The sequence below is a fragment of the Schistocerca gregaria genome, chromosome 6 (assembly GCF_023897955.1).
Source record: "Schistocerca gregaria isolate iqSchGreg1 chromosome 6, iqSchGreg1.2, whole genome shotgun sequence".
In the NCBI taxonomy this organism is placed as follows: Eukaryota; Metazoa; Arthropoda; class Insecta; order Orthoptera; family Acrididae; genus Schistocerca; species Schistocerca gregaria.
In genome coordinates, this window is record NC_064925.1 from 578,078,256 (window position 1) to 578,341,061 (window position 262,806).

The 262,806-nt window shown below is 40.6% G+C and overlaps 1 protein-coding gene across 4 annotated transcripts; it reads left to right on the forward strand.

The window, feature by feature from the left end:
• The first annotated feature begins 76,500 nt into the window (after positions 1-76,500).
• Positions 76,501-227,225, forward strand: LOC126278465 (very low-density lipoprotein receptor-like). Of its 4 annotated transcripts, none has more exons than XM_049978605.1 (11): positions 76,501-76,578; positions 183,148-183,314; positions 185,137-185,201; positions 191,911-192,063; positions 195,676-195,819; positions 198,556-198,686; positions 213,176-213,310; positions 217,273-217,533; positions 218,185-218,323; positions 220,047-220,156; positions 226,243-227,225. In XM_049978605.1, exons 3-11 carry the CDS (start codon positions 185,147-185,149, stop codon positions 226,456-226,458), a joined length of 1,344 nt encoding a protein of 447 aa, XP_049834562.1. In that variant the 5' UTR covers positions 76,501-76,578; positions 183,148-183,314; positions 185,137-185,146; the 3' UTR covers positions 226,459-227,225. The 4 variants fall into 4 exon arrangements, with proteins under 4 accessions (XP_049834562.1, XP_049834563.1, XP_049834564.1 ...); XM_049978606.1 differs by having other exon boundaries at positions 183,183-183,314; XM_049978607.1 differs by lacking the exon at positions 213,176-213,310.
• The last annotated feature ends 35,581 nt before the right edge of the window (positions 227,226-262,806 follow it).

Here is a 262,806-nt window from a genome sequence, read left to right on the forward strand (position 1 = left end):
ATGCTTATAGCTTTTGTAAAAGAGCTTATCTCATAACTTTCTTCACCTTACAGCTAGGTACTTAATGGAAGAAACAAACCTGTAACTTGTTATGCACAAACACAGAGATAACCTTAGGTATAATAGTTACACCAAAAAGTATAAGTAGTTATCATTACAAACAAAAATACATGGGTGCGACAGAGGAACGTAGAGGGGTTCAAAAACTCGGAATCATCTAAACTTCTTAAATTATTTTTAAAATTTGATAAATCTTAACTTGTCAGAAACTGGAGCAAAAGGAAAATCATAAAGCAACAGAAGTCATGACTAATGTAGTACTTAATGAAATGTAACTGGATAGGTAAAAACTCTTCTCACCAAGTGGTGGCAGGAGAATGCTAACATAAAAGTATGTAAATTTGCAAGCTTTTGGAGCCAGTGGCTCCTTCTCCTGGCAGAAGGGTTGAAGCGGAAGAAAGAGGGGTAAGGTTTAGGAAATGGGGAGAGTTTGGAAAAGTTGCCTATTCCCTGAACTTCACTAGTCCTTTTCCTTCACCCCTTTTTCCATCCCCTTCAGCCTCCTGCGAGGGAGAGCAGCCACTGGCTCCGAATTCTTGCAAATTTATATACATTTATATGTGTGTTTTCCTGCCGCCACTTGGTGTGAGTAGGTTTTTTTTTTTATTTTAATCTATACAATTACGTTTTCAAAATTGATTATTTTTGTTGACGTAGGAGTTTGTGTGTTAGAAATATTTCTTTTTTATACAATGTGTTCAAATTTGGAAAAGAGGACTGTGTTCTCACCATCTAGTTTAAAGATACTAGACAAGTCATTCATCCCACAATTTTTTCCACATCCAATTGTCTGCATACAACTTCTGTGAGAGGATTCTTCACAGTGATTTATTCTGCATAATATTCTTAACTTTTCGAGCTGAAGCACTTTAATGTGTTTATTAACTGGGTCACATGTGGCAAGCGTGCAACATAACCACAGTTTATATAAATTAATTTTTTGTTGTTGTGCTAATATCACTATTGTTGCTCATAGCTTAGATCATACATACTGGGTACTCCTTTAATGAAAACTTGCATTTTAGATAATACAAATTTGTGAAATTAAACTAAGAGGTGTAGATAAAATTGATGCAACACTTTAGAAGTATACGGGGTGGAATGTGACAACATTATGAAGGCGTTTGTTAAAAATTGATGGCACACACACACAACCACAGTATCTGACAGAAGACAGACATCTTAACTTCTGCTGGCAGACACACTGTTTGTGTGTGTTTGTTGGGGGGGGGGGGGGGCTGCATGGGTGTGCGCGCGCACGCATGTGATTGTGCGTATGAGTGTTTTGTATATTTTTTTGCAAAGGCCTTGTCGGCTGAAAGCTCATTTTGTGGCAGTCTTTTTGTTGTGTCTATCTGCCACTCAGCATCTCTCTGCTAAAAGGTGAGTAGCAACTATTGTTTCCATAATATTGTTGTTATAGGAGTATAAGGATCTAAGTGTCAGGTGGTGCTGTATAATATTAATGGTGAACTGAATGCAAAGTGTCCTGTGTAACATTCATTGTTTTAGACATACATTTCAAACTTGTTTTCTGTCTTCAAAAGAAATGGGAATCAAAAGGAAAACTTATTTGAGAAATCTATGAAATTATAGAGAGAGAATACCTGAGCAGTACTTGTATTCAGAAGGTGAAATTCCAGTGTGAGGGTGACAGGTAAGACACCTCTCATCCTAGGGTGTGTGTGACGTGCTCCTCCTCCCCAGAATATGTGTCTTGGGAATGAACTGACAATTGTCATTTTACTCAAATTGACCACCATCGCAGGTGTGTGTGTCGAAAGTAATGGAATTATGTCTCCTGAAGATATGTACCGGACAGAAAATGTCTCTCCAGAGAAATGGGTCTTAATCGCATTAGTACTGACTTTGCAAATTGATTTTGTTACAAATAAAATAAAAAGCCATATTTGCCCTCGATCTCCGAAAGAACTGATACCTTGTGGAGATAATTGAGCATATTCCCTGCTGAAATTATGGATTATGTAAAGTTAATTGCCACTATTTTAATTAAAATGTTTCCCAATGAGCAGCTTACCCATGGAAGAATATTTTGTTTAAATTTATAACACAATTCCATGTATGTTTGGATTTATTTGTTCTTTCCTCTTGCTCTTGCTTGGCCTCTGTCTTACATTTTGTATCATTCCTGCTTTGCTGACTTGCCTCATATATTTATGACATTTGAAATAAACTGCAGAACAAGTTGATAACTCTTGTGTTCCTAACAAATCGGTGCACCTGAAAAGGCACATGCACATCTGCCATTGCTAGGCCACTTTTGACAATAGAACAACTGATTGAAGTTTGATAAATGAGGTTGAAAGTACACTAATAGCTTATTATATCCCCACAGTGCTGTGGCTGATCCATTTGTGTGTACTCTGAGTATTGCAGAGATCAGATACAAGGGTTGGACAAAAATATGGAAACATTGCAAGAAATATGTGCTTGTACATAAATGCAGATGCTATTCAAGCCTGGAGGTTTCACTGTTTTATTTAACCACAAACGACACCTGTGCCCTGTCCTCAACACGCTGAAAGTGTTAGTTGTGGACAGAGCAGTGTTCTATGTAGGAGTGCATTATGTCTGAGAAAAGCAGCTTGAGACACAGGCAAACCATCAGTGCTCATACGGTGAGTGCTCCCGTAACCGAGGTAGGTGATGTATTTGGTGTTTCGACAGGCAACATATTGAAGATTTATACTGCATCCAGTGAAAGTAGAAAGCTGTCATCCACTAAGTCACAACATAGATGATCATGACAGATGGTCACTGAAGAGGGCTGTGACAAAAAAATAAGAGGTTGACACGCAAAAGTCATTGCAGAACTCAGTTTTGCATTTGTGATCCCTGTCAGCACAAAAACATAGAGATAAATAGGCTGGGGATTGCAGGGCAAGCTGAAACTCTAAAGCCTCTTATCAGTGAGGCGAATGCCCATAGTGGGAAATCGTGGTGTCGAAATCATAAAACTGAGATGTGATCAGTGGAAGACTTCTCATTTGGGCCAAAGAGACTTTCACACTCTTTTGAACTTTGGGCCGAGTTTACTTCCCGAGAGTGAATCACGGTGGAAGTTCGGCGGTGATTTGGGCAGCCGTATCGTGTAATCCGTGGGTCACAAGGGTACTATGCAAGGTCGCACTACTGCCGATGGCTATGTGGCAATTTTACCTGATCTGGGCCACTGTTCCCCAATGGTGATGACGTTTTCCAAGACGACAAGGACCCTCTTCTCACAATTCGCATTGTTCAGAACTGGTTTTGAGAGCGTGAAGATGAATTGCCACATCTCCCCTGGCCACAAAAGTGACCATATCTGAGTTACTGATCTTTGTAGTCTACTTTGGAGACAAGGGCACATGGTGGTTATCCATCTCCATCTTAGTTACCTGCATTTGAGACCATTTTGCAGGAAGAATGGTATAAGATATACTTGAAAACCATACAGGACCTGTATTTATCCGTTCAGAAACAACTGGAAGCTGTTTTGAATGCCAACGGTTTTCCTATGCCGTATCGTGCACGATAGTACATTGTATTTTAGGGGTTTCCATATTTTTGTCCATTCTATGTAAATTTTTGCTCTGCAGATCCATAGTGCTCTTCATGAATGTGATGTCAAAAACATAAAACAGAGTAATAATTTTGCATAAGAAATAAAAAGCTTAGATTTAATTATCAGTCGCCTGTATTGAAGTGTTTCTGAGTGATGTGGTATGTGAAAACAAAGTCAAAGTGATACAATAATTGCCACAGATAGATAAATAAATACAGAATGAACGAGAACTCCACTGACAAACTTTAAATTATATACCTTCTTATTGTGAGAAGTTTGACCACAATAGAACTGGCCTATTGTCTAACCACTTACACACGGCAATGTCATCAGCACTAGTGATGTCTTCACAGTAACCTCTGGTTTGTTTCATTACTGTTTTATCATCTGAAAAAGGCAAGTTCTTTCCAAATCTGTTTTGATGGATAGTGCCTATGCATTCATGCCTTGAGATTTCACAACTTCCACACAACATGAAGACTTTGATTCCCCATGGACTTGGTTTCCCCTTGACATACTGCTTTGCAGAAAACTTCTCAGTGAAAGGAATAATTCCTTCATCCACACAAACATTCTCTTGTATAGGAAGTTCACTGCCGCATTTTCGAATGGCTGTGTAAATTGGCCTGACTATATAAAATTTATCTTTATTTACAGGTGGCTTCTCCAGATTGTTCACCAAGTGTCAATTTGTTCATAATTCAAAAAATCTGTCTTTTGACATGTTTTCCCAACACACATTTTACCTTCAGGCTTCTATCCCAATACATTCGTAATCTGGGAAATTTCAAAGCCACAGTCAATATATGGAAACCAAGTAACACCTCTAGTTCTTGAGGAGTTGTCTGTTTGAATGAGGATTTGTCTTGTAATGCATAAATATTAGTCTGTGCTGCCATGCTAGTGAACAAACCATCTGGTAGATATCTTTTGAAGTATTTTACTGAAGAACACCACACAGATTCTTCAAAATCTGGAGCTTTGTGTGTTCCTGCCATGGTACTTAGACTTGTATTTCCATTTTATGGATTCTTTAGGTGTCAGCAATATGTTGTCACATAGGCTATTCAATTCTGGGTTGTTTTCATTGTATAACAAATTCATTTCAGCATCCACCACCTCTCCATCATCTTCATCTTCAGATATGGTGTCTCTACACATATCATTCACGCCCAATTTATCTGCTCCAATACATTTCACTATTTGTGGAGCTTGCCTTTCAATAAGTGGTACACTGTCATCCTTATCTCCACTCAAACTAATGTCAGAAATGTCACTATTTTCAATTATGTCCATAATCAAGTCCCAATCTTTACCCACAGAAAGATATTCCTTATCCATATTTGTAAGTCAAAAGCCAGCAATATAAAATAAAATCATATGTACCTGTCAAGTTATTCTCCTCCTTGCTGCTGGTACTGAAATTACTGAAAAAATACCACATATAACTACCATAGCGATGCAAATACAGCTGAGGCACATTTTAGGTTACGCTTCCTAATATACAGCATTAAGGACCTGTTGTACACAAATGTGTATATTAAACTTACTTGATACATAACACAAATACGAACTGAATGAAATTGCTGAAAATTCCACTGAAAGAATGTCTGATGTTTCCAGAAGAAGGAAATCACACAAATATTTATTAACAAAACTTACAATGTGACTATTATAGCAATAAAGTCAATGAGTAACAGCTTCCCACCGAGAGACAACACCAGAGAGTATATTTTACTATGTGGTTCACAGACTGCTCACAAGGGGGCAGCAGCTGCTGGAGCACGGCTAAAAGAAACATACACAAATGTGCACAGTGTGTTTGGATGCACCTGACATTTCTTGTCAGCGGAATATTCGTGAACAAAAGTTATGTACACAATTGTGACCGCCAGGTCTGAAGGGGTTAACCCAGCAGACAAACTACGTTTCTACACCTGGTAACTCGTAACTAGGTGTGTACGTACAAACAAGAACTGCATCTTCCATTGGAGTGCGCTGTTAGGAGTCTTACGTTATTAGTCCTACAGTGACCGGAAGTCCATTGGCGTACTTATAATTTGTTGTACTGCGGTAGAACACAATTAAAATCGTGCCAGAATGATTATCAGTTGCATAAGGCTCCACTTCATGTATGAAATGAGGGCTGTTAAGCAGGAGAGACTAAATGCTATAAACGAGCCGTTATACCATTTATATCGAGTATTGGTCTTAAATTTTGTTGTAGTACTGTTAAACAGTAAGACATCATAATAGCAGATTCCAGTAGAAGACGCAGTTCTCATTAGTATGTACATGCCAAGCTGCGAGTTATCAGGTTTAGAAACGCATTTCGCCAGCTGAGCCCACCTCGGTGACGTACGCGTCGCAGGCCGTCTTTCTCGTGGGCCTAGGGCCTACAGTGAATAGACATACGGCCAAATTTGAAGCAATGTTGACAATTTCGCTTCGGCTGAATATTATTTTTAGAGCGTATCACCAAATTAGACTATCGAAACTTTCGTTCACATTTTGAGTAAAACCGCCCAAGCAACGCTCCAGCAAATCACGTTTACTTAAAACCCTAAACATCTCACGGACGCAACGAAGTGAGTGCTCTAACACTCAGGCGTATCGTGCGCGTTCGGCTTCAAACACTCACAAAATCGTTATTTTTTGGAGTTCGCATGTAACATTTTGGATAATAATTGTTTAATGTATCGTAATAAAAACAGTTCACGTTTTTTCGACCGTCACCCTGTCGTGTTCCCCAAAGAAGTAATGCAAAAACGCCCGCCGATTCTGCTGTGATTAACATTCTGATGCTTGTGCTGTAGGAGTGGAATTTTTGGACAGTTCTTAGTAATAGCAAACTTCCTGGTAGATTAAAACTGTGGGGCGGACCGAGGCTCGAACTCGGGACCTTTGCCTTTCGCGGCCAATTGCTCTACCATCTGAGCTACGCGAGCACGACTCACAACCCGTTCTCAGAGCTTCAGTTGCGCCAGTATCGTCTCCTACTTCCAACCTCACAGCTTTCCCACAGACCTTGCAGAACTGGCACTCATGGAAGAAAGGATATTGCGGAGACGTGGCTTAGCCACAGCCTGGGGGATGTTTACAGAATGAAATTTTCACTCTGCTGCGGAGTGTACGCTGGCAAAGGTCCTAAGTTCGGGTCTCGGTCCGGCACACAGTTTAATCTGCCAGGAAGTTTCATATCAGCGCACACTCGGCTACAGAGTGAAAATCACATTCTCATAATAATAGCTTCTATAGGCTGGGCACCATCTGAGGCTTTTCAGTTATTTATGAAACAATAACTCGATTTATTAAAGTTTCAAACTTCTAAGCACAATTACATACCGTAATATGAAGTGGACATTTTAATTTAAATGTTCAGGACAGATTAGTTATACACCTCTACTCAGGTCCTGTGTCATTTCATGTAACCTAATACTCCTCCTCCATACAATTACAACAGGAGTTACGGTAATCAGCAGTACTGCTATTGACAACATTTCTGCAGGCAAATCTAGAGTGCAAAACAAACTGTGTAAATATTTGAAGTTAAACTTTAAGATTTAATTAATGAAAAAGGAGCTTAGAACTGATTAATGGAAAATTAATTGTATTAGGACACTGGAAAAAATATACACAACCCAATTGGAATCAGTTAAAATATAGTATGCTCTGTAAAGTATGTAGCCTACAGTTCCCAAGGGAAAAAAATCGTTTCAAAACAAGTTTAGTAAATTACGGTTCCACTATATTTCACTTTATTTTTTGCAATAGTTCTTGGGAATACGGAGATCAACTGTGATTGCTGTTTACGAGGATATTGAAGCACAGAACATTGCTGACCAAGCGGCCGAGCACAAGTGTGGATCGTCTGCACTTTGGACAGAGAAAACATCTGCATGCTAAATATAGAAATAGTGCGGGGCCGTTAAGAGTGTGTTGTGGAAAAAATGATATTTCACATGAAGGTTTTTGTTGGATAATTTTCACGTTTTTCTAAAAGGTCTATCTCATCAACAATGCTTCGAATCGCTTCATTCGACTTTTGGTGATCAGTCACCTTCGGAAAAGACTGTGCACGATAGATTTGCAGAAATTCGCCGTGTCTGTGCTTCGGTCACCGCTGAATTTTGTGAAGGTCGACGAAAACTGGCTGATGTTCCAAAAAATATGAGCGATAACCTCAACATGACCGAGGAGAAACGGCGTGCGATTTACCGTGAGATTGAGCCTCCTTAGGTATACCGCACACTGCAAAACAATAGATTTCGCACGGATGGTTATAAGGACGTTGCCAAAGAGGCGCAGCGGAACTCCCTATTACCTAATGAAGTTACACACGGCCTAGCTGCCATGTAGTGAACGTCAAAGATATTTTAATTTTCGGGTATACGGAGAAGAGGGGATGTGCACTGTCGATAGCCTACAACGCCATTGATAGATTTAAATTATCGCTATATCATTAACACTATCAGCTATTGCCCATGTATACTTTAGACAAGACCAATACTGCACATTGTTCGCCATACGTGAGCTCAGTTACTTTTTTGTTAATTAGTTCTTGCTTGCAGTTGAATTTAATGTAAGTGCTGCTGTTTATTGCTTGGGCATTGTGTACTGTTGTGATAGTTTCTAATTACAAGTAAGTTTGTAACAAGGAAGAAGAGGAAAACTAATTTTGATTCGTCCAATAGCATTATGGCAACAGCCTTGTTGCAGTGGCTACACCGGTTCCCGTCAGATCACCGCAGTTAAGCGGTGTCGGGCGTGGCCGGCACTTGGATGACTGACCATTCGGGCTGCCATGTGCTGTCATTTTTCGGGGTGCACTCAGCCTCGTGATGCCAACTGAGGAGCTACTCAACCGAATAGTAGCGGCTCCGGTCAAAGAAAACCATCATAACGACCGGGAGAGCGGTGTGCTGACCACACGCCCCTACCCTCAGCAGAGGATGATACGGCGGTCGGATGGTTTGTGGCCGGTAGATGGAGTGCAATAGCGTTGTGGTAAGTTAAAAAAAAAAAACAGCCAAACGGCGATGGTTGAATTTCTTTTAAAAAATTGCACAAAATTTCTACTATTAGTAGCCCAAATGGCAAAATATCGCCCAATCTGGTCACCTGGATGGTACTCAGTTATGAAAACCTGTTCCGATGTGGATCGACTGGGAGTGGTCTGTGGAGAGCAGAAGTAGTATGTAGTGACAGCACATTCTGTAGTTGGTTCATTTCTAAAAGATATTTTGAGCGGGTTGCTTGAATTCGGCCGAACCGACCTCCGTCCTCGCCCCTCCCCCTCGCCTTTCGTCCATAATTCACTTAACAGTCTTTTAACACTATGATAACTAAAGCGCTTTCATGTGTTCTATGGTTATCTTCAAACTGCAAGGTTTTTGAGTTGTAGAAACAATTATATACAAATTATTTGTCGTTACTTTTGTTCCAGTACTTATCTTTATTTGGGAAATAGTTATCTCTTTCTTGGGCAGACAGTATTTAATTCTAATGTTGATTTGCGTAAAATTTCGACAATATCCATCGTTAATGGATATTCATGTTGGAAGGCAGCTAGCGATCGTCATATCGTACTATGTGTCTATGCATAAAGATGGCTCACTTGTGGAACGGCAATATATCATGTCTTAAGGTTCTAATGCATGAAAGAAGTTCTACTGTGAAATGTGTTATTCATAATATCCTCCAACCGTCACAACACGTATTTTTGTTATTAAATAAACGTCACGAAAGCGACAACGTATGTTGTACACCATACATCGGCGACTGTACAATCGCCGGCCGCGGTGGTCTCGCGGTTCTAGGCGCGCGGTCCGGAACCGTGTGACTGCTACGGTCGTAGGTTCGAACCCTGCCTCGGGCATGGATGTGTGTGATGTCCTTAGGTTAGTTAGGTTTAAGTAGTTCTAAGTTCTAGGGGACTGATGACCACAGCTGTTAAGTCCCATAGTGCTCAGAGCCATTTGAATCTTTTTTTTTTTTTTTTTTTTTTTTTTTGGACTGTACAATCATATTATCACGGATAGAAGCAGACTCGTTTGTGAGACCGCACACTTTACAAGTCAAGTTGAAATCAATGCTAAGATCCCCAAACTATAGTATTTGTGTACTCCGTTTTGTTTTGCAAACAGATTTGGTAACTATAGTTTGATAATGACTGTTGAAATAATAATTTATAAAGAAGTTCTTGATCACTTAAGGAAACTGAAGAATGAAATGAAAGATAGTTTAATAAAATCTGAGACTGAGTTAAGGAACCTGGGATGCTTTGATGTGCTGAATGAATTCTGACTTAGTTTCAGATAAGTCGAAAATTTAAATACAGAATTGTAGCAGGAGAAAGATAGCTATTATCAAACGCTAATACATTCTGTTAGAGTTTTAATTCGTTTCGCAATATACAGGGTGAGTCACCTAACGTTGACGCTGGATATATTTCGTAAACCACATCAAATACTGACGAACCGATTCCACAGACAGAACGTGAGGAGAGGGGCTAGTTTAATTGTTTAATACAAACCATACAAAAATGCACGGAAGTATGTTTTTTAACACAAACCTACGTTTTTTAAATGGAACCACGTTAGTTTTGTTAGCACATCTGAACATATAAAGAAATACGTAATCAGTGCCGTTTGTTGCATTGTAAAATGTTAATTACATCCGGAGATATCGTAACCTAAAGTTGACGTGTGAAACTTCCGACGTTCAGTTGCGTGTTGTAACAAACACTGGCCACGGTCGGCGAGCAGCATCTGCAGGGACATGTTTACGATGACGACCGTGTTTACGAGTGTGGCTGTAGTGCACTGTTGTGGTTTGGTCTAGCTGTCGCGTTGTTCGCATGTAGCGCTTGCTGCTATTGTTATTCTGCATTCGTCTCCACACGCAGACTGTAGTACACCGTGTTACCAGACGTCTGTGATAGTGTAGTGTTGTAGGAATTGTGACCATGGTGTATTCGAACTCTGAAAAGGCGGAGATGATGCTCATCTATGGCGAGTGTCGACGAAATGCAGCTGAAGCCTGCAGGGTGTATGCAGAACGGTACCCGGACAGAGACCATCCAACGTGCCGCACATTCCAAAATATCTACCGCCAACTGTATGCAACAGGTATGGTCGTAGCACGGAAACGGGTCCGTAACAGGCCCGTCACAGGAGAAGCGGGTGCTGTTGGTGTGTTAGCTGCTATTGCCATGAACCCACACATGAGTACACGGGACATTGCGAGAGCCGGTGGATTGCGTCAAAGTAGTGTCATGCGCATACTGCATCGTCACCGCTTTCACCCGTTTCAAAAAAATGGTTCAAATGGCTCTGAGCACTATGGGACTTAACATCTATTGTCATCAGTCCCCTAGAACTTAGAACTACTTAAACCTAACTAACCTAAGGACATCACACAACACCCAGCCATCACGAGGCAGAGAAAATCCCTGACCCCGCCGGGAATCGAACCCGGGAACCCGGGCGTAGGAAGCGAGAACGCTACCGCACGACCACGAGATGCGGGCTCACCCGTTTCATGTGTCGCTACATCAGCAATTACATGGTGATGACTTTAATCATCGAGTGCAATTCTGCCAATGGGCATTAACAGAGAATGCGTTGCTGTTCTACTTGTTTACCGATAAAGCGGGTTTCACAAACCACGGGGCAGTGAATCTGCGGAACATGCATTACTGGTCTGTGGACAATCCTCGCTGGCTCAGACAGGTAGAGCGACAGCGACCGTGGACTGTAAATGTATGGTGCGGAATCATTGGCGACCACCTCATTGGTCCTCACTTCATTGCAGGGGCCCAAACAGCTGCAACATACATCGCGTTTCTACAGAATGATCTGCCAACGTTGCTCGAAAATTTCCCGCTGGAAACGCGTCGACGTATGTGGTATCAGCATGATGGTGCACCTGCACATTCCGCAATTAACACTAGGCTGACCCTTGACAGGATGTTCGACGGGCGTTTCGTAGGACGTGGAGGAACTTCTTTCTGTGGAGTACGTTAAAAGAGAGTGTGTACCATTATGTGCCTACAACCCCAGAGGATATGAAACAACGTATTGTGGCAGCCTGCGGCGACGTTACACCAGATGTACTGCGGCGTGTACGACATTCATCACGCCAGAGATTGCAATTGTGTGGAGCAAATGATGGCCACCACATTGAACATCTATTGGCCTGACTTGTCGGGACACACTCTATTCCACTGCGTAATTGAAAATGGAAACCACGTGTGTACGTGTACCTCACCCCTCGTGGTAATGTGCGTGTGCGCCAGTGAAAAAGACCAATAAAAAGGTGTTAGCATGTGGACGTAATGTGCTGCTCCAGTCTCTTCTGTACCTAAGGTCCATCACCGTTCCCTTCGGATCTCTACGTAATTCGGTCCTCTCCGATATACACGATCGAACAGCAGAGGAGTGGTACTCAATCGTACGTAATTCGGTGCTCTCCGATATACACGATCGAACAGCAGAGGTGTGGTACTCAATCGTCAACTTTAGGTTACAATATCTCCGGATGTAATTAACATTTTACAATTCAACAAATGGTACTGATTACGTATTTGTTTATATGTCCAAATGTGCTAATAAAACTAAGGGGGTTCCATTTAAAAAAACGTAGGTTTGTATTAAAAAACATACTTCCGTGCATTTTTTTATGGTTTGTAGTAACCAATTACACTAGCCCTCTCCTCACGTTCGGTCTGTGGAATCGATTCGTCAGTATTTCATGTGGTTTACGAAATATATCCAGCGGTAATGTTAGGTGACTCACCCTGTATATGTTGTTGTTGTGGTCTTCTCTCCTGAGACTGGTTTGATGCAGCTCTCCAGGCTATTCTATCCTGTGCAAGCTTCTTCATCTCCCAGTGCTTACTGCAACCTACATCCTTCTGAATCTGGTTAGTGTATTCAACTCTTGGTCTCCCTCTATGATTTTTACCCTACATGCCGCCCTCCAGTGCTAAATTTGTGATCCCGTGATGCCTCAGAATATGTCCTACCAACCGATCCCTTCTTCTTTTCAAGTTGTGCCACAAACTCCTCCCCAATTCTATTCAATACCTCCTCATTAGTTATGTGATCTACCCATCTAATCTTCAGCATTCTTCTGTAGCACCACATTTCGAAAGCCTCTATTCTCTTCTTGTCCAAACTATTTATCGTCCATGTTTCATTTCCATTCATGGCTACACTCCATACAAATACTTTCAGAAACGACTTCCTGACATTTAAATCTATACTCGATGTTAACAAATTTCTCTTCTTCAGAAACGCTTTCCTTGCCATTGCCAGTCTACAGTTTATATCCTCTCTATTTCAACCATCATCAGTTATTTTGCTCCCCAAATAGCAAAACTTCTTTACTACTTTGTTTCATTTCCTAATCTAATTCCTTCAGCATCACCCGATTTAATTCGACTACATTCCATTATCCTCGTTTTGCTTTTGATGATGTTCATCTTATATCCTCCTTTCAAGACACTGTTCATTCCGTTCAACTGCTCTTCCAAGTCCTTTGCTGTCTCTGACAGAATTACAATGTCATCGGCGAACCTCAAAGTTTTTATTTCTTCTCCATGAATTCTAATACCTACTCCAAATTTTTCTTTCGTTTCCTTTACTGCTTGCTCAATATACAGATTGAATAACATCGGGGAGAGGCTACAACCCTGTCTCACTCCCTTCCCAACCACTGCTTCCCTTTCATGCCCCTCGACTCTTATAACTGCCATCTGGTTTCTGTACAAATTGTAAGTAGCCTTTCGCTCCCTGTATTTTACCCCTGCCACCTTTAGAATTGGAAAGAGAGTATTCCAGTCAACATTGTCAAAAGCTTTCTCTAAGTCTACAAATGCTAGAAACTTAGGTTTGCCTTTCCTTAATATTTCTTCTAAGATAAGTCGTAAGATTAGTATTGCCTCACATGTTCCAACATTTCTACGGAACCCAAACTAATCTTCTCCAATGTCGGCTTCTACCAATTTTTCCATTCGTCTGTAAAGAATTCGCGTTAGCATTTTGCAGCTGTGACTTATTACGCTGATAGTTCAGTAATTTTCACATCTGTCAACACCTGCTTTCTTTGGGATTGGAATTACTATATTCTTCTTGAAGTCTGAGAGTATTTCGTCTGTCCCATATATGGACCAAATATCTGGCCAAAAATCTCACGAAATAAGAATCAAACGAAAAAACTACGAAGAACGAAACTTGTCTAGCTTGAAGAGGGAAACCAGATACCAGATGCCGCTATGGTTGGTCCGCTAGATGGCACTGCCGTAGGCAAACGGATATCAACTGCGTTTTTTAAAAATAGGAACCCCCATTTTTTATTACATATTCGTGTAGTACATAAAGAAATATGAATGTTTTAGTTGGACCACTTTTTTCGCTTTGTGATAGATGGCACTGTAATAGTCACAAACATATGGCTCACAATTTTAGACAAACAGTTGGTAACAGGTAGGTTTTTTAAATTAAAATACAGAATGTAGGTACGTTTGAACAATTTATTTCGGTTGTTCCAATGTGATACATGTACCTTTGTGTACTTATCATTTCTGAGAACGCATGCTGTTACAGCGCGATTACCTGTAAATACCACATTAATGCAATAAATGCTCAAAATGATGTCCGTCAACCTCAATGCATTTGGCAATACATGTAACGACATTCCTCTCAACAGCGAGTAGTTCGCCTTCCGTAAAGTTCCCACATGCATTGACAATGCGCTGACGCATGTTGTCAGGCATTGTCGGTGGATCACGATAGCAAATATCGCTCAACTTTCCCACAGAAAGAAATCCGAGGACGTCAGATGCGGTGAACGTGCGGGCCATGGTATGGTGCTTCGACGACCAATCCACCTGTCGCGAAATATGCTATTCAATACCGCTTCAACCGCAGGGAGCTATGTGCCGGACATCCATCATGTTGGAAGTAGATCGACATTCTATCATGCAGTGAAACATCTTGTAGTAACTTTGGTAGAATATTACGTAGGAAATCAGCATACATTGAACCATTTAGATTGCCATCGATAAAATGGAGGCCAATTATCCTTCCTCCCATCATGTCGCACCATACAGTAACGCGCCAAAGTCGCTGATGTTCCACTTGTCGCAGCCATCGTGGATTTTCCGTTGCCAATAGTGCATATTATGCCGATTTACGTTACCGCTGTTGGTGAATGACGCCTCGTCGCTGAATAGAAAGCGTGCAAAAAATCTCTATCACTGTCCCGTAATTTCACTTGTGTCCAGTGGCAGAACTGTACACGACGTTCAAAGTCGTCGCCATGCAATTCCTGATGCATAGAAATATGGTACGGGTGCAATCGATGTTGATGTAGCATTCTCAACACCGACGTTTTTGAGAGTCCCGATTCTCGCGCAATTTGTCTGCTACTGATGTGCGTATTACCCGCGACAGCAGCTAAAACACCTACTTGGGCATCATCATTTGTTGTAGGTCGTGGTTGACGTTTCACACGTGGCTGAACGCTTCCTGTTTTCTTAAATAACGTAACTATCTGGCGAACGGTCCGAACACTTGGATGATGTCCAGGATACCGAGCAGCATACATAGCACACGCCTGTTGGGCATTTTGATCACAGTAGCCACACATCAACACGATATCGACCTTTTCCGCAATTGGTAAACGGTCCATTTTAACAGGGGTAATATATCACGAAGCAAATACCGTCCGCACTGGCGCAATGTTACATGACACCACGTACTTATACGTTTGTGACTATTACAGCGCCATGTGTAACAAAGCTAAAAAAGTGGTGCAACTAAAACATTCATATTTCTTTACGTACTACACGAATATATAATAAAAAATGGGGGTTCCTATTTTAAAAAAACGCAGTTGATATCCGTTTGACCTATGGCAGCACCATCTAGCGGGCCAACCATAGCGCCATCAGGTTTCCCCCTTCAAGTTAGACGAGTTTCGTTTTTTGTAGTTTTTTCGTTCGATGCTTATTTCATGAGATATTTGGCCCGGTCACTATCAGTGGACCACCATATCGAAAATTACACATCTGGTCAAAATTTGTCTCGGAGGGGGACACATCCAGTGATACCACTCTCGACTTGCCACCCCACTCCATGCATATGCGACAGCGGGAAATTTTGAAATATTCAATGGGGAACAGCTGTTTGTTGCTGCTGATTATGACTCTATGGCAAAATCTCCAAACGTTTCGTCTGAAGGACTTTCTTTGTTTCGCCACAGATGGCTGTAATTGTAGGAATAGAAATAGGCACAAAATTGTAATGTACGACATGCTACTCACTGGCATTTGAATATCCAATGACACGTGGGACCCCATCTCCATTTTACGAGAGTAGGACGGGCCAGTCTTTCATAACTTCTAAATGGAAACGCCATTCAGAACGCTGTATTCATCTGACATATCGAACCGGGGATTGCTCGGCGCCCTACTGCGGCTGTGGCTCGAGGTGAATGCTGCTCTACTTCTGCAGTCAGTTAGTACCGCCAACTTCAGTACACTTAGTGATCCGCTTTTCAATGATCGTACACGCTACAGGAGCATATCTGCGAGAATCTCAGCACAGATATTTCTGATGTGGTCGACCATATTTTCACAGCCTGTTGGCACTTGCTGGTACACATTATCTTTTAAATATGCCCACACAAAGAAATCCGGCGATCTAGTGGGCCGACTAATGGGGTCACCTCTGCCTATCCACAAACCAGTGTAAGCACGGTCTAATACCTTCCGTTTTTCAATTTCGTAATGCGCTGGGCAACAGTCAAGCTGAAACTATATACGTTGTCAAACACCCAGGTAACATCCTGCACTAATACCGGTAGTTCTTGTTCCAAAAACGTTCGATATTTGCGCCCATTCCACGTGCCGTCGATAAAATATGGACCAGTGAGTTTGTTCCTTACGATGTCACATAATACTTCACCCACCAAGGATGTTGATTGTCACCTTGCTGTAATCAGGTAATACATGTTATGCCAGTTAACACTACCATGGTTTGTGAATGTAGACTCATTGGAAACAGTACTTCGGCAAAGATCGTGGGGGTCGTTTACATTTGTTGACATGACCATTCACAGAACACTACCCAATTATGGAAATCAGCACAACGAAGTTCTCGATGCACTGACACGTGCTATGGATGATACAAAGATGCAGTATTGTGACAATACTATTTGCGGACATACCAGAATCTTGGTGTAATTGCTGGGTGCTTATCCGTGGATTACAGTGCACAGCTAGTTCATTAGCTTCTCGTGTAACACATTTGCTTCGCTTCCTTTCGCCGGTCTGTTCACTGCCATAAGATGTAAAGGTGTTCACAAACTTATAAAAGAACGAAAGAGAGCGAGCTTTCTCTGAAAACCGCTCGGAATGCAAGGTAAGAAGAACCTTAGCATTTCTCCTACATTCTCCGTAAATCAGGCTCATTTCAGGTTTTTCTTCTGCGCTTGCAACATTCATTGTCCACTTTCACGTCTGTTCTCCAAATAATAGGAGGGCGTGCAGGCAATAAACACGGCGCAAGCACTGTGATGTTAGATCCGCTGTTATACGTGTGCACGATAAGTGTGCTCCGGTCACAGTGTTCTGCCTGTTATCATACGTCGAACTCGCTGCATGGCCACGGTGTTGCGTCCTACCCTCGAAGCAGGGGTGGGCCCCCCGTGCCATTGGATATTCAAAGGCCATCGAGCAGCATGCCGTACATTACAATTGTGTATCCATTTATTTTCCTCCGATTACAGCGCCATCTGTGACGAAACGAAGAAAATACTTCAGACAAAACGTATGTAGATTTTGCTGTAGAATTGCAATCTGCAAAAAAACGGCGGTTCCCACTGAATGTTTCAAAGTTGCCTCCCACACTGAATGGGGTGGCGGGTTGAGTGTGGTGTCGTTGGATGTCGCCCTTCGAGACAAACAAATTGGAATTATAACTCTTTTTAATCAGATGTGTTATTTCCGAGATATTTCAGCGTCTTCAATTAAAATGAATACTGGTCAGAGAAAGGTAACGGGCGAACCAGAGCAATGTAAACACTGGACGTGTACAACGACACTGTGCTATGGTAATGAATTAATTATAACCACACGTTTTCTCTTTTATGGCATCACCACAACGAAGGTCGTGGTAGTAAAAAAAAAGCTAACATCAAATAGCAAGTGTTTCCCTTAGCACAAAATCAACCAATTAGCAGGTAATTCATTGTGTGTTAATTATAATCAACTGTTTCCTCTTTTTACAACAACACTATAAGGGAAATTAAATACAGAATATTTTCCTTTTGTACAACAGCACTGTAACAAAATGAAACGCACATTACCTTGTTTCCTCTTACAATAGTTTCACAATAAATGATCAAAATGCCGACCATTCTATTCGACTCATGCTTCATTTCGGCGAACCCAGTTTTGTCGCACTCTTTCACGCACACGGACAGTTGCCTTTATGGTAACTAAACTAGCAGCATCGAAAATCTCTGCCTAAGTTCGTCCACATCATTTACTTGCCGAACATACAAAAGTTCCTTCACATTGCACCAAAAGTAAAAGTCCAGTGGATTAAATCAGGACTGCGTACTGGCCATCGACGGCGACCAAAATGGCCTATCTATCGTCCTGGAAATCATCTATTCTTCGTACTCTGTGGCCAATGTGTGGTGGAGCACTATCGTGGAGGAACCATACAAGTATGTTATGATGTACGACTAATGAAATATTTTCTGATAAAGTTGGTAGCAATGTTTCCTCTAGAGAGGTCCGGTTCTTGTTACCAGTAAATCGTTCAGGCTAAACATAAGACTCTGTAATGTAATCATCGACTATATCCGCCCATACGTTTATGGGAAAACGGCGCTGAAAATGTATTGCCACTACTTGGCGTGGGTTATGTACACTCCACATGGGCATGCCATGGAAATCAGTTATTCTGTCGCGAGTGAAACACGCTTCATCTATGAGGAGATACTGTTTACAAAATAATGCGGCGCACTTCGTAATGAAAACCACTCTGAAAATTCTCGTCGCGGAGGGAAATCTCTCTCTTCCAACGTTTAACACGCCAAAGACACTCCTCTTTTCAAAGTGCGATACACCCATTTGGCAGGCGACGCTTCTCGTACTCTGAGTAGGACCTTCGTCGATGTGATCCACAATTTGTTCCTTAGCTTCCAATGTGCGTTCTTCCTGTTGTGGGCCTCTGCCTCCTCCGCAGGGCAGTAAAGAGCCAGTGTCTCTCAGTCTACGCAAATTAAATATGTACTCGTTAGTTGCATTCTGTCATTATTTATTTAATAATAAAATGAAAGCGTATCAGAACAGACAATAAATTTCTCATACAGAATCAAATGTAAAAAGGTAAAGATAACTACTGTGCTTTGTTACGAATGATTGCAAAATAATCGAGGAAAACCAGAGAATTATGATGATACAAATCTTTGGTGAACAGCAACAAATGCCGATCGTGCAGGAAGTCTTCGTACAGCTGCCCTCGCAACACCTTTTGCCTCGCCATAAATTGAACGAATATCGCATAGTTCAGTGATAGTAAGTTTCCCTTCCATCATAACGTTTAACAGAGTTGCAATGACGTATGCACAGGTAACACGACTCAACCACGCAGGACGTAGTTGCCGAAGTGTTTGCGACTCATCGCAATATCAATACGTGCAGCGGTAAATAACACGAACCAAAAGCTTACGTATGTAAGTGCACCACTGCTGGGTGATGGGGAGGAGCAAGCACCCCATAGTGTTTTAATCTTGTTTAATGAATTCTCCTTGTCTACTGTGCGTAATGTTTACACAACTCATGTCTGATCCGTGTGCATCGTCCAGCGTTTACTTGTCCTAAAACATTCTCCCAAGATGAATGTTTTTTTTTTTTTTTTTTTTTTTTTTTTTTTTTTTTTTTTTTTTTTTCCTGGGACGACCATAGGAAATGGGCAAACATATTAGGCTTTTTAAATTAGTTACTTGTGCTCTACTAATAGGATACTTTTGGCAGCTTATACCGTTCACATCCTGTATATTTTAACAAATAGGACCCTCCCACCCCCTCCCTCCCTTTGACAAAATCCTGGCCACGTCCTTGACAGTTAGCTGTGAAAAAAGCTTGGTCTCGATGGACTCCGCTCAGTTTGACTGAAGCACAAAAACAGGTTCAAATCAACTATTGTAAAGGAAACGTTCAAAAAATTCGACCGAGGAAATGCAAAATCCGTATACAACGTAAGAGGAGACGAAACTTCGAAATATTCTCCCAAGTTGAAAACCAAGCAGTAGTCCGTTGACGTATGAGGTCAGCTCAAAAAATTCCGGAACATTCGTAATTTCGTGCCAATGGTGTGTTGGGGCGAAATGCGGTTGGCATCTCTTGACTCGCCTGTGTGTAATGTGTATCTGCCAGAGGTTTCATTGTCGTATTTCCGTTAGTTATTGTTCAGTGTTGCATTGAATACAATGTTGTGTCGCACAGTTTGCGAATTTCGAGATGTCAGATTTAGAGGAGCATCTCGGTTGCATTAAATTTGCCTGAAGCTCACGAAAACCTCTACAGGCCGCGCGGGGTAGCCGTGCGGTTTAGGGTGCCTTATCACGGTTCGCGCGGCTACCCCCGTTGGTGGTTCGAATCCTCCCTCGGGCATGGGTGTGTGTGTTGTCCTTAGCGTAAGTTAGTTAAAGTTAGATAAAGTAGTGTGTAAGCCTAGGGACCGATGACCTTAGGAGTTTGGTTCAATAGGAACTTACCACAAATTTCCAGTTTCGAAAACCTCTACAGAGAAACATCAAACGATGTAGGAAGCCTACGGTGATGAGTGCTTATGCCGTACTCGGTGTTAGGAATGATTCACACGGTTTAAAAATGGCGGACTGAAGTCAAAGATGATTCTCGTTCAGGAGCCCTTCGATGTCTATTGACAATGCCCATGTCAGGAACGTTAACGAAATTGTGCATGCCAATCGAAAACTGACTATCCGAGAGATTGCAGTGTAAAATTTCAGTTGGATCATGTCACGAAATCCTGACTGAGCATCATGTTGCCGCCAAGTTTGTCCCACGGCTCATGACTCAAGACAAGAAAGACTTTCGTCTCGCAATCTGTGAAGAGCTTTTGGATTGTGATAATGACATCGTGATGTTCCTTAAGAGAATCACAACTGGTGATGAAACGTGGGCCTACGGCTATGATGTTGAGATCAAGGTTCAGTCTTCACGATAGATCGGGGCAGGTTCTCCAAGACCAAGATCAGATCAGGTCAAATGTCAAAGCCTTGCTGATAGTTTTCTTTGACTTTGAAGAATTAGTTCATCATGAATTAGTGCCACAGGGCCAAACTGTTAACTGATGGTACTATCGGGACGTGTTGCGGCGCCTATGAGAAAATATGAGAAGGAAACGGCCTGATAAAAGAAAGCTCGCAGACAGCGCTTTGCGCGATCCAGCAAGAGGAGTACTAAGACTGCCTGGGAGCGGTGAAACAATTGTGGAGGAGAGTATTTCGAAGGAGACCATGCACAATAAGCAAAAGGTGAGCGCCCAAAAATCTGTAGAGAAAGTTCAGGAATTTTTTGAATAGACCTTGTATTGCCTATTGGACTTTACGTCGAGATCTTCGGTCGACGTTTGTACGACGATTTTTGTTACGTTTCGTTAGCAAGAGTGGTTGGCCTCATCGAAGTTTAATCCACCATTGCTTGTTGCATGCTGGAAGGTGAACCTTTGACAATGTCAGCCACTTGTGCTGACGAAATGTCTGAAAAGTTGTAAGGTCCAAAGTATACTGCTATGCCAAACTTAAAGATGAGCTGCACATAGTGACATAACATTTTAACTGCTTAGTGAAAATGAATCAAGGTGCAGTAGCATTTTGTGTAGTCGTGCACAAAAAGTTGGACGTCATATGGGGTGAAGCCATCACGAGTATAGCGCCAAATGGGTTTCTCCTCGCCACACGAGACAGTTCAGAGAACGGGAAAAGACAGTGTTAAACAGAGAGCAGTTGCGGTTACGGTCCACTGTGGTGGGGTTCTTTATTATAACGTGGCCCGAGACAACATTTGGATGACGCACTGAAGAATAATTGGGAGACTGGAAGATGGTTGTAGGGTGAAGAGTGTAGCTGACAGCAATGTTTCACGTGCATGGAGAGCATTCCGAACACAAACACGGTCGCCATATGGAGATCTCATTGTTGACAACAGGTACAATGTGTTCCATTGACACCACACATCGGGAGCACCGTTTCCGATGGTGCCAAGAGCATAGGGACTGGACCAATGACCGATGGGTCGTGTGCTCGGCCGAGAGTAGATTCAGTCTGAGAAGTGATTCTGGACGTATCCTCGTATGGAGGGAGGTGGGAACAGATAATGCACACAGGAACAGAACATGAACGTTTCGGTGGTTCAGATGCTATGGTGTGCGCAGGCAAAATGTTATGCGAGCGTACTGACCTCCAAATCTTTGAACACGGTGCACTCACCTGTCAATGTTATTGTAACGCTGCACTCCTTCACCATGCGCTTCTTTTCGGGAGTGCATTCGGCACTGACTTCATTTTTGAAAACATTTTGTGAAAACTGTCTTGAGCAGCTACTCTGAAGCGACAAAGAAACTGGTATAGGCATGCGTATTCAAATGCAGAGATATGTAAACTGGCAGAATACTGCGCTGCGGTTGGCAATGCCTATGCAAGACAACAAGTGTCTGGCGCAGTTGTTGATCCATTACTGCTGCTAAAGAGGCAGTTTATCAAGAATTAAGTGAGTTTGAACGTGATGTTATAGTCGGAGCACGACCGTTGGGGCAGAGCACCTCCGATGTGTTGATGAAGTGGGGATTTTCCCGTACGACCACTTCACAAGTGTGAATATCAGGAATCCGACAAAACATCAAATCTCCGACATCGCTGCCGCCAGAAAAGGATCTTGCAAGAGCCGGACGAATGACGACCGAAAAGAATCGTTCAACGTGACAGAAGTGCAACCATTCCACAAATTGCTGCAGATTTCAATGCTGTGCATTCAACAAGTGTCAGCATGAAAACCATTTAACGAAGAATCTTCGATATGGGTTTTCGGAGGCGAAGGCCCACTCGTGTACCCTTGATGACTGCGTGACACAAATCTTTACACGCCGCCTGTGCCCGTCAACATCAGTATTGGACTGTTGATGGCTGGAAACATATTGCCTGGCCAGGGAGTCCCGTTTCAAATCGTATCAAGTGGATGGACGTGTACACGTATGGAGACAGCCTCGTTAATCCATGGACCCTGCATGTCAGCAGGGGACTGTTCAAGCTGGTGGAGGCTCTGTAATAGTGTGGGGCGTGTGCAGTTGGAGTGATATGGGACCGCTGATACGTCTAGATACGTCTGTGACAAGTTACATGTACGTAGTATCCTGTCTGATCACCTGCATCCATTTATATCCATTGTACGAGGGTGATTTGAAAAGTTCTTGGAATGGAATAGACTAAAAGTACTTACATCACTGAAACTTCTTTTATTGTTCAATATAGTCTCCTTGCAGATTAATGCACTTCGTCCAACGATGTTCCAGTGCCTTGATCCCATCTCGAAAATGAGTTTTCCTCCAAGCCTGCAAAATAGTTGTCAACTCCGCCTATCAATTCGTCGTTTCAAGTGAATCTTCGTCCACCAAGAAAAATTTTCAGTTTTAGGAAGAGATGGAAGTCTGATGAAGCCATATCAGGAGAATAAAGCATGTGTGGCAACCATTGATATTTTAGTTCGTGTAATTTTGCCATGGCGACAGCACATATGTGCAGGCGCACATTGTCGTGATGGAAGATGACTTTCTTCCTTGCTAAACCTGGCCTTTTTTCGCTTATCTTTTGTTGCAATTTGTCCAGGAGGTTAGCACAGTACTCTTCGGTAATTGATTGCCCAGTGGGGATATAATCTACAAACAGACCCCCTTCGCATCCCAGAACACTGATGCCATGACCTTTCCCGCCAAAGGAATCGTCTTTGCTTTCTTTGGTGGCGGAGAATCAGCACGTTTCCACTGCTTTGACTTCTTTTGTCGCTGGCGTATAGTAATGCACCCAGGTTTCATCTGTGTTACAAAGCACGGCAAAATATCTTGTTAAATTCTCCTAAAACGGAACAAACATTGTTCCGAAATGTCCATTCTCATGCGTTTTTGATCTAGCGTCAAGAGTCGCGGTACCCATCTTGCAGATAATTTTTTCACTTATAATTCTTCAGGTGGTTCATGGTGTGGGTTCCTGTAGTCATGTCCTAGTTCATGAACCACGGTCAACGTATGAGTGCCCAAGTAAGTGGTCCCGACAGTCGGGATACCAGTTACTTTGTAATAAGGCTGGGCATCTCGGGCATATTCTGAGTCGTGGTCACCTTTGTGCTCACACGGGAAAGACTACCAAATCCAACGGTTAGTCCCTCAACCGTTAGGGATAAAACTCAATGGGACTCAGGGCAAGTAAGGCTAGCAACCTGCTTCCCTGGTACTTTAAATATGATGCTGGCAACAATCAGAGCAAAATGCCTCGGACCCTTGGAGGTGACGGAGTCCCACCTCTAACTGACAAGCCGGCCACGGTAATCTAGCGGTTCTAGGCGCTCAGTCCGGAACCGCGGGACCGCTACGGTCGCCGGTTCGAATCCTGCCTCGGGCATGGACGTGTGTGATGTCTTTAGGTTAGTTAGGTTTAAGTAGTTCTAAGTTCTAGGGGACTGATGACCATAGATGTTAAGTCTCATAGAGCTCAGAGCCATTTGAACCATTTTTTCTAACTGACAAACCTGGGACTCCTAGATACGACTTGGCAAACAAATGGTAATGAGATGGGGAGCCATTAATACCAATGGGGGCTACTCTGGGAAGAAGGTAGAGCTGGCAGAGGCTGCAAGTAAGATGGGGCTGGACGTTTTAGCTGTTAGTGACTTTCGGGTAAGGGGGTGAGAAAGAAGAGGAAGTGGGAGAATACAAAGTCTACCTGTCAGGAGTCAAAGCAGGAATAGCACAATGGGGTGTAGGGCTTTACATCAGGAAAGAAATGGAACCCAGCGTAGTTGCAGTAAGATATGTAAACGAACGACTGATGTGGATAAATTTGACAGTGTCTAGCAAGAAAATTAGGATTGTGTCAATATATTCGCATTGTGAAGGGACAGATCAAGATAAGATGGATAGTTTTTATGAGGCACTCAGTGATGTAGTTGTTAGAGTAAAGGACAAGAACAGTGTTCTGCTCATGGGTGATTTTAACGCCAGGATTGGAAATCGAGCAGAAGGATATAAAAAGGTTATGGGTAAATTTGGAGAGGATATGGAGGCCAACAGAAATGGGAAACAACTCTTGGATTTCTGTGCCAGTATGGGCTTAGTAATCACAAACTCCTTTTTTTAACAGAAGAACATTCACCGGTATATTTGGAAGGCAGGGGAACCAGATCTGTGATTGACTATATTATAACAGATCAGGAATTCAGGAAGGCTGTGAAGGAGACACGTGTATTCAGGGGATTCTTTTATGACACTGATCATTATTTAATCTGCAGTGAAATTGGGATTGTGAGGCCGAAAGTGCAGGAGGTCAGGCCCATATGTAGGATGATAAGGCTTCAGGATAAGGAAATCAGGCAGAAGTACATAACAACGATCTCAGAAAGGTACCAGTTAGTTGAATGTAGTCAATTACAGTCACGGGAAAAGAAATCGACAAGGTACAGGGACACAGTACTAGAAGTGGCTAAAGAATGTCTTGGAACAGTAGTGTGTAAAGGTAGGATGAAGCAAACAGTATGGTGGAATGACACAGTCAATGCAGCCTCTAAAAGGAAAAAGAAGGCGTATTAAAAATGCCTACATACTACAACTCAGGTAGACAGAGAAAGTTATGTTGAAGAAGGAAACAAAGCCAAACAGATAATTGCAGCATCCAAGAAGAAATCTTGGGAAGACTTTGGAAACAGGTTGGAGACTATGGGTCAAGCTGCTGGAAAACCATTCTGGAGTGTAATTAGCAGTCTTCGAAAGGGAGGTGAGAAGGAAATGAGAAGTATTTTGGACAGGTCAGGGAAACTGCTGGTGAATCCTGTGGATGCCTTGGGCAGATGGAGGGAATATTTTGAAGAGTTGCTCAATGTAGGTGAAAATACGATCAGCAATGTTTCAGATTTCGAGGTAGAATGGGATAGGAATGATGATGGAAATAGGATCACATTTGAGGAAGTGGATAAAATGGTCAGTAGATTGCAGTGCAATAAAGCAGCTGGGGTGGATGAAATTAAATCGGAACTCATCAAATACAGTGGAATGTCAGGTCTTAAATGGCTACACAGGATAATTGAAATGGCATGGGAGTCGGGACAGGTTCCATCAGACTGGACAAAAGCAGTAATCACACCAATCTTTAAACATGGAAACAGAAAAGATTGTAACAACTACAGAGGTATCTCTTTAATCAGCATTGTGGATAAAATCTTCTCAGGTATTGTTGAAAGGAAAGTGCGAGTATTAGTTGAGGACAAATTAGATGAAAATCATTGTGGGTTTAGGCCTCTTAGAGGTTGTCAGGACCAGATATGTAGCTTACGGCAAATAATGGAGTAGTGTTATGAGTGGAACAGGGAGTTGTATCTATGCTTTATAGATCTAGAAAAGGCATATGACCGGGTTCCTAGGAGGAAGTTATTGTCTGTTCTACGAGATTATGGAATAGGAGGCAAACTTTTGCAAGCATTTAAATGTCTTTACATGGATAGTCATGCAGCAGATAGAGTTGACGGTAAATTGAGTTCATGGTTCAGAGTAGTTTCAGGGGTAAGATAAGGCTGCAACCTGTCTCCACTGTTGTTCATATTATTTATGGATCATATGTTGAAAACAATAGTCTGGATGGGTGAGATTAAGATATGTGAACACAAAATAAGCAGTCTTGCATTTGCAGATGACTTAGTTGTGATGGTAGATTCGGTTGAAAGTTTGCAGAGTAATATTTCAGAGCTAGATCAGAAATGTAAGGACTATGGTATGAAGATTAGCATCTCCAAAACGAAAGTAATGTCAGTGGGAAAGAAATATAAACGGATTGAGTGCCAAATAGGAGGAACAAAGTTAGAACAGGTGGATGGTTTCAAGTACTTAGGATGCATATTCTCACAGGATGGCAACATAGTGAAAGAACTGGAAGCGAGGTGTAGCAAAGCTGATGCAGTGAGCGCTCAGCTACGATCTACTCTCTCTGCAAGAAGGAAGTCAGTACCAAGGCTAAGTTATCTGTGCACCGTTCAATCTTTCGACCAACTTTGTTGTATGGGAGCGAAAGCTGGGTGGATTCAGGTTACCTTATCAACAAGGTTGAGGTTACAGATATAAAAGTAGCTAGGATGATTGCAGGTACTAGTAGATGGGAACAATGGCAGGAGGGTGTCCCCAATGAGGAAATCAAAGAAAAACTGGGAATGAACTCTGTAGATGTAGCAGTCAGGGCGAACAGGCTTAGATTGTGGGGTCATGTTACACGCATGGGAGAAGCAAGGTTACCCAAGAGAGTCACAGGTTCAGCAGTAGAGGGTAGGAGGAGTCGGGGCAGACCAAGGAGAAGGCACCTGGATTCGGTTAAGATTGATTTTGAAGTAATAGGTTAGCACTGAATAGGGGATCATGGAGGATTTGTATAAGGGGGCTATGCTCCAGACTGAACGCTGAAAGGCATAATCAGTCTTAAATGATGATGATGATGATAATTCTTCAGTTAAAACTTGATATACCCTTTCAGATGACATCTGGTAAGCGTGAGCAATCTCACGCACTTTCAATTGGCGACCCTCCATGACCATTTTGTACACATTTGCAATGATTTCTGGAGTAGTGACACATCTTGGCCGACTACTACGTCGATCATCATCTAAGCTCTACCAACCAAATTTAAATTCATTTGTCCCCCTGGCTATAGCTGAATATGAAAGAGCCGAGTCCCCCAGTGTATTCTGGAAATCGGCTTGAATGTCCTTTGCTTTCATACCTTTCTTTACGACGATTCGATTTTTTCCATCTTCGCAAATCGCTACGCTGGAACAACAACAAAGCCACATCATCGCCACAGGTCTCTTCTAGTGCACTGACGTGCACGTTTTTATAGGCAACAGTCCAATGAATATCACGTGAACAATTCTTTGCAGTAGCGCTGACCTCTCGTGGTGATTCTGAGAACCTTTCAAACCACCTTTGTACATTCCAACGGACTTGGGTAATTCCAGCAGGACAATGCGACACCCCACACGTCGAGAATTGCTACAGAATGGCTCCAGGAACACTCTTCTGACTTTAAACACTTACGCTAGCCACCCAGCTCCCCATACATGAACATTACTGAGCATATCTGTGATGCCTCGCCACATACTGTTTAGAAGAGATTGTACTCTTACGGATTTATAGACAGCCCTGCAGGATTCATGGTATCAGTTCACTCCAGCACTACTTCAGACACCCGTCGATTCCATGCCACGTCGTGTTGCGGCACTTCTGTGTGCTGGCCGGGGACCTACGCGTTATTAGGCAGGTGTACCAGTGTCTTTCGGTCTTCAGTGTAGTTCGACAACCCGCATGCAATGCAAGTAGTTTAGACCTTGTAGCTGCAAACAGGCATGACATCGGTTGTGTCAAGATAGAGAAAGAGATAGTGATCATTATGCCATCATAGTGACGTTGGTTACTAAAGTTAATTGATTCATCAAGAAGACAAGGAGTGTTTTTTATGCTGGAGAGAGCAGAAAAGCAGTTGTTAGCCCTACTTATTCAATGGATGGACATAACTTAGTTCCACTATGATGGACGGAGAGAAATTGTGGGAAAAGCTTAAACTAACTGTAAATCTGGAGAAATATGTTCCGAGTGAGCGGTTTAGGGGAACCAGGATGTCACAATCTGTAGTAATAACTATTTTTTATTGTGTTAAGTAATATGCCAGTCCTTCTTGAACAAGAATATGGTTTCTGTATGTTTGCTGTAAATAGATAGGAAACAACAACACACTAACTTTTGTCAGTTCATCTGTGTTTCTCTCAGCTGCAGCAGACTGTCTGACTTTACTCCACTGGCCACGGACACTTCCTCTCAGGTTGGTCGCCCGGTGCTAAGCGAGAGTAGGTAACAGTTGAACATCAAATCAGCGTTCTGTTTACGTTTTACATATAGCGGGAATTTAGAGGGACATGTGATTTCAAGAAGTAATCTTATTATGTCTTTACTCATATTTGATTTTTGTACGTCGTAAGTATAGAAAAAATTATGTGGGAAACACTAATAACTTAGAAGAAACGAGAAAAGTGGTGTACCATCTTCTTTCATAGAATTGCTAAAGCTTATATATATATATATATCCAGCCACCAGCTGCCAGGTACTCCACATCAGCGACCTCAGTAGTCATTAGACATCGTGAGAGAGCAGAATGGGACGCTCTGCAGAACTCATGGACTTTGAACGTGGTCAGCTGACTGGTTGTCACTTGTGTTATACGTGTGTACACTAGATTTCCACAGTCCTAAACATCCCTAGGTCCACTGTTTCTGATGTGATAGTGAAGTGGAATCGTGAAGGGACACATACAGCACAAAAGCCTACAGGCCGACCTCGTCTGTTGACTGTGAAATATAATAACCCAATAAGACCCACTTAACCCATACATTTTCCAAGTTAATTCGGGATCACTCATGTAAATAAAAAAGCGTCGCAATACATAATATATACCTGAATAAATCTATACCAACAAAAATAATTACTACATTATATTTACCTAAAAGTGTAGAAGCTCTCTAAATAATGAGAACATTTTCCACAAAGGGAGCCTCAGTAATTAAAAAGAATGTACATGCATAATTGTAATTATGTATTCGAGAAGTTATTCTCAAGTAAAATAACAAACATGTACTAATATCATAGTGAACTTACTGTTCTGGAGCAGAAATTTTTATATATGTATTTTCAGTTTTTATATGTCAATTTTAATTGTTAATTAATCTAAAAAGATTCTAAACAATGCTGAAGATTGCTTGGGATTGTTTAGATTTTATATATATATATATATATATATATATATATATATATATATATATATATATATATATATATATATATATAAAGTCACTCTGGTTTGGTTTTTGAGAAGTGGGCATGAATCTGCTCCTTTTGTTTTGTAAGTATTGTTTGCCTGTGTAATAATACTTTAAATTTGTTTTGAAAGTATAATAAATATATTGAAACATAATACAAAATTGATTTTTTATTTTAACTTATCCGAAGTTAAAATTTTACAGTTACTGAGAACTTAGGACTTCAGTTGCGACATATCTTCAGAAAGGATATAAATGTTTAACCTTAGAATATTTACGTTTTAAGTGGTGAAGGAGCTGGGATGCATCGTAATTCTGTAAACTAATCTTGTATTTTGTTTTAGAGTTAATTTGTTTGATGAAATATTATGGACATTCCTTTTTTTTAACTGGACAACAAAGAAAATGAACAACACTAGCAAGAAGAACTTAATGATGCTCACGTAAAACGCAATGTGGAAAAAGTAACTGCGAGTACAAAACTTATTTGAATTTTTACTTTTGGAAATTGTTTTTCGTCTACATTGTCATTATGGAGGTTAATAGGGGGGTTAACAACAATAGGGAAGTTGACCATAATGGGGAGGTTAATGGAATGGAAACATGCAAAATAGCGTAGATGTTACTGATAACAATGCAGGTGTTATTGCAACAACCAGGAAATAGATAACATGGGAGAGGATAGTGATCACAGTAGTGTATGTTGCCCTTTCGCGGATTTGAACCTAATGTATCAACCTTGGATAGGTTAGTACAGCTTATGGAAGAACAAAAACGGTCAATTGACGAGCATAGAATCACTCTTGATCAAAAGCTTGATTCGATCGATAAAAAATTAGACAAACAAGGAACCCAAATTCGAGAGACAAAAGAGAGTTTAGAAAAACGCTGGGAAAAAGTAGACAAAAATACCAGAAATGTGTCGACTATAGAAGGGGAAATTGTCACCTTGAAGCAGGAAACCAAGATTTCGAAGAGAGGCTAAATTCCGTGGAAAATTTCGAAAAAGTTGCTACTGTAGAAGTTTTACAATTGGAAAAGCTCAACAAAGATGGCATAAAGAAATTCACAGAAACAGACCAAAATACACAAAATTTCACTAAAATCGCAAATGAGAATTTCTCAGAATTAAAAGAAGATGTAGGCACTTGTTTTGGCGAAATTTCAAATTTCAAATCTAAATTCGAAGAAATAGAAGATTCCGTAGATGTGAAATCTTTCTGTAGGTAAAGTCCATTGTGGAACAATGTCAACATAAAAACACTGTCGGGATGGGACAATATACATCCAGTTGATTTCATGTGCCAAATAAAAGACAATTTCAATGATAAAATGAGCCATATTTTGAAAATTAATTTTTTTAAAAGTTTTTAGTTGGGGAGGCTTTGTCAAACCCGAAATGTCATTTAATTAGATAGAATGAGCTTTCATGGCCAAATTCTAATCAGAAATTAAACAAGCCAGATTTAAGTCAGAATTTTTAAATGCCCCAAATTTCAAGCAGAGTACTGGTAGCATGAAAACCTTTTGTTAACAACTGGTAAGAACTTTAGTACTTCTTGATAAGCCACTGGATGAGATGATCCAGATACATGCTTTAAAATGTAGATTGCCACACAGGGTACAGTGGAGTCTGGCCTAAGGGCCTGACGACACTACTGAGGAATTTTTAAGATTAGTAGACAAATTAGACTTAGCCTGGGAAAGAAATGAAATCTATATTGACAGGCAAGATGACAGTAGAAATAGAAACAGAGCCTTCAATTTCAGAAGGGGAAGGGATAGTACAAATAGGACATACCAAACTTTTGTACCCACAACACAGCCTAAAGTGAATAGAAGAAGTTTGATAGAGCATTTTGGGAAAATTTCTTATCTGAGAACAAAGGTGAACAAAACAGTAAAAGAAAATCTCAATTAAAATTAGAAGAAAACATTTTGACAAATTTCTTTGACAGTAGTAATGCAGCAGTAGCTGCTGATAGTATTGAAAACAGATTTGATGAATATGGATTAGTGAAAATGTTGAGAGATTGTGGAATGAGTGAAAAAGCTTATACTGGTGATGTATTTTTGAAAATGGACAATCATGTACTTGGCAATGAAAGTGAGAATAAAGGTGTAATTCCATATGAAATTCCAGTAGACAATAGACAGCAAAAGGAGGATGTGGTAGAACAGAATGGTCACAGTGTTGAGGTTGTTGAAGAAGTGTGTGAAGAGAGAAATGAGTTTAGTGATAAAAATAATATTAAGTGTGATGATAGTGTTTCTGATGATGGTGACAAAGATATGATGTTGATGATGATGACATGTTACTTATAAAATTGGATGGGATGATATATGTAAATGTTAAATTTGATGATTTGATGCTGAATAATTCCTGAAATTCTGATATGTGTTCGGGTTATGACTTAGAAACAAGTAGAGTAGTGCCAGATATATTAATGTTGCCAGTTGATGTAAGTGGTGTTGAGTCTGAATGTGTTGGTGAAAATGGAAAAGAACATGTAATTAGTGATAAAGTACTAAATGTAGTTGGTGATTACAGCAGCAAACGTCAGTATGGTCATCAGAAGTTTGAAGTCATAAATGAAATTTCTCAAAATGTGCATTTAGGAAAGGAAAGTTGTTTTGGAAATTTGGAACAAGTACCTAATAGTAATTCAATCAGTGAATGTCTTCAAGTAGTGGAGGAAGGGTGTGTGTGTGTTGAAACCAGTAGCTTGCAGACAAATTTGAGGGAGCTTTGCAAAAACGATTACCTAGTTAATGAAAGTACCACAAAATCGAATAAACAAACAGCAAAAAGTAAACTTGTGTTGAAGAATGTATACTCTATGCCACACATACAATTCTTTGTTGTACATCTTGTCATCCCACACTATGAATATTCTGACCCAGTAATAATAAAAGCACTAATTGAAAGAAAATTACAACTCATAAAAATACCAATTAATGTCCATACTTTTTGCAAATGTAAACACTGAGAAGTGAGAAATCGAATAGCATTTGAAACTAATACTGTAAAACATTTTTTGTAGTTTATATTCATATTTCTTTTTTGTGTGAATATCTGCATATTTTTACCTATATTTTGTGTATTCATAGAGTGGGGTTTGAAAAGGGTATATTTGAACATTTGTGTATGCTTTTACCTGCCATAGATTGAGGGTTGTTTAATATTTATGTAAGACCATTTGAATTTGTTGTTATTTGGACTTAGGAACGTGACACAGCTGAAATTGTGCAGACAGCCTTAATCACCCATTTATCATCATGACATTTGTTCTTTGATATTTGACACACCATTGGAAATTTATTTGTTATGTGCCTTACTATACACAGTCAAGATCATACTGTATACTTTAGTAAACTCTACGGTGAGTACCTTAACCCAGTGAAAGTGAAATAACCAATAAGAGGAAATTTATTTTCATTTTTGTTATCACTGAATATTTGAACATTGTTTTGAATTCTTATGTCTATCACAAATTGTGAATTAAACAGTGATTTGAGGAGTTGAAATGGTTAAGAATACATTCTGTGCACTGTATAGTCAAGGTAAAATCTAGGGGGGAACATCCTCTCAGAAACATTTTTTCAGTAGTTTTGTGGTGAAATTTAATGGGTAGGGGATCTGTGGCACTTTCATAGATACACCATGTGGCATATGGTGCCTTGCCCCAGCCAGTGACTCCATATTTATTTTCTGGAATCACTCCCCTTTTACTATCCTATCTTGTTAGTAAGAACAGTTAGTATCCTTCTACTGTCCTAGAATATACAGTGAGCACTTTGTAAGAGACAAGACTATATATTGACGAGGCACATAACTTAGAGTGAGGAAGAACAAAACAACACCAATTTCAATTTTTTTAGAAACCAGTATTTAAAAAAAGTTATATCCATGTTTCTTAATTAGATTCATCATGTAGTGATTTGCTACTGTGCACCAGTAAAATATGAACATCGTAATTTAGTATATGGTCTTTCAGTGTGAAGGAACAGGATTTATTACATGAAACTTTTAATGAAAAAGCAAATGATGTGACTGACTGTTTATGTGGTATGGATATTAAATATCTGACAGATGATGTTCAAAAATTATTGTGTGATTCTACAAAATCTATGAATTCTGATGAAACATGAAGTGACAACTGTAGCAATTGTGTGAGGACAGTAAGAACAGATGTTATTTCAAATGATGACAACCTCAAATCATTCTAACGAAATTTTTGATCAGGAGGTTGCAAACTCTTTCTGTCAAAACTGATACTCCTTCCACTATCCATGTCCTCCAATAGTTAGTAAGTCAATGATTATGATGTTTGAATGAATACAGGTAGTTAGAAAATGTGACAATTCAACACATGTATTAATTTTGTGGAGAGTTGGTCTGATATTTACTTATGATGTCTGTGCAGTTATAATGTAGTTGTGTTAACTTACATTTTGGATATGATACTGTCATTGTGCTGATAATGTAATATTTTCATTGTGCCCATGATTTTGTGAAAAGTTGAGACAATGTTTAGAGTTGGTGTGAAGTTTACTTAAGTAAGCTGTGCAGGTATAGTGAAATTCTATAACTTTACGTCTGGCATGTGATTACAATTAGGTTAGACTGTTTGTAGTCTTATATATGTGTTCTCAATTGGTCTGTCCTGTAGCTATACCTATTAGTGAAAGTCACTGGATAGACGTTGATTTACTATCAAGTATGAAAATACTCTATCTCATGACCTTGTCCTTAACATGTATTAGATCTACTGTGTAATTGGCCAAGGAACATTCATCAGAAAGAAATTTATTATGTTTGTTTTTCTTGAATGGTTCCATCTGTGGAGCATGAAGAAAATGGAATTTTATATTGGAGATAGTTATTGGGACATATGTGTTTCTGATTCCCAGGATTTGAGATTCATACAGTTTTAAATTCATGTTATTTCTACCGCTTCAATGGCCATTATGATCAACCCTTGGTACTCTTATTAATTATTCTTTTGCCATATTAGGGATGATGTTTGCTACATGTCTGGTATCCTTAGTATAAATACAAGGTGTTCTTTGTCACAATGTCTACACAAATCTGAGAAAACAACTCAGCTATCAACTTCATGTGATACAAAATGTTTGATTTAGGTGCTGTTCAATACTGCTGTATGTTTCAGCAAATCAATGCTTTTCAGTATATATATAGCTGCGATTGAACAGTTTGTTTCTGGTCATTCCCACATAGAAAGCGTCACAGTGTAGGCAGGTCACTTGGTAAATCACATGGGTGCTTTCACACGTGGCTCTTCCTTGATCGTGTACACCAGGGGCGGTTACAAGGGTAGGAGCCAGAGGTTAGGGAAGGTGGTTTGGGGATTTCATAGGGATGAACCAAGAGGTTACGAAGGTTAGGTGGACGGCGGAAAGACATTCTTGGTGGAGTGGGGAGGATTTCATGAAGGATGGATCTCATTTCAGGGCAGGATTTTAGGAAGTCGTATCCCTGCTGGAGAGCCACATTCAGAGTCTGATCCAGTCCTGGGAAGTATCCTGTCACAAGTGGGGCACTTGTAGGGTTCTTCTGTGAGTGGTTCTGGGTTTGAGGGGATGAGGAAGTGGCTCTGGTTATTTGCTTCTGTAGCAGGTCGGGAGGGTAGTTGTGGGATGCGAAAGCTGTTTTCAGGTTGTTGGTTTAATGGTTCAGGGATTCAGAACTGGAGCAGATTCGTTTGCCACGAAGGCCTAGGCTGTAGGGAAGGGACCGTTTGATATGGAATGGGTGGCAGCTGTCATAATGGAGGTACTGTTGCTTGTTGGTGGGTTTGATGTGTGAAGCTGGCCATTGGACATTGAGATTTCCATAGACAAATGTTAGTTAGCTCACAATCTGATTCTTAATGAAAACTGGTTAAATTTCTCCATTATCTTATTGAGCATACTCTGATAACCACTAACAATTCATATGTAATGAGTAGCAAAGGAAAAACTAATGACTGAGGATTTTTATTCATGGTATAGTTATGGTTCTTGCAGACATCTACTTTCAATTGAAACCTAGTTAATTCATTAATACATAACTGATGAGGAAATATATATTTTCATACCTTTAGAATGGCTGAACTAACCATTTTACTCCTAATTTTGACCCATTCATTTGTAACCCGTGGTACTTTACCCTTTTGCCTTAACCTATCTTGGAAATAACCTTACCTATGCCCAGTTTTCCGAGCTGTCGGATCTGGTGATCCTGCATTATGTCAAATGTGGTGATGATCAATGAGAAATCTGTCAACTAGTTGTTGAGCTGTATGTGTTCTGGAAGTAACCTGCTGATATTCAATTTACCAATGTAAATTGAAATCTACAGTTACATGCGACCATGTTGACTAACAGTTACCACTGAAAAAGGGTGAAAATTTGGAACGACTACATGTAAGCTACTAGAACATGATGCCTTTGACACTTGTTGTGAGCAAATCCATCTATCCATCCTTGTGGTTTCCAGACCTGAAGTGTTAATGATGATTCATTTACTCTGAAGTTCGAGTTTGACTTATAAATAAGTAAGGACGTTTGATCCTGCAAATTGTACAGTCATTGTGTCTTGATGTATTTCACCAGTTGAAAACTAACTTAATTTTCCATGAAACTAGATGTTTGAAACACTAACAATTACTGTTTCTTGTAAGCTGCTTGACAACTACTATCATTTGATATGATGCATGCTATACTCATATTGTTTAATCTGATCTATCTAGACTTAATATAATTATATACTGTTACACGCAATATAATTCTTTTTGATCACTCATTGTCAATGTATTCTCAAGCTTACGAGAGTTTAACCGTACACACTGCTGCTTGTAATATCTACTGCCTATACTTAATACAGTGATAGACTGTTACATGCAACTTGGTTCTCAGTAACCACTCATTATTAATGCTCTTTTCCTTTCAAGAGAAAAATATTTACTTTAATTAGATCTATGACTTATGAGAACAAAGTCAGAACTAGCAATGTGTTGACATATATTATACCATGATGTGCTGTCACATCAACCTAATTCTCTGTAATCATTCATTGACCAAGAGGTAAACTGATTTCTTGTGGCATACTGCCTACTCCAACTATTATTAACAGCAATATCATGACTATAATTGATTTTATCACTCTGCTAATGACAGTTTATTTATAAGTACTGCCACTTGAAAAACATATATGTCTTTTATCTTTGCTTTATGTAAAATTTTGTAACATTATAAACACATGAAATACGTCCTTGAACTTAAAGCAAGACATATATGCCTTGTCAGTTGGAAAGGGAACATATATATCACTTGGCTGAGATTCCAGTAACTTTAATTTTATATCTCAGACTTGCCTCCTGGTTAATTTTGAAAGTGTAACAAAAATTTTTTTTGGCATTGTCACACTTGACTTTGTGGTGTTTAGCAAATATATTGATGCATAAGAAAGTACTTCACATAATATGAACATTGTAAAACCTGGATGATCAGCCCAATGACGCAGTTGACTTTGTTTATTTATTGATATGAGAAATGGTGTAATTTGATGCATTTGACTACCTTATTTCTATATTTTCATGTTTATGTACTAATTTATTTTTGAGCAGCAACAGATATCAGAAGAACACAGTAATTCTGTACCTCACATTAGTATTTTCATTTTTATGTCTCAGATATGTCACTATTTCATGTTTATGCAATTGATTATGTTTGATCAAACCCAGATACTAGATGGACTGCTTGTAAATCAGCTGGTAGTATCTAGCAATTGTTACTTGAATTAACCAATACAGCATTATGTATGTCATTTCTTCTGTCCTGCAGAATGCTAATTGTTCACTCTTTGTTGATCAGTCAGTAGGGAGTGTTGGGGTTAATTTTCTGGGACTGGGAAGGTGGAGCTGTGGCAAGTCTGTTCTGCAGGGAATGCTGGACACTCTCCTCCCTCCGGCACCACAGTGAAGTACTGGAACAGTGCGGTAAGTGGGGGTAGGGGGCTTTCCTGTCTTTGGGGTCTGCCATCTTTTCTTCTTCAACTCCAACACCCTGAATCTTCTGTTTCATTTCTTACTTCATTTCTTTCATTAAAGTACCAAGCTATCCTTCCCTCTGTCCACATGCATATATCTCTATTGCTGAGACCCTTCTAATTTACTATGTCAGCTTTATTAAGTGACTAAAGCCTATTTTATAGGAGGATCCAGGGAACAAGCTAACATTTCTGCATTATTAGATGTAACTATGCTCTGTCTTACTATATTATTTATTTATATTAGATTTTGTTGTATGTTGTCACACAAATATTAAACATTTACTTTGCTTTATACCAGCACTCGAAGTTGTGAACACTCACTTATATGCAAATATGCTCTGTTAATATATTTTTGTGAGGAATGGCTCGTTTATACTATTGTCTGTCACATAATTATGTTTCATGAGTTAAGCTGTTTTAATCTGTGGGGTCTGTCATCTTTTCTTCTTCAATTCCAACATCCTGAATATCTATTTCATTTCTTACTTCTCATTAGAGTGCCAAGCTATCCTTGCCTCTGTCCACATGCAAATGTGTCTATTGCCGAGATCCTTCTAATTTACCATGTCAGCTTTATTAAGCGAGTGAAGCCTAATTTATAGGAGAATCCAGGAAACAAGCTAACATTTCTGCCTTAATAAATGTAACTATACTCTGCCATACTATATTATTTGTCTTTGTCTGACTTGGTTGTGTACTGTCACCCAAATGGTGAACATCTACTTATATATTTTTTTCTTTTTTCTTTTGGCTATAAACATGCACTCGAAGTTGTGAACACTTTCTTATGTGCAGGTATGCTCTGTAATGTTTTAATTATCATGAGGAATGGCTCACTTACTATAGTCTGTGCTACGATGCAAAATGTTTGTAAATAATCGTGAGGAATGACTCACTTACTATGCTCTGAATTACCATACATAATGTTTATTAATTATCGTGAGGAATGGCTCACTTACTATACTCTGTATTACCATTCATAATGTTTTTTAATTGTCGTTAGGAATAACTAATTTACACTTCTCTCTGTCACATAAATATATTTCATGACTGTTGTGAGGTATGATACCACTATATGTTAACACTTACTGCGAAGGAAGAGACAGTGATTGCAATTGCATAAATATTCATAAAAATAATCATTATATATTTTGTAAAGACGAAAATGAAGCATCGGAGTGTATCGACAAATGAAGAATGGAAAGATTGGACATAGGTCAGACATTTCATTCTTTGCATGTAAGGTGGATTATGCTAACTGTTAAGGAACTATACTCCAAGAATTTAATTGTAATATATGATAATAATATATTTTGTTATTCAATACTATATGCAAATTTCAATATAAATTGCAGAGAATAGTGCCATAGCACTTGAAAATTTTGTACTAGTATGACTTTAGTGATATCAAAGAACAAGTTAAAATTGCAATATGAGATTTAAGACAGGAAATGTTTAAGAATGAACAATTGGAATTTTGCTGAATTGGATTATTTTATTCAAAACAATCGCTTACACAATATATGGTGATCATAACAAGTGGAGTATGAGCCATATTTCAGGTTTTTGCAATGAAGAACTTCCGACGAGCAGAGTACTTCTGTTCAGTGTTCTTCATTGCACATAGAGGAGATTGAACACTTTGTTCTGTTGTGGTCTAATACTAGGTGTACTTGCCAGCGATAGAAGATGGCTAAATACAAACTAATATGGATTTTGAGTATTGTAGTATCCAATACTAACGCTTGTTCCACCCTGTATCGCCAGTATTGAGTCATACGCACCAGTGTTTCCATTGCACTCACAAGGGAACCTCCCCATCACACCCCCCTCAGATTTATTTATAAGTTGGCACAGTGGATAGGCCTTGAAAAACGGAACACAGATCAATCGAGAAAACAGGAAGAAGTTGTGTGGAACTATATAAAAAATAAGCAAGATATACAAACTGAGTAGTCCATGGCCAAGATATGCAACATCAAGGAATGTGTGAGCTCAGGAGCACTGTGGTCACGTGGTTATGTGAGCAGCTGCAGAACGACTGGTCCTTGGTTCAAGTCTTCCCTCGAGTGAAAAGCTTATTATTATCTGTCCGTCTATTATGTTTTCATCACTTTTTTTGGGAGTGATTATCACATCCACAAGAAAACATAAATCGGGCGAGGTAGAAGAATCTTTTTAGCCATTCGCCAAGTGTACAAGTTAGGTGGGTCGACAACATATTCCTGTCATGTGACGCACATGCCGTCACCAGTGTCGTATAGAATATATCAGACGTGTATTCCTGTGGAGGAATCGGTTGATCTGACCTTGCGATCAAATGTTTTCGGTTCCCATTAGAGAGGCACGTCCTTTCGTCTACTAATTGCACGGTTTTGCGGTGCGGTCGCAAAACACAGACACTAAACTTATTACAGTGAACAGAGACATTAATGAATGAACAGACAGATCATAACTTTGCGAAAATAAAGAAAGTAAAATTTTCACTCGAGGGCACACTTGAGCCATGGACCTCTCGTTCCGCAGCTGCTCACGCTGACCTTGGGACCACGGCGCTCCTGCGCTCATATTATCCATGATGTTGCCTATCTTGTGCATGGACTACTCAGTTTGAATATTTTGCTTATTTTTTTCATAGTTCCACACAACGTCTTCCTGTTTTTCGATTGATCTGTGTTCCGTTTTTCAAGGCCTATCCACTGTGCCAACTTATAACTAAATCTGATGGGTGTGTGATGGGGAGGTTCCCTTGTCAGGAGAACCTGGGGGCTCTGATGACAGACATAAATGTACAGAAACAAAGCCAATTCAGCTAACTTCCAATAGATAATTTTCTGATTGAAATAGATTTACCTCTTATTCATGTTGTAATATAAGCTGCAGACAAATTCTGCGAATTAACTTGTTCTTTCTTTGTGCTGTTAATTAATATTTTGGTTAATCTAGTTGAATCTGGTATAAAATGATTTATGGTAATTCTACATATTTGGTTGCTCATAACTTTCGCAAATTGTTTGTTCACCCAATTGATTGTAAAACGAGTACTTTTATGGTGATCTGTCAGAAAAGGTTTTGTTCAACTTTCAGTCACACAAATGCTTTTGGGGGTGTTGAAATGTAACAACCCATTAAGACCTACTTAACACATGCATTCACCAAATTAATTCTCCAAATTAATTCGGGATCATTCATGTAAATAAAAAAGGGTCGCAATATGTGATATATACAGGAATAAATTCATAACAACAAAAACAATTACTACATTATATTTGCCTAAAAGTGTAGAAGCTCTGTAAATGAAGGGTACATTTTCCATGAAGGGAGCCTCTAGTAATTAATAAAAATGTAAATGCATAATTGTAATTACATATTTGAGAAGTTAATCTCAAATAAAACAACAGACATGTACTATCATCATATTGTACTTACTGTTCTGGAGCAGACATACGTTTATATAAGTATTTTCGGTTTTTATGTGTCAATTTTAATTGTTAATTAATCAAAAAATGATTCTAAAAATGTCAAGGATTGTTTGGGATTGTTTAGATTACACACACACACACACACACACACACACACACACACATATATATATATATATATATATATATATATATATATATATATATATATATATATATATATAGGGATAGCCATATTGGCGTTAAAAAGTCAGTCTGGAATTGCTTTTTGAGCAGTGAGCATGTAGCTGTTCCTTTTGTATTGTAACTTTTGTCTGCCTCTGCAATAATACTTTAAATTTGTTTTAAAAGTATAATAAATATGTTGAAACATAATACAAAATTGATTTTTTATTTTAACTTTTTCGATGTTGAAATTTTACAGTTACTGAGAACATTTATTTTTTATTTTTTTATTTTGATCCAACATCAACTGATTACAAAAAAAGGTTTTTTTTGTTCCAGTCTTCTGGATAAGTCAGAGCCTTACTTAGTAGGGTTACATATTATTGGCTGGCACTTTTATCTACAAAACTTTTTCTAAATTTAGTTGAGAGAACAGAGTTACAAAAATGGACTATACATAAAAAAATTGTTATTGCCATACTTAGATTAAGGAATCGACAGTTTGTGACGCAGTATTGATATCTGACATTCAAATATTTACAGTTTGTGACACAGTCTAAGATATGAGATTACATATATTTTTAGATAGATGGTCTTCCATCATATGAGTGTGCTAAATCTAGAAGCTTGTCTATTAAATATAGAGGATTGTTTTGGAGCCATAATTTTAATTTCGTTTTTAGTTTTATAATGGGCAATTTGGAGATATTAGGATGGAAGTAATTCAGTAGTTTTATGCCTGCATAGTGAGGGCTTTTCTCATGAAATGTTGTTCTATGAGAGATGATGTGAGGTCTCTCTCTACCTCTAGTGTTGTGATTGTGTATTTCTTTATTAAGTGTTTTGTTACTGTTTACTGCCATAATGATTATCTTCAGCACATACAGGTTATGAACAGTTAGTGTTTTAAATTCTTTAAACAAATTTCTGCAGGACTCCCTGGCACATTTCTTTCCCATAATTCTAAGTGCCTTCTTTTGTAAGATAAGTACACTTTTCATATTACCTTTACTGCTGGATCCCCATACCTCTATCCCATAGCTTAGATGGGATTCAAATAGTGCAAAATATATTTGTCTCAGAGTGGTGATGTTACAAAAAGGTGTCAGTTTCCTTAGGACGTATATGGTAGTACATAGCTTTTTGCAAATATCATTCACATGATCAGACCCGTTTAACTCTGCATCAAGTATCAGGCCAAGAAATTTGGTCAAATATTGTTTTTTAATGTATTTGTCACCCATTACAATTTGGTTTTCATGAGTTTTTTGCCTCCGAAGATCAAATTCAATATAGTCATATTTATTTATGTTAAATTTTAGGTAGTTTTCATTAAAATACTGCAGAATTAAGCCTGCTGCAGTATTGGATTCCATTTCGAGCTACGAATAGCTTGGATTGCAGCATGTTAACATGGTATCATCTGCATATAAGAGATCTGTTGCATGGTTTGTTATGGACTGAATATCATTAACATAAATAATAAAAAGAAGTGGTCCTGATATTGACCCCTGTAGAATACCAAAATTTATGTTGTTGTGTTTGATTTGTATACTCCCTCCGTAGTGCTAATAGACATAAACTGTCTCCTATTTGTGAAGTAGGACCTCATCAGGTTATGGGCTGTGCCTCGAATGCCATAGTTCCACAGTTTGTCCAGCAATATGGTCGTATCAACACAGTCAAATGCATTTTGTAAGTCCAGAAAGGTGCCACATACATGTTCTTTATTATCTATAGCTTGAGTGACACCTTTGATTAAGTTGGATGCTACTGTAATGGTGGACGACCCTTGACAAACCCATACTGCCCCTTAGAAATCACTTTTTTGCACACCAGTAAGTTCCAGATTCTTATGTATATTACTTTCTCAAAGATTTCGGATATTATTAGAAGAAGAGAAATGAGTCGAAAGTTTTCTACTAGATTCCTGTTTCCTTTTTTAAAAATAGCACAACTCGAGCAATTTTCAACTCATCTGGAAATAGACCACCTTCCATATGAGAGTTGATAACTGTTGATAAAGGTGATGCAATTTTATGTATACATTTCTTGAGAGTGTCCAGACTAAGACCATCATATCCTGCTGCATGGGAATTCTTTAAGCTACTCACTATTTTAATTATTTCTTCTTTAATTGTTGGCATCAAAATAATACTCCCTGACACTGGTGTTCTTCTGAATTTGTATTTATGATTTTTAAGCTGATTGTTTATGCTGGAGCCAACAGAAGCAAAGTAATTGTTAAATAGATCTGCTATCTTATTCTGATTAGTTTCTATTGTGCAAGTGATTTTCAGTTGTATGTTTCTCAGATTTACCTATTTCTCTATTTGCAAGTGACCATGATGTTTTGGAGATATTATTTGAGCTCTGAATACACTTTCAAAATGTTACTGTTTTTCCGAAATTAGGAGGTCTACACAGTATTTCTGATACTTTTTGAACTCTTCTTTTAATTTTTTATTGCTCAAGTCATTTAACATAGCATACTCATACCATCTTAGTTTTTCTCTAGCCTCAGTGACTGAACTTGATATCCAGTTTCAGGTTGCAGCATGTGACTGAATTCTCTTTTTTATGAATGGGCAGGCTTGGTTAAGAATGTGGAATAGTTCATTTGAGAATTTACCATAACTATGAAGTGTCGTCGTTAGAACACTGTTCCCATCCACATTCCTTAGCATATTATTCAAATGTGTTATATTTTGTTCTTTATTCATCCTAATATATCTATAGCAACTGTGTGTAGGAAGCTTTTTTATGCGCACACTTAGTTCTACTTCATGGCGGTCTGACAAAGCACTTATAATAACAGAAGATGTAAGATCGTAAAGACGAATTCCAGTGATTATGTTACTTATTGCAGACTGGCATGTTTCACTCTGCCTGGTTGCAGTGTTCATCAGGTATCTTACATTATATTCAAGCAGAGTATTCTTGAGTTGTCTAGTGTGTAACTTACCTGCTAATACATTTATGTTGAAGTCTCCTATAATTACTAACTTGTTCAGGTGTGATTTGATTACATTCTGTACCATGTCACAAAACTTTGTTAAGATAACTTCGAAGTTTCCACCTGGCGGTCTGTATAAATATATAACATAAATTTCATCATTTGGTACCTTTATTCGTGCTGCACATAATTCAATTGTTCCTTCTAATGAATATTTACTTACGTTTACAGAATTAAAATCAAATGTGCATTTTCATCGTTGACACACCCCCACCTCTGATAGTAGATCTGCAAAACTTATTAACTAGTACCATGTTTAGAGGTTTAAAAAGTTCTAATTTGCCATCAGATAGCCAGTGTTCACTAATACCAAGCACATCAGGCATAGTTTCATTTACAAACATGTATAATTGTTCATATTTCTTGCTCAAGCCCTGTACATTCTGGTGGATTATTTTAAAGTTGTAAATACCTTGTTTTACATTTCTCTGCTTTACCGACTTAAATAAGGTCATATCTCTGTTTCTCTTGTGGGATTCCTCCTCTTTCTGGTTTCCACTAAAAATCATTTAGATGGGATGGAGACACTGGCTTCTGTCTGCTGTCTGAAGTTTTTTTAGTTCACAGTACTGGTTCTGCCAATGTTGGAGTTGATTCTGCTGCTATTGTGGATGGTTCTGCTGTTGCTAATGATGGTTCTGTTGCTTTTGCTGTTGATTCTCCTGCTGGTATTAGGGCTGGCTCTGTAGTTGATGGTGCTGTTATGGCATTGTTGTTGTTAGTGTAACTGTTCTTGATGTTTTTACTACTTTTGGTGGAGTTGCTCCAACTAACATTGATTCTGTTGCCGCTGCTGGTACCAGAGGTGGCTCTGCTGTTGATGTAGCTGCTGTTGCTGCTTTTGTTGTTGTTGTTGCCGTGATTGTTTCTGATTATTTAAGCATTTTTTTGTGGAAATACTTCTGCTGGTGCTTGCTTTAAAACTGTTGGAGCTAATGGTAATGACATGCTTTTCACTGATTTTCCCACACAAAAGTTTCTTGCCCTTTTTGTTCAGATGCATCCCATGTTTCGTGAAGCAGTCTCTCTTAAGAAAATCTGTACAAATAAAGTTTGTATTTGGATACATTTTGCATATTTCCTGTAATTGAGAGTTGGCTTGACTGATTTCAGCGTTTGCTCATGAAGTTGGGATAAGGTCATGTCTACAAGGAATGCTTGTGCAAATCACGCTCTGCTTCTTAGTACCGTCCAGAAATTTCCTTACGTTGTGCACATCATTCAGTAACTCATTCCTGTACATATCATTGGCACCTCCAATTAATAAAATATAACGATTTGTGCTTTTTTGTTGTCTTTTATGACGTCCTTTATAATTTCCTGCATTGGAGCGGCTGGTTTTACGCAACTGTTGGCTTTTAAGTCATGATGATTATTGAGAATTTCCGCAAGACCGTGTCCATGGCTATCAGAGTAAATATTTAGCCCTACCTCATTTTCTGTGCTGTTGGCAGAGTACTATGATTTTTGGCGTAAATACTGATGTTTCAGCGGGTTCAGTAAGAAGCTGAATCATGTTTTCTAATAATTTAATGTAGTTTCTAGCTGCTTCTAAGTCTCTGAATACTCATTTTTCACATTTAGTTCGAGTTCAGAGCTACACATCTCTGTGGCAGCTTCTCGGCCGTAACACTGATGATTACAGTCACACGAAAATACATTATTGCGATATACTTTCGCGAAGCACCTTCAATGATACCATATATGTTTTACTGAACACGTTCTAACACTGGGTTTCACTTTTTCACCACACGAGCGACACTTCACTGACGATAAAAACTAGTAGTTTACGGAGCAGTTTTCTACAACCTGTATACATGCCGCCATCTTTCACGACATCAGCTGTGACAGATCTTCAGAAAGGATGAGTACACAAAAACACCAATATAAATGTTTAACCTAAGAATAGTTACGTTTCAAGTGAAAGAGACCGCCGACATTTGAGGAGGGTTGTAATGTGTAATAGGCAGACATCTATCCACACCGTCACACAGGAATTCCCATCTGCATCAGGATCCACTGCAAGTACTATAACAGTGAGACAAGAGGTGAGAAAACTTGCATTTCATGGTCGAGCGGCAGCTCATGAGCCACACAATCACGCCGGTAAATGCCAAACAACTCCTCGCTTAGTGCAAGGAGCGTTGTGTGGAGCGACGAATCACGGTACACAATGTGGCGATCCGATGGCAGGGTGCGGTTATGGCGAATGCCCGGTAAACATCATCTGCCTTCGTGAGTAGTGCCAACGGTAAAATTCGGAAGCGGTGGTGTTCTGGTGTTATAGTGTTTTTCATGGAGGGGGCGTGGCACTATCACAGCACAGACACACACTGATGTTTTCAGCACCTTCTTTCTTCCCACTGCTGAAGAGCAATTCGAGGATGGTGGTTGCATCTTTCAACACGATTGAGCATCTGTTCATAACGCACGGCCTGTGGTGAAGTGGTTACGACAATAACACCCCTGTAACGGACTGGCCTGCGCAGAGTCCTGACGTGAATCGTATAGAAAAACCTTGGGATGTTTTGGAACGCCGACTTCGTGCCAGGCCTCGCCGACCGACATCGATACCTCTCCTCAGTGTAGCACTCCGTGAAGAATGGGCTGCCATTCCCCAAGAAACCTTCCAGCATCTTATTGAACGTATGCCTGCGAGAGTGGAAGCTGTCATAAAGGCTAAGTGTGGGCCAACACCATATTGAATTCCAGATTACCAATGGAGGACGCCACGAACTTGCATGTCATTTTCAGCCAAGTGTCCGGATACTTTTGATCACATAATGTACTGCTGTAAGTGTCTCATTTCCTAATCTAATTCCCTCAGCATCACATAATTTAATACGACTAAATTCCATTATCCTTGTTTTACTCTTGTTTATGTTCATCTTATATCCTCCTTTCAATACACTGTCCATTCCGTTCAACTACTCTTCCAAATCCTTTGGTGTCTCTGACAGAATTACAATGTCATAGGCAAACCTCAAAGTTTTTATTTCTTCTCCTTGGATTTTAATTACTACTACAAATTTTTCTTTCATTTCCTTCCTTTACTGCTTACTCAGTATACAGATTGAATAATACCACAACAACAACAAATACACACACACACACACACACACACACACACACATATATATATATATATATATATATATATATATATATGTATATGTGTGTGTGTGTGTGTGTGTGTGTGTGTGTGTGTGTGTGTGTGTGTGTGTGTGTGTGTCTGTGTGTGTCTGTAAATACTGTTGTGGTCTTCAGTCCAGGGACTAGTTTGATGTAGCTCTCCATGCTACTCCATCCTGTGCAAGCTTCTTCATCTCATAGTAACTACTACAAACTAAATCCTTCTGAATATGCTAAGTGTATTCATCTCTTGCTTTCCCTCTACGATTTTTACCCTCCACACTGCCCTCCAAAACTAAATTGGCGATCCCTTGATGCCTCAGAACATGTCCTACCAACCGATCCCTTCTTCTTGTCAAGTTGTGCCAGAAATTCCTGTTCTCCCCAATTCTGTTCAGTACCTCCTCATTAGTTACGTGGTCTACCTATCTAATCTTCAACATACTTCTATAGTACCACATTTCGAAAGCTGCTATTCTCTTCTTGTCTAAGCTATTTATCGTCCATGTTTTACTTTCATACATGACTACACTCCATGCAAATACTTTCAGAAAAGAGTTCCTGCCACTTTAATCTATACTCAATGTTAACTAATTTCTCTTCTTCAGAGACACTTTCGTTGCTGTTGCCAGTCTACATTTTATATTCTCTCTGCTTCGACCATCATCAGTTATTTTGCTCCCCAAATAGAAAAACTCATTTACTGCTTAAATGGCTCATTTCCTAATCTAATTCCCTCAGCATCATCTGATTTAATTTCACTATTTTCCATTATCATCACTTTGCTTTTGTTTACGTTCATCTTGTATCCTCCTTTCAAGACTCGGGCCATTACGTTCAACTGCTCTTCCAGGTCCTTTTCTGTCTCCAATAGAATTACAGTGTCATTGGCAAACTTCAAAGATTTTATTTCTTCTCCATATATTTTAATTCCTCCTGCAATTTTTTCTATTGTTTCTAATACTGCTTGCTCAATATGCAGATTGAATAACATCGGGGATATGCTACAACCCTCATTCCCTTCACAACTTCTGCTTCCCTCGACCCTTACAACAGCTGCCATCTGGTTTCTGTACAAATAGTATATAGCCTTTCGCTCCCTGTATTTTACCCCTGCCACCTTCAGAATTTGAAAGATAGTATTCCAGTCAACATTGTAAAAGGCTTTCTCTTAAGTCTACAAATGCTAGAAAGGTAAATTTGCCTTTCCTTAACCTTAATCTTCTAAGATAATTCGCAGGGTCAGTGTTGTCTCGCGCGTTCCAACATTTCCACGGAATCCAAACTGATCTTTCACATTGACGGCTTCTACAAGTTTTTCCATTCGCCTGTGAAGAATTCGTGTTAGTATTTTGCAGCCGTGACTTATTAAACTGATAGTTCAGTAATTTTCACACCTGTCAACAACTGCTCTCTTTGAGATAGGAATTATTATATTCTTCTTGAAGTCTGAGGGTATTTCATCTGCATCATACATCTTGCTCACCAGATGGTAGAGTTTCGTCAGGGCTGTCTCTCCCAAGGCTGTCAGTAGTTCTAATGTCTACTCCTGGAGCCTTGTTTTCACTTAGGTCTTTCAGTGCTCTGTCAAACAGGTCCCGAGTTCGAGTCTCGGTCCAGCATACAGTTTTAATCTGCCAGGAAGTTTCATATCAGCGCACGCTCCGCTGCAGAGTGAAAATCTCATTCTGGCTTTTGAATCCTTCTATCTCTGACATTATTCATACTACAGCCAAAGATTTCATTATCACGTAATTGTTCAGAAATTGTAAAAATTCTTTTGATAATTTAATAAATTAATGTTCACTTCGTTTTCAGTTCATTTTCTGATTATCTTGGTTCATAGAAAGTGATAGGATGAATAATACTTGGATTACGACTTAGGAAAATTATTTACGTGACAATATGAACGAAAACAAAGTTATTTAAGCAACAAAATTCCAACTACGCTGCTCAGAGTATTACACTTCTACACTACTGGCCATTGAAATTGCACCAAGAAGAAATGCAGATGATAAACGGGTATTCATTGGACAAATATACTAGAACTGACATGTGATTACATTTTCACGCAATTTGGATGCATAGATTCTGAGAAATTAGTACCCAGAACAACCACCTCTGGCCGTAATAACGGCCTTGATACGCCTGGGAATTGAGTCAAGCAGAGCTTGGACGGTGTGTACAGGTACAGGTGGCCATGCAGCTTCAACACGATACCACAGTTCATCAAGAGTAGTGACTGACGTATTGTGACGAGCCAGTTGCTCGGCCACCATTGACCAGACGTTTGCAATTGGTGAGATATGTGGAGAATGTGCTGGCCAGGGCAGCAGTCGAACATTTTCTCTATCCAAAAAGGGCCGTACAGGACCTGCAACATGCGGTCGTGCATCATCCTGCTGAAATGTAATGTTTCGCAGGGATCGAATGAAGGATAGAGGCACGGGTCGTAACGCATCTGAAATGTAACGTCCATTGTTCAAAGTGCCGTCAATGTGAACAAGAGGTGATCGAGACGTGTAACCAATGGCACCCCATACCATCACGCCGGGTGATACGCCAGTATGGCGATGACGAATACACGCTTCCAATGTGCGTTCACCGCGTTGTCGCCAAACATGGATGCGACCATCATGATGCTATAAACAGAACCTGGATTCCTCCGAAAAAATTACGTTTTCCCATTCGTGCACCCAGGATCATCGTCTAGTACACCATTGCAGTCGCTCCTGTTTGTGATGCAGCGGCAAGGGTAACCGCAGCCACGGTCTCTAATCTGGTAGTCCATGCTGCTGCAAACGTCGTCGAACTGTTGGTACAGATGGTTGTTGTTTTGCAAACGTCCCCATCTGTTGACTCAGGGATCGAGACGTGGCTGCACGATCCGTTACAGCCATGCGGATAAGATGCCTGTCATCTCGACCGCTAGTGATACGAGGCCGTCGGGATCCAGCACGGTGTTCCGTATTACGCTCATGAACCAGCCGATTCCATATTCTGCTAACAGTCATTGGGTCTCGACCAACGCGAGCAGCAATGTCGCGATACGACAAACTGCAATCGCGATAAGCTACAATCCGACCTTTATCAAAGTCGGAAACATGATGGTACGCATTTCTCCTCCATACACGAGGCATCACAACAACGTTTCACCAGGCAATGCCGGTCAACTGCTGTTTGTGTATGAGAAATTGGTTGGAAACTTTCCTCACGTCAGCACGTTGTGTATATCGCCACCGGCGCCAACCTTGTGTGAATGCTCTGAAAAGCTAATCATTTGCATATCACAGCATCTTCTTCCTGTCGGTTAAATTTCGCGTCTATAGCGCATCTTCGTGGTGTAGCAATTTTAATGTCCAGTAGTGTAGTTATAAAAAGTCTAGATCTTACTTTACTTCATGATTCCGTTGGTTTGTCGAGTGGCTTCGTTTAGCGATAAAATAGGGGACAGGTTAATCATCTTGCCATACCATAGGCAATAACAAGGGCCAACATATTTCCAAAAGTAATATTCAGCACAACTAATAAAACAAACTTCTCAAAACACGTAGAAAATGTATGATCATTCACAGAGTTGTGGTGTTATAACGTGACGCGATCAACGGGCATACTAGAGACACTGTCCAACACACCTATGCAAAGCTTTATCGGATTTTCACTGTTGTTTCCATTTCGCGACCTATCGGTCTTTACTTTTGGGATACGCCTAGTAGATGCAGATCTCGAGACAAAAGCGATTTAGCAATACGTCAAAAACTGTCTATAAAAGCCTCAAAAATTTTGTACATAAATCAGTTTTTTAGTGTTCCAAGATGAACGTCAAACAGCAAAAGTAGTGCAGTATCAGGTAAATATTAAATCGGTAACCTGTGTGGTAGGAATTGCTGATATCGATAATTTCCAAAGAGCAATTTCCGCGAGTTTTAAAAACGCACTCTACCATCTTCTTCTGGCAGCTTTAGCGTAAATGGAAAAAATGGTATTTTCCATTATTATTCGGACTACTCTTGCCTTGGAATTGTAGTAGTACGGACGGTGGTTAATACAGGCAGGCAAAACGCTGCCCTATAGTTTTGTGTTTTAATTCAATAAGGAATCTGTTCGAGACTGTTTGCGTTCGTCTTCAGACTTATTATTGGATACTGCCCGCCAGAAAATACGTGCCTTAAAGGTTTTTATTTTCGGAAACTCGATTCTTATTTGTTTGGTTTAAAGGACCTGGTGTACATGATCGAAGTCCAACTGAGAGATTAAAAACTAACCATTCACTGGTACGAGGGTTGGAACTTTAATAGTGGCAACTATTTATTTACAGCTCGTACAAAATAGATATGTGGTTCAATGTTTTACTGACCTTCAGAGTAGTCACCAGTATTGTGTATAACCCGTTGCAGCGATGTGGAAGCCGTAGGATACTCTTAGCAGTGTCAGTTGTGTAGACAGTTCGAGCGGCGCGGTGTATTGCCCGACGAATTTGGTTCAAATGGCTCTGAGCACTATGGGATTTAACATCTATGGTCATCAGTCCCCTGGAACTTAGAACTACTTAAACCTAACTAACCTAAGGACATCACACAACACCCAACGAATTTGTAGCAGTTCTGAAGCGAATGCTGTGAAGTGTTTCCTGCAGTTTAGAAATCGAGGTGAACTTACGAGGTCTTAAGTCAGGGGAGTGGAGTAGGTGGTATAGCATTTAGCAGCCCCATCGGTCAGACAAATCAGTTAAGAGCTTGCACTGTACGTGCTTGAGCGTTGTCCTGTAAAATGATGGTCAGGTCCTGCAGAAAGCGTCATCACTACTGTCTCTAAGCGGGTCGTATGTTGTGTTCTAAAAATGAACGCCAAACAAAGTCCCAATTGTTACACACTCCAGATTTTTTTCACAGTCCACTCTAGCCACTGCCATAAATGATGATGAGACCTTAACTTTTCCCGGCGAATCGAATGTTCAAATAACTTACGGGTTTGCTGCCGGGTGACGTCGTCGAACACCGCCGATATTTCGACAGGAGCACACCCTGCCATTCTCAAGGCGCAAATGCAAGGAAGAGAAAATGTGCAAGCAAATGTAATACCTCGGTTCATAGAGGAGAAACAAGGACGACACCACACACAGAACAAGTGTCAACACAACCAAAGATAACCAACATCAGAAATATCGATGGTTACTCTTAATCAACAGGTGAGGTACCACTAATTCTGTCCCTCTGTTTTTTCATGAGAGACAGAGCCGGATTCCAAGCAGCATTTAAACGAAATCCACCATCTCTGTTAATAAGGTTGCTTGATAGTCTGATTTCAACAGCTTCCTTAATAACACTATCCCAACTATTCTCTCATGGGAATGGATGGTTGACCGTTGCCATAGTAAGAGCCGGTAGCGGAGTTCCAAGTGTACCTGGACTAGAAAGTTTTAATGATAGAGATATAATTTCCTATCGTACTTATCATATGTTTAAAATTGCCAATAAAGACTTTGGTAATTCTGCTTATGACTCTACTTCTCCACTTGTATTGTATACACGTTGTAAAGAAAACTTAATCCTAATGAATCTGTATTTATTTGGATAAAAGGTAAAGGTGTATGTGAATATGTAAAATTTGTTGGTGATTGTACTGTATATTTTCATAAATAAAGATCTGTAGCGCCAGCCACTAACCGGACAAGGGAACATCTAGAACCGGAGGCTCAAGGATGTAACATATGGCTCCGAGCACTATGCGACTTAAGTTCTGAGGTCATCAGTCGCCTGGAACTTAGAACTAACTAAACCTAACTAACCTAAGGACATCACACACTTCCATGCCCGAGGCAGGATTCGAACCTGCGACCGTAGCGGTCGCCCGGCTCCAGACTGTACCGCCTAGAACCGCACGGCCACTCCGGCCGGCACGGATGCAACAGCTTTGTTATGTAAACACTCTTATCGCTTGGCATTGGCGGCACATTTTGCTTGCTTGCACATTTTCTCTTCCTTGCATTTGCGCCTTGAGAATGGCAGGGTGTGCTCCTGTCGAAATATCGGCGGTGTTCGACGACGTCACCCGGCAGCAAACCCTTAAGTTATTTGAACATTCGATTCGCCGGGAAAAGTTAAGGTCTCACATTGTTTAACTCTACGGGGAGGAAATGTATCGTTCCTGCGGAGATTGGATAAACTTCGCAGCAGTAGAGTAAGGTTGGAATGTGCATTATCGTTTTTATTGAAGTGACGAAATCATAGTGTGGTTCCAACGTTTGCTAAGATTGTGCATCATATTAATTCTCCTGCCGCCAATCACATCAAGCAACGTGCTGGTTTAGGTCTTGTGCGAGAAAGGATCCACTATACTCGCCGTCAACTAGATTTTGTTTCTAAGGAATTATTTCAGCTTCATTTAATGATGGCGTCTAATGATTCTGAATTTTCTTGGGATTGGGTGGACGGTGCCTCTTGGTCGCAGTCTGACTGGGAATTTCAATCTATAACTGCTCGTCATTCGGCGAAGTTTGAACGTTTCCTTGGTTCAGTGTCTAATTCTAATTCTCGACGTTTTGTGATCAATCTCACGGAGAAAAGGTTTGACGACGCAGCTTTGTCTGTGCTGGAGAAAGGATTGAACTTCGCACCGACGCCTAAGAGTTTGCCAGTCGTTGATTTTATTAGTTCTATCGAACTGTTTATAAACTACCTTCCGAGGCTGCGGAAGAGGTTAGGAGGGAAGCGTGTCGTGTGTTGGCTGGGGCCCGTCCACCCAAGTGTAACATTATAGCAGCTGAGGCGGCTGCTTTACGTTCACTCAGAATGGATCCTGATATTGTTATTTTACCTGCGGGCAAGGGTAACACCACCATTTTGTTGAACAAGCACGATTACATTCAAAAGATGCAATGTCTGCTTTCTGATTCGGCGTACCGGAAAATTGGTGCTGACCCTACTAAGAGTGTTGAGAGAAAGACAAATAACCTCCTGAAGAAAAGTTCTTTGTCACAGGAGACTATAAAGAGTCTTAATTCTTACTGTGCTGTACCGCCTAGATTATATGGCATCCCTAAGGTCCATAAAGAGGCTGTCCCGTTGAGGCCTATTGTTTCTAATATTGGTGCTCCGACATATAGTGTAGCTAAACATTTTGCTAGTTTGTTGAGCCCACTAGTAAGTAGGTGTGAACACCACATTAAGAACTCTGCAGATTTCTTACATCGATTGCAGGGATTGCGTTTGAATGACTCTGATACTTTAGTCAGTTTTTCTGTGGTTTCTCTTTTCACTCGCGTTCCTCTCTCTGATTCGTTGCAGCTAATTGAGGTCAAGTTTGGTGTCGAGTTAACAAATTTGTTTCGACATGTGTTGACTTCGACTTACTTTTTATTCAATGGTCAGTACTACGAACAGACTGATGGAGTTGCAATGGGCAGCCCGTTATCACCTATTGTGGCCAATTTGTTTATGGATGACTTTGAGGAACGTGCATTAGAGTCAGCGACCTTGAAATCTGCGTGTTTTTTCAGATATGTAGACGATTCTTTTGTTGTGTGGCCTCATGGTAGTGAGAATTTAAATCGGTTTTTGGAACATCTGAATTCAATCCGCCCGAATATTCAGTTCACTATGGAGCAAAAGAATGGATGCCTCTCCTTCCTTGACGAGTTGATCAAAAGGAAGACTGATGGTACGTTGGGACATTTTGCTTATAGGCAGCCTACCCACACTGACTTGTATCTGCTAGCTGATAGTTGTCACCATCCAGCTCAGCGTGAAGGAGTACTTCGCACCTTGGTTCACAGGGCCCACGTTAACTCAGACCCTGAAAGTTTGGCAACTGAGCTATCACATCTGGAAGTTACCTTTCGTCAGAATGGTTATAGTGCGAGGCAGATAAAACGTGCGTTGCGCCATCAGCCTTCTGTTCAACGTGTGAGTGACGATAGCAACGACGTGGCACCCAAGTCTACGGCCTTTCTGCCTTACGCAGGAAGCATTTCCAACAGAATTGGCCGTATTTTGCTTAAATATGGTGTGAAATGTGTTTTTCGACCACGTTCTAAGATTAAGGCCCTGTTGGCGTCCGTAAAAGATGATCTTGGTTTGCGTAAGGCTGGGGTCTATGGGTCTATCGTATTCCTTGCAGTTGTGGCGTGTCATATATTGGTCAGACAATCAGGACTGTGGAAGACCGGTGTATTGAACATAAGCGTCACACACGCTTACAACAGCCGAGCAAATCCACTATTGCAGAACATTGCCTTGACACCGGTCATCCTATGGAATACAACAACACAGTGATTCTGGCAATGGTCAGCCATCCATTCCCATGAGAGAATAGTTGGGATAGTGTTATTAAGGAAGCTGTTGAAATCAGACTATCAAGCAACCTTATTAACAGAGATGGTGGATTTCGTTTAAATGCTGCTTGGAATCCGGCTCTGTCTCTCATGAAAAAACAGAGGTGTAAGGTGTCAGGCAAATCTAACACCTTCCATGAAAACCCAGACATGATAAGCAAATCCAGTAGTACTATGTCACATAGCTCCGAATAAATCCTGACATTACATTAATCAAAGTAATACGTGTAACGAGTGAGCAAATGGAATACCACAGACTAACACAAGAATGCCTAAATGCATGTTGTACCTGCCCACCGTGAGACCTCACAGTGCCGAGGGGAGAAACGAGAACAGAAGCCGAGAGCAGAACCGTGTTAAGCTAGAAGGCCCTACGATAAGGGACGGACTGGACACCCACATCGGCAGCCTACCTCTAAGACTACCACCTGCACGTTTTAGCGTGAGACTTTTTCACGTCCCTGTTACGTCAAGGACCACCCCCAGCCCACGTTAAAAGCTAGAGCCCTCCAGAAAAATAGTATAGATCTTACGATAACACAAAAAGGGCCACTGCCACCCGCAAGTTTTAGTGTGAGACTTTTTCGCGTCTCAGGTACGTCAAGGACCACCCCCCAGCCCATGTTAAAAGATAGAGCCCTCCAGAAGAACAGTATAGATCTTACGATAACGCTAAAAAAACATTGCCCCACCACGAAAAGTATAACGTTTCTCATTGGATAGACAGAATTTTTGTAGGCGGAGCTTAAGGTTAACATTGAGACCCTGATTGGTCAGATGAAAACACAGCCAGATAGTTTTTTTAAACCAACTTCGGTAAATTGTAGTAAGGAGAAGTTAGAAGAAAGTTAGTTCCGAGACGGCGAGCTGGATGGCTGCTGCGCCGGCCGCTGTCGCCCTGACGCTGCCTGAACACCGACAAGGTAATGAACGCACGCTATGGCGCATAACAACGCATAAAGCTACACTCAGAACTGCAGAAGTCTCATCTTTTAACCCCTTTTGCGTAATACTAGTGTCGATCGTAAATTAAAGTTCATGGTGTTCACATTTGCCACTTGAAGTAAAAATCTGAAACGCGATGATTTCTCTGTTATATAGTTATTAAGAAGCCACATCAGCCACTGTAATTTATGACAAGTTAGATAAGTAATTAAAGATAATTGAGGGTCACTGTAGACCATTTTGATAGTTTTCTCTTTTGTGAAACTTAATTTAAACCTAGATTATAGATGTGATATGGCATAGGTCATCCTTCGATCCAGTGTAGAACTTGGAAACCCACTCAGGGAATATTCGTTCACATTTTTGTTGAACGCAGTTTGTTTTTACCATCCTGTATTGAAACACTTCCTTTTATCAATAGTGCAATTTAGAAACAATGTTTTGTGAGTAGAATAAAATTTCCAATGGTAAACTTAACTGCTTTTTCGACGTTATTTTACCAGCTAACTAAAAATAGGAAAGCCTTGAACCCTTTCCACTAAATTAAGTTAGTATTAAGATTCTTTTACAGGGAGTGCAGTGGAGCTGACACTGAGATCATTTATTATTTGGTTATATCATCGCTGGTCTCACTGAACTCTTCTGAATTCTACATGTCATGTGTGGTCTGGCGTCTCCTTACCAGCAACAGGTCCCAGGTTCAAACTAGTCAATTCCCTAAAAAACACGCTCAGAGCTTCGTTGCGCGAAAGTGGTAGGGAGACACGATATAGTACAAACAGACACCACCATGAATGTTTAGAGAGGGACAGAATTAGTGGTACCTCACCTGTTGATTAAGAGTAACTATCGATATTGTGATGTTGGTTATCTTTGGTTGTGTTGACACTTGTTCTGTGTGTGGTGTCTTCCTTGTTTCTCCTCTATGAACCGAGGTATTACATTTGCTTGCACATTTTCTCTTCCTTGCATTTGCGCCTTGAGAATGGCAGGGAGTGCTCCTGTCGAAATTCTGCGGTGTTCGACGTCACCCGGCAGCAAACCCGTAAGTTGACATCTTGGATATTCGGGAATCCAGCCGGATGTTCGCGTCGTTCTCGCACGATATTTCAACAGCGTGCCTCGCTGTCTTCTTCAGGTGCTACCTGAGACTGGTCCAGATCTGACACACCCCAGGTCATGAACTCGACTTCAGAAGACGGCCAGGCCGGGCGCGGACGGCGGAGGGAACACCGGCCACCAGAGAGGGACAATGTAGCCGCGTCTGGCGGGCGCGGACCTCAGATGGAACACACGACGCGGCGCGGACCGATTAGGGAGCGCCCAGCACGCAACAGAAGTGGAAACCGTAGTAACAGTCATGAGATAGAGTACCTAACATCTCAGATTGGGTCTGACATACCTCAAATGACAACCACAACCGTTGAGAACGGCCAAAACCGGCGCCGACGGCAGTCGGAACATCCGCGACTGGAGGGGTCCGTTGAAGCCGAGTCTGGCGGGCGCGGACCACAGATGGAACACTCGACTCGGCGCGGACCGATTAGGGAACGCCCAGCTCCTCCCAGGCATAAATACTGGACTCGATCGACCCAAGGACCAGTCTCAGGTAGCACCTGAAGAAGACAGCGAGGCACACTGTTGAAATATCGTGCGAGAACGACGCGAACATCCGGCTGGATTCCCGAATATCCAAGATGTCATCAGATCGCCGGGAAAGCATGAAGAATTACAAACCCGTAAGTTATTTGAACATAAATGATGATGATGAAATGATAAGGACAACACATACCCCCAGTCCCCAGGCAGAGAAAATCCCCAACCCAGCCGGAAATCGAACTCGGGCCCTGGATCCAGAAGCAGCAACACTAGCCAGTAGACCACGAGCTGCGGATGGCAGACACGATGTTGCACGGTCGTACTGACCTCCAAATCCATGAACACGGTTTACACACCAGTTAGTGTTGTTGCAACACTGTACTGCGTCCCTATGAGCGTTTTTTCACGAGTGCATCCGGATCTGGCTTCATTTTTATGGATGAAAGAGAGAGACTGCATCGGACAGTGCAGATGGAAGTGCTCTTGGAACGAGAGATATTCGATGAACAGACATCCCTTTCGTTCCCCCGAATTGAATCCCATCGAGCGTATGTGGGAACGCGTTGCGCAGACCAGCTGCAGCCCGTGCACAGGCACCGACGACCATTCAGCAGCCGTCAAGCGCGCTGGTCCAGCGATTGAGGGCCTACCACAAAGACTCCTTACCGACCTTGTGGCCATCAAGGGAGCACGTCGCAGAGCATGCTCTGCAGTCCGTGGTGATCACACATCCTATTAAGAGCAGTGTCCTGTGTTTTTGTACATCCAGGGGACCATCATACACTATGTGATCAAAAGTATCTGGACACTTAGCTGAAAATGTGGCTTCCTCCAACGGTAATGCTGGAATTCAACATAGTGTTGGCCCACCCTTAGTCTTGATGACAGCTTCCACTCTCGCAGGCATACGTTCAATCAGGTGCTGGAAGGTTTCTTGGGGAATGGCAGCCCATTCTTCACGGAGTGCTGCACTGAGGAGAGGTGTCGATGTCAGTCCGAGAGGCCGGGCACGAAGTCAGCGTTCCAAAACATCTCATAGTTGTTCTATAGGATTCAGGTGACGACTCTGTGCAGGCCAATTCAGGGGTGTTATTGTCGTTTAACCACTCCACCAGAGGCCATGCATTATGAAGAGGAGCGGATCATGTTAAAAGATGCAGTCGTCATCCTTGAATTGCTCTTCAACAGTGGCCAGCAAGATGATGCTTAAAACATCAATGGCCGCCTGTGCTGTGATAGTGCCACACAAAGCAACAAGGTGTGCAAGCCCCCTCCATGAAAAACACAACACCATAACATCACCGCCTACGAATTTCACAATTAGCACTACAGACGCTGGCAGATGACGCTCACCGGGCATTCGCCATACCCACACCCTGCCAACGGCTCGCCATATCGTGTACCGTGATTCGTCACTCAACACAACGTTTTTCCACCGTTAAATCGTCCGCTCGACCATGAAATCCAAGTTTTATCACCTCTTGCCTGACTGTCATTGTATTTGCAGTAGATCCTGATGCAGTTTGGAATTCCTGTGCGATGGTCTGGATAGATGTCTGCCTATTACACATTACGTCCCTCTTCAAATGTCGGCGATCTCTGTCAGTCAACAAACGAGATCGGCCTGTACGCTTTCGTGCTGTACATGTCCCTTCACGTTGCCACTTCACTATCACATCCGAAACAGTGGACCTAGGGATGTTTAGGAGCGTGGAAATCTCGCGTACAGTCGTATGACACAAGTGACACCCAGTCACCTGACCAAGTTCGAAGTCCGTTGAGTTCCGCAGAGCGACCCATTCTGCTCTCTCACGATGTCTAATGACTAATGATGTATCTGAAATGGAGTACCTGGCACTAGGTGGCAGCACAATGCACCTAATATGAAAAACGTATGTTTCTGGGGGTGTTCGGATACTTTTGATCACGTAGTGTGTAAGTAGGCTGTTTAGGTTTTTTTATTGGTAACGCCGCCGCCACGTAACGCTCTGTATGAAAATAACTGACTGTGCCGTGTGCAGTCTGTGGCTGGTTTGCATTGTTGTCTGCCATTGTAGTGTTGGGCAGCGACAGCTGGATGCTAACAGCGCGTAGCGTTGCGCAGTTGGAGGTGAGGCGCCAACAGTGGTGGACGTGGGGAGAGAGATGGCGGAGTTTTGAAATTTGTAAGAATGGATGTCATGAACTGCTATATATATTTTGACTATTAAGGTATATACATTGTTTGTTCTGTATTAAAATCTTTCATCTGCTAACTATGCCTGTCAGTAGTTAGTGCCTTCAGTAGTTTGAATCTTTTATTTAGCTGGCAGTAGTGGCGCTCACTGTGTTGCAGTAGCTTGAGTAATGAAGATTTTTGTGAGGTAAGTGATTTGTGAAAGGTATAGGTTAATTTTAGTCAGGGCCATACTATCGTTGGGATTTTTGGAAGTCAGATTGCGCTGCGCTAAAAATATTGTGTGTCAGTTTAAGCACAGTCGTGTATAATTTTTCAAAGGGGGCATTTCATATGTCGAACCTTAGCCGAGGATACCTCACTGGAATCTTCTGAATTTTTCTTGTAGTTTGTGTAATGAGTGTGGATTTTGTTTATTGCTTGCGCATAATTGTAGAGAGAATCTCCTTTGTAGTTGTAGTCTTTCACTGTTGTAGAGTAAAACAGTTGTGGCATGCATGTAGATTCGCACCAAGTATTTTGCAGCTGCGCTTGCAATTAACTAGATATTATTTGCTATGTCAATGTGTTCTCTTATTTTTGCTCTTCAAATTGTGTTTTTCTGTGTTGTCGTGTGAATTATTGTGACAATAATGGCGTGTGAAAAACGTAATACTAGGCTACAAAGCAAACCGAGAAATGACAGTGAAGACGAAAGCAGTGTGTTAGCGCCACCGTGTAATGAATTAACTAATGTTCAAAGTAGTAATTTGGTAATTGTGCATAGGGAAATGGAGCGGGCTGCAAATAATAGTGTAGGCAGTGAAACAGTTAGTGAACAGGGAAGCATTATCGATCGATCGGTCGGCAACAGCTCGCGTCAGGAATCCGAAATGACAGGACACAATCTTGCAAATACTGTACATTCAGGTTTTGCGTCCTCGCCGTTTCCTCAAATAAGTCAAGAACACATTTTCTGCTTGTCAAAATGTGAATGTTGCTGGTGCGAATGCACTGCCGAAAAGCATAGAGGAACAGATTCCAGACACTAATACATTATTATTGCAATTAATGCAACAAATGAAACAAAACCAGAGACAAACACAGCAACAGTTAGACACAATGGAACAAAATCTTCATAAGTTAGACCCAATGGAACAAAATCGGAGACAAACACAGCAGAAGCTTCAAAAGTTAGACACAATGGAACAAAATCTTCAAAAGTTAGACACAATGGAACAAAAGCTTCAAAAGTTAGACTCAGTGGAACATACGCTTGAACAAACACAAACATCAAATCGAAATGTAAAAAAGTCTGTAATTACGTAAAAACACAAATTTGTGAGCATTTCCAACCTATTTTTTCGCGGGATGAAAATACATTACAGAATCACGATTCAGCCATAAAAGAACTGCAAACTATTATTCATGAAAATCATGAGACGTTGCAAGCTAAAATTGACTCAGTTGCATCTACCGATTCGGTTACGCAACTTGCAGTAACTCAGCAAAACTGGACACAGTAGATACGATTTCAACACAAATGGACACTCTGAAATTTGGTTCAGAAAAACACACTGAGGGAATAAGTACACTATCGGAGAAAGTAGCCAAACTTTCGGACCAGTTCATTAACTTATCTGCAAAGGTAGATGATGATCTGAATGATACAGAAGAGTGCGAACACATTAGGAAATTCAAACAAAATCAGAATCAAATTAATACGCAACACCAAAGGGAAATCCGGGAAGTACAAGATCAGCTGACACAGGTAACACAAGAATTACGTATTTCAGAGGACACTCGCGCTCCAACACGGGAAGAGGGACTTAGAAATACGCAAAAGCCACAAAATAATAACACAGGGCATTTCGGAAATTATGAAAGAAATTGGCAAGGTGCACCGAATTTTGAGATGGAACCGCCGACACGACGTAACAATGACCGATATGCTACCCGCCGACACGATGATTTTGACTATAAGCTGTTTGTTACTGCACGTAAATTCAAAACATTTAAGAATTCTGGCAACGACATTCATCCACAAGCATGGCTCCATCAATTCTCTCATTTTTTTCCTCCCAACTGGTCATTAGAGCACAGATTAGAATTTATGTGTGGCTACTTTGAAAATGAACCAGCTGTAAGAATGCGATCGGTCATTCACGATTGTCACAGTACAGGAGAATTTAATCATGCCTTCCTCTCAGCATATTGGTCTCAAGCCACACGAGACCGAGTAAAACATAGCATCATAATGATGAAACATTTCGAACAATCTGAATTTTCCAGTCTTGTCAAATATTTCGAAGACATGTTACATAAGAATCAGTAACTTTCAAACCCATACAGCCCCTCAGAAATCATCCGCATTTGCTTAATCAAATTACCTGAACATTTACGACAGATTATTTTAGCAGGACGATGCAAAGACGATATTGAAGCTTTACAGGGACTGTTACAAGAACTAGAAATTGACACTGACAATCGCGGAACGTGATAACAGGAACACAACAATTACAGGTCACATCCGTCGCAATTCCGCGATGACAGAAATAATACACGACAAGGCTATTCGTACAACGTAAATCGTGACCAAAACAGACACCACCCGTATGACAACCACTGGCTGAGTAATAGTTACAGAGAAAGATCGCATTTCCGTAGTAATGAATATTACACAGACAATCATGGAAACAGTCAATATGGCAACCAGAACTATTATTATCACGGGAGACAGAATAACTTAAGACGCAACGGTCCAGCGCGCAGTTACGATTCAGGGAGAAATTCTCCATCACATGACCGACAAGAAAGAAACTATGGAATCTACCGACATGACGACAGACGTATGATCGTAACGACAGACCTGAAATTCAGCAGAACTGGCGGGATTCAAACAGAGTAGGGCCCTTTCGACAAGGTGAATTTGTAGAAGTTAGGTCTCCAAATCCCAATAACGACGCGCGCCAACAAAGAGACAGACAATGACTCGCACCGCAGGCAGCCACGTGCGCCGGCTGGCTCAGAGAAAATAACATAGACGCTAACACTGAGAAAAATTCCAGTATTCCTTAGCGACGATTACCGCATGATAATTGCGTTCAAGTTGAAACTCTGACTACTATAAAGGGTAAAAGATTGCACCAAATTTCACATGTAAAACCGTTTATTGAAAGATAATCCGCTTTCTAACTTTGTCTTTGCCATATAACTTTTCAGTTTACATTACTAGTATGCTTTGTCAGACTTAGAATCTGTTAACATGCAACAATGTTTGAAGTTAAATACCCAGTCAAGAACCAAGAGAACTTATTTAAACAGAAATTACGAATGCCTTGTTATTGTGAACAGCCGACACAGTGTTATAGTGTGTGTACATTCTTGCTTGTTAGTTACACGATTACGTAACGACTATAAGGCTTACATGCTTAGAACATTTACCAATACTGCTAATGAGATCTTAATGCAACATTTTTGTTTACTTGAAAATACATTCTTTATTTGAAGTACATTCGGTGAGATTAAAGATGACTTAGCATTTGGTTTCTCTGATAGCTACACGATTATATCACGACGCTACTAATATGTGACACGATTTACATTGTTACTTTTGCGGTGTTTTATATCTGCACAGTTTTTCTGAATTCTTCTGGAAAGGAAAACATGTTTTAGTAGTAAATTTTGTGGTATAGCTACAATGAGACAGCCTTTTCCGTAGCACAACAATACGTTTCAGCACAGTACTTTCTTCATCACGGCAATAAGCGTAATAACTAAGATATCTATAGGCAAAGCATTTAACTTTTGTTTATCATAAGGTAAGTACATTGACTTCTGCAGAACTTAGCTTTCGGAGGACGATAACTACGACACTTCCACAGAGATTATCTTACAACAAGATGCACAGTTTAGCGCTACAGTACACGTATTTGAGTGATTAATTTTGAACTTAAAACATTTATTTTTAAAGATATTTGAAGTACAATGATACAAAGGTTTTCCGTGATACATTTCATTCCATTGCTGTAATTTGTAACACTTGATGGTATAATTACATTAATCCTCAGGGTGGTACACGCTTACTTTGTGTACCATGTGTATGGCAAGCACAAGGAGCCCTAGCTAATATGGTATTTGCTTATACAACTTTACACACCGGTACCATATTTCTCTAACACATAAATTACACAGCTATCTTATCATCTAACTGGGAGAGTCAAACATTTATTTTAATACATCAGTGACAGATGTTTACATAATTACACAGTTGGATAACTTCACACTTATGAAACTGTATTTTGTCTGTACTTTGTGAACTCTTCATATTTTTCGGAACCATTGTGATACTATGAAAGCTTTGAATTATGTATTTGGTATGGGATCATGATTTTTAAATAACATTTGAGGTAGATGACACTTTTGACATGAGCAGAGAATCTTTTTAGGTTTTGAAATTATAGGAAGAAGCTACGACGATTTTGAGATTTGGCTGAGGTTTTATGATCTTATGATGACGATGTGTACTATGCTGTTGCGGTATGTTTATGATCAATAAGCTGATGCTATATGAGTTATTTGATTATGCTACATATCTGTTGTGATGAAATATGGAAGAAGTGTCGACGAATAAGGTAAGGAATAATGAGTAGTGGTTAGGGACTCTGGTTTGTGAAAAAGGTGGTTGGAAACCAAGAATCGTACTTTAAGAGTAAAGAGTAATGTATGTAAATGCGTGAATGTATTACAATGCCGACGAAAATTTTTTGGACACTGTTATATTTATAGGATTTTATTTTCTACACATTTGTAACGCAAATTCTCAACCTGTGAAAATATTTTTAGATGAGACTGTCACTGTAGCTGAAACTGTTGTCGTAAATATTTCGGTATGAAAGGTAAGTGACCGTGACGTAATGCGTTGTGAGCGTCCAGGTGTGCCAACCACCTTGAGAAAAAGTCATTAGTGTGTGCCTTTCAGAGGCACAGGTGGAGAAAAAAGGAGGCCATTAACCTCGCTATTGACATTCCTTTGTAGAAAGCATCGCAAATACGACACGTCCAAACTTGAAAACATATGATTACACTGTGGAGCTCTTAATTTATGATATTTACTAAAATGCCTAATGAAACGATGAGAAACATTTCATGGCTATTGTCCTGCTAGTTGAGAGAAATGCCATATGGCTTGCTTTTTGCATTTATTTACTCATTTTGTTTAATATCTAGTTTCTAACTGCACTGAAGCATTGGTTAAAATAAATTTTATGGATGTACTAATATTAATATTTTATGCCTACAGATCCAGTAAATAATAACTTTATGATGTACTTCCTTAGAAAAGAGAGCACTAATAGACATTGCCCTTCACAGGAATTGCAACAATAATTTTTTTACGATTTGGTAACTTATCTGCTAGAGTATGTTCTCGTGATGTATCACTCTAGTGTTAAGATGTGACATAGGTATTAAACATTTTTACTGTAATATTTTTTCTGCTTCAGCTTTGTCATTTTTAGATATAAATTATTATATTTATTGCTGCTTGCTTGTCTTACTTGCACTTTTTTGTCATTGCTGTTTGTATTAATTGTTTTGTGCTGCTGCATTGCCTCGTCCCTTAGTTTAGCATCTGAGCTCAGTAGATTTAAGTTAGCTTAAGAGGGGCTGGCCTATATAAAAGAATGAGTTGCGATGAATTGGAAGAAATCCACTGAGAGGTTATACAAAAATTGTACAGAAAACAGGTGTAGGTAGGATTTTCTTGGAAATAAATGATGAGGTAAGATCCTGGAAAATAAATAATGAGGTAAGAAATATGTGAACATATAAATACAAAAAGCATGCTTGGATAGGATTTTTTTTTTTTTGTCTCGAGCAAATGTTGAAATAAGAGGAACGATCTATGGAATGAAGTTTTGGGGTGGACTGCAGTACCAAATGTTACACTCAAAACAAACCCTGCCCTTTCCTCTTGTGTTATCCCACTATGTGTTTGTATACCCTTGGGTATTTGTGTTCTTCCTGTCTTTATATGTTTATCTGATGAGAGTTACATAGTAGAATTTTTCTGATAATATGTTATTTACTTTTGTAAAGATGTTTACACATTATTTATCTGTTCTGTTTTAATGCTCATGTGTGAAGTTGATGTTTCTAAAGTTATTCTGATCTTTTATGTATGTACTTATGTCATAATTTTTGTAACACTGATGTATTTGTTATTTTGATTCTTTTGTAAAGCCCCTATTACTACAAATTTTATCTGTATTTTTATGTTTTTTAATGATGTATTTTGTACCTTTCTTATTGTATTCTTATGTTATAAAATTGTAATTGACACCAGTTCATCAAATTAAGTAACTTGTAAGTTACATTTCACTGCACACATTTCTGTTGGCCATAGTATATGGACAATATGTGAGAAGCAGGGACTGATAGTGTTTGCACGTGTGTTAATAATTCAGCAAGGGACTGGATAACAGCATTGCTGGTTCTAAGGACATTTCAAACAAATTCTTTGTGAGTGCACAAGTGGTGGTTTATGGACTTGCTGCATTCTCTGCAAGACTCTTCAATGGTGATTGTGCACCTGCACAGTTGCAACAGATGGCTACTGGCCATCTCTACAAGGACTACAGTGGGTCTGAATCTTTGATGACCCACCAATACCATTATTTCTACAAGGACTGCAATGGGTCTGCACCTCTGGTGGCCCACCAACACTAATCTCTACCAGGACTACAGTGGGTCTGCTCTGTGATGACCTACCTACTGATAGTCTTCAACGTCGGCTGACTCTGCTGTGGCCCATTACCTGTCTGCATGTCAAGAGTCAGCACTGTCTTTCCGTTGGAAGGACAACACTACTTCTTCAAGACTGCATGGAAATCCACTACTTCCATGTGCATTTTCTTTTACTGCTCAGACATTGAGCAAAAACACTGCTATTTTACTGTGATGAACGATCAGGACTGTCTTTATGGATTGTGAGAAAATTTTAGCTTTTGACCAACATTGTATCGATAAGTGTGTGCATTTCATTTCTTTGTTATTGTAATTATTAAAAAAAATTCAAGTCTGTATTGGCTACTGCCCAAAACAATTTGTAAATTTTTCGTGGGGAGCATGGGGGCTATGTAAGTAAGCTCTTTAGGTTTTTTTTATTGGTAACGCCGGCGCCACATAGCGCTCTGTATGAAAATCACTGGCTGTGCCGTGTGCTGCCTGTGGCTGGTTTGCATTGTTGTCTGCCATTGTAGTGTTGGGCAGCGGCAGCTGGATGCTAACAGCACGTAGCGTTGCACAGTTGGAAGTGAGCCGCCAACAGTGGTGGACGTGGGGAGAGAGATGGCGGAGTTTTGAAATTTGTAAGAATGGATGTCATGAACTGATATATATATATATATATATATATATATATATATATATATATATATATATTGACTATTAAGGTAAATACATTGTTTGTTCTCTATTAAAATCTTTCATTCGCTATCTATGCCTATCAGTAGTTAGTGCCTTCCATAGTTTGAATCAAGAGAATGGCCCTGACTACCATTAACCTATATATATATATATATATATATATATATATATATATATATATATATATATATATATATTATGACTATTAAGGTAAATACATTGTTTGTTCTCTATTAAAATCTTTCATTCGCTATCTATGCCTATCAGTAGTTAGTGCCTTCCATAGTTTGAATCTTTTATTTAGCTGGCAGTAGTGGCGCTCGCTGTATTGCAGTAGTTCGAGTAACGAAGATTTTTGCGAGGTAAGTGATTTGTGAAACGTATAGGTTAATGGTAGTCAGGGCCATTTTCTTGTAGGGATTACTGAAAGTCAGATTGCGTTGCGCTAAAAAAATATTGTGTGTCAGTTTAAGCACATTCATGTATAATTTTTCAAAGGGGACGTTTCAAGTGTAAATCGCGGTGAGTTCAGTGTAATAACCGTCTTTGAATAAAAGAGTGGTTTCTGCTCGTTTCATTCCGTTGGCAAAACATTTCTAAGTCTGAAATCGCTTGTTGCTTTGGTTACAGTGGGCATGGCGCGAGACTGCTTGAGGAAAGTAGCAGTCAACTTGGTCGCTGTTGCCCTCTACTGGCCGTTCCAGCTTTCGTGGTGGGCGGCAACCGATAGGGATTCCAGTAACATTTTCAACAGATTTTCATAAAATGTTGACCTAAAGTATTTTGTAAGTAGTTGTTATTATATGCTTTAAACTGTTGTAACTATGCTTTGCATAATTTATTAAATAAGTTACGTCCCCAATCTATAAATCATCATTAATGGGAACCTATGCGCGATTAGAAAATTTTATTACTGAAAGAGATAGGAAAGTGGGCGGTAAATAAAAAAAGGTAGCCTAACTCTGCTTTCGAAGATTGAAGAACATTTAAAACTGAATGGTATACACAAAAACAACCGAAAACAGTTAATCATTCTTCATGACAATCCCAGCAGTCCCACAGTACGCCAAGCAACTGATTATTTGACGGAAAAAAAATCAGGGAATTAATGTCTCATTGGCCGTATTCAATTGACTTGCATGGACAACCATTTTCATCGCCACATGACGCTGTTGTTTCCTTTCTAAACTATATATTTAGGTACAACATCAGAGCAGAAAAAAATGTTTACAGAACTGGTTCTCATGCATGCAAAACTGTACAAATTTTGATGGGGAATAGAAAACGATTTGTACAAAAAGAGTAATCTTTTTCTTAACGTAAATGCCTTCCTTATATTACAGCACATTTCATTTTTGTGGTGAACGACAGATGATTTCACGATACTTATTTGTTACTGAAGAGATTAGAAATACCTATTTTTTACTCAGTTATTTTTCGTTTTTCCTTACTTATTGCCAAAAATTGGCAAAAATAAATAAGCATCCAATTTTCTTTTGCCATTAACCTCTGCTGACAACAAAGGTAGCTGCAGTGGTTTTCAGATTAAGTAAAAAAGAGGCAGACACACTGTACATAACTGAACTCTGTTTTTAATGTATAAATACCGAAAATGTACACATTATGTATTCGTATTTGCAGACTGACCACACTAGATGCTTTATAAATAAAAGTGAAACGTATCTGATGAAAAATATACTTTCATTATTTACGGTAAGCTTAAAACGGAAAAACAAAAAATAATTGGTTATAACAGCTGCTGCGGAAGATGACCATTCCAAAAACCTATTTTTTCTGTTTTATGGACGATAATATACCCCTGTGATTCAAGTTTCAAGTCAGGGCAATGCAGGTTGTAGTAAGATAGCTTGGTGGGTGATTACCGCCATGTTCCTGTTGGGAAAAGAAGTCAACGAATGTGTTGATATCGGAATGTACGAATAAGGACTGGAAGGTATGTGGGATCTGCAACGAACGGTATAAAAATTCCTCAGTTTTGCTTTCAACACCGCCCGCCTGATTCCGACATCAGCGATTTTATTTATATACTGTGACCCATTGTTAGGAGGCAGCGAGCACTGCAGCGTGCTGGGTTCATTGCTCCTGGCGCATTGCTGTCTGGGTGGCCGAGGCGACAGAACGCGGTGCAAGCAGTACAGCTGAGGCCAGCCCTGACTCTGTGGAGGTGCCGGCGTCAGCAGACACGTGCCAGCGGATCTTCCGCAGAGGTGGTTTTACAAGTCTGTGCTCAATAGCTTCTTTGCCTCAAAAGAGGCGCAACGCTTTGCAGGAACTAAGTTTAGTATTATCTTACAAGGTTATGTGGTGCAGTACACCCGTATCTATCACTAGTAGTAACTTCGAGAATTAAAAAAAAAAATGGTACAACACCTTTATCGGAATAACTCGACTTCGCTGCGCTTTAGATTCTTAAATGGTATTTTCCTTCTTGCTGAGTTCCGAATCACTCTTGTGAACAAATACGACATGGGTTTCATGGCTGACAACGTTTGTCTTGAAGAAAAGATAGTTATTTTACTATGTATTGCTTATATTTGTTATTGTTGCAGTTGACATGTGACGAACGGAAGTGAGATCGAGGAAAGATAACCGACTGTTGTTGGAGTGTGTGTGACAGATACACAACACAACTTCTGTTAGTAATCCAATGAAATCCGCGTTGGCAGCCACGTTTAAATTAGGAGACCGTAGAAAAGCGTCAGAATATCCAAGTCGATCTAATCCGTGCTTGTAAAATGACGGCTATTTAAGGTTTTCTTTTTTTTTTCAGAACAGTAAAAAGTGGCATGGAGCATCCTTAAAATCATTTTTGATCACATTTCTCGAGCTTTTTTTAGCTCTCCGAAACAGATGATTTCCGCAGGGACTTCGAGTCTTAGTTTCGACGTCATATCCGCAAATCAGTGTTTCATCACCTTTTACGACACGTTTCAGTAGTCCTCCATAGTTTTTGACTTTCCCCAGAACTTTTTTGGCTTTTCTCAGAAGTTCAGGAGGATTCCGATGACGTCATTTTCCAACAAGATGGAGCTCCACCACACTGGCACAACAATGTATGCCAGTTTCTGAATGAAACTATGCCTCAGTGCTTGATAGGGTGGTTGGCACCCTGAGACATTGCCGTGCATTCTTGGCCTCCAGGATCGCCAGACATAACTCCACGCGATTTTTTCTGGTAGGGTTATGTGAAGGAAAGTGAGTTCATCTCCCCTTTACCTCATGACATAGAAAAAGCGAAGAGCAGAATCGCAGCCGCCGTAACTTCTGTAAAAGCAGATACATTGAGTAAAGTTTATGACGAATTTAGCTATCGTCTACACGTTTTTCGTGCTGCTGGTGGCGGACACATAGAGAACTTGTAATAGCACGGGTAAAACTTAAAGATTATTTGAAAGTCTTGCAATCCATCCCATCTTTGTAGCATGTTTTTATCAATAAATATGGAATTTTGAAATCAGGTCATTGTTCTTGAGACGTGCTGTATTTTTACATAATGTAAATAATCGTCGATACTACCAAAATATATCTAACCTATCTAATAACAGGTTATTTAACCAATATGGTTAATACTCTACAGATGATTTTCAGGCTTGTTTACCTACACAATAACGAGAAATTCGCACGAATCAGACTGATAAAACGCTCGAAATTACAAAATTCCAGTTGAACACACCTGATATTTTACAAACCATATGTTATGTCGTAACTCGGTGTTCACGTATGCATACTCTCATCAGGTCTTTATTTCAAGAAGCTTTTGCTCACTAAGCACTTCTATTAGAGCTCATTATCGACTACTAGCTTAGAGTGAGCGCAAATGTTCTCCCACGTGCTTTTTTTTAACTTCCGTTTTAAACTTTTGTTTCACTTCATTTGGTGACGAAGTCGTTTGCTTCGATTTTAACAATACAAGCACAAGCTGTATGAGGTTTTACGTTAGGATTAGCTTCCTGTCGCTGTGTAAATGACACTGAACATTCTTTCTGTGACATTAGTTTACAGTAACAAATAATTTTATCGTCCTTACGTTTGTCTTATTTACTTCTCTGCATATTATATGACACAGTTTCGTAGACTTTCTCTTTTTCATTAACACAATACAAGAACAACAACAAACGATTTCATCTTAATAACGTCCAGGAAAACTTAGGAGTGAATTCATGAAAAGGAGAATAATATTTACATTACATACTTCTAACTTAATTAGGTTTGCAAAGAGAGTATGTTGTTAGTTAGTTAGTTACATGTTCCGCCGATCATTTGAACGATTCTTTTATCGAAGTGACGTGGAACGAGTCAGTCTACAGGATATGTATGCAAAATTAGTGTCAACATTTATAAACACATTATTTTTTTAGTTCTACTCAAACAACAACATTTAGAAACAAGTTTTTTTCAGGCTACCACTTTTTAAGTAAAACTTCGGCCATGCAGTAGAATCAGTTGTCCAGGAGGAAAGATTTTAGGTTGGATTTAAGATTTGCTTTTCTACCTGTCAGAGATATGTTACTGGGAAAATGATCAAAGATTTTTGTTGCTGCATACTGAGCTGCTTTCTGAGCCTCTTATAGTTTTAATAATGATTAATAAAGGCCATTTTTTCTCTATTGTTGTAGGTGTGGACCTCGCTGTTTTTCTTACATTGTGGTAGATTATTTATGACGAATTTCATTAGCGAATATATGTAATACGGACGGCGCTGTTAAAATGCCTGGCTCCTTGAAGACATAACTATATGGCGTCCGTCGGCGTACGCTAGATATTATTATTGGTGCTCGCTTTCGCGCAATCAATACTTTCTTTCTAAATGTTGAGTAACCCCAGTAAATTATTTCATAAGACATTAGTGACTGAAAACATGCAACTTATGTCAGAAGGCTGATTCGTTTTTTCCAACACTAGCGGTTATACAAATAGCGAAAGTAGCTGAACATAATGGATTTAGAAACTCAATAAAATGTGTCTTCCAGTTCAAGTTTTCATCAATATGTACAGCCAAAAATTTGAGACATTCTGCCCTTTTAACTGCTCTTGCTCATGTGCAACATCACTTTTTGAAAATAGTGTCTTTCTTTTAAATACATTCTCGTCTGGATTTAGATAAGCCGACTTTAAACTGAAATAACATTTTCGTTGTTGTAGCGTCGAGGCCCGTCGTCCAGTTTAGTGTTAGCTGATAGTTAGCCACCGGCGTCAGAAGAAATTTATCCTTGATTGGGCAAGTTTCTACAATTTCCATTTTTATGTAACAGATACAGTGAATTTGACAACTTTCCATACCCGAGAACTAAATTTCATAGGAAGAACACAAAATGTATAGGACGCTTAAAAAAGATAGTTTCAGCTCAGAGAGCTTGTTAGTTCAACTCAGCATTGCTTGAAGGTAGATTACTGTGATATCTAAAGGTAAGCATACTTTACAAGTGTATGGAAAGTACACCTTGTATTAACAGTATGAATACACAGGGTGACTTCGTGATGATGTTACAAACTTTCAGAAATGATAGAGAAGGATAAATGTATCCATCTGAGGTAGGAGACCTGGTCCGGAAACGACTGAGTCGCAAGTTATAAATGAAAATCGTTCTGATACTTCTAACAGTGGATCTCTTGAACTGACAGCTCTTTGCTTTCCGTATTTTGGAAGGAGATAGTATGCAACAAAACAAGTAAAAAATGTCCAGTTTGCATGGGCTCTGAAGTGCATGCCTTGACAGCTGTGAAATCCATCTCTTCTACGGAACAAGTGTTCATAGCTCTAAGGTATGCACTTTAGAGCCCATGTTTACTGAACAGTTTTTTCTTGTTTTGGTGCATACTATCTCCTTCCAAAATACGGAAAGCAAAGAGCTGTCAGTTCAAGAGTTCCACTGTCAGATGGATAAGAACGCTTTTCGCTTACAACTTTCCACTCAGTCGTTTCCGGACCAGGGTTCTTACCTCAAATTGATACATTTACCCTTGTCCACCATCCCGAAAAGTTAGTAACGTCATCACGGTATAGCATGTAAATGCCATCTGTTTGATTTAAGGATCTAAAATTACATCCCCATTTGGTTGAATCCAGAGTATCAAACGAATTAGAAAATAAAGCTAGAAAATACGCACAAATGGTACTTTTGTTCATATACAAATAACGACAGGCGTACCCTCAAAATTGAAAATCTGATATGAAAACAATATTACAGAACATGGGAAAATCTTGTTGGTTGTTAACAAAAATAACCAACGAAATGCCACTTATAAAGAGAAAACCTCATAATGGAGAAAGAGGAAATAAAGTTTAAAAACGCTATTCAACTTTGAGGCCATTTGTTTGCTTACAAAACTTCACAATTGATCATGTTAATGGATTTTTTCCATTGATTTCGTGCCTTCTATTTTTTTTAAATTCTGACTGGCAAAATTATAGTTTAATAAGATGTGTTTTAAAGACGACATTGTTTAGGTTGTTTGGTTAAAGTTTGACGCAGGCCAGCATTCGACGTCTCTTAATTGCCTAGGATTGAATCAAGGTGGTTCGTGTCTCCCAATTTTCACGTATTATTTCACATCCACGTCGACCGGACTGCTGATTTCGTAGTCCTCTGACTGTATATTGCGCTGCAGAGCACTTCATAGAGTTTGAAAATCTCCCAACTCTGGAAATCCTTCCGACTATGAAATTTTACTTTTTTCTTTCTTCTAGCGCAGAGAAAGGTGCTTTATGTTTTCGTTTGACTCATTTGGATCCATAGATGAAATACAGATCAACACACCTACAGTATATCAAGGTTGTATTCCTCAGTATTAGCACTGACAAGGGGTAAACTAGTGCTGTGATTAACTTGCGCCACGGCGGGGAGGCGGGGTGGGGGGGGGGGGGGGGGGGAGTGTCGTGCTGTTGGGCAACTGCACTAGAGCCACGTTTATTTTGAGGCACCGACATCCGCGGGCTGTCATTTTGGAACGGTTCCCTTCTGCAACTCGGGAAGGTCTATAAGGGGAAGCGACTGACATTGGACTGGAGACTACTTTGACGGTTTCCTGAAAATCTGCTCACCCGCTTCGACTGCAGAGCAGTGCTGAGATTACCGCCGCACCAACGTTAAGTCGCTGAAGAAGCAGATAACCAAACAAACCAAAGTTACACAGTGATCGCCAAAGCCGCAATACTGCTCCTCGCATTCGGCAATGCTACATCTACAGTTTAGTACAGCCACAGACAATCATATCTGCTCTGCCAAAAAAAGATCATTTTGTTGATAGGTGAGGTGACAGGCAGTTAGTTCATCATTGTAGGAGTATATGATAACAAATTCAGACCAAATGAAACACACATGTGACAGTAAAGTTCCCCAGATAGTGACAACAACACACACGGTGTACACTCCTCTGGCGACAACGCAGGCAAGTATTCTAGCATGCAAACAATCAGAAAAGTGCCGAATGGCATCCTGCGACAGATTGTCCCAAGCATCTTGCGTCTTTTGTCGCAATTCGGCAATGGTTCGTGCAGGCCCTGGGGAACGCTCCCGTTTCATCATGTCCCGTGCGTGTTCATCTGACGAGAGATGTGGTGTTCTTGCAGTTGTGTCGCATCATTAAGAGCGTTGCGTCAATCACATCATCCGCTTCTGGACGTTCATTACCCTGCTGAAAATCACATCACCTTCCTGTCGGGTATCCGAGTCTATGAAATGTTGCGGTACTGTGGTGCGGAGATTTCAGTGTGTACTGCACATTCGTATCTGCAAAAAAAAAAAAAAAAAAAAAAAAAAAAACATAATTATGTAACTTTATTTTTTCGAGGTGTAATTAAAACTTTACGATTATCCTTTTCACACATATATTTTGACTTAAGCGTGCCTTCAGCCTTCAACGTGATATTGAGTTACAATTACGGCTTACCAGTGAGGTATTTTTACAAGTTTTGCCAGCTGCTTTTTTTAACGACTTAACACGAACCAGTGAACCACCACCCCGGTTCTGTAAGCAATGGAACTCGCTTGTATAAAATGCCGTATCTCTCGAATTACATGCCGTACAATGATTTAATTGTGCAGGTACATCAGTGGTATATGTGGATAATGTCTGCAAAATGTGCTACGAATAGAGTTGGTAATAAAGAAGTAAAAAAAATAACAGCGTCATGCAGCAGTTTTATTGCGTGACGTACCATCCCCTGGAAAGCCTCGTAGAAACCGAAGTAAAATTTTACGATAACCACAAGTGAACTGTGTCAACAACGAATAAAAATGTGCGTTTTTATATACGTAAATGTTCTATCAATGATGAAATATTATTTTGGAACGAGAAAAATTTACACCTTTACGTGTTTTGAACATAAAAATATTAATAATAAATATATTTCTGTGTAACACAGAATAACAAAGACTATGAGTATATCATGTCAAGAAATTTGTATATAATTATGGGATAAAGACTTGGACGAATAAAATGAACACTCTGGTGTCAGTTCTCGAATCTATTAGACGCTTTTGTACGAGGTTGCTTCTGTACGCACGATTTTGACATCTATACGTAAGTTTTTTTTTCACAGTATATTTATAAAAAGTATTTGTCCCTTTAATCTTATTTCATACCTCTCCCTCCACGTGAATATAATTAAGTGGAAATAATTATTATCGTTAGAATTCAAGTTTTATCACTGGCCGTCTGCCATTCTTTTGTCGTAATGACGCACTGGCAGCCACTATGTGAAATATATTTAATCACATTAATTTTGAGCTTCATTAATAAAATGCCAGGAAAAAATACTTTAAATATTTTTCCTGTCTGGAAAAGAAAATATTTTTTTGCCGAAAATTTTTCATTACATACACACGACGAACTTAAAGATAATGAATAATAATATGAGACTCAGGCTTGCTTATGAGTAAATCGCTGACTTATAAAAATCTTGTTTTCACTGCCGTAAATACTATTCAAATCGTAATTAACAGTATAAAGGCCAGTGTTTAACAAAGAATTTACTTAATATTGAAAATAATAATGCAACTATGTCGTTGATTCTGACGTGTCTCTCTCTGCAACAATATTTATTTATCAGGCATTAACTACTACAGTTTTAAACAAACAAGCGTATTCTTGAGCTAACCGTGTGTGTTGACAACATAAGTAAACTGTTGCAACCTAACCTAGTACCTTTACACACAATTGTTTGCCTACGTAGCGACATTGATGATCGTTAGCGTATATTTTAGCTGCTACTATGACTGTGTGAAATTTACGTGACGTGACTATTTATGAATATTTTCAGCCACGATTTCAAATGTAACAAACTGATGCCTTTAATACAAAAAGGAAAAGAGAGAAACATCGAAAATATAACAAGCGAAAAACTTCTATCCTCATCATTTTTACAGGGTTTGAAATTATGTACGCCGGCTGATTCCTTGGTTATATTACAAACTTTTAGGGATTAAGGGAGAGGGTAAATGTGTCGATTTTAGGTGAGGGACTCCGGTCCGTAAACTAGCGAGTCGAAGGTTATAAGCGAAAATCGTTCTGATACCTCTGACTGCAGAGTAGACGTACCGGTACTGTTGTTGCTAAGGCTGCAGGGAAGGCAGCTTTCAGAGATGGTAGTGTGGACCAAAACGAGAAGAAAATGTCTAGTAAACATGGGCACTAAAATGCGTACCTTAAGAGCTATGAACATTGATCATATTCGATATTGCGAAATACATCTCTTCTACTGCAAGCTCTTTGATTTCGATATTTTTGGAGAAGGTAGAATGGACCAAAACATGAAAAAAATGTCTAGCAAATAAGGGCTCTAAAATGCATGGTATTAAGATTTATGATCCTTTATCCGGCAGAAGAGGTATGTTTCGCTGTAGCGAAGATGAACAAGTGCCCGTAGCTCTTAAGGAATTCATTTTAGAACAAATTTTTACTACACTTTTTTTCTTGATTTGATACATTCTATACCTCTGAAAGACGCCTACTCTAGAGTCTTAGTTATGACGATGCCAGTACATGTATTACACTGCCAGAAGTGTTAGAACGATTTTCGCTTACAACTTTCGACTCGATCGTTTCCGGATCAGGAACCTTTACCTCAAATTGATACATTTACTTTTGAAAGTTTGTAAAATCGTTACGGAATCACGCTTTAGATGATGATGTACTGCCCAATATCGACGTCTTGATATAAAAAGTGGACTGTAAAATGCAGTTACTGAGCCGGAAGAAACCGCGCACGCTGCACTATTGGAAACCGAATCTGCCCGGAGTTATGCAGCCGGTATTGTTCGCCGCCTGGGCTGGCTGGCTTCAGCGGAAGCTGATGCCAGCAGTCGGCCAACGGCTGACTCAGTCAGAGGCCTCGTGTGTCCGCCGGCTCTTGAACTGAGACGAAGCTGTCTTCGCCTCGTCCACATCTATGATAGCATCCGGGGCTTCTTACTTGACCCTGAATTTTTCCGTAATAGGTAGCGAGCAGAAGAGTTATCGTATAAGACCCACTCCACAACACTACACTTTAAACGATCTTCGGTGAGATATTATCAGGCTTGTTTGCTGATTCACTGGTGCTATTACTTATGGTAAAACTTGTCGTCACAGTTGCTCTGGAATCGTTGCAAACAGTTCGTAGTCCGTGCAACGGCATTTAATGTAATGTTGGTGCAGGGCATATTGCTTCAAACGAAAAAAAGAAATGGGAACGGTTGTGGGTGAAACAGTGAGTATCGAGGAGCCAGAAGTGTTCACCGGAATTCCGTTAACTAGAGCGGGAGGAGGTAATTTCGTATTCTTCATACTTAGACACTGTCAGTGCAGCGATAGCCGAGCCGGAACGAGGCCGACGAGAAAGACAGGCCGCGATGCATACGTCACGAAGCTAGGCCTAGGCTTTTTATCAAAATGACATTGATCATTCTCTTTATTCAATTAATTGGTTTAAATGCAATTTTTATATTTCTGTTCCTTTATAACACCATTTTAATCATCATACCAACTACTTCCTTTGCTCTCATTTTCTTCCTATCATTAATTTCCACTTAAAATCTGTTTTTATATGATTTTAATTAACTTTATTTGTTAATTTCGATGTTTTGTTTTACCGTCCTATTTTTGCGTCCATTTTACTGCATTCATTGTTTCTATTCTTCCTTTTGCTTGAATTTCGTTTTACTTATAATCCCTTCTTTCATTTAAATCTTTATCTGCATAATTCGGTCCATAGTACAGTAGAGATTTAGGTTATGTTTTAAACGTTTGTATGACGATTACTATCCAAAACATTGCATATCTTGTAACGAAAAATACTTTTTGCGACTCTTGCACAGTCAATATAAGCAAATGAAACGTCTTTTGTTTTTTAACCGATTGATCGGCATTTTCAAATACTGAAGTATTATAATAGATAAATATAATTAAATTCACATTCACAAAAATTCCGAATGGAAAAAGAATGATATAAAGAAAAAATGAGAACGAATGAAAACATTTATAGAATGTTAAAAAAATGGCTCTGAGCACTATGGGACTTAACTTCTGAGGTCATCAGTCCCCTAGAACTTAGAACTACTTAAACCTAACTAGAATGTTAAAAAAATGTGACAAAAGAATAGAAACAAAAAATTACATTTAAACCATTTAACTGAATAAAAATTAAATCAATGTCAGTTTGATAAATATTTAAAAAAAAATTAAAACACCTAAGGAGATTCGAACCCACGATCTGCATTTCTTGTTTTTACCATACCGGTTACACCACATAATCAGCCTATGAAATATTACTCTACATTTTTAACACTATTAAGCATATTTAAGAGTCCGATATTTTTTTCGTCGAATACCCGCAAACGAGGACCCGCCAGGGTGAGTGGCTGCAGGGTGTGATACCTCGAATCTTAACCTACGTCACCGTATAAATGGTTTCAAAGAGTAGACCCCACGCTGGGGACTTCTAATTGTTAGTTTCTTCTCCTTAAAAGACCTCATTTCATAGAAGATGTGGTGCCTTATGCAACCGATAATCATTCTGGCGTGATTTTATTTTTATTGTATCCGGTACAGTCATAATAAATTATTACTAGGGCTGTGGACTTCCGATCGTTGTAGGAATCATAAACGATAATACTCCACAACAGCGGGTTGTAGTAGAAGATGCAATTCACATTTGTACATAAATACTCAGTTACGAGTTAACACGTGTAGGAATATTGTTTGTCTGTTGAGCAAAGCGAGCGAACCTTCGTGACGTAGGTTCACGCCCCTACCTGTTCTTCTCACAAATTAAACCCTGACGTCATTTTACAGGTTAGAAGCAAGAAAAGCGAGTCAAACAAATATACAGTACGGTGAGCTTTGATCAAAGCTAGGATGTCGCTCTAACTTCGATCCAAGATCACTGACCAAATGTATCTTTGATAAAAGCTTTCCTAGTACACTCTCAACGATTCACGTAAGTGATCTGATCGAAGATTTTGTCAAAGAAATTTGAGAGTGCAATATGGGCCTAAGGCACACCAAAAAATGACAGAAGTGCAGTATACATACCGAGGGTGTTCCAGGCAGAATAGTCAATATTCAGGGATGCATACCATATGAGCTACGAGGACTATTTCATCTTCACTACTGTGAAATACATTTCTGCATCTACATCTACACAGATACTCCACAAGCTACCGTACGGTGTGTAGCGGAGGGTATCCTGTGCTGTCTATATGCCTTCGCATGAGCCCTAATTTCTCGAATATTATCTTCGTCGTCCTTACGCCCAATATATGTTGGTGGCAGGATAATCGTTTGGCAGACAGCTTTTCTCAATAGCGTTTCTAGAAAAGAACGTCGTTTTCCCTCCAAGGATTCCCATTTGAGTTACCGAAGCATCTCTGTAGCACTTATGTGTTGTACGAACCTACCATTGGTTTTTTAACATATTTTCCATTTTCTTTGACACTTCTTTTCCCTCTACACGACAAACAGCTTCTAACTTATTCACAGATTTTTTTCATTTGTCTTTCGCTAGTAGCACTTCTGATTGCTCCAAAGCAGTTATGGCAGCTTAAATAAATCTGAAATTTAATTTTATATACGATGGCTTACCTGAAAATTCAGCGTTAGACTTAAGACATCGGGCTGTTCCAATTGAAGCAGTTTCACTGCTATCGAATGAATCAATGATGCTTTTCACAATGTTGAAATTCTGACAGTAATAGATATAGGCATCAGTCCAGGAACCCCGTCTTGTCAAAATAGGAGATTGTGGTAATGAAATGTCTGGAGCTAACAACTTAAAACGGTGCAAGGCGTAAAGAGGTTTTCAAAAATATCTTTTCGCCACACCTAATAAATTTGTTAACACCACTGAATTTCCTACGAATCTCTTCTGCAACTCTCTTGGAAGGTATTAGCTAAACAAGCCACTTGCACCAATTCACTGTAAGGGCGTTTATAAATTAATTATACAAAAGTAACCTTTCATTGCAAAAAAGGTAAGTATATCTTTTGTAATGCGGCAAATGTCCCACCTGTAATCAATTTCCTCCCAAATCCTATGAAGCAAGTCTTGATATATGGTGGTGACTGCTTGTCCATCGTGGTTAAATAAGGTGATAGTGGTGGCCGGGATACTGTTCCATACCCCGTACAATCAAGTCGACACGTTCCTACGGACATACGTGACAACTTCACGATGATAATGTGGATGAGCGCCATCTTGCTGGAAAATAAATTTTGTCCGATATTCTTTTGTAATTGGAGCATTAGATAATGTTCAAGCAAGTCAAGGTGCTATATACCAGTTACGGTTGACTCGGCACAAAAGAAAGGACCGTAAACCTTGTTACAGCTCCCAGCGCAAAAAAAATAAATAAATAAATAAATAAATAAATAAAAATAAATAAATAAACCGTTTATTCATGTCCCGTACAAGTTCGATTACACGATGTGGTTTCTGCTCAGTCCATATCCGAACATTATGCCGGTTCACTATGTGGCTGGTTCATTTCAATGAGACCAATTTTGTAAATAAATTGTTGAACACACAACTCAGCACTTTTTTCTTTGTCAGTTTCTCTTAGTTTGAAACAGTACCGATTTGCAGGGTTTAAATGACAGACTTTTCGTAATACTTTCCACACTAGGCATATTCAATTCTATGCTGCACGTCTCGTTGATTTACGCGGACTAATTTATTCAATTGCTGCGGTAGAGACTGCAGTTCGAGCCAGGCCCGGCGTCCTGTGTGATAAACAGCCAGTTTCGCTGAAACAATCGTACCAATTAAGAGCAATTTGTCTTTGTAATGGCGGCTTGCGATATTTAGTTCCGAATTGTCCCAGAACTGTAGTAGGGGATTTTGAGTAATGAAACCATAAACAACACTATACTCTTTGCAGCGTTGCGCGACTCCATGATGACTGTTGCATTCGCGCATGCCACCTAGCGGAAACTTCGGGAATTAACGCATTAGGCGGGAGTAAAACTTGAAAATGTAATGCATTCAGTACTGTATCGAACATTTCTGTAACTTATTTACTCTTTTCGCAATTAAAGATTACTTTTGTATAACTGCCGCGCGGGATTAGCCGAGCGGTGTAGGGCGCTGCAGTCATGGACTGTGCGGCTGGTCCCGGCGGAGGTTCGAGTCCTCCCTCGGGCATGGGTTTGTGTGTTTGTCCTTAGAATAATTTAGGTTAAGTAGTGTGTAAGCTTAGGGACTGATGACCGTAGCAGTTAAGTCCCATAAGATCTCACACACATTTTTTGTATAACTAATTTATAAACACTGTATAATATTTTCAACGAATCGGCATCATGTAAGGTGCAGCATCCATTATGAAGAACAGAGCATTGTCATGCTTAACGTTTTCCGGCCAATGGCACCCATAGGTTTGCCGAACAATTTACTAGTGATGAACGAATTTACTTTTTCTAAAAATTCACAGTTTATTAGAAAGTCTTCGCCTGGACTATCATCTTCCAAAGTTCCCAGAATGACATTTGACGTTTATTTTCCCACATAGTATATGGTTCCACCAGTTAACACCCACATTTTTTTTGTTTGCCACCCATTGTCTGATTTGTTGCATTCCTTTTTCGCACCTTCGGCTGACGTAGGCCTTTCTTAATGGGGAAGAATTAGATATTTTTCGAAGAATTCACTAGATTTTGTATGGTTCAGTTTACTTAAGGGAATGTCACCAAAAAAACTAAAACTGTACAAAGTCTTTCACAGAACGATGAATAAGATTGACAAAAAATCCCTTAGAAGCATTTGCTGTAGTGTTTTTCTATTTTCATTCCGTAGTATTCCATGTTTTTCGTTTTTCTGTTGTCACATGCTGGTGAACATTACGTGACCTCCGCTGTTACTCTTACCTCACACTGTGTACAATATGGTATTGTATCATCAATCGAAAACACTTTCTCGCCTTATTAGGACACAAGCTGCTGTAATCGTACTTGAATACTTTGCTTCGCCTTAGGCGTTTTATTCTGAACTATACTGCGCACACCTCCGACTTCAGCAAGACTGAATATGACTATGAGACATTTCTGCGCAGTCCAGGATCCAGATTGGCTTAAGCAGCTACCTGATCATAAGGTAGGAATAGGCTACACAAATTCACTACTGCGTAAGATGAAAACCAAATTGTGAATCCAGACGAAACAGGGGAGAAAGATGGAATTTGATTTTTCCCAGGAAACAAAATGAGAGGCACAATTCTGATAAATGTAACGCGGAAGAAAGAAACTGCATGAGTAAAGGTGTTTACATCTCGAAAGAGTGAAAATGTAACGAATATGATCACTTTATTACTAAAATATGCTCTGCCAGAGAGAATTGGTCACATATCTACATGTAATTATCACTCAATAAATGACTTAACAAATTACAGTAATTCATTTAGTTTTCTCTTAACAATCATTTCTTATGTATATTTAACGAACATGCAAAGCTTCCCGAAAAATATAAGCCTTATCATTAAAATTTCAGTCCTAATCAACAGTCTTCTGATTTGTTTTGATGTGACTTCCGTAGGGTTACCATATTTTAATGTTCAATGACAGAGGGAATTCAGATAACGTGATTTAGGTCACAGATTTTTCATTTCTGTGGACATTTCTTAGGACATCATTAGTACAGGTAATTTTGTCATAGTATTGAACACCTGTTGCATTTTTATTGTTGTGCAATACAGTCAACGACAGCTTTACTTTTTTTAACAGTGAGCGTATTCCTCTCATCCGTTCACTGAATATTTGGCAGAGAAAAAAAAGTTTAGTAATAAACTTTAAACTTGCAGTAATTGTTAACTCTTGGCATTCTAATTCCTATAACGATATACTGTGTAACTTGTAATACACTAGTCGGTTAAGAGTCCAGAAGATCTAGATCAACTGAAAATGTTATTGTGAACCTTTTCTTGTTTACCGCGTCTTCACAAAAGCGAATAGAAAACAATGAGTGAAGAGACGCGCAAACAAATCATAGAGAGATACATTTACAAATCAACTGCTGAAAATGTGATAAATTTCCTGGATGGCTGTTGCCAGAGCCAGGATTCAAAATAAACCGAAGTCGTAAATAAAGAACATATGTTTACTGCATCCTATCTGTAAAAAATTGTAAAAATTATTGGCGGGTTGGGGAAGGGTGTCAAAAACGGATGGCCCCCGGTAAAGACTTGTATTATAGTAAAACTAATCCTGCTACAGATTCTTCCTCTGAGCCATCTCGGATACAACGTAGCACCTTGCATCATCAATAATTTATCGGATATATTCCGAACTCTGTTTTCACCTAGTTTTTGCTCTCTACTGCTCCTTCTAGTTCCACATAAGTTACCCCCTGATATTTTAACACATGACCTGTTTTCTTGCCTCTTCTTCTGATCAAAGTTGCACTGCGGAGGAGAAAGACTGTATTCTCATATTACAAGTTATCAATCCGTGCACTTCCAACTTAGTCTTCAATCCTTACTGCTGTCCCTTGGTTCATGCACACACTGTACCCTGAGGTAAACTGTCAGTTATAACAAACAAGCAACACTAAGTGGTATAGCGACAGAAGTTAATGTGGGACGTGAAGTGAATGTTAATGGGCTACGGCAGCAGACGACCGACGCTAGATCCGTTGGTAGCAGCACGACACCGCCTGCCGCCCCCCTCCTATTGGTTGGATGGCAGACGACTAGAAAATCGCGCCCTGGCCAGATGAGTCCCTGTCTCAAGCTGGTAGTGTTTGAGTGTGGCACAGCCATGGGAGAGGTTGTCAACAAGCCACTGCACACGCTGGAGGTGGCTCTGTAATCGTCTGGATTGTATTTATTGGGATGGACTGGGTCCTCTGGCCGAACTGAGCCGATCACTGACTGGAAATGGTTATGTTCGGCTACTTGAAGACTTTTAGAAGAAACTAATGGACTTGATGATCCCAAATAACGATGGAATTTTTATGTATGACAGTGCGCTATGTCACCGGGCCGCAATTGTTGACGATCAGTTTGAAGATCATTCTGGATAATTCGAGGGAATGATTTGCCCACCCAGATCGTCCGACACGAATCCCATCGAACATTTATAGGACATAATCGAGAAATCTGTTCGTGTACAAAATCCTACACCGGCAATACATTCGCAGTTGGGACGTCTATAGAGGTAACACGGCTCAATGTTTCTGCAGGGCACTTCCAACGACTTGTTCAGTCCGTGGCACGTAGAGTTGGTGCACAACGGCGGGGAAAAGGAGGTTTCACACGATGTCACCTCAGTGTATATTATACGTCTTTCCCTAAAGCATATGCCTATTTATATGATCAACTTTGACTTCTTTCACCATTAAAGCTGTTTCGATTTCTCTTAAGCTTTGCTTATGTTATCAAGCCCAAATTCGGAACTGCCGCTTTGGTGCATTTACCTTCCTCAAGCCAAACTCATCTTCGGCTGACAATTTCCTTTTGCATTCTTCTGTTATTCTTGTCAGCTTGTTGGATGCATAAACACAAAGTAGAATACAGTTATTTGATTAACTGGAGAATCCTCAGGCATTTCTAGAAACTATTGTGACTGCACTAAACAGTAGATGCACCATTGATGACCCGAGGAGAAATTCTGAGGCTTTTGCAATCGATTGTTTTTTGTCACACTGTTCGTCGGATATTAAGAAGTTTCGTCGGCCCGGCGGCGTTTGCGTGCTGTCGTGCAGTCGAGGTCTCCAGGGCTGGCACCGTCTCGATCACTGAAGGGTGCAACACAGCGTAATTGTGAGATCTGCAGCCTGGTTGGCACTGTCGCAGAATAACTTGTCGAATCGGTGAGAGGAGAACCGACTTGGTTCAGTCTTACGCTCTTAAAAGGCTAGGAGATGTCAGAATTCCTAAATAAAGGCTGGTAGCGCAGGTTGGGCTGCTAAGCTGTGGTGAAAGCAACCAGCCTGTGGAAAGGAAAATATTGAAAACAAACCCACCGGCAGCCAGGCCAGCGACCTGCTGTGATGCACAACGCGTCTCTCGTAACGTCTGCCAGTGCAGTTTGTTTAGCATCTCATCAAAGCTCTCTTGCTAGCTACACGACCTCGTGACGAAACGCGCCGCACTTCTTTGGATCTTTTCTGTCTCCTCTACCAGTCCTACCTTATAGGGATCCCAGACACACTATGTGATCAAAAGTATCCGGACTCCCCAAAGACATACTGATTTCATATTAGGTCCATTGTGCTGCCACCTACTGCCAGGTACCCCATATCAGCGACCTCAGTAGTCATTAGACATCGTGAGAGAACAGAATGAGAAGCTCCGCGGAACTCACGGACTTCGAACGTGGTCAGGTGATAGGGTGTTACTTGTATCATTCGTCTGTACGCGAAATTTCCACACTACTAAAGATCCCTAGGTCCACTGTTTCCGCTGTGATAGTGAAGTGGAAACGTGAAGGGACACATACAGCATGAAAGCGTACAGGCCGACCTCGTCTGTTGACTGACAGAGACCGCCGACAGTTGAAAAGGGTCGTAATGTGTGAAAGGCAGACATGTATCCAGACCATCATACAGGAATTCAAAACTGCATCAGGATCCACTGCAAGTACTATGGCAGTGAGTTGGGAGGTGAGAAAACTTGGATTTCATGGTCGAGTGGCTGCTCACAAGCCACACATCACGCCGGTAAATGCCAAATGACGCCTCGCTCGGTGTAAGGACCGTAAACATTGGACGACTGAAAGGTGAAAAAACGTTGTGTGGAGTGGAGAATTATGATACACAATGTGGCGATCCGATGGCAGGGTATGGGTCTGGCGGATGCCCGGTGAACGTCATCTGCCAGCGTGTGTAGTGCCGACAGTAAGATTCGGAGGCGGTGGTGTTATGGTGCGTTCATGTTTTTCATGGAGGGGGCTTGCACACCTTGTTGTTTTGCGTGGTACTATCACAGCAAAGACCTACATTGATGTTTTAAGCATCTTCTTGCTTCCTGCTGTTGAAGAGCAATTTGGGCATGGCGATTACTTCTTTCAACGCGATCGAGCACCTGTTCATAATGCACGGAGTGGCGGAGTGGTTACACGACAGTAACATCCCTGTAATGGACTGGCCTGCACAGAGTCCTGATCTGAATCCTATAGGACACCTTTGAGATGCTTTAGAACGCTGACTTCGTGCCCGGACTCCCAGACCGACATCGTCATCTCTCCTCAGTGCAGCACTTCGTGAAGAATGGGCTGCTATTCCGCCAGAAACCTTCCGGCACCTGATTGAACGTATGCCTGCGAGAGTGGAAGCTGCGGGCCAACACCATATTGAATTCCAGCAGTACCGATGGAGGACGCAACGAACTTGTAAGTCATTTTCAGCCAGGTGTCCGGATCCTTTTGAGCACATAGTGCAGATGAATAATACTCTATAATCGGGCGAACAAGCGCCTTATAAGCCACTTCTTTCGTGGATGAGTAACATTTCTATAAGATTCTTTCTATGAATCTGAGTCGCGTGTCTGCTTTTCCCACTGTCTGTTTTATATAGTCATTCCATTTAAGGTCGCTCTGGATAGTTACGCCTAGATTTATTACGGCAGACGCTGTCTCCAGCTGTTTGTCATCAGTAGTGTAGCTGCACAGTAATGGATTTCTTTTCCTATCTACGCGCAATATGCTTAATTTATTTACGTTCAGGGTCAACTGCCAGAGCCTGCACCATTCATCAGTTCTTTGCAGGTCGTTCTGCAAATTCTTACTATCTTCTTGGGTTGCCACTTTGGTATGGACAACTGCATCATCTGCGAATAGCATTAAAGAGCATCCGACGCTTTATATACGGTATATAGTAAACAGCAACGGTCCTCTCACACTTCGCTGTGGTACTCCCGATACTACCTTTACATCTGTCACCGTTCCTTTAAGAACGACGTGTTGAATCCAATCGCACGTCTGCTCCGATACTCCATAAGCTCGTATTTTTTTCATTAAACGGCAATGCGGGACGGTGTCAATTGCCTTACTGAAACCAAGGAACACGGCATGAACCTGAGCGCCGTTGTCCACTGCGCTGTGGATCTCATGGAGGCACAGAGAGAGCTGAGTTTCGCAGAATCTCTGTTTGCTGAAACCATGTTGATTTTTATAGAGGAGATGTTCATTTTCCAAATACGTCATAATTCTTGAACATAAAATATGTTCCATAATTCTACAACAGATAGACGTCAACGATATAGGTCTATAATTGTGTGGATCTGTCTTACAGCCTTTCTTAAAAACGGGAATGACCTGCGCCTTTTTCCAGTCGTTAGGTACCTTTCCTTGCTCAAGCGATCTACGATATATTACTGCTAGAAGGAGAGCAAGTTCTTTCGAATAATCTTTATAGAATCTTATAGGTATCTCATCTGCTTCTGGAGCCTTTCCACTACCAAGCGATTGCAGCTGATTTTCAGCTGCACGATCGGTTATCTCAATATCTGCCATTTCGATGTTCGTACGACGATTGAAAGGAGGGATTGTGTTACGATCTTCTGCGGTGAAACATCTTCGGAAGACCGAATCCAGTATTTTGGTCTTTTCTCTGTTATCTTCCGTTTCGGTGCCCGTGTGGTCGCTGAGAGAATGAATAGATGATTTTGACCCACTTACTGGGCTTCTTTGGGCTTTTACTCAGGTCGGTTGACAACGTCTTACTTTCAAAATCATTGAACGCTTCTCTCATTGCTCACCTTACGGTCATTTTCGCCTCGTTCAGTTTTTGTTCGTCGGTTAGGTTTATACTACTCCTGAATCTAAGATGAAATGCTCTTTGTTTATGTTGCGCTTTTCTAACACTGCTCTTAAACCATGGTGGATCTTTCCCATCCCTTAAAACCTTATTCGGAACGTACTTGTGTAGGGCATATTGAACGATGCATTTAAATTTTTTACTTTTATTCTCCACATTTTTGTCCTCATCACCGAATATTTGATGCTGACTGCTGAGATATTCTGAAATTTGTATCCTGTGACCCTTGCTGAGCAAGCTTCTGTAAAGTTTGGAAGGTAGGAGACGAGGTACTGGCAGAACTAAAGCTGTGAGGACGGGGCGTGAGTCGTGCTTGGGTAGCTCAGATGGTGGTCCGCAGCTTTTGGTCGTGCGGCAGCGTTCTCGTTTCCCACGCCCGCGTTCCCGGGTTCGATTCCCGGCGGGGTCAGGGATTTTTAGCCGGCACGGTAGCTCAACGTGTTCGGTCAGAGGGTTAGCTGCCCTCTGTAATAAAAAAAAAAAACTGAGTGAATGGATCAGTAACGAACTTCAATGGGCGTCAGGTGACGTCCGCCACGAACAATAACGAACAAAATGAGGTTACAAAAAAAAAAAAAAAAAAAAAAAAAAAATGGTAGAGCACTTGCCCGCGAAAGGCAAAGTCCCGAGTTCGAGTCTTAGTCTGACACACAGTTTTAATCTGCCAGGAAGTTTCATATCAACGCACACTCCGCTGCAGAGTGAAAATCTCATTCTGGAAACAGCCCCGAGGCTGTGGCTAAGCCATGTCTCAGCAATATCCTTTCTTTGCAAAAAAAAAAGTACAAATGTGTGTGAAATCTTATGGGACTTAACTGCTAAGGTCAACAGTCCCTAAGCTTTCACACTACTTAACCTAAATTATCCTAAGGACAAAGACGCACACCCATGCCCGAAGGAGGACTCGAACCTCCGCCGGGACCAGCCGCAAAGTCCATGACTGCAGCTCTTTAGACCGCTCGGCTAATCCGGCGCGGCCATCCTTTCTTTCAGGAGTGCTAGTTCTGCAAGCTTCGCAGGAGAGCTTCTGTAAACGTTAGAACGTAGGAGACGAGGTACAGGTAGAAGTAAAGCTGTGAGGACGGGGCGTGACTCGTGCTTCTGTAGCTCAGATGGTAGAACATTTGCCTGCGAGTTCGAGTAACGGTCCTGTATACAGTTTTAATCTGCCAGGAAGTTTCATATCAGCACACACTCCTGTGCAGAGTGAAAATCTCATTCTGGAAATTATAGTTGTACATAATATAACTTTGATTTTATCCATACTGGATGAGAGGTCGTGGTTGTGAATGTCAACCACTTGTTTATAGTGTAAAACACTAAGATTGACGCGTTTCGGAAGTCAAGCTTCCATCATCAGAGTAATAAAAAGTAAAAGAACCTGTTAAAACTCGCTAAAATGGAACTTGCACCAGGCACAATAAAATTGATAATAAAATTAAAACATCGTGGCTACTTCCCCTGTTGCAGCCGTGTCTTCCAAGGTGCATCCCCACATAGTCGTCAAAATATAAAAAAGTCTAAAATGTACACAATTGATGTTTTCTCATATAGCTAGTTCTGAAAATGTGAGAAGACTGCATCATCTACGAATAATAATAAACGTGGAAAATCGGGTTGGAAAGAATGAGCTATTAATGGAACGAGCGTGTACAAGGCCAATTTTAATACTTGTCGTTACATTACTGGAGTGCCAGTGGAGTTAAAAAAACTCTGATGTTTGCTGGTGACATTGTAATTATGTTAGAGGGAGCAAAGAACTTGCAAGAGCAGTTGCATGGAATGGATAGTATCTTGAAAAAGAGGTTATAAGATGGGCATCAATAAAACTAAAACAAAGGTAACGGAATGTAGTCCAGCTAAATCAGGTTTCATTGAAGGAACTGGATTGTGAAGTACGACATAAAAGGAGTAATAGATGAATTTTGCTATTTTGACAACAAAACAATTAACTGTGGCCGAAGTAGAGAGAATATAGAATGCAGACTGGCTGTAGTACGAATAGCATTTCTGAAAAACAGGAATTTGTTAACATTTAATAAAAATTTTAATCTTAGGAAGTATTTTCTGAAGGTATTTTTGTGGAATGTAGCCTCGTGTACGGAAGAGAAACTTGGAAGATAAGCGGTTCAGACAAGAAGATAGCAGTGAAATGTGGTGCTACGGAAGAATACTGCAGATTAGATAGGTAGATAGAATATCTAATGGGAAGGTACAGAATCGGATTGGGGAGAAAGAAATTTATCACATAACTTGACGAAAAGAACGGATGAATTGACAGGACACAGCCTGGGACATGAAAAAATCGTCTGTTTGGTACTTAAGGGAAATAGGTGAGGTAAAAGTTGCAGAGATAGAAAAGGGATAAACGCAGTAAGCAGATTCAAATGGATGTGGGTTGCAGTAGTTAATTGAAGATGGAGAGGCTCACCCAGGATACAGTAGTGTGGAGAGCTCCGTCAAACCTATGTTTGGTCTGAAGATTACAAAAACATTTTTTCTATACCAGTAAACATTAACAAAACAACTGAAGTCATGAAAATACATTATTAAATTAGTAAGAAGTTTGGTAAGGAAACAATTTATTATAGATGGCAACAAAGTTGGAAAGCTTGGTTCCTCCTTCTCCATTTAGAGGAGTGATTCTCAGTGGCACATGTGTTATTTTTGGTAGTATCCAACATTATCTCCTCATTTGTTCTCATATTTTTTGTTTCTGTTCCAGATTATTACTTTTCATTGCCAGTGTAACGTTATTAGTACTATAAAAATAAGCTTCTGCGAAGAATTTGTAGTTCCCTTTTGCAACTTACTCGCCACTTTACTGCGTAAACCCAGCATGTAAACTACTTACAAAAAAATATTGACTAAATATCTGTCAAAGTTTGCTGACAGCTAGAAGTGTCCCCATTACACTTGGGAGCAGGTTCGGGAAATGTTTAATCGAGTATGGTGTCCTCTGGTTCTGAGACGTGGACAATCAAGACAGAAAGAACAAAAATATTTAAAAAGTTTTGAAATATGGTCAAGGAGAAGAACAGAGACAGTGAAATGGATCGATAGAATGAGAAGTGAGGAAGTGCTGAACAGAGTAGGACAAGAGAGGATCTTCTTAAGAATGACACGTAAGAGGAAACTGTCTTGGATGGGACACATATTACGTAGGAACTGTCTACTACAGAGGATCATAGAGGGAAAAGTAGAAAGAATAAGAGAGAGAGGAAGAAGAAGGTTTGGAATGCCAGCAGTTGTGAAGAGAGGAAGAAGCTACAATAAAATGAAGGAGGGTGCTCAGGAAGGAGAGATGTGGATGACGTCCAGTTAATACCTGACCGGACAGATTCACTGAAAGAAGAAGAAGAAGAAGAAGAAGAAGCTGCCAATGGTTTGAGATGCAAATAAGTTTTGAACATCTCTAGTAACTTGGGCATTTCACGTCTCCAAAGTCATCCAAACAGTTACAATAAAAATCGAAATTTGGACTCTTTCTGTCGCCACGCCACTCACAGGTTTGGTTGGTGCTGACGCCACATTACTTAAGGGGCAGACGTTCACGGCGTATACAGGGTACGGGGCAGGAGCCAGAGACGGGCGGGCACTTTCTGCTGTGTTGGTCGCCTCGTTGTTCACCTGATCTCTAGCAGCATCTATGCATACTGTAAGAGATCCTTGTTTCTGTCTCTCATGGTCAGTTACGCCACAGCAGAATCCGATATGCAGCTTCATACCTACACATCGCCAGCTCTGTCTCATGTTGTCAGTTGAGCATTCTCATCGCCATACCGGGTGTTTGGTCTTCTCCATACTATTTTTCGTCATAATGGTTGTGCTCCTATAAGTAGAACATTTTCTTAGAAATCGACATTTGTACACACGCGCAACTTGTAAAAGCATTAAACACTGTCGTCGCCCAGAATTACGCAACACACCTTCTTTATCCTTCCGATAGGCCTTAACGACACACATGAGCTACAATAGTCCAGCAGCTACGTATAAATTTCTGAATACGCTGCATTCGTGTTCTTTTCGGCAGCGCCCCTCTCCGATGGAAATGAGATTTCCCGGCCTGTGCCGACTGTCTCTTCTTAGGAGTCATGCTTGACCTCACAGCAGATTTACTACTGCCCAGCATTGACATCCTAAAGACGTCTGCCTTCCTCATGTGGGCACCGAACGTTCCTTCGCTCTCCTGTATGTGCCTCCTCCACTTTTGATTACATATCTCCTCTTTCATGTGCATCATCAAAACCCATCGACGTTCTTACACCCACAGAAGGCTGGTGATTGCTGCTGCGGATGTCAAATGTCTTTTCTCCCGTGTTATTTTCTGCCCCACCAACATTTGTATGACATTTGTCCCGAGTCGCCAATTTTAGAGCAGGTGAGACTGTATGTTTGGGGTAGTTATTTTCTTTTATACTGAATAGGAGTTTCACGGTACAAAATACGTAATTAGTGTTGCAGTGTTGTTAATTTCGTTAAGCTGCTATTGTCATTCTTGACGGGTGCACGGTAAACTACAAGAAAGAGCTCCTCTGCATTTTTCTCATTTGTGTATAATCACTCATCATTGTGTTACTGGAAATTTTGGCTCCACCTCCACAATTTAGGATGGAGGGCTCTCACAATCACTGACAGATTACATGTTTCTAGTTCACGACATTTTCGCAAGCCCTTTGCGTTTAAAAGTTAGTAAACTGAGAAACATTATGCCTCAGATACTTCCAGGAGATCGTAATTAAGCTTTCTTATTTTCAATTTTGAGGAGTTATCCTAATAAGACGCTTTTTACCATTGTATTTTTTATACAGGGTGAAGAAAAATTCGCGTACTCTGACTCCGCAGCGCGATTCCTCACATACTAGCAATACAAAGCCGTCTCTCTCATAATTTAGTCTCACTCATATTTCCGGCAGTAAATGGACTATAAACATTGGTAATGTGCAACACCGTAACCATATGTAAGCAACCACCTCTGTCAGCATATAAGATGGTGGTGGTGGTAAGTTTCTATGGGACCAAACTGCTGAGGTATCGGTCCCTAGGCTTACAAACTACTTAATCTAAATTAAACTAACTTACGCTATGGACAACACACGCAATCGTGCCCGAGGGAGGACTCGAACCTCCGACGGGAAGAGCCGCGCGAACCGTGAGAAGGTGCCCAAAGACCTCGTAGCTACCCCGCGCAGCAGCATGTAAGACAAGTGCTGCGTAGTTGCAGTGGAGAGGGATTTCGGTTAGCATGGAGGAGGTCGAAGGTTTGATTATGGAGCGAGGTGTATTTGTTTTTATTTGCCATTTTCATTCCGCCATATAATACTGTAGTAGACACTGTTTCATAGTGCATGTCTGGAGATTATGTGCAAAGCACTTTTCTAGCCCTTCTGGTGACGTAAGGTCACAACAAAATGTAATAGAACCCAACGTGGCAACAATAATAGTCGTTACTAATCGATGGGACAGCTGGGGCAGTGGAATCTAGTAGATGCAGTTGTATGAAACAAGGCGCGTCCATGACGTGCAAAAGGCTTCTTTAAAAGTTGTCCAGTCAAAACTATTGTATTTCCATTTCTGTGTTCGTAGTATTAAGTGTAAATATTTTGTAGAATACCTACTGTAATCACTGTATGATGATTAAGACACCAGATACCGTACTACACAGATTACATTTAGCAAATAAAAACAAATGCACCCCGACGCTGAAACGAACCCTCGACCTCTTTCTTGCACCAACTCCATAGCAGTGCTGCGGTGAGCTGACAGAGATAGTTACCGTACACGTGATTACAGTGCTGCCAGACTGCCAATCTTTAACATCCGTTTACTGTCGGACATGTGGGAAGGACGAAATTTTGTGAAAGACATTTCCGTATTGCTAGTATGTGAGAAATCGCGCTGCGCAGTCCGAGTGTGCGATTTTTTTTCACCCTGTATATCGCAGTTTACTTCATGATATGTAAAATTTAAGCTCTTTTCTAATGTTACCATGTTCCAGAGGTAATATCTTCTGCATCTTCACGCTGATGTAAGAAATCTGATACAATGCTTTTATGTAGCTCTGTTTGTCAGTTAGCTCTCATGAAAAATTATTGGCCAACTGACACAAAAATTAATGAGATACTCTTAACATTTCGATTGACTGAATGTACTTATTACGTATTTGATCATCTGACAGCCACATTTTTCAGTTCAAAAACGACTTTGATGAATTCCTTGAGCACAACCTTTGATCCAACTGACCACGATTTGAATCTCGATAGCTGTTACGCATTCCTATGTCAAAAATGGTATCATATGGACAGTGAAGGGTATACGCTATTCACATTCCCTATTCTTCTTGGCTTACAAATATAAACACAGGGCAGGTCACTGTACATTTAGCGTTGTGGGACCGGGGTAGGATGGGGGGTGGGGGGTTACTTCGTTCTTTCATTTGCGCTTCCTCTGTTTCCGTTCGGGAACTCTGTTTCCGTTCGGGAACGGAGAAAAGGATGAATTGTTGTCTGCGTACTTCCGTTCGCGTCCTAATATAATTCCTCCTTACCACATATATTTGTGTATCGGTGTCTTTTCTCCTGTGTTTTTAATTTCTAAAGGTTTTTTTAATCACTCCAAGATTGCAAATTTCATGGTAAGAGTAAAAATGGAACGGGATGATTATGTGGTTCAATGTGCAGTCCCCGTAGATGCTATCACCTCACTTTTGAGATACTAAGTCGTGCGTAATGAGAAGAAGAAAGACTGGAAGTGACGGACAGTAAACCGCGGCTAGTAAACACCGTGGCCGTGGCGTACTCTTTCCAACCACATGGACGAGATGAGGTCCTTGTAATTGACGCTCGTATAAGCACAGTCATACGATGCATGACTTCCTGCTTTAGCGACAGGTGCCTCTAATGTGTAATGCTTGTGCCTGCTGATTACAGTGCACCACATTTTAGTTGCTTAATGTTTAGACAAAGTGGTAGTGGCAAGTTGGATAAGATGGTAGTGGCTACTTTGATAAGATGATTGTGGCTCATTTAGCAGTAGATCTCACTTCTTATTTTAGCTGACAACGAGACGAGTGTGATACCCTTTTTTGTTCTGTATAATATCCGACCTGTTCCCTAAAATATTAGCGAGAAATTTTTAATGTGTTATCAGCGTGGCTGGCTCTTCAAATCGCAAATGTATCATTTCTCATGGCTGTGGCGCCTCTAATTAGTAGTAAAATCAATTACAGTGACGTATCCATAACAAAGAATATTTATCACAAGTAGTGTATTGAAACTTTAGATTTCTCGTTGACGTATAAATAGTGCATGAACTTATAGTACAAAGGAAAGGCGCCATGTTACTTTTTTCTTATCGCTTGTCTTTTTGATCTTGTCACTTAGGTCCTGTCTTGCGTTCGTGGCTGTGTATGCAGTTCGATGTATAGAGGCTTGTTGCCTATTCATGTAAGTCGAATTACTGTTAAATAATAATTATCAGTGTCGAATTTTAAAAATTTGTTCTTGCTGTGAAACGGAAATCTTTTCCTCTCCTTACCATTTACGCAAATGTGGCCAATGCTCTGTACGCCTGGAAGCTCGTGTGGTGTTTTAATCTAATTCCCAAAAGTGGCTTAAAATTAGTTTTCTATCATTTCTCGCGCTGTGCATTCTGAACGACTTGCATTTTAAAGCTATTTACAGAGTCCGGTTTTCAGCTAACACAGCACGGTATCTCTGATTGTTGGAAATTTATATTTACATAAAACCACACTAACAGAAGCTTGCATTAACTTTGGCTTGAGCCTGACGAAGTAATACTTCAGAATTAAAAGAATTTTCAGTTTATTTCGAGTAAGAAAGACAAATGCTTAATATCCAACCAGACAATTTTTCGTAGCAGTAAAATATATCCTGATCTCAGAATAATAATAATTCCTAACATCACGATATTTTCACTTTACGTAAAGTACTTATATTTGAGGTGCAATTATCGTTATTAAATGTAGCAAGAGAAGTTCATTCTTGCTTTCCCAATAATTCTTTACGGAAATACTTTCTCAATTTCCCGTGGTAAAATCAGGCAGGGTCTAGTTTATGGGGCACCCTCTGTTTTGGGAAATATGACTCTGTAAGTACTCCAAGTGCAAACAAAAATTTTTCCAAGTATATTTTCAGCTTTTTGCCAAATAATATCTCATCTATGAGAGTTGCGAATTTGTTGATCATAATCGTCTGTAACACGGTATTGTTAGTTCAACGACTTGTGCCTCTACGGTGTTTAGATTCATTAACCTTCAAACACCGCTTCTGTGCACACGAGAAACTTTGCACGTAAATGATGTTGATGGGTCGTAGAACAAACACATCAGCGTACTTTAAAATCACTATTATTCCATTTCGCCGTTACAAATGGGTAGCTTCCCTTGTTACCTTGTTATATGTCCCACCTGCTAGATACATCTACATCCTCATACATACTCGGAAAGAAACAGTATTGTGTGTGGCGGTGAGTACCTTATACCGCTACTAGTCATTTTCTTTCCTGTCCCATTCGCAAACAGAGCGAGAGAGAGACTTATGCTTCCGTACGGGCCCGTACTTTTCTTATCTTCGTGGTCCTTATTCGAAATGCACGTTGGAGACAGTAGACTCATTCTGCAGCCGCCTTCAAATGCCAGTTTATAAATTTTATCAATTGCGTTTCACGAAAATAATGTCACCTTCTCTCCAGGGACTTCAGTTTGAGTTCCCAAAGCATCTCAGTAATACTTCCGTGTTGTTCGAACCTATCGGTAACTAATCTAGGAGCCCGCCTCTGAATTGCTTCGATGCATATCTTTAAACGGGCCTGGTGGGGGGAACCAAACACACGAGCAATACTAAATAATGGATCGCTCTAGAGTTCTGTACGCAGTCTTCTTTACAGAAGAACCACACTTTCCAAAAATTCTTCCATCAAACCGAAGTCGACCATTAGCCTTCCCTACTACCATCCTCACGTCCTCGTTCCATTCCATATCGCTTTGCAACTTACAACCAGATATTTTATCGACTTAACTGTGTCAAGCAGTAGGGACTTGCAAATGTTAAAAAGCATCGATATATATAGTATCGATATTTCTAAAAGAAATTGATAATGTCGAGACAGTAATACCGATATTTTGAAATATTTTTGGCCCGTCCGTATGCGTGAGAAGACTCGGTAGTGAAACACTTCTGATACGTGTTCTGCACATGACATATTGTACTTGCCATAAATATTTCAGACAACAAGAATTCATATTCCATTAAATAGCAATGAAGTAATGTGTGTGACTTTAGGGCCAAGTCTACGTTACTTTTACCGTGCCTCTCTCTTCTTGGTTCAGACACTCGGGGGGTAAGGAGAGTTCACATTCTGCCTCGTAGTTGGGAGCAGGGAGTGGTAATTTCCACCATTCTCACACACAGCTGTCAGCAAACGTGTTCATTTCGTACCTCATGCCTATCATTTGTAGCTGTAGAAATGAAACACGCAAGTAACAAGCATTCATGAATATGCAGTGCAGATACGATCATGCCCAAATCTGGTGCTCATTTTTAGTACTGAATACAAAATTAAATGGACCCCATTGTAAGATATTTACTGCTAGATTGTAAACATTGGGTAGCTAGAATGGGCAAGAGATCTGCCGATGAAAACTATAGTACCTATGAGTCAAGAAGATAGAGACAACAAAAAAGATCACTTCCGGTACTCAATATATAACGTCGATTAACTGAAATATCGATGACGTAAATCCTGGCGATAGGTACTAATAATGTTATGAAGAAATATCGACATTTTCATAAATCGGTACTTTATGCCCATACCTACCAAGTTACTACTAATGCTATATTTTAACGTGACACGATTGTTTTTCCTACTCATCTTCAGTTACTTATATTTTACAGCCTCTCCACTATATTTTGTAACCTCCCCACTATATTTTGTTTCTGTATGGAATTTAGCCCAACTTTATCTCCCACTCTATAAAATCTACGTATTATCAAAAACTGTGTCCCCACAAACCGTCATCCAACTTAAACTTGTATGCTCACCTTTGACTAAATAGACACTAATACGAACTGAACTGTAACTTCAATAACGGATTCATTTGTTCTTCTTTCTGTCCATTTTATGCGTAGCATCCTAAGCCAGTTCCAAAGCTCAAACGCATCTATGCGCTGTTTGTCTCTGGCCTTGAGTGCTCATGTTTCGCAACATTAATAGAAGAGAAAAAACACGAGTGTTTCATCTAGCCGGATCGTTGTGCTATTTGTTATTGCTCTGCCCTGTCAGATCTTGGTCAGCATCTTCATAGCCATAGCCATAGCGTGACCCGTCTTCTTATCTCATCTTCAATACTTCCGGTGCTGCACATGGTTGACCCAAGATAGATGAAGTAATACACAACTTCCAGTTCCTTTAATCGACCTGTGAACTCGATCTGTTCTTCTCGATCTATCCACATGCTACAGTAATATCCTTTATTCTTGTTAGTAGCTCGGCAAGTTCATCCAGGAGTCCCTGCATACTCTTGCCCGTTGCGGCAAATCTGTGGTCTTTGTTTGGACCCCGGGCCATGTTGGGATACCCGGAAATGAAACTGTTGACCGCCTGGCGACAGAGGCCACTAGTGCACCATCTCTGGAGATTGGCCTCCCGGCGACTGATTTGCGGGCACTATTACGCCGCAAAGTTTTCGATTTATGGGACACTGATTGGCGCAACCTGCCCGTGCCAAACAAACTCCGCCGTATCAAAGAGACGACTACTGTGTGGCGGTCATCCATGCGAGCCAACCTTAGGGAATCAGTCGTCCTTTGTCGGCTCCGCATTGGCCACACCCGACTCACGCACAGTTATTTCCTGTGTCGTGAGGATTCCCCTCTTTGTCGTTGTGGGGCGTCCTTGACGGTGGTCCATATTCTGTTGGAGTGCGCCCTTTTAACTGTGCTCAGGCAGACTTTTGCGCTGCCTGATACGCTCTCTGCGCTTTTATCTGACGACTCTTCCATAGCGGACATAGTTCTGCGTTTTATTCGGGCAGGGGGATTTTATCGCTTAATGTAAGTGTGTGAGTTTTTGTGTTGATTCTGGCCTATGGCCTACGATTTGTCTGATTTTGTTTTTCATGTGTTTCTCGGTGGTTGGCTTTTCCCTTTTTGTTTGTGTGGTCGGCCAACCACCGTCACACTCTGTGTGATTTTAGTTCGTCTTGTCTGGTCTTTGTCTACGTTTCTCTTGTTCTGTGTCGTCTGTCTTATCGTCTGTTGATCGTTTTTATTCTCTGTGGGTGTTTTTAGTATTTGGAAAAAGGGACCGATGACCGTAGCAGTCTGGTCTCTTTAACCCCCACAAACCAACCAATCATCTAAGCTGTTGGCTAAAAGCACACTGTCATCAGCAAAACGGAGGTTTTAATAGTTCTCCCACCATCTGAGATGCTTTTGGTCCAAACATCAAGAGCTTTCCTAGTGACATGTTCTGTATAGATGTTGTACAGTTGAAGGTATAGGACACAACCCTGTCTCACCCCTTGAGAGACTCTGAAGGACTTGTCTTTATAATTGCCAAGTACTGCGTACATTAAGTATAAAAGGGCAGTGCGTTGGCAGAGCCGTGATTTGTATTCGGGTGATTCGTGTGAAGAATTTCCTACGTGATTATGGCTGCACGACAGGAATTAACAGACTCTGAATGCGGAATGGTAGGTGGAGTTAGACACATGGTACATTCCATTTCGGAAAGCGTTAGGGAATTCATAATTCCGAGATCCACAATGTCAAGAATGTGCCTAGACTGCCAAATTTCAGGCCTTACCTCTCACCATAGTCAACGCAGTGACCGACGGTTTCACTTAACGACCGAGGTCAGCGGCGTTCGCTTAGAAATGTCAGTGGAAACAGACAAGCAACACTGCGTGAAATAACCGGAGAAATCAATCTGAGACATACGACGAACGCATCCGTTAGGACAGTGCGGCGAGATTTGGCGTTAACGGGCTGTGGCAGTAGACAACCGACGCCTTTGCTAACTGCAGTACGTGGCGTGCAGCGCCTCTCCTGGACTCGCGACGATATCGGTGGGACACTATAGACAACTGGAAAACCGTGGCCTGGCCAGATGAGTCCCGATTTCAGTTGGTAAGTGCTGATGGTGTCGAGTTGTGTGCACACTCCACGAAGCCGTGGACCCAGATTGTCAACAACCCACTGTACAAGCTGGTGGTGACTCCGCAATGGTGGGCTGTCTTTACATGGGATGGACTGGGTCCTCTGGTCCAACTGAACCGATCATTGATTAGAACCGGTTATTTTCGGTTACTTGGAAACGATGGACTTCATGTTCCCAAGCGAAAATGTAATTTTTATGGATGACAGTGTGCTATGTCATTGGGCCACAATTTTCGCGATTGGTTCGAGCGCCCGACGTGAGTCGTATCGAACGTATAGGGGACGTAATCGAGAGGTCAGTTCGTGCACGAAATCGTGCACTGGCAACACCTTCGCAATTTTGGAGGGCATTAGAGGCAGGCAGCATGGCTGGATAATCCTGCAGGGGACTTCCAACGATTTGAGTCCGTGCTACGTCGAGTTCCTGCCCCACGCGTGGCATGAGGAAGTGTGACAGGACATTGGGAGGCATACCACGAATTTTTTCGCCTCTGTGTGAAGTCCCGCAGGAAGCCTGGTGTCGTTATGTAAACTATGAGAACGTCTTATATCGCTGTTTTGTTAGAGAGCTAAAATCAACAGATCGTTTGTTATCAAAAATTATATTTGCTGCCGCATTTCAGGGGTAGCCTGTCATCGGAACATCCATCAAATAAAAATAAAGTCATAGTTGCCATGAAAGTACAAGCAGAACGTATGCATAACATTAAGGGTAAAAATATTTAAGTTGACATATTATATGAAATGCCTCAATATATAGTGTTCTCACATAATTACGTTCTCGACATTGGCGGGGTGCCATTTCAAAAACTAATTACCTGTAAATGTCACGAAGTGGCATAGTGCTATCGTTGTAGCGGCGTTTAAGCGTACATAAGAAACATACGGACTGGTTATGAACAAAAATAGTTAGAAAAAATGGATAGATTATAGGAGCCAACAGATGTAAGAAAAATTAAAAAGCAATTGTCATAAAGGTATAAACAGAATTACACCCATAAAGGATGTGACTCATTTGAGGGCTGGTGGGTAGAGGATAGAGGGTGGATAGAGGGAGGGTGGGGGGCATATTGGGGCAGCCACAGTAACTTTTTAGAACTCTTCTAGGGCCATTACAAGCACAGAACTATGCCACCTGCAGGCGCGTATTGATAGTTGCTTTCTAAAACGACAGTTGAACACCGATATCCAGAATATAATTATGTGGCACAATACTACGTATTACGATATTTTGTACACATTTCATTTTGTAGGCGTTCCGATGAAGAGCTACTCCTGAAACGCCTATCAATATAATTTTTAACAACAAATGATCCGCTGATTTTAGCGACCTAATAAAGCAGTGATGTAAGACGTGCTCAGAAAGCCCAATTTTACAAAACTCAGCTTTACTAAAATCAAATAGAATACACGTTGTTCTCATTTGTTGGCAACACACATATCTAAATAAACTTCGGCTTAAAGTAATAAAAGTGCAAGTGTCCGTCTGCAAGAAAAGTTCATTTGGCGGTCGTCGCCCCCTGTGGCTGACTGCTCGAGTCATCAGTGCTGGCCAGACACTGCTCAGCCTCAACCACCGCTTGAGTGAACGGCACGACGTCAGGCGTCCTTAAAGGCGCATTCTGCTGAGTTTGGTACGCGGTGCGGGACGATCAGCCGTTGACCCGTGAGACGCTGTGTGCGGGTTCAGAGCTTGTGCAGAACAGGCAATCGACAACGGCTGGAGACTGCACGATTGAACATAAATGCAGATTGTGTGTTGGGTTCCACCTTCGTTCGCTAAATGAATTCTGAAGCAGTTTAAGAATGCACGCTTTAGTTGTCCCAGACTAGCGTTCGTAGCAGCGCAATTAAAGATGTGAGCCAATGGAATTTTTGAAAATCCGTGTCACACGTCGCGACCTCATATCCATTCTATGCTGTGTGATTAGTAAAAATTCTTGGACTTCTCTGAATAATAGGAGGTTTAGGATGTACGATAAGAGAAAAATATATTAAAAATTAGTAACAAAGTCACGCCAATGGCGTATCGGTGCCGCGTCGAAGTGTTGCGTCTCTCTGATAAGAAAAAGTTGAAAAATGGAACAACGAGTACAATGCTTATCAACATAAATAATGGCCTGGTTCTGTAATAAAGTATTCGAGCACATTTTGAATGAAAATTAGCTTAACATATTAGAAATTATTCAGAACTGCAGACAACAATGCTTACAATGCAAGATCGGGATGGTAAAACACAAAAGCGAACAGCCAAGCATCTCCTAGCGCCATCGAAGAAAAAAGTGAAGGCTGCGCCCTCGTTTATTTGCACAGATAATATAAATATTGCCATATGACTCTTTGGACCTCAATCGATGTATAATTTATATCTTCCCTTGAACAAACATACACAGAAAAAAATAATTTAAGGAAAAGGGGTCTTACAAGATGCTAGCCAAGCAGGCCGCGCTGTTGTATTGAACACGAACGGCAACAGTGCAGTGCTTTCAGTATGTTGCAAGTATCAGCCGCTGTCAGAGTAGTGTTCTGTGTAGCTGTGAGATAAGTTACTTGGGAACGTGACCGAGTTGTTCGTGCTCGTATGGTCGGTGTTTTCGTAAGAAAGGGGACCGAAGTGTTTGGTGCTTCAAGAAGAACCATATCGAGGATTTACACCGCATGCAGGGAAAGTCACAACCCGAAGAAAGTGTGTGTAGAGTGATAGACGATCGTTCAATAGGATTTTGACGAAAAATAAGACGACGACAGCCGCAAAAGTCACTGCAGAACTGAATGTCGCACTGTCAGCATCAAAACAACACGAATGGAGATCCATAAGCAGGGAACTGGAGGACAAGCTGGAATACCAAAACTCGCATATGTAATGCAAAGGGCTGTAACAGAAAAACGTGGTGCTGAAGGAATAACACCTGGACTATGGAGCAACAGAAGACTTTCATTTGGTCGAATAAGTCTTGTTACAGTTTCCAAATTCTGGTCGCGTTTACGTCTGGCATACGCCGTCTCGAGCCTACGATGCTGACTGCTTGCTGTCAAGAGTGAAACATGGCGGGGATTCTGTGACGATTTTGTCAACCGTATCGTGGTATCACGAGCTGCATGCCTACTCTACAAAGTAGCATTATCGCCAAGCATTGATTGACGATTTTGGCTTATCTGGTCCGTCCCTTATTGGTGATGCAGCGTTCTGAGGCTACATGGCCCCTGTTCACACACTTCTCGTCATCCGAGACTGGTTTCGTAAGCAGGAAGATAAACTGTCACATCTCCCCTGGCCACCACAGTCAGTGTACCTCAGATTTATCGAGCCTTTGTGGTCTAGAGAGAGGTGTGCGCGATCGCTATCCACTTCCATCATCGTTAACTGAACTTACTTTGATGGAAGAAGGGCATAAGATTCCACTGAAAACCATATAGTACATATATTTGCCCGTTACGAGACGAGTGGAAGATATTTTGAAATCCAACGGTTGTGCTACTCGATATTAGGCAAGGTAATGTTTTTGTGGTATGTGACATATACGTGGCATATACATGGGTAAAAGTTTAATGCGCAATAAATCATTGTCTGTCTTTTATTTTGTACATGAAAATGTGTCTGCTTTGTATAGCATATCTACTTAGAAAGAAAAGATGAATTCAATGGATGCTGGGCATAGATAGAATTAAATAAAGAGTAAGTTCTGAAGTGTTTTAGTCGTCGCACACTCAAACATTATTGTGTGAGCCTTGGAAAGAATAAACAAAAAGGTATATAAAACATTTTATTATTTGTTATTCAAACGGTATTAATCCAATTTAAAGTTGTGTTCGCAGATCCTGTCTCAATTTCGTAGAACAAACCATTTTTACCAGATCTGCCCCAAATTTGATTATCTTTTATGCTCCGCACGGCTCGTAAATTATAAAAGCAGGGTGGATCTCGTATCCGCCACAAAAATACATGAAAAGATCCTACTTCGTGCAGCTACACGATCCGCGCTCAGTCGTCAGAATCACGCACAACCATCAAATTTCTAAGAGGAATGAATTAACTTGGAAGTACACATCCAGTCGTGAGGAAGTGAGCCAGACTGAGGTTTATCGGCTGAATCCCTAGGGATAAACATTCATTCAGGAAGGGCATTGCGTACAAGACCCATTTGCGACAAAATTTCTGGGTAGTGTTCGTCGGTTCGGTGCCGTGGAAAAATTTGAATTAACAAAAGGCACAGAGAGGACTGTCAGAAAATGCGCATGGGCTTATATAGTCAGCGTGAGAGCATAGCAGAGATGCTCAGCCAACTAAAATGGGAGACGCTGCAAAAAAAGTACAGCACATCTATGAGAGGGTTACTCTCTAACACCCAAGAAACATCACGTTCCAGGAGGAATCAATAAAGGTACTGACGTACTGAACCCCCCCCCCCCCCCCCCCCCCCCCCCCCCCCCCCGCCGTCCCACGTATTTGTATTAAAACTTTCGGACCAACATATCAAACATGGTCAAAGTATCAAACTGTTTATCATAAAGGAAGTATTAACACTCGCTTAGCCGACCTTAGGGCATCAAGCCTGGCAGTGTGGAGACCATGAAATAAAATTCCATCCAGTGTTTCAGCCAGGAGGACACGTTATCACGCTCGCTTGTACAGAGAGGCAATAAAAATTTATAAACACGGTGCTAATCTTAATGATAAGGAAAAGTACGTTATTGCACTGCGTGCGTTGTTAAGAAGTATGATGCAATTTTCCTTCGGACATGCGTGCATGCCCGAAGGAACGGTGCAGTGTACTTCTTACCAACCACAGGCGCATCAATAGAAAACTTATCCGGCGATGCTAGGGCAGCGACTTTCAATTAAAATGTCCTTTGCCTGTGCGGGAATTGCGTAATGTGTACGAGTGCAGGTTGTGACGCACTAACTGCGACATATGGAAGCTTGGGCGTGGCAGTGAGTCGTACACGGATAGCCAAAGCAATTAAGGCGACAGACAGTTCATATGGAGGGGGAAATCCGGGTTCGAGTCTCTGTGGTACAGATTTTCATTATCGTCATTCCATTATACAGCTCATGATGGTCCGTATTCGCAACTGCGAATACATTTCATATAAAAAGGAAAATGTCGTTAAATAAAATAAAATAAATTTTCTAATTATCGATTGCATTTAATCGAGAATATACCATCTGTAAGAGATAACTATTCATTTGACACCACTTGACGAATGGTGGTGCCCTCTGTTCACCTCACAATGCCCCCATAAAACTGCTGTCCTTCGAGTTTTCGATGCAATTGCCAATTTTTGTCTGAAGACATCCTCCGCAGAGTGGGACGAAACGTTAGTAAATAGTCTTATACGTCGATCATGGCTCTCAGCCCGGAAGTTTTTACTGAAGCAATCACCGAACACGAAAACCTAAATCGTATTCTTCTCCAACTTACAGAAGTGGCATTAATTATGGATACTTTGTAGAGATTCACTGAATATTGAATCCAGGACTGTATTTTAGTTGAAACATACGTTATTATTTATCAGAATTTTTCAGGGAACATACCCTAATGCCCTCTACTTGAAAATTTTAGTTAGATTATAAAAATAAATTAAATTTAATTAAAAACTAAGGAAAATAATCACATCCCATAATTTCAAAGAGTTACAAATTATGTGGTACGAAAGTTACTGCTATGTTTCTCAGCATTTACTGGGGTACCCTTTTTATTTAATTACTGCCTCGATTCTGTGCGACATCGGCACTACCAAATGTCGGAGGTCTTTTGTGTGATCACTCTGAACCAAGAATTGACAATGGCCGTCTATTGTTACTGGAATTCCGTCGTTAAACCACAATTTTCAGTCTTGACCAGAACTTTGCCATTGGGTTGAGGACGGGATTGTTGCCAGGCCAAGACAGCACACTAATGCTATGGTCAGCGAACCATTTCTTATCGTGTCTAGGACTGTGACACGGCGCACTGTCTTGCTGAAAGATGCACAGATCGTCATTATCCTGAAAAAAAAAATCGTGGACAGAAGGCAGCAATTTCAACACCAAGACTCCTTGTGGGCACTGAAGACTTCTAAGACTTCTTCTAGATACAGTGTTACTAGTGCCCTGCCTGACGCAGTCAAGTCGATTACATACAAACGAAGTGACACAGCTTCAGAGACATTACTGGTCTCATACTGATATGGTTTTATGTATACAGACGGAAGCGACGAGTGAAAATTTGTACCAAGGCCGGAAACCGAACCCTTGTCTCCTACTTACTAGGCAGGGCGTTAGCCACTAAGCCACCTTGGCAAAAAAAAAAAAAAAAAAAAAAAAAAAAAAACAAGTCGTTTAAATATCTGAGCGTAACATTGAATAGCGATATGAGATGGTACGAGCATCTGAAAACTGTGGTAGGGGAGATGAATGGCCGCGCTGAATGGCCTCGCAGTTTGAGGCGACCTGTCACAGACTGCGCGCTCCCCCCGTTGGTGGTTCGAATCCTCCTTCGGGCATGAGTGTGTGTATTGTTCTCAGCACAAATTAGTGTGTTTGTTTACGGACCGATGACCTCTGCAGTTTGATCCCTCAGGAATTCACAGACATTTTTTGAAGGCGAATGGTCGACTTTGGTTTATTGGGAGAATTTTAGGGAAGAGTGGTTCATCTGCAAAGGAGACCGTATATAGGACGCTGGTGTGAGCTATTATTGAGTAGTGCTCAGTATTGGTGCAAAGCCTATCACACTCTGCACTGTTCCCCGATATATCTAAGATGGCGTCGATGACGTCATCCAAGATGGCGGCGTGCAGACTTGGCAACAGCACACGACGTCATCCAACATGGCGGCCATGACGTCAGCTGATGACGCAAGTACTATTATCCAAGAGGCGGCTATGGTGGGAAAGTGCTACGGCCCCCTCCCCACCCCAAGAAAAATGGATAATGCATCACACCTAAGAAAATCGCAGGAAGATAGGTCAATTGGGCTACCTCAACTAACCTAAGTCATCAGATTGACACTTCTTCCTAGCAACAGGCGCCAAGTTTGAATTTTGGCGGTAAAGAAAGATCAATTTGCGTATTTCTACTAAGCTAAGAAAATGGCATGAAAGAAAGTCACCTGACCGCCACCTTTGTGGGAAAAGGATTCGACCATCGCTGCACATAAGCCTTTATTTAAACAGTTTCATGCAGTACGGCCATCCAGTGGGTTCACCATGAGGTCCAGACTCCAGCTGACTTAGTACACAGTACCACAGCCAAAGGGCGCTCTCATCTGTGATATAATCCAAGATGGCGGGAAACAGAGTGTTCGCCACGAGGTCTGGACTCTAACTGACCTAGTACACAGCAACAACACCAGACGGTGCTGTCGTCCAAGATGGCGGCCATGAAGTAAGGTGATGATGCCACGCCCCCCTACCAGGTAAGAAATTCAAATTTTGTCAGATTTTCGCACCCCCACCTGCATTTGGAAGGAAATAGTTAAAGTCTCCACCACGATCTTCAACCGACCACCACATCCCCTTACTAGCACATGTTGGTGGGCTAACAAGTACTAATGTGTACTAACATGCACTTATATGTACTAGTGTGCACTAACACGTATTAATGTGCACACTGCATGATGTCATCCAAGATGGCAGCTGTGACGACAGTTGATGACGCAAGTGCCACACACCCCTGGTGAGAAGTTTGAATTTTGGCGGAAACATGGGTCAATTGGGCTACCTCCACTAACCTAATCCCCTCCCCTTCCCTCCCCCAGAAAAACGGCTAGAAGCTCGAATTCCAACAGGATAATGTATTACGCCCTGGTTATCTCTACTAACCTAAGAAAATCGAGGGAAAATATGGCACTTTGGCTACCCCAACTAACCTAACTCATCCCACTGCAACCTCTTCCTAGGGACTGGCGCCAAGTTTGAATTTTGGTGGTAAAGAAAGGTCAATTCGTGGATCTCTACTAAGCTAACAAAATGGTGGGAAAGAAAGGACACCTCCACTAACCTAAGTCATGCGACCACCACCTCATCCTAAGAACTGGTGCAAATTGTGAATTTTGGCAGGAAGATAGGTCAATTGTGCTACCTCTGCGATCCTAAGAAAATGGCGCAAAAGAAAGGACACTTGGACTACCTCCATTAACCTAAGTCACCCGACCATCACCTCCTCCTAGGGATTCATGGGAGAAGGATTCAGCCTACAGTTGGCTGATGGAGAGAGGAAGGAGAGTACTTTATTTATTTTGGAACAATTTATTTAGGGATGGAGTATGTTTATTACACTGAGACAAAACACACGCTCTGACATGCTTGGGGTCACGTCACACAGCCTACAGGCATGCAAACCACTAGAAGCCTCTGCAAACATGCTTGCTAATCGTCAATTGTCTAAATAATGCACCAATCTTTATTTAAACAACTTGAGCTACCAACACCATCCAGTGTGTTCGCCACGAGGTCCAGAGCCCAACTCACCTAGTGCACAGCACCACCGCCAGGGCACCCTGTCATCCATCTCATCTGTTCGACCGCTTTCTGTCTATTGGCATTCTAGCGGGACAATTCTGATGCGCAGATGCCGACATCGTAGGTCGTGCTGTTCCACCGCTCATGATGTGTGTGTGGCACCCATACTGACTTACAGATCGTGCTTTCCACCGCTTGTGACGTGTGTGGGTGTGATGCGTATACGGATGTCACAGATCAACTATACAAAAACTGTTACACTGCTCCTAAATAATTCAGTACACTGGTGTGCAGACATGAAATCGTAAACTGTCCAAATAACACATAGCACAGCCTACAGACCCGCTCGCAAAATAATCCAACAGACTCACACTAGCACTCTCCATTCGCTCTGTCCACTGGGTAGCACAGGACGCTAACGCCAGCCCCCACGAAGTGGCACGGCCGTCAGCTGTCAAACCACACACTGAAGCCCGTTATGGTCCCAAACTCATGAGGAATTCCTTGCAAAATATGTGATCAGCTAGGTGCCATTGACAATGCGAGGGCAGAGAACCATTCACCTCTAAACTTACTTTCATCTGAGTCAAAGGATATCACAGAGTGGACAGGGTGATCGACTGAGATGGAGCTGTAATGAGGTGTGATTTAATGATCGACAGATGCATTCTAGTGCTGGAGAAATTGCTGCAGGTCAATTTTTCCAGTGTTTCATCTGGATGCATCAGTCGCATGACATAGCCTACGTTTTAGACATATACAGCCACGTGTTCTGTATGTGGTTTAAAGCACTGTCTACTTGCGATCGTTAACAGTAAACTTGTCGATCATCAGAGGACTTCCATCTCATGTGTGATGAAACTTGACACATTCCTCTAAACAAACTCTGATTTATGAGATGTAATCCGTTCCCCCCGTCGCATCTAGGGTGTAAAATCGAGACTTCAGCGTCATAACTAAGTCAGCGATAGGTGCTTGTGAGGTTCTGTAATCCCTGTGTACGCATTTGCCCAACAGATGAGCTGTTTACAGTGTTAGTGATGGGATAACTTGTAATTTTCACATGTCGGACACTGCTGCTATGCGTTTATCTACTTCCTTGTAGGAGGTATCCTCCACTACTAACGATCATAGGCCTGATTCAGACATCATATAATTTCTGAACCATGATCGGATGTGAACAGTGGACACTATACATCTCCAGAAAGCAATATTGTGCTCATATCACGCAAGTGTTTTACAGAAGTACTGATTTTTCATTTTACGGTTCGATAACATAGTTTATCGTAGAGAAACCGGAAAGAAGGATGTATGTCATACGCTTGAATTAAGTTTCTCACAATCAAATATTAACAACGCTACATTCTATACGACTGATAGGTCAGAAACGCAGGTGATCTACCATTATAGCCCGTTTTAAGTGCAGAACGTTGTAGCCTCTTGCCAACACCTTCCAAGTACCGATCCTAGACTCTAGAACAATACTTTAGAGTTGATAGCTTCGTCGATTTACGTAAAAATTCGTCGAACTCCATCCATCTGGAGCTCCACTGTGCATAAAAATCATTCGTTTCTTGTTCTTCTTAACTGTCTGCTATTACATCATGGCACTTTGAAATCTTTTACTGTTTGTTGTTGTTGTGGTATTCAGTCCTGAGACTGGTTTGATGCAGCTCTCAATGCTACTCTATCATGTGCAAGTTTCTTCATCTCCCAGTACCTACGGCAACCTACATCCTTCTGAATCTGCTTAGTGTAGTCATTTCTTGGTCTCCCTCTACGATTTTTACCCTTCACGCTGCTCTCCAATACTAAATAGGTGATCTCTTGATGCCTCAGAACATGTCCTACCAACCGATCCCTTCTTCTGGTCAAGTTGTGCCACAAACTTCTCTTCTCCCCAATCCTATTCAATACTTCCTCATTAGTTATGTGATCTACCCATCTAATCTTCAGCATTCTTCTGTCGCACCACATTTCGAAAGCTTCTATTCTCTTCTTGTCCAAACTATTTATCGTCCATGTTTCACTTCCATACATGGCTACACTCCATACAAATACTTTCAGAAAAGACTTCCTGACACTTAAATCTATACTCGATGTTAACAAATTTCTCTTCTTCAGAAACGCTTTCCTTGCCATTGGCAGCCTACATTTTATATCCTCTCTGCTTCGACCATCATCAGTTATTTTGCTCCCCAAATAGCAAAACTCCTTTACTACTTTAAGTGTCTCATTTCCTAATCTAATTCCCTCAGCATCGCCCGACTTAATTCGACTACATTCCATTATCCTCGTTTTGCTTTTGTTGATGTTCATCTTATATCCTCCTTTCAAGACACTATCCATTCCGTTCAACTGCTCTTCCAAGTCCTTTGCTGTCTCTACAGAATTACGATGTCATCGGCGAACCTCAACATTTTTATTTCTTCTCCATGGATTTTAATACCTACTCTGAATTTTTCTTTTGTTTCCTTTACTGCTTGTTCAATATACAGATTGAATAACATCGGGGAGAGACTACAATCCTGTCTCACTCCCTTCCCAACCACTGCTTCCCTTTCATGTCCCTCGACTCTTATAACTGCCATCTGGTTTCTGTGCAATTTGTAAATAGCCTTTCGCTACCTGTATTTTACCCCTGCTACCTTCAGAATCTGAAAGAGAGTATTCCCATCAACATTGTCAAAAGCTTTCTCTAAGTCTACAAATGCTAGAAACGTAGGTTCGCCCTTCCTTAATCAAGCTTCTAAAGTAAGTCGTAGGGACAGTATTGCCTCACGTGTTCCAACATTGCTACGGAATCCAAACTGATCTTCCCCGAGGTCGGCTTCTAGTAGTTTTTCCATTCGTCTGTAAAGAATTAGTTTTAGTATTTTGCAGCTGTGACTCATTAAACTGATAGTTCGGTAATTTTCACATCTGTCAACACCTGCTTTCTTTGGGATTGGAATTATTATATTCTTCTTGAAGTCTGAGGGTATTTCGCCTGTATCATACATCTTGCTCACCAGATGGTAGAGTTTTGTCAGGACTGGCTCTCCCAAGGCCGTCAGTAGTTCCAATGGAATGTTGTCTGCTCCGGTGGCCTTGTTTCGACTCAGATCTTTCAGTGCTCTGTCAAACTCTTCATGCAGTATCATATCTCCCATTTCATCTTCATCTACATCCTCTTCCATTTCCATAATATTGTCCTCAAGTACATCACCCTTGCATAGACCCTCTATATTCTCCTTCCACCTTTCCGCTTTCCCTTCTTTGCTTAGAACTGGGTTTCCATCTAAGCTCTTGATGTTCATACAAGTGGTTCTCTTATCTCCAAAGGTCTCTTTAATTTTCCTGTAGGCAGTATCTACCCTACCCCTAGTGAGATAAGCCTCTACATCCTTACATTTGTCCTCTAGCCATCCCTGCTTAGCCATTTTGCGCTTCCTGTCGATCTCATTTTTGAGACGTCTGTATTCCTTTTTGCCTGCTTCATTAACTGTATTTTTATATTTTCTCCTTTCATCAATTAAATTCAATATTTCTTCTGTTACCCAATGATTTCTAGTAGCCCTCGTCTTTTTACCTACTTGATCCTCTGCTGCCTTCACTACTTCACCCCTCAAAGCTACCCATTCTTCTACCAACGTATTTCTTTCCCCCATTCCTGTCAATTGCTCCCTTATGGTCTCCCTGAAACTCTCTACAACCTCTGGTTCTTTTAGTTTATCCAGGTCCCATATCCTTAAATTCCCAACTTTCTGCAGTTTCTTTAGTTTTAATCTACAGGTCATAACCAACAGATTGTGGTCAGAGTTCACATCTGCCCCTGGAAATGTCTTGCAATTTAAAACCTGCTTCCTAAATCTCTGCTTACCATTATATAATCTATCTTAAACCTGTCAGTATCTCCAGGCTTCTTCCATGTATACAGCCTTCTTTTATGATTCTTGAAGCAAGTGTTAGCTATGATTAAGTTGTGCTCTGTGCAAAATTCTACCAGACGGCTTACTCTTTCATTTCTTTGCCCCAGTCCATATCCACCTTCTACGTTTCCTTCTCTCCCTTTTCCTACTACCGAATTCCAGTCACCCATGACTATTAAATTTTCGTCTCCCTTCACTATCTGAATAATTTCTTTTATTTGATCACACATTTCTTCAATGTCTTCGTCATCTGCAGAGCTAGTTGGCATATAAACTTGTACTACTGTAGTAGGTGTGGGCTTCGTATCTATCTTGGCCACAGTAATGCGTTCACTATGCTGTTTGTAGTAGCTTACCCGCATTCCTATTTTCCTATTCATTATTAAACCTACTTCTGCATTACCCCTATTTGATTTTGTGTTTATAACCCTGTATTCACCTGACCAAAAGTCTTGTTCCTCCTGCAACCGAACTTCACTAATTCCCACTATATCTAACTTTAACCTATCCATTTCCCTTTTTAAATTTTCTAACCTACCTGCCTGATTAGGGGATCTGACATTCCACGGTCCAATTCGTAGAACGCCAGTTTTCTTTCTCCTGATAACGACATCCTCTTGAGTAGTCCCTACCCGGAGATCTGAATGGGGGACTATTTTACCTCCGGAATATTTTACCCAAGAGGACGCCATCATCATTTAATCATACAGTAAAGCTGCACGCCCTCGGGAACGATTACGGCCGTAGTTTCCCCTTGCTCTCAGCCGCTCGAAGTACCAGCACAGCAAGGCCGTTTTGGTTATTGTTACAAGGCCAGATCAGTCAATCATCCAGACTGTTGCCCCTGCAACTACTGAAAAGGCTGCTGTCCCTCTTCAGGAACCACACATTTGTCTGGCCTCTCAACAAATACCCCTCCGTTGTGGTTGCACCTACGGCACGGCTATCTGTATCGCTGAGGCACGCAAGCCTCCCCACCAACGGCAAGGTCCATGGTACATGGGGGGTGGAATCTGTTACTATAAATCGATAAGAAGTGCTAAGCTCCTAGACATGGGCTCATCTCGAGGTGGATGAGGACTCGGAATGGACGTACTGCACATCATCTATCCATGTTCGCAATGATACTCGCAGAGTGGAGAAGGGGTGGCTTAGCTATGATACTGAAATTGGGGAAACATGCTGTCACATCATTGGCATGTGTTGAAGTTACTGTAAAAATGCTAAAATTGTTCATGCTATCAACTGCGATGCTTATTATTAGAGTACATCGATGGTGTCTTTTCCATCCCATGCGTGCACTGGCATGCTGTTGGTTACCACATAGTGATTGACTGATATCGCTTGTTTGAGTTGAGGTTGATAAAACCGAAACACAGATCGTACACATGAGTGCAATATGAGGAATCAGTCGAAAGGGAACGCAGAGCCATCAACTATTCCATCATGAGTCTAAATGTAGAGCTCATGAATCACCTTCAGACTGCAGTTTGGAAACCGACACCAACGCCGTAAAACTCTTCCGGTTTTCTTATGTTGTAAATGTCTTTTATTTAATATCAGCCGATGCTTATATATATATATATATATATATATATATATATATATATATATATATATATATATATATATATCAGTTCATGGCATCCAGTGTTTGTTCTCTACCAAAATCTTTCATTTGCTTGAATCTTTTATTTAGCTGGCAGTATTGGCACTCGCTGTATTGCAGTAGTTCAAGTAACAAAGATTTTTGTGGGGTAAGTGATACATGAAAGGTATAGGTTATTGTTAGTCAGGGCCATTCTTTTGTAGGGATTATTGAAAGTCAGATTGTGTTGCGCTAAATAAAAATATCGTTTGTCAGTTTAGTGTTGATCAGAATAAGTAAAGAGAGAAATGTGTGAGTCCGTTCAGTTTTGCTCAGCTGCTTGAAAATCAAATAACGTAATTAATAAATTTTTCTAAGGGGATGTTTCAATACAATCATTCGCCTAGAGATTAGGCGATCAAACTTTAAAGTATCCTCTGCTGTACCTGTATATTTAACAGGATCATGCCACACAGGCGGTAGTAGCAGCAGCAGTTCGAGGTGTAAATTCGGTGAGGGACTGGGTATACCGTTAGGAATGCTTGGATGGCTGCACGCTGCCCTATCTGGGGAAGCACTGCGATATCATACTCTCCGCGCTGGAGCAGCACTGCAGCTATGCGTCATCTTGTGAACGATGGTGCCTAGGTGAGTTCTATATTGGATGAAGGTAGTGGCTTGTTGGGGTGATGGATTTGAATGGACACGGATCTGAGGTACTTGTATGTAGTTTGGGTATGCACCACAATGTGCGCATTTCCATTGAATGGTCAAAACATACTCGTGTCGCACTAACTCGGGTCGTTCTGTTTCTACATGGGTTACGGAAGGTGGTGAGTATGGTTTTCTCCGACTTCTATTCAGGTCTGACTTAAAATGAAATGATCACATGCGCGAAGCTGTAGAAATGGGCGCAGGTGCAAGATTCATAGGGATTGGCCAAAAACAGGTTGTAATTTTACAGTAGCAGACAGTTTCGAGGAAGGTGACTCGATGAAAGATATGAGAGTGACAGAAATATGATTCACTTGTGGGTGTGATCCGATGCAGGTATGTAACTGAATAGAAAGACCTAATTCGAAATCATGGACATCATTTCTAATGGACAGCATAACACTAGAGATCTGAGAAGCTCTTGTACATTTTCTTATGACCTCAATAAGCACATCATCTACTACTACTGTTTGTGTTCCTTCTCAAACAGTCGTCGCCTATAATTCAGTGGATATATCGTGGGACCTCTGATATGGTATCGAGACAGAATGCGCTACAAATACTATAGAATTATCTAGCTGGGGCGGTGTGAGGGAGTCGCAAATACCGCTTACATGCCACATTCCTTAGCCGAATCACTTTCAAAATGCATTAATTTTATCACAAGGTTGCATTGTTGGCTATGTGTTGGTCTGATAATACACATTCCTACAATCACCATCATGGTATTTGTCTGGAAAATAACCACCTCATTCAGAGGTAATGTCATACCTTGATTTGTAAAGTGGGTATAGCTTATAACATGGATACTTGCGTGCAGCTGTAGAACCCAGGCCGCTTGTGACTGTTACATACAGCAGTTGTTGCAATAGGGTTTTTTTTAACGTCTGGTCGATTACGTCTCTCTTTCTAAGACACAGTGGTAGCACTCACAAGAAAAACCTAAGAGACATGCCCACCCATCGGTGACTTTCGGTCAGTATTATTTTGCATCGTGTGGAATCACTTATTGGTCAAGTATTATTATACTTAGTAGTAGTGGGGTGTGTGTGATATGTTCGCATTTGAGCATCAGGCTTATAATTTATGTGTTTGTGTTCCAATATGTATAAAGGAGATTACTATGTCCAGTCGTAATGAAGGTACAGATATTTCCATTTCCAGAGCCACAGCATTCAGTAGGGTGCCTTTCCAGTACTTCGCTCAATGTCGAATGCCTTTCAATTGAGACGGCGATTGTAACATTTAATTGTAAGTATAATGATAAAACATATATGTGACCGGTTTTCTAGAATGATTTCGTGTATTCATGGCCTGTGGTGGGAATGATTCATGTTTCTCGTTAACGACAGCAGCCGTCCGAATGTAGAGGCCTGTTGGAGTGTAGGAATGTATATGAGTTAACTTTGCCATCGTCTAGACGACCGAATAGCGAACTAATACGAGTACTTAGTATGTGTTGGGCGGCTTTCGTGATCAAGTGGAAATTTGAGAAGATTGTGTATGGAGATGCGTTTGCGCTGGACCGTTATTCCCTCCCATGTAAATTGTTCGGTTGACTGCTTCTGCACATTTCGCTACTTTATTTAGTTGAGAGAAGATCGATTGTGTTTTGTGCATCTAGCATGTGGAAGACAAGTTTGCCTGTTCTCTAGACATGGGAAAGACCTTAGTTGGCTTGTTAATTATAGGGATGATTTGGAATCTGTTACATCACCGACATCGCTATTCGAGAATGGAAATATTCAGCTCCTCTATTTGTTTCTAGTTACTCAGTGGTTTAAGCACACTGCAAAAAATGGTTCAATTGGCTCTGAGCACTATGGGACTTAACATCTGAGGTCATCAGTCCCCTAGAACTTAGAACCGCGAGGGTATGAGAGAGATTTTATATGTGGAAAATTATATGCACTATAGACACTGAGATACGTTCCAGAAGCACAACCGTCAAGAGCTGAAACTACGTGTACATCGATCGGTGTCAGACTGTTGCAGCAATCGTAATAATATCTGACTGTAGCTAGACTGGTAAATATGTTCCAATATTCTTATGAGTCTGGTATGTATTTGATGATCTGGAGACAACTTTGTTGTTTTAACTGTGAGTGCAATTTAGCGATTTGTGCAAAATAATTGCGCCATTGAAAGACCCGTCTGCAGAAAGAAAGAAAAAGTGGATGGTGCTTCGATACCAGCGGCATCAGTAATTCGGCGGGTAAATTGGATAACAGCCAATCATAATGTTCGATTTATTCACATCCTTTGTGCTCGTATATAGGAGCCTCTACGTAGTGGAGGGAACGTTCGTGTGTGTTGGCCGGCCGGTGTGGCTGAGCGGTTCTAGGTGCTTCAGTCTGGAACTGTGCGACTGCTATGGTCGCACGTTCGAATCCTGCCTCGGGCATGGATGTGTGTGATGTCCTTGGGTTGTTAGGCTTAAGTAGTTCTAAGTTCTAGGGGACTGATGACCTCAGTTGTTAAGTCACGTAGTGCTCAGAGCCATTTGAACCATTTTGTGTGTGTGTGTGTGTGTGTGTTGAAAGTAGGAACGGTATCACTTTATGGAGTGGGCACCACATTAGGTCCACGAGGAAGACTGCATTCGACGTTATTCTGCGTTATTTTCGTAAACAATTTCTGTTAGGGCGAGAATTTTCGTACATACAAGCTGAGACATCAAGAAAGCGAGTGTTAACTATTTCTGGGACACTATACAATTTCCGCGAGATCGACTAGGTCTTACTTTTTACATAGTCATGTGACATGAGTATAAGGTTGAGAACCTTGTCAGATGCATTTGCGAACGTTTGTAGCTACTCTGTCATCAACAGTAAAGACACATGCTGCCCAGAGGTGTCTCGCACATGGGGGCTGCGTGAGCGAACCTTGGAGTTCTGTTATGTCAGTATAACAGTGACTGTATACTCGAAAATACAGGCAACTTTCACCTGCGTCCGGCGGCACCCCGCGGCTGTGACGCCGCGCGCGTCCAGTCGCATCATCAACGGCGCCCAGCTGATCACGTGCTTTGCAAGGAATTTCTCAGCTGTCAAGTATAAAAGGGGCGCCACTGCCTCATGCGTGCGGGACCTTAATGGGCTTCTGTGTGTGGTTTGACAGCTGAGGGCCACGTCACTTCATGGGGGCTGCCGTCAACCTCCTGTGCTGTCTAGTGGACAGCGGGTGATGGAGGGTGCTTGTGTGCATCTGTTGGATTATTTTGCGAGCAGGTCTATAGGCTGTGCTAAGCGTTATTTGGACAGTTTACGATTTCGTGTCTGCACATCAGTGTACTGAACTATTTAGGAGCAGCGGAACAGTTTTAGTACAGCACAATCTGTGACGTCCGTATGTGCATCACACACTGTCACATTAGTATGTGTTAGTGCACGTTAGTACAAGTTAGTGCACATTAGTACACGTTAGCTCGCCAACATGAGTTGGTAAGAGGATGTGGTGGTCAGTTGAGGATGTAGTGGTGGAACTTTCTGCCAAGTGCAGGTGGAAGAGGCACTTGCAAAAATCTGACAAAATTTGAATTTCTTGCCTGGTAGGGAGGGGGGGGGGGGGTGGCATCATCGCCTGTTGTCACGGCCTCTGGTGCTGGCACTGTGTACTAGGTCAGTTTGAGTCCAGGGCAAACACACTGTTTTCCGCCATCTTGAACTGCGTCACAGATGAGAGCTCCCGATGGCGGTGGTACTGTGTACTAAGTCAGTTGGAGTCTGGACCTCGTGGTGAACGCACTGTATGGCTGTACTGCATGAAATTGTTTAAATAAAGACTTGGTCAAGGCCTTTTCCCACGAATCCTTAGGAGGAGGTGGTGGTCGGGTGACTGAGGTTAGTGGACGTAACCTTTGTTTCGCGCCATTTTCTTAGCTTAGTAGAGATACGTGATTTGACCTTTCTTTACTACCAAAATTCAAGCTTGGCGCCGGTTACTAGGAAGAAGTGGCGGTCGGATGACTTACGTTAGTGGAGGTAGCACAATTGACCTATGTTCCCGCGATTTTCTTAGGTGTGAAGCATTATCTTGCTGGAATTTGAATTGCCATTTTTATGGGGAAGGGGAGGGAGTGTGGCACTTTCCCACCAAAAGCAGCCATGTCAGATAATGGTACTTGCGTCATCACCTGACGTCATGGCCGCCATCTTCTATGGCATTATGTGCTGTTACCAAGTCTGCACGCCGCCATATTGGATGACGTCATCGCCGCCATCTCGGATATGTCTGGCAATAATGAAGAGTGGCGTAGAACTGGCTGTGCTCCAATACTCTGCTCGAGTGTTTGGGATCCGTACCAGGTCGGATTGAGGGAGGACATCAAAGCAATTCAGAGTTGGGCTGCTAGATTTGTTACTGGTAGGTTCAAACAACATGTAATGACCGCAAAGATATAATTCGAAAAATTGGGGCTTATACGGAAGCATACAGACAGGCGTTTTTCCCTCGCTCTATTTGCAAATGGAACAGGGAAGGAAATGACTAGCAGTGGTGCAGAGTACCCTTCGGCACGCACTACACAGCGGCTTGCGGAGTATCTGTATCTATGTAGATGTAGACCTAGAAGAAGGTGGATCAACGAGATAATACTGGATATCACTAGTATGGGATTCCGGGGGTGGAAAAGAGCAGCAAGCAACCGAGAAGTGTGGAGGAAGATTGTTGAAGAAGCCAAGGCTCACCAAGGGCTGTAGCGCTACTGAAGAAGAAGAAGAAGAAGAACATGTAGACGCCGATGCAGATACTCTTCTGCGTTGATGTCGCAGTGGAACACTTGCAGAAGCCAACTGTCATGTCTCACCATGTAGTCCCACATCATGACACTGATGGAATGTTTCATAGTAGCCGTGATTCACTCAGGCAACAAGTCTTCGCCTAGTCAACTTCCGAAGTTGCTCATCTTCCAAATTACTCTAGACCAGTCTTTCTGCATTCACTCACTACGCTACAGCCCACTGCATACGTTTTTCCCTATGCAATTTTGTGCAGATAAGGCTTCTTTCTTGAAGTCGTCGTTCGCAAACCATTTTCACAAAAGGTCGATATTTTCTTGTCTACAAACGATGCACTCTGTTCTTTGAAACTGATCTGTATTTCACACACCATGCGATAACCTCTTTCGAAGAAAAACAAGTTTTTCAACCCACCTCCACCGTGGATTTTGCCAGTCCACAAATGTCAAGTTGCGCTCCACTCAGAGGTAACTACACAAATCAAAAAAAGTTTTGCATCCCCCCGACTCCCAAAACTCCTGAAGATTGACGTTGACTGGATAGTGTATCACAGACACAGTGCCTTGACTATTCAGAGATTTCACTAAACCTGCCAAAAGTTTAAATAACCATACATGAACAGTGCCTATTAGACGGAGGGGGTCCGATAGCCGATCAGTTCTAGTCATTCCACAAGGAAGGAGGTACACGGCTCGTGTTGTTTATATGTCAACCATGCCTAGAAGGTCAATACCGCGGTTCGATCATGTCCGCATTGTTACTTAGTGCAAGGTAGGGCTCTCAACAAGGGAAGTGTCCAGGCGTCTCGTAGTGAACCAAAGCGACGTGGAGGACATGGAGGAGACACATAGAGACAGGAACTGTCGCTGACAAGCCTTGCTCAGGCCGCCCAAGGGCTACTACTGCAGTGGCTGACCACTAACTACGGATTATTGCTCGAAGGAATCCTGACAGCAACGCCACCACGTTCAATAATGCTTTTCGTGCAGGCACAGGACGTCGTGTTACGACTCAAGCTGTGCGCAATAAGCTGCATGATGCGCAACTTCACTCCCGATGTCTATGGCGAGGTCCATCTTTGCAACCGCAACACCATGCAGCGTGGTGAAATGGGACCAACAACATGCCGAATGGACCGCTCAGGAATGGCATCACGTTCTCTTCACCGATGGGTGTCGCATATGCCTTCACCAGACAATCGTCCGAGACGTGTTTGGAGGTAACCCGTTCATGCTGAACGCCTTAGACACACTGTCCAGCGAGTGCAGCAAGGTGGAGGTCCCCTGACGTTTTCGGGTGGCATTATGTGGGGCCGACGTACGCCGCTGATGGTCATGGAAGGCGCCATAACGACTGTGCGATACGTGAATGCCATCGTCCGTCCGATAGTGCAACCATATCGGCAGCATGTTGGCGAGGCATTCGTCTTCATGGACGACAATACGCGCGCCCATCGTACACATCTTGTGAATGACTTCCTTCAGGATAACGACATCGCTCTACTAGAATGGCCAGCATGTTCTCTATTTTATTATCTGTCATTCTATCCTCTGTGAATATTTTGAATTCATTAATTTAAATTATTTAGACTGTGTTTGTTCTATTTGACTTAATACAAAAATCTGGTTGGAAATGATTTGTTCCAGCTGCTTGTTATTGTTTCAGATAGTAGGCAGATAGGGCATCAAGACGCCTAAAATATGTTTGGATATCAGAGAAACAAACATGGATGCTGTCGCGATGGTAATGGCCACTTTACTCCCTAGGTACAGTTCTTATATGTTATTTCGTTTTTCACTTAAAAATATCATATGTGATACTTGATGTTGCCTAGATTAAAAATGGGTACGTGGCAACCTTCTATCAATAACTATGTTTTGGTAAAAATTCAATTCCCTTTAGAATGGCCAGTTAACCCCAGTTTTCCCTACACCCTGGGTGAACCTATGGTAGATAGCAGTGTTTGGAGATGACAGGTCAGAACATCAGTGGCAATGAAAGTCTGAGTGAGGCCGGAGGCTGCGGTCATATTGTCTGATGGTTAAGGCGGTCGTTCGCATTATGCATGAAATATTTCTTCGAGTCCAGGTGTAGCAGAAAATTTAGTTCTTTCTGTATTGATTACAGTGTAGTTTCAGCGTATCTGATTGGTTTTCTCTCATATCGCAATGACAGAAATGGGAATTATTACACCATAACACCGTGTACGAACACCACCAAACTCCTACTGCAGTATCGCCACGCCTGTGGCATGACCCGATAAAAATTCATCCTTATGTAAACTTATTTTCGTCACAGAATAAAGACATCCCTACAGATGAAGAATGGTGTGTAATGACAACTATTGATAGTGTCTAATGTTATTGCAAAGTTTCAGATGGAGAGCACAATACAGAATTCCCACATGATGTGCACCTGCTTCTTATTATGAGTCAGTTCTACTGTGCATTTTCAATTCTCGGATTTGAGCCACAACGTCGTGTGCGACTTCATGAGTTTACGATGCGAAGAATGTAAGCATGGTGGCATAATAATGTATTATTATACCTCCATGGATGTAAGTGGCCTCTTATTAAATGTTTTCTGAGCTTGTCTTAGTAACTGGTATAAACTATTCTGTTTATTTCGAATATGTCACAATTTTAGAGAGTGTGGATAGGCAGGAACCTAAGTGCCCAGAGCGCTGCAAGTAATTTATTTTTTGGTATCGTTCTGTCCACTTTAGCTAGGTCCCTACACAGCTCAATTTAAGTTCTCGATTCCACGTTTTTCACATTTTTTCATGATTTCTCATTGTATTGTATTGTATTGTATTGTATTGTATGAAACTGGGAACCTAGAAATGACGGAGAGGCTTCGTCCCCGCCATAGCGTCAGTGGTTCACAAGCCCACAACAGGCTACAGCAGTCCACTTCACCCCACCGCCACCCCGCACTGAACTCGGGGTTATTGGGCGGTTCGGCCCCAAGTGGACCCCCGCAGGAACGTCTCACACCAGGCGAGTGTAGCCCCAATGCGTGGTGGAGTAATTATGGTGTACGCGTATGTGGAGATAGTGTTTGCACAGCAATCACCGACATAGTGTAACTGAGGAGGAATAAGGGGAACCGGCCCGCATTCGCCGAGGCAGATGGAAAACCGCCTTAAAAGCCATCCACAGGCTGGCCGGCACACCGGACCTCGACATTAACCCGCCGTGCGGTTTCGTGCAGGGGACCGGCACGCCTTCCCACCCAGAAAGTAGTGCGTTAGGTACAGGGCCGGATCTAGGAGTTCTACGAATGGGGCAAGCTTAAATTTGCTGCCCCTTCTTTCAGCCCCACTCATAAAAATAATTTTTTTAGGGTAATTTGGGTAATATATTTCGAAATAAATGTCAGTATCTGACAACATTAACTTATTTTATTAAATGAATTAAGGTCAAATAAAACAAACAAACAATTTTAAAATATACAAGAATATACCATAAATCTCATACAATAACCAATTTGAAACTTCGCAGGGTATGTGTGTGTGTGTTTGTCCTTACAATAATTTAGGTTAAGTAGTGTGTAAGCTTAGGGACTGATGATCTTAGCAGTTAAGTCCCATAAGATTTCACACACATTTGAACATTTTGAAACTTCGTTTTCCGAGCTTCTTTGGCTGCAAAAAGTCTATGATATCATCATAGTCTATGGAAGCAGCTCGTTTGTGCCGTAAGGAGATTATACTGAGACTTGTTAATCTTTGTTGAGCAGTCACGCTCCTCAAATGATTTTTAATTAGTTTTAGCTTGCTGAAAATTCTTTCTCCGGGGGAAACAGAAACTGGTATGGTAAGAAACATTCTTAAGGCTGTAGTAATGTTGGGATAACCCTCTGCCAATTTATTCTTATAAATCAAACTTCATGTGAATGATGCAGTGGCATTTTTCAAGTCTCTCTCTATTACCAGGGCATGGTGTTTGAAATTTTCAATTTCAAAAATAAATTCTTCCTTGTTTAGATCTTCTGCGTGGTCATCAGACAGTTCCGCTGCTTTGGCCTTTAAGTCCTCCACTTCCATTTCTTGAATTTGGACACCACAAAGAAAACTAAATTTTGCACTAATGTTCTCCAGTGCAGTAAGCCAGGTACTCAGCTCCAGTATCACCCTGCCAATTATTTCTAACAGGGACATCCGGAAAAAATCTTCCTGTGAGTGTTTGGATACTTCATCCTCACAAAGCTCATCGGTCATTTTTTTCTTTCTCCTGACCCTTTTTTCTGAGAATATCATTGATACCTCATTATCTTCTGCTAGCACTTTGGCCTCAGAAATAGCTTCCGAGGTACAAGAGTCTGTGGAAGTTTTCAGAAAGTTTAAAAGGCCTTGAATGTTTCGAACAGCTTTATCAATTGTAAGGTCTTCTCTTTGCAGAAACTAATTAACATGATCTATTTTTTTCAATATTGCATATCAGAAACAAGTTAAGGCAATTAATTTGAGTTTTCTCATACTTTTTAAAATAGACCTTGCCTCTGTTTTTGTTTCTGGTCTTGAGAATTTATAAGTTTCAGTTTCTTCCAGAGCCTTTACAACTTTATGAAAATGCTTGTAAACTGCTTCAGCTGCCTCTACTCTTGCAGACCACCTAGTATTGCTCTGGGTTTTAATGTTGTGGGTACATTTTTTTTTAAGATTTCCCGTCTTGATGTTGAACCCACAGAGAATAGATACAAACGGTGGACAGTTCCAGAAGACGTTTGGGCTTCAGCAGATGTGTTGGCTGCGTAAGCTCCTACTAAATTTAAAGAGTCGGCAGCACATGGTACGAAATAGGCCAGGTTATTCTTCTCAAGTATTCTTGACTGGACCCCTTTCTACCTTCCAGCCACGTTTGCCCCATCGTCATAAGACTGATCCCTGCAGTATTTATCGTTCACTCCATCTTGTTCTATTTTTTCAGTATTTCTTGACTAAGACCGTCTCCTGTATTGTCTGTAACTATAAAATGTCAACAAAACTTTCCACAACCTCTGAGTCATTTACCTTGACATCGCGAACTGCTCATTGTGGCTAATATCTGGAGTGCAGTCAAACATCAATGAAAAGTATGTAGCATCTAAAATATCTTTAATTATGTCTTGCCTTATTTTGTCGGCAATCAAGTCAAGGAACTTATCTTGTATATGTTTAGAAAAATAGCTAATCTGCCCTTTCTTGTGGCGTTCAATATGCAGACGAAGGGGGACACAATAGTGTCATATAAGATCAATGGTATTTAGAAATTTCCCACTCTGTGGAACACCAAAATCACCAACTTCTTTTGTTCCTCTGAACGGACTTCCTTGCTTTGCTAGAAAAAGGACAGAATCAATAATACAGTGAACACTGCTCTCTAGTGAAATTCCTCTTTTTTTTACCTGATCTTGCAGCTCTCTGTCAATGCCTCCGCTTCCGAGAGAATTTTTGGTTTGGTGAATTTTCATGGGCAGGCAATTTTTCGCTAAGTTTTTTCGAATTAACAATCCCTTCCTCTTTAGCTAAGAATGATATTGACTCAGATCTGAGCCTAAGTGACAAGATAATCTGCAGGGAATACAGTATAAAGCGTTTATGCTCTCACTATAACCTAGCCATGATCTTTTAACTTTTGTTCCATTTTTTAACTGCTTTAGAAACCAAACTTTACTTAAATTGCGACCTTCTCTATAGCTCTTACTGAGATCAGGATCACGTCTGTTTTCTGCTCTCATTTTTATAATGTTACATCCTTCAGAATCAGAAAACCTCTTCGTCCATGTACCAAGATCGTTAAAATCAAACTGAATCTCAGAAGTTTCATCCTTTTGCTGAACACTATCTGATGTTCCAGTAAGTAGTGTTTCACATTCCTACACAGTGTCATCTGTTACCTTCGTACTCGGGCCATCTTCGGTTTCACCTGAAACCAAAAAATATATAATCCATACTGAACTTGAGAGATTTACTGTCTTTGAGTAATTTGTTTACGTCCTTCTATGCTGTGGTAAGTTACAGTAACTGTAAGGGATTGATCCCTGAGTCAATCCATATTAAGTGGTCCAGTTAGAATTGCTTGACCATTTTTAAATATTTTTGACTTTTTTATGTGATTGCCCTATAATTGAGAAGTCCACAACAGCTTATAAAAAGTTATCTTGCACTGTTAGTGAATGGCGACAATTTTTATTTGTAAGTGCAAGACGATTTTCCAGTTTGGAGACGTTAGCGTTAACTTGAAGACCTTTGATTAGGATTAACTTATAACTTTGCAACTGATATGCTTCTTTTTAGAAAAGTCTCCTTTACAAAATTGTCCATTTCACAAAATACCCTAAATTCAATTTATATTATATAATCTTGCCTGATATTTTGTTTTCTTTACCGACAGCAGGCTTTGTGAAAAAGGAATCCAATTTTCGTGTCTGAGATAACACCTCACTTATTTTTCTTTTTTTCTCTTCTGCTATTTTTCTGTATATCGCACCACTACTCTGTTTTCGACCATCCATTATTATACAAGTTATTAAACAAATTTGAATAAACAACAGAGGAACAATAGAGATCAATACGACAGAATACAATGATACGCCATGTATCGCCATCGCGCCACAACAATAAATGACGACCGGAGAAGGTAGGCCGCGCACACATCGTGTCTGAGAGCTTCAGTGTGAAACTACTCCCGTCAGCCGGTGCTGGCATCTTAACCGATTTTCGGCTGATACTCGCTGATTTAAGGAATACAAAGCCGGAAAATGCTTTTGTTAGTCCACAGCCAAAATTCTGTATTGCTGCAAATACAATTAAATAATTTTATTTAAGTTACTTGATGCCCATTGTTATTCAAATATTTACGTTCAAGCAAAAAGTTTCAATAAGTTCATAATGCTATTAATATTTTGAATGGACCTTTAGAGCAGATAGCTCAATACACTATTTGAGACAGTACTCTGATAGTGCCGGCAACTGCGTGACGCCTGGTGCGATAAGGCTGCAGCGCAACAAAGTGCTTCCTCACTTAACTGTCGCACTTCATAGACGCAGCCAGGATTTGATTATGGGACTGTTTTTCAATAAATTGCTATTGTAATGACGTAGACTTGTAATAGAACTCAAAAAGGCACTAGTATTGTATACATTGCACCTTAATCTGAACATTTCATTCCAAAGAACTGTTTACTAGATCGCCACAATAGTATGAGCTTCCTAGCAATTTCTTCCTTTATAAAAAAAACTCCAAATTTGCCTCCCCCCCACAAATTCTGCCGCCCGGGGCAACTGCCCCCATTGGCCCCCTCCCCCTTAGATCCGGCCCTGATTAGGTTTTTGTCTTCGCTCTGTCTACTGTAGCTATACAGCTCAATTCTATTTGTCGATTCCACGTTTCGTTATTTTTCGTGATTTTTTAGCTATATCTTGTTCCTGCTTGTTGCTTTCCTAGCCTGCCGCTGTGGTCGAGCGATTCTAGGCGCTTCAGTCTGGAACCGCACTGCTGCTACGGTCGCAGGTTCGAATCCTGCCTGGGTCATGGATGTGTGTGATGTCCTTAGGTTAGTTAGGTTTAAGTAGTTCTAAGTTCTAGGGTACTGATGACCTTGGAAGTGAAGTCCCATAGTGCTTAGAGCCACTTGAACCTTTTTTTTTTTTGCTTTCCTATAATTTATTATTACATTTATGCTGAGGTTATCACGGTACAGATTAGTTTCTCCCCAGCCAGAGCTCCATTTGACTGCCGTGGTCCCAACAGCTTCTTTATTTATTATTAAGAATTTCCGAGATTCTATAAACCGTGTTTACATCTCGGCGCCACGGAAAAATTTACGAGTATTTGTCGCCATTTTGAAATCCTGTATATGTTCTGGATCTTTCGGTGTGATGGGATATCCCTTACCACCATCTGGGGACTTAGAGTAAAGTCGAATCTTTGGTATGGGCCACATGGGAGCATCATACTGACATATCGCACAGACAGCTGGCTGTAGTGCAATAAGTGTGGGACGAGCCGTGACGAGATGGACAACAACGTGGTAAGAAGGGCAGTAACAGGTTCTTCCAGAAGAACTACGCCACGACAAGATTGTAGTACTGTTCGACTGACTCGGACGAAAAGCCGGACGGCAACGGACAAAATCCAGGCAGCGGTTACAGGCAGAGTGTTACCACTAACTATCAGGATCAGATTACTGAATTCGGGGTTGAGATCTTGAGTTGTCATGAGTGGTGTTTACCGCTGACTTCATACCGAACGGTTATAATTAAAATGCAGCTATTCAGAGAGGTCCATTGTGGGATGTAATTATCGTATGGTAGCGGAACTTGGTAGACATATTAATACTTTAACGAGGGACCGATTTACGCTGGAAACAATTAGTTCCAATTTTGGCCACCAGGTGCAAATCTGGCGCTGTGAATACAAGAAAAATATATAGGAATGTTTCCATATGTAACTGATTAGGAACGGGACGTAGACAGAAAAGGCCAAACAAGTGAGAAAGTACAAACAAGTGAGAAAGGCCACTTAGACAGTTTGTTCAATGTGAGCACCAGAGACGTCAACTAGATGCCTTACAGCGCCAGATTCACACCTGGTGGCCAAAATTTGAACTTTTTTCCAACGTAAATCAGTTTCGCTTTAAGCACTAGCATATCTCCCAAATTTCGTTGCCATGTGTGAATTTCAGCCACACTGGACCCACTGAGTACCATATACAACAAAAACTTGGCTCGTGTAGACCCAGAGCCAATAGGAACATTGAATGGCACTCCCTGGTGTTCAGCGATCAATCTCGCTTCTGTTTGTGGTGATACTTCTCCAATTCCTGGAATAATGGTGCAGTGGTGTATTGGATACTCCACAATCACCTTGAGGAACAAAAGGCTACTTGACTGGCCTGCACATGCTCCTGTTTTGTCACTCACAGAGCATATCTGGGATGCGATGAAAAGGTGACGCTTTCATACCAGTCTGCAGCCAGTAAGCTTTATGAACTGACACAGCATGAGTTTCGGGCTGACATTCAAAAGGTGTCTGTTTCCATTGCACAACGAATACCAAAGCGTATTCGCACCTTTAGGGATCAGCCCTCATGCTGATGGACGTGATGGACGTGAAACATAAATTTAATCATTTAATACCCGTTATACGATGAACAGCTGCAACATATTTTGATAAATATCAGAGTGGTGCTTCGTGGTATAGCATTTTCATTTCCGTCAGTGTATTTCACGTCATCGCATCTTCATAGATTTCATCTCTATCGATAGATTCATTTCATTTCAGTACATTTCACTCATTTCCCGTCTGGATATTGTTCGGTCTTCAAAATTAAATACAGCTGCAATTTTACGTCCTGATGACATCACTTTCTACGAGGGCTGTTCAACAAAGAATGATCGTAATTTTTTACAGTCGTAATTTCTCGCGCTAGCATTTAAGTTTATGATATTCTGTTGCCTTAATGTGTAATAAACGCGCCGCATTAGTTTTATTGTTGGCACTCCTGGCTCCCGCCTGTGAGACACGTTCCGTATCGCCTTATGCAGTAATGGAGGTGACACACGATAAAGTTGATGTTCGAGGAATCTCCGGAGTTTCTTTGCTAATGAAACATGATCACGTCATTTTGATCTTGAGAGGAAACAGAAAAAGCTCAGTGTGGAAATTTCCTTCATTAACAACCCCCTGAATGGCAAAAGCGGTTATTAACACTGGGGAAGTTGCAGTTATCTCATTTTTTTTATATTCATGGAATGTTTATTAAGCATATAATACCTGCACACACATCGTTAACTGGAAAATACTACATGCCTGTCAAAATGTTGTTACTGAATATCGTGCAAAATTCAATATGAAATGCATCCCTTACCGTCGCTATTGTCCGGGGTTAGATCCATGTGACCTTTCCTATGCCCTAGCGCCAAGGAGCACAATCGAGGGAGGCATTTTCCACCATAAGAAATAGCAGTGACGGCTGCGAGGCGATTCTGAAACACCTATCAAAAAACGCTTTCCAGCATGTCTTTGTAGACTGGCAGAAACTTTGGGACAAGTGCGTCACATCCAAAGGAGACCAATTTGAGAATTATCAGCAAACTTACGATGATGAGTAAGGATTTGTTTATAAAAAACATGGTGATAATTTTTTATTGAACAACTCTCGTAAAAGAATGAACACGAATTGAGACAATGCCCAATTCAGCTCAAAAAGGGGTAGAATAGTACAGACACATTCACTGACAGTGAGTCGGAGACGCAGCTGCGCGAGTGTTCCAGACGCTAGGCGAAAGTCGTGCGCAGTCAGGAGACAGCAGGTGGAGAGATCAGCCGCGAGGAGTGATAACGCAGCCAACCTTCTTCGGTGGCTGCCGTCTGCTGGAAGGTTCCGCGAAACGCGACGCGATTACCGAGGACGCCTCCTCTCGCTAGAGTCTGCGTCAGCTGAGACGTGGCGGCGTCTGTCGGCTGCGCATTGCCGCCGCTTCCGGATGACTCGCAGCTGCGCCCACTGGAGAGTCTTAGCGACGACAGAGGAGGACACCGGTCTCTGCCACTACGCAACAGCGCGATGCCCGAGGCCAACAAAATTCCCAAATCGGAACTGTGTTTCTCAGAGGCTTCGCCAAATTTTATTGAACAATGGGTCCTCGTTATATCGCTTTATCTATATATACATCTGTGATGTTTGGTGAGGGTACTTTGCGAAACACTCTCACTCTGTTCCAGTCGCGAATGGTCCGTGGAAAGAACGATTATTGGCACTCAACCTTTAAGAGTATTCATTGCACAAAAGCGTGTAATCAGAATAACTGCTGGAGCTCATCCAAGATCATCCTGCAGACACTTGTTTAAAGAGCTAGATCTTCACTATATATATATATATATATATATATATATATATATATATATATATATATATATATATATATATATATATATATAAGGACGATCTTCACTACTCAAGGTTTAATCTAACTTTGACTCTGAAGGGGGTAAATTTTGCTGCCACAAAAGTCTTTGATCACGTAGCTAATAGCATCAAAAGTCTGACAGATAGCCATATAGCATTTAAAAGGAAATTAAAAGAATTTCTTAATGGCAACTCCTTCTACTCATTAGATACTAAGTGGGTAATTTCTCCAACCCCACAAAAAAATTAAAAATATTGAGTGAAATGTAATATTTTGTGTAATGTAATATCTTGTATAGACACCTTTTATTAACCTGACACGTTCCACATCACTACGAAGTGATATCTAATCTGATATTACCTTCACGATCTTCTTGCGAGATATACGTAGAAGGAAGCAATCTGTTGGTTAACCCTTCCAGGAACGTACGCTCTCCGAATTTTGACAGTAATCCACACTGTCGTGCAGAACGTCACTCTTGAAGCCTCTGTCACTGGAGTTAGCTGAATATCTCCATGACGCTTTTGTGCTTACTAAATGAATCTGTGACGAAAAACGCTGTTATTCTTCGGGTTTTCTCTACTTCCTCCGTCAACTACATCTGCTCCTCTACCAATGGTATCTGCTATGGATCCCGGACTTCCGAGCAATACTCAAGTAACGGGCGAACGAGTTTTGTAAGCTATCTCCTTCATGGACTCACCCACTGAATCTCACGCTGGCATCTGCCTTTCCTGCTATTTTGAACCGTCGTTCCACTTTGAATCGTTCCGTATGCCTACTCCCAGATATCTCCTGGAGAAGACAGAGTCCGGTGATTGTGCGGCAATTATGAAATGAGACAATAACATGTAGCTGTAGATGTAGATTTCTATTTATTTATACGAAATACTGTTTATGTTGAGGGTCGTATGCCAACTGCGTCGATCTCATTCAGGTCTTCCTGCATTTCCCTATAATTGTCTAAAAGTCGAGTTTTCGGTAAGATTTTTTTCCCCCACTCGTGAAAGGAGGGCGGGATTTTACGCGACTCTTTTCTTCTGAGCTAAATGTTTCAGTAGGCTGGAAGTACGTCAGAGCGGATTTCCAATTCCAGCGTTAGCGTGATAACCAAGGAAAACCTCACGAACACCTTGCTTGTAAGTAGGGGTTGAAACTACTCTACGTATTTCTACGCGGGAGCACGATGGCATGTGCACAAGCGTTTATGAACGTGACTGTGTGTATTTACAACGAGCAATCTGCGTCTCGCGGTGTGGCCGCTCGGTTAGAGGCGCCATGTCACGAATTGCGCTGCCCCTCCCGACGGAGGTTCGAGTCCTCCCTCGGGCATGGGTGTGCGTGTTGTTCTTAGCATAAGTTAGTTTAAGTAGTGTGTACGGCTAGGGACCGATGACGACAGCAGTTTGGTCCCTTAGGAATTCACAGGCATTTGAACATTTAGCAGTCTTTGTCCGACTATGTTGACAGGTTTCCAATAATTTTCTAACCAAAAATTGGTATTTATTAATTCGAATCCTCTCACTCTTTTCCGAATAAACAAATAAATGAAGGGGACTAAGGTTTTTACGACACTTAACGGGTTTCTGTACCTCAGTCGGTGAAAACGCAACTGTCATTTATTTTGTTGTCCGTCTGTCTCTCCGCAGTAAAGACCCTTTTTCTCAGAAACGCGTGGAGTTACCAAGTTGAAATTCATGTGTCAAGGTACGGTTTCCGGTCTCTTGGTGGAGTAAAAATTTAAGCTTCTAAGTCAATGCAATCAAAAGATACAGCCATGTATGTCATGTATTTTGATACTCTGTAAATCACTCATAAAAACTTGTGGATGAGCAATCTTCGTACAAGTTGCGCCTGTTGGCCTAGAGGAGTCGGCGCGGCGGCCCAGTGAGTTCGCTCAGAGGGCTGGCTGCCCTGTTGTTGTTGTTGTTGTCTTCAGTCCTGAGACTGGTTTGATGCAGCTCTCCATGCTACTCTATCCTGTGCAAGCTGCTTCATCTCCCAGTACCTACTGCAACCTACATCCTTCTGAATCTGCTTGGTGTACTCATCTCTCGGTCTCCCTCTACGATTTTTACCCTCCACGCTGCCCTCCAATGCTAAATTTGTGATCCCTTGATGCCTCAAAGCATGTCCTAACAACCGATCCCTTCTTCTAGTCAAGTTGTGCCACAAACTTCTCTTCTCCCCAATCCTATTCAATACCTCCTCATTAGTTACGTGATCTATCCACCTTATCTTCAGTATTCTTCTGTAGCACCACATTTCGAAAGCTTCTATTCTCTTCTTGTCCAAACTAATTATCGTCCATGTTTCACTTCCATACATGGCTACACTCCAAACAAATACTTTCAGAAACGACTTCCTGATACATAAATCTATATTCGATGTTAACAAATTTCTCTTCTTCAGAAACGCTTTCCTTGCCATTGCCAGTCTACATTTTATATCCTCTCTACTTCGACCATCATCAGTTATTTTACTTCCTAAATAGCAAAACTCCTTTACTACTTTAAGTGCCTCATTTCCTAATCTAATTCCCTCAGCATCACCCGATTTAATTTGACTACATTCCATTATCCTCGTTTTGCTTTTGTTAATGTTCATCTTATATCCTTCTTTCAAGACACTGTCCATTCCGTTCAACTGCTCTTCCAAGTCCTTTGCCGTCTCTGACAGAATTACAATGTCATCGGCGAACCTCAAAGTTTTTACTTCGTCTCCATGAATTTTAATACCTACTCCAAATTTTTCTTTTGTTTCCTTTACTGCTTGCTCAATATACAGATTGAATAACATCGGGGAGAGGCTACAACCCTGTCTCACTCCTTTCCCAACCACTGCTTCCCTTTCATGCCCCTCGACTCTTATTACTGCCATCTGGTTTCTGTACAAATTATAAATAGCCTTTCGCTCCCTGTATTTTACCCCTGCCACCTTTAGAATTTGAAAAAGAGTATTCCAGTCAACATTGTCAAAAGCTTTCTCTAAGTCTACAAATGCTAGAAACGTAGGTTTGCCTTTTCTTAATCTTTCTTCTAAGATAAGTCGTAAGGTCAGTATTGCCTCACGTGTTCCAACATTTCTACGGAATCCAAACTGATCTTCCCCGAGGTCTGCATCTACCAGTTTTTCCATTCGTCTGTAAAGAATTCGCGTTAGTATTTTGCAGCCGTGGCTTATTAAACTGATAGTTCGGTAATTTTCACATCTGTCAGCACCTGCTTTCTTTGGGATTGGAATTATTATATTCTTCTTGAAGTCTGAGGGTATTTCGCCTGTCTCATACATCTTGCTCACCAGCTGGTAGAGTTTTGTCAGGACTGGTTCTCCCAAGGCCGTCAGTAGTTCTAATGGAATGTTGTCTACTCCGGGGGCCTTGTTTCGACTCAGGTCTTTCAGTGCTCTGTCAAACTCTTCACGCAGTATCGTATCTCCCATTTCGTCTTCATCTACATCCTCTTCTATTTCCAGAATATTGTCCTCAAGTACATCGCTCTTGTATAAACCTTCTATATACTCCTTCCACCTTTCTGCCTTCCCTTCTTTGCTTAGAACTGGGCTGCCATCTGAGCTCTTGATATTCATACACGTGGTTCTCTTCTCTCCAAAGGTCTCTTTAATTTTCCTGTAGGCAATATCTATCTTTCCCCTAGTGAGATAAGCTTCTACATCCTTACATTTGTCCTCTAGCCATCCCTGTTTAGCCATTTTGCACTTCCTGTCGATCTCATTTTTGAGACGTTTGTATTCCTTTTTGCCTGCTTCATTTACTGCATTTTTATATTTTCTCCTTTCATCAATTAAATTCAATATTTCTTCTGTTACCCAAGGATTTCTAGCAGCCCTCGTCTTTGTACCTACTTTATCCTCTGCTGCCTTCACTACTACATCCCTCAGAGCTACCCATTCTTCTTCTACTGTATTTCTTTCCCCTATTCCTGTCAATTGTTCCCTTATGCTCTCTCTGAAACTCTGTACAACCTCTGGTTCTTTCAGTTTATCCAGGTCCCATCTCCTTAATTTCCCACATTTTTGCAGTTTCTTCAGTTTTAATCTACAGGTCATAACCAATAGATTGTGGTCAGAGTCCACATCTGCCCCTGGAAATGTCTTACAACTTAAAACCTGGTTCCTAAATCTCTGTCTTACCATTATATAATCTATCTGATACCTTTTAGTATCTCCAGGGTTCTTCCACGTATACAACCTTCTTTCGTGATTCTTAAACCAAGTGTTAGCTATGATTAAGTTGTGCTCTGTGCAAAATTCTACTAGGCGGCTTCCTCTTTCATTTCTTAGCCCCAATCCATATTCACCTACTATGTTTCCTTCTCTCCCTTTTCCTACACTCGAATTCCAGTCACCCATGACTATTAAATTTTCGTCTCCCTTCACTATCTGAATAATTTCTTTTATTTCATCGTACATTTCTTCAATTTCTTCATCATCTGCAGAGCTAGTTGGCATATAAACTTGTACTACTGTAGTAGGTGTGGGCTTCGTATCTATCTTGGCCACAATAATGCGTTCACTATGCTGTTTGTAGTAGCTTACCCGCATTCCTATTTTCCTATTCATTATTAAACCTACTCCTGCATTACCCCTATTTGATTTTGTGTTTATAACCCTGTAGTCACCTGACCAGAAGTCTTGTTCCTCCTGCCACCGAACTTCACTAATTCCCACTATATCTAACTTTAACCTATCCATTTCCCTTTTTAAATTTTCTAACCTACCTGCCCGATTAAGGGATCTGACATTCCACGCTCCGATCCGTAGAACGCCAGTTTTCTTTCTCCTGATAACGACATCCTCCTGAGTAGTCCCCGCCCGGAGATCCGAATGGGGGACTATTTTACCTCCGGAATATTTTACCCAAGAGGATGCCATCATCATTTAATCATACAGTAAAGCTGCATGTCCTCGGGAAAAATTACGGCTGTAGTTTCCCCTTGCTTTCAGCCGTTCGCAGTACCAGCACAGCAAAGCCGTTTTGGTTAATGTTGCAAGGCCAGATCAGTCAATCATCCAGACTGTTGCCCCTGCAACTACTGAAAAGGCTGCTGCCCCTCTTCAGGAACCACACGTTTGTCTGGCCTCTCAACAGATACCCCTCCGTTGTGGTTGCACCTACGGTACGGCCATCTGTATCGCTGAGGCACGCAAGCCTCCCCACCAACGGCAAGGTCCATGGTTCATGGGGCTGCCCTATGTAATAATAAAACTGAGTAAAGTATTCGGTGATGATCTTGAAGGGGTGTCATGTCCTGTCCGCCCAGACCAGATGACGACAACACCAACGAGACAATGAACGGAAAAAAGGCGGTAAAACGCCTGCCTGGAATCCGACAGATGGCGGGTTCCAGCCTCTGTCGGATTTTTCTCTGTCCGTTTTAAGCTAGCCCTTACCTCTCAACAATGTGACGATTCGCCATAAATAACACGTGCTTTGGATTCTACGTTAAACAGTGAAGTCCCCTTTCCCCGGTGGGGTAACGGGTAGGTAGATAAATGTCTTGCCTTGTGTCTAGGGCCTCCCTGCAGGTACACCGCTCGCCAGGTACAGGTCTTTCGAGTTGACGCCACTTCGGCGACCTGCGCGTCGATGGGGATGAATTGATGACGATTAGGACAACGCAACACCCCGACCCAGCCGGGAATCTAACTCGGGCTCTTAGGAGTGACGTTCTAGCGCGCTGACCACTCAGCTGCCGGGACGGACGTGGGTAGGTTAGAGACATGCAAGTCAACAATGAACCACACTAAATTATTATAATTATTGTCTATATACATTGTGAAGTTTGTATTGAACCCTCAGACGTGGGTCCTATTCACTCTTGTCTGGTTTTTGTCGTAATTTCACAGTTTAACGCGGATGGACGTCAATGGGCAATTCCTTTGAATTACGACAGCCCTTTTTTCGTCACTTTTTCTAACGTCTCGTAAGATACTTCATTTCACCATAGAAACTATTTACTGTCAATTTTAATATCACCGAAGATACGCATAAACATTGATAAGAGTCTTCGGCAATATGTGCCTTTCACCTATCGTACAAAAACCCGGACTTCGTTATGGCTGGCTCTGAGCACTATGCGACTTAACTTCTGAGGTCATCAGTCGCCTAGAACTTAGAACTAATTAAACCTAACTAATCGAACGACATCACACACATCCATGCCCGAGGCAGGATTCGAACCTGCGACCGTAGCTATCGCTCGGTTCCAGACTGTAGCACCTAGAACCGCACGGCCACTCCGGCCGGCCGGACTTCGTTATGCGCCAGAAGTTATGCACCAGCCAGATCAGGATAAGAACAAACCACGGCAAGATGTGTCTGGTAATGACAGCTACGAACTGAAAGACACTAATGGTATCTGATTGCATCACATATAGTGAATTTCTTGAGAATGTCACATAGTATATGTATTTAAGGGCAATAGCAAGAACCGACATGACATGGAACTGTGATGCAAAACCATTATTAGGCAAGGGAAATAGAAGATTCTGATTTGTTGGAAGGGTGCTGAGAAAGTGCGTTACATCTGTAAAAGAAATCGCATACAAGACGCTAGTGCGACCAATTCTATAATACTGTTCTGGAGTGCCAAGTCGCTATCAAGCCACCACCACAACAGACATCGAACACATCCAGATCGGTGTGGCCCATGCTAAAGTGTAACTGATATGTTCGGGGAATTTATCCCTTAACTGCGTGATTTTTAAATTTTTTTAAGAAATCAATGTTGAACACTTTAAGTATTTCTTAAGAAGGGAAAATAAGAAAAATATCTGTGCTGCTAGTTTTCCAAAAACATTTTCTACAATTGTGTTGCAAACATATGTTTGGCAATCAGTAAGACACACAATACAATATGGAAAAACATCAGTTCTCTTATTTTGGTTTCTAAGATATTTTTAAAATCAACTCACATACAAACTCTATCATCATTCTGACATTTTCATGAATATATAAAATAACACAAGCTGCTATGGTAACACCGTGTGTGAATTTCGACCAATCTTCTTCCTTCAGTAAGAGCACTACGAAACATCTTCTGTCCGCTAGTGTAGCAGTTCTTGTCTTTATTGAAATAAGGATATGCGTCACATTTTGTGCAAGAAACGAATGTATTCCTTTGACGTCCAGGATACTTGACACGATTTCTTTCACATTCCGTTTTGGACAGTGATCGGTATAACCGTTTCGTACATCCTGTGAAGGGACAATACCACTGGGACACATTTTCTTTCTTGTCTGTACTTGCTGCTTATCATACTGCTTGGTCTACCCCCCTCTCTTTTGTCCATATGTTCCTACGTTACTGTGTCTTATTCAGGGGTTGCTCGGAAGGTTTTTTCTTCAGCAGCACTTCCGTATAAAACATCCAAGAATTTATTATTTAAGGATCAAGCAAATGTAACACACACTGAAAATGAAATAGTTTTATTTCATGAAAACAATTTAAGTTTCCTTTAAACTTATTTTCCTCCTGAGTGAAGGAGAGATTCTTTATTTTCCATGTATACTGATTAGGTTTTTAGTTGCTTTGTCACTTTTAGGTTCACCATTAATGTGTGATTGCTTAGGAACACAAAAAAATGGTTTAAATGGCTTTGAGCACTATGGGACTTAACATCTGTGGTCATCAGTCCCCTAGAACTTAGAACTTTAAGTAGTTCTAAGTTCTAGGGGACTGATGACCTAACTAACCTAAGGACATCACACACATCCATACCCGAGGCAGGATTCGAACCTGCGACCGTAGCGGCTCACATGGTTCCAGACTGAAGCGCCTAGAACCGAACGGCCACACCGGCCGGCTCTTGAGAACACAGACAATGGTTTTGCTGTTATGGTGATCACTTAGTGGAGGAACATATCGTGAATCATGTTTACTCTCAATCCTTTGTGAGGCACTTGCAGAAAAAGTTGATAACTGTACAATTTCTGTTTATCTTCGCTGAAAAATTATTTTTCAGAACTGAAGTAACCATGTCATTCATTAGGGTTTACTGTAGGATCGTGATCACTACAACCGTCCAAGTACTGAGCTCGTCACCTCTTCCAGAATATATATTTAAAAAAAGCCATTGTGTTTGAATAATTAACCAATTAGCTAAAACTCCATATTGAATAACAATAATTGACTACCTTAGAAATTGCATCATCCTACAAAGTAACATCCAACATGAAATACAGATTGGTGCATAAGTTCGTTGCGTTTTGTTAAAGTTTAATAAACACATCGTGTACACATAACAGAGCTTCCAAACACCAATAACATGTTTTGCTTCACTGTTTACAACAATCCGCCAACATTGGCGTAACGTTTCCCTTCCACGACTGTAGAAATCATGTAGTTTTCGGGCGAACTCGTCGTGCCGTATTCGCAGCGTGTTTTCATCCGGAATGGAAGTTCCTTGATGGTTATTGGATGGAGAGCGGAAAAGGCGAAAATCAGAGTGCGCAAGATTAGGTGATTAAAGTGTGTACGGGATGATTTCCCATCCCAAATCCTTTACAGTGCTGTTTGCAGTCTAGCAGAACGTGGGCGGGGGGCGTTATATCGGAGAAGCATAACTTCTCGCACTCTTCCTGGTCGTGGTTCTTGGACTGCGTGTGCGAGACGTCTCGCTTATTGACTGCAAACGTCAGCAGTGGCTCACAGTACACCACATCGTCGCTGTTCCTCCAGATGCACAACGTTATCCTTCGTTGATGTGCGCAGGTCTTTGAGCGGGCAGTTGCTGCTTTGTTTGGCTCAACCATTCCTTTATTTTCCTTACGTTAGCATAAAGATACTATTTCTGGTCCCCAGTAACGATACAGGATAGGAATGGTGGATGTTGTTCACGAGCCAATTGGTGGCGAGCAAGCAGAGATGCAGATATGGCCACCGACAGATTTTTGTAATTTTGGCTTGAGGCATGTGGTACCATACCCCCGATTTTTGAACCCTCCCCATTACATGCAAATGTCGCACGATGGTGGAATGATCACAGTTTATCACATCTGCCAATTTTCTAGTATACTGACATGGATTATTGCGGATTAATGCATTTAAAAGTTATTGATCAAATTCCGAAGATCTTCCTGAACGTGAAGAGTCACTAATGTCAAAACTATTCTCCTTAAAACTAGAAAACCATTTTCTTGCAGTGCTCTGTCCGAGGGCATTACCCCATATACGACGCAAATTATTCCGGCTGCCTCTGTGGTTGTCACTCCTCTATTGTACTCAAACAGAAGACTATGTCGCAAATGTTCCAATTTCTCCACTTGTCACTCCATTTTCTATCGTTCCACAGCTCCACTCACTATCTCCAGATGACAGAATGACAATATGTAATACAAACATGTAAATGACGAACTGTGTAGCCACAGTGAACTATACACAGAAAATAACAATCGATAAATAAACCCACGGCAAACGGAATACCAACATGCAAAACAAAAACGCTATGAACTTATGCTCCAACCTAATACATAAACTTCCTACCCAGAGTTTCATGATTGGTACAGTTTTTCTTGTTTAATGTAGTTCTACATATTTTCTTTTGTTTTTGTGATTTTCTCACTCCTCCTTAATAAGGCAAACACACTGTCAAACTAATCAAAATTCACAGTCGACGACTTCCTCCGCGCTTGTCGAAGCAGGTTACCAGAGAACTATAGTGCAGCTTACTGTAATAGATACTCTCTAAGGACATTGTATCTGTGCAAAGTTGGTTAGTTAACTAAATTCGTGCTACAGGTGCACAAAACGATTTTACAATCCATATTAAAGATATGCAACTCTATCCACTTAAGGGTTAAATAAGAATCCTTGGAAGAAGGACGTTGTAGCTCTCACGAAACCCTCTTAGGTAAAAGTAGAGAACCAGCATTTGCAGAATACTGTGCGATCATTATACCGCCACCACCTTATATCTCTAGCTGGGATCCTGAGAATAAGGCAAGAGAAATATATTTATCATATCACAGTTTGGATTCCAGAAGGATTGCTCCATTGAGAATGCTATTTATACATTCATTCACCAAATATTACAAGCTTTAAATAATAAAATATCACCAGTTGTCATTTTCAATGATGTTTCCGATGCGTTTGATTATGTAGATAATGTTGCGCTCTTAGAAACACTAATGTTTTATGGACATGATGGCTTATAAACAACTGGTTTGTGTCATACTTAATAAAACACAATGCAAAAATATGTGCCGAACAATTCAAACAATGTTGAAAGTGCAGAAAATTTTAGAGCCGTGGAGAAAGTCATAAAGAGAGCCCCACAACCTTCGATTTTGGGTCCAGTCTTATATATGTGAATGTTCTACTTAACAGTCAACAAGCAGAACTGGTACATTTTGGAGACGGTATTAGTGTTATAATAAATCCCATTTGAGACAAAAGCAACAGAAGGTATCGTTAACGGCGTTTTTCAAAGAATAATTGTTCTCAGACACAGGACTCGCTCTAAATTTTGAGAAAACTCACTATATTTAATACTGTGCAGCCAATAGAATCATACCTCCCACTGATGTAGCACATGAATAGGAGTCAGTAAATAGGATAGAACGCTACAAATGTTTGGATATACGTAGTGACGAAAACGTGAATGGGAAGGAGCATAATACTGAGTTTCTCAGACGTTTAAATTCCGTTACTTTTGCTCTTCGTGCAATTGCTAGTCTTGGAAACAAACGAATACACCTCCTCAAATATTTTGTACAATTCACCTCAATAATGTTTTACGGAATAATTTTCCGGGGTAGTTCACCACTTACAAAGAAAATATTGATTGCCCTGAAGCGAGCAGTACGCAAAATATGTGATGCTCACACGCTGTCGACATGTGGTTATCTCTTCGAGGCGTTAGACATTTAACTGCACCGTCAGAGTAAATCTATTTTCTAATGAAATTAGTCATAAATAATCCATCACAGTTTAAGAACAATAATGATGCCCGTCCACACCACGCCAGTAGTTCAAAAAGGAGGTCAATATGCAGCAAAAAAAGTTTGGCCACTTGCCCAAGAACATAAAATGTCTAACATTTAGCAAAGCAAGTTTTAAATCTAACCTAAACGTATTTCGCCTGAACAACTATATCTATTCCATGGATGAATATCTGTTTAAAAACTGGAAGCCCGTGCAAAACAAAGAAATACTAGTTTTTAAGTGTAGTTGCATCAGGATTAAATAACGGTATTTCATTAATGTTAACACTATCATATACACATATCCTGTAAACTGACTCGGTCCACATAATGTCAATAAGACTCGTTCAAATTATCTATGGAACATTTAACTAACTAGGGCATATAGCTACTTTTCAGTCACTCAGTACTCGAATAGAACATGACAGAAAATAACAATGCTTCGGTTTGTTCTGCGCAGTGGTTTGTGGACCTTGCACATTATGTAGCTGCGGACTCGTCATACCGATGGGAAAATGTAGATTCATCAATATCTACAGGAAAACCATCTACCACATTGCATCAGAATGTCCATTATGGCAGACATTCGATTTCTTCATTGCAGCCCGTGATGCAATGGAATACATGATAAGTATGACTGTTTGCGACGCTTCTGGTTTATATCCTATTGTTTTGTACACAGGTATGGACTTTCAAACCTTATTTTCTAACAACAATGGTACCTCGTTTATCCGGAATAGTTGACGCCATAGATCATCCGGAATATCGAGGAGATAATCCGGAAATTTGGTTAATTGCCATAAACACACACGCTACATGTATTTGCGAGTAAACACAATAATTGTACATTATTTTCTCATATTCAGACCGGATATGGAAAAAACTGAAGTAATCAGTAAATTTATTTTGAAACATTCGTATTTAGTTTGTGTGCAGCACGATTTCACAGGCGCTTCACGAGTATTATTTCAGCCAAAACAGTTCGTGCATTGCGTTTCAAATGAACCATTATTTTGTTGCCTCTGTTAGCGTTATAACGTCTTCAGATCGAACGTCATCTTCGTCATCTAACGCATCATTATTATCGTCATTGCCTGCAGACGAACAAACGGCGATTGTTTCGTCATCAGAAGTCATGCCGTCATTTTCATCATGAATATCTATCGTTAACTATTTGTTGTTGTGGTCTTCAGTCCTGAGACTGGTTTGATGCAGCTCTCCATGCTACTCTATCCTGTGCTAGCTTCTTCATCTCCCAGTACCTACTGCAACCTACATCCTTCTGAATCTGCTTAGTGTAGTCATCTCTTGGTCTCCCTCTACGATTTTTACCCTCCACGCTGCCCTCCAATACTAAATTTGCGATCCCTTGATGCCTCAAAACATGTCCTACCAACCAATCCCTTCTTCTGGTCAAGTTGTGCCACAAACTTCTCTTCTCCCCAATCCTATTCAATACTTCCTCATTAGTTATGTGATCTACCCATCTAATCTTCAGCATTCTTCTGTAGCACCACGTTTCGAAAGCTTCTATTCTCTTCTTGTCCAAACTATTTAGCGTCCATGTTTCACTTCCATACATGGCTACATTCCATACAAATACCTTCAGAAACGACTTGACACTTAAATCTATACTCGATGTTAACAAATTTCTCTTCTTCAGAAACGCTTTCCTTGCCATTGCCAATCTGCATTTTATATCCTCTCTACTTCGACCATCATCATTTATTTTGCTCCCCAAATAGCAAAACTCCTTCACTACTTTAAGTGTCTCATTTCCTAATCTAATTCCCTCAGCATCACCCGACTTAATTAGGCTACATTCCATTATCCTCGTTTTGCTTTTGATGATGTTCATCTTATATCCTCCTTTCAAGACACTATCCATTCCGTTCAACTGCTCTTCCAAGTCCTTTGCGGTCTCTGACAGAATTACGATGTCATCGGCGAACCTCAAAGTTTTTATTTCTTCTCCATGGATTTTAATACCTATTTATGAACATAAAATTAACACCTGTGTCTGAGCATTCTTGAATATTTGCAAGTGCTTCTACGAACGCCGACGGTTCGACATTGTTACCAGTTTGTTTATTCGCGTGCAAACTGCGTCAGTGCACTCGCAAATAACTGGCCATAGCAGACCTAATTTTTTGTCCTTGGACACGGCCACCTCGTTTCTTTCTGATGTCATTCTACACTCGCAACAAACTAGGGCAACACATTGGCTTATAGCACAATGCCAATTTGTTAACTGGCAGCATGACAGGATCCGTATAGGGCGCATCGCTGAATTTAAATTTAAATTAAGTGATTGTCATCGTCGCTTGTTGTCGCTATTACTTCCAGAGTATCAAATACTATGCAGTTACTTCACTAAAACGAATAACAATATGAGTTAACGAGGGCCACACCGAGCGAAGTGGCGCATTGGTTAGCACACTGGACTCGCATTCGGGAGGACGACGTTTCAAACACGCGTATCCGAATTTAAGTTTTCTGTGATTTCCCTAAATCGCTTCAGGCAAATGCCGGGATCATTCCTTTGAAATGTCACGGCCAACTTCCTTCCTCATCTTTCCCTAATCCGATGGGACTGATGACTTCATTGTTTGGTTCCCTCTCACGACTCAACCAACCGACCGACCAACCTAGGGCCATGTAAGCGACGTTCCACTGCATTCTTTGTATTTTAGTTACATGGACATATGTGATTTGCGATGCCACACGCTAAATAAATAAATAAGAACTATGGAAAACTAAAAAAGTATGATTCGCTAGTAGCAGTGCAGTGTCTTGCTGCTCGCAGTGACTGAGACTCTGGTATCCCGTAGAGGAGGAGCGGGCTTCATATCCTCGTCTGGTAATCCAGAATTAGGTTCTGCGTTGTTTCCCTGAATCGCTCAAAACAATCGCCAGCATAATTCTACCCAGCGCCGCTTCAGTAACACTTTTCCACACAAGCGACTTATCAAACGGTAGAGCAGTTGCCCGCGAAGGCAAAGGTCCCGAGTTCGAGTTTCGGTCCGGCATACAGTTTTAATCAGCCAGGATGTTTCATATCAGCGTACATTTCGCCGCAGAGTGAAAATCTCATTCTGGAAGCGTCTTATCATTTACCCCTCCCCCACTCCATGCCATTTTTCGATTTATAATCTCCCGAGTATCAGTTTGTGCTACTAATTGTGGTACTCGCCGTATACAGATCTTCAACTTGGACGTCACTGTGTAGTACAGTCCAAGTGCTGTCCACTGAATTTGAAAAGGAGCAATGATGTAAATCATAACAGTACCAGAAGGAAACATGACATTCATTACTTCACATAAACGTTATCTCAAGTATAGAAAGTGGTGCATAATGCTGCCACAAACATTTTTGATCACTTACCCTGCGACGTAAAATGTCTGACACACTGAAAAAGTTTCTCCTTGACAATTCCTTCTATTCAGTAGAAGAATACCTGATTTTGTAAGTTGTAAAAGCAAAGGGCAGTAATTATTAACTTAGCAATAGTACGAAAAAATTGTAGATGATCAGAATGTAGCTGTATTTCCATCTGAATGTGAAATGTGAACGTAAAATGACTCGTTCCACAACATTACGATTAATCGTGTAAACGATTCACCAACACGAAAATAATTAACTAGCTTAAGACAGTTTCCATCAAATCCAAATAGTGGTATTTCTCGTTATCTTGTCCATTTCTTTTGAAGAATAATTTTAGACATTGATGTCAATCGAACTACAGCGATTGCTATATCTTGTTTGAGACTGTCTTTGTTCTAACAGTCAGTTTTGAATTATGGTTTTATTGGCGGATCGTTATTTGTGACAAATTTTAGGGTCACAGCCCCATTTTCAAGCAAATATTCCTGGCGTCAGCTAAGCCGTCAGCCTGGATTCCAGCATCACCTTTCGTCACAGCCAACTGCCGACATTCAACATCATAGTGGAAGACATAAATTAAAGTAATTGGAAAACTACAAAGGTCTTAAAAGGAAATAAATGGAGCAATTCAAGAAAAGCTCGAAAAATGTTTCTGTATGGTTGTATAAAAAACACCTGACGATAGTGAAAAATAAAATGTATTCTGTAACATTGTCACGGGCTATGCTGAGAACTGTTTTCCTAAGGAACGAACCGGTGGAAGAAGATTAAATGCGCCTAAACCTCTGGATCGCAAACGGCATCACAATATCACGCAAAACAAATGAAAATCCGCGCCGGGCCATCCATATTTACAGGGATTCGACAAAAATTTTTGAACACTGCGAGAAATGCAATGCTTGAACATAAAGCAGTTTTCAGCCAGACCTACAGGCTGCACCTGTACAATGTCCTTAATAATGTTTCAACTGTCAGTCTGGGTCAGAAAAGTGTTTTGTATGGATGTGCGTGCATTATGTCCGAGCTAAGGTAACGCGAATGTGTGCACGTTGTTGGTGTCCGTGTGGTGAGTGCTTCCGTAACCAAGGTAGCCGAAATTTTTGGTGTTTCAAGGGGTAGCATATCGAAGATTTATACCGCATATAGGGAAAGCGGAAAACGTCATCCGCTAAGTCACAACGTAGTCGAAAGTTTGTGTTGACTAATCGTCACAGACGGTCATTGAAGAGGGTTCTGATAAGAAACAAGAGGATGACAGATGCAAAAGTCACTGCAGAATTGAATATCGCACTCGTGAACCCTGTCAGTTCCGAATCAACACGAACTGAGCTCCGTAAACAGGAATCTACAGGACGAGCTGGAATAGCAAATCCACTAATCAGTGATGTAAATGCTCGTAACAGCAAAATGTGGGAGCAATAGAAGAAAGTCATTTGGTCGGATGACTAACTTTCAAACAGCTTCCAACTTGTGGACGAGTTTACGTCCCAAGAGTAAAACGTGGCGGGTCTTCAGTGACAATTTGGGCAGTCATATCGTAGTACTCCGTGGACCTCATTGTTATTCCGCAAGGTCGTACTGCTGCCAAGGACTAAGTGGCCATTTTGGCTAATCAGGCCCATCCCGTGGTACAATGTTTATTCCCCAATGGTGATGCTGTGTTCCGAGACGACAAAACCCTGTCCAAAGAGTTCGCATAGTGAGCGCGAGGATGAATTGTCGCATCTGCTCTATCACCACAGTCACCAGATCTCAATACCATTGAGCCTTTGCGGTCTGAAGGTGCGCTATCGCTTTCCACTCCCACCACCGTTACCTTCAATTTACCAGTATTTTGGAGGAAGAATTGTATCAGATTTCTTTGAAAACCATACAGGACCAGTATTTAGTCATTCTGGCACGACTGGAAGCTGTTTTGAATGTTAACTGGTTTCCTGCACCCTATTAGACGTGATGTTGCGTTTTTGGTGTGTCCATATTTTTGTCCACTCCTTGTATGTTTTCTCAGGTTTTCTACATCGCTTAAAAAATCATCTCCTCTTTTTCACTTCGTTATACACTGTTGAGGGATCTGACATGTATCCATGGGATAGGACGTTATGATGATGAAATATTGTTACCTTCCAGCCAAACACCGAGTGTGAAATTTTCTTGTATACAGATCTGATCAAGGAATTATCGAGCATGTAATAACTGGCTCCCGCCAAAGGTGAGACCAATGACACTCGCTATTGTGGTGGTAATCAACGTAAAGGAAACTGGTTAATTAGTATCGCATTGAAGAGGACTAGAGTAAAATCCGCCTCTGGCCATCCATATTTAGATTTATGTGGTTTCTCCGTATCACTTATGGCAAGCGTTGGAACAATTCATTAGAGAAGGACAAGTTGCGGTACTGAAAGGTAGCTCTCCACTATTTCTTTGCTTAGCTACCACATCGTCTCCTACACTTAAAAAGTCAGTGGTCTGAGAGGCCAAGTCGCCCATTTTGGCCACCTTTACGTCGAATTTCACCACAATAGTGAATGTCAGCGATCCCCCACACGGCAGCAGCTATTGTAAACAATGTTTACATTCTCGATAATTCCTAGATCAGATCTGTATACCAACACGCAAACAAACATTTGCACTCATTCCACCGCCGCACAGCGCGTTTCATCTCGCTCACGAATGGAAGAATGCAGCACGTGTTGCGCGGACAAAAGACTCGAGGTGGAATATTGCTGTCGCCAGCGGCTCCCAACGCGGAGTGGTGTGATCGCTGGGGGCCGTTGAGCCGCTTCCGGCGGGCGGCTGACGCGGCCAGGCGGACAGCTCGCGCGATCGGTTCGCTTCCTCCACGCCGTGCTGAAATCGCGGGAAGCCTCGCTCGTTTCCCACGCTGCCCGCCGCGAAACCCGAGAAAGGCACAAATCGGCGAAATGCGCGTGTGCGTTGCTGAAACAGGAAACCACCGGCCACACGAGCCAGTGACACGCGACTCGCCTCATTTCTCCTCTCCTGAAGATAGGGCTGCAGCTTTGTGGATGACCGTCGCGAGCTGCGAGCCGATTAGTGCCGTGTTACACTGTAAAAGATCTTCCACAAAGATTTTTGTCAAATTTGTTTGACCGAACTACTTCGTTGGAGCTATTACACCGTGGTAAAATTTTTCGTCACAGTTGCTCGTGTACTGATGCCGAACAGTTAATCGTCTGTACAACATCGTAATGTTGATGCCAAGCGCATTGCTCGAAAAGAAAGAGACAGGGAAACGATTGTATATGAAACCCTGGATAGCTAGAACTGGAATTGTTCACCAGAACTTGCATCGTTAACTACAGAGCGAGGCATAAAGAACAATTTGTTCTTATGAAAGTGGTCCCTCATATTTACAAACTAGATATTCCTTTAAAAACATCATTTGTTAATATCATTCATCACAATAGAAGTTTTTGGTAAGCCTGCAGCAGTGTCAGTCATGATTCAAATAATGAACCACTGCAGCAGTTACGTATTTTTCATGCGTTTGGAGAGTTTATCCTCATTAAAGAGAGCAAGTATATACATAGGTATTTATGTGACGTTTGTATGCGTGGTGTTTTGCCTCCCTTGCCTTGCAGTTGTCTTTTTATGATTTACTGCAGTCGGAAAATCGAACAGTTTCTTTAGTCCGATTTCCCAAAACCTATATAAACATTTGCCCTCGACAATGAGAGTAAATGCTCGAAACACGTCGCACTAAGCATGAAAAATACCGAAGTGCTGCAGTGTAAAATTATTTAAGTGATGGACACCATTTCTGCTAAGATCGTCACATGATTTGGTTAAGATTTTTAGCAACTGCCGAAAGCTATTCCAGCTCGCAATATACTACTCCAATCCCGCAATATATCATTTTATGTGTTATTCCAGAAACAGTTGAAACAATAAATAAACTACTTAAGGACGAATTGATGAAGCCCAGGTTAGATCATTTACAACAAAAATAAATACATGTATTTCACTTATGTACACTTTACTGACAACACTTCACTTTCCACATTTCCACAGAGTCCTTAGCAGATTTAATTTCGTCCTTACATCATCAACAGTGCAGACACTTTGAATGCAGCTGATTTCTTCAGCTATTCCTTTGTAAGGTGCTAGTGATTTCAGTAATTATCATGCTTTGTGTTATAAAGAATTTTGTACTCTTAATGCTTTACAATGATCGCCTTGGTGATAGGCAAGCACAAAATATACTTGACATCATTATGTAGGTTAAAGGCACTAAAGCAAGCAAAGCTACATGTTTACAACAGTGAACTTTCTTCGTAGCTCTAACTTCTATCAAAGTTCTTCACTAAAAGTTGTCTTTGATAAAAGCGTCCCTACCATGGAGGTTAAAAAAAAAGGAAGGCAGATGGCACTACAGAGTTTCGCTGTACGTTGTTTTGAAGCCAGAGTGGGCGGGGCCTGCCGTTATTCCAAGTAATCCAAACATTAACAGACTATTGTTTACGAGTGTTTCTTGTTCATTATTTCTGTCTTGTGCGCACAACATCTGTTTTAAATATTAAAATATGGATTGCTTACATAACTAACATTGTGTCAGAAGGCAATTTCGAACGTTTATCTGTTCCTGAATTGTTCTGGTAATACGACACAGAGTGACATCACGGGTAAGGGTCACCACCGTGAACTATGGGAGTCTGAAAGCGGTAACTCTACTGTTTTGCGCTAGGTAAGATGGCGGACGTCGGCCTCTCGTTTGTGACGTAATGCCACCTCCATTCTTTTTTAGCGTCGGTGTTCCCTACTATACAATGTCATAGATTTGACCAAATGGCTTTGATAAAAGAGCTTTGGCTAGGATATGTCAGCATCTGGAACAAGGAACCACATCCCAAGGGTAGATTCATTAGATTGTGTACTGTAATGAGTAGTAGTAGTAGTAGCTTTATTCATCTACAGATCTCTTTTTACAAGGATATAGGACATTTCAAAGTATTTACATGTTTAGATCAATTTAAAATAAGCTAATCCGTATACACATACATATACAGACTTATAGTTAGAGACAATCATTAGATTTATTCCTGGTATACAATAGTTTTTTACAAATAACTTATTAAATAACGTAATGCCACACTGTTCACTCATATCTCACTATCAGTCACTGCACACACTACACACACATTGTTTCGTAACACTTCACTCAATACACACACACAAACACATACACACATACTGGTGATCTCTGGGCCATTTTCTGTACCACAACATCCCATTTGCCATCCTGAGAAACTAAGTCAGCATCAGTGAGTGAGATGTTGAGCTCAGAAAGAGGAAGAGGTGGGGCTAAGTATTTCTAAAAAGGAAAAAAGAAGGAAAAAGATATAATGTGAAGGAGTTATGTGGAATGTTGAATGTTTTATAATCATTATTATTTTTTATTTGTATGACATTTTTTTTATCAAACCCCTTCTCTGTTTTCTCTAAGTAATCCTTCAATGCATAAAATGTGTTGTGTAACAGGTACGTTTTAGCTGCCTTTTTAAATAAGAGTATTTTTGCAATTTCTTTACTCTCTTTTGGTAGTTTATTGTATAGTTTTATTCCTTAGTAGATAATGCTGTTTTGAGTTTTATGTTTATTTTTTCTTGGTAAATGTGAGTTGAGTCTAGCTCTTCTTGCATGAACATGGACAGAGCTGGTTGTACAGTAATTACCAATGTTATTTTTTATGTGTACAACTGACTGGTAAATATTTTCACATGGAGCAGTTAAAATCCCCAGTGTTTTGGACGGATCTTTACAATGATCTCGACTAGTATTTTTGGTTATTATTCTTATGGTTCTTTTCTGGAGTGTGAAAACTGTGTTCATATTTAGTGCGTTTGTTCCCCAAAGAAGAATGTCATAGCTAAGAATTGAGTGTACATATGAGTAATATGTAACTAAAAGACACTGCATGTTACACACTGATGATAGGGTTATATGGGCATAACTAGCTGATGATATTCTGGTTGCAAGTACCTTTGTGTGTTCACGCGACTTCAACTGAGAATCAGTATTCATTCCTAGAAATTTTGGATTTGTTACACCATCTATGAAGGTGCCATCTACATTTAATTGATCATTGTCATTTTTTTCTTCATACCGAAACTCGTGGCATTAGTTTTCTTTATGCAGAATGTCACTTTATTGCTTATTGACCAATCAAAATCTTCCTTGAGAGTTTCATTTGCTTTCTCTGCAAGGAGTTCTCTTGTTTTCTCAGTGACTATAATATTGCTGTTATCAGCAAAGAGAGTAGTTTTCTAAGTGTTGTGAATCATTTATTACCTTATCCCCCTCCCTTATCAGTATGTTATTCTGCGTTTGTTTGCATCTCCCCATTTCCTATTTTATAATATCCCATACTGCTTTGTTTTTATTCTCTGCATTATTTGTTATTTTGTTATTAAGTGATTTTTTGCAGCAATTAGCTGCTTCCTATAGATATTTCTGTATGTATGATAGAAATTTAAGAATTCTGGATCATTGCGAGTCTTTTTCATGGAACTGAGGTGGTTAAGTGTTTGGGAGAACTTCTTAATACCTGCTGTTATCCATCTGTTTTTGTGAGATGTTGATACAGACATACATATTTTTGGAAATGTTTTTTCAAAGTTCAGTTTACGGTGTGGAGAATTTAGAGAATTTTATATTCAAATTGGTTTCCTTATACACTTCATCCTAGCTTTGTTTAGCTAGTTCTTTTGAAAAATCTTTTATTGTTGTTTCTGATAGACGTCGTTTGTAGGTTTGTAGTTTAGGGAATGATTCGATGCCTGATTTTACTGATGTTATTTGACAGAGATGGTCTGATAGTCCGAGATATTTTACAGCTACGTCACATTTTTCCCAGGCCATATTTGTAGCCACATGGTCAATTACTGACGCAGTCATTGTAGTAACCCTTGTTGCACTATTGGCCAATAGGGACGTGCCAAAAACTTGAAGGATATTAATGAAGGTGCTGCTGGATTCTTTTATGATATTAGTGTCGATGTTAATGTCCCCACACAGAATTATGTTGACCTTTGTACTTGAGACTTCATCTAGAACTTCTGTTAATTTATTGAAAAAAGTGTCCACTCTACCACTGGGAGATCTATACACACACAAAATAATTAGTTTCTTGGTGGTATCTAGCCCTGTTAATTCAATACCTGATATTTCGAAGTGTTTGTCTTCACTTACTGTATTTAGGTCATGTCTTGATTTGAACTGTGTTCCTTTTCTGATATAAATGCATGATCCTTCACCCCTTCAAGCAGTTCTGCAGCAAGAGTTTGCCCTTTCATACAATGATAATACCACATGTTGGAGTTCTGTCTCTCTTCACCAGTGGTCAGTAACACAAACTACTGTGCAGTACAAAGATTCGATCTCAACTTCTAATATTTGTATTTTACTTTTTATTGAATGCATGGTTTGATCGAGGATTGTTAAGTCTGTGAAATGCCCCATGTTACTTTTTCCAGTGGTTTGTTTTTCTTTGTAACATCTGGTATGTGTGATTTTTGAAGTGTTAAAATCTGTCTTGTGAGTGATTGTTTCAGTATTTTTTAAACTGCTGGAGATACTCTTTTGGCAGGGGAAGCTGCTGTCTGGATTTATCCTAAAAAATTACTACTTTTCCTACCCATGACAACAGGTATTGGACCATATGTGGCCCGAGATCCATGAATTAGCTGCACCAATCTTCCCTTCCCAGTCCTGTTTACATGTAGGCAATGCCTAGTAAAAACTAATCTATTGATAGTCCCGGTGGGCACCAGAGAAACATGAGCAAAGTTAGCTGTCCTCAGAGCAATCCCTAACCCCACATTGATTCACCTCACAGCTCCATCAAGGTGTGGTCGATCAAGACGCCAGAACAGCTCAACAAAGTGTACGTTGGTGCCATGAGTCAGGGAAGCTGTCTTGTCCATGTTACCACCTATGTCATACGCCCCATCCACCTCCAAACTGTTTCGCGCCCCACCCACTATCACTACACGGTCCTCTTTTGTATAGTCCTTACATAAAGACCCTACGTCCTCTATCACGTGACTTAGCCCTGAATTTGGCTTGAAAATACTGATGGCCTGTTAAGCTGCCCCTACATGAAATAATTCAGTACTACATATTTGAAACGTAAGGTTCATTCACACTGGACATTGCTGTCACCATCTTTACATGGATCCAAAAACCGAATTTCGTAACCGTTTGTGCAATACCGTTTCTGGTTGCTGATGTAAACTGTCCAATACTTAGTGGTAACCAGTGAAGCCTCGATTTCTGCTGGAAGTCACTAAGAGCTTTCATTATCAAATACTGGACGAGTATGAACTGGGTAATAAGTGCTTCGTCATAAGCAAATGCCAGTATTTCACGTATCTCAATGTTTATGATGCTATATCTCATGAACTATGTGTCTTACAGTGATACAATTTTTCAGATACATCCAGTGGTTTATGTGAATACTATCTGCAAAGTGTGTTGCCAATAGAGTTTTTACTAAACAAGTAATAAATTGCAACGTCATGCCCGATGCGACAGTTTTACTGCGTAAACATCGAAAGTGTACTAAGCGATATTTTTTTTTTCTTTCATGGTTTTGTGGAAGGCGTCAGCGGGGAAAAGTTTCGTAAAGGTTTATTATTTGTCAAGTCTGTTGTAAGTCACTACGTGCTCTCACTCTCAAATGCTGAGTGAATATAGTCCGTGTATCTGCGCGCCGTGAGTTACCCTTCCCCAAGAAATATACACACATTCTGATTGTAATGCTTCACTTACGTGTTAAACCTTTAAAATGAAACTGTACCTGTTAATATGTAGAACATCACAGCATTTTAAATGTCTTAATTCGGTCAGTAATTGTAAGAGAAAATGAAAATTAAATTTTTGTTGCTCCTGGAAGCTTTTAGATAGACAACGCGTACCTGAGGTTGAACGACATGAATCATGAACCGGATTAGCCCTTTAATAATATAGATTACCGTATTTCTTTCTCCAACAAATATTCAACATAAATTTTGTTGTCTTTTGAGACGCATTTTTATGCGATTTCCAAAAGCCAATAACCCGACTTGGAGAAGCTATAAATTCTTTTGCGTCCATTTCGTTTGAAATACAAGAGCCTTCCTAAAAGTAAAAAAACGTTTAGATCATGCGAGCCGTGCAATTCTCTCCCATTCCCGCAGACGCGTCAAAGGCCTTCCTAGCTGTTTGCGCCAGTTTGCTGCCAACAGCGAGCAGCAACGTTCATTTACTGTTTATTTGTTCAAGTGTATGACAAAATGACGATCACGTCAAGTGTTGGGTTCGTAGTGTAATACTGAATGCTAAAAATTCAGCTTAAACCAGAGGTGGCGCGGATTATTCTGTGACGATCTTGGACGCAGATTTCTCGGCCTCCGCTATCGGTTGGAGAAATATAGGATCCACCCCTCAACGGATCAGGTATACACTACGTACTGGAAGCGATTACTGGGGTAGCGGAGTACGTTTGGCGTGGACATATAGGTTTTTTAGGATAGAGAAATAAGACGGAGTAGTATTCGACCTAACACATAGGTGACAGAATATATTAATATAGTATTAACTGCAATCTCATCTAAAAAGGTCACACAACTTATCTCGCTTATAAACGCAACAAAGACTACATAATACTAGGGACAGAAACCTGGCTGAAACTAGAGGTTAGGAGGAGTGAAATTCTAAACTCTGACAGGAATGTTTATTACAAACACAGGTTGAACGCTGATGGTGGAGGCGTGTTTATATAAAATAAAAATCTAGTAAGATTAGTACAGATACAGACGTTAAACGTTTAAGATGGATCAAACATGGTCTTTGGATGCTTTTGTAGACCTCCTCCATCAGCAGAAGTAGTGGCGGAACCTTTTGAGGGCAAACGTCGAGAATATTTAGGCGTAAATATCCTGATCATGTTATAGTTTTCGGCTAAGATTTCAACCTACCACTATAGACTGCGAGATTCAAGTCATTGGGGCGAATAGTAGGGTCAGAGAATCATGTGAAACTGTTTTAAGCGCTTAATCCGAAAATTACCATGAGCAGTTGATCAGAGACTGTAAAGATAATATCTCAGACCAAGATTTTTAGATTCAGTTACTATAGAACAGGGAATCAGTAATCAAATGGCGTTACAGAATCAGTGTACGGCTGTGAATAAGTATATAAATACAGGCGGGAAGATCTTTCTGTTTAGCAAGAGCAGCAAGAGACAGATTTCAGATTAGCTGATAGTTCAGCTCGAAAATTTCATCTCCAGCACTGACAACGTTGAACCTCAATGGACAGAGGTCAAGGCAAGTATGTCCCAAACAAAACTGCGAAGGATGGAAAAGACTCACCGCGAATCGAAAACCATGTTAGGAACCTGTTTCAAAAGCGAAGAGAGCTTCATTGCAAATCTGAACGTAGCCAATGCCTCACAGACAAACAAAAACTTAACAAAACCAAAATTAGTCTAAGAAGGACTATGCGTGAAATGTTAAATGACTATGAAAATACATTTACATCAGCATGGATACTCTGAAAAATCACGCTTAAGTGCCTGGCAGACGGTTAATCGAACCACCTTCACAATAATTCTTTATTATTCCACTCCCGAACAGCATACGAAAAAAACCAACACTCATATCTTTCCGTGCGAGTTCTGATTTTCCTTATTTTATTGTGATGATTGTTTCTCACTGTGTGGCCGGCGTCCACAAAATATATTCGGTTTCGGAGGAGAAAGTTAGTGACTGAATATTCGTGAGAAGATGCCGCCGCAATGAAAAACGCCTTTGTTTTAGTGATGTCCATCTCAAATCCTGTATCATGCCCGTGACACTCTCTCCCTTATTTATCGATAATACAAAACGTGCTGTTCTTCTTTGCACTTTCTCGATGTTCTCCGTTAATGCTAGCTTACAAGGATCCCACACAGCGCAGCAGTATTCCAAAAGAGGACGGACAACCATAGTGTAGGCAGTCGCTTTAGTAGATCTGTTGCATCTTCTAAGTGTTCAGCCAATAAATCGCAGTCTTTGGTTCGCCCTCCTGACAAAATTTTCTGTGTGTTCCTTCCAATTTAAATTGTTCGCAATAGTAATTCCTAGGTATTTAGCTGAATTTACGGCCTTTAGATTTGACTGATCTGTAGCCGAAGTTTAACGGATTTCTTCTAACACTCATGTGGGTGACCTCATACTTTACATTATTTATGGTCAATTGCCAATTTTCGAAACATACATATATTTTTTTTTAAATCGTTTTGCAATTTGTTTTGATCTTCTGATTACTTTACTAGATGGTAAACGACAGCATCATCTGCAAACAACCCAAGACGGCTGCTCAGTCTGACTCCTAAATCGGTTGTATAGATAAGGGACAGCAGAGGGCCAATAACACTACCTTGGGGAAAGCGAGGAATCTCTGCCGTTTTACTCGATCAATTACTACGAACTCTGACATCTCTGACACGAAACCACGAATCCAGTCCCATAAGAAACGCAATTTTATTACAAGTCGCTTTTGAGGTACAGTGTCAAAAGCCTTCTGGAAATCTAAAAATACGAATACAATTTGAAATCCTTTGACGATAGCACTCAACACTTCGTGTGAATAAAGAGCTAGTTTGTTTCACAAGAATGATGTTTTCTAAATCCGTGTTGACTGTGTATCAATAGACCGTTCTCTTCGAGGTAATTCATAATTTTCGAACACAATATATGTTCCAGAATTCTGCTGCATATCGACATTAATGATCTGAGCACCTCTATCTATCAACTTGACAGAAAATCATAAGAAGTTGTGGTCTTACATTAAATTAGTTGACGGATCAAAGCCATTTATCCAGACTGTCTATGACCATAATGACATGAAACAGAGAATGCCACAGAAAAGGTCGAAATATTAAAAGTCTTTTTCCAGTGTTGTTACACAAAGGAGTACCGTACGACAGTTCCTCCTTTAAATTATCGCACGAAAGACAAAATGACAGATATCGAAATAAAATGACTGCGGAACAGAAAAGAAACCGAAATCGCTCAACAGAGGAAGGGCCAATAGGTTTGACGGGATACTAATAATGTTCCATATTGAGTATACGCAAGAACTTGCCCCCTCTCCTTGCAGGAGTGTACCGTAGGTCTCTGGAGGTGCGAAGCGTTCCTAATGATTGGAAGAAAAAGACAGGTCAATTCGGTTTTCGAGAAGGGTAGTCGAACAGACGTACAAAAGTGTAGGTCTATATCTCTGACGGTCTGTTGAGTCTTGAAACATGTTTTATGCTTGCGTATCATGACATTTCTGGAGACCGAAATTCTCCTCTGTAGGAACCAACATGGGTTTCGAAAACAAAGGTCGTGTGGAGCCCAGCTCACTCTGTTCGTCCACGAAACCCAGAAAGCCGTACAGGCAGGCGCCCAGGTAGATGCTGTGTTCCTTGACATCAGAAAGGCATCCGATAGACTTCCGCTCTGCTGGCTAGTGAAATAACGTGCGTGTGACTGTGTAGCAATGCAAGGGGTACGAAATTTGTTATAAAAGTAAATTACTCAACGGACAGTATTTTTCAGTACTGGTGTTTCGTTCATTCCAAGCAAGTATCAATTCGTGTCGTCATCGTCTGGACACGAGTTGACTGTAATCTGAATCCGTTTTAGAAAAGTAATAGTTTCTATCATTCGATAAAATTTCATTGATTAGGAAATACAAGCTCTTGAAGTTTATTCAGAATGGGAAATGGTTCCAATGGCTCTGAGCACTATGGGACTTAACATCTGAGGTCATCAGTCCCTTACAACTTAGAAGTACTTAAACCTAACTAACCTAAGGACATCACACACATCCATGCCCGACGCAGGATTCGAACCTCCGACAATAGCGGTCGTACTGTTCCAGAATGGGAAATGTTGATTAGAAATTGCAGACCATAATTTATCTGCTCAATATAAAGGTGTTTTGAATTTTGTGTGCATGAAAAAGTGTGAATTTATGTGCAGCTTTTATTCTGAGACGAGTTATCACTTAGCGTGCTAAAAAAAAAAAAAGTGCGCGTGTACAGTTCGCTGAGCTGCACGGTGAATTTTATTTTTGTGATTTTGACCCGAATGGAGACAAATCCAGTTTTATTTACACTTTACGTGAGATAGACACATCACGTTATTACAAAAGAGTCGTTTAGCCCATTAGGGTAAACTGAAACTTGCGCCCTCGATTTGAAATACGTTACACGTTAGTGCGTGATCGAGCTGGCCAGTGAATCGCGTACAATAGTTGCAAACGTGCTTGGACTTAATGCACGAAGTTGAAAATTAATTTTGAGACAAGTGCTGATTTTGAAAAAAATGAACCGAAAGTTTAATCAAAATATAGAGGTTCTGTTTTAATTGAGACATCTGTCACCTCGTTCATCATGTTGCTTATCAACACTGTAATGCAAATTAATGAATTCATTAGAAAGATTTGCGACGTAATAAGTCCCATTACTCATACAAACTGTTACACGAAATTTGCTGCCCGCATGAGAGTGATTTTATTTCCAGAAATGCGAATAAACCAGCGGTTTCAAAAGTTAAATTACTTACTGTTTTTTAACTTTATTGATTGTCCCACGCCACTACTGAACGTGTTGTATCGTGTCTCTTCACAAGAGATCTCAAGAAGCCGGGATAAACAAGAAACAAGAAGAAGACTAAAGAAGAGGCATCGGTATAACTGGACTAAAGAGTTTCTATCAAACAGAACACAGCATGTCATTCTGAACGGAGAAAAGTCTTCAGACGTGAAAGAAACTTCGGGCGTGCCCCAAGGGTGTGTTACAGGACAGTTATTTCTCATAATACAGTATATTAAAACGATCCACGACTTAGCGTCGGAAGTTCCATGAGGCTCTTCTCCGATGATGCTGCTGTTTACAGAGGAATCGCAGCGCTAGAAAATTGTAGTGAAATGGAGGAAGACGTACAGAGGACCGACGGTTTGTGCAGGCTGTGTCAATTGACTCTCAACATGAACAAATACGAGGGTGGTCCACAAAGTAAGTTCCGTTTCTGTTTCTATCCGCGGCAGCGCTACGATCGCAGTTCCGAGCATGCGTGGCAGTTACTCTGACTCAAGGAGAAGACGTGTACGCCATTTTCAGATCGCTGCTGCCGACTTGTGCTTTGTAGTGCTTTCTTTATAATGTCAGCCATAATTGAAAATGCGGCCGCGTGTGAAATCAGATCTGCGATTCGTTTTCAAAATGCACTGAAAGTTAAACCAAAGGAAATTCATCGCCAAATCTGCGAGGTTTACGGACAAAATGCTGCTAGTGATTCAATGGTTAGAAGATGGGTCAGACTGTTCAATGAAGGACGTGATCAAGTGCAAGATGATGACTGAAGTGGACGCCCGTCTGTGGTTACTGATGAAATGGTTCACACAATTGAAGAGAAGATTAAGCACAATCATAAGTTTACACTTAGTGCGCTTGCTATGGAAGTTCCACAAGTCTCACGATCACTAATTCATGAAATTGTTGCTCACGTTGGGTACCCAAAATTCTTACTGTACAACGCAGAAAACAACGGATGGCCAGTGCACTTCAGTTTTTGACACATTACAATGAAGAAGGCGATAGTTTTCTTTCTCGGATAGTCACGGGGGATGAAACTTGGGTATCGTACAAACACCCCTGAAACAAAACGGCAATCAATGGAATGAAGGCACACTTCATCCTCAACGAAGGGGCCGGCCGGTGTGGCCGAGCGGTTCTAGGCGCTTCAGTCGGGAACCGCGCGACGGCTACGGACGCAGGTTCGAATCCTGCCTCGGGCATGGATGTGTGTGATGTCCTTAGGTTAGTTAGGTTTGAGTAGTTCTAAGGTCTAGGGGACTGATGACCTCAGATATTAAGTCCCATAGTGCTCGGAGCCATTTTGAACCCCAACGAAGGTTAAGCCTAGGCAAATCTTGTCACCTCGCCCAAGTGTACCTATTATGGGACGGAAAAGGCATTTTGCTGATTGATTTCTTACCATGAGGCCAAACACTCAATGCACATGGTTACTGCAAGACCATTAAGAAATTGCGCCTCGCAATACAAAACAAGCGCCGAGGATTACTGTCAAAAGGTGTTGTTTTTTCCTACAATAATGCGCGACCTTACACGGCGAAAGTAACCAAACAACTCTTACGGTAATTTCATTGGGATGCGTTTGATCATCCTCCATACAGCCCGGACCTCGCTCCTAGCGACTTAAATCTCTTCTTACGCCTAAAATGTGTCCTTGGTGGTCAACACTTCAACGATGATGACGAGCTGAAAGAACATGTTCCCACATGTTTGAATACACAGGTGGCAACCTTCTATGAAGAAGGTATACAAAAACTTGTGCCACACTATGACAACTGCCTACATGATTTCGGAAGTATGTAGAAAAGTAGTTAAACGATTGTAGATTATTGTACAATAAATATTTTTTCTGTATCTTTACACGTTTGTTTCATATAACCAAAAGTAACTTACTTTGCGGACGACCCTCGTATAATTTATTGCGCAAACATAGAAAGACCATTTACTGTGTGACTACTCTACAATTACACTATTGATGAGAAACTGCTGGAAACAATATCTACCGAAAAGCTATCTATGAGTAACTATCCAGTAGGACAAGCAAATGCCAGACTGAGATTCATCGGAAGGATCTTAAGGAACTGTAACTGATCCACGAAAGAAGTGGCATGCAAAGCGCTTATTGCAGCTGTATTTGCGTATGGTTCATCAATAAGGGATCGTTACCAGGTAGGACAGACAGAGGGATAGAGAAGATCCAACGAAGAGCTGTACGTTTCGTCAAGGAATCGTCTTGTTGGCGCGAGAGCGTTACTGAGACACACTACAAACTCCATTGGCACACGATACAAGAGAGGTGTTGTGCATCACGGAGAGGTTTACTATTGAAATTCGAGGGGGCACTTTTTGGAAAGATTCGGACAACATATCACTTCCTCCCACATACATTTCGCGAAATGACAACGACGAGAGAATTCGAGAAATTAGAACCATCTAAGAGATTTACCGACAATCATTCTTCCCGCGCGTCATTCGCGAGCGGAGCAGGGTTGGTGAAACCAGTAGGTGGTAACGAAGTACTCTCCGCCACACTCCATTAGATGGCCTGTGGAGTATGATGTAGATGTAGGTTACACTGCTTGAGAGCAATCACTGGAAGCAATTACTCCGATTAAATAAACAGGAACGATCTGAAATGGGATGACCACATAAAATTAATCGCGAGTAAGGCAGATGCCAGAAAGAGATTAACTGGAAGAATTTCAGGACATGTAGTCTATCAACACAGGAAGTAGCTTACTAAACACTCGTTCGCCCAATATTTGAATATTGCACGTCAATATGGGATCCGTACCAGATAGGACTGATAGAGGAAATAGAGATGATACAAAGAAGAGCAGCACGTTCAGTTACCGGTTCATTTAGCAGGCGCGAAAGCGTCACAGAGATTCTAAGCCGACCCCAGTGGCAGATGCTGGAAGAGAGGTGTTCTGGATCAAGGTATGGTCTACTGCTAAAAGTCCCTAGAGAGTAGGTACCTAGAAGAGTCAACCAATATATTGCTTCTTTCTACGTATATCTCGCGAAAAGACGAGAGAGTCGAGTCTACACGGACTGGGACATGACAAGGGGAAATGACACTGGTATGTGAATTACCCTCGGCCACACACCCTAAGGGAGCTCGCGAATTACAGATGTAGATGTAGACGTTGATCGAAATTTACAGACAGCCAATCCAATTCTATGAAAGTGCAATGAATGAAGCTTCAGTCTGAAAAGGATGCATCGTGCTTAATGGCGCACAAACGAATATTCGTGATGAAGAATGACCGGGTTGACCTTCAGTTTTCACTGACCGACTCAAATCAAAGATTGTGTATATTATTTCTTAAGTCAAGACTCCTTTCTCTCAACCTATACTAATTGTACAGTGTTGAGTGAGGTATCGTTAGAAAGGTTTTTTTAAACGCCTTCTAACATTGCATACGATTTTGCTCTAAAACTTACTATTTGTGGGAAATTTTAACATGAAGGAGACTTTTAACTATCATAGACAAAAAGGTGCTAATTTAAGGATATTGGACCTAATAAACTGAAAGAACCAGAGGTTGTACAGAGTTTCAGGGAGAGCATAAGGGAACAATTGACAGGAATGGAGGAAAGAAATACAATAGAAGAAGACTGGGTAGCTCTGAGGGATGAAGTAGTGAAGGCAGCAGAAGATCAAGTAGGTAAAAAGACGAGGGCTAATAGAAATCCGCGGGTAACAGAAGAAATATTGAATTTAATTGATGAAAGGAGAAAATATAAAAATGCAGTAAATGAAGCAGGCAAAAAGGAATACAAACGTCTCAAAAATGAGATCGACAGGAAGTGCAAAATGGCTAAGCAGGGATCGCTAGAAGACAAATGTAAGGGTGTAGAGGCTTATCTCACGAGGGGTAAGATAGATACTGCCTACAGGAAAATTAAAGAGACCTTTGGAGAAAAGAGAGCCACTTCAATGAATATCAAGAGCTCAGATGGAAACCCAGTTCTAAGCAAAGAAGGGAAGGCGGAAAGGTGGAAGGAGTATATAGAGGGTTTACACAAGGGCGATGTAATTGAGGACAATGTTCTGGAAATGGAAGAGGATGCAGATGAAGATGAAATGGGAGATACGATACTGCGGGAAGAGTTTGACAGAGCCCTGAAAGACCTGAGTCGAAACAAGGCCCCGGGAGTAGAGAACATTCCATTAGAACTACTGACGGCCTTGGGAGAGCCAGTCATGACAAAACTCTACTATCTGGTGAACAAGATGTACGATACAGGCGAAATACCATCAGACTGCAAGAATAATATAATAATTCCAATCCCAAAGAAAGCAGGTGTTGACAGATGTGAAAATTACCGAACTACCAGTTTAATAAGTCACAGCTGCAAAATACTAACGCGAATTCTTTACAGACGAATGGAAAAACTGGTAGAAGCGGACCTTGCGGAAGATCAGTTTGGATTCCGCAGAAATGTTGAAACACGTGAGGCAATACTAACCTTACGACTCAACTTAGAAGAAAGATTAAGAAAAGGCAAACCTACATGTCTAGCATTTGTAGACTTAGAGAAAGCTTTTGACAATGTTGACTGGAATACTCTCCTTCAAATTGTAAAGGTGGCACGGATAAAATACAGGGAGCGTAAGGCTATTTACAATTTGTACAGAAACCAGATGGCAGTTGTAAGAGTCGAGGGGCATGAAAGGGAAGCAGTGGTTGGGAAGGGAGTGAGACAGGGTTGTAGCCTCTCCCCGATGTTATTCAATCTGTATATTGAGCAAGAAGTAAAGGAAACAAAAGAAAAATTTGGAGTAGGTATTAAAATTCACGGAGAAGAAATAAAAACTTTGAGGTTCGCCGATGACATTGTAATTCTGTCAGAGACAGCAAAGGACTTGGAAGAGCAGTTGAACGGAATGGACAGTGTCTTGAAACGAGGATATAAGATGAACATCAACAAAAGCAAAACAAGGATAATGGAATATAGTCAAATTAAATCGGGTGATGCTGAGAAACTTAAAGTAATAAAGGAGTTTTGCTATTTAGGGAGTAAAATAACTGATGATGGTCGAAGTAGAGAGGATATAAAATGTAGACTGGCAATGGCAAGGAAAGCGTTTCTGAAGAAGAGAAATTTTTTAACATCGAGTATAGATTTAAGTGTCAGGAAGTCGTTTCTGAAAGTATTTGTATGGAGTGTAGCCATGTATGGAAGTGAAACATGGATGATAAATAGTTTGGACAAGAAGAGAATAGAAGCTTTCGAAATGTGGTGCTACAGAGGATTGCTGAAGATTAGATGGGTAGATCACATAAATAATGAGGAGGTATTGAATAGAATTGGGGTGGAGTTTGTGGCACAACTTGAAAAGAAGAAGGGACCGGTTGGTAGGACATGTTCTGAGGCATCAGGGGATCACAAATTCAGCACTGGAGGGCGGCATGGAGGGTAAAAATCGTAGAGGGAGACCAAGAGTTGAATACACTAACCAGATTCAGAAGGATGTAGGTTGCAGTAAGTACTGGGAGATGAAGAAGCATGCACAGGATAGAGTAGCATGGAGAGGTGCATCAAACCAGTCTCAGGACTGAAGACCACAACAACAACAAGACAAAAAGGCATCATGAATGTCCAGCTACATACCAGTATTTGACGATGCAAACTTCTTAATCAGGAGTAAGACTCCGTTTTCATATTATCTTGTTGCAAATGCCTTTTCATTTGTTTTAAGGTTCTTATTAAATGGATAATTTGTATCGAGCTTTGTCGTAGATGACCTCTCTGGTAGTCCGTTATTTAAGCCGAAGGTACAAGTTGTCTTTCCTAAACCAATTACGTTTTGAAACGACATCATATCTGCCCGTTTCGTCTTGAATTGTCGTTTGCCTTTTGTTACTAGAGCCTAACGTGCTTTGAAAATGTTTATCGAGTTAAAGTTGTAGGTTATGTGACCCTATTGACAGTCCCTGGGGCCCTATTCTGTATCGTTCACTACCTGGTGCAGTAGGTTTTCTCGGTAGTAACGTCATTTTCGGTTCTTTATCCGAGTTTCCTATTCAGTAAGCTTCTGAGACCTGTTACCGAACGGTCCTCCCGCCGATTCTTCGACAACTCCACCGAGAGGTTTTGGATTTCGGTCTGGCCCTGTCGTTCAGTTAGCTGTGGTTTATTTACATCTATAGTTGGTTATTTTAAACATATCGAGCGGTTTTACCTTGGGTTTAGTGATTTTGTTGCTAAAGAATCACCACAGGATGTGTCCAGTTGGAAAGTGAGTTCATAATAATTCTTCTTCGTTAGAAATGGCTCTGAGCACTATGGGACTTAACATCTGTGGTTATCAGTCCCCTAGAACTTAGAACTACTTAAACCTAACTAACCTAAGGACATCACGCACAGCCATGCCCGAGGCAGGATACGAACCTGCGACCGTAGCGATCACGCGGTTCCAGACTGAAACGCCTAGAACCGTACGGCCACACCGGCCGGCTTTGTTAGAAATATGGTTAGGTTAGGTTGTTACTGTGAATGATTACTACACCAAAAAATGTTTTTGGTCAATATTCTCTCAAAATACCTGTTATTTTACGCAATGAAGTGTTTAAAGATCATTAAATATCAAGACATCGGCTCTGCTTATGTATATTACACGAGTGTTAACTGAAATTACTAGTTACTTGGCTTACTCTTTTCCGCAAATGGTTTACTTATTATGCATCGAGATGCGTTTAAAGCTTTTAAGTATCAATTCAAAGATATTTGGGAAGCCCTGGAGTGGAAATCTTCCCAAATTTCATGCATTTACGGCTTACGCCCGCATCATTCGGCAGTGAAGTCAGCCTTCATCTCTCATTCCAAATATTGTTATTATCTAAAACTATAAAAGTGGGAAAGTTTCACACGGGTCCCTTGGTGAGGAAAAAATTCAACAAGATAGACTGCCACTATTTGCAAGACAGTAAGTTAAGCCACGCCCGGATCGAATCCACGACCCTGGCCGGCGCACCAGCCTGACTGAGGGTTTTCACGCCGCTTCCCACGCTCACTTGGGCAAACGTTGAGCTGGTCCCCACTTTCCGCCCCAGAAAATGCGATACACGAACAGTTGAAATGCGATCACACACAGAACAATGTCTACACAATTCACAGACAGGTGGCGTACACGACTTCTATTCCCCAGGCAACTGGTGACTGCGCTCAAAGGAGGGCATCGGGCCGCAAAGTTAAATAAATTACATTTCCCAATAATGAGAACTGCGGACCACCTTCCTAGATGGGATTAACGATACGTAAAACAAAAACAAGACGTTTCACTATTTTTGAACTGAGACAGTACTTTCCTCAGATTTCCCGGCCAGTTCTTTATTACGTTACCAGTGGTGATTTGGGCCAGGGGGACTCCTCCTTTTTGACAGATGAACACAAAAAACAAAGATTGAGAGAAGTACTGATTTTTATCACTTGGTACAACAAAGGGGGCCAGGTGGTTATGAGCCACAGTGTTACTGGTGACGAGAACTGAGTTTCCAGAAAACAAGCTCCAGTCAATGGAATGGCATCATTTACGATTCTCAAAAAAAATTAAAAGAACCCTGAGCACCTAAAAGCTGTAAGACTACTGACCCCAAACCTCCAGCAGTCAGTCAGTCAGATCGCTAGCAAATGTATATTGACCGAGCATCAACAAAAGCTCCGATGTAGTTTGTGCTATGTGTTATCGTCCAGGAGAAGCGTGCGTAAACGGTAAGTAACAAGTAACATCTGACCTACGGAGCGAGGAAAACCAAAACTGTGAGTCTCCCGTGAGGCGAGGCAGTCGATGGAACGTTTCTTTGTCGTAGCAGGGGTCCCTGGTCGTCACAGTTTTTATACTGTAGTACACGTGAAACTGTTGTATTGTAAGCTCTCCACTATAAGTTTCAGTATGAAATTTAGCCCAAATTTAGCTCCCACTCTATAAAAAGTCTGCGTATTACCAAAACTGTGTGCCCACTAACTGTTATCCCTCTTACTCGTATGCTAACTTTTGACTAAAGAGAACCTAACTTGAATTGAATTGTATCTGGTCTGAATATAACTTGTCTTTATATTAAACGTGCAACTGAACTAAAACTATTATCTGGCCCTAATTGAAATTTCCACTTACTTCGCGTCTTGACAAGACTGTCGTAGATTTATCGAAAGCACAACAGCAAACAGCAAGCAAGCAGCGGCTAAGCTAAGTTTCTAGTTCTGAATAAATATTCAAACTGTTCTATACCACGAGATGGTAATGCGTAAGGATAAACCTTCCTTAACAGTGGGTTGGGGAGAATAACCATTCCTATGAAATGATATTCCAAGACAACTATTTTAGAACGAAAGAAATGTATTCAAAAGGACAGAGAAGAGCTTCGAGTGATCTTCACACTTTACATTGGTCTGAACAATACAATGATTAACAAAGTGAACAACGATTTGAAAAGAGTACAATTTTAACAGAGAGTTTCTGTAAAAACCGAACAGCTTAATCAGTTGAGATCTTATTCCATGACTCAGGGAAGCTGGGTGGTTTTTCTATCAGCTCTAAGCAAGTTAATTAGCTGACAATAATCATTTCTAGCTGCGCAGTGCTGCAGTCTTACTACGTTCTCTTCAAAAGTAATAACATTATTCAAAATTTATATCTTTTTCGCCTTCCAATATAAACATCATATTCATCGTTGCTGTCCTCTACAATAAATCTTTCTTCTAACAGATTCAATCACTTAAGTCAACACAGCACAACTGAATATGTCAATCAACTATCACACTTCAACTAAAAATGTATCAGACTGTGCAGAGGTGAAGACTGTGCTACGACAAGACCAAAGATTGTTTATCAGCAACATAACTTTCTCTCTCTCTCTCTCTGACGTGCACATCGATAACTTACAAAAAACTAAATGACATGTCCACCATGTGGGACATGTTTCTGACAGGTAAAATCACTGCTCGGAGTTTATAGCTATGCTCCACTGGCTGTCCGCTTTCGCTTCGTTTATTTGGATGTAGCAGACCCGTAGAAAACTTTTGTAGTATAATAATAAGAATTATTATTATTATTACTATTAATATTTTCGCGCATATGATGGAATTGTTTCTTTGTTCTTCCGTTCCGATTGTTTACGGTTATTCTGTGAAACTGCAGATGTGCTCTATAGGTTTGCTACTTTTAGTAAACGATGCGAAAGCGGACTGCCAGTAGAACTTTGCTATGAACTCCGGACACTGTTTTATGTTTCAGGAACATGTTGTCCCACATACAAATTTTACATGTCCAACAGTACCAAAACTGGCACGAGCTGCGCTCGAGTCCCGAGAGTCTTGGTACGACAAACTATCCCTCTACCGGCTTCCCCACGGGAACTCTATACGACAAACGCTTACAGTTGTACGTTCGCTGTAGTCCGTAGGTCAGGTGTTACTTTACTCACCGTTTACGCACGTTCTCCTGAACGGCAGCACATAGCACTAACTACATCGGAGTGTTCATTGATACACTATCGCTATACAACGTTTAGTAGCTATCTGACTGTCTGACATCTGGGGGTTTGGGGATGAGCTCCATCAATTTTCCGGAACGTAGCCATTCTTCCAGCATAGATCTATAAAATTTAGAAGACTGATCTTTAGCTTTTCTGGACCTATTTAATAAGATCAAAATTTATTTTGTCTTCTCCTGGACACTTTCTCTTTCTCATGGTTCCTATTGCATCTTCCACGACTTCCAAGGTGATTGGTCGTACATTTTTCTGCATTTAATGAGGTCAGTTCAGAGTCTGTACGCTGATAACAATAGCAAAATGCATGTCGACCCATCCATTAGTACAGGAATGAGAAGAATCACGCACGAAGTTTAGCAAGGGTGTCCTTTATTGCTCACATTGTTTAAAACACATACAAATGACATTACCAATACATGGCAAAAGAGAGTCGAAAATTGCTAACCAACCAAGATATACAGTATTTAACTCACTCCTTTTTGCAGATGAGCATTTTATACAATCTGCAAGGAACTGTTTGACCCTTACATATAATGGCAAAACAACATAATTTAACCACGTCCACAAATCAAACTGAAGTTACGTTCTTTTGAAGAAAAGAACACCGTAGTGTTAAAATAATAATTGAGAATAACATACTGGTATAAGTCCACATCTCTTATGCTTATGATAATGATCCTGAAAAGAAACTACAAGGGTTCTTACTTACCCCTGTTTGGTACGATTAAGAGAACACTAACAAAACCAGGAAAGAGACAGTACTTTAATTCTATAATACTTTTAATGGACCTTTACTGCTCCATGGATTCGAAGCATGGACTTTAACGACTAAACTACTACAGAGAATTGAGCTTTGACAGAATACAAATTAGATGATCGGAGGAGGAGCAGTGACGTAAGAGAGGAGATCCATGTTCTAGGAACAGTAGGAAAGATGGTGTAGCATAGCTGTGTTTAGTGATAATGCTAAGACGTAACTGCAATTTATTTTCTTTTCTCTAATCGATAAGTATGGTTTCTTATTATTTGCATATGGAAAGACTTCAATTTTTGTTTTGTTTATTGTATCTGCATTTGTAACATTATATGTGATGTGAAGGACTGCTATGTAAATCGTAGACATTAAAGCATAGAGAACGATATCGAAAGCTCAGTTGAGCAGCGATATACAATGGGGGAAAGTTTTTCAGAGTGTGTGTGTGTGTGTGTGTGTGTGTGTGTGTGTGTGTTAGCGACAATATGGCGAGTCGCGCGTTGTTGACTTGAGATGCATAAACTTGCCGAGACAGTGACGACAAACGTACTTGCTATAATAACTTCATCTGCCGCCGCCATCTCAACACGCCGCTGCGCATTCCAACGGCGAACAGATAAGTTGCGTTGATGTGTGCTCTTCCCAGTTAAAGTCTACCAGTTCATACTGTAAATTGTTTGTTTCATTACGAAACTCTTTTCTTTTTTTCCTTTTCTTAATCACTGCTACGTAAATAAACTTACTTGAGATGAACTATTAATTTTCAGTGTAGCTTTGTTGATCCACCATTAATGATAAGTATTTTTCTTTTACTTAAACTATCTCTTTCTTTCAAATTAATGCTGCCGCAGCGGGATATTGTTTGTTTGCCTTTCTGAGGGAAGTCTTATAAACGCATGTGTACTATTATTTTCAAAGTGGGTTGGCATACGTACTGTTTGTTACGGTCGCGCGCGTAAATCGCGGCACCGTCATTATTTTCTGGGTATCGACCAATAAAATTAAAGCTGATTGTTCGCTATTGATGCCAGCTTCTCAAACGGCGCAAGTTATGTTTACATCGTACTTAGAATCACGTTACTACACTTTTACGAGTAATAAGTTGCTTGATGGTGATTAAAGGGATAAGTGAACAGATGCATAGTTAACCCTACAGTGTGTGATATAATTTAGTGACTAGGTTGAATCATATTCACCATATTCACATAATCCGGAAGTAAAACGAGTTCTTCTAGGGCGAAATAATCAGATATTAACTCAGTTATTTCTAACACAACCTCGTATAGACACACGGTCTATATTCTCACGAAGTACAACCCTAGGAACCGTTTTCCCGTATAATGGTAAATACAGTATCATTATTTTTTAATAAGATCATGAACGTGAGCTTTCCACGTCAGTTTACTCTATCTGAACACCAAGAAATTTGAATTATTCGGACTCACAATAACATGCCCATTCTGTGTAATCAAAGTGTCAATTTTAGTTGAACTTTGTATATCTGGGTCTTACTGTTATTAAGCATCGATTTCTTTTCTACAAGCCACGAACGTATGTTTCGACATGTAGCAAGTGATACATAGCCTGTGCATAGTGTCAAAATAAACGAATTCTATGGTTTTCGTTTGACGCGTGTGAGAGAATAAAATATCCTCTGGGTGTGACAGTACCGCCGTGCGGCCCGGGTTTATCGAGCCACGTCAGTTGCGAAGCGACGGGAGTGGAGCTGTCAGTTGCCTGTCTCACGAGGTGGCGACGTCTCGCTGAGATTACATCACGACGCATGCGCAGCGCAGACTCCGGCCGTGGCAGCGAGCGCTCCTCTGGTTTCCACAGCGCCACCTGAAGACCTGCACCAGCAGAAGGCGAAACCGTCTGGCTGCTGCGTGCTGACGCGTCTGCGCCTACCATCTAGGCCCCGAGTATCTCCTACTATTGCGATTACCGGACACCGAACATAAGACTTTGGATGAGACATCGAAGGGTTGTAAAACAGTTGTAAAGATAGTGATCCCCAAAAAATTCTTCTTCATAATTGCAAATTATCTTCATCAGGCAGTGTAATACTACATCTACATCTGCACACATACTCGCAAGCCGCCGTGTAGTTAATGGCCGAGGGTAGCACGTGCCACTACTAACCGCGTGTCCTGTTCCACTCGCAAATGGAGCGAGGGAAAAATGTATGTCTATATGCCTCCGAACGAGCCCTAATTACATGTAACTTATCTTCGCGGTCCTTACGCGAAATGTACGTTGACGGCAGTAGAAACACTATGTCGTCAACTGGAAATGCCGTTTCTCTAAATTTCTTCGATAGTGATTCTCGAAAAGAATGCCATCATCCCTTCAGAGATTCCCAGACGTATTTCCTTAACACTCGCGTTTCGATCGACTCTAGCGGTAACAAACTAGCAGCACTAGCGTCCTATACACGGTCTCCTTTGCAGACGAGGCACACTGCATTTTCCCCAAACTCTCCCAATAAACCGAAGTCAGCCATTCGCCTTCCCTGCTACTGTCCTTACGTGCTCGTTCCATTTCATATCGCGTTCCAACGTTACGCCTAGGTATACGAGAAGCACACCATTAATATTTTATTCGAACATTAAGAGGATTGTTTTTTCCTACTCATCTGCATTAACTTGTATCTTTCTACATCTAGAGCAAGCTCCCTTTCATCTCATCAAAAAGAAATTATGTCTAAGTCATCATGCATCTTTCTACAATCCCTGAACGACGGTACTTTCCCATATACTGCAGCGTCATCAAGAAACCGTCGCAGCTTGCTGCTCACGCTATTCGTCAGATCTTTTATGTATATACAGAAAGGGGCGGTCCTCTCACACTTCCCCGGAGGCGCTCCTAACGATACCACTGTCTCTGATGAAAATTCGCTCACTGATGACTCGACGCAACTTTTAACTCCTACACGAGAAGAGAACGTAAGACGGAACATCCCTTTCATTCCGTTAACGATACAAGATATCGAAACGAGGTTTTTGACATATTATAGTGCATAAACGGGCGCGTAATTTTGTTCCATTTTTAATGATGTTAACTCCTGTATCGGTCGAGTCTTTTCCAAATGGAATGATATACTTGCTTTTACATCCGCCTTCGTAGCCGAGCTCGGTGACACACGCCCGTGAGGTGGCGCACGACTCGGTGGCAAGACGGTTCGAATTCTTATGGTGTGCGACATCAACGCTGCCAGTATTTGGTCGGCAAGTGGAGGCCAGGTGGTGACGTAAAGTTCCTGGTCACCAGTCCTCGCGCCAGTGTCCTGGGTTACATTCCAAACCCATCCGCAGTTTCTCACAGAGTGAGGACATGTGATCCTGGTGATGTTGATTCTTCCACGGGATGGCAGGAACGCTGAACTCAGTTTTAAAATGCTCCTTTACTAACGAAAATCCAGCAATATTGCCCCAATTAAATCACCATACCATTGATAAGATGAGTGAAATAATAGTGTCAGTGGCGTAGAGAATCAGTTGAAATTATAAAACCTGACAAAGCTCCATGGCCCAATGGAATCCATATCAGATTCTATACTGAATTTGGAGCTGAATTAGCGCTCTTTTAACTATTATTTACCTGTTGTCACAGTGATCTTCAGTCCGAAGACTGGTTGGATGCAGCTCTCCATGTTATTTTATCCTGTGCAAGCCTCTTCATCTCTACTGCAACTTACATCCTTCTGAATCTGCTTAGTGTATTCACCTCTTGGTCTCCCTCTGCAATTTTTATCCCCGTTCCTTACACGCACAATTCCCTTCACTACTAAACTGGTGATCCCTTCATGTCTCAGAATGTGACCTCCTAACCGATCCATTCTCCCAGTGAAATTGTGCGACAAATTTCTTTTAAATTCTATTCAGTACTCCTCACTTGTTACCTGATCTACCCATCTAATCTTCAACATTCTTCTGTAGCACCACATTTTAGAAGCTTCTTTTCTAGCCGTGTCTAAACTGATTATCGTCCATGTTGTCTGCCCCCGGTAGCTGAGTGGTCAGCGCGACAGACTGTCAATCCAAAGGGCCCGGCTTCGATTCCCGGCTGGGTCGGAGATTTTCTCCGCTAAGGGACTTGGTGTTGTGTTGCCCTAATCATCATCATTTCATGCCCATCGACGCGCAAGTCGCCGAAGTGGCGTCAAATTGAAAGACTTTCACCAGGCGAACAGTCTACACGACGGGAGGCCCTTGTCACACGACATTTTATTTTTATCGTCCATGTTCCAGTTTCATACATGGCTACACACCACACACCTTCAGAAAAGACTTTCTGACACTTATATCGGTAACAAATTTCTCTTCTTCATAAACGCTTTTCTTGCCATTGCCAGTCTACATTTTATATCCTCTCTGCTTCGCCCATTATCTGCTATTTTGCTGCCCACATAGCAAAACTCATCTACTACTTTAAGTGTCGCGTTTCCTAAACTAATTCCTGTGGTGTCACCGCCAGACACCACACTTGCTAGGTGGTAGCCTTTAAATCGGCCGCGGTCCGGTAGTATACGTCGGACCCGCGTGTCGCCACTATCAGTGATTGCAGACCGAGCGCCGCCACATGGCAGGTCTAGAGAGACTGCCTAGCACTCGCCCCAGTTGTACAGCCGACTTTGCTAGCGATGGTTCACTGACTTCTACGCTCTCATTTGCCGAGACGATAGTTAGCATAGCCTTCAGCTACGTTATTTGCTACGACCTAGCAAGGCGCCAATATCTGTACTATTGATATTGTGAATCATGTACCATAAAGAGCGACGTTCTTCATGAATGGATTAAAGTTCCACCAGCTACGTCTGTTTTTCTCAATTCTAATTCCCTTGTCATGTTCCAGACCGCACGCCAGCCTGCGTGAGCTGAGACGCGCGCATTTCGGCCTCCTTTAACCATACGGTTGGCTCTCCTGTCAGCCACAACAATTCTCTCAGCATGACCTGATTTATTTCGACTATACTCCATTATCCTTGTTTTAATTTTGTTGATTTAAGATATTGCCCCTCCCGTTCAAGTGCTGTTTCAAGCCCTTTGCTGTCTCTGACAGAATTACAATCTCATCGGCAAATTTAAAGTTTTTATTTGTTCTCCCTAGATTTTAATTCCTATTCCAAATTTGTGTTTAGTTCCCTTTACTGCTCGCTCAGTGCATAGATTAAATAACATCGGGGTAGACTACAAACTGGTCCCACTCCCTTTCCAACCACGGCTTCCTTTCCATGCCCTTCGAATCTCATAACTGCCGTCTGGTTTCTATACAAGTTGTAAATACCCTTCCACTTCCTGTATCTTACCTCTGCTACCTTCAGAATTTCAAACAGAGGATTCCAATCAACATTATCAAAAGCCTTCTCTAAGTCTACAAATGCTCTAAACTTAATTTTTGCCTTTCCATAAGCTATCCTGTCATAGAAGTCGTTGGATCAGTATTGCCTTTAGTGTTCCTACATTTCTCGTGTATCTAGATTCCTCAGACAAAAACTGCGCCCAGTAGTTAGAAGAAATCACAGGCCACAATCGTCTACAAGAAGGATAGCAGAGGTGAGCCACAAAACTATCACCGAACATGCTTGACGGCGATTTGCTGTAGTGTATTAGAACATATTCAAAGCTCAAACGTAAGTAGGTATCTTGAACACTATGATCTCCTCCATGTCAACCAGCAAGGATTCTGAAAACACCGATCATGTAAAACACAACTCTCACTTGTCTCACATGACATAATGAATGCCTTGGATTGAGGCAATCATGTAGATCCAGTGCTTCTCGTTTACCGAAAAGCATTTGGCTCAGTACTACACCTACACGTGTTATCAAAAGTACGAATATATGAGGTATCATACGAAATTTGTGACTGTACTGAGGATTTTTTGATAGGGAGGATGCAGCAAATTATATTGATTGGAGATTCACTGACAGACGTAGAAATAACCTACGGTGTACCCCACGGTATAGTGTTGGGGTCCTTGTCGTTCATGTTTTATGTTAATGTCCTTGCAGACAATGTTGATAGTAACCTCAGAGTTGTCGCAGATGATGCAGTTATCTGTAGTTGAAAAAAGCTGCGTAAATACTCAGTGAGACCTTTATAAGATTTCCAAGTGCCGTAAAGACTGGCAATTCAAAAATTTAAAAGGAGGTAATTTTTAAATCTTACACTTCTCCGCTAAAACTACAGTAACAGCGTGTAACAGTTGGAACCGGTCAGCTCCTACAAATACCTGGTTTTGACACTTTGTAGGAACTTGAAATGAAACGATCACGTAGACTCATTCGTATGTAAAGCAGGTGATGGAGTTCGATTTATTGGTAGAATACTAAGGAAATGCAATCAGACGGCAAAGGAGTTTGCTTACAAATCACTCGTATGACTCATCCCAGAATATTGATGAAGTATGCGGAACTCGAACCAAATAGGATTAACAGGAGATATTGAACGTGTAGAGGGAAGGGAAGTACGAACGGTCACAGGTTTGTTTGATCCGTGGGCAAGTCACAAAGATGCTGAAGAAACCGAATTGGCAGACAGTCGAAAATAGACATGAATATCCTGAGAAGGCCTACTTATTAAGTTTCAAGAAACGGGCTTAAATGATGACTGTGGGAAGATACTGCTACCGCTTACGTATCACTCCCGTTGAGATCTGCAGTTAGCACTAACAATTACTGTGTACTTGAACTTTTTGAACACTACATCATCCACGTAATAAGCAACACGTTGCTAAACGACAGTATGAATGGAACTAACAGACGCCAACCGTGACAGGTAGTTTTAGTATATTGACTTATATCCTTCTGAATCTGCTTATTGTATTCACCTTTTGGTCTCCTTCTGCGATTTTTATCCCCCGCTCCTTACACACACAATTCCCTCCAGTACTAAAATCGTGATTCCTTTATGTCTCAGAATGCCTTCTTTTTATAGACAAGTAAAATATCTATAACATTTTTTCACCATCTCGTAAGTAAAGCCATACATTACGAACAATAGAATAAAAAAATACAAGCTCAATGCTCCAATTTTGGAGTAATGAAAAGGGTGACAGCCAACAACTTTTTTTTAGATTTTCTATTGCGTTGATTCATATTGTCGAATCTGTTATAATTAATTATATTGCAGTGAAACAGTATAGGAAGCTATCTCATGCAGAAATACTTAGATACACACAAGAGTCTGAGAACCGGCATAAATTTGAGGAAATTAATCAAACTGCCATATACAAATATTATCTACATATGAACATCTATATACACTGACTGGCAGTTTACTCAAAAACACATGGCCATAAAATAGTGGAAATTATCTCTACAATACAAGATTTTATAATAATGTGTCTCAATATTTTCCAACATATGAAATGTCTCATATCAATATGACATTTACGTACCTATGACAAGTAGCTGGTCCTCCTTTCACAAACTTCTCTCTACATCTGTAACAATGACAATGCTGCACCATAGCTGTTACTAAAACTGAAACATAGATAAAAAAACGCAAATACGTGTGATACTCAAGTTTTGCCATTACGATGAATTCTAAACAAGCAGTAACACGCCAAAATCACGTGACTAGCCTGGTTTAATGTTGACACATGCACAGTAGAGTTGGGTGTTGTTTGGGGGAAGAGAGCAAACAGCGAGGTCATCGGTCTCATCGGATTAGGGAAGGACATGGAAGGAAGTCGGACGTGCCCTTTGAAAGGAACCATCCCGGAATTTGCCTGGAGTGATTTAGGGAAATCACGGAAAACCTAAATCAGGATGGCCGGACGCGGGATTGAACCGTCGTCCTCCCGAATGTGCACAGTAGACACTGCTTACTCCATAGATATACATACTCTATATCTGATACAAACGTTGAAAATCTAAGTTCATATGTTGATCAAGCTTCCGTGTTGTTCTTATTTCAACTGATGCTATGTGGTTCATTGTAACGGGGACTCAAACTAATGACTGTTACTAGTTCCTTAGACAAGTAAAATAAGCCTAATAAACACAACAGATACTCATAACAGAGACTTTAGACGTGAATAATGTATTCTGCTTCAGTATTAACAACAGTTTGCTAATGCAGGGGTAATTCTCAACATTGCGACTGGAGCGCTGTTCGGAGGGCATTTTCATCCAGAAAGGAAGTTCCTGGAAGACTTTCGATAAGGAGGTAAAAATTCGAGGGCCCAAGATCAGGTAAATAAGGTGGACGCGGAATGACTTCCCAATCCAGTTCCTGTATGGTGGTTTTTGTCTGTCTAGCGGAATGAGGGCGGGCGTTATGATGGAGTAGCATTATCTCACGCAGTCTCTCCATGGTCGTTGTCTTTGGACAGCGTCTGCAAGACGTCTCAGTTGTTGACAACAAATGTCAGCAGTGATGATTACACCTCGGAGAAGTAGTTTCTAGTACAACACACCGTCACTGTTGCACCAGATGCATAACATTAGCTTTCGTGGATGTGCGCAGGTCTTTGCTCTGAGAGTTGCTGCTTTGTTTGGTCTCAACCGTTCTTTTCTTTCCCTTATGTTAGCATCAAGACACCACTCCTCGCCACCGTAACGATACAGCATGGGACTGGTCAGTGTTATTCACGAGTCGACTGATGAGGAGCAAGCAGAGATGCACATCTGCTGATTTTTGTAATTTTGGGTTAGAGCATGCGATACACATACATCCGATTTTTTAACCTTACCCACTGCATTCAAACGTCGCACCATAGTAGAATGGCCATATTCCATCACATTTGCAACTTCTCGAATACACTGACCTAGATCACTTTGGATTAATGAGTTTAGACGGTCTTCATCAAACCCCGAAAGTCTTCCTGAACGTGAAGATTCATTAATGTCAAAAAGAGAAAACCATTTCCTTGTCCTGTTCTGTCCAATGGCTTTATCCCTATACTTTATCCCTATACACGGCCCAAATGTCTCTGGCTGTCTCCGCTGGCGTCACCCCTCTATTGTACTCAAACAGAAGAATATTCCGGAATTGTTCCGATTTCTCCACTTGGCACTCCATTTTTATAGTGTCCACCGTCTCCAAATGACAGTATGTAAACTCAAGTAGCACCAGTGAGCTAAACATAACAATGACAATCGATAAATAAACCCATGGCAACTGAAATACTAACATGCAAAACAAAAACTCTATGAACTTATGCGCCAACCTAATACAAACAAAATTTATCTGTATCTTCATTTACATCTGTACTCTGAAAATCACCGTGAAGTGCATGGCAGAGTGTACGTCCCATTGTTCCATTCAGATATGGAGCGCAGGAAGAATGGTAGTTTGAATGCCTCTGTGCTTGAAGTAATTGTTATAATCTTATCCTTACGATCCCTGTGTGAGCGATGCATAGGGGGTTGTAGTATATCCCTTAAGTAATCATTTAAAGCCGGTTCTTGAGACTTTATTAATAGACTTTCTAGGGATAGTTTACGTCTGTCTTCAAGAGTCTGCCAGTTCAGATCCTTCAGTATTTCTATGGCACTCTCCCATGGATTAAACAAATCTGTGACCATTCATACTGCCCTTCTTTGTATACGTTCAATATCCCCTGTTAGTCCTATCTGGTAAGGATCGCACACACTTGAGCAGTATTCTAGGATGGTCTCACGAATGATCGGTAAGCAATCTCTTTTGTCGACTTATTGCGCTTCCCCAGTATTATGCCAATAAACCGAAGTCTACCACCAAGCCGGCCGATGTGGCCGAGCGGTTCTAGGCGCTACAGTATGGAACCGCGCGACCGCTACGGTCGCAGGTTCGAATCCTGCCTCGGGCATGGATGTGTGTGATGTCCTTAGGTTAGTTAGGTTTAAGTAGTTCTAAGTTCTAGGGGACTGATGACCATAGATGTTAAGTCCCATAGTGCTCAGAGCCATTTGAACCATTTTTCTACCACCAGCTTTATCCACAACTGAAACTATGTTGTCATTTCATTTCATATCCCTACAAAGTAATACACTCAAGCAATTGGATGAGTTCGCCGATTCCAGCAGCGACTCATTGATATTATAGTCATAGATACGTTTTTTCGCTTTGTGAAGTGCAAAATTTTACATTTCTGAACATTTAGAGCAAGTTGCCAATCTCTGTACCATGTTGAAATTTATCAAGATGTGACTGAATATTTATGCAGCTTCACTCAGATAGTACTTTATAATAGATAACAGCATCATCTGCAAAAGGTCTGACTTTACTATTAATAATGTCTGCAAGGTAATTAATATACAACATGAACAGCAAGGCTCCAAACGCACTTCCCTGGAACGCATCCAAAGTTACGTTTACATCTGCCGATGACTCGCCATCCAAGATAACATGCTGTGTCCTCCCTACCAAAAATTTCTCAATCTAGTCACAAACTTCTCTTGATACCACCATTTGAACATACTTTCGATAGTAAGCGTAGACGCAGTACTGAGTCAAATGCTTTTCGGAAATCAAGAAACACTGCATCAACCTGGTTGCCTTGATCCAAAGCTTTCAGTACGTCATGTGAGAGAAGTGCGAATTGGCTTTCACATGATCGATGTTTTCGAAATCCATGCTGGTTGGCACTAAGAAGGTCATTCTGTTCAACATATCTCATTATATTTGAGCTCAGAATATGTTCTAATATTCTATAACAAATCCATGTCAAGGACATTGGATGTGAGTTTTGTGGATCACTTCTGCTATCCTTCTTGTAGACGAGTGTAACCTGTGCCTTTTTCCAAGAACCAGGTGCGGTTTTTTGTTCAAGGGATGTACGATAGATTCCAGTGAGAAGAGAAGCTGACTCATCCACAAATTCAGTATAATATCTGACAGAGATTCCGTCGGGGCCTGGAGCTTTGTTCATGGTATGAGAATTAAATTAGGGCAATTCTCCTGAGTTTTCCTTTGTAAACGAACATTTGAAAACGGAGTTAAGCATTTCAGCCTTTGCTTTGCAACCCTGAATTTGAGTTCCTGTCTCATTCGCTAGGAACTGGACATTCATTTGGTGCCACGACGACAATAATCTGCTAACGTAGTCGATGAAGGCATCACGCATTGCTCTCTTGAGAGCTTCATTCAACATCTCTCTATCCATAGCCCTAGGCTTTGTTTTACACCTATTATGCAGCAATCTCTGTTTCTGTAGCAATTTCTTTACAGTGGCTGTATACCTTGGAGGTTCTCTCCCATTACAAACTGTCCTACTGGGTACATATCTATCCACTTCGTGGTCAACTATTCTTTTAAACTCGAGCCACAGCTCGTCTACTTGCTCCTGGTCAGGAGCCTGTGCTGATAGTTTCAAGTTCCTCACTGAGATGTGACATCACTGATTTTTTGTCTAGTTTACTGAACATATATATCTTTTTGCTTGTTTAGTTGTCCTTTGTACTTTCTAATCATAGTTGCCAAAACCGCGTCATGGTCCCTGTGTCTTGTTCATTGTGTCTTGAAATGAAATCACTTGCAGTCAAGCAGATCTCACATTAATTACTACGTTTCAGAAAAGTGTTCCGTCTTCAGTAAATATGAATACTGATAGTTCGCGTCAGCCCATATTGCGGAAATGTCAACATTTCTCTTTTCGAAGACATGTAACTCAGGGGCAATGCTACGAAACACTTCCTAAGCCTGGATGCATCGCAGTATTTCACGAATGTGAAGTAGTTTCTTGAACCTACACCGCATACGTTTTGTTTAGGAGGAGAATTCGGAAGTATATTTGCAGGATATTCGGCGACGTATTCTCTCGAACACTTTTAATGTTTACGTCGGAATATATTTGCTCAACAGAGTGTTGACTGATCGGACATGCTAAACACTTAACGAAACCTAACATTTTTAGGGATTTGGTAGCAGACTGGTGTATCTGAAAGTGTTAAAACATTGAAGCACGCAAGAAAATTTCAGAGTAATTCGTTCAAACATTGTAGATAAACATACTGCAATGATACGCTTAAAATTATTGAAAGTAACGTAAAACAGGACAGTGCTACATGAACTACTGTATATTATAACATGCCTTAATCCAAATGAAAAGGTGTCAGTGTTTGGAAATGTTGTGATAGTCTGCTTCGCTTACCTACGTCGTTTGGTAATGATAGTACTGCTCTGTTGGTGAGAGAGTATTATCAACAAACTATTTTAATGGGAGTTTGTTAGTAAAGCAAAGGAAATTATCTCCGTCGGTAGTATTATGTTGCAAGGTTGTTATGATATTCAGCGTACAAACTGAAACAGATTATATGAATTAAAAAAAAAAAACTTTTGTAATTTTATAAATTGTGCTATGTATTTTAATAAATTAGAATCACGAAGAACGTAGTCTTCATTCAAAGTACACACGACTGATATACTACCTCCAGTGCTTTAAAAATACTCCAAACTCGTTGTACATAAACCTCAAAGGTATAATTATTTTAGTTTCAAAACAGCCAATGAGTAATCTATCTCTTAAGAACTGGACAGACTCACTGTTGGTGCCCGGCGCGAGCTTGTAATAATGTTTATATTCGTCTACTGATAACACAGTATAATGAGAACACTTTTTGTTTTCACTCTGCAGAATTTCCTCCAGAAACTTTTCTCTCCACAGTTTTAGATTGGCTTGTCTACTACACGAACGCTCATCCATGATGAAACGCCTCACAATAATTATACTAGGATTATAATAAAACCTTTTAAACGCAACCAGCAACCTAGCATATGCACTCGTCGATGCAAAATACCGTTCAAAACAAAGTACTGAGCGAGCGAAGAGCGGCTGAGAGGGGCGAGCCAGAGATGATTCGGGGATTCCCCATTCGTACATACAGCGACATGCGTCCCGACTAGGCAAAATTAGTTCAGGCTAGGAACTGCCGGTTTGTCCTAAAGCACGTAAATTCTAACGAGGATAAACCGATTCGACCTAGGCTAACCTGTTTTATCCTGTCGGTAAAATGATGAACGACTCTGACCTAGGCGAAACTAGTTCATCCTAAAATTGGGTTTGGTCGGTAACATATACACCGCCTCTAGATTAAAAATTATTACCTATGCATCAGGCTTATAAAAACATAGCTGAAAAACCAGAATGCGACGGTAATAACAATTTACACTAATAATTGTAAGTTATTTGACCATTTAATCTAAAACGCGTTAAAATAACAATGATGATTTTTTTATTTGCATGGCCAGAAACGGGGTGAAATGTGTGCTTCCTCTCTCGGCAGACGGGTGGTAGGGGAAAGAAGGGAGCGCCGGAGCAGGAGAGTGGCGTGATGCTTCATCAGCAAGGGGACGCTATATAGCAGCGGGCAACCGCGCACACGTTCTGCAGAACTTACCATCTGACCCCTCCGCAGGTGAGTACCAGAGCTTTGTATTTTATTGAGACAGCGTATTTCGCATAGTTAATTTATCATACTGTCATTAGTAACAGAGCTTTCCAGGTATTTACTTTTCAATACCGTTTAACAGATTCATTATAAATTTGATTTACTGGGTTTTGCTATTGAACTGAAGTCCACAAATATTTCATTTGCACTCTGAATGTAACTTTGTTGTCCGCATACTAAACGATGCTTATTTGTTTGATTGGCTTCTCTGTATTTTCGTTCTGAACGCTTGGGTTGTACAATTATTCATTGCAAACATACAGCAAGAAAATTCACGCCATTTCAGATATTGACGGTTTCTGACTTATCTCGTTGTTTTTACCAAAACCTTGCTTGACTCAGTAGCATCCAAATACACTTTTTGATTGTTAGAATGAAATTTTGCACCGTTTTCTTTGTAGGTGTTTCACTCTGCTGAAGTCTTTCTTTCTCGTCAACTGGATCGCTGAAAAAATAAGCCTTTAGTGTAGTGTTAACCCACAGGTTTTTGAGTAGCAGTAGAGTTAACACTAACTCAGGAGCAAAATGGAAATCCTGTAGGTGATCCGTTTCGCTGAACCAGCCTGGAAGATCTAAGTGGTGCTACCGCCTGTGGAAAATATGTTTCTTTACTTTGCATTTGCAGAGGCAACGATCTCTTTTTTTTCCGTGTGTACTTGCGGATATGAGCCATTTAAAAGGCATTGGCAGATTTTTTTCGTGATATTTGGCATTTATCAGACTCTCCAAAGAAATGAAGGCAAGTCATTCGCATTATTAAAGGATTCACATGATGATGCATTGCGAACTCGGAAATAAAAATAATTGTTTGCGCAAAATTTAGCGGCTAAAGTAGGAGAGCAGAGCATGTTCATATCCAATTCATCTGTAGTAACTGTTAACAGTGAAAAATTGTGAGTTGTACCGTGAATCAGGAGTCAAAGTTAATCACTATGTCACCCAATAAGTAGCCAGATCAGTCAGTTCAGAGGCCAGGGAAAGGCATCAGCAAACCACTTGCAACAGGCTCATGCCAACTTAAGCACTGTGTTTCGAATCAATCTTTGGGTTGATGACAGTTGTTCTTAACAGTGCGAGTAGAAGAGAGATCAAGTCTTTTGTTTGTGTCTGTGTGCAGCGTACTAAAACAATTTGTATAGAGAATCTGTGCCACACTTCAAAAATAATTTGTTAACAGCCCTTTGGTAGGGATAATAAGCTCTATCAGAAGATAAGATATTGGTTGCTATAGCAACATGTAGGTTTTTGAATTTGTAAAATTATTTGGTAACGAGCTTTGAATAATTCTTTGAGGATAATATAGCCCTCTATAAGCCGGGACAAACATTCCAGTCATTTTTTGATTAAAAACCACAGCAAAGCTGCAAAAGGCACCAGAATGGAAAACGTCTCAGAATCTGACAATATACTCCAGTTTTTCGTTCAAGAGTCAACTAAGTAAGTCTGAAAAAAATATAGTAGTCCTGAAAGCTGGAATATATTTACTCCCATGTTACTGTTTCACTATTTACTGAAGGCAAAAAACACTGAATTTATAACACTGTTATAGCCGAATTAGCAATTTGTTTGTTTATTGGTCTTATTACAGCATAAAGCTTTTGCTTAATATTATATTTCCATATTTGTTGGTAAAAATATATCCTCTGAATTATTTAAGTTTATTTCTGTGTCATGAATATTCTAACGCACCGTTGATAGATAGTATTCATGGTATGAACTAATAGCAGCATAATGTTGAAGTATAACCTTTTCCTTTTAGCATATGTATATAACCTCTTATTTCTTTCAGGTTAACAACAATGGCAGATATGGTGTCCTCAGCACGATACTTGTTTTCCATCTTACTACTAATTGGTGAGTAGCCTGTAGTTTTTGTTGTATATTAGTGCAGTTTCAATATTGTTTCATCCAAGAAATAATTCCCAAGCTATGCAATTTGTAATATTGTTTGTTTAAAGGCTTTAATAAAAACGTTGTTTAAGAACCAGATACACAAATAAGTATTGGCAGTAAATTCTTGGATACATATAATGAAGCTAGATTGCTACTTAACAAATAGAAGAGAAAAAGTGCAGAGGATACACACAGAAAAGTGCTTCTAAACAGAGTCTTTATTCACAGGTAACAAGCACACAAATGTGTTATTAATGTACAAAATAGGTTTGACCTGTTGCCTCAGTCAGAAACTGATGAGCCTCTCACAGAAGTAGATGTACACAGGGCTCAACAAGCTTTCAGCAGCAAATTGATTAAGAATGTAGGGAAGTCTGCAAAGAGAAAGAAAGTCTTGTTGCTAGGTAGTTCGCATGCTAGGGGTGTGGGCCAACTTCTGCAGGATGAATGAGGGTTGGATTACCAGGTCACAAGTTTTTTCAAACCTAGTGCTGAACTTGGGCAGGTTACAGAGGATTTAGGTTCACTATGTAAAGGTTTTACTAAGGAAGACACCGTGGTTATTGTGGGTGGGCCGGGCAACAGTATTGACAGAGATCCGGGGTACAGCATAGAGTGTGACCTGGCAAATATTGCATCGGCATCGAATCATACCAGTGTTGGGTTTGTGTCGGTTCTGGAGCGCCACGACCGACCTCATTTGACCTCTTCTGTCAGGAGAGTTAATTTGGAGTTGGAACGGCTACTTGGATCTGATGCGGGGTCACACATTGGTGTGGTTCGTGTTGATTCACTCTGTAGGTGGGACTATACTAGACATGGCCTACACCTCAACAGGAAAGGGAAGGGTAAACTGGCTGGGCTGATAGCAGGAAATTTAAAGGGGGGAGGAACTACATCTCATGGTGGAAACTCTTTTTTAGTGTAAGATCAGTGTCCAGTGGGAAACTCAGCCATGCAAGTACTAAAGATGTCAAAAAAGTTCAAGATAGTTGCAAAAGTAAAATGAAAAATGTTAGTATATTTCATCAAAATATTGGGGGATTGAACAATAAAATTGATGAGCTTCTGCTTTGTTTAGAAGATATAGAAACTGAGAATGTAATAGATGTACTATGCCTGTCTGAGCATCACATTGTCACTGATATGCAAAAGGTTAGCATCAATGGGTACAAATTAGCTGCACATGTAAGTAGAGATAATATGATGAGAGGAGGAGTTGCCATATATGTCAAAAGCTTCCACAGTGCAAAAAATTTAGAAACTAAAAAATTTTGTGTAGAGCAACATATGGAAGCATGTGCCACTGAACTTAAACTAAAGGATGGCACTTTCATAATTGTAACAGTGTATAGGTCCCCCTCAGGGAATTTCCAGCTATTTCTGGAAAACTTGGATGCTTTGTTGTGCTATCTGTCAGACAGGGGGGAAGCAAATTATCATTTGTGGGGATTTCAATGTTGATTCCCTGAAAGAGTGTAATAGGAAGAATGACCTTTTAGTATTACTCAGTTCTTTCAATTTGAGCTCCGTCATTGATTTTCCTACTCGGATAACAAAGAACAGCAGTACATTGATAGATAACTTTTTTATAGACCAAGATAAGTTTAAGGACATAAATGCTTATCCTGTTGAGAATGGTCTTTCAGATCATAGTGCACAGCTTGTTACAGTACATGACATAGCTCCATGCAGTATAATAAATCAGACTTTCAAAGCAGTGCGTTCAATTAACAATATAAATATTGCAAACTTTAGGGAAAGCCTACAGCAGCTAGACTGGGATGAAGTGTATAAGGAACCCGATGCAAACTTGAAATATAACTTATTTCACAATACATTTTTAAGGGTATTTGAAAATTGTTTTCCCAAGAAAATAGTTAAACATAATTCCAAGAAAACATATAAAAAACCTTGGCTAACTAAAGGAATAAGAATATCTTGCAACCGCAAAAGAGAACTGTATCTAACAGCAAGATGGAGTACTGACCCCGAAATTGTTCAATATTATAAAAACTATTGTGCGGTACTAAGAAAAGTTATTAAAAAGTCCAGAAGCATGTGTATCATGTCTGAGATCAGTAACTCTGATAATAAAATTAAAGCAATTTGGAATATTATTGAAAGGGAAACAGGGCAACCAAGAGCACAGGAAGACTTTAGTGCAATAAAATTGAATGACAAGTGCACTAACAAACAATCAGAAATTGAAAATATTTTGAATAATCATTTTTTAAATGTTGTGGAGAAAATAGGATCTAGATCTTCACTAGAAGAGGCAAGGCTATTAATAGAAGAGGCCATACCTGCACAGTTTGAAACAGCTGTAATTCCACCAACCTCTCCCTCTGAAATCAGTAAAATAATAAACTCACTGAAAAGTAAAAGCTCTTACGGAATTGATGGCATTTCCAGCAAAGTACTTAAAGCTTGTTCCCCACAGATAAGTAGAATTCTCAGCCACGTATGTAATAGCTCTTTGGAGCAGGGTGTTTTCCCTGATAGACTGAAATATGCCATTGTAAAACCATTGCATAAAAAGGGGGATATGTCGGATGTCAACAACTACCGCCCAATCTCTCTTCTGACAGCTCTATCAAAAATTTTTGAGAAAGTAATGTATTCAAGAGTAGCCTCCCATATTTGTAAAAATAAAGTACTAACAAAATGTCAGTTTGGTTTTCAGAAAGGCTTTTCAACAGAAAATGCTATATATGCTTTCACTGATCAAATATTAAATGCTCTGAATAACCGGACATCACCCATTGGTATTTTTTGTGATCTCTCAAAGGCCTTTGATTGTGTAAATCATGGAATTCTTTTAGATAAGCTAAATCATTATGGTTTGAGTGGGGCAGTGCACAAATGGTTTAATTCATACTTAACTGGAAGAATGCAGAAAGTTGAAATAAGTGGTTCGTGTAATGTTAAAACAGCTGATTCCTCAAACTGGGGTGCTATCAAGCACGGGGTCCCACAGGGTTCGGTCTTAGGTCCTTTACTGTTCTTGATATACATTAATGACTTACCATTCCACATTGATGAAGATGCAAAGTTAGTTCTTTTTGCTGATGATACAAGTATAGTAATAACATCCAAAAACCAAGAACTAAGTGATGTAATTGTAAATGATGTTTTTCACAAAATTATTAAGTGGTTCTCAGCAAACGGACTCTCTTTAAATTTTGATAAAACACAGTATATACAGTTCCGTACAGTAAATGGCAAAACTCCAGTAATAAATATAGAATTTGAACAGAAGTCTGTAGCTAAGGTAGAATTTTCAAAATTTTTAGGTGTGTCCATTGATGAGAGGTTAAACTGGAAGCAACACATTGATGGTCTGCTGAAACGTCTGAGTTCAGCTACGTATGCTATTAGGGTTATTGCAAATTTTGGTGATAAGAATCTCAGTAAATTAGCTTACTATGCCTACTTTCATTCACTGCTTTCGTATGGCATCATATTCTGGGGTAATTCATCGTTGAGTAGAAAAGTATTCATTGCACAAAAACGTGTAATCAGAATAATTACTGGAGCCCACCCACGGTCATCCTGCAGACATCTATTTAAGGATCTAGGGATCCTCACAGTAACCTCACAGTATATATATTCCCTTATGAAATTTGTTGATAATAATCCAACCCAATTCAAAAGTAATAGCAGTGTGCATACCTATAACACCAGGAGAAAGGATGATCTTCACTATGCAGGGTTAAATCTGACTTTGGCACAGAAAGGGGTAAATTATGCTGCCACAAAAGTCTTTGGGCACCTACCAAACAGCATCAAAAGCCTGACAGATAGCCAACTAACATTTAAAAATAAATTAAAAGAATTTCTAGATGACAACTCCTTCTACTCATTGGCTGAATTTTTAGATATAAAGTAAGTAAAAAAAAAAAAAAAAAAAAAAAAAAAAAAAAAAAAAAAAAAACTTAATCATTAGTGTCATGCAATATTTTGTGTAATGTAATTTCTTGTACAGACATCTTTTATTAACCTGACACGTTCCACATCATTACGAAGTGTCGTATTCATGATCTATGGAACAAGTATTAATCTAATCTAATCTAATCTGTGTCTGATGCACATGCCAACTGTTGGTATATGTGACTGCTGTGTGTGTTTGTGTTATATCAGTATTTGTTAGCTCTCAAGGAGAACTGCTTCTGTAGACTAGTTTTCCAGCTCTTGTATGTTATCATTTACTGCTCAGTGCCTCTTTTGTGAAAGGAAACCACTGTAGAGCAATTCAGTAAAACTGGATGACGTATGTCACCATTTTTAACTTTTAAAATAAAACATTTGAATTACTGGTAGTGAAAAAAACCAAGAAACTTTCTTGTAGAGTGAGAAAAGAAAGATTAGGAAAAATGTTTAGATAAGACTGCAATGAGAAAAAGTTGCTCATATCATGAGTCAGAAGCAAGGAAAATCAACTTTTACAATCCATTGGGTAGTGAAGCTATTAGAGATAGATCACAAGCTTGGAAAGAACAAGGACGTGGAAGGAAATCAGCGGCATCATTTTCACCGCAACTACCAAGGACTAAGGGAAACCACAGAAAATCTAAATCTGGGCAATTATTTGAATGCCTCACCTCCCAAATTCGATTACAGATACCTTAAGACCTGTGCATCAAGCTAGAATGAATCAAGTAAATTTGCATCTGTCTTAAAATATCAAACTTTTTTATTTATAAGGTTTTTAACTGTTTTGTTTTATTTTATTCAAGTAGATAGTTTGCTACTCTAATCTATCTCTCACATACCTTCCTGAGAATTTATAGGTATGTACAGGTTCATCTCATGGGTGTTACTCAAGCTGGAAATATGGGGAAGCCTCTGTATAGTTTGGGAAGTTGGTATATAATTGGGGCTTGAAATCAATGTATGAGGCATGCTTACATGCCTGTGGGAGGCAGAAATTTGACTGTCATCTGGTGTATAGATTTCATTTTTATATTTAATTATATATTCTGTGTATAATTTAAGAAGTTTCATTCTGGAATCTTTCATGTAGTTCTTTTATTTATTTTTAACAAAATTAAAAACTGGTGTACCAGGTTAGAATGTTGCATTCAAAGCATAATATTAAGTACTGTCACAGTATGTGAATCAGTCAGTCTCATCTGACTACAATAAACCAATTAAATCAATGCTGCCACTGCTAGGAAGTCATATTATTTAGTTTTCTTATTTGTTTTCTTTCTTCCAAACTATGATACTGATGGATTTTCTAATCAGTTAAATCTGAAAGAAACGAAAGAGGAGAGAGAAATGTTTCACAAAATCTAATTTGGTGAGTAGGTGGTACATAAAACTGCAATGATGAAGAGATCCCACAGATTAGGTGATGAATACCACTGAAATTAACAGCAATGCTCACGTCAGCACAAGTAAGATGCCACAGGTTGCATTCATGAATAATGGATGAAAAGGACAACTGTTGAGCTAACTGAGTACGAACCACATTCTGTAATTTCTCTTGCTGTATTTGTAGTTCTGCTTGGGAAAGGCTATTCTAGTATGACTACAGCAAGAAAATTTGGTGAAGCCCAATCTACACTGGTGCATATATTGCCGTAAACTGTGCAGAAAGTAATTATGTTACTAGCAGCTCTGTGATATCAGTGTACCTACATTCTCACTGTGCTATTGCATGGATCCCAAGATATTACATGAGAATCAACCTTTACCGTCATGTCAAAGAATGCATGTAGATTCTGCAAGAATCATAGTCCCTGTATATGGATGCATGGGATCTAGACTCTCATTATGAATTATTTAAAATGAAATCATTTGATTGGAGTTGCCTTTATATATACATTCATGATTGTTCCAAAAATAAACGATAAAACTGAGCTTCAAATATACTGGCTACTTACTAAGGCATCACTGCCAGTGAGAGACTTACACTACTGTTTTGAGGTATGCTTACCAAACTTACAAATACAGAAAGGATACTGTGGAGACATGGCTTAGCCACAGCTTAGCCACAGCCAGGCTGTGGCTAAGCCATGTCTCCACAGTATCCTTTCTTTCAGGAGTGCTAGTTCTGCATGTTTCACAGAAGAGCTTCTGTAAAGTTTGGAAGGTAGGAGACAGATACTGGCAGAAGTAAAGCTGTGAGTACAGGGCGTGAGTCGTGCTTCGGTAGCTCAGTTGGTAGAGCACTTGCCCGCGAAAGGCAAAGGTCCCGAGTTCGAGTCTCGGTCGGGCACACAGTTTTAATCTGCCAGGAAGTTTCAAATCTATGTATATATAGAATGCCAATTTCAACAGTTGTGGATATGCTTACATTAAAATAAATTTTGTGATTGACATTCCAGTGAGTCATGTGTCATGGACTAGCTGCCAGCCAGTCGTAGTTCTTTCTTGAGCCAATGTGCTAGTTATGCTGCACATTTTGCAGGTACTGTATATGCAGAGTCTGGCTGTGCACCAGCAGTGCAGGATCTTCCACTGCAATATGCGAATCTCAAGGTTACTTTACTTAGGCTGTAACAACTAATAGAGACATCTATTGTTTAAGAAGTGGTGCAGATTGGAGGAAAGGAGTGTGTAGAACGACGAAAGTTCTAATTCAGGAATAATGATATTGATCTGAAGGTCATGACTCTTATTTAACAAACAATAGTTCCTCAGTGCTTCATTTGATTTACAGCTCATGTGTCAACAATGGCAGTACACTCTCCTTCTGCTGGAACCTGCCCACCAGGTTCACTGATGTGCCTTGATGGTTCACAGTGTTACAGCGCCAGTTTACGCTGTGATGGAAATGCAGACTGTGATGACACAACAGATGAATATGCCTGTGGTAAGTTATAGGAATAGCATGATTTAAATTTCGAGTGACAAAACCAATAAGCCTCAATTAGACTATTGTTGTGTTGACAAGAGTCTCAAATGTCAAATTCTCTTTTTTATGCTCACTTGAACTTCCTAATTTCTGACTGCCCTCACATTAAAATGGTTGTTTCTATATTTTCTGTAAAATATTATATTTAGACAGGAATTAAACAGCCTGGCACAACTGGGAAATCTGGGAAAATCGTGGGAATTTCTTCATCTGGGAAAAATTTGGGAAGAACCCAGTAATATTTTAGGATTCCAGGAATTCTTCATTGTTGGAGTTTTCAGTTAAATTTTTATAATTTTGACTAATAAGAACGGATACTCTTGAGGGAATATCAAATAGTTGTAGGTAAACAACTAGAATCCTCTCAAATACAGATTTATTCACACTTAGCTTCTACACAGATACAAGTCTGGAGGCTAACTGCCGTTAGCATCCAACATCCTGCCCCAAAGCCATCTCCTCAAAGATAGCACACTTACGCACTGAACGAATATCGATATTTATGGCGCTCTACGCCACATAGCCCCCCCCCCCCGCCCCCCACACACACAGTATGGAGTACATTCCTGTGAATGGGGGGGGGGGGGGGGGGGGGTGAGAAGTTAGGAAGGTAACATACAGTTCTTCTGCATCAGGCGGAAGCGGCCGACTGGTAGGAGATCGGGGAGTGAAACCCGGTACGTCGACGGCGAAGTCAGCAAGCGACGCCAGCGACTGAAGACGACGTCCCGTTCTGGAGTGGAAGTGTAGCACTTCGTCAGCCGGCAGGCGGAGAATCACCTTGCCAGAAGGCCTAACAAAGACACGCAGCACTTCTGCTCAATCTAAAGTGGTGCACCACACGAGATTCTGCATTGCCTCCCTCAACATTGTCACATGCGAGTACCACACACACCTTATCGCCATCTACTCAACCGATTATTTATGTATGTCATCAGGGTGTACACGTGTTGTGAATTCTTGGGTGGCACTTGTACGAGCATTGGTAGGGAGGCAGAGAGGTGTGGGAAAGCCATGGCAGAGGGAAGCATCTGATAAGTGGGGGGTGGCAGGTGCACTGGACTGCGCAGGAGACAACCTCGGGTGATCAGCTGACAGATGAGGGAGCGTGACCGAAGGCAACGAGGAGCCAGCGTGGATTGAATGGTGTGACAAAGAGCTGTCACACGAAGATGGTAACACTATGGTAGAATCCGAGTGGTTGGCAGTTTGACTGCGTGGACTGTGAGGAGTGAAGCCCCGAAAAGATTGGCCACTTGAATTAGATGAACGAGGAGAAGGAGCAGTGCTCGGCAGAGAAGCACGCTGTGGAGAATCAATACCAGAATGCATGATGTGAGAAGATGGATGCCCGCTCGAAGCAGGAGTGGGAGAAATAGGTGCAGAATCAGGGAGGTTCACCTGAGGCTCAATGAAAGCTGGTTTCAATCGGTTGAGTGAGACCGTGGTTACAGAGTCTTTTATGAGAAGATCCATGTTATTCTCAGAGCATTTGACTACCTTGTGAGGATCTGTGTAGCGCGACTGAAGTGGGGCTTTGATTGAGTCGTCTCTGAGAAACACGTACTCACAAGAGTCTAGCGTGCGTGGTACGTACACGTGCGGAGGTGTATGAGCAGCCGGAGGTGGCGGCTGAATTTTGCTGCAGTGCAAGCGCAACCACTCGAGAAGTGAATGGAGTTCAGAGGGCCACGGAAGTGGGATGGGAGTGACTAATTCTCCAGGCAAAACCAGAGGTTGGCCATACACAAACTCGGGTACGGAACCCTTGAGGTCTTCCTTGAAAGTCGCACGAAGGCCAAGAAGCACGAAGGGCAGTGCCTCTGTCCATAGTGAGTCATGGCAACGCAGGGCAGACTTTAAGGTGTGATGCCATCCCTCGACAAGCTCATTGCTTTGGGGGTGGTATGCAGAAGTATGAATTTTGACAATACCACACATTTTACATAAGTCAGAGAAAACTGAAGACTCGAATTGTCGCCCCTGGTCAGTGGTGAGGTAAACCGGTGAGCCAAATGTAGAGATACACAAATCTAAGAATGCTTGACTTACTGTCTCAGAGGTAATGTTCGGAATAGGCACAGCCTCAGCCCACCGAGTCATCCTGTCAGTAGCTGTAAACAAGTAACGGAAACCCTCGGAGGGGGGCAAAGGGCCTACGAAGTCAACATGAACGTGGTGAAACCGGCCTGGCAGTTGGACAAAACAGCCAAGGGGTGGGGAAGTGTGCCTGGCAACTTTGTTCTGTTGACACAACATGCATGCCCTTGCCCAAGACTGACAGTCGTGGCGCATGTCTCTCCAGACAAACCGTTCAGCTACCAGACGGGTGGAAGCTTTGATACTGGGGTGTGCTAATGTGTGTAGTTTGTCAAAGACCTGGCGTTGAAAGGGCTTAGGAATGAATGGCCGCAATGTACCAGTCGATTCATCACACCACACTAAGTCAGATATGCCAGGGAAAGTAGAGCGTAATAGTTGGAGAGAGGAGCTGTGGTCCGAAATTAACTGCCTGGTATCGGGGTCTGCTGATTGCAACCGAGGTAGGTCCGTTAAGTCAATTAAGGTTGACGTGAGAGAAAATGAGCAACCACATTGTCCGCTCCTCAGATGTAGCGAATGTCATTTGTAAATTGTAAGATGTAATCGATGTGACGAAAGCGTCGTGGGGGCGGATCAACCGCAGGATTTTTTATGGCAGGAACCAACGGCTTGTGATCAGTGAGCACAAAGAAATCTCGTCCCTCAACATCAGTTCTGAAGTGCCTTATGGCCTCGTAAACTGCAAGCAATTCTCTGTCGAATGCTGAGTATTTCTCCTGCGCGTTGTTTAGTTTTTTTGAGAAGAACTGCAGGGAGATCGTAACATCTTTGTATGTCTGACTCAGTACTGCGCCGATAGCATTGTCACTAGCATCAATAGTGATAAACATTGTGGCGTCCACACGTGGGTGAGCAATAGTGACAGCGGAGGCCAACAGCTGTTTGAGTTTGTTAAATGCCTTGTCCATCTCTGGTGTCCATGGGACCTGGCGGGTGCCAGAAGTTTGTGGGCCAGCGAGAGCATCTGTGAGAGGAGCCTGCACTGCAGAAGTGGCTGGCAAATGTTTTCGGTAATAATTAACTGTTCCGATGAACCTCCGTAATTCCCTATAGGTCTGAGGGCGTAGCATCTCGAGAACAGGCTTGATCTTGTCCTGCGGTGGTGTCCGATGACACAACATAACTTAGGAATGTGACGGATGACTGGTGCAATTGAGTTTTTTAATGCTCAAAAGTGACAAATGTCGCAGTTTGAACAGATTAGGACTAAGTAAGAACGGTCACTACCTGTTTCCTTGATGGCTCACTACGTTCATCACACAGCTGCTCAGAGGGCACTGCACATAAAAGGCATGCTAATTTATACTGTATTTATAATAAGTCTTGTACAATTATGATAATTCCTTTATTGTGGCACAGTTAAAAAATACATGAATGTATTTGAAAGTAAAGTTTCAATGTAAATTGATGTCCTGATCAAATTTACTGCCTTCTTATTTTTATCCTCTCATACTAATTCTTTTACAGAGGGAGTTGAGCATTCTGGACAAAAAAATATAACATGTCCTGAGAATTCAATCCCATGTAAAAGTGGGGATCAGTGCATTGAGACACACCAAAGATGTGACAAGATAGAGGACTGTGCAGATGGCAGTGATGAGTACAATTGTCGTGAGTATTGCTATGGCATTCGTATGAATATATATAAAAATAAAAAATAAAAACAAATTGCATATCATGCGTGGAATAACAGATTTCTGTAACAGCTAAAGCTTTACATAGCAATGATTTTGGTGAGTGCACTAAAAATTGATTTTAATATAATAAACACATGAATATGGTTTCCTTCTTTTGCTGTATGTCCATCATATTTAGTCATCATGACAACAGGCTGTTTTTGCACTTCTTCCTTCACTGAAATCAAATAATTTGCACTCTGAAACTGGGTAAGTGTGTGACCAGTTACAAAAATAATAAAAAATCTGATAATGAGATTTCTCTATATTTTTGAGACAATTATTTCATTATGAAGTGTCATTTTTCCTGATAAAAGTCTAAAAAGTTGGATAGAGTTTATATAAATGCTACAGAATTATATTCTGTTCAACTTTTTAGATGAAGATGCTGATGTCAGTAATCAGATATTTTCTAAGTAATTCCTTGTCCACAACATTTCTTCTTTGTTACAGTACAGGTGATTTCAGTGTATCCTAGCCATTGAACCAAAATCATGTGCATTTCTGGCATACTTATTTGTATGCATTATCTGATATTGAGACTACAATTTCTATATATTTTATTCTGCAACCCAGTTCACTGATAAATGTAATTAAATAGTTATATTAAAAACAAAGATTCCAAGACTTACCAAGCGGGAAAACGCCGACAGACAGGCACAAGAACAAAACACACAAACACACACACAGAATTACTAGCTTTCGCAACCGATGGTTGCTTCTTCAGGAAGGAGAGGGAAAGACGAAAGGATGTGGGTTTTAAGGGAGAGGGTAAGGAGTCATTCCAATCCCGGGAGCGGAAAGACTTCCCTTAGGGGGAAAAAAAGGACAGGTGTACACTCGCGCACACACACACACACGCAGACATATTTAGGCCAAAATATGTCTGGTTGTGTCTGTGTATGTGCGGATGGATATGTGTGCGTGTGTGTGTGTGTGCGCGAGTGTACACCTGTCCTTTTTTTCCCCGTAAGGGAAGTCTTTCCGCTCCCGGGATTGGAATGACTCCTTACCCTCTCCCTTAAAACCCACATCCTTTCGTCTTTCCCTCTCCTTCCTGAAGAAGCAACCATCGGTTGCGAAAGCTAGTAATTCTGTGTGTGTGTTTTGTTCTTGTGCCTGTCTGCCGGCGTTTTCCCGCTTGGTAAGTCTTGGAATCTTTGTTTTTAATATATTTTTCCCATGTGGAAGTTTCTTTCTATTTTATTTACATCATCATTAATTTGAACCCAACAATTACGTTTGTTATTGTCTCTGTTGCGTTTCGAAATCTTCTCTGTCATCTTACTTTCTCTTCTCGTTTGTACAAGTAGTTTCATTTTGTATTCATCGTCCCTTTTTCCGAATCTACCCTACATTTTATCCTGCCTAATTATACTCGATAATACGTAATTTACTTCCAAACCATAACCTAAAAATTTTTTAACGCTTTCAACATAACCGCTGCTATAAAATCCACTGTTCCAAGTTTACAAACATTTCGTGTAAACTCGTGAATACTATTTCACAGCTTCAGTTCCTTTCACCCATTAAACAACCATCTCAGTTATTTCCAACAACTTTCGTTTTATTTCCATTCCCGTTTTTCCCACATAACCGATCATTTTTTAGCAGTTTCCCACAGGTTTACACGTTATTATTTCTTCATCAAACAATTGTTAGCCTCATTCTCATAACCTGCCAGTCCACAACCAGTCCTTTGTATACATTTACACACATATTTGTCGAGATTTTACTCGAAAAATTTTTTCGAATTTTATTTTTTCGGAAATAATTTTTTTGAATCTTTTTTCCTTTCGAACCTTTTTTCTTTCGAAACTTTTTTTTTCTTTCGAAACTTTTTTCGAAAAATTTTTTCGAATTTTTCTTGAATTTTCCCACCCTTTAACGTGATCTGAAGACAACATAACTACCTAACCTTTGCACCCATTGTTGTTCACCAATCTAAGTTCAGCACAGGATCAACATAGCTCATCTCAAACCAACACTTTTTCGACTTTTTTCACACCTTTATCTCTCCCTATATAAATTTCTATTTACTTTCACTTTAACCTCATATTACCCTTTCCACCTTCTAATACCATGTCCACCTCACAACATCCCTACAAAGACCCCATTAAATTTTATTTACATTCCCTCCGAAAACATGCCTTCACCCTAGCCAGGCCTAAATATGTCTGCTTGTGTCTGTGTATGTGCGGATGGATATGTGTGTGTGTGTGTGTGTGTGTGTGTGTGCGCGCGAGTGTACACCTGTCTTTTTTTTCCCTCTAAGGGAACTCTTTCCGCTCCCGGGATTGGAATGACTCCTTACCCTCTCCCTTAAAACCCACATCCTTTCGTCTTTCCCTCTCCTTCCTGAAGAAGCAACCATCGGTTGCGAAAGCTAGTAATTCTGTGTGTGTGTGTTTGTGTGTTTTGTTCTTGTGCCTGTCTGCCGGCGTTTTCCTGCTTGCTAAGTCTTGGAATCTTTGTTTTTAATATATTTTTCCCATGTGGAAGTTTCTTTCTATTTAATTAAATAGTTATACATACTTAAAGGAACATTCAATGAGATTAATGAGGAACATCCAGAGAAAACCTTGAAAAGGTGCATGCATGTAAACTGTAATAAACCATTTTGTAATACAAGTAATAATGTGATTGTTATATTTCTGAACTTTCCTTTCAGCTGTTGTGTGTGAAGGGGAACATTTATTTCCATGTGGAAATGGAAACTGTATTAGTACTGATTTGAAGTGCAATGGAGAAGATAACTGTGGTGACCATTCAGATGAAATGGGATGTGGACCACCAGTTGATGTGAGTACCACTTACTGTGATGTAATTATAGCAGTAATAGTAGTAGTAGTAGTTTCAGATGTTATTGAAAATTAGCAAGAATTAAGTCAGTTGGAACTGCCTTAGCACATGCTTACTGTCACTGGTGTTGATGCCTTAGAAATTCATATGAGGCCATAGAAATGCGGTGAAAAACGGATATGAAGATTTGGTATGTCTGTAATTTAGCCGAATCTGTCATTTAGGCATATTTTTCTTTCTGCAGCAGGTTATAAGTTATGCCATCTACTTCTTCCTTGCTTTGCATGGGCTTTATAGAATATGAAAATATATGATGATGAAAAGTCTAAACATGACTGATTTTAAGAATTTATGGATATTGTTTTACTAAAAGCTGATTTACAACTGAAGATAATATTTGCATAATGTTAAAAAGCCTTTGAAAATGGTTAGTAAAAATGTTTGTGGATTTGAAGGTGTTGTTTGTCATCTAATTTACTTCACCACGTCAAATGATGTTTCGTGTTTGACTTTGTGCATGTTGCATGGCAATTTATTGTTTGTCCTCAGATTTATTGTGTATTGTTTTCAGTATTTTGGAGGTATTCGTAACTATTTTTGTATTGTCATAAATATTTTTGTGCATGAAGCATGGAACTGAGATGTGTGCAGGAGTTTTACTGTCATTAGACACTCAGTAGTAACAAACTCTTCAACTCTAGTGACTGTGGGTTTGCCTTTGAATCTAGTGAATGTGCATTGATTTCGTTTTCCTCCCATCATGAGTGAAATTCATAGCAGGTCTTCTAATCAATACTGTTTATCTGTTATGGATGTCAGATGATGTAACTTGACCAAATGATGCCAAATTAGTATACTATAGCTTCATGTCTAGTAGACCCATGTCTTATATATACAACAATAATTTGAACACTTGAAACCTTATTGTTAGAAATACATACTACTTAAACACTCTTAATGAAATACTGCTTAGCATATGTACTATTGTGCTCAAAATTACTTGTAAAGCTGATAGAGGTGAATTACATTTAATTTGAATAAGAATTCATTCAAGAATAAGAATATATATCCTTAATATACATAGAATAGCTACCACAGCAAGACCAAACTTTACTTTTTAAAATAAATCAGAATGAGGTCTGGTGTACTACCACAACTATCCTGTGTTCAGAGGATGTAGGGAATATTTTTTTAAGGATGTTGCATGTATCTACCTCCTCCTTCTCCATACCACACAGAGGTTCCCTTGCAACCATAAAGGAACAGCACTCCAGAAGGAAAGATGTTACAGATAATGTATTAAGGAGTCTGGGGATTGTTACTGCAATGAAATATCTATATATAGTGTTAATTGTTGTTCCTTCAGTGTGAGTTTTCATGAACAGCTACACTTTGCTAGTTAAACAATACTAATAAGTAATAAAACATATTAGCTAAACTGGAAGGCCTTTGCCTACAAGTGCTTTAAAGTGAGATTAAATTCTTTCTCTTGTTCACAATGTTCATAGGCCAAAAATGTCTATTACAGAAAATATTCTACCAATTGTTCACTCTAAGAAGAGTTATGTGTGTGACAGGAGTGGCTGTCTTGTTAGAAGTCGCATAGCCTCAATAGCCAATGACAGCTTTTGCAGCACAGCCAACCTAGTCAACCATGCATAGCAGATGGCAGTGAGTTTCAAGTTGCTATATTCTCATAAAACATTTGTTTTGAACTGCTCTTCTAAGGCTGTGCAAAGTTTGACAGTACCAGGCAGAATTTATGGTTGCTCCACGATCGAGAAAATCAATAAGAAGCACACCTTGCCTATCCCAAAACACTGTTGCCATCAACTTCCTTGCTGACACGGTTTGCAAAACATTTTCTTGGTTTTTGGGGGGGACCTGGTGTGCCCCCACTCCATGCACTGCAATTTTGTCTCACAATTGACGTGTTTCACCCAAGTCTCGTCACTGGTTATGATTCAATCCAGTAATGAATCACATGTCAACGTTCTTTATTGAGCTCTGTAAGCATTTTGGGCACTCATCATGCACAAAATTTGTGGTAGCCCAGCTTTTGAGTGACAATTTCAAACAAAGAAGTCGATGAAACTTGTGGAAAAGAAAGCAAAATCAACATTATTGTGAAGCGACGGTTTTCGCAAATTGTTTCATCAACTTTAGCGACAAGATTGTCGGTCACAGTGCTTGGGCGTCCACTCTTCTCTTCATCATGAACGTTGGTTCGGCCATTTTTTAACCGAATGCACCATTTCCAGACAGAAAATTCACTCATTACATTGTTTCCATACACTTCGCACAGTTCATGATAAATTTCTATGGGTTTTAGGTTTTTTGCCAACAAAAACCATTTCACAGACTGCACCTCACAACTGGCGGATTTTTGATTGCACCACACATTTCAAATTCGAATATCGAAACAACCAGAGGCATAGAGATGTCCCCGCTGTCACGGATTGATGCCAACTGAGCTGCTGACCATGTATATACCAAAATATATGCGATTGGTGTGTGCCTAGCAGCGTCAGATGAAAAGTTCTCTACTTTCTGAATAGCCGTCATAAGTTGGTTTTCCTTAAACTATCTCCTAACGTAAGTTGTAGCATCAGTATTGCCTCATGTGTTTCTACATTTCTCTGGAATCCAAACTTATCTTCCCCAAGGCTGGATTCTATCAGTTTTTTCCGTTCTTCTGTACAGAATTCGTTTTAGTATTTTGCAACAATGACATATTAAACTGATAGCAGTAATTCTCACACTTTTCAGTTAGTTAGAATTACTACATCCTCCGTGAAGTCTGAGGGTATTTCACCTGTCTCATACATCTTGCACACCAGATGGAAGAGTTTTGTTGTAATAGGCTTTCCCAAGGCTATCAGTAGTTCAAATTAGAGCTTTCAGGGCTTTGTCAAATTCTACTCACAGTATCGTATCTCCCATCTTATCTTCCCTACATCAACTTCCCTTTCTATAATATTGCCTTCAAGTTCATCTCACTTGTATAGGTACTCTGTATATTCCTTCCACCTTTCAGCTTTCCCTTCTTTGCTTAGGACTGGTTGACCATCTTAGCTGCTGATATTCATACAGCTGCCTCTCCTTTCCCCAAAAGCCTCTCTAATTTTCCTGTTGGTGATATCTGTCTTTTCCCCTAGTGAAACATGCTTCTGAAGTGTTACATTTGTCCTCTAACCATTCATGCTTAGCAGTTTTGCGCCTCCTGTCAATCTCATTTTTCAAACATTTGTAATCCCTTTTGCCTGCTTCATTTGTTGCATGTTTAAATTTCCTCCTTCCATAAATTAAATTCAGTATCTCCTGTATTATCCAGAGATTTCCACTAGGCATGGTCTTTCTACCTATTTGATCCCCTTCACTATTTCATCTCTTAAAGCTACCCATATGTCTTCTACTGTATTCCTCTCCCCTGTTCTAGTCAACCGTTGACTAACACTCCCTACTCCCTCTGAAACTCTCAAGAACCTCTGGTTCTTTCAACGTATCCAGGCCCCATCTCCTCAATGTCCTACCCTTTTCCAGTTTATTCAGTTTTAATTAACAGTTCACAACCAATAAATTGTGGTCAGAGTCCACATCAACCCTTGGAAATGTCGTACAATTTAAAATCTGGTTCCTAAATCTCTGTCTAACCATTATGTAATCAATGTGAAACCTTCTGGTGTCTCTAGGTCTCTTCCGTTTGTACAATCTTCTTTTATGATTCTTAAACCAAGTGTTAATGATGATTAAATTATGCTCTGTGCAAAATTCTACTAGGCAGCTTCCACTTTCATTCCTTTTCCCCAGGCCATATTCACCTTCTATTTTTCCTTCTCTTCCTTTTCCTACTGTTGAATTCCAGCCCCCATAACAATTTAATTTTGATCTCCTTTGTTGTTGTGGTCTTCATTCCTGAGACTGGTTTGATGCAGCTCTCCATGCTACTCTATCCTGTGCAAGCTGCTTCATCTCCCAGTACCTACTGCAACCTACATCCTCCTGAATCTGCTGGTGTATTTATCTCTTGCTCTCCCTCTACGATTTTTACCCTCTACACTGCCCTCTAATACTAAATTGGTGATCCCTTGATGCCTCAGGACACGTCCTACCAACCGATCCCTTCTTCTAGTCAAGTTGTGCCACAAACTTCTCTTCTCTCCAATCCTATTCAACACCTCCTCATTAGTTATGTGATCTACCAATCTAATCTTCAGCATTCTTCTGTAGCACCACATTTTTAATGCTTCTATTCTCTTCTTGTCCAAACTATTTATCGTCCATGTTTCACTTCCATACATGGCTACACTCCATACAAATACTTTCAGAAACGACTTCCTGACACTTAAATCTATACTCGATGTTAACAAATTTCTCTTCTTCAGAAACGCTTTCCTTGCCATTGCCAATCTACATTTTATATCCTCTCTACTTCGACCATCATCAGTTATTTTGCTCCCCAAATAGCAAAACTCCTTTACTACTTTAAGTGTCTCATTTCCTAATCTAGTTCCCTCCACATCACCCTACTTAATTCGACTACATTCCATTATCCTCGTTTTGCTTTTGTTGATGTTCATCTGATATCCTCCTTTCAAGACACTATGCATTCCATTCAACTGCTCTTTCAAGCCCTTTGCTGTCTCTGACAGAATTACAATGTCATCGGCGAACCTCAAAGTTTTTATTTCTTCTCCATGGATTTTAATAACTACTCCAAATTTTTCTTTTGTTTCCTTTACTGCTTGTTCAATATACAGATCGAATTACATCAGGGAGAGGCTACAACCCTGTCTCACTCCCTTCCCAACCATTGCTTCCCTTTCATGCCCCTCAACTCTTATAACTGCCACTTGGTTTCTATACAAATTGTAAATAGCCTTCCGCTCCCTATATTTTACCCCTGCCACCTTCAGAATTTGAAAGAGAATATTGCAGTCAACATTGTCAAAAACTTTCTCTAAGTCTACAAAAGCTAGAAATGTAGGTTTGCCTTTCCTTAATCTAGCTTCTAAGATAAGTCGTAAGGTTAGTATTGCCTCACATGTTCCTGTATTTCTACGGAATCCAAACTGATCTTCCCCCACGTCGGCTTCTACTAGTTTTTCCATTCTTCTGTAAAGAATTCGTGTTAGTATTTTGCAGCCGTGACTTATTAAACTGATAGTTCGGTAATTTTCACATCTGTCAACACCTGCTTTCTTTGGGATTGGAATTATTATAGTCTTCTTGAAGTCTGAGGGAATTTCGCCTGTGTCATGCATCTTGCTCACCAGACGGTAGAGTCTTGTCAGGACTGCCTCCCAAGGCCTTCAGATGTTCTAATGGAATGTTGTCTACTCCCGGGGCCTTGTTTTGACTTAGGTCTTTCAGTGCTCTGTCAAACTCATCATGCAGTATCATATCTCCCATTTCATCTTCATCTACATCCTCTTCCATTTCCATAATATTGTCCTCATGTACATTGCCCTTGTATAGACCCTCTATTTACTCCTTCCACCTTTCTGCTTTCCCTTCTTTGCTTACAACTGGGTTTCCATCTAAGCTCTTGATATTCATACAAGTAATTCTCTTTTCTCCAAAGGTCTGTTAATTTTCATGTAGGCAGTATCTATCTTACCCCTAGTGAGATAAGCCTCTATACATCCTTACATTTATCCTCTAGCCATCCCTGCTTAGCCATTTTGCACTTCTTGTCGATCTCATTTTTGAGACGTTTGTATTCCCTTTTGCGTGTTTCATTCACTGCGTTTTTATATTTTCTCCTTTCATCAATTAAATTCAATATTTCTTCTGTTATCCAAGGATTTCTACTAGCTCTTGTCTTTTTACCTACGTGATCCTTGGCTGCCTTCACTACTTCATCCCTCGAAGCTATCCATTCTTCTTATAATGTATTTCTTTCCCCCATTCCTGCCATTTGTTCCCTTACGCTCTCCCTGAAACTCTCTACAACCTCTGGTTCTTTCAGTTTATCCAGGTCCCATCTCCTTAAATTCCCACCTTTTTGCAGTTTCTTCAGTTTCAATCTACAGTTCATAACCAATAGATTGTGGTCAGAGTCCACATCTGCCCCTGGAAATGTCTTACAATTTAAAACCTGGTTCCTAAATCTCTGTCTTACCATTATATAATCTATCTGAAATCTGCCAGTTCTCCAGGCTTCTTCCATGTATACAACCTTCTTTTATGATTCTTGAACCAAGTGTTAGCAATGATTAAGTTGTGCTCTGTGCAAAATTCTACCAGGCAGCTTCCTCTTTCATTTCTTACCCCCAATCCATATTCACCTACTATGTTTCCTTCTCTCCCTTTTCCTACTACCGAATTCCAGTCACCCATGACTATTAAATTTTCGTCTCCCTTCACTATCTGAATAATTTCTTTTATTTCATCATACATTTCTTCAATGTCTTCGTCATCTGCAGAGCTAGTTGGCATATAAACTTGTACTACTGTAGTAGGCGTGGGCTTCGTGTCTATCTTGGCTACAATAGTACATTCACTAAACTATTCATAGTAGCTTCTTACTCATTATTAAACCCACTCCTGCAAGGCACCTACAGGATGACTATATAAAAAAAAAACGTAAATTAGTTATAAACTATGGCATGCACATGCTTTATTCAACATGTTAACATCACAACAGATAATCAGTTTTAGGTTATGACATGTTTGATATGCCTGCCATCATTGGTGATGACATGGTGCAGACAAATAATGAAATTCTGCGTGACCCAATGCAGTGTCAGAAAATCGATGCTGTCAATGATCTCTTGAATGGTTGTTATCAGCTGAGTTTTGGGGTTTTTGCTGTATACATTGTCTTTAATATAGCCCCTCAAAAAGGAGACACATGTGTTCAGATCCAGAGAATATGGTGGTCAATCAGAGCCCATGCCAGTGGACTCTGGATACTCCAAAGCCAGAATGCAGTCCCCAAAGCACTCCTCCAGGACATCAAATGCTCTCCTGCTTTGATGGGGTTGAGCTCTGTCTTGCATGAAGCACATCTTGTCAAAATCAGTGTCTTTTTCGATAAGGGGGATGACATCATCTTCCAAAACTTTTATGTATCATTTGGTAGCCACAGTGGCATCAAGGAATATCACACAGATTATTCCATGACTGGACATTGCATGCTACACAGCCCTCCGATAAGGTTGAAGAGACTTCTTGATCGCAAAATGTGGCTTCTCTGTACTCCAGATGCGCCAGTTTTACTTATTGACAAATCCATCCAAATGAAAGTAGGCTTCATCGCTAAACCAAACCATATTGCCATCAAAGTTCTTTTTGCCAATTCTGTGGACGATAGTGTTGGTGAAATACAGCTACTGTTCTAAGGCCCTGAGGGTTGATGGCTGATAGCTCTGACTTTAGTATAGGAAGAGATACAGGTCTTCACCACAATTTGTCACAGTGTGGATCCTCACCTGTTGTGCAGCTCATGTGTTCGACTTCGTGGGGCTAGTTTGAAACACAGTGCTTTGTCTTCTCAATGTTTTCAGGTGTTTTCACCCTTTTTTGATGACTGACATTGCCAACAATGTCAGCATGAACACTACCCACTCTCTCAAACTTGCAAATCAAATTCTTGGTTGTTAGCACACTTGGACCAGTTGTCTTCAGCTTGATCTCGGTTGAAACTTCCTTTGAGCCACAGTTGGGCTGTTATTGCCTTCACAAGCGCTGTATGCTCAGGCACCTGTACCGTGACATTTTCATGTGCAAATGGCCAACAACTACAAGGCCCATACAGATTACCATACTAATTCCCATTATGCCCCACACCCAACCATCCAGTTTGAAAGTCCTAACGCAAAACATTCAGAAGCTATGATGATTTTATTTCATATGGTCCGATAATTGTAACCTTGCATTTATAACCTTGTATTCAACTGACCAGAAGTTCTGTTCCTACTGCCACCAAACTTCACTAATTCCCATTATATGTAACTTTAACCTATCCATTTCCCTTTTTACATTTTCTAACCTTCCCGCCCCAATGAAGGGATCTTAACATTCCACAATCCGATCTGTAGAATGCCAGTCTTATCTCTCCTGATGACAACATCCTCCTGAGTAGTCCCTGCCTGAAGATTCTAATGGGGGACTATTTTACCTCTGAAATGTTTAACGCAAGAGAAAAACATCATCATTTAACCATACAGTAGCGCTGCATGTCCTCGGGAAAAATTGTGGCTGTAGTTTCCCCTTGTTTTCTGCCGTTCGCAGTACAGCACAGCAAGGCCGTTCTGGTTGATGTTAAAAAGCCAGATCAGTCAGTCATCCAGACTGTTGCCCTGCAACTAATGAAAAAGCTGTTGCCCCTCTTCAGTAACCACATGTTTGTCTGACCTTGCAACAGATACCCCTACGCTGTGGTTTTACCTGTGGTACAGCTATCTGTATTGTTGAGGCACACAAGCCACCCCACCAATGACAAGGTCCATGGTTCATGGAGGGGGGTTGGGGGAGGGGGGCTGAAACAGTACATACCATAAGAAATCTAGGAGTAACTATCCAGATATCCAGAGTGACCTTAAGTGGAATGATCATATTAAACAAATTGTAGGAAAAGCAAATGCCAGGCTAAGAATTGTAGAAAGAAGCTTAAGGAAATGTAACTCACTCAGAAAAGAAGTGTTTTACAAGCTGCTTGCTCGACCAGTTCTTGAGTACTGTTCATCAATTTGGGATCCTTACCAGATAGGACTGACAGAAGAAATAGAGAAGATCCAACTAAAACTCACTAATTTCATCACAAGATCATGTAGTCTGTTCAAGAGCATTACAGTGATGTTCAATTAATTCCATTGGCAGATGCTACAAGAGAGATGTTGTGCATCACAGAGCAGTTTACTATTGAAATTTCAAGAGAGCACTTTGCAGGAAGAATCGGACATCATAATACTTCCTCCTACATAACATGTGGTGTAATTATCACAATGAGAAAATTCAAGAAATTAGAGCTAATACAGAGGCTTACTGACAATTATTCTTCTCATATACCATTTGTGAGCAGAATAGAGAAGGGGGATCAGTTAGTGGTACCAAAAGTACCACCTGCCATAAATATTACATGGCTTGTGGAGTATGATGTAGATGTAGACATCTTCTGTGTTGGAAATTTTTGGAATATGAAAATTGTGGGCAACAGAAAGACCTGAATCTGGAGCTGGTGGATGTAGACATTTTCTGTGATGGAAATTTGTGGCATATGAAAATTGTGGGCAACAGAAAGATCTGAATCTGGAGCTAAATTTTTTGTAGGCAAAGGTCTTAAAGTTATCTATATGAGGGTAATCCCAAAAGTAAGGTCTAATTCTTCATAAGTAGATAGACCTCTTTATTTCTACAATGGTTTACATCAGTTTACAGCTTGAACATTTAGCTATTTTTCAACATAATCACCATTTTTGTCGATGCATTTTTGTAGACACTGTGGCAGTGTCCTCTTCTTTCACTTCGTCATTGGAGCTGAATAGCTGGGACCACAATTAACACTGACAGGTACTGTGAGCCTCTGAAAAAACTCAAACGGGCAATTCAGAACTGGAGAAGAGGAATGTCGAGCAAGGGCATACACATTCTCCATGACAACGTTCGGCCACACATCGCTCGGCAAACCGTTGCTCTCTTGCAACTGTTTCAGTGGAACATAACCACCCATCCATCCTATAGTCCTGACTTGGCACTCAGTGACTATCACCTGTTCCCTAGGTTAAAAGAACATTTGGCCAGAAAGCGATTCAGCTCCAATGATGAGGTGAAAGAAGAGGTTCATAAATTTCTGGATAGCATGGTGCCAAGCTGGTATGACATGGGCATACAAAGACTGCCACAGCGTCTACAAAAATGGTGATTACGAAAAATAGCTAAATGTTCAAGCTGTAAACTGATGTAAACGATTGTAGAAATAAACAGGTCTATGTACTTATAAAAAAATAGGAGACCTTACTTTTGGGATTACCCTTGTAGTTTTTTAGTGTTGTTGAACTAGCAAAGTATAGCTGTTCATCAAAACTTTCGTTGAAGGAGCTCAACTTCTCCATATTACACCATTCTTCAGTTTTGCTTTTTTCATCATTTGATTCACTGCTTGAAAAATTCTTTTCCTTTCATCACAGAAAATTGGTCCTTTAAACAGTAATAGGCTCTAAGAGGGTAACCTTCTACAAAGAAATGAATAAAAGGCCTTAGTACAACTAACTTACACACAAAATTGTGTACCCCACTGCCTAGGTTGTAAGTGTGTCAAGATAATATTGTTAATACAGGGTGTCTCAGAAAGAGGCCTGGGAGGGGTCTGTGAGTTGTGTGACGTGTTTGCTGCTGTTGCCGCTGTGTCTGCCAGTTGTCAGTGCGTAGTTCTCGGCCCCCTACACTGGGCAACTAAGTGCACTGGAGTTTTCTTTAGAGTTTTTTTGTCAAGTTTAATCATTTCAAATATTATTGATAGATGTCATTATTGCAATTTTGCCCAGTCTGTGGCTTTCCCTGCCTATATGTCACTGGGCTCAATCCTCAGACAGAAACACTGTGCATGTGTCTTCCAAACTATGTGACTGGGTGTTCAGGTGTTTTGTTTTAAGCTTCCTGTCAAGTTCTCATTGGTATGTTGTATGGTATACAGAATGATCAGTGAGTGTTTCTTGTTTTGAACTATGCAAAAACAGAATCGTATGTGGAATGTCAGCTTGAATTTGTACAAAAATTTCCCAGTGTATGTGGGGCCAGTGATTTGCTGATACACAGATTAGTGAAGAAATTTTGACAAACTGGATCTGTGTTACACAAAGAAAGGCCTACAGAACCTAGTGTTTTAACAAGAAATAAATTAGATGAGATACGGGAGGCCTCAGAAAAAAGTTCGAGAAAATCTCTGCACCATTTGGCACTTCATCTTGGTGTGCCGAGAGCAGCTGCTCACAGAGCTGTGCCCATACTGAAATTAAAACCATACAAAATAACAGTAGTGCATCAATTGAAAAACTCAGATACTGTTGCTTGACGTCATTATTGCAACTGGCTGTCGGCTGTTACAGTCCATGCACAGGAGGGGGTTGATATTGATAATTTTTTTAAAATGAAGCATGGCTGCATTTGTCAGGGTATGCAAATTCTCAGAAAAATCAATGTTAGAGCTCTGAAAATCCTCATGAATTACCTCAACAACCTCTGCACGGTGTGGAAACAGGAGTGTGATGTGCAGTTATACTGGAGCAATCTTCTTCCACAAAATAATAAATTCTGACATGTATGTTAACAATATACTGCATCCTTTTCATTTTAGAGCCAACACCTAACAAAAAGATATACGGTTATTTCATGCAGGATAATGCAAGACCATATATCGCCAATGCTTTTATGACAGCAATACAAAGTGTTTTTGAAGATAGGATAGTTGACTTGCCTCCTCATTCTCCAGATCTAAATCCATGCGATTTTTGTCCTTGGGGAATGTTAAAAGACAAGATGTATGCAACCAATCCCCACACACTCTAAGAGATGGAAGATGGGGTTTGGCTTATATCTGACTGTAGGCTTTCCGAGCGTAAACTATTGAAGGTTTCTCAGGTCTCCAGCCAGGTGGTAGTGTTGATATCTCGTAATGTTTCGGGAAGTGTCGTACTACCCATCTTCTGCCGAAGTGAACTATATACTTCGCCAGAAGATGGGTAGTATGACACTTCCCAAAATGTCATGAGATTTCAATGCTACAACCCGGCTGGAGACCCTAGAAACCTTCATCTAGGGGTTTGGCTTGCCATTTCCCAGATTTTGGCAGCCAAAATTCGTTGCTTATTTGCTAATGTGTTCAGGAGATGTCAGGCTGCTCTTACCACAGAGGGGCATCATTTTGAACACCTACTGTAAATAAGAAGTGAAACATGGATGATTACTAGTTTGGACAAGAAGAGAATAGAAGCTTTCGAAATGTGGTGCTACAGAAGAATACTGAAGATAAGGTGGATAGATCACGTAACTAATGAGGAGGTATTGAATAGGATTGGGGAGAAGAGAAGTTTGTGGCACAACTTGACTAGAAGAAGGGATTGGTTGGTAGGACATGTTTTGAGGCATCAAGGGATCGCAAATTTAGCGTTGGAGGGCAGCATGGAGGGTAAAAATCGTAGAGGGAGACCGAGAGATGAGTACACTAAGCAGATTCAAAAGGATGTAGGTTGCAGTAAGTACTGGGAGATGAAGCAGCTTGCACAGGATAGAGTATCATGGAGAGCTGCATCAAACCAGTCTCAGGACTGAAGACAACAACAACAACAACAACTGTAAATAAAGGTAAGCTTAAGTTAATAAGATGGCAATGTTATTTATGCTTAACTAAGGGAAGCACGTACACAGCTGACTACCAGCAGATAAGTGTCCAAGAGTCAGGCACGGTGGTGGCCGGTGGATGCGGTGGCAGTGGCCGATGGCTGTGCTGCGTGACCTGTTCGGACCCATCGAGGGTGTCTTTCATGAGACACTTTGTATGACGTCTCATTGCAGAGTCTGTTGGGGTTCAGCTTAATAGAACTTGTGAAATTTTTCAACTTCATATGCTAATATTTGCAGTGAAAATTAAACAGTTATTACTTGCATAGGATTTTTTTAAATAATCAAATAATTATTCCCCCCACCCCTTCACAACCCCCTTTGCTTAAAATTCATTTGGATTCAATGAATTTTCTTACAGCCTTTCATGGAGCGTGGAATATACAGTACATTAGAAGATGTTTAAACTCTGTAAATTAATAAAAAGAATGTTATGTTTTAGCCAACACTAGATTTCCAAGACATATTTGAATAATATTCTCAGAAGTACAAACATAATTGGATGAATAACAGTATTAGGCTGTGTGTGCTATTTTAAGATTCCAGATCTTACATCTGAGCTATAATGCCCTTTTAATAAATTTCACATATATTTAATTACAGTATGGTGTCAGTAAGTTACTCTGATTTATGTAGTTACACTGGTGAAAACAGACAGCATACTTGACCTCTTATTGAATATGTACTGGGATTATGGTGCAGCTAGTCCATAGCATCAATTATGGAAAATGTATGTGATGTATGAAAATATAATAAGGAAAGTTCTAGCTGGATACAAATAATTTGCATGTAAAGGAACCCACTCACAAAATAGCAGCAGAATTGAGTCGTACAGACATACCCACAAAAGAGAATGAAAATTCTGCTTACTTTTAAAAGAAATCCTTTGATGAGATGAACCCAGAGTAATTTTCATTAAACTCTAATGCAAGCCTATCCCATTGAGACAGTAGAGATGCAGACCATTTGATTAGAGGCAGTAGATGTGCACACCTTTGTAACAATTGATGCTCAGTATATGAACAACTTGAGCATATTTATTTGAGGATCAATTGAAGCTTACTGGATTTTGTTTACCTAAAGAAATGAGTTTCGGTATGTGTTGAAATGGTCTCCGGTTGTCTCTGAACCATCATTACTTCTGATTCCATTCATTACAGAGATATTCTGTTTCAATCATAGTATCAATGTTTCGAGTTTGTGAGTAGTAAGCACATCTTCTTCATTTCTTAAGGAGAATCAACAGGATGCTGTACATGTTCCATATATCAGATTCTTAGAAGTTTTTATATGAATGTGCAATCAACAGGTAACAGGATGATGGCAGGCCATATACTCAAGGTAACTAATGCATATTGGCAGAGTACCACTTAGACTAGGTTAGTTAATTCAAATCATAGTTGGAAAAGAAACTGTTGTTCCAAGAATTTTGATGGCCAAGGGAGAAGAATGTGTAGTGTGATGTTCCTGATGGCCAGAATGCACACTTAGGTTCTGTGTTAAGTCATCCTTCTAGTCTCTCATAAACGAGAAATTGTGACATTATTGGTGACTATCCTTCCTTTGGATCAAGACATTAAGTTCAGCAGCTTCCCTGATGTAGTTTGAGAGGTGTAAGCTTTGTTCCAGCACCAGTTTTCTCCCCCTTGCTTCTGTCTCACTGTCCTCAGCAACACAAGCACAAGGCAGCACCACACTTTACACACATTCATTACAATTATCTCAACTGAATAGTTCACTAAAGACAAAACTCGTAATCTACAAAGGATAACAGTATGTATGTACAGAAAGAAAGACTAATAATTATGAGAATCACACTACCTGTAAAGGTTCATTCACTTATTCATTGTGCTTTATAGACATCCATCAAGCAGAATTTTGAAGATGTAGAATGAGTCACTGTAGACAGCAATAAAATTCAAGCAGCTTATAGAACAATCAACATGATACAACTTTATATGTTGTTTACATGTCAAAAGTGCTGAGTAGTACAATAATTTTGGCCAAGAATATTGGCATTATTTCAAAAATAAAATATATTTTTTTAAATTTGTGATACAATCAACTTGGGAATTCATGCGCTTGACTAGTTATGTGTGTGAAGGTGTTGGTAGTTGCATGTGGTGGAGGGTGCATGTGTTGTACAGATGAACTGCACAGCAGAGGAGTTTGTGTGTCCTGATGGAACCTGCCTGTCACGTAGCCGTGTCTGTGATGGTGTCGTCAACTGTCTTGGGGGCAGCGACGAGAAGGGGCCTTGCCCTTCCTATGATTCTTCGGCGGTAAGTGAGCTCTGTCCGCTCTGCTGAATCCTTATTTACTGAACTGGGGAGAAGTCTTATGTCTTTCTAGCGCAAATTATGTTATATCCACATTATTTGTGTTGATATTAAGTAATGTGAAATTTATTTCTAATTCCATTTTAAAGCTTTGTTATTTGTTTGCCAGGTTTCAGGAAAGTGTAGTCCTGCAACTGTAAAAGTGATATTCTAAAAGAGAAATATAAGTAATACCGTACATTTATCTTTAATGATGTCATGATCAATACCACATTAAATCTCAGTCCTGCTTTTCTTCATTTCATTCAGTTTCTGATTCCTCAGTAAAGACTGGAATTCTACATCTGCATCTACATCTACATGATTACTCTGGTATTTAAAATAAAGTGCCTGGCAGAGGATTCAATGAACCACCTTCAAGCTGTCTCTCTATCGTTCCACTCTCGAATGGCACACGGGAAAAACGACCACTTAAAGTTTCCTGTGCGAGCCCTGATTTATCATATTTTATCGTCATGATCATTTCTCCTAATGCAGGTGGGTGCCAACAGAATGCTTTCACAATTGGAGGAGAAAACTGGTGATTGATATTTCATGAGAAGATCCCGTCGCAACGAAAAACACCTTTGTTTTAATGATTGCCACTCCAATTCACGTATCATGTCTGTGGCACTATCTCCCCTATTTCACAATAATACAAAACGAGCCGCCCTCCTTTGTACTTTTTCAATGTCATCCGTCAGTCCCACCAGATGCGGATCCCACACCACACAGCAGTACTCCAGAGTAGTGTGGACAAGTGTGGTGTAAGCAGTCTCTTTAGCAGACCTGTTGCACCTTCTAAGTGTTCTGCCAATGGATCACAGTCTTTGGTTTGCTCAGCCCATAACATTATCTATGTGATCATTCCAATTTAGGTTATTTGTAATTGTAATGCCTAAGTATTTAGTTGAATTTACAGCCTTCAGATTTTTTATGACTTATTGCATAATCGAAATTTAGTGGGTTTCTTTTAGTATTCATGTGAATAACTTCACACTTTTCTTTATGCAGCATCAATTGCCACTTTTTGCACCATACAGATATCTTATCTAAATCATTTTGCAATTTGTTTTAGTCATCTGATGACTTTACAAGACAGTAAATGACAGCATCAGCTGCAGACTTTCTAAGATGTCTACGAAGGCTGTCTCCTATACTGTTAATATAGATCAAGAACAATAGAGGGCCTGTAACACTTTCTTGGGGAACACCGGATATTACTTCTTTTCTGCTCGATGACTTTCCATCTATTACTACGATCTGTAACCTTTCTGACAGGAAATCACGAATCCAGTTGCACAACTGAGGCAATATTCCAGAGGCACACAGTTTGGTTAGAAGACTCTGAGGAATGGCTTTAAAGCCTAGTGGAAATCTAAAAATATGGAATCAGTTTGACATGCCCTGTCGATAGCACACATTACTTCATGAGTATAAAGAGCTAGTTGTGTTTTGTCTGAACAATATTTTCTGAATCCATGCTGATTATGTGTCAATAAATCGTTTTCTTTGAGGTACTTCGCAATGTTCGAATACAGTATATTTTCCAAAACCAGACTGCTAATCGACATTAGTTATATGGGTCTGTGCTTCAATGGATTACTCCTACTTCCTTTTTGGGTACTGGTGTGACTTGAGCAATTTTCCAGTCTTTAGGTACGGATCTTTCTGTGATTGAGCAGTTGTATATAATTGCTAAATATGGAGCTACTATATCAGCAAACTCTGAGAGGAACTGGACTGGTATACAATCTGGACCAGAAGCCTTGCCTTTATTAATTTCTGTAATAAATATCATTGTCATTATCATCATCCACAAAATAGTGAGGTTTGGTTTAGGTATCATTACTTGCTCCAATTTTAAGTAGGCTACAACTAATCTTTCCTTCTCTTCTTAGGACATTCAACATTTTCCCTTGAGGTATGTTTTCTGGAGTATGCTTTTTCAGTTCATTTCCATTTTCACTATTCCTGTTTCCAGTCCATGAGTTTGTAACTGGCAAAAGGTTGCTGGAGCTTCACCTCTGTTGCGTCAGTCCTCTTGAGTTGACTGGCGATTATAGTCCAAGTCTCTGACCCATACATTATAACTGGTTCTGCCGTCTAAAATTTTAATACTGTTTCCTAACTTTTTTGGGGAGAGTGTAATTTATAGCAGTAAATAGATTGAAAATATTCTGTATCACATCCGTTTAGTCTTTGTAAATCTGACAGAAAATTTGAATGTGCTGTACTAATTTCCCATCTTTTCTCTCATTGAACATTTTGTATGTGAAAGGCAGTACACATTTTCAATTGTAATATTTCCCATAGGGGTGTAAATTACCTCACAATGAAAGCATCGGAAAATTACCATCATTATTGCTTGTCTGCAAATGATGTTAATTGTGTACGAAGAATAGGCAAGCAAAGCCCACGTGCCTAGAAGTGCAAACCCAATGTTTGAAACAAGCAGTAAAGACTCAACAACAAGTTAATGTCTATTGTACAAGATGATCTGAAAAGTTCATGAGTTAACGAACAGAATACCTTTACTGACCTTCAGAGTCATCACCATTATCTACAACACACTTCTGACATTGGTTGTAAAGCTGTTGGAAACTGTCAGCAAGTGCTTTTTATGAATTCTCTCAAAGCACCATGGTCATGCACTGTTGGATATATGTGTCATTACAGGGGATGAGACCTGGTGTTACCAGTTCGATCAGGAGACCAAGTGATAGTCAGTGACATCTTGTTCATCGTCTTCCTCAGGTAGATATTTGTGATGAGTCAAGCAATTGTTGTCAAAAAAAGACAATCAACATCATCTTAATCATGAATTTTGTCTGCAGGTTTCTTTTTTTCTTTTAGGAGGTGAGGAACACCAAACCATTGACTGTCACTTGGTCTCCAAATAATATTGATGGCACCAAGTCTCAACTGTAATGATGCAGATACCCAACAACTGTACAGCTAGTGTTAAGAGGTTGATGTAGCTAATTGTTATTACTTTGAAGGCCCGTAAAGGTATTTTGCTTGTAACTCTTCTTTCATTTATTTTCTGAGACCATGCATCAAACTGTTCTGATGCACCTTGTATAGCTCGCATTAGCTACGGTAATTACAAAGATTTGATAGCTGTAGTATTTGTTGCAACATTATGACAAGAAATAGGATCTGCACATTAAGTTTACCTTCTAAATCACTAAAATAAGAAGTAGAGATATTATAAGTGAATTACTTTATTTGTGGACTTCTTCTGAATCAGCTATGCTAAGACATAATGTGGGAAGGACCATGTTTTCCTCTGAATCTTGTTGTATTACATTATAATCGCAGATCAAAAAGGTAATTGCTCCTATGCTTTCTTCTGTGAATGTGATATAGTTGGCTGCTCACATAAAGTGACCTGTTTGTCTGGTTGAAAGTGCAATATTCCCAGCTACCAGGCCTATATATGACTTTGTATGTGAAATATTTGGCACTCCACTTGTAGAACTTGATGAGGGGATAGGTTTAATCCAAAGTGACATTATCAAAGAGATAATCATATACAAGAAGTAATCATTTGTACTCCAAGCATCATGAGAATAAGGTGCTTCACAACAAGGAATGACAAAAGTCTTTCCAGAACAACTACCTTTTATTATTGAAGAAGAGAATCTGGGACCAGATTACAGCAACCTGAGGGAACACCTGACAAAGCAGTGATGAATGGAAGAAGACTTGCAGTTATTTCAAGCTATCAGAATAGTGGTAACAATGCAATGCAAGCAGAGTCGTGGGTTCATAGTTTAGAATATTCCACTAGCATTTGTATGTCACTGCACTTACATAAGTTGTTAGTGATGTAAGCATGATAGTGTCATACTTTGGATTGAACCTATGCATCTGATGAACTTTATGGAGACTTGTAACAACTTGTTCATTTCTGTTCACAGGAAAGTACTGCATCATCAGAGACAGAGGTTTCAACAACAGATGTGAAACCAGTGGACACACAAGATAACACTGGAAGAGACATCCACATACCACCAGAAGTAAACAGCACAGTAGGTGCAAACAAAACTAGAGAACTGTATGACTGCAAAGACGATGAATTTCATTGTCATGATGGTTCCTGTGTTGACTGGAACCTTCTCTGTGACATGGAAGCCCATTGCCCAGATGGCAGTGATGAAGTTGAAGGCTGCCTCTTGAGGGTAATCAACATTGTATCTCCCCTGAGTATTGAATAATTAATAATTGTATGGAATAACTATTGCTAGACTTCACATTAAAATTTGGTTCTCAGATACGTTTCTTTCCCAACAGTTGAAGAACATTTATCCCAAAATAAAATAACCAGTTTTTAGTGTAAAGCTTATTGTTGACATTAATTATCAGCATTCAACACTATCAAGTGATCAGTTAATTTTTTCTTAAGTAACACTGTGAATATTATGTAACTTAACATTGGGAAGAGTGTAGGCAGTTCATGGCAGCTGGGACAATATCTCCATGCATGGTTATATGTCTGTATTTGTAAAGTGACTGTCAACAACTCAGTGTCTCAACTATTCTATGAATCACCTTAGCTCTCTCCATTATATATAGTTCACCAAGGACTTTCCACTATCATATCTATAAGTAAGCATATGGAATTTAAAAATGTTAACAATATAATTGAATGTTTCTCATAGTTTCTGAAGAGACATTTGATCAGAAAGGCATCCTCAATTTCTGTTGTAATCTTCACATCAAATTTTAGATAATAGACATTGTTGGTGTGTTAAATCACAACTGCAGTTACAGTTAAGGGAAGGCTACAATAACAAAAGTATAAACATTTTTGCTTGTGACTTGCCTTGCAGAAAGATTGTGGTGATGCATTTCGTTGTGGTTCTGGCCATTGCCTGCCTAAGGAATGGGTCTGTGATGGCAATGTTGACTGTGTTGATGGATCTGATGAAGATGGTTGCCATAAAATTTCTGAACCAGATGAGACCCAAGGTATGTCTTTGAAGTGATGGGTAATATACTACAGTGTGGTTTTGTTTTATTCATTAGTTCTTCAGCTTGTTTGATCCCCTATTCCAGTTCCTCCTGTCTTGTGCTAATCCATTGATGTTCATGTATGTGCTGTTCTGAACAATAAGTTTTAAATAATAAAAAATATTTCTAGGATAGTTTTACATACTTTTATGGGTCTCTATTGGCAGTTTAAAATAATTTCACCTCCTGGCCACAAATCTGTCTCATAATTTTATACCTTATAATTCTGTTTCATTAGTGGCTCTCTTACTGCCAAATTAACTAATTTTGAATGCTCTTTGCATATGTTCCCCATTCTCTTAACTTTTCCGTTAATACAATGAGGCATTTCCAAACACACTTCTCTCCTGAACTTTCCTTTCCAATATGTCTTCATTTTCTATTTTGCCTGCAAACATAAGTTTGTACATCTTTTGTAGCTCCACTGTTATGAAAAGGAAAGTTGCTACTCATCATGCGGAGATGCTGAGTCGCAGATAGGCACATCAAAAAGACTGTCACAGTGTAAGCTTTAGGCCAACACAGCCTTTGTCAAAAGTAGACAACAGACACACACATGACTGCAGCCTCTTGTAGCTGAAGCCACACATATGCCACATGAGTGTGGCTTCAGCAGCCTGATGCTGCAGTAACGCGTGTGTGTTGCATTTATTTCTGTGTGTGTGTGTGTGTGTGTGTGTGTGTGTGTGTGTGTATTTTTAACAAAGGCCTTGTTGGACAAAAGCTTATACTGTGACAGTCTTTTTGTTGTGCCTGTGTGGGACTCAGCATCTCCGCTGTATGGCGAGGAGCAACTTTTTCCACAGGCTTCCAGTTTATTCAACATTTTTTCCATGGTTCATGTTTCACTTCCATTTTTATTTTTCTCTTATTCTACTGTTTCTTCCTCAAGTTAGATATTTAGCAAGTAGCTGTTACATTTTATGCTACTGTCTTGTAAACCGAAGCATTGTCACAAGTGAGAAGATGACCATTATGTTCTTTTTGTTTAAAAAATGTATATTCAACTGAAAAAAATATTGTATTTTCATATATAGGCCACAACAAAACTGAACTTCATTTGTACTGCTCTTTATCTTTGTCATATTTTTTAATAATTTTTCTTTCAAGTCCTCCTAGTCAGGATAGGTGTCATTTGAAAGCAGTACTATTAGCATCTGTTCCTTTTGTGATGAACCTTTTTCTTTGTTTCCCTGCATTATTTAGTATAATTGTCAGATAGCAGTGACAATAATCAGCCGTACTGCCAAATTTCTTTCTTAACATGAAATAGTCTTTCTTGGTTTTCTACACTTACAAAAATACTTAAAGTAGAAGTCTTGTTATTACTCAAGATTCAGTGGTTCAGTTATTTACCTATAATCAATTTCTATAGGATTTCTGGACTCAAAGAAATCAGCACAAATAGCTTGAAAAGTCAATTCAAACATTGAAATAAAATAAATGTCTATGGCAGACAAAGAACTTTTCACCATCTTCTCATTTACAATGTATACTCCTCATAACCTCTCACAACTTTTGTTTATCATCACTGTCTCATACAGCATATTTAATACTTTTAAATCTCAAGTTGTGTTTCTGAAATGAGGATAAATGAAAGCGATAACATTACAGTGAAAACACATATAAAATATTTTTTATTCTATAACATTTTGATTAAGATCACATATGCTTTTAACAGACACACTCAGACGATCAAGGAAGGATGTTGGAATGGACCGTCTTATGGAAATACAGCTGGAAATTGCCAAACAGGAACGCTTCAATCAACAACATCTATATCAACTCAAGGCAAGTAAAATAAATGTTGAAGTCATATTATGTCTCAATAGTTCAGACAATATCTCACTCTTATGACAAATTTAAACAATAATTTGAACATAACAGCACAAAGTCAAGTCTGAAATATAACACCCATGGGAAGAAGCTATTTCTCAGCTTACAGATTCAGTTGAAGCCAGTCACATCATTTTATAAATAAGGAGTTCCTCTCAAAGCAGAGTACAGAGAAACCTGTTGAGGACATGAAGAAATCATATGGAGATGGAAAAGAAATAAAAATATCAGACTGAGAAAGTGTAAGAAAAGAGGTAGTGCAAATAAAAAGAGAACAGAAATGGCTTGATGAGAAAGCCCTGGTATGAGGCAGGATTAGTAATAAGAACTTATCAGATCAAAGCATGGTTTATAGAACAGGGTTGACAATGGCGTGCAAGAGTGCATGTGTGCACAATGTGCTGCAAGCATGCAGTCTGAGGCTCGGCCTGTCTCAGTATGATTCATCTTCGCTCACAACTGCTTGGTGCTGCTTAACATTTCATGTAACAGTGCGATGTGACTGTTTCTTCTGGCATTTGACGTGGCATATTTTAGTCAGCATAATTGTCTTTGGCTGTGCAGAATCATGGTTTTATCCTTCACTGTTTGTATTCCATATAACGGAGCTTCACAGGTCCAGTGGCTGTTTGCACAAAAAGAGAAAGAAGCAGTCTGGTGATCTACTGTCACAAGTGTTTGAAAATTAATGGGTAACACAGAAGAGAATGATGAGACTTCTCTATCTATTATGCTGTTGCGAAGTTGATGGGTGCTGCAATTTTGCTATGGGTCGGCACTATAACACCATGCAGAAATAAATTAAACATTTAGTTGATGATGAAAGAGCAAAAAATTACAATGATCAACAGATGATTTGTATGGGATTCATTGTTTTCTACATCAAGAAGCAGTTAGTGCTAAATTTGCAGGCACGGAGCATTTAATAAAATTAGTGGCAGAAATAGTAAATTCTCTGAAGTTGTATGCACTATACCATCAGTTGCAGCAGTTTTTGATGGAATTAAATGAAGAGTATGGAGACATTATACGTTACTGTGGAGTGAGACATTGTATGTTACTGTGGAGTATGTTAGTTAAGTTAGAGGGTATGCCCAAAACAATTTTTCAAAGGAAGATCCATTATTGTAAAATTAATTACGGAAAAACGAGAGCAAGAATGAAAATTAGAACGTCTGAAATGGATTGCAAACTCACATTTTGAGTAAACTTTACTGCACACTGTCCACAGTAAGATGGTGGTAGGTGAATGCAGTTCTTGAACATGGAATCAGTTAGTTGACATTCATAAGCAGCTGTAAATTACCCACTCTACTGTCAAATGATTGGAATCTGCTGTGTATTGATGTGTTAGAAGAGATACCAAAAGTCATGTACTGGTACCTTAGGTAGCAAAGTTACCTCTATCCTGTGCATCCTGTCTCCTCTGCAAGAAGTACAGGATCTTTTATTACTCGCCCACTTGACTGTGAGTGGCGTGTCAATGGTATATCAAGATGTCCTGTACAGGTTAGACAGGGACCAGGGAGGAATCGGGCTTTATACCAGTACCCTTAACCAACAAGTTTGAGGTGTTGTCTTCCACTAAAAGTGAAACATAGCCAGTGGGACTCACTTAACATGTTGGAAAACCTGTTTTGTCCTGTGTCAAGAGGAGGGAATGTAAAAGGGTAGGGGTCTAGTAATCATTGGCAGCCCAAATGTATGGCAAACAATGGTATCCCTTAGGGAAACAGTAGCAAGGACAGGAAGGAACACCAGATGCGCTCAAAGTGTATGCCTGGAGGCCTCATTCAACATGTTAAAAGAGGCTATTCTGGCAGCCATTGAGGCAACAGGGTGCAACCGACAGCAGATTGTGATGCACATTGGAACAAACAATACCTGTTGTGTCCGAGGTCATAAGTGGATTTGGATAATTCCATTGACTGGCAGAGAAGGTTGAGAAGACCAGTCTTTCACACAGAGCTTTAACAAAGCTCACAATTTGCAGCATTGTCCCTGGAACTGATCATACTCCTGTGGAAGGACTGAATCATATACTTCAAAGATTCTGTGACATAGTGGACATGTGCCTTAGTGTTGAGCACTGTAGGTTTTCCCAAAGTGGGTCAGGTGTGCATTACACATTAGAGGCTGCTACCCCTGCAGCTGACTGTATGTGGGGTGCACACAAGGGTATTTTTTATTAGTCGACTTTCCATCCAGTTCAGTCCAGATAATGACAGCTGTAGGAGACCCAAAAGTTTAAGTGTAAGATCCAAAAGAATGCCCCACACAGGCAAGAGTATTAAAATCAGAGTATGAGGTCCATTCAAATGAAACCTGGTCAGTGTGTCTACCTTTGCCTTACATTTAATGTGGCACCACGTAACTAAAGTAATGGTGGCACCACTATTGGTAGAGAGACGGACGCACACACACCATTTGATGTTGCATAGCACCAGTATGATTTCCCGCTGAAGAGAAGGTGGTCACACAAGTTATCGTTCACTATCGAACATGCAGGAGATTAAGCAGGAAAAATGAGTAGTGATTCGAATTTATGCTTAGCATTGTCCAGCCAATTTACAGAACCATTGAGTCAAAATGTTGAGGCATCTTGTCCAGTGGCATTATCCTCCTGCATGATAATGCCTGCCCACACACGCCAATGCGGTGAAGACGACATTGCAATAGTTTTGGTGGGAAACGCTGGAACATCCACCATACAGTCCTGACCTTTCACCATGTGACTTCCATGTGTTTGGACCTCTAAAACAAGCTATTCACGGACATCGATTCACAACAGATGACAAAGGGTGTGACTGGGTCCAGGCCTGGAGCTGACAGCAGTGTACTAGCTTCTTGAAGGACTGAATTGACTGGCTAGAGTCGCAATGGGATTAATGTGCCAACAGTTTTGGTGACTATTTTTGAGTATATGTACTGTGTATAACTACATTTTTGAGTTAATAAAATCATTGCGGTTGCTTTACACTAGTGACTGGGTTTCATTTGAATGTCCCTTATAGTTAACTGCCGAAGCATTCACAAAAAAGTGCTGGAGTCTGAAGCACTACTGGAAAGCAGTGAAACTCACAGAATACTAGGTACAGAAGCTGGTTGAAACCTGACGTTGATAGCAGTGTGATTTTTTGGGAAAACTTTAAATGTAAATTGAAAGGATAGTATAATGGGAAATGGAGGTGGCGTTGTGTATTTGTCACAGTAGACAATAAACTCAAATCCACTCAGATAGAAATTGAATGTGCATGTTTTCTGGGCAAAGTTCAGCATCAGGGGTGGGCATAATTGGATCCTTCTATTGCCCATCAGACTCATCTCCTGAAGTAACTGAGAACCTTAGAGAAAACCTCAGTTCACTTGTACATACGTCACACTATGATCATCGACGGAGATGTCAGTCATCCAGCAATCCGTTGGTAAAATTGCTGTTCTGTTAGTGGCAGGTGTGACAAGGCATCCTGTGAAATATTACAAAAGGTCCTCTCTGAAAACTAGTAGCACAGATAGTCCAGAACCCCACTCATGATGGAAATATATTAGATGTAATGGTAACAAATAGACCTGACCTCTCTGATGATGTCCATACTGAAACTGGTATCAGTGACCATGAGGCAGTTTTGGCAACAATGATTACCAAAGTATAAAGGACAACGGAAACAGTTGAAAGATATATATGTTCATTACACTAGATAAAATAAGTAGTAGAGTCATATCTCAATCAGGAACCTGGAACTTTCAGCACAGTATAGAAACATGTACAGGAACTATGGCTCAAGTTTAAGAGAATAGTTGACTATGCACTCATTAGTATATACCCAGTAAAACTGTTCATAATGGGAGGGACCGTCCATGGTATATAGTCACCGAAAAGAAACTTCTAAAGAAACAGAGACTACTGCATTATAGGTGTAAAACAGAAATCTAAAACTATATGGCCGGATGAGGATTTGAGCTGTCATCCTCCTGAATGAGAGTCCAGTGTGCTAACCACTGCACCACATTGCTCTGTACTAAAAAGATGAGTGAAATAAGTGTTAGTGTCAGTGTTGTTGACAAACAGCTGAAATCATTAAAATTGTACAAAGCTCCAAGGCCCATGAAATTTGTGACTGGCATGAGAATTTCTTGGTAGAGAAAAAGAAGCATGTCACTTTGGATGGAGAGTCATTGTCAAATGTAGAAGTAATTTCGGGTGTGCCCCAGGGAAGTGTATTGGGACCCTTGCTGTTCATGTTATTAATGACCTAGTGGACCATGTTAATAGTAATCTCAGACTTCTTGCATTACACAATGATTCAGTTCTACAATGAAATGCTGTCTGAAAGAAGTTGCACAAATATTCCATTGACTCTTAATAAGATTCCAAAGTGGTGTGAAGATTGGCAACTTACTTTAAATGTCCAGAAACTTCACAAAATCAAAAAAAGCATGATGTCATGACTGTAATATCAATGAGTTACAGTTGGAATCGGCCAGCTCATACGCATACCTCGGTGTAACACTTTTTGGGATATGAAATACAATGGTCACACAGTCTCAGTCATGGGTGAAGCAACTGATAGATTTCACTTTATTGGTAGAATACCAGGGAATTGCAGTCAGTCTACAAAGGAGATCACTTACGAATCACTCCTGCAACCCATTCTGGAATATTGCTAAAGTGTGTGGGATTCCTACCAAATAGGACTAACAGGGGATATTGAACATAAACACAGAAGAGCAACACTAATGGCCACAGAGATGCTGAAGAAACTGAGCTGGCAGTTTCTAGAAGAAAGATGTAAACTATCCTAAGAAAGCCTACTTACAAAGTTTCAAGAAGTGGCTTTAAATTGTGACTCTAGGAATACACTACAACCCTGTACATATCATTCCCGCAGGGACTGTGAGGACAACATTAGATTAAGTACAGCATGCAAAAACGCATCTAGTCAATAATTCTTCCCACACTCCATATATGAATCGAACTGGAAGAAACCCTAATAACTGGTATAATGGGATGTATCTCTGCTATATGCTTTCCACTAGTCTGCAGAGCATAGATGTAGATATTTCCTCATTTTAAAATGATACTCAATGAGTGTCTTTTTCCCACATTGACAACTGTCAGATCTTCAAGTGAGGAGTCAGAATCTCTCATCTCTGTGACGTTACAGTGAGTAGCCAATTCACTGTCTTCAAGCAGCACTGATGGCACAAGCTATTCCTGCCGAGACTATTATCATCATATCCTGCAAACACAGTTCCACTGCAGCTGCTGCTTGATGCAAGGGGTGAGAATTACGGAAAAGTTTCTGGGAATGGAGAGCAAGGAACCTGATTTTGGAGCCCAGTATTCAATAAATTTTACTTCAATGGAAGCAGGTTTTAGAATCCATGTGATAGTGGGTAGATTTGTCCACATAAACATACATTATTTATTGCTAGAAAACACTTGTAGTAAGCCTGGCACATTCTGATTAGGAATCTGTTATCCACTTCAATAGGTCATAGCTGCAGTGAGTTACATATTATCGTGGTGGAGCATTTAAGTGGACAATGTTACACACGCAAACAAGATAAGCGATGGATAATATGTGAGAGTTACGGTATGGGGGAGGGGGTAGAAGGAAAGATGTTGCACATATACTAACCCTCACTAATTATTGTACGAGCAGCTCTCCTGGAAAGAAATTTATGTTAGATTTCTGATTTGATTATTTACAGTGATATAAACATGAAAATGCAGTAACAACACTAATTTTGTAGGAAAAAAAACACAATATTGTAGCACTGCTTTAAACTATATTTTTTACTGTCTGTGACATAGAGTGGTGATCGAAAGATTTCAGTTTTGCACCTAATCATTAAACACTGCTTGACATAACAGCTCTTTGCACTCATCAAATTTGAAAATAAGCATTGCAAAAAACTGAAACCCCACTGCAATCTGTGTAAACAAACAACAGGCAGACAAGTACCAAATTCCTAGTACTTTTATAGTTTTTGTAAGACTCCATACAGTGTTGTTTGATTTGACTTTGCTGATGCAGGTGGAAGAACTGTCAACACGTAATGAAGCAGCTCGTGCGGAACTGAAGGCAGCACAGGTCTGGAGGGATGCAATGATTGAGCGCCTGGAGCAGCAGCGCAAGGAGCACAGGCTGTCGTTGGTTTCTCTTGAAAGAAGTAAACCTGAAACAGGACTAAATCACACTGCAACAGAAGTTCCCCCTCAGAGTACTGCAGCATCAGTAGAAACGGTATAGCAGCTGCTGTGACATTGTTATGAATTGAACATCATCGTGCCGCACAACAAAACTTACTGAGACAGAACATGCAAAGTCTCACCAGAATACAATGTGCGCCAGATCTATTTTGTGGACGCGATAGACAAAAAAGACTATTCTCACCTGTTGTGGTCATGATAAGCAGTTGATAAAACATTATTGTCATTGTATGATATCCATCTGTTGCTTATCTCTTTTGTCCATATTGTCCTTTGTGCTTCCTTCCATTTCATCTTCCCACCTATATTTTTCTTTTTCCTTGCTAACGTGTGAGGAACACATTCACAATTCATGTCTGATTTCATGTAACCAATGACCTTTTACTTTCATTGTATATTACAGTCTTTATATCAATGTATCTTTAATTTATGGCATCGTCCCTTGACTTCTGTGTTTATATATTTTTGTAAACAGTCTTCAGTGCCTCTCTTGTACAAAATATAATAAGTAAGCACTAAGTGCATATTATTGTATTTTATACTGTATATTATTGTTATGTGTTGAATTATAACCCACACCACCTGTCGCAAAGGAAAGCTTAAGTGGATGATTGATGCTGATAATGATCTTGAAAAAGTTGGTTAAGTTTTTTGAGAAACCGAGGACTTGCCTAAATGCCTCTGATTGCTGTGAAAACTTGTGAGAACTATGACACTATAGTTTCAATTCCATATGTTCACCATTGTGAGTATGTATGTAAAATATATAAGAAAACTTCACAAAGTAAAAGTTGTGTGACTTCTGTACATCAATTTGTTTTATTTTACTCAACATGACACTATTGCTAGTTTATTTATTTATTGTGTAACATACAACTGAAAACAAGTTGACAGTATGAAAACATTACACAAACTGAATACAAATACTTCTTTTTACACTAAACAGACAAAAAGTACTTATTTGTATTAGTAAATTTATATGCGTTTAAGTGTCAGCTACACAATCATAGATCAGGCATTTAGTTCGTAATCATTCATAGGTGTTTTGTCTGTTACTTATACTTCTCTGATCCCTGGCTATGTTTATCAGCAAATTATTATTGTTACCTACATGCCCTACTGTTGGTCAGCAGTGATCTCTTCTTATACACTTAGTTATTGCATTATAGTATAATTGGATAGATAAAAAATATGCCCACAAAGTGATGGAAGGAAAAAATACACAGAAAAGTTCAGGAAATGTGCGAGATTTCAGTGCCAGTAGCTCTTGGAGGGGAAGGAAGAGCGCTGAAGAAAAAAGGACTACCGAGGTTTAGAAAATGAGCAGAATTATGGAAAAGTTGTGCAGAATCCTCGATCAGGAAAGACTTACCAGACAGACTGAGAGGGAAAGATTGATTGTCAGGGACTGTACAAGGTAAGATTTGAAAACCTGAGAGATTAAAGGTGGAAGGTAGACAGAGTAATGACAAAACATCATGCAACAGTTAATAAGATCAGAAAGGTAAGTGCATTACACATGGTAGACATGTGAAGTGGGAGAGAAATTAAAGGTGTATAAAACTAAAAGGGAGCAAAAAAAGGAATAGTTACTCAAAGGAAAGGCTGACACTGAAGAAATTAACATAAATTAGCGCCAGGGGAGTGGCGAGAACCAAGGGCACTCTTTTAACACCAGTTCCCATCTTTGTAGTTATGAAAAACTGTTGCCATGGGTGAGAATTCAGATGGCATGTGTGGTGAAACAGCCATTAAGGTCACAAGTGCCATGTTGTAGAGCATGCCCTGCAAAAGGATATTATGTAATAATTTTTTTTTAAATGCGGGGTCACAGTCGTAATATATCATATTTCTTTAAAGTCAGTATCGCCATTAGACTGTTGTTTATTTACAGGCATACATTTACACTTACACAATCACGATTTTGGCTTCAAAGTGCCATTATCGAGTGTTTTAAGTGTTATACATCGCCTAAGATGGTATACTGTCATATTTAAATACACTATTAGACACATTGTCTAAGAGTCCATATTTCTGGCAGAGCCTACTGCTTTGTTTCACCACTGAGTATACCATCTTGACTACTTAGCCAACTGGCATTCATAGTGTCAGCAAAATTGAAAGCAAACACTGAAATCACTTAATTAGGTTAAATTCTGATTATTCCCTATCCACTAAATCTTTCCTCAGAACTTGACAACTACAGCAAAGTCTTTATGACAGCTTTTACCAGGTTACATAAATATGCTTAACTTTATGATTTTTTCTTCAAAAAATTTTAAGAAGTCTTTTACAATAGCAAATAATACACAAAATTCAAAACTTGAGCATGACTTCAAAATCACATAAGATATTAAATTCAAATTCATATAACTATTTACAAAATCCATTATATACACCCATTCACTCATACCTTTCACACCTGGTATCATTGGTATTAGTAATATTTTGGTTGTCGTAATTATCAGTTTATTTTATTAATCATTTCTGGTAAATTTCATGTCATTTTTGGGATAGATTCATTTTCCATTAGTAATCAAATGCTAACTAACAACACCCTTCTTTTCTCAAACATCGACTTTTGTAACAACACTCCACAATTCCTTTACCATTTTCTAGCAGGATAACACTCCCTTCTACAACAAGTTATGCCCCTCCTCCTCATTACTCTGAGCCCTTTTATTATACTCTATAATTAGTCATCTCTGTTACTTCTCTCACTACTACTTCAAGACATATACCTTCATATACAACATGACAACACCTCACTACTGCAAAATCACCATAATGCATCATTTTATTTTTCAAATTATATCCGCCTGTCTCATTACTCTAACTTTCTCAACTCCTTTTTCCACACATACTTTACTTGCACTGTTACCACTATTCATCACAACAACACACCCTGCTACTCCTTCTCATTTGCAATAGAGTGAAGAATATGAAATATGACAGATAAGTTCATAAAGATAGAAGGGGTAGATTGGCAACACGAAAAGAAAGTGAAATAGTATTGTCAATAACTCGAGCACCTGGTGATCGTCGGTCACCTAGCATTGCAAAGAGTACAATGCCCTCTGAGGTTTTAGTACCCTCAGATCCTATTCTACATGCACATATCTTTTCAGGTCAATAATATTCCGCAATTCCAACAACTTTCCTGATTTCCAATATGCCAACCTATATGGATTTGGGTGTGGCTTTTCAATAACTCTGAACGGACCCATGTACTCGTCGGTCCCATGTACTCGTTGGTAAAGTTTTTAGTTTCTGAAGTTATCTGTTTGGACTTTTCTCTGGTTTTAGCAAGAACTAGGTCTCCTATCTTAAAGCTTAAAATAGCTGTCAAAATCGTATTTACATACTGCCTGAAGTATTTACTCCAACAAATGTATTCAACACCTCCAAATCCTTCAAAAAAGTTTTCTGTAATAATGTTGTTAGGACGTATATTCTCTGGACTTTGTGAGAACGTTTTCTCTTTTGCTGTACGATCCATGCACCTAATAGATTACGACGCCATATTTGTTTATACAATATGATAGTGTTCATGTGATGTGTTACGACTGTGAAAGGATCCTGTGACCACTGGAGATACTTTATCTTACTTAATTTATGTTTACTGCTAGATACAAGTTCAATTTTTGTCAAAACAGACCAAGTTCTGAAATACTGTTTTGTTTTCTCCACTAGACAGTGTCACAACTTCCTCCAAAGAAATCGTAACACAACACAAACACACAAATGCCATATTAACTGATGTATATCCAACTGATGATGGAGCTTTAAACCTTCGGAACGTGTCGTGGAAACAAATAAACAGTGACTGGTAACAGTAAACTTATTGTTTCATCTACCGAGTACATTTTGCCTTGCACAATTCTGATATTGGCTCGAACTTTCAGACATTGGTCACACATTTCTGCTTTCTTCTGTACTCAACGCCACATGTTATTAAATATTACTGTCCCACTCAGATTTGCTATGCACTTCTTTGCCCCATAATGTCCAAACTTTTTATGTATATAGTCAATAAGTAGGTCTACATGCTGCTCCGGAAAACAAATTTTCCACTGACTGTCGCTATTCTCCTTTCTCCTAAACAGAATGCCCTTATGTATTTGGTAGTATTCTGATACTTTAGGGTGTGCAGGATCATCCAAATAACTCTTTACGAACTTGATATTGTCATCTTGATTCTGCTCCCTTCGTAAATGTTTACAAATCTTTTTCAACTGTCCTTCCTCATCTTATTTTCATCATAACTGCAAAATTACATATCCCTGCCTTACTCAACATTGGACTTTCACTTTCTTCCTCATTCTCCACACTTCTAGATAATGCATCTGCTACCACATTTTCAGATCCTTTTATATATCTAATTTCTATGTCAGACTGCTGTACATACATTGCCCACCAGATTAGTCTCTTGGGCTTAAGTTTACAAGTCTGTAAGTATGCCAAAGCCCTGTGATCGCTATATACAGTCTCTTTATGTCCAAACAAATACTGTTGAAACTTATGCAAACCGAAAACAATAGCTAAGGCTTCTTGTTCTGAAATGCAATAATTTTTCTCAGATTGCTGTAAAGACCTACTGGCAAATGCTATAGTTTTGTGGATTTCTTCTTCTCCCTCTGTATCCACTTGAAATAACTCAAAAGCAATTCCATATCCACATGCATCTACTACTAAAAAAACGGTTTTGTAAAGTCTGGGTGGTGTAGTGTAAGTAGGCTGTTTAGGTTCTTATATTGGTAACGCCGCCGCCACGTAGCGCTCTGTATGAAAATCACTGGCTGTGCTGCGTGCAATCTGTGGCTGGTTTGCATTTTTGTTGGCTGTTGTAGTGTTGGGCAGTTAGCTGTTAACAGCGTGTAGCGTTGCGTAGTTGGAGGTGAGCCGCCAGCAGTCGTGGATGTGGGGAAGTGAGATGTCGGATTTTTGAGAGCGGATGATCTGGACGTGTGTCCATCAGAGACAGTAAATTTGTAAGACCGGTATCATTTACTGATTTATATATTATGACTTTTGAACACTATTAAGGTAAATACATTGTTTGTTCTCTATCAAAATCTTTCATTCGCTAACTATGCGTATCAGTAGTTAGTGCCTTCAGTAGTTTGAATCTTTTATTTAGGTGGCAGAAGTGGTGCTCGCTGTATTGCAGTAGCTTGAGTAACGAAGATTTTTGTGAGGTAAGTGATTTGTGAAACGTATAGGTTAATGTTAGTCAGGGCCATTCATTTGTATGGATTATTGAAAGTCAGATTCCTTTGCGCTAAAAATATTGTGTGTCAAAAAGCACAGTCATGTATAATTTTTCTAAGGGGACGTTTCATGTATCGACCCTTAGGCGAGGATATCTCACTGGAATCTTCTGATTTTTTTTCAGTTTGTGTAATTAGTGTTGCTTTTGTTTATTGCTAGCGTGTAATTGTAGAGAGAATCTCTTTTGTAGTTGCAATCTTTCATTGTTGTACAGTAAAACAGTTGTGGCATGCATGTAGATTTGCACCAAGTATTTCGCAGCTGCGCTTGCAATTAACTAGATATTATTTGCTATGTCAATGTGTTCTCTTATTTTTGCTCTTCAAATTGTGTTTTTCTGTGTTGTCGTGTGAAATATTGTGACAATAATGGCGCGTGAAAAACGTAATACTAGGCTACAAAGTAAACTGAGAAATGACAGTGAAGACGAAAGCAGTGTGTTAGCGCCACCGTGTAATGAATTAACTAATGTTTAAAGTAGTAATTAGGTAATTGTGCATAGGGAAATGGAGTGGGCTGCAAGTAATGGCGTAGGCAGTGAAACAGTTAGTGAACAGGGAAGCATTATCGATCGACCGGTTGGCAACAGCTCGCCACAGGAATCCGAAATGACAGGACACAATCTTGCAAATAGGGTACTGTAGATTCAGGTTTTGCGTCGTCACCGTTTTCTCAAGTAAGTCAAGACACATTTTCTGCTTTTCAAAATGCGAATATTGCCGGTTCAAATGCACTGTCGAATAGCACTGAGGAACATGTTTCAGACACCAGTGCATTGTTATTACAGTTAATGCAACAAATGGGACAAAGGCTATAAAAGTTAGACACAATGGAACAAAATCTTCAGACGCAATGGAACAAAATCTTCAAAAATTAGACACCACGTTTGAACAAACATGCGAAGATTAAACTACTGAGTTACATAAAATTCGTTTGGGGCCTGTCTGTTTCAGGAATGGTAATAGTATTGATTTATCTCGAATCTGAGACAAGCCTGATCGATCCATTTTTCTTCTCAACAACATGTAATGGATTGTTGTATGAACTTACTGCAGGCTCAATAATGCCCTCATCAACTATAGATTGTATTTCTATTCTAACACGGTCCCTATAATGTGCTGGAATTACGCATTGTCTAATGCAAAATGTAGTACGCTTATGAACACGAAATTGGTATTGAAATCCCTTGATTGTTTCTGTTTTGTGAGTAAAAACTGTGGAATGTGTTTGTAAAATCTCAAAAAGGTCCTGCCTATCAGTGTCATTACACTTCTCAATTGTTTGAATTTTATTCTGTATTAAATCATTAGTATCAAATATGCCGTCGATATCATCCTTGTCAGTACTTGCAGAGTGATTGTTAGTGTCTAGTTCCGTCGAAAATTCCGAACTGTTGTCTAACAGAAGGTAAAGCCGATTAATTTCCTCGTCATGGTTTGATCTTCAAATTTCAAAGCTATTGACTTACCTTCTTTCTCTAAACTTATTTCAGCAGCGTGAAAGTTTATGATTGCTATGTATTCATTCAAAACGTCTGCTCCCAATGTAATTTCCGTAGACAATAATGGAACAATAAGGAAGTTCATAGAGAAGCTGTGGCTTTGACAAAAGAATTCTAAGTAGGTTTGTTGGCGTACATCTACACTTTTTCCAAAGATTGCACCTTGTAATTTAATCTTACGTAAATCGTTCGATTTGTTGCATTTGCAAAAGGCTGTTTCACTAATTACTGAAATGGAACTGCCAGAGTCAAGTACTGCCGTAAATTTTACGTCATTTACCGTAATGTGAATCACAGATACGCAATGTTGCTATGTTTTACGTCGTGTTCCTGGAGTAAGAGGTCCCTAATGTCTTCCACTTTTACGTAATTAGTAGCTACGGCAGCTGCGTCGTCAGTTTCATAAGTACGTTTTGTGGCTGCCAGCGGTATGAGTCATTGCCAATTGTCTTTTTGTTGGTGAGCGTCGTTATTGGGATTTGGAGACGTAACTTCTACAAATTCACCTTGTCGAGGGGGCCCTTCCCTGTTTGAATCCCGCCAGTTCTGAAGCAATTCAGGTCTGTCGTTACGATCATATAGTCTGTCGTCATGTCGGTAGATTCCATAGTTTCTTTCTTGTCGGTCACGTGGTGGAGAATTTCTCCCTGAATTGTAACTGCACCCTGGACTGTTACGTCTATTCCGTCTCCCTTGATAATAATTACTTTGGTTCCCATATTGTCTGTTTCTCTGATTGTCTCTGTGATAGTCATTACTGAGGAGAGATGATCTTTCCCTGTAATTATTACTACTCTGCCAACGGTTGTCATACGGGTGGTGTCTGTTTTGGTCACGATTTACACTGGAAGAATAGCCTTGTCGTGTCCATTTATTATTTCTGTCATTGCGGAATTGTGACGGATGTGACCTGTAATTGTTGTGCTCCTGTTTTCGCGGTCCGCGATTGTCAGTGTCAATTTCCAATTCTTGTAAGAGCCCCTGAAAAGCTTCAATGTCGTCTTTGCAACGTCCTGTCAAAATAGTATGTCGTAAATGTTCAGGCAATTTGATTAAGCAAATGCGGATGAGTTCTGAGGGGCTGTATGGGTTTGACAGGTACTGATTCTTGTGCAATATGTCTTCAAAATATTTTACAAGCCTGGAAAATTCACATTGTTCGAACTGTTCCATCATTATGATGCTATATTTTACCAATATGTTGAGAGGAAGGCATGATAAAATTCTCCTTCGCTGTGGCAATCGTCAATGACCGATAACATTCTTACAGCTGGTTCATTCTCTAACTAGGCACACATAAATTCTAATCTGTGCTCTAATGACCAATTGGGAGGAAAATAATGAGAGAATTGATGAAGCTAGGCTTGTGGATGAATGTCGTTGCCAGAATTCTTAAACGTTTTGAATTTACGTGTAGTAATGAACAGCTTATAGTCAAAATCATCGTGTCGGCGAGTCGCATATCTGTCATTGTTACGACATGTCGGTGGTTCCATCTCAAAATTCGGTGCACATTGCCAATTTCTTTCATAATTTCCGAAATGCCCTGTGTTATTATTTTGAGGCTTTTCCGTATTTCTAAGTCCCTCTTCCAGTGTTGGAGCGCAAGTGTCCTCTGAAATATGTAATTCTTGTATTACTTGTGCCAACTGATCTTGCACTTCCCGGATTTCTCTTTTGTGTTGCGTATTAATTTGATCCTGATTTTGTTTGAATTTCTTAATTTGTTCATACCCTTCTGTGTCAGTGAAGGCTAAGGGTCTTGTGTCATTCAGATCATCATCCACCTTTGTAGATAAGTTAGTGAACTGATCCGAAAGTTCGGCTACTTTCTCCAATAGTGAACTTACTTCCTCCGTGTGTTTTTCTGAACCAAGTTTCAGAGTGTCCATTTGTGTTGAAATCGTATCTAATGTGTCCTGTAAGTTTTCCTGAGTTTTTGCAAGTTGCGTAACCGAATCAGTAGATGCAACTGAGTCAGTTTTAGCTTGCAAGGTCTCATGATATTCATTAACAATAGTTTGCAGTTCTTTTATGACTGCTTCGTGATTTTGTAATGTATTTTTATGCCGCGAAAAAATAGGTTGGAAATGCTCACAAATTTGTGTTTTTACGTCATTACAGACTTTTTGACTTCTTCAAAATTTTATATGGTGAAAAGTGTTGTCTTCTATTGATCTCACATCCAGCTTTTATCAGATCGAACTTCATCCAGATTGTAGTAAATACACAGCTTTTTTTTTACGGCGTTTGTTATCAATTTTGGAAAACTTACTTTTGGTTTGAACATTTCTTCGGCAGCGTTCATTCGCGGGCTAAATTCCATATTACCTGATTTCTTAAAACGTCACATCACCTTATATCTGGATGATATTCTAATAGCAGAAGCCTCATGGGAACAACATAATCACATCCTCAACAATTTGTTACGTATTTTTGCAGAATCTGGAATTACAGTTAACTTGGAAAAGTCTGAATTCGGTAGGTCAAAGGTGAGGTTTTTGGGACATATTATTTCTTCTGAAGGCATTCAGCTGCATCCTGAAAAGTTAGAAGCAATCAGAGCCATTCCAGTTCCATCCACAAAAAATCAAGTCCTCAATTTTCTAGGTCTCATAAATTTTTACCGTCGTTTTCTGAATACCAAAACTTTGTTCTCTCACTGGAAAAAATACTATTTGGAACTTGGACGAACAAGCACAGTTGGAATTCAATTCTTTGAAAGAATCACTACTTAACGTGCCAATACTAGCTCATCCAGATCTGTCACAAGATTTCTGCCTTAGCACGGATTCTTCTAAAGTCGATCTTACTGCCCATTTATTTCAAGAAGCCATAGGTAATGACACTACTGTTCAGGAAACCATTGCTTTTGTTAGCCGGGTGCTAACAAAATCTGAAAAAAATTAATCCATTACCGAATTAGAAGCTTTAGCTATCGTTTGGGCATTTAACAAATTCCGTTTCTCTCTTTCTGACAAGCACGTTAAAGTATACAGTTATCATCGTGCATTACAATTTCTTATGTCTTCAAAATTAAATCATGACAGGTTAAAACGTTGGGCATTGTTTCTGCAGGAACTCCACTTTACAATAGTCTATATTCCCAGCAAGGGGAACATTGTTGCGGAAGCACTGTCACGCACACCGGCTGGGCTTGAGAAAAGTAACACAGAAGGCAACCTCGAGAAAAATTTCAGTATTCTTTACATTCAGAAAGTCGCCTTTGAAAACTTAATCACCACATCTTTAAAGGACATTGGTCACGAACAAGATAAAGATCCGATTTGGAATGACATCAAAAGTAAATGGCATGAAAAGATGCACACTCAGATTCAGCAGTATTATCTGGTTAGAAACAACATACTCTTCAAACGCTGCACTGTTGATGACAAGCTATGGGTACTTTGCATTCCAGACGATTTTGTTAATAAGCTCATTTGGAACATTCATTTCAGCTACGCACATTTTGGTCCACGAAAATGTTATCATATTCTTTGAACGACTTGTTGTTTTAACAATATGGAAAAAGAGAAAATATAAATTCTGCAGCAGACAAAAGTAGAAAACTACACGGTAAAGCCAATGCAAAGAAATTATACTTGTTGGTCAGAAAGTTCTCATTAAAGCTCATTCATTGTCACATAAGAATAAACACTTGAGTCACAAATTCTTTCTGATTTACAATGGACCTTACAGAATCTGACGTATACCACATGATAATTGCGTTGAAGTTGAAACTCTGCGTACTAGGAAGAGTAAGTTTTACACCACATTTCACATGTAAAACCGTTTATTTAAAGATAGTCTGCTTTTTAACTTTGTCTTTGCCATAAAACTTTTCACTTCACATTTCTAGTACTCTTTGTCACTCTTAGAAACTGTTAACATGTAACTATGTTTTAAAATAAACTATCCAGTCTAGAACCTAGGGAACATATTTAGACAGTAATTGCGAATGCATTGTTATAGTGAGCAGATGACACAGTGTTATTGTGTGTGTACATTCTTGCTTGTTAGTTGCACGATTACATAACAACTATAAGGCTTACATACTTAGAACATATACAGGTACTGCTAATGAGATTTTAATGCAACATTTTGGTTTACTTGAAAATACATTCTTTATTTGAAGTACTTTCTGTGGGATTAAAGATGACTTAGCGTTTGGTTCCTTTGACTGCTACACGATTATATCACGACGCTACTAACGTGTGCACAATTTACATTGTTGCTTTTGCAGTGTATCTGTTTTTCTGAATTCTTCTGGAAAGTAAAACATGTTTTAGTAGTAACTTTTGTGGTATAGCAACAATGTGACAGCCCATTTCGTAGCACAACAATACGTTACAGTACAGTACTTGAAACGTCCCCTTTAAACAATTATACATGACTGTGCTTAAACTGACACACAATAATTCAGCGCAATGCAATCTGACATTCAGAAATCCCTACAAAAATGGCCCTGACTAACACTAACCTATACGTTTCACAAATCATTTACCTCACAAAAATCTTTGTTACTCGAACTACTGCAATACAGCGAGCGCCACTACTGCCAGCTAAATAAAAGATTCAAACTACTGAAGGCATTAACTACTGATAGGCACAGTTAGCAAAAGAAAGATTTTGATAGAGAACAAACAATGTATTTACCTTAATATTGTTCAAAAGTCATAATATATATAGCACTTCATGAGATTCATTCTTACAAATTTACTGTTTCTGATGGACACACGTCCAGATCATCCATTCTCAAAAATCCGCCATCTTACTTCCCCACATCCACCACTGCTGGCGGCTTGCCTCCAACTGCGCAACGCTACACGCTGTTAACAGCTAACTGCCCAACACTACAATAGCCACAGCCAGTGATTTTCATACAGAGCGCTACGTGGCGGTAGTGTTACCAATGTAAGAACCCAAATAGCCTACTTACATACTTTCTTGATCACGGTAATGTACGTAATAACTACGATGTCTATACACATAGCATTTCACTTTTGTTTATCATGAGGTAAGTACATTGGCTTCTGCAGAACTTAGCTTTTGGAGGACGATAACTATGACACTTCCACAAAATTATCTAATAGCAAGAATCACATTTAGCGTTAAAGGACACGTATTTGAGTGATTAATTTTGTACTTAAAACATTTATTTTTAAAGATTTTTGAATTACAATGATACAGAGGTTTTCCGTGATACATTTCATTCCATTGCTGTAATCTGTAACACCTGAGGGTATAATTACATTAATCATGAAAGGGGTACACGCTTACTTTGTGTACCATGTGTGTGGCAAGCACAAGGAGCCCTAGCTAATATGGTATTTGCTTATACAACTTTACACATCGGTACCATATTTCTCCAACACAGAATTACACATCTACCTGATTATGTAACAGAGAAGCAAACTTTTTTTTACTACGTCAGTGACAGATGTTTACGCAGTTACATTGTTGGATAACTTCACACTTATGAAACTGTATTTTGTATGTACTTTGTGAACTCTTCATATTTTTCCGGAACCATTGTGATACTATGAGAGTTTTGAATGATGTATTTGGTATAAGATCATGATTTTTAAAGTACGTTTGAGGTAGATGACACTATTGAAATGAGCAGAGAATATTTTTGGGGGTTTGAAATTATTGCAGAAAGCTACTACGTTTTTGAGATTTGGCTGAGGTTTTATGATGTTATTATTACGATGACAATGTGTATTATGCTGTTGAGGTATGTTTATGACCAATAAGCTGATGCTATATGAGGAATTTTATTATGCTATGTATTTATTATGATGAAATATTGAAGTGTCAACGAATATGTATATGTGTAACAAGATAAGGAATAATGAGCAGTGGTTAGTCACTCTGAATTGAGAAAAAGGATGTTGGAAACCAAGAATCGTACTTTAAGAGTTATGAAATGTGTGTAAATGCGTGAATGTATCACAATGCCGGCGAAAATTTTTTGGACACTGTTATATTTATAGGATTTTGTTTTTACACATTTCTACTGTAATATCTCGGCTTGTGAAACTTTATTTGTATCAAACTGTCACTGTAGCGGATACTGATGTAAATATTTCGGTAAGGAAGGTAGTTCCGCTTGACGTAATGCACTGTAAGCACCCAGCTGCGCGACAGTCGCCTGGAAAAGAGCCATTAGTGTGTGCCTCTGAAAGGCACAGAGGGAGAAATAAGAAGGCCATTATCCTCGCTATAGACATCTCTTTGTAGGAAACATCGCAAAAACGTCATGCTGAGACTTGAAAACATATTATTACACTGTGGAGCTCTTAATTTATGATATTTACTGAAATGCCTAATGAAATGATGAGAAACATTTTACATCTATTGTCTTTCTAGTTGAGAGATTTTTTTACTGTGTTTGGAGACGCCATTTGCTTAGAGAATGACGTTTCATACCTTGCTATTTCAGTTAATATCTAGTTTGTAGCTGTACTGCAGCACTGGTTAAAATGAAATTTTATTGATGTACTAATATAGATATTTTATGCCTACAGATCCAGTAAATAATAACTTTATGATCTACTTAACAAAACCAAGGGTCACAAAAAGACATTTCCCTTCACAGGAATTGCATACAGAATTTTCTTTTCAAGTACTTGGTAATTTCTTTTGTAGAATTAGTTGTGGTGCACCACTTTAATTACATAGACATTAAGATGTGAATATGCATTTCCCTTATCTGCATTATTGTCTTTAGTGTAATATTTTTTCTGCTTGAGCTTTGTCATGTTTAGGTATAGGTTATAGCATTTTCTACTTCTGTTTACCAGGCATAGTGTTACTAAATTTCACTTTGTATTACTCTCTTAAGCCAGTTTTACTACTGATTTATTTTTGTTTTTGCTGCACATTGGCTCATATTAGTGGTAATGTTGCATTTGCTTTGTTAATTTAGATATACTGCTGCTTGCTAGGCCATTTTGCATTTTTTGTCATTGCTGTTTGTGTTAATTTGTTGTGTGTTGCTGCATTGTCTTGTCCCTTAGTATATATATCTGAGCTTAGTAGATTTAAGTTAGCTTAAGAGAGGGTAGACTATATAAGAAACTAACTATGATGAATTGGAAGAAATGCATTGAGAAGCTATAAGAAAATGGTTTCGCCAAAAAAGTAATGTACAGTGCAGAAAAACTATTTTTGAAAGAGGATGTGAACAGAATACAGAAAGCATGCTTGGGTAGGATTTTTTTGGTGGAAAAAAATGTTGAAATAAGAGGGAAGATCTACAGAATGAAGGTATGGGTTGGACTGCAGTACCAAATGTCACACTGAAAACAAACCCTGTTCTGTACTTTTGTGTTATTACACTACGTGAATTTGTGTTTTTCCTGTCTTTATGTGTTTAGCTAATAAGATTTATGTGGTAGATTTTTTCTGATAATTTGTTATTTACTTTGTGAAGATGTTTAGACATTATTTATTCTGTTTTGTTTGAATGCTCATGTGTTAACTTGATGTTTCAAAAATTATTCTGATCTTTTATGTATGTACTTATGTCATAATTCTTGTAATGCTGATGTACAAGTTTATTTCTATTCTTTTGTGAAGCCTGTTTTACTGCAAATGTTATCTGTATTGTTATGTTCTTTAATGATTTGTTATTGTATTCTTATGTTATAAAATTGTAAATGACACCAGTTCATCAAATTAAGTTACTTGTAAGTTACATTCCACTGCACATTTTTCTGTTGGTCATACTATATGCACAATAGATGAGAAGTTGGGACTGTTAGTGTTTGCACGTGTGTTGGTAATTCAGTAGGGGACTGGTTAACAGCATTGCTGGTTCTAAGGACAATTCCAAAAACTTTGTGAGTGTACAAGTGGTGGTTTATGGACTTGCTATATTGTCCACAAGGCTCTTCGATGGTGATTGTGCACCTGCACAGTCGCAACAGATGGCTGCTGGCCGTCTCTACAAGGACTGCAGTGGGTCTGCATCTTTCGTGGCCCACTAATATCATTATTTCTACAAGGACTGCAGTGGGTCTGCACCTCTCGTGGCCCATCAATACCATAATTTCTACCAGGATTACAGTGGCTCTGCTCGGTGGTGACCTACCTACCAATATTCTTCAAAACTTTGACTGACTCTGAAGTGGGTTTGCTCTATTGTGGCCCATTACCTGTCTGCATGTCAAGAGTCAGCACTGTCTTTCCGTTGGAAGGACAACACAACTTCTTCAAGACTTCATGGAAATCCACTACTTCCATGTGCATTTTCTTTTACGGCTCAGACTTTGAGAGAAAAAACTGCAATTACTAATGGGATGAATGATCAGGACTGTCTTTATGGACTGAGAAAATTTTAGCTTTTGACCAACATTGTATCAATACGTGTGTGCATTTGATTTCTTTGTTATTGTAATTATGAAAATTTCTTCAACTCTGTATTGGCCATTGCCCACAACAATTTGTAAAATTTTTTGTGGGGAGCATGGGGTCTATGTAAGTAGGCTGTTTAGGTTTTTATATTGGTAACGCCGCCGCCACGTAGCGCTCTGTATGAAAATCACTGGCTGTGCTGTGTGCAGTCTGTGGCTGGTTTGCATTGTTGTTGGCTATTGTAGTGTTGGGCAGTTCGCTGTTGACAGCATGTAGCGTTGCGCAGTTGGAGGTGAGCCGCCAGCAGTGGTGGATGTGGGGATTGAGATGGCGGAGTTTTGAGAGCGGATGATCTGGACAGAGACAGTAAATTTGTAAGACTGGATATCATTAACTGATGTATATATTATGACTTTTGAACACTATTAAGGTAAATACATTGTTTGTTCTCTATCAAAATCTTTCATTTGCTAACTATGCCTATCAGTAGTTAGTGCCTTCAGTAGTTTGAATCTTTTATTTAGCTAGCAGTAGTGGTGCTCGCTGTATTGCACTAGCTTCAGTAACGAAGATTTTTGTGAGGTAAGTGATTTGTGAAACGTATAGGTTAATGTTAGTCAGGGCCATTCTTTTGTAGGGAATTATTGAAAGTCAGATTCTGTTGCACTAAAAATATTGTGTGTCAAAAAGCACAGTCATGTATAATTTTTCTAAGGGGACGTTTCATAGTAGTTCTTGACTATTACATAACGCTGCTTTCAGTTCTTTGAATGCTGACGGACGCTCAGCTGTCCATTTGTACGGTACATTTTTCTTTAAAAGGTTCGTTAAACATGGAGTATTAAACAACTGCCCTGGCACAAAACGACGATGAAATCCAAATAATATGTACATACCTTTCAAATCTCTTCTATTAGTAGGGGCTGTATATTCCCTAATTGCTTCCATTTTTCCAGGATCTGGAAGAATTCCTTCCCCACTAATAATATGCCCTAAAAACTTCAACTCTTTCTTCACAGATTCTATCTTGTCCAACTTCAATTGCATTCCCCCTTTTTCAATAGCTTCTAAAACCTTGTCTACTAGCATGCAATGTTCATCCCAAGTAGATGTGGAAATCAGCACATCATCAACATATACTGTAATTTTTCTAAGCAGCTCATAACCTAAAACCTGTGACATTGCTCTAACAAAAGCACAAACACTTATATTTAATCCGAAATGAACGACTTTGTACTGATCAACACCGGCCTTCAAACAAGAATGCCGTGTACTTGCTTCATTCTTTAGCCAGAGGCAAGTTCCAGTAACCGCAAGTTATGTCCATTGATGTAAAGAATTACTGCAGCAGTTCGTCAATGTTTTCGGGTCAGTCACTTTCCAGTAAAAGCACCTGATTTAAAGCTCTCGCATCTAGTACCAACCTTACTGACTTATCCTTCTTGATCAGCACAATTAATGGATTGTTAAATACACTTACTGCTTTCTCCATTATTCCCCATTTAAGCATGCTCTGTGTTAAATCCCTCACAGCTTCTTTATGTTTTTCAGCAATTGTTATTGGTTTCTTAAAAAATTGTGCACCTTCTTTAACATTCAAGTAACACTCATAATATCTTACCAAGCCTGGCTGATCAGAGAAAACTTTTTTTTATGTTTGAGTAAGACAACTTTCAGCTCCCCTTCTTGAGTTTCGTCTAAACCTTGAATATCTCTCACTTTTTCCTCTATTTTATTCTCTACGAGCAGCATTTCATTAGGATCTACCTCCACTTCTTTCCCATATTCGTTATCCCTCACTACCCTTCCAGATCCGTTCTCTTCCTACAATATCTAATCGGAATCTGCTCACCTTCCCTCTTTGTAAGCTTTCTTTTCTTAGAGAAAGGCACTATAATGTTTTTCCCACTCACTTCCAGGCTTATACTGTCATTTTCAAAGTCCAGCCTCTCCTTGTACTTCATTAAGAAATCCATTCCCACTAACGTATCTATACTTAATTCCTCAATAACTAGAAAGTTATTATACAACTGGTTACCATTTATACTGATAGGCAACATCACTTCATACTTTACATGCTTCATCACTTTTCCTGTGGCTGCAATTATCTGGATTCCCATGACAGGTATAATTACTAGCTCTCTTTTATTAGGCATAGCATCTAACGTTGCTAACAGCACACAAATCACTGCGACTATCAGCTAGGCACTGTACTTCTTCCCCTTCCACTAACAGATTGATTACTGGTCGAACTTTCTTTTCTTCCCTTGCAGTGACTTCTTCCTCCTCAAGTAAGTCGTGTACAATTTTACGCGTTTCGAAACCTTCCTTGTGCCCAGAGATTACACAAATATCTACAGGATTGCTTTCACTACTCTCCCTTCCTACATTCTTTAGCCTATCCACTATGGATAGATTAAAATACTTCTGCAAATTTGCAGCTCCCTTTTCTACAGTAATTAGTTTCTTCACTAATTCTTCTACCTCATCTGCTCCTTCTAGATTATTTTTACTTGGCTGACACCCATTCTGGTCATCACCAGCATGAAATGCTTCCGTAGCTTCCTCTAAGTCCCTATTTACTAACATCAATAATTTTTCTACCCACTTCTCATTTAACTCCTACAATCGCTGTATATTCGTATCTCCTCCTTCTTCCTGGCAAGATTCCTCATTCGCTCTACTGTACACTTCTCCCTCACTGCTAGATTTGAAATCACTTTCAACATCTTCCCCCCCCCCCCCCCCCAAACAACCTGTAGCACAGTGCTCCTTTTGCCTGCTCCCATCTACATAGCCACCTTGTAGCACGCCTATTCTATCATCCTTTGTTTTACTACTTTCAGTTGTATCTTTATTGTCAATAATTTGGACTTCAATTACTTTATTCTTATTGTATACAAAAGATATGGCCAGCAGATTCAAATTACTGCTACCCGTTCTGCAAATGCCAGCCCCTTTACAGATGTGATCTAGTTTCCTGTGCCCTGTGATTCAGCTACATTTCTGCCTCACACCCCCACCTAATCTCTCTCCAGAAAATCATTGTCATCATGAATTGGCGATCGCGATCTGCAAGCGTGCCCCTGATCATTATCAATTGACCTTGAAACTGGAGCATAGCGCCAACCCCTTCCTCTCCTTCCTCGGCTGTTATGTTGTAGGGGTTCTACTTGGGGTAGTGGCCGCTATTAAACATGAATAAAATATATTAATGTGACAGTGTCGGCTTACTACCACCCACTACTTAATCAAAAGCGATATTGTAAATAACTTGTATTTATTGTAAATTATCTCGAGATAGAAATTAGATCATATTGAACAAATCATGAATGAAAACAAATTACACAAATTGTACATTGTTCTCAGATATACTACACTGGTAAGACTGGCTATCAGCTCTAAATGTTAAGTTGATGCGAAGTTAGATTTAATTATGCCCCTGGATAAGCAAATGGTAAATGCGATCTGACTGTGTTCCTATAATTTCATTTGTGTCTGAAATAATACGCACTTCAGACACCACCACCAAGAAACAAACCAAACAACATCCAAAAAGACAAATAACCACTAACGAATCGTAAGCAATACTGCGCGGATGCTCAGTGGATGGCAAGAACACGATCCAACAACTATTTCTGAACTTTACTGCTGCTGCTGCAAGTTTTACAATACCGTCTACCAGCATGCTGGCTCCGTCGATAAGTGGTAGAAGCCCTCTCTCATATTTCTATCTTACTCTGAGTAATTCGATTTTCCTCTCTAATTGCATGTGGTGAAAAGTTGCTATTCCTTCACACGCGGACTTCCCACGCAGTGTCTCTCATCACCCGGGTGGTCCGGTGACAGATGGGCTCTGCTGATCTTGAAAGGGTTAAGCCAACATGTGTGAGGGAGTCGAGTGAATGCTTTCCAGACGCCGACATTGTCATAACAGCGGCGGAGACACGCCCGCAGGGGCCTGAAGGAGCGGCTGGGCTAGAGGTTCCGTTACTTAGCAGAAACTTAGCGAAAACACTTTCTGGCGGACTACCAGCGAGGCGTGGGAATGACTTGTGTATCCAAGCAGTCTTGGCGGGCAAATTCCCTCGTTTTCTGCAAAATCGTAACTGTGATTGGCTTGCTCAGAGTATAGCTCCGTGACGTAGCAAAATCGGCTCAGAAATTGGCGCCAAGAATCTCCATTGATGGAATGGTACTGCTTCGGCAATAGAGTGGAATTTTCCGCCAGTTTTCGAGTTGCTGATTGGAACATTTAATCACGGCCACTGTCGTGGGAGCGGGAATGTTCTGTGTTCGGTTTGTACAGGTGCTCTTGTGGGGGGTCGGCTCTCGCCTTTCAGTGGGAGTAGGTTACAAGACTGAGCTCTCACTGCTCTGGACAGCCTGCCTTCCGTTGGCTGTCTAAAATACTTTTATTTGATTGTAACTGTTTAACGAAGTTGCTGAAGTTTCGACTTCAATCTAACTTTCCGAGTACAGTTGGCAATTGAGCATTCTGTGTACAAGCGGCCTATGTTGTCTGTGTTGGGCAGTTTTGGATAAAGTTGACTGTATCGGAGTTACTGTATGACTTCGCTTGTTTAAATCAATCACTGTACCGACAGTGATTGTGTGGCGAGCCTTCTTCGTCTCCCTCAGAGGCGCATTTGTGTTGATAGGAAGTCTTTAGTCTGGAACAACCAGACCAGGACAATTTGTTTCGGGCTGTACTCGCGACATTATCATCTCCACGACAGGACGTCGAAGCAACCAGCCATCGCTTCCAGAACGCCAGATCGTGTCCTTGCAGTTAAGAAGACAGCTTGGTAATGTATGTCCACAGCACTGGCAGATTAGGGAATTTGCACTGCGATAATCAGAGCTCAGCAGAGCGCCCTGTTAGTCTTTTTCTAACTTTGTTCTGTCTTGGGTGTTCATTGTCTGAGTTCTCACTACTCTAGCAGCAATTAATGTTGGGTTGGTTGTGTGTTTCTCTTAAGATCTGAGTTGCAAGGCTCCACATACCACTTCGTCATGTCACAATCTAGTTTATGGACAACTTCACCTTCACAGTATTTATTTGAGTATCCAATTTGATCCATTTTGAAGTATTGTAAATATTTCATGTGTTTTGTTTATGATTTTGAATTTAGTCATAATAAATCAAATTGTTATTTTGGACAGAACTTTCATTCCGTTAATCGGTAGAGCAACCTTTTCATTTCTCACTACGTTACTGAAACTTTCTTTTATTTAATTAATGTCTATCAAATTAAATTATTGCAGGTGCCAAACTCTTTTCTACTCCACTTGCAGGGTCGATTACAGTCAGTTTGCGTTTCTTCTTAATCCATGTGCAACAGCAAAAGTAGGAGTTAGAAAAGGGGGGCTTAGAGCATCATTTCCATATGAAGATTCGAGAAGAATTTAGTGTTAAATACACTGCTAGTCGCGGCACCTCGCAACTGCTGGGGAGACGACTGCAGCTGCAAAGTCGCTGAATTAAGATAAGTCTGTCTAATATCTTGAGCAGAATAAACTACTCAGAAACTGCTAATACCACAAGCCCTATATTTCCTCTCAATGTTATACAACGCTTTCAAGACTGGCTCAACAACCTTTAAGGTGCAGCCCAGTGTATCTTGTACTAACGTGTAATACCAGTATGATAGCTCTGTGCACTGGTTGACTACGTTCAATATTGACTGCCAGCCTATAAGGCGGAATCAGCTGCAATTATACTAGAAGTCAATGCAATGCCTATCGTGGACGCTGATGTCCAACTGTAGCTGCAGACTCTAGATCATACACAGCACAGTATTAAGAATGTAAGTCCCTATCTCAGGGCTACCGAACTTCGGATCTGCCCCATCTATCTCGAAGAGCGGAAGGTACAGGAGATTAAAACATCTAAGCGCATCCCCTATGGTGAGGCCAAGAAGCTCTTTAAGGCCATGCAACCTCCTGTGTTTTCAACATCTTTCGCTTCTGCTCTCAAAAAACCGGTGCAACTGGCCACTGTTGCTACACAAACGGAGGTTGCTAGTGTTAGCACTAAAACCTGCGCTTGCCAGTGCACTTGTGCTGCTGCGGTTGTTTTGCAATCTGCGGCTCTCCCTGCTACATCGGACAAGGCCGTGGTTGCTGACATTGAGGTACTTCCAGCCTCCCCCCATATGGCGCCTTCTGCCCAGGCGAGTCAACCTCCAACTGTTGACAAGGCTCTGCATTCCAAGCCCCCCAAGACAAAGCCTCAGAAGATGAAGGTCGTGCCACCTGAGGAGACTAGTCAGCGTCGGTCCGATGATGATGCCATCGTACTGTCTGACATCTCCCGTGGGTCGTCATCGGATCTTATGGACATTGATGTCGACCGGGGGCGATCTTCTCGCCCCAGGAATAAATCTCCGGCCAGTACGGTCTCTCCTCCAAAGCACAGAGGCAGGGTGAAAGTTCAGCCACCCTGATCACTGGCTCCCATATTACAGTGGAACCTGAATGGTTTCAGGACACATGTGGCCGAATTACAACTCCTTATACAAGAGTGCCCCTTGTGCTTATGTCTCCAAGAGACACATTTTCGGGCCACTGATTCTCCTTCTTTACGCGGCTATACCGTATATCGAAAAGATGATCTGACAGGGCAAAGGGCAAAGGGTGGTGCTGCGGTTTTTGTCCGTGACGTGCACCACTCATCTGAGCTCCCTCTCGTCACCGACTTGCAAGCAGTTGCAGTTGACATTCTTGTGGGTCGGAGGCTCACAGTCTGTTCTGTTTATTTACCACCTCCGGATGCGATAGACTCTGAGGCCCTCACGGACCTTATTAGCCAACTCCCTCGCCCATTTCTTCTTCTGGGGGACTTCAACGCTCATAATGTCTTATGGGGCTCTCCGACTACTTGCCCAGGGGTCGCATTCTGGAAAGCGTCATGATGTCTGAAGAACTGTGCCTCCTCAACTCTGGTGCTCCCACTCATTTCTGTACTGCTTCTGGATCGTCATCGGCTATTGACCTTTCCTTTTGCTCTCCAGCACTCGCGGATTCTGCTCTGTGGGAGGCTGCAGCTGACCTCCATTCTAGTGACCACTTCCCCCTCTGGATTCGCCTCCTCGATTAGGCTGTGGCATTACCAGTGCCGCCCCAGTGGCACCTTTGCAGAGCTGACTGGACACTTTTCAGCCAACTGGCTGTTTTGGAACACCGTGCCAGCGTCCACGAATGGGTAGACCATGTTGCAGCCATGATCTCACATGCTGCTGAATTGTCAATCCCACGGTCATCCGGTCATCCCAAGAGGCGTCCTTGTCCCTTGGTGGACCACTGAATGCCACTCAGCCATCCGCGCCCGCCGTGCAGCACTGCGCCGCTTCAAGTGCCGTCCCTCAGCTGACAATCTTGCGGCCTTTCGGATGGCAAGGGCCAGAGCTCGGCGAGTGATTAAAGAGAGCAAACGACGGTCATGGCAATTGTTCTTGAATTCCATCTCTCGCTCCACTAGTTCTACGAAAGTATGGGAAGCCATCAGGAGGATTTCCGGGAAACTCAGCCAGCTACCTGTCACGGCATTGCTGCATCAGGGATGTCTCCTCACGGCGCCGAGAGACATTGCCCAGACACTGGCCATGCATTTTGCGGAATCTACCGCCACTATTAACTGTGATCCAGATTTCTGCCGCTACCGCACTGCCGTCGAAAGGGGTCACTTGGACTTCCGGTCTCTAAATTCTGAACCCTATAACTGCCCCTTCACAATGTGGGAACTGGATTCTGCGCTGTCTGTGGCTCATGATACTGCGCCTGGTCATGATCAAATCCGGTACAGCATGCTGCGGCACCTGTTGCTGCCATCCAAGGAAGTTCTCCTGAACTTTTTCAATATGATATGGTTATCTGGCACGTACCCTGACTCATGGAGGGAGGCAATTTTGATTCCCCTCCTCAAACCAGGGAAGGACCGAACGCATCCCAGTAGTTATCGGAGTATTGCCTTGACGAGTTGTGTTGGGAAGACGTTGGAATTCATGGTCAACCGCCGCCTGGTTTGGCTGCTCGAGACCAGGCAGCTCCTTAGCCCCTCTCAGTGTGGCTTTCGGAGATGTCGTTCCACTATAGACAACTTGACCCTGCTTGAGGCCACCATCCAGCAGGCCTTTATACGTAACCAGCATTGTCTAGGGGTCTTCTTTGACATTAATAAGGCGTATGACACTACTTGGCGCCGCCTTATCCTCAATCAACTCCATGAGTGGGACTTTCGTGGTCGTCTCCCCATCTTCATTCGGTCCTTTCTTTCTCACCGCCTCTTTCGGTATCGGGTTGGTAATGTGCTATCGGATTTGTACGTGCAGGAGAATGGTGTTCCTCAGGGGAGCGTTTTAAGTGTCACCCTCTTTGCCGTTGCTATTAACAGTATCACGTCCACTATCCGGAGTCCTGCCCAATGCTCCTTGTTCGTGGACGATTTTGCTGTTTTCTGTTCTTCCTCCAGTCTTGTCAGTGCTAGTCGGCAGTTACAGCTTACGATAAAGCGCTTAGAGGCATGGACTGCAAAGACGGGTTTTACCTTTTCTGCAGACAAATCTGTGTGTGTTCATTTTAATCGTTCTCGGCGTCTTTTTACCTCCCCTGAATTGCGTCTGAGGGACACTGTTCTTCCTTTTAGAGACACTGTGAGGTTCCTGGGCCTCACTTTTGATTCTAAGTTGTCGTGGTTGCCTCACCTCAAAGACCTCAAGGTGCGGGCCCTGAAGGCACTGAATATTTTGAAGTGTCTGAGCCATCGGTCCTGGGCAGCAGATCGGGCGCGTCTGCTGCAGTTTTATAGGGCTTTCGTCCGATCGCGTCTTGACTATGCTTGCACCGTGTATGGGTCAGCAAGGCCTTCGTATCTGAAGATCCTTGACGCAGTACACCATGAGGGTATCAGGCTGGCCACTGGTGCCTTCCGTACCAGTCCCATCCCCAGCCTGTGTGCTGAGGCAGGGGAACCGCCGCTCGCCATCCGGTGGAAACTCCTCATGGTGCGACAGGTGTGTCATTTCCTTGCCTGTCCTACCTCCCCTGCGTACCCTACCGTTGCCCGACCGCCTATGGAACGTCTCTTTTCCAGTCGTCCCAGGGCAACAAAACCATTTGGGATTCGTGCCAAGCATTTGCTTGAGTCCCTTGGTGTGGAGCGTGTGGCCCCCCAACGACAAGGTTTTACTCGCCTGCCTCCCTGGTTGCTCCAGAGGCCCAGCATCCTTTTAGACTTGTCGGAGAACCGGAAGAACTGCACTCCGGCGTTTGTTTTTACCTCCTTATTTTACGATATTTTAAACCAGCATCCGGACCATGTACCTGTATTCACAGATTGCTCTAAACAGGGGGACACTGTTGGTTGTGCTGTTGTTTTCCCTGATCGAGTCGTCAAGTTACGGCTTCCTGCGGCGTTTACCATCCTCGATGCCGAATTGTTTGCGATCTTGCGGGCATTGGAGCAGATGAGATGTGTTACCAGTCTTAAGTTCCTCATCTTTTCTGACTCCCTGAGTGCCCTTCAGACCATGCAACACTTGTACCCAGCGGATACGGTCGTCCAGAACATCCATGATGCCCTACTCCACCTGCAACGGCAGGGGAAGGAGGTTTCTTTCTGCTGGGTGCCGGGGCACGTGGGTATTAGGGGAAACGAACTGGCGGATGTGGCTGCCAAAGATGCATGTTCCCTCCCTCACGTTGTTGAATGTGCCGTCCCCCTCCATGCTGTAACCTCCCTTTTGCGTTTTCGTGTTATGCATCAATGGGAAGAGGAGTGGTTGGCAGTTTCTGACAATAAGCTGCGTCTGGTAAAGGCCACTACGCGACCATGGCGTACGTCCTACCAGTCATACAGGCGGGATGAGGTTCTCCTCACTCGCCTCCGCATTGGACACAGTCCCTTCACGCATGGTTTTTTACTCCGGCAGGAGGACCCCCCAATCTGCAGTGCTTGTGGCGTCCAGATTACCGTCCGCCACATTTTACTTGACTGTTTTTTATTCTCTGACCAGAGGGCGGTGGTTTCCTTGCCACCGGATTTGCCCTCTATTTTGCAAGACGACGCAGCGACTGTGGTTAAGGTCTTACGGTTTTGTGTTCTGTCCAATCTGTTGCCTCGGATTTTAGGGAGAAGGTTTTAATGTGCTGCTGGGTGACTGGCTCACCCAGGTTTTAGGTAAGAGGTCCGCCAGTCACGATTACCTCCTTGTTTCCCTTCGGTATCTGTTCTCTTTTCCTTGTGTTTCCTTTCCTTTTTTAGTGTGTTTCTTCTCCTCTTGTTTTGCCTCTGTATGTGCGCATTTGGAACTGCGTCAGGCCTGTGTCTTTTAGCCGTTCTCCTTGTTCGGCGTCCGTCTTCGTCCCTTCGCCGCTTGTGTTCCTGTTTCTATGCGTTTGGGAGCTGATGACCACGCTGTTTAGCGCCTGTAAACCTCAAACACACACACACACACAAACACCGAACTTCGCGACCGTCCGCTTTCACGGCACAAGACACTCTCCCTCCTGTCACTCTCTGCCCAATACTCTTGTGACAATCTTGCCGCCAAACTCTAATCAGCCAATCCGGACGCTGCAAAGGCCTCCCACATCTCCCTCGCGGAGTGATACAATTTCTCCACCTATACAAAAATTCCTCTGTTCAAACAGCGGGCGTTGACCCTCAGTGTTTCCCGCACTTTCTTATGAACTGCCCAATCAGAGCTCCGCTCATTTTCCACTAAGATAGCGCGCGACCGGGTGGCGCCAGCGCGTACGTTGGACGCTCTCTGTCTGCTTGACATTTCCCCTCTCTCTCTCACCTGACACCCGGCGGCGTTCCTTTTGATGCTTGCAGGTCAGCGGCCGCATCCCCTAGGACCCCCAGCCCCTGCACAATGCTCTTCCGGCGCTCGCCGGCCTTCTCCTCCCCAGCTGTGCCACAGACAAAGATATCTTTTACTCTGTGGCTGTGCCCAACCACTCCTCGCCTCCACTGGCAAATTTACTTTGCTTACACCTACAAGATGCAACTAAATATTGTTATTACCGAAGCCCGTATTATTTCAGAAGTGTTTAATCATCACTTATCTCTCTTTCTAAACCACCTAATAAGACTAATTAACCATTATGTAGGTTTATTTACTCCAAATATGCAGGATAATCTGTGAAATGAGTGTCACAAATGAAAGCCACCTTTCAATGTGAGACACCCATTCTGTTTACATTAACATTCTGACCTCTCACAACTGTATTCTGAGGCCTGAAACTACGATTTGTCTTCTCGTCTTCCTGCATAAGCTTCTCCACCCTTTCCAAATTGCTAATAAACTTATCAACATTGTCCCTAGGAGCACCAGCTATTTTATTTCTCCAGCATAGAGGCAACTTTCCATCTAACCCCATAATTATTTGCTCAGGCTATAATTTGTTCGTCAAATATGACAAATTAATCACCCGTCTTAAAGCAAATCTTTTTATATTCTCTTTCCTGGGATTGAACTTTTATCCAGCCCAGAAACTGTTTTGTAATTCTATTTGCTTTTGCTTGCCCCAATATTCTTTGAAAAACGCTTCTTTAAAATGCTCTAACGTCTCATATTCCGTTGCAGTCGTTCCCCATATCCTAGCCTCACCCAAAAACTTTGCTGTTACGAAACCAATCTTCTGTCGGTCTCTCCACAAACTAGGCAAAACATTTTCAAAATCGTTCCAGAACTCTTTCGGATGAACATTTCCAGCTGGATCAAAACGAAGAAACTGTCTGTTTGTAATATAAGACACTTCAGCAGTTTCTGTCACCATACTACAATTCACACTGTTAGCACCCAATCTAATATTACGTTCCACTTTGTTTAGTCTACTGTCATGCTCATTTAATTTAAGGGTTATTTGTTCAGTTTTGTTAGTAATTTGTTCTACACCACTCACAACCACATTCACTCATTCAGACACAACTTTAACACTGCCCAAACAATTTTCATTCACAGACTCAATTTTTTTATTTAAATTGCCATGTGCAGTTTGACACATAGATTCTACTGATGTCAGAGTTGGCTTGACTTGACCTACTTCTTTTCTTATCTGATCTATATTCTGTTTGCTTCCAATAGCAACCTTGCTAACCAGCTCTGTTAATTCACTTTTTACATTTTCTGAAGACTTTTTATACCTACTTTCTGCATCAGAAATTCTCTTTATTTACATGAGTATCAAACACCTCCAAATCCGTCCTCCACATCTTCTTAAGCTGAACATTCTCTTGTTCAATTTTCTCATTAATTTCTATCTTAAACTGTTTGATCATTAGCTAGCTTGATAATACTACCAGACTGTTGTTCAACTTTCTGATCCAACTTCCCAATTTTTTTTTTTACCTCAGTAAAATTCTTATTAAATTCTTATTAATATTACAGAAATTTTGATTCATATTCGTCATTAAAGCTGCAAACATATCTTGTAAATTTACTGGTTTGTTTTCCTGTTGTACAATTTTTTGTTCAGCTAATTGTACAGGCACAATATCAAATCTGGTATATGTTCTGTCAGCCTCCTCACTCACATTAACACTACTGACATCAAACAAACTATTAATACTGAAATCATTCAACTGACTATCGTCAAGATTTAAACTGTCACCCATACCAGAATCGGTCGGAACATTATGTTCCACATCCATCATTACAACTGGATATATCAGAGGCAGATCGTTACTTAATACATCCATATTAACGGTATCCCCTACTTACTTTTGTTCAGGAGTATTTGCCTGACTAGCACTCACATCAAACTGACTTACACCGCCCTCTCTCACCACCACAGAATTATCATTCCCATCCATACTAGCAAGTCTGTTTGCACATACAAATAATACGCTATATAAACTTAGCTTATATTTCTTCGTCCGACGTCGTCGCAGTGTGATGAAAACGGCAACCTGCCTCTCTCCCCGCAGTGTACCAGATTCAGGGCCCCCACGCGCTGCCACTGCGATGGAAACTGCTGCGCCTTGCTGTCCGCTTACTATGCCATCTGTTGCTCAGCGGACCAATTCTACGCTGTGCCTTCAGTCCTGTAGCATCCTGTTCGCTATAAAATCTCCGTTCCACAGGTTCTCTCCTCGTTGCATCTCAAAACGTATGCTCGTCTTCACAGCGATATCTCACTCGCACCTACAGTCACTGTTGCAAAGTTGCTTATTGACCGTTCCTCTCGATCACGAATTCGGTTCCTACAGCTTTATAGTTACCCTACCGATGCACCATGTGCGGCCCCACACGTTACTTTGTTACGCCCCTGCCAGTGTCTAGCAACGTTCATTTATCTAACCAAAAGCTGTAGTACAAAATACTAGACCACTACTGTCTATTGCAGGTCGCAACATACATAGAATTTTCCGGTAAACGGGATGTGTCTAGCTACTGAAATAAAAGTCTTAACTTGCAATGTAAATTTTCAGGTGTATTTTTACGATAACGATCACAGTTAATACTGCCAAGACTACTAAGTGGCAACACAATGTAAAGTCCACACGCACACCATAATCACACACGTAGCCAGTTTATGGTATTTACACCCGTTACCGAAGTTAATAGAGTTCATCGAATTGTTTAGTTATGAATATGCTTGCTCAAATGTTGTGCACTCTGCTCCACACGTAATACCTGTTGCAGTTTTAGATCGCACAACACGCCACGCGGTTTTAACTAACAGTCAAAAGCAATAATTTTGATACTCCGTCAGAAATTCCACATGACTTCCACTATAGCGTTCACTGAAATACACTTTGTACTACTTCGCAAACTCGTAATTAGCATTTTTCCGCGAATTTACAGTACTTTCGTTGGGGCTGCTTTCAATGAGATGTTACTAGTTCGAACACTCAGCCCCGAGCCCCCTAGATCACACCAAAGGCTTTGTTCCCAGCATAGATTGGCGCGAGCCTGCATTTTTCTGATTGGTTGATATCACAAACAGCCAATCAGGTTGCAGTATTATCCCGTGCTAACCCGCGCTTTACTTCAATGACCAATCATAGTAAAACATTTCTTTCTATGGCAATTGCTGAATAAATAAATTTAGAAGAGTATCAAATATAAAATCATTCCTTCTGAAATTACCGATTAATTTGTGTTCTACTCACGATTTATTACTACCGTAAACTGACTGCACATGTAATTATAGTAAATCTCCTTTATAGTTTAACTCAGGGGCGGGCAAACGTTGCACGCTGCTCATGAGCACACAGCGCTGCACGTGTGCTGCTCGCGTGCAATCGTCGACTGGGACAGTGGTGACAGCTGGCAGGTTGCGGCAGTGTAGTGCCAGGCTAAGCTGTGGACCTTGAAGCGAAGCGACCACTACGTAGTGAACGTTGTACTTCAAGAACCGGAAAATGCAGAGTTAATCAAGGAAACGGAGAAGTGGAGATTTGCTATCTTTTAAAAAGGAATGGGAGAATCATTGTTTCTTTGTGCAAAAACGTGAAAATTCGTAATGTGTAATATGTGACAGTATTCTCGCTGGTCAGCGGAAGTTTAATATTGAACGCCATTATAATAAATTTCAATATGTTCCCGCACTTAGTGCAATAAAAGAGGAAATTCTCAAGCGATTTGGGGATATATCATACTTATCCCAAGGTTTTAAATAGTTCTCGAGACAATTTGCTGTGTCTGTAGATGATATTCATCCCAATTTGCAAATGGAATTAATAGATCTACACTGTAGATACTACAGCGTAATTCTCGTATGAGAGACAAGTTCCTTTTGGCAAGACGTGTAATAATTTTTATCACAACTTTCCATAGCAAGAGTTTCCTCGTCTCCATCGTGAAGCCGCGAAGATAATATGTTTGGCTCGACATACGTTAGCGAGAGATTTTTTTCTGTTATGAAAATTAATAAGTCTCGGTTAAGAGCAAACATCAGATATGAAAATTTACGTAACTGTTTGCGTTTCTCTGTATGTAGAAATTTTGTTAAAGACATTAAACGTATTGTAAACTCCACCTGTGATAATTAAATACAACGTATCGTAGGTAATAGGTACTCTTTCAAACCATGATTTCTTTCAAGCACTCGTACTAACCTTATTCCTTCATTCAGTAAAGCAGGCCAGGAAACAAAACGCATTACAGAGGAAGAAGCGGAGATACGGTATGGTGGGGAGGGGAGAGAAGCGGGTGGCCAGCTTGCCCCTGTGTGCACGCAGAACACCTGTTTACTGCACACGTGCAAGTGCACCGCACACTGCAGGATTCCTACCCGCCCCTGGTTTAACTGGTACTTCGTGAATAAACAAAACAATTTTCATTTACTTCTGTTCTTCTTCACTCATACAACACTCACACTGCTAATTACTACACATATAAAACAATTATAATTATGCAAATACATTAAATATTAGTCAAACATAACTTTACAACATTGTTTTGACTACGAGTGCTAGCACTGTCCATCAACTGCTGACCTCTGCCGCCTACTAGTACAACTACGTGCAGCTCTGTAACTAAGGTCCATGTTAGCTGGTGACATCTGTCGATGACAAATGCCTATAACGATATCGTCCTAACAAGTGCCAGGAGCGATGCGAAGGCGCTACGCCTCAAAGTATGTTCCTGTTTTGATTTTTTTATATAATTAAGAATAACAGAAATTTGATACTATATTTGTGTGTGTTTCATAAAAGAAAAACAGTATTTAATTTTGTTATTTTACATGAAAAGATAATGAACGGAAATTTTATCCATACTAGCGACACGCCGCTGCTTCGAACTAGTAGCACTAAGTCTTTACAGCAGGGCGACTTGTTGGACGTATCAGTAATAAATTAAGTAGACAAACATTCCTAGTGACTCAGACTATCTGTTAGTGGAAACTGTATCAAAATGCCTGCAGTTTTTCCTGCTTTTAGTCTTCTCATAGAAGTAAGAAAACAAATGCGACGTCTTTCCACTACTGTGACCACTGCGCTCGTGGAAATTAAGGTGTAGGATCAGTAGGAGGTCTAGTGTTTTTGGTGCTGAAGCCGATACGCAGGTAGCATCGTCAATCTCGGGCCCTCCCAACTCCCTTTTCCGTCACTATACACCCGTAATGTAGTCGCGAGTCTCTCAGATGTAGACGGAGGTGTAAACACGGGTGAGTGAGCCGGAGAAGACACGATACAGCGTCTTTGCGCCCCGTGCGACGCCCGCTTGCGCGGCAATTGGAATAATTTCGCCGGTAAAGACGGGCATCAGGAGGATCCGAGCACGTCTACCTATGCCGAGGACCGCTTAAGTCGTCCCTCGGCGCCATAAAGGATTCTGAAGGGCCGCGCTGATCAGCCCAGGCGACAGATAGCGGGCGGCGCGCCAGCGGGGCCTCTCACGGGGTCGTAAACGCGACGCGACGCGTCATCAGAAGCGGCCGCCATTTCCCCAGAAAACCCACTCCCGCACCAGCCCGTGCACTGGAAAGAACTATTAAAAGCGACGTTCCGACGGGTACGGAGACGGTAAAGCGTTCACACACACTGGGGGAACAAAACGCGCAGTTCTCGAGAAATAGTAACTGCTGCCACGTTCGAAGTCGCATAATCAGTGTTCGTGTTTCGATTTGCGTCCCATGGCAGGGTGATGATTCTGGAAACAGACGGCGTCACGACTCACTGGAACCTAACGACCGCGAGAGCAGTCTTTGCTACGCTGATCTTCTCTTCAGATAACGTCACCAGTTTATCGGAATCGAATTATCACCTCGGTCGGTTTATGACGGTGCCTGTACTTTGTTCTCCATTGGAAACTACAGGGTATCACAGATAAAAGTAGCCCATGTATGTACAGAGTGATTTTTTCCGCCATCTACAAACTCTAGGGACTAATCGATGAGAGGATACGGAAAAAAAGAGGTGTAATGCACTTATGTCCGAAACTGATTGGTTTCCATGAAACAGACTATTTATTTAATCATACGTGCTGTCTATGCAGCCACAGTTACGGTATGCACGGTTTCCTCATATGTCACTCCCTAGCGCCCTCTCCTTACACAGTAACTGGTAATGTTATCTCCGATTGACTCCTGCCAACTCACCATGTAGTGGACGTTATACAGCGTCGTACACAATGGTTCCGTATCGAATCGACAGCTTGCTGCCATGGTGTTTACGTACGGAAAGCCAAATGGCAACAAGCGGCGGAAAGCAAGAATGTATCGGATGACCTATCCCCGCCGGCAACAATCACAGCATTCAACGTTCGCAACAGTGTTCCACTGTTTGTCTGAGAGAGGGTCATTTCACGAAGCAGTAAATCACGAAGGACGTACCCGAATTGTTCAGACAACAGCCTTAGATGGCACTGTGACCAACAATGTGGAAGGCGACCGCTGTGTCAGTACCAGGCAGTTGGCCCGACAGTACAAGGTAAGCTAGACGACAGTGTGGAACGTACTTCATACCAATTGTTACTACTTGTCACTGACATTGCTTGTGAGGCTTACTAGCGACAGACATTCTACATTGGAAGCAGTTTTGTCACTATTTCTTTAGCTTAGCTTAGGTTGGGTTGGGATGGGTTGGGCTGGGTTGGGATGGGTTGGGTTGGGTTACGTAGGGTTGGGTTGGGTTGGGTTGGGAGAGGTTAGGTTAGGTTTGGTTGGGTTGGCTTAGGTTGGTTTAGGTAGGGGTTAGGTTAGGTTGGGTTAGGTTGGGTTGGGGAAAGTTGGCTTAGGTTGGGTTAGGTTAGGTTAGCTTAGGTTACATTACCTTAGGTTCAGGTAAAGTTAAGTTAAGTTTAGATTAGTTTAAATTTAGGTTAGGTTAGGTTTAAGTTAGGTTTAGGTTCGGTTAGGTTTGGTTAGGTTAGGTTTATGTTTAGGTTAGGTTTAGGTAATGGTTAGGTTTAAGATTAGGTTAGGAATGGTTAGGTTATGTTAGTTTAGTTTAGGTTAGGTTAGGTTAGGTTAGGTTATGTGAGGTTAGGTATGGTTACATTAGGTGAGGTTATGTTAGGTTAGGTTAGGTTATGTGAGGTTAGGTTAGGTTAGGTTAGGTTAGGTGAGGTTAGGTTAGGTGAGGTTAGGTTAGGTTAGGTTAGGTTACGTAAGGTTAGGTAACTTTACGTTAGGTTTTAAGCTTAAGTTCGGTTAGGTTAGGTCAGGTCATGTCAGGTCATGTTAGGTCACATCAGGTCAGGTCAAGTCAAATAAGGTTAGGTTAGGTCAGATCAGGTTAGGTAAGGTTAGGTTAGGTCATGACAGGTTAGGACATGTTATGTTAGGATAGGTCAGGTCAGGTTAGGTCAGGTTATGTTAGGTCAGGTTAGTTAAGGTTTGGTTAGGTTAGGTTATGTTAGGTTAGGTTAAGTTAGGTTAGGTTGGGATAGGTATGGTCATGTTAGGTTGGGTTGTGTTAGGTTAGGTTAGGTCAGGTCACATTAGGTCAGGTCAGGTTAAGTCAGGTTACATTAGGTCAGGTTAGTTAAGGTTAGGTTAGGTTAAGTTATGTTATGTTATGTTAGGTTAGGGTAGGTTAGGAAGTTTAGGTTAGGTTCAGTGAGGTAAGGTGAGGTTAGGTTAGGTTAGGTTAGGTTAGGTTAGTTTAAGTTAGGTTAGGTTAGGTTAGATTATGTTAGGTTAGATTAGTGTTAGGTTAGTGCAAGGTTAGTGTTAGTTTAGTGTTAGGTTAGGTAAGGTAAGTGTTACTGTTTGTGTTAGTATTAGTGTTAGGGTTAAATTAGGTTAAGTTAGGTTAGATTAGGTTAGGTTAGGTTGGGTTAGGTTAGGTTGGGTTTTGTTGGGTTAGGTTAGGTCAGGTTAGGTTAGGTTCGGTTGGGTTAGGTTAGGTTAGATTAGGTTATGTTTAGTAATGTTGGGTTAGGTTAGGACAGGTTAGGTTAGGTCAGGTTAGGTCAGGTCAGGTAAGGTTAAGTTAGGTCAGGTCATATTAGGTTAGGTCAGGTCTGGTTAGGTTAGGTCAGGTCAGGTGAGGTTAGGTTAGGTTAGGTTAGTTTGGCTTATGTTGGGTTAGTTTAAAGTAGGTTAGGTTAGGTTAGGGTAGGTTAGGTTAGGTTGGGTTAGGTTAGGTTAGGTTAGGTTAGGTTGGGTTAGGTTACAATAGGTTAGGTCAGGTCATGTTATGTCAGGTCAGGTCAGGTTAGGTGAGGTTAGGTCAGGTTAGGTTAGGTTAGGTCAGGTCAGGTAAGGTTTGGTTAGGTTAGGTTAGGTTAGGTTAGGTCAGGTTAGGTCAGGTCATGTTAGGTCAGGTCAGGTTAGGTTAGGTTAGGTCAGGTCAGGTCAGGTTTGGTTAGGTTAGGTTAAGTTAGGTTAGGTCAGGCTAGGTCAGGTCAGGTCAGGTCAGGTGAGGTTAGGTTAGGTTAGGTTAGGTTAGGTCAGGTCAGGTCAGGTGAGGTTACGTCAGGTTAGGTTAGGTTAGGTCAGGTCAGGTCAGGTTTGATTAGGTTAGGTTAGGTTAGGTCAGGTTAGGTCAGGTCAGGTCAGGTGAGGTTAGGTTATGTTAGGTTAGGTTAGGTCAGGTCAGGTCAGGTCAGGTCAGTGAGGCCAGGTCAGGTTATGTACTTCAGGTTAGGATAGGTTAGGTCAGGTCAGGTCAGGTATGGTTAGGTCAGGTCAGGTCAGGTCAGGTCAAGTTAGGTCAGGTTAGTTTGGGTTAGGTCAGGTCAGGTCTTGTCAGGTCAGGTCCGGTCACATTAGGTTAGGTTAGGTTAGGTTATGTTAGGTTAGGTTATGTTATGTTGGGTTAGGTTAGGTTAGGTTAGGTTGGGTTAGGTTAGGTTAGGTTAGGTTAGGTTAGGTTAGGTTAGGTTATGTTCAGTTATGTTCGGTTAGGTTAGGTCAGGTTAGGTTAGGTCAGGTTAGGTCAGGTTATGTCAGGTCAGGTCAGGTGAGGTTAGGTTAGGTTGGGTTACATCAGGTCAGGTCAGGTTAGTTTAGTTCAGGATAGGTTAGGTTAGGTTAGGTTTGGTTAGGATAGGTTAGGTTAGGTTAGGTTAGTGATAGTGATAGTGATAGTGTTAGGGTTAGGTTAGGTTAGGTTAGGTTAGGTTAGGTTATGTAAGGTTAGGTTGGGTTATGTTGGGTTAGGTTAGGTTAGGGTAGGTGAGGTCAGGTTAGTGTTAGTGTTAGTGTTAGTGTTAGTGTTAGTGTTAGTGTTAGTGTTTGTGTTTGTGTTTGTGTTTGTGTTTGTGTTTGTGTTTGTGTTTGTGTTAGTGTTAGTGTTAGTGTTAGTGTTTGTGTTTGTGTTTGTGTATGTGTTTGTGTTTGTGTTTGTGTTAGTGTTAGTGTTAGTGTTAGTGTTAGTGTTAGTGTTAGTGTTAGTGTTAGTGTTAGTGTTAGTGTTAGTGTTAGTGTTAGTGTTAGTGTTAGTGTTAGTGTTAGTGTGTGTGATAGGGTTAGGTTAGGTTAGGTTTAATGTTAGGGTTAATGTTAGTGTTAGTGTTAGGGTTAGGTTATTTTAGGTTAGGTTAGGTTAGGTCAGGTTGGGTTAGGTTAGGTTGGGTTATGTAGGGTTAGGTTAAGTTAGATTAGGTTTGGTTAGGCTGGGTAGGTTAGGTTAGGTTAGGTTAGGTTAGGTTATGTTCAGTTATGTTGGGTAAGTTTAGATTAGGTTATTTTGGGATAGGTTAGGTTGGGTTAGGTTAGGTTGGGATAGGTTAGGTTGGGTTAGGTTAGGTTAGGTTGTGTTGAGATAGGTTACGTTAGGTTAGGTTAAGTTAGGTTAGGTTAGGTTAGGTTAGGTTTGGTTAGGTTACATTAAATTACTTTAGGTTAAGTTGGGTTAGTTTAGGTTGGGTTATGTTGGGATGGGTTAAGTCAGGTTAGGTTAGGTTAGGTTAGGTTTGGTTAGGTTAGGTTGGGCTAGGCTGGGTTAGGTTAGGTTAGGTTAGGTTGGGATGGGTTGGGTGATGTTGGGTTAAGTTAGGTTGGGTCAGGATAGGTTGGGTAAGGTTAGGTTAAGTTTAGGTGAAGTTAGGTTTAGGTTAGGTTAGGATAGGTTAGGTTAGAATTAGGTCAAGTTACATTTAGTTTAGTTTGGGTTAGGTTAGATAAGGTTAGGATAGGTTAGGTTAGGCTAAGGTTAGGTTAGGTTAGGTCTAGGTTTACGTTAGGTTAGGTTAGGTTTAGTTTAGGTTTGGTTAGGTTAGGTTCTGTTAGGATAGGTCTGGTTAGGTTAAGTTAGGTTGGGTTAGGTTAGGTTACGTTTGGTTTGTTGGGTTGTGTTAGGTTAGGTTAGGTTAGGTTAGGTTAGGTCGGGTTAGGATAGGTTAGGTT

What these genes read in the sequence shown, in the direction of transcription:
- LOC126278465 (XM_049978605.1), top strand. Translation starts at nt 185,147, where the DNA reads ATGGCAGATATGGTGTCCTCAGCACGATACTTGTTTTCCATCTTACTA. An exon ending in AACAGATGAATATGCCTGTG is followed by an intron (nt 192,064 to 195,675) that starts GTAAGTTATAGG and finishes ATTCTTTTACAG; the next exon opens with AGGGAGTTGAGCATTCTGGA. An exon ending in CTTCCTATGATTCTTCGGCG is followed by an intron (nt 213,311 to 217,272) that starts GTAAGTGAGCTC and finishes TTCTGTTCACAG; the next exon opens with GAAAGTACTGCATCATCAGA.